This window comes from Zootoca vivipara, chromosome 11 (genome assembly GCF_963506605.1).
Source record: "Zootoca vivipara chromosome 11, rZooViv1.1, whole genome shotgun sequence".
Classification (NCBI taxonomy): domain Eukaryota; kingdom Metazoa; phylum Chordata; class Lepidosauria; order Squamata; family Lacertidae; genus Zootoca; species Zootoca vivipara.
The window spans coordinates 22,369,040-22,605,217 of NC_083286.1; the positions used below are offsets into that span (position 1 = coordinate 22,369,040).

The window sequence follows — 236,178 nt, forward strand, 5'->3', positions numbered from 1 at the left end:
AAATAAGCCATACCCCAAAAATAAGCCATAGTGATAGGCAGTTTAACCTTGTAGGTTAAACTGTACCATACTTAATAAAATAATAATAAGACATCCCCTGAAAATAAGCCACCGTGTTTGTTTTTTGAGGAAAAATAAATATAAGACGGTGTCTTGTTTTTGGAGAAACACGGTATACAGAAGAATGCCTCTTTATGAGAGTATTCAAACAGGAGGTTAATTTTCTGCCTAGGATTGATGCACTTATCACCTGCCCATCCCACTGTCTGAAGATTAGAAAGGAGTAAAAGAGTGTGAAAGTATTTGCTAGCAGGGAAATGTCAAAAGGGGAACACACACACACACACACACACACACACACACACACACACACACGATATATATCTCCCATCATATAAGCGACAATACAATTTCTTCCTGATCTGAGGCAATTTGGGAGCACTTGTATGCCATTTTAGAAAAGATGATTGGATACGACTACATCCCACTCATTCTCACACTGTGTGAGAGAGAGATATAGGCATAAATAATGTACCCATCCTTCTCAAAGTATGAAATCTAATTGTCTCTCTCTCACCAAGCACACACTTCCACTTTTATTTTCATTATCTCTTATAATGAGTATCACATCACCTGCCTATACCCAGAATGTTACATTTATCCTGGTAAGGTTTTTGTATCGTATGTCATAAAACTAAATAACATTGCCAAAAGAACTTGTTCAGGTGTTTTTTTTTTTAAGAAATAGATAAATACAAAAAAACAAACATTGCTTTTCACTGCTTGAGTGCACTGTAATTCCTGTTGGGTGTCTGATGTTTTTTTCCACTGCTTATTATTAAACATGCAGTCAGACTAATACATTGCTTTTACATTTTTAATAAGCATTCATATGGGCTGTTGGATTAAATTCACCAAGTTGAAACAGTGATTATTCAAACCTGCAAAGAGAGGAGCATATGGCATACCCTCCTGGGACTCAGCCACTTCAGGCTGCAGGTAGGGCACACGGTGCTCAGAGGTACTTCTTCTCTATTTTCGAACCAGCTTTCCAATTTAGGAGATTGTCACACTGGAAGAGCTTGGCTTCTGGCCTAATTTTGCCCTGCATTTGGACTTACACGGCAGATTTGTCAAGAGAGAGAGAGAGAGAGAGAGAGAGAGAGAGAGAGAGAGAGAGAGAGAGAGAGAGAGAGAATGCACACTGTCCTTATCTCTACACATTTGGCAGACAACTCCATCAGCAAAGGAGGCAAACCGTTAAGGTGAATCTTGTTAAACATTATGGCTAGAAATGATTGGGAGGGGGGACAAAACCCACTAGTATTTTGCTGGGGTTTTCCAGACATACTGTTGTGTTAAGGTGGATGAGCTTCCAGATTTCCACTGAGTGACATTTGTGATTTTTGGATATGGAAGGACAGAGCAACAAGCAAGTATGTGTCCAGCAAACACAGGTGTCTTGCTTTTAGGAGAGGAGAATTATAAGCATTGTAAAATGAAGCTGGAAAGTACGAATGAAAGGGTTTGGGTAATGTATAAATGATGGCAGTGGTATTTTGCTTTCTGCTTCCTCTCACTTCGAAACTGAACAACAAAAGCAGCAGCAGTTAATACAGGTCTATTTGGATCTAATGCATGAGCCTGGGCATAGATTGGCAGGACCAGAAACTCTTTAAATGCACACACAGTTCTAGCACCAGGTATCAGGTGAGCTATACTGAAAACAACAGAAAAAGGACGTTTTTAAGAAACCAGATTAATTCATAGCTGCCAAGTAATCCCTTTTTTAAAGGGATTTTCCCTCATGCTGAATAGGCTTCCTCGCGAGAAAAGGGAAAACTTGGCAGCTATGGATTAATTTGGGTTGCACTGTTTATCTCGAGGGCTGGGGAAGCTGTGGCCTACCAGATGTTTCTAGAATATAACTACCATCAACCATAACCACTAGCCGTGCTGTCTGCGGGGGGCTCATGAGACATAGTTTTTTATTGTTTTTCCAAACCCTGTTCTAACCAAACAGCACATTTGAATAACTTGATGCCTTTCTTCTGTGGAGCATGGAATGCATTCCTCCTGTTGGAAGCAATGACTGAAACCTACAATCTCATCCCATGTATGTGGATGAGCAGATTTTTCAACTTTGTGTAGAAGTCAACAGAGCAAGCCAAACTCCAGCTAGCCCAGTGGTGGGCCCAGAACCACCAACACATCTGGAGCCCAATGCTTACACCAGCCCTGGTGGAAAGAGGGGCAGGCAGAAGTCTGTTCTGGATATGACAACCAGCAGCTGGTATATTGATCAATCCCAAATCAGGCTTCTGTCAAGAGTGGGGCTGGCTTGGGTTCCAGGAGATTCTGGGCCAGCTCAGACCCACCCCCAGAACATCCCAACCGAGACGTTTTGGGTGGAGACAGATCTCTGTCCCATCCAGCCCATTCCTCCACTGCAGGATAGGCAGCTGGGGGTTGGGACTGTGCCACTCATTGCAAGACCTCTCCCCCACCAGTCCACTCCAGACACATAATCACACAATTATTTCAAACACAACAAATCTGTCAACCAGAAGAACGTGCGTAGTAAGTCGTGTATATCGTGATCCGTTTTGGTTTGGATGTGTCAGGGGGACTCCCTACAGGGACCCTCCCCCAGTCATCCTGACCAGCACTTTGCCCAGTGACAGCGCAAGCAGCGGGTCAGGAGGAGGGAATGAGGAATGGAGAGGAATGGAGAGGGGGCTCCAAGACGCATCAGAGCCCCTGCACCAATGCAGCTGGCCAGAGGAGGAAGGACAACGCAGCAAGGTGTCGGAGCCTCTGCAACGCTCCAGCCAAAGGACGGGAGAAGGAACGCAGCCCCTTCCGGCGCCCACGTTGGGTCATGCACCCAGACGCAGGGCAAGGGGGCGGCGTTTTGGGGTCCCCAGACTATTATGCTGGTGCAAAAAACAGACAAGCGCCATTGCCGGGTTCTGAATCAGACTAGGCAGTCATGTTTTCTGATGCCTCTGCGCTGTAAATAGTATGCACAATAAAGCTCTTAAAGACAGAGCAGACTGGAGCGTCTTTACTCGAGAGTAGCCGCAACAATCCCCTGACAGGATGTTTTTCTTCTTAACATTGTGCAATTATTCCAAGCACAGGCAAGTTATTTGCTTGTTATTTGCAGCTGAAGTTGTTCTCTCCCCCAGCCCCCAGCCCAGTTCTCTGAATAAAAGTGGCAACAGCTACTCTCGAGAGCAATCCGATTAAATGTTCACTTAATGTAGTTGGTTCTTGGTAAATCACCTCTTGGGAAACAGTCTGCATTTTGTGCTGTAGGACAATGTACATCGTTTAGACAGTTTGCCACTCGGTGTGTACAATACAGACATGTGCCTTGCTGAGTTCTGAAAGATTAAGGTTAGCAACTGCAGGGAAATAGCTTCGCAGGGCAGGAGCAATTTGATACTGAACGCTAGCACAGAAGGATGGCTATAGTGGAAGAATGCATGGAGTTTGGCAATTTATTGGCGAGAGATATGACCTGGGTTTTAAAGGCAACGGTGATAGCATAACTGCCAACATCCTCACCCTAAAACCTCTGGTAAAACATTACAAGAGTTGGCCAGCATCGGGATGGAACAGCAGATGAGACCTCAGTCTCTTATTTACATTCCCCCCCCTTCGGTTTTCGCAACTTAGAATCATAGAATCAAAAGGGACCCCCAAGGGTCATCTAGTCCAATTTCTTGCAATGCAGGAATCTTAGCTAAAGCATCCATGACAGATGGTTATCCAATCTCTCCTTAGAAACCTCCCATGAAGCAGAACCCGCAAACCTCCTGAGGGAATATGTTTCACTGTCGAACTGCTCTTACTTGGAAATCCCACATAGGCCTGATAGTTTTGCATTCTTATCAGAGCCGCATCGCAAACTTTTTTGTTTGTCTTAAAAGACACCCTCAGTTTCACCAAAGCAGTTTGCCAGAGGGGGGAAACAAGGCTGCTGGAGAATTATGCACCTCAAATTCCTTGGGCAAAAATAAATTGAAGGTGTATCCACAACAGACTTATCACCTCACTGCTGCCCATAGTACTGTTGATATAACAACAGCCAGGACTGTATACAACACCACTGTCTTCATACAGTTGTATTGGTGATATGTGTTCATGTATCTCAGAACTTTTATTTATAGGTCTGGCTTAGCCGTCGCTGAATACCCTTGAGCAAGGCACTATCAGCAAAAAATTGAATCAACAAGAGACACCTCAAAGAGTTGATGTGAGGTTGAATGAGGGAAAGAGAATTAACTCAGGCTGCAGAAATTTGAAATAACAACAATCCTACCTTTTTATGGGCATTTCCCCGTCACTGCTGATAACGCAGTATTTTGCATTTGTCATTTCACTTGCCAAGGAAGAAGATTACAGAAATGAAATGTGCCCCCCCCAATTGATTATGGGTTCAGGCGATGGCATTGCTAAGTAATTAGCGGACCCAAGCCATGGGCCCACGATACAAATTTGCATAACATTTCCATATGCAAATATAGATTTATAGATACAAATTTAGGCTTCTGAACAAATGGTGGGTGGCTCCATGCCCAGCAGCTTGGCAGAGGCAGTAAGCAAAGTTTGCCTTTTTAAAGAAAAAAAGGGGGGGAGCAAGTGATTTAGGTACTAGACTCAGGGGTGTAACATTGAAGGCTGGTCTATTAGGACAAATTGTCCACTGCCCCACTAACCTCAGTCTGTCTTCCAACTTACAAACAGTCCAGGGGGTGGCACTGCCTGTCGCCTTCCTCCTCTATAAACAGGGAGGAGGATGGGGACACAGCTAGGATTATTTGGCTCTGCCTGTCAGTGGCTCTGGCTTCACCCCCTACTGGACCCCTGTCTCCTGCCCTCCCAGTCCCAATGGGTACCTTTCACGTAGGTCAGACCCCCTGGGCCACTCCTTAACAACTAACTTTAGTAGTTCAGGTTCAAAGCGATCTTTTATCCTCTTTTTCTAAAAACCTCTAAAAACCATCTATCCTTCCTTCCTCATCTTTCTGTTCATTTTACTAACAGCTTGCATGAAGTATGGAATATTTGCAGCTTTGGTTCCTCATAAATGAAGTATTACCATTTCCCCCCCTTCCAACCAAAGGCTAAATTCTCTTTAACCTCACTGTGCCATTTCATGTTATTTTCACAAGAACTGAAGAAGGCAAAACTGATTCCAACGTTCCATTCAGTTGTCAGATCTTACATTCTAAGGCTATATTTCACTTTATGCAGGAGGAGGGGGATGGTTACAAAAAAAAAGAAGGGTTATAATGAACATTGATACATTTTGTGTTTCATCTATAAATCACTTTCCTGTCCTCTTTAACCTGCCTTGCTCTTCTCAGTTTCTCTTAGCCTGAAATTGGCTTCCGATTCTAAATATATGCAATACTGGCAGAGGTTTAAGCAAATTATTTTCGGTATCACCATGTATTTCTGAACCAATGTGACTTAAAAAAAAATGTTTGCAGCTCCTCTATGACTTCTCAGACCCAACAAACTTTGCAATCTGTATTCAACTCCACAGTGACACATCTTGCTACAATTTGTTCCTATAGGCACCTAGGAGGAAACAATAAAACTACCTCTGGCAAGCCATTTTGATCAAGTGCAGTGAAATATGATCTAAAGCAATTGTAGGCTTTAAAAAACAACATTGCAGTTGATGCAGAATTTGATCAAAGATATGCGTCAACACATTGCAAAGGGACCAAGCTTGTGATTAAAGGGTAGCTAATTGGAGCCATATTTGTTAAAGATAGCAAGCCAACCACTGATTGACTTGACAAAAACAGGGAGTCAATGCTTTGATTAGCCAATATTCTAATTGCCGCTTTCAAATACTAATTTTCACCTTGGGTGTTTTTATAAGGTTTCACATCATGCTTTAGAAAATGATAGGAGGAGGAAATCAATGGATAGCAACTCCCCCCCTTTGTCAGTGAAATTGAAGAGGTGGGGCTTTTTCCTGACAGAGGTCTTGTGTGTCACATAAGGATTCCGAGTAACAAAAATATTTGGAACATGTTTTAAATGCCAACCTGCAACAGTGACGAAAGATGTAGGCTGGTATTTAGCTTGAGGGGAGAAATAACTTTTTTCAGCAAAGGATATGTGAAAAATCAGTAAAAACTGGGGGAGGGGGGAGAGTTGTTGTTTTGATTTATAGGACCCAGCATTTTAAGCGTCATTAAGAAGTATTTCACTTGCACATTCCAATATGGGCAAAAACCTGTTTGTCTGGATGCTAGTTGGCCAAATCCTGAATTGTAAGCAGCTTGATTCTGGAATGTGGAGGGTGGCAAAGACATTGAGGGAACTAAAGTTCAAGCACTATAAGGAAAGGTTGAAGAAGTCAGGTATTTGGTCTGAAATTAGAACAGTTCAGGTATCTTTAGCCTGGGGTTATAGGATCACCCTCTTCACCTATGTGAAGGGCTGTCACATAGATGATGGGCCATCAGCAGTTCTGGAGTGGAAGTTCCAAAAATCTCTCATGTCCACTTAAATGTCCCTATGAACCTGGAGAGGTAGAACCAATTGCCCTTTTTATCATGATAGACATAAGATTTTCACTGAATGCTTTCTATGGAAATTCCGAGGTTGAACAAATTTGTTTGATGATTAATCCGTTTTCGTATTTTATCTTTTGTATGTTTAAAGGTAGGGTTGTGATTTTTTTCTTGATTTTACTATTTTATCTTTTGTAAATTGCTTTGAGGTTTTTTTAATAAAAAAAATAGCCAAGCAGTGTATAAATTTTATGAAAATAAATGCATAAATAAATGCATCTAATGCTTTTTATTTTTTTTTTTTACTTTTTTCAGATCAGAACATATTAGTCTCTTCCAGGGTGGCTAAATATTGTGCTGCTGCATGTAAAACTCACCAGGAATTAACTTTAGCAAACTTATTATTTTATGTTCTATGTCTTGCATTTTAGAGTATGGTAAAGTTCTAAGTATTTCTGTTATTGTTTTCTGTTGTTTTGCAATTATGTTATATATATTTGTTCCACATTTTTTTCTGAATATTGGCCATTGGCCATAATAAAGAGATAGATAGATTATAGATGATGGAGCAAATTAGCTTTTGGTTGCTCCAGAGAGCAGGACCCGAACCTATGGATCCAAATGAAATACAAATAATTTAGAGCAAATGCTAGAGCAAATGCTAACAAGCTGTTTCACAGTGGAACAGAGGTGGACTCTCCTTTGTTTGACATTTTAAGCAGAGGCTGAACCTATCAGGAATGCTGTAATAATTGGTTTCCTGCATCAGTGGTAGATGACCTTCGATGGTCTTTCCAACTCTGTGATTTGATAGCATCTTTTTTCTGTGAGAAGACATACCTGGGATGATGAAACTGGTGCCAAGTAAAAGCTTGATTACTACTTGGTGATTCCAAGCAGACTGGGACCGCTCTGCATTTTATCACCTTTTCCAAAAGCGAATGTGAGAGATCCCAGTGCTGGGCGCTGTCCAGCTGTTCCTGAAATCTAACTTAGCATAACTCTCAAGCGGGAGGCTATTTGCTTCTCCAGTGTCCCAATCAGAATCACATCTGCGATCAGTTCATTGATTGAAGATAAACTGCACCAGAAACCGAGATGCTGTTAGTCATTTCAGATTGCCTTAGGATGATTGAGGGCGTCTTTGCTGCTGAATATCTCCTGTTTTGCAGGCCAGCAGAATGATTCTTCATTTCAGCAGATCATTGGTTCTGATTAATGGAAAAATTGTCCACATTCTTAGGGTAAAGCTGACAAAGGCAATTTGGAAAGAGCAGCAAGGAAACAAGCAATTGAGCCATTTGATGCGGCAAGTTCCCGAACTGCCGTCACAAAGCAGCTGGGCTAAAAGAAGGAGCCCAAGTTCAATTTAACATTTGAGACATATGTCAGCGTGTGTGATGTAAATGCAGGAAGGAAGGCTCTTTTACCATTCTGCAACAGTCAAGGATCAATGTCAAACAGGAGCTGAGAACATTCATCACGAGTCCAAGAAACCAGCAGCTCTTCATTAGGAAGAACAGAGTACAGCAGTAACTCCTATAAATGGTTGCAACTGTAACACTTGCTAATGGGAAGCTGAGAAAAGGGGGAACACTGAATGCAACCATGTCCCATTGTGAAAAACACAGAGCACAGAAACACAGTTAGAGGGGGCCCACTGGCCATTTACAGCACTGCATGCAAGATTTCAAGTTTCTTGAGGATTCCATGGAAAGAAAGAGGAAATTAAAATAGGTTTTATTAAACCTAGACTGGTGGTGGCCTGGCTGAATCTCAGGCAGACTCAGAGGACAAACAAGCTTTGCTCAGGCTCAGCTGCTTTACACAACAAGAAACTGAACAGATACTGGGGGCCATAGCTGCCAAGTCTCCTGTTTTTCATGGGAAACCCCTGTATTTTAAACCGTTTCCCGCTGGCAGCCCGGATTGGGAAAAATCCCATAAATCCCCTGGATTTCCTAACTGCCAGGGAGGCTCCATTTTTGGTCTGGGCACCACCCGATTTCCGGTGCCCATACATGGGTAGCACAGCACCGGAAGTCGCTTCTACGCATGTCCATTAAAAGGGTTCCAGGTTCAATTTGTGGCATTTCTAGGTTAAAGGATGAGATATCGGGTGATGGGAAAGAACCACAGCTAAGAGTTTCAGTCCAACATCTGGATGCCATCCCATTAGCCACTCTTGATTTAGCGTATGAATAGATGTGTCACCTGTGAGACTGAGACAGACAGACAGACAGACAGACAGACAGACAGACAGACAGACACACACACACACACACACACACACACACACGAGATAAACATAGCACAAGGATAGCTAGCAGTAAAAGTGAGAGGTTTGAGTACAATAATTCAGAAAAAAGCATGATACTGTTAGTGATCAGAACTGATGAAATAGAAAGATTGAAAATGACTGATTAAAAAATGAATAGAAATTTCCAGCACAACTCATTTTGCAGTTTAAGCAACATATGCAAATTTTAATGCCTGAAGCAATTAATTATTTAAAAAAACAGCCAGACAATTGAATCTGACTTGCTTCTTCATTAAGATTTGAAAAGATGTGAAAGATGGACAGGAATTTTTTAATTTCTTGATGAGTTAAGCTCTTACAGGAATTTACACAGAAAAAAATTAAAACTTACTGTCAGTTTCTTCCCCATTTCCTAATCGGTCCACTCAAAATATCTCTAGAGGTGTCTATCAGGTCAGTGTGAAGTCTGGCTTGAAAAGGCATGGTTTGCTCTCTAGCAAACTGAACTGTACTTGTAATCCTTACCAAGATTGATTACAAGTTAATTTGTCATTTTTGTGCATGTTCAGTATCAATAAACATAAATGTTGCTGCCGTCTCTGTGCCTGCTCAGATGCTGATTGTTATAACCCTTCACTCCTTAAAGGAACTGTGAAGAACTAGCATTTGTTTTGAATTGTTTTGAATGTCCTATCTCATATTGCTGTTACCTGCCCTGAGATTTTCTGGTGAAGGTTGGGTGATAAATATAATGGGTGGTATTCAACAAACAATGTTGGTGATAATGTGCTTCACTTTTTGTATGGAATTTCTTCTAACATACACATTTATGCAATGCAATGTCCCCAAATATAATGCATTTTGTATGCTATTTTTAGGAATATATGTATTTTCTGGCACACTTTACCTGAGCATATGCATTACCTTAGCATATGCATATGCATTTTTGTGAATGTAACTTGAGTGGAAAACTGCACTGTAAAATGGGAGAAGTGCAGATTTCAAAAAGTGACTACAGTGGAACCTCGGTTTACGCCTACCTCCGTTTACAAATGCCGCAGACCCGAAAGTGTTTACATCCGGGTTCCGCGGCGTCGGATGCGCAGACGTGATTTGCGCAGCTCACGCTTGCGCAGAAGCACTCTATCGGCGCTTCGTGAACGCGCAGAAGCGTGCCTTTGGCGAACGAATGCCTCGGCGAGCGAATGCCTCTGCAGAACGGATTGCGTTCACAAACCGAGGTACCACTGTATGTCTTCAGTCCCATCTTGTTTCAGAAAGTGTGAATTAAGTAAATTTACCTGTAAATGTGAACTGAATATAATCCCCCACATCCCTACCTTTGGAAGCCTATTTTGCAAACCTCCACACTCAGTATGTGGATGTTGAGAGTAGGCCAAGGAAGCTGTGTGGCATCAGGGGTGAATCTGCTGGTACAGCGACTCCCAATTCATTGTGAGTGCAAGGGGACCTTGTACTTTATACGGCAGGTACATGTAATGGGTAGTTGTTTGTGTAGAAGCAATTCCAGCACTACCTTTGCTTCCAAACTACTGCTGAGGATTTCTCACCCCAACTTTCAGGGTTTCTGTTGGTCCTTTCCATCCCTTTACTTCCTTAGTCAACAGGTCACACAGCAAGGTCTGTAGGGAAATGTAGTTTACACACTCTTCAGTCTTATTACAACTGTCAAAACATAAATTTTTAGAGAGAGCAGAAATAATAAAAGATGAGTGATGAAAGCCTAAAGAAACAACGGTAGCATCCTTCAGCATTCACAGTACGGAGGTGTCTGTTGGTCACTTACTATCTGGATGAAAATGGACACCAACTGTTTGAAAACACGCTTCAACTCTCCAACCCCTAAAAACACCCCTGGCACATACAATTTGTCAATGATCTCTCTCTTAATTATAGCCCTACGAAAGTCTGGGCTGGCTTATTAATAAGAAAAATTACATTACCTTACTCTTGCCCTTTGACTGAAGACTGAGTTGCAAGGATTGTGTGGCATTGTGAAATAATCTTCACTAATGCATAATTAACACACAATGATTTAATTTGACAGCTTTGACTCCACTCCCTCTCTACCGATGAGCCAAAATTTACATTTTTATTAGAAAAGCACGGATTCCATTCTGGGAAAAGGCAGTTGGAAATTATCCATTGATATTTGTTTGCTTGTTTGAGAGCCCATTCCACAAGAAAGGCTAGCTTCCAATTCTTTCTGAAAGGAAGAGGGATTGATTGTCTGGAGGGTGAGAATGTGAAGGACTTTTGCAGTCTTTCAGAACTTTTCTGATTCATGAGGGTATACATGAAGAAAGGGAATCAGGAGCACAGTTGACAAATACCCTCCATAGCTTTCTACAAGCAACCAAGATTACTTGTGAAAGTCAAAGGAGCAACAAGTCCGGGATTTCCTGCATGTGTCCCCCCCCCAAAAAAAATAGTGTAGAACACCCTTTTTCACAAAGGAAGATAACCCCATGACACAGAAAAAGTGATGGCTTTCATTGCATTATACATAACAGTATGACTGACAAGCAGAAATTACGGTCATATTTGCAGAATCGAAAGAATTCCAACATTTATTTTAAGAAAACTCAGGTGTCTGAACCTCATTGTTATAGTATAAACACAGGGCAGTCTCGAGCAGGTCGGGCGCCCTGGCGCTGAGGGGCAGAGATCGCTCCGGCGCCCCCACCTTCGCAGGGCGCAGCATGACTTCCGCGCGGCCTTGCTGCGCAGCGCCCCGCCTACTGGCCCTGCGCCACCAGGACTCTACCTAGAGCCGGCCCTGTATAAATACTAAGTTTAATGAAAGCTTAGATATTGGATGAAGAGTTTACAGAGGTCAGGGAAGAAAGACTCTTCATTCCACTTGCTCCAATTTTTTTCTCTCTCTATTCCTTTCAGTCAACAATATCACCCTAATAATAATTCCAAAGCTCATATTTTACAAATTAAAACATTGGTTTTAATTTTATTTGAAACAGTGTGTTCTGAAGCTTTCAATGCAGACACAGTGTCCAGATTCACACGGAACACTAACCCAAAACATGACTTGGTGCACTCATGCAAGCACCTAAGTGGGTTCCCAGACCAAAGATTGCAGTCACTGCATGCCTCCTCTAGGTTCTACTGCTGCCATGCTACCTGGGGCTAACGCATAAATCTTTGTTTGGGGAACCTGCACACATGCTCCTTTGCACTTTCCCCCTGGCGGGCCCAGGATCACTCAGAGAGCTTTAGACACTGATGCAGCTCCATATAAAACATCTAAACTTGAGACGGGACTCCATTTGCTATGATATGCTTCCGTACTGGTGTTTTACTGGTTTTAGGTTACAACAACAAACAACAACAACAGCAGCAGTTTTTTTATTATTCATACCCCGCCCATCTGACTGGGTTTCCCCAGCCACTCTGGGCAGCTCCTAACAGAATATTAAAGCACAATAAAACATCAAATATTGAAAGCTTCCCTAAACCGGGCTGCCTTCAGATGTCTTCTAAAAGTCAGATACAGTAGTTGTTTATTTCCTTGACATCTGATGGGAGGGCATTCCATAGGGCAGGGTGCCACTACCGAGAAGGTCCTCTGCCTGGTTCCCTGTAACCTCACTTCTCGCAGGGAGGGAACCGACAGAAGGCCCTCAGAGCTGGACCTCAGTGTCCGGGCTGAACGATGGGGGTGGAGACGCTCCTTCAGGTATACTGGGCCGAGGCCGTTCAGGGCTTTAAAGGTCAGCACCAACACTTTGATTTGTGTTGCATTTTTTTGTTTTAATTCTACTGTTTTCTATATTGTAGACTCCTTAGTGGCTTTTAAAAATATTAAGCAGTTTGTAAAGGCTTTAAAAGAAATAAACTGGTTTGCCAAAAGAAATAAACTGGTTTGCCAAAGAATTAATGAGGAGCGTTGATCGGCTTCATCAGGACAAGGGGATAAGAACCACTGCTTCACAAGCATTCCTCTTCTCCACTCTGAAAAGCAGCCATTGTCCCTGAATTAAGCTAAAATGGGGCTGGCTTCTACTTCTAGCAGAGTTTAGTCTGTGGAATAATCCACATCCTTTCTACAAATAATTTAGCTTTCCCCAAGGAAAGCCTGATAGTTTCTGATCCCTCTCCCCCATAGCAATGCTTCACACCCACACAGACAACAAATTTATACCCACAACAAAACCATTGCTTCTCGATTTAATTTTAAGAGCAGGTCACAGCAACTCCTGGTTATTTTTCTATTTCCCCTTTTTGCAGTGCATCATCAGTTCTCAAGCACAGCAAAGGAATACGACTTGCAAATGTGCTACTATAAAACACAAATTGGCCTCCCCTGGAAAATAATCTCACAGCCATAAAGGAAAGCTACAATAATTGTCTGATCACCGCGTACCGAATGTCACAGCTATATAAACAACATGATGCTCTTTTCAAACCTAGATTATGTAGCATTCCTTCAGAGGAAAACATGGCAAGATCTGTCTTGTGGCCAGTGAGACTGCAATCACACATCTTGGGCGGCAGCGGGGAGGGGAGATATTAGGGGGCTTAAATGGGGGGGGAAGGTGTACAGAATCCTGGCAAAACAAGAAAGCTGTTGCAATGGAGCCAATGTAATCTATTTCAAGAACAAACCCTCCCTGTCTAAATCAAACTTGTCTGGGAAAATCCAAAGGCACCTTGGGGTTTTCCGATACATTCTAATGAGAAAGCTAGGTGGTAATCAATTGTTAAGTACCGGTATTTACAAAACAGAATACAACAGCTGACCGGGGCTGATGAGAATTGTAGTCTAAGGAGGGCACCAGGTTGGCAAAGGCTGGTGGTCAAGCAAATGAAAGTCCAGTCAGACCAGACTGTACCTTTCTTCTTCAAATACTTTCCCCCAAAAGATAAAACTTTCCCACAAAAAGCTTGGGCTTAAAACTTCCCTCATTGCCTACTGAAACTAGAGCTGCACCAACCAGTTGCCTCTTCACTTCTGAGGTAAAATGCTGTACTTTGGGGGAACAGAAATGTGTCCCTTAAACCCCTCTGTTGTATGAATACCTACTTGTTAACATTCCTGCCCACTGCCACGATTTCAGTATTTATTTCAGCAAACTGCAGTATTCCCGCTGCATGTGTCTCTTACCTGAGTCTTCTGCTGAGAGGGTCGGTGGCAGGGGGAACTGAAGTGAGCGTCAAAGACAGAAATCCCTTCCTTAGCTTGGTCTTACTTAATGCACTGAATTTATTTATCTATTCGGTTTCATTTTTAAAGGTATTTAAAGTGCAGCCTTGGGCTTCTCCAAGCAGCTGGGCGCTTGCTTTGGCCTCACAGGAGGCCCGAGAGAGCAATTTAAGGAGCCACACCTGTGGCCTGTAATACTAATGACCTGGTAGGGCTGCTACAAGCTTCTTTCTCTCAGCACAGCCTTGGTACCTACAATAAAACTACACAGCTGGGTAACGTTATATATCTCTGAGCCCCACCAACATGTGGGGGGGGGCAGTGGATAACAACAAAGGGGGTGTTTCAAACTGATTCATCATCGTTGATGTCTTTTATTAATTTATGAGCAGAGGGCGATGTTTATGTTGCAAATTTATTGTATTGTATGTTGTTGGTCTTTTGTTTTTTGTTTTGTTTTTTTTTGTAAGTTTTTGGCTGTTTTAAATTTGGAGCAAAAAAAAATTACTTCAGTAGCACCTTAAAGACCAACTAAGTTTTTATTTTGGTATGAGCTTTCGTGTGCATGCACACTTCGTCAGATACACTGAAACAGAATCCACCAAACCCTTATGTATATTCAGACGGTGGGGGTGATGGGAATGGGTGATGGGCTGATGGGAGTGGTAAACCTGTAGATGGCTGTTAAAGACTGCTGATGACTGCAATTGGTCCTGGGGAAATTTTTTTGGAGGTTTAAGTACATGTATGTTGATATGGGAATTGTTGTGTGATGGGCCAATGGCCGTAATAAATATCAATCAAAAACTACTGATTCCAACCCCTAACCTTCAACAGAGACCTGATACCTCCAGACAACACTGGGTTGTTGTTGTTGTTGTTGTTGTTGTTGTTGTTGTTGTTGTTGTTGTTGTTGTAAATTACTCAGATGGTGACCTGCAGTTCAGGTCAGCACTTCCATGAGCTAAACCAAGATGGCAGCTCTGAGACTGCCATATTTTGGTTGACTGTGATGCGCGAACTAGACCAGTTGCTGGGTTGTGTCGTGTGTGACAAGGCCAAGCAGCGATCTCCCACGTAGGAGCCAACTCTTAGAGGCTGAGGGGTCTTTGCCTCCCCTAAAATATTTGAGGGGGCTGCACCGCCCCCAGTCAATAGGCATTACCATTCAAATGGTGTGCATGCGCAGCATCATGTGATCGATTAGGTGGGGTGGGATTTACCTGTGTCCCCACCCCCTCAATATTTTATTAAAGTTGGCACCCCTGATCTCCCAGGTCCTATTCTGACCCTCTTAACTGCTTCCCCACTCTGGTTCCAGGCAGGGCCAATTCTCTTGTTAGGTCTCGAGACACAGAGACTATAGTGTTTTAGCCGATGTGAAAAATATTTTTTGAAGGTAAATGTTGGTTTTGTTAATTGGCCAAGGACATCTTCCTGCAGGAGTCAAACAATATTGGATGATGGTAATTAACACTCTCGATTTCATCCAATTACCACTGACACTTCCTCTGTTATTAGGCTTGTTAGAGACATTGAAAAGCACAGTCAACCTGCAAGACTTCACACACAGATGCTCTTTTGCCATTTCCAGGGCCGCTGTTTTTTGCTGAAAAGAGTGCCTAAGGTTAATAAAAATTAATGCCTAAATAAGATATGGATTCTTATATAGTGCCTAAGTAAGATATGGAATTAATTACATTAATTACTTATCAGTGTACCACTAAGCCATCTGCAACATATGGATGCCGCTTATTTGCCATACGATACACTATCCTTATGCTCCAATAAACGCTCCTGCTGACCATTTACATAAATTCCTATTTTGATATCATATGGCTGCTAGTTTGATGACTACAGTGGGTCAGTGAGCCTGGCTGTTAACCAGAAGGTTGGTGGTTCAAGTCCACCCAGGGATGGCTGTGGGTAGGATTCCTGCATTGCAGAGGGTTGGACTAGATAACCCTTAGTCACCCTTCCAACTCTGCAATTCTAACAATGTTCAAATGACTTCTATGGAATTGTGCAACTGTCTGGAATTCTCCATTTTTGCAAACATTTTTCTCTCTGACAGAATGCATTTTGTATGTTATTTCCATATATATATGTGTGTGTGTGTGTGCACGCACACACACACACAGATTTGGAGAAGTGTGAATTTTGAAGGATGGCTGTATTGTTTTGGAAAGTGCAGATTGGGCAATTGTTATGTACTGAGCTTGGATCTTAGAACAATAGGCAGGTAGGATCCTAGAAGGCAGCAACCTCAATCAGGCTCCAGGAGGGGAGTTGAATCAGCCAATCATGGGGGATCCATTGTATAAATAATGTATATATAGCCAGAGGTTTTGGGGGGGAAAGAAGAAGAGGAGGAGGAGGAGGAGGAGGAGGAGGAGGAGGAGGAGGAGTAGTAGGAGTAGGAGTAGTTTGGATTTGATATCCCACTTTATCACTAGCCTAAGGAGTCTCAAAGCGGCTAACATTCTCCTTTCCCTTCCTCCCCCTCAACAAACACTCTGTGAGGTGAGTGAGGCTGAGAGACTTCAAAGAAGTGTGACTAGCCCAAGGTCACCCAGCAGGTGCATGTGGAGGAGCGGAGACGCGAACCCAGTTCACCAGATTACGAGTCCACTGCTCTTAACCACTACACCACACTGGTTCTCTCACTGTTTAAAGCACTCACTCACTGTTTACCATGGGCTGAAATAAAGAGCATGAAATCAACACTCAACTCCGAGTATATTTCAGTAATAATAATAATAATAATTAATAATGATGATAATAAATAACAATAATAATATTTGTATCCCGCCTATCTGATTAGGTTGTCCCAGCCACTCTGGGGTGGAAAAGGGGTTTACACATGCAAATAAATTAAGTGCCAATAATGAGCCCAGGACACACTCTCCCCTGCAAAAACAAACAAAAAGCCCACTTGGTACTGCTAAAACCACTAAATAGCTTTTTTTTTTGTTGGGGGGGGGGACGGACATGTGAAATGGACCAGCAGCTGAACTAGCTTCAAAAGACAAGGCAGCCTGGTACAGTGGTGCCTCGCTTAACAAACGCCCCGTAAGACAAAATTTTCGCTTAAAGAAAGGATTTTTCTAGCGGAGGTTGCCTCGCTAGACAAATTCGTTTTACGAAAAATTCGTCTAGTGAATCGCGGTTTCCCATAGGAATGCATTGAAATTCAATTAATGCGTTCCTATGGGCAATTTTTAAAAAAAAAAAAAATATTCAATGCATTCCTATGGGATTCGCTAGACAAATTTTCCGTTATAAGAATAGACCCGTGGAACGAATTAAATTCGTCTAGTGAGGCACCACTGTATTTGTTTCTCTCAATGCCAGCATCACCTACCTCTCCAGGCAGGGTGTCAAAAAATGCAAAAGCTCTGGATTCTTGCAGCCCATCTTTGGCTCAGTAGCTTAAGGAAGAGACATCAGGGCGCTGCACCTGGAGCCCTAGTATGCTCCTCAGCCTGCAAGACCAACAACTGCCTTTATTTGCCTGAAGACACCAGAGCAGTTTCCGCATGCTGCTTGGAAACACAAATACCGTCTGCTGTTGAGGAGCTATATATGGGGAGGCCTATGCTAATGTCAGTCCCTTGGCCACAGGAATTCTATTGTGAAGCCATTATATTTTGTGCTGCAACACTGCAAGAGTGTTGAATTGCTGCTGTCAGCCCTGTGGCTTGCAAGGATCTGTTGCCTCGAAGCAACTGCTGTCAACTGTGCACCCCAGCCCTCCTGACAGGCACATGCCTACTCATCCACTCGCTCCTGCAACTTCCCGCTGGGGAGCGCGGCCCTTTCAGAAGCAGCTCTGCTGTTATTGTTACGACTCTCATGTGCAAGGCAGCCACACAGAGATGCCTTTGGTTGTCTCTGTCATTTTAAGAGATGCGGCTGATTTCCTGCACAGCTTTAAACCGCTCGTGTCTTGCTCCTGTTACCTTCTTGGGGTATGCAAGGCACAAGAGGTTCCAGAGAAGCAAGCAGCTGATATTCAAATACCTGGAGTGGGCAACAGGAGGTTGATGCTGCTGTACCAGGAATCTGAATGCATAGTTAACCCCAACCTGTTCTGTTTTTGTTTTTAAAGCCTTACATTAATAGTTTTGCGGGACTCCCCCCTCCCCCCCTCCACTGCTGGCTAAAGTTCACAGAGCAATAAAATGCCAAGGGTGTGGAATCCAATGAAGACTGCTTTGTCCCACCATTTTTTTGGGGGGGGGGGAATACCACAGGACACTGGTATTTAACTGGTAGGTTAGGACCCCTGGTGGGTCAGGGCGTGATCCAAGGTGGGTCACAACAGAAGCACTAAACACCATGCAAATAAATGGCAAAAGATTAGGAAATGTGTCTCCAAATGCATGTTTGGGTTAAAAGTGGGTCCTGAGTCCGAAAAGGTTGAAGTCTACTGCGACAGGACATGTGTTATCCCAATCTGTTAACACTTGGATGGTCAAAAAGCACCCCAATGGCAGAAATCAATAGATTTCTTAGGATATACCCCCACCCCGGCCCTTTTTGATTTTGGGCACTTAAATATGTACTGCTGGATAAGTGCAGGCAGATAGGGATCCAATTTTACCATTTAAACACTCAGATATATGAAGAACAAATACGTTGACAGAGTCCAAATTTTACCAGCCCTTACAGTGTGTTGAGTCCCACTGCCTGGAAGTTAACTCCCCCAGGAGAATGCTGAGTGTCGCAGGCTTAGCAAAGAAACAGAAGCTGGATCTACACTGACCTGTTACACATTATTAGATGTATCATTCTAAAATGTCACAGGGCATACTGGTGAATTAAAAGCGTTTCATACCTTGTTTTCTTTGTTAAAATGCTGTTTCCTTACTGTGAGGGACAGGGGATATCGCGAAGTCCCTCCCCTCCTGAGTTCAAGCCCATCCCCGAGCACAGGGGAAAGCAGAGAGAGTTCCGATTCCAATGGGGAAGCAGGAAGTCGTGTCCGAGGCTCAGGCAAGGTAGAGGAGCCAGGGTCCCAGGTGGGACAGGAAGGGGCGAATAAGGGGGGGAGACCCATCCCCCCAACTCCGGAATTACGCAGAAAGAGGAGGGGAAAGAGGATGGGTCTGCCAAAGCTTTTGTGTTGGAGAAAGACGCGCCAAAAGCCATTCGGAGGTTCTGAAACCGACTGACCACATCACTCCGTGTAAATAGCAATGACTTCAGCACTGTAAATACGCAGCACCAATAAAAGAATAAAATGCAGAGCTGCGTAGCGTCGTTACTCTGAAGTAGCCCACTCCGGCCACTGTGACACTTACTACCGGTTCCTGGTTGCTCTGCAGCTCCCTCTGCTATCACATATTAATAATGCAAGGTTAATGCTAAAAGCAGAACATAATGTGTCCATCTACAATCCTTAACCCTTCCTTAACGTTATAAACCATGAGTGTAGATCCGCCCAGAGACAAGACTAAAACATTTGTATTACTTATTCGCTGGATACCTAGTAGGCATTACCCTGCAATGCATGTAGAGTTAGGAGGAGCTAGACTGTACACTGGACCTAAGATCAGCGTGTTATGGGGATGCTATTGTGTTCTGCCTCTTGAAGAGATGACACATCACACTTTGTTTAGCTTCACCATTTGCCTAATGGCTTGTGGCTACTAGGAGGGGAAAACACATTCTGTTTGGGTGTGGGCGGAAGAACACAGATTGGCAGTTTGAATGTAGCCAGTAGTATAGAAAAGACTGGTGCCTGTGGACTGTTGTTGTTTCAGGCTAATTGGTAACAACAACAACAACAACAACAACAACAACAACAACAACAATACTGTAATGGTAAATCATGTATTATTTGTACCTCGCCCATCTGACTAGGTTGCTCCAGCCACTCTGGGCAGCTTCCAACGTATACAAAACATAATAACATTACACATTAAAAGGCTTTCCTATATAGGCCTTCCTTCATATGTCTTCAAAAGGTTATATAGTTACTAATCTCCTTGACATCTGATAGGAGGGCGTTCCACAGGGCAGGTGCCACAACTGAGAAGGCCCTGTGTCTGGTTCTCTGTAACTTTGCTTCTCGCAGTCAGAGAACCACCAGAAGGCCCTCGGAGCTGGATCTCAGTGTTCAGGCTGAACGATGGGAGTGGAAACGCTCCTTCAGGTATACTGGGCCGAGGCCATTCAGAGCTTTAAAGGTCAGTGCCTGCCAACACTTTGAACAGGGAGTCAATGTAGGTCTTTCAGGACCAGTGTTAAATGGTACCGTCGGCCACTCCCAAGAAACAACAAAGTTCAGCTTTCAAAGGGATGCCCTAGCTCTGAAATGGGGAACCTCAGACCTGAGAGTTGGATGTGGGTCTCCAGGCCTCCCTTGGGAGTCTGCCCAGGCTTAGCTGTAGCTCCTCTCCTGAAGCCACACCTCTCACCGCCCCTGCTTTGGGTCCTCCTTAAGTGTTTAGGTCTGGCTGGAACATGTCCTTGAACTTGGATAATGTCTCTTGCTTGCTTGGATGGATAGAGGACGGAGAGGGTTGCCTTAGTCTATGCACAAAGTAGCCTATGGCACAACAACAGAACCCATTGTTGTTGCTTCTTCTTAGTTCAGCCTGTTACTGGGATGTCCGACTCCTCTCGGGCTGAAATGCCCCCCCCCCAATCTAAGCTGTAGCTTTGGGAGAACATCTGCTATCCTTAACACTAGCAGTTGTCCAGAACATTTTTCACATCCTCTTTGCTCAGCTTGCATCCAGATATCACAATTGCCCTGTAAGTTTCCAGCACATTCCTTTTATGTGAAAAGCAGCCCTGTTGTTGGGGTTGGGTGGGGAAGGGAGAGAAGGATGCTCTGGAACTTCCTACTGCTCAAGAAGCGGGGGAGTGTGAAACGCTGTCAAAAAAGAGAATAAAATTGGTTGGTCTTGGCAACCCATAGCAGACGAACCGAGCCGTTTTGCTCGTCTGGAGCTCTGTGCCTTGCATTCATTTGGAAGCTAAACAAAATTCGGCTGTGCTAGACAAGGCATGCCTTGGTTGTGTCACTGAGCCTCAGCTTTGGTTGGCTCTGTTAATGCAAAGACATTGCTTTTAATACAGGGAATGCTGTAGATTTCCCCCTTACAGGCTTCATACAAGCAGTGGGGTGCGAGGATTAACTGATCTCACAATTAGAGCAGCACCAACGGCAGCCCTTGTAATCTCCGCTTGACTGAATGTCACACGTAAATAATGTATGCGCATTTCCCTGCTCTTGTGTCATTTGCAGCCCGAGAGTAAGGCATTCAGGACATTGCTTTCAACGGTTTTCTTTTTTATCCTTTCAATCAGGACGACGCAGCAGCATTCCAGCAGGCTTAACAATAACCAGGGGCATCTATATTTGGACCTTTGGCTTAATTCAGGCAGGGAGCGAGAGGGTGAGAACAAATTAGCACTTCAGAGTCTCTGCCAGCTTGGGTTTTATGAGATCGACTTACCTTCAGGGATTTCACGTAATATCCTTATGACTGTCGGAATAATAAGCTGACGGACGTGGTTGACTTCTCTGTATCATTCTGCACAGCGATGCCAGTTCAGGAGACCCAATAATTGGCTCCCTTCTTATATGGGACGCTTGTCAGAATGCATTTGTTGTTCCGGGAATCTAATCTAAATAGCTTTATGAAGAGTGAATCCGCCTGGATCCGAGGGACAGGAGCACAGGCACAAGTTCAATGCAACTTATTTTCTCTCTTGGAAAGGCTGCCAAATCTATTTCTTTTAAACCAAAAGTGGAAATGAAACACCTTGACTAGTACAAATTACAATTCAAACTGATTGTTCAAGACTATCAAAAGGAATCTTCTATCTCGAATTCCAGCTTTTGCAGCCCCATGAGAAAATGAAACTATGAGTGACAGCCACTTTAGAGAGGGCCAAGTACTTCTAATGGCATTACTTTCCCATAGAATTGTATGTTCTCAGGCATGATCACTGATAAAAAAACAACCAACCCAACTTCCAGGAACTGTGTACAAAGACTTGCCTTAAGCAGAATAAAGGCAGTATAACTATTCTGCCCCCCCCCCTTTAAAGCAGAAAGGCATCATACGTGATCCTAAAAATGTAAGAAGAGCCCCTCTGGATCAGACCAAAGGCCAATATCCTGTTCCCCACGGTGGCCTATCAGACAGCATAGGAAGTCCATAAGCAGGACATGAAGGCAACAGCCCTCTCCTGTTCATGACCCCCAGAGCTGATATTTGCATGCATCCTCTCTTGGATCCACAGCCAACATCACACTTCAGATCTCAGACAAAATTACCTGCCCTAAATAGAGGTTGCTTGGGAACTTCCTAATATTGATGCTGCCTTCTGCCTTCTAGTTAATAAACTGGCTGTATAAGGTAAGCATTTTTTTACTTGAGAGCAAAGTTGGTTGCTCATCACTTGAGCAATTCTATCATGAAAACTTAAAGATCAGAACTCACAACAGACAAGAGTGCTGGATATCCTTTTCAAATACACCCTGAAACATTTATTTCCCTTGGAAGGTATGTGATGGCTTTGCTTAAGCTTGCAATTATTTGAAATATGAATTAATCATGGGCATATCTTATTAACCTCAGTTAACACCAGCTTCTCCATCAACCTACGCTTGCTCAGGTGGCCTTTATTTAAAAACCAGTTTATTATTCCAGAACTCTCTCATTCCTAGAACATGATGGGCATGCCTTCCTATCAACATTACCATATTGGTGAATCTTTTCCTTGTTGATATTTTGATCTGGCACATCTGATCGAGGCTGGCAAAGTTATATCCAAAATGGAATAGACTTGGCACATATGATGGAATTAGACTAGCTGACAAGAAACCTACAAAATACTTAAGTGGAGAAAAACCCTTTGTCGGAAGCCCAGTGAGATGGATAACCCATTCCTCCAACATCTTGAAAAGGGTGTGCTTAGAGCAGTGAAGGATAATAAATCTAGGGGTGTCTAATTTCTCTGAAGGGGTGGTCTTAATTTACTTACCTGGCTGCAAGTCAGAAGTCTTTCTTTACTGTGTAGAAGTAAGTTTGTGGGGGGTAGGCAAACTATGCAGACAAGACCAGATCAGAGTATATCCATGGCTTAATGCAGTGGGCAAGGCTTCTTAAGTCCTTACAATATTAAAGCAAAAAGCCTGCACAACACATGTCCCATCTTTCTAGCCCTGTAACGTCTCACAACTTTTCTTGCTTTTGCTATGTCCTTTGGTGACCAAGTTGTGCCACACTAGGAAGCATTAAGTGAGCTCTTCCAAAGCCCCGTTTGCTTGAGGTTATCTCTTGGAGAGAGATTATGGACCCTGCTGATTCTATATGGGATCCTTTCCACAATCTTGGCAGAAATACCATTTTCCTAACTTGACTTTCTAAAGAGCTGTGCCCTAAAGGTAATAAGACAGAACATCTTGTTATGCTCTTTCACTTTAATACACTGCAAGGGAAACATAATTTCAGTTCTGTGGTGCCTGTCATATTTCTGTAGATTTAGTAAATGGTGTTGCTTTGATAACTCTACACTCAAGAATATAAACTATACATCTGGTAACCTGTAAAGTCAAGGTTTCTGATTACTTTTTCCTTGTCAGTTTATCACAAGGATAGGGGAGGTTGTTTAATTTTTTAAGCTTTCTTGAGCTGATGTAGTAATTTGTCACAGACGAAGTGTCGTGATTAACATCAAGGTGACAGACCATTTATTTTAAATACTCTTTGAACCCCAAATTCAATAGAAGGAAAAACAACACTGTTTTTCTCTTCAAAACACAACAAGCCTGACCTTTACTGTGTTTTGACATGCACTTTAATTCCTGACAGTTAAATTTAAGGACAAGGAAACTACTGCTTTCACACAGTGACTGATCAGTAATTCATAACATTTCACAAAGGAAGCACACAAAAGGGTTAAATAGCTGTGTTGATTTCCCCCCATCCTTGTAAACACCAAGAATGGTGCAAGTTTGAAGATGAAAAGGTCACTTTTGTCATTTTAACCCGCCCCCCTCTCTCTGTGTGTGAAGGGAAATAAGGTTTTGCTTTCATGTGACTCAGAGAAACAGCTCAAATTGTGTTGCAAATGAACACCCAACATAAGCCCCATCCTAAGACGACAAGGTTGGCCAAACATCTCCTATGGCCTAAACTTGCTGTTAAAAAAGAGAAGTCTTTGTGTGTTTGTTTGAAATGCAAATAGAAGCTTCTGGGGTATTTGAGAGATCTTGGCCACATCATAACTTTAAAAGGACATGGCTCCCTCTGAATAATCCTGGGACCTGCAGTTTACTCCTCACAGAGCTACAATTGCCAGCACCATTAACAAACAGATTCCCAGGATTTATTGGGGAGACTTGGGTGCTTTAAATACTTGGATTACAGGAGGTGGGAAGGGGCATTTCCTCTCTTGTTGCTGTCTGGAGAGTCTTCCCTATACTTGTGTTAGTTACATCTGGTATGGTCCTTTCCCCTGGTGGAAGACTGCAAAGCTGGGCTTCCATGGTATTTCAAAGGTGACACCAATTTACTGCTAGCTACCGTAGTCCAAGTTAGGGACCCAGGTGGCACAGTGGGTTAAACCACAGAGTCTAGGGCTTGCTGATCAGAAGGTTGGCGGTTCGAATCCCTGCAACGAGGTGAGCTCCCATTGCTCGGTCCCAGCTCTTGCCCACCTAGCAGTTCGAAAGCACATCAAAGTGCAAGTAGATAAATAGGGACCGCTCCGGCGGGAAGGTAAACGGCGTTTCCGTGCGCTGCTCTGGTTTGCCAGAAGCAGCTTTGTCATGCTGGCCACATGACCTGGAAGCTGTCTGCGGACAAACGCCGGCTCCCTCGGCCTATAGAGCGAGATGAGCGCCGCAACCCCAGAGTCGGACACGACTGGACCTGATGGTCAGGGGCCCCTTTACCTTAGTCCAGGTTAACTGGCCTGGAAGGGTGAACTGCTACAATGCCAATATGATTTCTTACAGAGAGCATGTTTTGCTTATTTTTTTTTTTTTTAGATTTAACTTCTTAATAATAAGTGCAGGCACAATTTACTCATTTCTCCTGCACCACCTTACTCCATTTTATAGGGAAATCCCAGTAAACTTTAAAGGTTAATAACTCATTCAGATTCTGGAAGTGGGGACAGGAAGTGTATGACCATAATTACAGTATAGGATCTATAGAAACAGCTTGCCTACAATGATACAGATTGAGGGGGTTTAAAACACCCCATACCAATTACTTACCCAACCTGGCTTTAATAATGGATTTCTTCAAATAACTCCTAAGCTTTGCACAGATTGCTTTTCTAACCAAGGGTCTTTGCAATGACCGGGTTCATAGATAACGTTTTCAGTTAATTAGTCAGAAGACACAAGGCTGCTTCCTATTGGGGTAATTTATCACTATCACTCGACATTTCCTAGGAGGCCAATTCACAAACACTGATGTAGTCCTCTTGGCTTAATAGGACGACCTTACAACAGGGTAGGTGATTTATAACTGGTCTTCCTTGGCTCTTTAAACAGAGCCTGTGGGTGAAATATAAATGCAGGGGCTTCCTCTCCAATTTCTGATTTTGTTGCTAGCTGCATGGAAGCTCCACTTTGGCTGCATCATGGATGCCTCTTCCGATTGCTTCTTGTCCATGAAGACTGGTATGGAAGGGTGAGCAGCAGATGTGTCCATCAAGCATGCAGGCTGCAAAGGGCAGGAAGTACCGGTAACTCTTCAATTAAATGCTTTCGGGTGTGCTTTATGAGTTGATCCAACTGAAGTATCCCTGTACTTGCCTTTCTTTTCTTGTTCTTACCCCCCGGAGGACCAATAGGCTTCTTTGAAGAGAACAGGTGCCCAACTCCCACATTCTCCATACCAGCATTGTTTTTACAGGGCTTATGAACGGCATGCGTAGATAACATGATCTGGAATCTAATTGGTTGCAACAGGGTGTCAGTGATGACACAAGCTAAATCTGTATAGCATTCTCCCACTAGCAGGTCACTGCCCTCATCAACGTTTCCCTTTGATAAATCTTCAGCATGGAATGCCACCTCTACGACTCTCCAAATTTCTGTGTTATCTGAACCGCACTTCTGATTCAGTCTACGTGTCGGACACAGTGTTTGTTACAAACACTCCGTATCTTCAAGGTTTTGGTGTCTGCTTAGGACACCAGAGAGAAGTTTTAAAATGCAGCCGCTGCACCAAACCATCATAACACATTCTGCATGGAGATTTTAAATTTCCCCAAGTTATGAACTACTGTCATTTCCACTATTTCCATCTTTTTTTTCCTTCTGCTGCCTCCACAGCTAATTACCAGGGACTTCTTGGCAGGTTCTACTTCTCCTGACCTTTAGAGGTTGCAGGGTTTGAAAGAGAGAAGTTGCCCCCAGTTTTGCACAACTTTGCCCATTATTATCAAACAGCAGCATCAAAACAGTCTGCTTAACAGCTTTGCTTAAAAAAAAATTCTTCGTATTAAGAGATTTTCTAAGCTGGATGAACTACTAGTCTTGCACTAGCTCCAACTTAACATCCATTCAAGACTTAACTCCATCAACATAAGGGTCAGGGAAGTGGCCCAGGAAAGGACAAGGGTGGCCCAGGGCCTGGGTTGGCTCATAGGCAGCACTTTGGAGAGAGCCAGCAACTATGAATGAAGGGCATCTAGGAGATAAGGTCAGAAGTGAAAGGGTCAGCAATGCAAGACAGACTGGAGCTCAGATAAACCTTAGACACTGAAGCTTCATTAAAACACTATTAAAAACAGTGTAAAACGACATACAATTTCAAAAATAAGGTGGGGCTCAAAAATATACATCTCAAGTGTGAAAAGCCTGGGTGAAGAGCTGCACCTTCAGCATTTTTTGAAAGATGTATAATGAAGGTGCCAGATCTAATTCTATAGGAAGGGAATCCCACAACTTAGGGGCTACCACAGATAACATCCCTCTCCTGGGCCGTTACAAGTTTCTGAGGGTGGAAGAACAACCAAGAGGGATCCTTCTGCCGATCTCAGCACCCGAGAGGCTCTAAAAGGAAGAAGGCAGTCTGTCAGGTGTTTGGTGTTGGGGTATGTGCAGTGGTGCTCATTTCTCACTTCATTTGAGATCCTCATTTAAATTAAGCAAAAGGAATTCACAGCACTTTCCTCATTTTATGAGCTTCCCATATTCAGTATGAAATAAAAGAATAGCATTTAGATTGAACTTCAGAGTGCCCAGAGTGCTTTACACCTTTACACCAACCTTGGCAACCAAGTAAATTACTTTAAATGAAACAGAGGGATGAAGCTAAGAGATAAAAAGTTGGCCACACCTTAGGGGGTTCATTGCTGAGATTAAAATCTGAATTGGAGCAGTCCTTGAAGTCTTTTTCATCTTTAATATAGGGAAAGTCCTTTATTCATCTTTTCTGATCTCAGCCATATTTGAAAAGCAGCAAAAATCCATTAACCCCCCCCCAAGGCATAGCCTCTTACTAAGAATTTCCTTTCCATCTTCCAACCAAAACTTCAAGGCTTACACCTCAAACTCTTTAGCCATTTCACTCCACCAACACCATGCAACCAAGTTATTAAGGTTTTATTTACACAATGTAAGGGCCGATCAGCAAGCAGCAGGCAAGGGAAGCAAAACAAAACATGCAGGGGTTAAAAGCTCCAGTCCCCAGCTCGAAAATTTCACGTCTACCACTAGCCTAGACACATAATAAAATTCACCTTTATTTTTGCTTCAAACACCTAAGTTGGATTAAGATCAAAGGCTTTAAAAAGCCTCATTAGCCTAATAGAAACATTATGTACTTCATGTTTCAGAGATTGTGATGTGCAACCAAGTACCTGGGAACCAAAAAAGGGATTTCCACCCACCATCCATCACCCACGGAAGAAGCTGGAGTTGAAAAGTTGTCTCCTAATATTGTTCTTCATTGTTTCATCTATCTATAGCATTTATATATATATGTATTTAAAATCAACAAACTTCCAGCCTTGAAAATCCCTTGGGATTTTATATAATTGGCTAAACTGACAGCAAGCATTAGAGTCAGAATAAGACTTCAAGCAGAAAGAAAGCAATGTGGGCTAAGACAGTCTCAAATATTTAAAAGACGCTGGGGAGCTATGGAATGTCGAATTTCGGAGACCTCTGTCACAAGAAAACAAAAACTCTTCTTCTGAGCGGGGCTTTTAACCAGGATTCAAGTTTACAAAACAAGAGCTGAGCCAAACCTGAGACCTTATAGAATATATAAAACATTTCCCAGTGTTGAATAAGTAAATATTTTTCATGGGTTATATTTTAGCATAGAAAACGCAAGACTGACCTTCCTTCATGGATAAATATTTGCAAAGGTAGTGCAACATAGTGTCCCCAACCTGTTTTTGATTCAACCCCTTGGAAACACTTTTTACAATAAAAAGATAAGAGTTTTCTCCTTAATGCTGCTTCTTTTTAAACTCCTTACAACAGCATGTTATAACTCAAGTCAGTGTGTGGTTTAAAAATGAAGAGATGAACTGTCACTGGATACGATGATATTGTTGTGGCTGGAATTTAATCCAGACTGGCACAGCACCTACCTGCTATGTTGCTATACAGGTCAGTGTGCTGAGGTTCTGCCTGACTCCTGCCCTGACCCTTTTGCCACTGAGATTCCAGAAAGGAGTGACTATATGGTACTGACCTGTAAGAAAACCCTATAGTCTCTCAGGTGAGCCCAATAATTTTAGGGGGAAAGAACAAGGTCTGCAATCTGCTGGCTACTCATCCCCAGGTTTATTGTACTGGAGGTTTCAAATTTGGTCACACAATAGATTTATAAAAGCAATATAATACCATTCATTTTATTCTCAGCCTCTTTCCTAATACAGTCGTACCTTGTGTGGTGTAGTGGTTAAGAGCGGTAGACTCGTAATCTGGGGAATTGGGTTCGCGTCTCCGCTCCTCCACCTGCAGCTGCTGGGTGACCTTGGGCTAGTCACACTTCTTTGAAGTCTCTCAGCCTCACTCACCTCACAGAGTGTTTGTTGTGGGAGAGGAAGGGAAAGGAGAATGTTAGCCGCTTTGAGACTCCTTAGGCTAGTGATAAAGCGGGATATCAAATCCAAACTCCTCCTCCTCCTCCTCCTCCTCCTCCTCCTCTTCTTCTTCTTCTTCTTTGAACAGAATCCGTTCTGGAAGTCCATTCGACTTCCAAAACATTTGGAAACCCAAGGCTGCAACCAAGGCTTCCAATTGGCTGCAACCCGCTGAACCCACGTCAGATGTTCAGGCTCCAAAAGAACGTTTGCAAACTGGAACACTTGGTTTGGGAGCCAAAACGTTCGACTCGCAAGGCGTTCAACTTCCGAGGTAAGACTGTACTCTCCAACCTAAGATTTCCTCCCCCCTCCCCAACAGCAAATTCTGAGAACTGGGCGACTAGCATTTATTAGGGTTTGTCTGTATAATATACAATTTATCTAAATGAGAAAGAAAAAGAGTAAAATTAACCCCTGAGCATCAAACAAAATTTGAGACACATCCAATACAAATATTGTACATTTATTGAAAGAATACAGTAAAAAAAAGGTCTTGCTGACCTGTTAGTGGTAATTGGTCCAAAGAGAAAGAGGCCATTCAAAACTATTTGCAGATTTTCTAAGAACACAGAAGATCCCTTTTTTATATAAACAAAACAAAACAGGCTAGGAAAGCGAAATAAGGTTAACTTCAGTTCAAATAGGAATATAAAAAGGCAAATAAATAAAAGATAAAATGTAGATCTGTTAAAATTATAAAGAACAGGTAACTAATAAGTATAAGCTATCATTTTGACTCTTGTTAAAAGCCAGGAAAGCTTCCCTTTCCTCCTTTTTTTTTTTAAAGCACCTGTACTTTTTGGGAAGATGCAACCCTTTCCAGTGTTATGTATTATCAATGTGTTCACAAATATATTATTTTTAGACAACAAAAGAGCATAAAAGGTGCTTTACCTGATATTAAACTTGCTGGTGCATATATTGGCACTAACTAAAAAAAAATTTAAAAAGGAGAGAAAAAGACTCAAAGCCACACCAAAATACATATATGTAAAAAGCTGTAAACAATTGCAGCGTCTACTCAATATATCTAAAATTCTTCTACTCTGGTTTGACAATGAGCCCCTATGACCTTACTCAACTTCATGGGAACAGCTAAAAAATTAGTAAACCTAGGTCTGTGGCTGTCAAATCAACTATTGGGGGGGGGGAATCCTCCTTGCCTGGTCATGTGATCTTGCAATTGCTTTAGCATCAAAGAGAAAAAGGACTCCGTTCTAATAAGCACAGGCATGAGATACCAATCTTTGTGAAAGAAAGTTATGGTGAAATAAGTTCTGCTGCAGATGGCACAGACTTAAACCAGTAAAATGTTGCTGGTATTCCCCTAAGATCAGTCATGGGATAATATACAGGCAGGATTTGACTGTACATAAAAATCTTGTCTATACAGCTAGAAGCCTATTTCTTCTTTTCTGCCTTGTACTTATGAATACTCCCCTCCCCCCAAAAAGAATAATTTCCTGTGCTATTCCTTGATACATTTGAGATCACTTACTCTGATATGTTTCTTCTGGCTCTTACATTTCTCACTTTGAAGATGTACCTTCCTTCTGTAAACTAATAACAGCATTGGCCTCCTTTTCTTGCCTTAGAAAGTTGTTTTTCTTACACACTTCTCCCCTTGGTTTGGATTGTTAATGGCATTGCTAGAGGGCTTCTCTGTCTTCCCTTGATGTACTTGGTGCCCTATTTCTGCAGAACGAGGAAGTCTGTATTTTGTAATCAGAGCTAAAATAACACCCAAAGATACAAACCTGCCAGTAATTACAGGAGTCCGGCTGGTCCCCACTTCCTAGTGATAAACTTATCACATGGTTTAGCTGCCTTGCACATTTTATCCACCCTTTTGTCAAATTGTACTTTATGCAGGTTCTACAGAACATACATACAGTGGTGCCTCGCTTAACGAATGTCCTGCTTAACGAAATTTCTGCTTAACGAAAGGATTTTTCGAGTGGAGGTTGCCTTGCTAGACGAATTCGTTTTATGAAAAAATCGTCTAGCAAATCGCGGTTTCCCATAGGAATGCATTGAAATTCAATTAATGTGTTCCTATGGGCAAAAAAATAAAAATAAAAATAAAAAATTCAATGCATTCCTATGGGATTCGCTAGACGAATTTTTCGTTATAAGAAAAGACCCGTGGAATGAATTAAATTCGTCTAGCGAGGCACCACTGTAGTTGATTGTATGACGCAAGGCCCCAAAGTTCTATTTAAAGAAACAGTTACCTTAGTTGGACAATTCCTGTGCATAAGGGCTTCTTTTGTAAACCCAAGATTAACTGTTGAGGGCATAGAAGGGTAGCTGCACATCATATTTTCATCAAGTTATGCAGTTTTCTTCCAATATTATTCCAGTATTATTTTGCATGCAGATTCTATATTTATTTATGCATTTCCCATCAGCAATCCATGATATTTAGGTTAAGGGTCTTTAATATATGTATCCAGATTATGTATTTGGAAATAGAGGCCAGGATTAAAAAAAAAACACAAAAAACCCCTACAAGACCAGTTCCATTCGCTTAATGGATCTTGTGCTTATCAAACTGCAGCTTCCCCTGCTAAACAAACAAACTACTTGTCAAAATGAAAATTTTGACAGCAAATTGCAATACAATCTGGGTGTCTAACTGAACAACAAAGTAGCCTGACTCAGTGTCCACAAGCCCCATGGGCTGTGCCTCCAAGCAGATCTTCAAATCTCAAGATTTAGGGAGCTAGTGTCAAACCAAAACATTATATTTCCTAGAGACCATATATAAAAGGCTTTAAAAAAAACTTTGCTGACTCCTTTGACGTAATCTTTTCTACTTTCACAACATATTGCCTGACCTACCTCAAGTGACTATCTGCAGAAATAAATCCCAAAATTCCTACAGGAATAAGCTATATTTTGAATGAAGATGCAAGGGGTGATGGGAGAGGATTCCATTAGCATTCTGGACCCTGCAGCAAGGTTAATGGTTTGGAGTTAATAACAATCGATCCCTATTGAAGAATGTTTCACACATAAGATTTTAATGAAAAAGTATAGGGCCTCTTTACACATTTTGGAATGGGTGGCATCCAAAGGTTCCCTTCCTTCCATTGAAAGAAGGGAAACTTTGGATGCAATCCAGTGTGTGTATGACGACAGTAGGCCTACAAACCCATGAAAGCAAAAGCTGGGACTGGCTGCATCTTTCTTCCAAGCACACATACGCAACATATCAAGCAGGCCTGTTATTGTCACAAAAAATGGGGGAAGAAGGAATGGCTCACTGAAGCAAGTACATTTTGCATGCCAGCAAGACCGAAGTTTTCTGCATATAATGCAGCAAATACTTTTGATACAAGATGAACATTTTGGAACAAGTACCCTAAAAAGTAAACATGATGTTCATTCTTATCTTATCGTATCAATTGTTGCATGATGAGTTTTTAAAATGTAAGGTCATTTAAAGCCAACCAGATCTTCTTTACTTTTGCTTTCTTTCTTGTTGATAACTTTCTTCTGAACACAAGGAAAGTTCTTTTGCTTACAAATGCTGCCTAACATGTTGCCGGCTGTAAAGGGAAGGAGGGATGTAACTTTTAGCTATATACACTCTGACCTTCTGCACATTTTTCAGTGTTTCAAGATCTAACGTTTTAAACATCTGAGGAAAGAGCCATGTCTGGGCAAGAGTTCAACCAGTTTCTGCCTTAGGTTTCAAGACGTGAATGCAGATAGCTGAGCTCAGAAGAAAAGTAACACAAGGCCACAAAGAAAATCCCAAACTTATCAGAACAAATGTTTTCTAAAAACTAAGAAGTGGCAAACTTTAAAAGTACGGTCTTGTGCTTCAGGATTTATTGGCCTTGCACTCAAAAAGGATCTCTTATTATCCAGAGTGAAGTTGGATTTAGGTATCTCTCTTTGTTCATTAGACTGTCAAAAGGAATAGAATTATTGTGGTTAGTAGAGAATCTGGTTTTGTTATTCAATGGCCAGATTGCTGTATGATAAAACCCCGAAGTTCTGTTTTCTCATTCAAGTTAAGAAAGCAATCTAGTAAGAACAAAAGCTGTATGATACATTAATAGTATGCTTAGAATAGGGTGTTTAGGGACTGGCCATGGTTCTCTAAAATAATATTTTTTTTAAAAAAACCTGCCTCGATTTGGATCAGGACCACGGCACAGGGGAAAGGAAGAGTTAATCCTGCTTTTGCTCACCCTGTTTTCCTGTTGAAACCACACCCTACCCCACTCAGGTTCTGTAGGGGTGAGAGAAAAATTAACTTCTCTCCCAGAGTCCTAATCCAGATCAGGGTCCCCCAATAAGTGCTTTTTGTTAAGAAAGAGGCATGGGAAGTCAAAACACCTTACATTCCACCTATTCAGATGATTAAAAAAACACATACTGGCCATGAGAAAGAGCCATTACAAGCGATAGGAAAGAAAGCTGTGTCTCTAATGAAAGCCCTTGCATACCTCCATGTTTTCATCCTGCTAAAAGGGGTGGGGTTAAAAGTTCTTCTTGGTAATTTTTTGAAAGCAAAATGAACTACAAAAAATGTTAGCCAGCAGCTTAAATATATAAAAAACAGCAATGATAACAGTCTGTGCTTTTTTATTACTTTCTTTCTGTAACTTACTGCCAACATAATGCCAACCGAGGTCACCAGCCAATATGGTCAGTTGGTAACCCAGAAGATAAAAACAGAAACACAATAAAACAAGTGTTTCTTCTTCTTCCTTACAGCTGTTTTCTAACCAAACAAGCCAGTGGCTTATTGCATAAACATTGCTGTTTGGCAACATTGTTCTAGTATCTGCTTCAATATTTATAAAAGCAAAGGGTTGGCATTTGCTGCATCTATAAATAACTCCATACATCAAATGAAAGACTTCAAATATTTGGGGACTATGGTACATTGGAAAATTACTGTAAGAGTGAGGACAGTTAAAGGTTCCCTCACACTGTGTTTCTGAATAGAGATCTTTGTAATATTGCACATTTCAGTAAATGTAAGAAGGCTTTGATTCTCCTAATAGCAATTTATTTCTTTGTTCAAGATTCTAGTTCCATTCAGAATTTGCACTATAAACTCCTTTTTAAAAATCATATTTATTGAAAATGAAAAGTGACTGTGGCAAAGAGGCTCAAATTACCAAGTTCCAAATTGCACTTTGTGCTGTATCTTTTAAAAGGTTTTTACGCTTATTTGTGAAATGCTAACGTGGAAGCAAACTTGCTTCCTAGATAAACACAATTACAGCACTTACAAAGGCCATTGATGTACACTGCTACAGAATGATATAAATGACAATATCTATTTCATATTGCATATTCCCAAGAAAGAGGGTTGTGTTGAGTTGTGTGTGTGTGTGTGTGATTGTAATCTTCTTGTTCTAAGAGACTAATTATATAAATCCTGTAACAAATAACTATTTTATAATAATGCAAAGTTTTTACTTCATTAAGAAAGCAGCTTGGAATGCAGTTTCCCCAGCTTTAATAAACTTCACTGAGCAGGGCTGCATTAGACAGCCTCATTCTTTTGACCAAATCCTTGCAAATAATAGTTTATGTCTACATCCATCTGGAATGAATTTAACTTCCTAACATACATAATTCCAACAGGCATTGGCAGGTGTCTTTTTCTAAGAGAGTGATTCACAAGATGGTGTGAAGAAAACTGCCAATACACTAGACTTACTTTTTTTAAAAAATCAGTCAACCAACAAGATCCCAGAAGTTAGTGATCTTCAGTTGACCCCTGATTTTAGGACAGCCGGAACAAATTTTAAATGCTACTGGTATCCCATGTTTGGAAAATGATTTTCAATTTGAGTAGCAGTCTGACATGAATTGCAAATCTGCTTACATCAATGAAATATAAATAGTGTTTATCCTTTACATCTGTACAAGAACAGGACAGAAAGTCCTGCTAATTGAATTAAGACAAAGAGCTGTCCTTTTCATTGTTGAAAGACAAGAGTACATTCAGAAGACTTTAAAGAAATGGTATAGTCTCTCGTATATAAAAATATTAACACTTAAGACAAAAATTAAGAACACAGTGGATAAAAGAAGGTACATTCTTGCCCTTATGTGAATGCATAGATGAAGACCTAAAGCTAGGCGACTGGTGGTTCCCCCCCCCTGTGGTGATAGCATTCAGACCTTGTGCATTTTAGATAACAATGCCAATGAATTAAGGCACACTGTTGTGGATCCCTTTAGGGTCACCGTATTTAACTAATATTTCCTATTTGTGTTGAACAAAGATAAGCGCATGCCCACTGCTAAATAAACTGCTATGCTATGCAATGCTATATTTTCTTCCCACCCCCTTTCCTTCTCCATTAGATTCTGAACTCATTGACCTGTCCTGGTGTAGTAAGGTGTAATAAGGCAAGAATCACCTGGAAATCCCTGTGCTAGACTGCTAACAAGTCCATCTACAATGGACTCCACTGTTTAATCCAACAATAAAAGTTATCACCGTGCTAATGACATCAACTTTTCTAGACTACAGGTATACTTTACCTTGCTCAACATCACCACTCTGTACTATCACAAAAACACACACACAAAAGAGCAAATGTGTTCTGGCCAGCAGGATCAGCCAAACAGGTAACATGTAAAGCAGTCAAAGACTTCACCTACATCTTGGTCCTACTGTACAAAAGAATGCCGTTTTGAGGCTCAAAACGCTTTTTTATTTCCTCATCTCCATTCCCCTGGGCCAGAAACGATCAATGTGCCGACACACTGCGGCCATCATTTTGCTCCCTCTTCAGCACAAGCTGAAACTCCTGCAACAAGACTCATCAACTGGAGACCCAAAAGGTCAGGATCATACCATCAACTTATACAATAGCCCGGAAAGGGTCTAATTGTAGGAGACCTTGGAAATAATATGTTGATGCTCACTTGTCATTTTGGAGTTTGAAGTTTGGCAACTGAATAAACCCAGCAGAATGTGAGCATAATTAGGGAAATGCAGTTCCACAACTTAATGTTTCGACTTTGTAGTTTGTTCTGTGTGCCAGATACTATATACAGAAGATAACATTTCCTTGTTAGTTTCCCCGCCATTAGGATTCCCCACCCCCGCCTCCCGCTACTGAAAAATGCATCCCCCCTTTGGGAAGTATACATGAAATACATTTCTTCCTTTTTCCTTTGCTTCAGCTGAATATTGAACAGGAACATCAATTCACAAATCTTCCAAAGATCAATTGAGTAAGTCACTTTCTCTTCCCCATCCAAATTCAGTGTTACTGGTTACCTTCATTATATGCTACTCTCCTTCTCTTGCAGACAGCACTTCTGAATGCACACCTTCAAGAACAACTATGCAATGCTGCAGCTCATCCCTCTGAAAAAGAGATCATCTACAGTGTTTTCCTGATAGATGCATCATACATAAGGCTCACATCTGGATTTATTCTGCGCTCGCCCCCCCTAACAGCCAGACCATATAGATTTGCGCTTTGTGAATTGTGCCTACTTTTTCTTGGTTTAAAAAAATTAGAGGGGTATAGGGAATATTTACTGTCATGAAATATCTGCTAGAAATATCTGCATGCAGTTCCATTCTGTACTCAAACTGTTCAATTAAGATCTTTTAGAGTAAAAATACACATAAATCCAAGGCTGTGTTAGCTGGTGTTTTTGTTTGTTTTCAGAGCATTATATTGTATATTCTTTTAAATGGAGGTAACAAAAATGTGCCTGCCTTCGTGCATAAACCACCTGGCATGCACTGTGTGGACTTGGAATCAAAGCAGAGGTAAAGCCCAGAAAAAAAGATTAGGGAGTTATCTCGCTAACAGAAAGCAGCCAGAGTTCTTTTTAAAAAACACAAAACCTATACACATACTATATGTTGTCTATTTACATATAACCTAAATGACAGCATCACTGTGATCAGATATAAAGCATTTGGCAGAGCGCTCTCTCTCTCTTTAACATAGATATCTTTGACATTTTCAGCCTGGCACACTTGAATACAAACCGTTTTTTTGTTTTTAAAAAAGAATTCTAGAAGAATATTGAAGGAAATGTATAAAAGTGTAGTGTTCATGACATAAAATATTACTTTTCTGGGAAAAGAGAAAAGAGTCCTCTAGTTTTGAGTCCTGTTAACTTCTCATGAGCCCACTTTCTTTTTCAATGCAGAGAGCTCTTTGTGAATTTCGCTGAACTTCGGTCTCATTTCAGGATTGTAATCCCAACACCGTTGCATTATTTTATAGATTTCCTCCGGGCACTTCTGAGGTGCTGACATTCGATAGCCTACCATATTAAGAAAGAAATGGAAAGAAGATGACTATTGAGAAGCAAAATGGGAAAAAACCACAATTAAAAATTCAGTGACCCACCAAACTTTCTCAGAGTTGATTCACGAAGAATATTTGGGTGCTGGATTTGAATACATTTAAAGACTTTTCACACCACGCCAGTCTGCAAGACTGGAATATGAATGGCACAAAAACCTGATTGAGAAAAATGTTCCATTGTCTGGGCATGTAGATCATTTTGTTGCACCAAATATTGGCTCCATGTTCTTAAATTCATCTGGCAAGACCCACAAAATGGAGGATTAATAAAATCAATAGATGGCTTTGTGGCACCTTAAAGACTAAGGGTTGTATTTAATGTAGTGGTTAGTAGTGCTTTGTGCAAGCAAAGTGACTTTCACTTCTGCAGCAGGATTCCCCCTGCCCCCAAAAGTCATCCCTCAATCTGTTGCAGGGGTCAGCAAACTTTTTCAGCAGGGGGCCGGTCCACTGTCCCTCAGACCTTGTGGGGGGGCCAGACTATATTTTGAAAAAACATATGAACAAATTCCTATGCCCCACAAATAAGGCAGAGATGCATTTTAAATAAAAGGACACATTCTACTCATGTAAAAACACGCTGATTCCCGGACCGTACACGGGCCGGATTTAGACGGTGATTGGGCCTTAATTTGGGGACCCTGTGTTTGAGCTTTCTCTCCAACCTTCCTAAGCAGATTTGGAGATTGTGAAAGTCCTGTTTTGCGAGCGGAAGTCATTCTTTTCACACATTTATTTAGTTGAATACTGCCCTAACGGCATGCACTGTCATTTCTGAAAACTAGCTCATAAAATACATAGTGCCAGGGGTTATGTGGACCCCTCCGACTTTGCTTCTGCTTGGGGGGCAGTTTGCAATTTACATAACCAAACAATCTTATGGTTGACACATTCCCATTAAATATGAGTTTATTTGGCAACGTTCATGATTATTTGATATGTTTGGTATAAATATGAACCTTGCATTCCACTATGAAATATATTTTATGCCATTCATTCTTTTTTAAGCTTTCTATTACAGTGGTACCTTGGTTTTCAAACTTAACCCGTTCCGGAAGTCTGTTCCAAAACCAAAGCATTCCAAAACCAAGGCACGCTTTCCCATAGAAAGTAATGCAAAATGGATTTATCTATATCAGACTTTTAAAAACAACCCCTAAAACATCAATTTAGCATGACTTTTACTATCTAACGCAACCATTGATCCATAAAATGAAAGCAATGAACAATGTACTGTAGCCACACAATCAATCTATCAATCAATCAATCAGTAGTTTAACTGGGTTCCACACAGTCACAAAAACAAAACAAAAAGACCCGCAAAAACAGAAACACAAAATAAATAGCAAAAACAGACAGACCTCTACGCAACACTCAAAATGGAAATGTGGCACTCAAAATGGAAGTGTGGCACTCAAATCGAAAGTGGGACACTCAAAACAGAGCATTTTCAGCTTCCCAAAAAAGTTCAAAACACCTAACTTCCGGGTTTGCAGTGTTTGGGTTCCAAGTTGTTTGAGTACCAAGGCATTTGCGAACCAAGGTATCACTGTATTAATATGATTATTATTTTATTATCTTGTAAGTTTATTCTCCCTTCTCTCATGGCTATCATTATTATTAGCTTGATGTCTTGTTTGTTTTTGTTTACTGTAAAATAAGTTTTCTATAGAAATTCCACCCTAACAAATTTATTATGGCATAAGCGTTTGTGGACTACAGTACACTTCATAGGTGGTATGAAATATTATCCTCACTTACAGGTATGCATACACAAGACTTTTTTTGGCGGGAAGGTGGTTAGTGTTAGGCTGTGAATAGTGGGGGTAGACAATTAACAAATATAGTGTGATAAAAATCATTTGTCTTGGTTCAGTCCACAAGTGATAGCACTGAATCTCTTGATAACCAACTTTTAATTTAGTGGTTTCATGTTACAATCTCCCTTTGAAGTTCCCTTTTATAGCCACTTTAAGGTCACTTACAGAGTGTTCTGGGAGGCTAGAATGTTAACAACCCCCCCCCCCCCGGCGGTTGTTGTGTTTTAATATTGCCATTTCTGATGTCCATTTCATCTTTTGTGTATTGACTGCTCTGCTTATTAGTCTTTAAGGTGCCACAAAAATGTTTTCTGCTTTTCCTGTAACAGACTAACCTGGCTACCCCTCTGGATTAAAATTAATGTTTACTTTAGCATTAATTGCAATTTTGGGTCCTTTCGCTGCTTCTTGATACAGGTTTTAGCTTCTGATATCATTATCTTTACATTGTGACTGCCTGCCTTTCCTTTGGGGATTTATTCTGAAGTTTTACTGATTTCATCTGAACAACTTCCAGGAAAGTATGCGTAAGACTGCAGCCTTAATCATACCTTCACCTTTCCTGATGTTTCCTTACACTTCCTGTTCTTTCTTTCTTTTAGCTTCAACCATTTCTAATCAGGTTTCTCTCTCCTACCCAATCTCATTCTGAAGTTGACTCTTCTTGCACACAGCAAATTGTCTTCTTTCCTCAATCAGCTTACAGCACCTTTCTCCTGCTGCTCAAACATGAAAAATCTTCCTAGGAGGCAGAGTCACTGGTCACTCTAAACTACTGTAACTATGACTGGCAAGCCTGGAAGGAACAGGCTGCATGTTCTATTATCTCAAAGATAGGAAATTGCTTCAAAAATCTATGGGCATATTGTTGATTTTTGCAATGTGGATCTTAAGGAAAGGATTAGTAATGTGTTGGTAAGTTCCACCACAAAAGGACAGTTCTCATGCTGGTAAGTGTCCCTCTGCCAAACTAACCATTTATCCCTTTCATATCAGGTCATATAGACCTTTAATGAAGAAAATGCTAGAGGAGATTTAAATCAGTTATAACTAACTTTATTACACAGATCATTCTGTTCAGGTAGTCTGTGTGCCTTGGGCCAAATTCATACATGCTATTACCATCATGGAAACCACTTCTATCATGATGTGGTCACAGGAGAATGCAACTGAATTCTGGACCCAAATGAACAGAGCCAAGGACTTCCGGTCTGCCGCGCTGGAATGGAGGCGCAGAAACCTCGCGCTGCGAGGTTTCTGGCATCGCGGAGGGGGGGGGGAAATCCGCGGGGGCACGCGGATCCCCGTAAATACCCCTGGTTGAGCGTCCAGGGGGCAAATTTTGCCTGGCAGAGCTCCAGAAGCGACTCCTCAGCTGCCCAGGAAGCCCGCAAGAGCTCCTGAGAGCCAGCCGAGTGGCAGTCGCGGGAGCCATTTTAGGCATACCATCGTTACCTCCAAGAAGCGAAGCTCCGAGCCTCCAACCTGCAGGCGGTGGATTCTTCCTGAAAAAGTTACGATCTGGACGAAGTAAGTTGAAATCAATCAATTTGGAACAAGAATTTGGCAGTGGGAGGCGGAGATTAAAAAGGGAAGTCATCTCCCCCCGATTGAGTAACTAAAGATCGCAGCAAGCTAGAAAACCCAGAAATGCTGTAAAAAGAACTTTTTCCTGAGGCAGAGTAAAGGGAAAAGTAAGTGGTGTATTTATCTCTGCAAAAGACTGAGATCTAGTATGAGAAAAGCCCCCTGCGAGCCTGGAGTCGGGTCAAAGGAAAGATCAGCCAGTCTGCTGAATGACGTCACAATACAAAGGAATGTGTCTGGCTGAATGTGAGAGACTGAGAGCTGTAAACAGTGAAAGAGGACTTGTTTTGCCTTGAGGCTGCTCAGTATTGACTCTGAGGAAAAGAAGGAGTAAAGAGAGAGATTTTGACCAAGTGGACTAGATTCCCGGCTTTTTGCTTGTTTGTTCACTTTTCATTTATATTGGACCAAAACATCAACTCCACTGCCTGTCTGCACAAAGATGGAGGAGGTTTTAGACAAAGGACTAGGAGAGAAGGTTCCAGAGAGTGGACAGGAAGTCACACAGTGGGACTTAATATTGGCAACAATTTTGGATCTTACTAAGCAAGTGAGTATCTCCAAGCTTGATGTAAATTTCCTGAGAGAAGAGACTGTCGAGACATTTGTTTCTGACTTTAAAACACAGGAACCAACAGAAATAGAAGATCAGGAGAAGGGAGAAGAAAAAAGATTGGAAGACCAGGACCGTGCTGGAGTGACGCATGTAAAAAACCTAGAAGAGGAGAAAGATAATATTGAAGGACAATATGATGAACCAATGGACTTATTTCCTGAAAAGAGCACTGTTCTACTGGTGGGAGGGGTGGAACAGGGAGGAAAAGTAGGAGAAAACACTGTTTCACTGGTGAGAGAAGTGAAACAGGAGAGGGTAAAAGCAAAAAAGCACCCCAAAAAAGAGGCTGGGAAAATCAGCGCCCCGGTGAGAGAGGGGAGGATGCAAACAGTTGGGGGGCAGAAAGATGATGAAAAGGTGCAAAGATATAAAGTGATGGGATTACAGAAGAGGGGGGCAAGAGTTCGGCAAAAGTTGGTATGGGACAGACTAGGGGTGGGTTGAGGGGTTCTGGATTATCTGGTATTGTCTGAAATAATATGGTCTGATCTCGGAATGTATTAAGGATTGTATGAAGAACCTGGCTGATACATCTGGAGACTTCGATTTCAGGGAAGGGGGGGCGGGAATTTTGTTGTGTGGGTGGAAGTAAATGGGTAATAAATTTGGATGCGAATCTTATATATTTTTGGGTAAGGGAAAGAGATTAGGGATTAGATAATAATAATTTTGGAGAGAGGATGTTAAGAGAAAAGAGGTCAAAGTATAAGGAGAATGGATAATAGCAATGAAAAAGTTGAAATTTAGAAAAAAGAATGTGAAGTTAGAATGGGAAAATGCGAGAACTATTTTTAACAATAAGAACTCAAGAAGGGGAAATGAGGAAGCCTGAATCTGTTTTTGTTTTTGTTTTTTGTTTCTGTCTTTTTTCTTTTTTTTTTTGATTGTTGTATTTTTCTTTTCTGTGCCTTTTTCTTTTTTCCTGTATTTCTTGTTAAAATCTAATAAAAATTATATTAAAAAAAAACCAAATGAACAGAGCCAACTAAATGCATCCTTCCCACCCTTTCAGGTGAACAATTCGCATTCAGCTAAATGTATGTGTGAATAAGATGTTAAGCCACATATCATCCTAAGCTATTCCCACTTTGTATTTTAATTACTTTCTCTTCATTTTTCTGACCTGACCTACACAATATTTGAATGCCATTGGCCCAGTTGGAGGCTGCACTTGATCAACATGAGTACGGGTCCTTTGCCTTCGATTTTATTTAAAGGTATTAAGGAAAAGGACCACAGTCTTGTGGCAACTGAAAATACAATAAATGTATTGCAACATGGCTTTCTATACGTTTCCCATATTGAAACCAGCTCCTGAATAGTTCTCATGGCATAAAGTATTTAATTATCAGACTTTTAATTATTAGTCACTGACCACCCATTTCTACAAAACAGAAATCAAAGACCAAAATAATCAGCTAACACAAAACCTTCTGTAACGTTTCAATAATGTTATTTCTCATGATGATCTATCCCTATTTGGAAACTTCGTAGTTAGATTGGAATTTCTTCACATCAGAGACCTTTGCCCTGAGTCTGATACATCCAAGGCGCACAAAGCATTAGAAAGAATTCTTAGTCTTCAACGGAATTAATCATAAATAGTGTGACATGCAGCAATTACCTTTCTCCACTTGTTCCCGTGCTTGCTGATTAGTCATTCCTGGGTATGGACAGACACCTAAACTGAAGGTCTCCCAGAGGAAAATTCCATAACTCCACACATCACTTTCAGAAGAGTATCGCCCTACCAGAAAAATAAAAATAGAGAGGATAGGCAATAAAAGGATGGTACAGTAATTCTGCCAATACAGGAAATGCTTACATTTGAAGCTGTGGTAAGTTTACAGTGTTTCACAGTTGTGCCAAAATAAAAGACAAAGAAATAGATGACACTATGGAGGCCTGGTCAGTTCCTTTGCATTTATTTTGCAATCTCATGACTGGACAGATCCTTGCAAATTATGCTATTTGTATGTGTGTTCTCTACTTGGGGAATCAGATCCTAAATACAAGACATTAAAGCACACCTTTGTTGCCAGGCATAGGCAAACTCCAGAGGTTTTGGGACTACAACTCCCATGATCCCTAGCCAACAGGACCAGTTGTCAGGGATGATGGGAGTTGTAGTCCCAAAAAAATCTGGAGGGCCAAGTTTGCCTATGCTTGCTTTGTTGCTTTTCGTTGATGTGTACAATTTTTTTTACAAAAACCTCTCCTGAAACCAGCGATTCTTTTTTTCCCCCAAAGTAGGGATGGAATGCTGCCCTGCGACATTCTCATGATGAATGATCTAATACTTGGATAGTCTTATTTAGATTTTCCTTTCAGAGTAAGTGTATTGCTGTATCTGGGACATGGTCTTTCCTTGAAAGTCAGGCACCCCAGTTTCAGAAATACCACGAAAGCTAGCAGGTGCACATGGCCCTGGCATGTTCCTTTCATGGAGGAAAAAGCCTTGGGCTTGCCCACCCCTTACACAGAATATTTAGCGTGACACAAGTTCTCAGTGTACAACTGTGAATGCACAGAACCTACTTGTGACAGTAGGTACCCAGTGCTGCTATCAAGGACCTTTTCTGGGGTCAGTTTCACCTCATGCAATAAGTTGATAAGCACAAGGTGCTGCCAGAAATGCATTTGACCATGTGCCCCCTTGACCCCTGTCCCTCTTGGCTTATCAAATCTAGCAAAAAGGGAGGAAGGGTCACTGTTTGGTTAACACTTTACTGCAGGAGGGGATGGGTGGTCCCTGCTGCATTGAAAGAGGCAGTGGTACAACTGCTCCTAAAGAAACTGGCTCGGGACCCACCTGGATTGCAAAAGCTATCAGTCAGTCACCAATACCCACTTTGGGAAAGGTGGTGTCCACAAAATTTAGAAGCCAGAGGACTTAATGTATTGCCATTAATAGCAACTGATCGTGCATACACAAGACTATGAAGCACAGCATTTTTCTCTCTCTTATTCCATTTTTTTTTTTAAAAAAAGAGTTCTGTGAAATATATTTCCAGAACTGGTTTTGTTGGCATTTTGAATAATCTCCGGAGAGGTATATATCCTCAGCAAAGCAGAGCAAAGCAGCCTATGTGGTACACACCAGAAATTAATTAATTAATCAATCAATTAATTAATTAATATACTCCTTAATGCCAAAATAGGCTTCCAAGTAATTTACAAGTTTTAAAAACTAATTACACAGGCATTAAAATATAAGCATCCATAATTAAAACACACAGTTAAAGTACACACTAAAACAATCCCATTAAAACATTAAAGTTTAAACCGTAAGTAAAATATGCAGCAAAATGATTCCATTAAAACAACACGATAATTAAGAAGGGGGATCTAGGTTCAGAGATCAGTGGACTGCCAGTTTAAACAGATGTATCGTCAAAAGCCAGCACAATGTCAATAATGACAGGTCTTCTCGTACTTCAGCAAGGGGTACGTTGTGTAGTGAAAAGGCAAACATCATTCCTCAAGCTTTTAATTATTAGGCTACGCTAAGACCAACCAGGTTTCATTTGTTGAGCTTGATGCCCTTACTCCAAGCACCCCTGATCATTGACTGTGTTGACTGGGGCTTATGGAAAGTTGTAGTCTACAATGTCTGCTACCCCTGCACCAGAGAATCAGCACTTTGACGTCATGTATTATTATTTTTTACATTTCTATGCCGCCCTTCACCCGAACATCATGGGGTAGTTTACAATATGAAAACACAGAAATACATACCACAGTGACAAACAAAAACAACGTCCCCCTCCCCCGGCAGTTTAATTGCTTAATTAGCCATAGGCTTGGGAGAAGAGGAATATTTTTGCCTAGCTCCTAAAGATATGTAACAAAGGTACCAGAGAACCTTTCTGGGGAGAGCCATCACAAAAAAGGACCATTTTTGTGTTGCCGCTGTCTCATGGAGGAGGCACATGAAGAAGGGCCTCCAATGGAAAGGGAGGTTATTGGTTTGGCTTGTTCTTGTTTTTGTTATGTATTTTGTGTTTTTATGCTGAGAACTGCCCTGACATATTCAGATGAAGGGAGGTATAAAAATTTAACAAATAAAAAAAGACAAAAAGATGATTGCAGGTCCAGGTAAGCTTATGTGGGAAGAGGCGGTCCTCGAGGTACTGCAGTCCTGAGTGGTTTAAGGCATCAGAGCCTCTTGTGACTCAAGTGTGAAGATTCTCCCCTAAGGCAATGACAAGTGAAGGGATGTGCTCCACATTGAAATCAGCTGATTGATTGAAATCAATCAATTTGCACATCACTACATCAAAATCAAATCAGATACAAGGTGCTACCCACAGTTGTCCCCATAAATCCTGTACTGTGGTTCAATGATACACAGAGAGGACAGAACCCTGAGGCACCCCACAAGTGAGAGCCCAGGGGTCTGAACACTCATCCCCCACCACCACTTTCTGAACACAGCCCAGGAGGAAGGAGCAGAATATATATAGCATATAATCAACACAGAAAAGTGACAATTTGTTGTTGACAAAGGACAGCTGGACATATAAAGGGCCCCATTACCTTCAGTAGCTTTGGGCCTCATCAAACCTAAATCCGGCCCTGTATGTAACAAGAGTAGTAGATGCAAGATTTTTCCACCAGGAGCACTTCAATCTCACCCATGGCTGCTCCAAGGGTAATGCACTTGTGCTGTTCATGGAACCAACTACATACACCTGGTTGTGTGATGTTTTGTTTGGCCTTTGGGGGGGGGGATTGGAAAAAGCAAGTTCACATGCCCTTGAAGATTCTTGATGCTGGGAACCTCATCTTCTCTTTCATAAATTGCAGGTACCTCACAGGTTGACGTATGATCACAACTAGGAATGGTCATCAGGTTTTGCACTCTTTCCAAATGAGGAGGGGGAATGGTTTTTCAGAATTTACAAGGCATAACTGGACCTGATTTTCTGCCAAAAAATGTTGGAGGGTATGCAATCTTTTCTGCTTTAGAGTTTTAAAATCTCCCTCGTCACCCCTGCCTCTATGTACTGAAGTTTTTTTTCCAGTGGCACACTATTTCCAGCTGCTAAATATTCAATATTTTAAAGATGAGGTATGTTGCTCATTACCAGCCTAAATGAAATACATATAAATGTTACTGACAGCTGGGGTTATGCTAACTGTTCTCACCTCAGAAAGTTCTGTTTGCATTTAAAACTAAATATCATTTCATGCTGTTTTAAATTAGGCTACCAGGTTGATAAAGAGCAATTATGGACATCCACTGTGCTGCTGGTAGTGTGATTATTCTTGTAAGTCTGCATATATTCTCCTTTTAGAGCTTGGCATCTAGTAATTTAACACCTTCTATTAAAAACATTTGGGGACACTAGTTATAAGTAATACATTTCTTAGGTAAGTATTAGTTATCTGGACTCAATTACCTTACTCAGCAAGGCCCCGAAAGCATGGCAATAATATACTCGTGTGATATGCATTAGTGACATAGAAAATTGAAAAAGCTATGCTAGAACCATGAGAATATAATGAACAAAGGTAGTTACACAATTGTTCTTGAGAAAACTAAGAATCACAAAGCTCTGTAGTTTGGACCAGGGATATAATATTGTTTAGAACATCTCAAAAATAACTCTCTGCGAGTATTTGGATCCATGCTATGAAATCCCTCAAAATGCAACAAGGTTTACATTGAGTACGGCTGCCAGCAAGTTCCTAAAGCAACCATCATCCCTCCCCTTTTCCTTTACCCCAAGGGCCCAATTCACTACCTTGGGGCAAGAGAAGGAGACAAGCAGGAGCACTGGGTACTCTGAAAGTGATGATGAGTGCTTCAGGTGCAGAGTCCCAGAAGGGGCAGAGACTACAACTCCCAGCATTCCAAGAGGATAGATGACTATTTGTTCAATTGTCACTGGGGAATAACTGTAGGATGATTAGAGGACTGCCTTCCCTGTGAAAATGGCTAATTATATTTTCCTGCTTGCGGGGGTGGGGGGTGGAATTTAAAATCCCAGTCCCATTCTTAGCAGGAATGTATGCCCTATTGGGGACCTGGAGCACTTGCTGTTGCTGAAGCTTATTTTGCCTGTGAGGTTGGTGGTGCTGGTGCCTTTGTGCACGATTAAACTACACACTTCCAAAGCACAATCTATTTCAGGTCGAAGTAAGGGACGTGCGTGTATCCCTAGATATAACTCAATACCATGGTTAACATTGAAATGCAAACAACTGTCTGACAGGTTCAAAGGGCACAGTTTTCTCAGAGAGAGACCAACATTTAACTTTGTTGTTTCTTAAAATCCAAACTCTTTCTCTCCAAAAAGAAATTTGAGTACTACAAGTTTAATGGAGAGCAACTAAATGGTACAAACTTGTTCCTATGCAGAGGAACACCCTAAAATAAACCATTATTTGGTAACTATTAATCAGTTCTTTATTACCCCATTCACAATAATAAAACACACATGCTGTTTCTTCTTTTCCTACTTATTAGAGTGCCCTATTCTTCCATTCTTACTTAGAGCACTTTGGCTTATTCCATTTTTGTGACCAACTGATCTCGTTATAGGCAATTTTCCTCTTTATAAATAGTGACTTTATTTATTTTGAAAAAACAACAACAGCAGGAAGGTCCATAAGAGTGCTGGGTAAATAACTCTAAAAGGGTTTTTTTTTGGGGGGGGGGGAATATTGGCTGCTTTCTTCTCCTATGACAATTCATGAGCTGCTAACACAAGTAGTAGGTTCCAGAATAAAAGTCTGAAAAATCCATTGCCAATTTTCTACGCATTTCTATTTACTTTTATTCTACATATGTTCTCATTTAGTTAAAGTTTATCTAATCAGGATAAATTACAAGGAAATCTATTAAAAACTCTAGCCACAAAGCCCAAGTGTAATGGCTATAAAGGTAAAGGGACCCCTGACCATTAGGTCCAGTCGCAGACGACTCTGGGGTTGTGGCGCTCATCTTGCTTTACTGGCCGAGGGAGCTGGCGTTTGTCCACAGACAGCTTCCGGGTCATGTGGCCAGCATGACTAAGCCGCTTCTGGCAAACCAGAGCAGTGCAAAGAAACGCTGTTTACCTTCCTGCTGGAGTGGTACCTATTTATCTGCTTGCACTTGATGTGCTTTCGGAATGCTAGGTTGGCAGTCGCGGGGATTCGAACTGCCGACCTTCTGATCGGCAAGCCCTAGGCTCTGTGGATTATACCACAGCGCCTTGCATTTAATCAGTTTATTTAAAGCATAAATATACCCTATTTTTCAGGTTATAATCTTCTAGAGCTGCTAATGTAAAAATGTTGATTTTTAAAAATGCAATATTATCACATAAAAACAGAACAGGAGCAGCAAAGATAAAAACTATACATGGTATCTACATCAAAGATTTGGACACACCCACCAAACATCTAGGGTCCAAACAAATATAAAGTACATCAGAGTCAGTGTCTGCTGAGACAGCCTGGGGATAGCATTATATAGTCAGGGAATAACAACTGAAAAGGCCCTATTGTGTTCCTAAACTGCCTCGCCTCCAAAGATAAACTACAGAAGGCCCTCGGAGGCAGATTATTGTAACCAAGGAGGCTTGTGTGGAAGCAGCTCGTATGGAAGTTTAAAATATGGTAATTATTAGAGATGTTTAATTATTTTGATAAACCATTCCCTTAAGGGAAAGAGGTGATATCTAAGTGCAGTGGAGTAGCGGTGTGTGCGTGTGTGTGTGTGCGCGCTAGGGGGCATAGCCCGGGGGCATTTTTTTGAGGGGGCACAACCAGGCAACCTCACGACAGGCTCCCTCATCGAGGGAAGCTGTTCCCAGGCCCAGCCTTTGGGAATGGGGTAGCAGCAGCTCCTTCTCCTTAGGGCTGCCCCTGGGTTGGCTGAGAGGGAGGGGAGGGTACAGGCACCAGTTGGCTGCAGCTCCACTCGTAAACCAAGTCTGACCTGGATGCTTCACCGCCCCTCTCCTCTGCTGGGCTCTGGTGCGTGACTGTACCCCCAGGTGTGCTCTGCCCCCCAGTGTGGTCCCCGCCCTGGGCAGCGACAGGAGACATGGTTGCTCAGCAGACATCTGCTGATGGCAAATGGGAGTTGCCTTTCCTCTCCTCTGCCAGGCCCCCAAAATCTGTTCTGGCAAGTTAGAGCACATTGGGGATGGATGTGGGGGGATGCAGGGAAGAGGACAGGAAAGGGAAGCCCTGTTGCATCTTCTAGTGTGATGCTGGATCTCAACCACAGTATATCTTTTTGAGAGAAAGGGAAATCTTAAAATATCTTCTTGCAAATATTTGTACATCTCATTTATATTTTCAGACATCACACAGCATATTTTGGACCAAAACTGTTAGCAACAGTATTCCCTTACCATAGTTTAAAGCCTCTGGAGCAGTCCATTTGATGGGAATCTGTTTTAATCCTGAAGATGAATATACTCCATCATCTTCTTGACGAGACATTCCAAAGTCGCTAATTTTCAGGACACTGTTTTCACCTACAAGGCAGTTCCTTGCAGCAAGGTCCCTGTGTGGAAAAAGATGCAGCCTTTATAAATACAATACAAAATGATAACATACTTTTATATTCAAAACCTAAATCTGCTTGAGCAAGAATGTTTCCTCCCATACATTCTGTTCTGGGGGAAACTTCATCCACCACAGGGAATGTAAGATTACAAAGCATAATGGCTCCTGGAAAATAAAATATTTTTACTGAAATAGTAAAATAAGTGCATGCAAGGCAACAGAGTACTGTGATCATGCTGCCCTTGAGGGTTATTATTTCCAGTAGACTGCAGGCCAGTAAATGAGATTTGATATCGGGAGATAGCATAGCTTGAAGTCAAAGTCTTGTTCTCGGAACTGCCAAGGGTAGAGAAGAGGCACGGGAATCATATATGATTTAGGCTCATACATGCTCCCCATGATACCAACTGATTGACAATGAGAAACAAACTCCAAAGCCCAACACATTCCCCCCTGCAATAGTCCTGATGTAGCTTCTGATTGAAAGATTGTGTCCTTAGGCTCTCCTTAAGACTTTACGGGTTTTGGTAAAGTTTATGGTAGCCTTAACCCCCCCCCCCAAAAAAAAGGCTAGAGCCATGGAAAGAACAAAAATTAACCATTTATCAGCAAATAGCTCACAAAGTATTTTAAATTTGTTTCAACAAATAATACTTGTCAGTTCAAGACCATTCAAAAATATACCAAGTTGAGTCTATATAAATTGATGGATTTCCTTCTCAGTCGTTTTACCCTCACAACAATTCTTAGGCTGAGAGATAGTGACTGGGTTAAAGGTAATCCAATGAGCTTCACAGCTACATGGAGAATTGAACTCAGACCTGCTGGTTTAACAGTAGGATGGAAACACAGGAAGAACACAACCCATATCTCCAAGTGAAACAAACAAACAAGAAAAGTCGCCTTGGCTCAATTCAATGGGCTCGCCTACTTGCAAGAGCAGGAAATCAATGGTTTCAATAACAATCACAATACTGATACCAAACTCAAGGTTACAATCCTGCACCTTGCTATTCACACATGAATTGCATTTCACCTTTTCCAGGAGCTCAAAGGACTTGTTTCTTCTTCCACTATAATAACAACCAGTGCTATTTTTCAAGAAAAGGAGGTGCTGGAACTCACCATGAATGCCTCTCTTGTTCTCTTATAATGGTAATGGCATCTACCTGAGAGGTGCCAGAACTGAGTTCCAGTGAGTTCCAGCTGAAAAAAGCCCTGATCACAACCCTGCTCTTTAGTGATAGAACATTGCACAAGGTTACCCAGCGAACTTCATGGCTGACTAGGGGTATAAAATTATTATTTTTTACTTTGATGTCTGTTTTCCTAGCTTATAAGATCTCTTTATGAATCAATTAGAGTGACAGATAAGAGGAAACTCTACACTCTGATGTATCTTATAGATGTACCGTAATTTTAGTGGCAGCATATAATATATACGTGTGTGAAATTTCTCTGTAAATTAATTACTATAATCTGCCATAAGTCTTAGGTCATCTCTATAAGCAGCATAGACATTTACCAAGGTCTGTTTTATTTTAGTTTTTCCTTGTGTGAGCACCCCTAGCCCCATGCCATACTTAACACTTCACATGTTCATGCAAATGACTGATAGCTGAATGTGTGACAGAGAAGAGAGAGAAAACAAACAGAACCTTGTGGCACTTAAAAAGGTAAAGGTAAAGGTACCCCTGACCGTTAGGTCCAGTCGTAGATGACTATGGGGTTGCGCGCTCATCTCGCTCTATAGGCCGAGGGAGCTGGCGTTTGTCCGCAGACAGCTTCCGGGTCATGTGGCCAGCATGACTAAGCTGCTTTTGGCGAACCAGAAACGCTGTTTACCTTCCCGCCGGAGCGGTATCTATTTATCTACTTGCACTTGATGTGCTTTTGAACTGCTTGGTGGGCAGGAGCTGGGACCGAAGAACAGGAGCTCACCAAGTCATGGGGATTCAAACCGCTGACCTTCGGCAAGGCCTAGGCTCAGTGATTTAGACCACAGCACCACCCGTGTCCCTTTGTGGCACTTAGCAGCACCATTATTTATTTAGTTAATTATTTCTAAAACGTGTATTCTGTCTTTCGGTGGCCAATTGGCATTCCCAGGGAGCCTTACAAAAGAGTAAGGAGAAACATACTGCAAAATAAATAAAACCTCACAAGATAAAAATCCAATCTAGTGAAAACTCACAACAGCTTAAAAGAATTAAAAACTTGTTCCTTGGATTTGTGGCCAGGTCTGCAGGAGAAGTATTTTTACACCAGAGCCTCACAAGCTCAAATCCTTTATCATTTCAAAGCTGCTCTCACAGTCTCAAATGCCTTTTGAGTACTGTGCTAGTGAAAAGTGAACTAAAATTTAAAAATGAAGGCAAAAAGGCTCAGTATAAAGCCATCCTGCAATAGCGAGTCTCTTTTCGGCCCACTCTTAAAGGTATTATAAAAGAGCTTATATTTCCATTTGTTTATGAGCACAGCTGTCCAGAGAAAAAATAATATTAAACTATTTTGAACACAGGCATTTAATGTAGAGAATTACAGTTATAGCATTAGTAGTCATTCCTGAGAAAAGGATTTATGAAGAGTTTGTCGTTTGCTTTTAGCACAGACAGATAATTTGCTAGCAGGCAGGTTGCTATGCATAAGTAATGAATTGTGTCTTTGAGGATTATTAAGATTTCTTTAAGGATTATTAAGATAATAAATTATACAGGCTTTTAAATGGAATGTTATTTATATGCAAGCTGGGTACAAGCCACAGACCTATTTCTGTTGTGCTTTCTTGGGTGTAAAACTGATGTTGTTCTACTGAAAGGCAATAAGAGTCATATTGGCACAAAATTACCATCACGGCAACAGATATGCACATTTTGAATAAATGAATTATTGAACATTAGAATGCAATACCGTGGTTACTATGGATTTGCAAATCACTCACTCAAAGGAAGACTTCTTGACAAACCCAACTAGAAAAAGCAGTCACAAGAATATGAAAATTGCAGTCTCTGTGCAAAGTCACCATGCATGCATGAGAATATCCATACTGAGTGGCTGCCCCTGACTGTATAACGTCATACAAGGGAGGATGGGCAGTAGAGAAGCTATACCATCCAAGGCAAGATCTCAAGCCCTGTCAGTGGCATTAACCTATTCGGGCAAAAGTAGGACATGCCAGGCAGTAATAGTAACTGGGCTGTGCATCTGCATGGATGTTCACGTTGCCTAGACTGGGACATATTGAGGCAGGAAGTATGTTTTTCCACGGTCTATTTCCACAGTTCCCAGGAAAGAGGGATTGGTTGAAACAACAACAACAACAACACTCTGAGAACTGTAGCTCTGTGAAGGGGATAGGGCTCTCTCAACAGCTCTCAGCACCTTTAACAAGCTACAGTTCCCAGAATTTCTGGGGAGATGCATAAGAGGGCTTTAAATGTCTGGTGTGGATGTGGCCCCAGTGTGGTGTGGTGTGGTGGTTAGAGTGCTGGACTAAGACTGGGGAGACATAGGTTCAAATCCCTGCTCAGCTATGCAGCTCTCTCACTCAGCTAACCTCACAGGGTTGTTGTGAGGTTAAAATCATAGAATTGTAGAGTTGAAAGAGTCCTGTTGGGTCATCCAGTCCAACCCCCTGCAACGTAGGAATCTTTCTGCCCAATGCGGGACTCGAACCCACGACCCTGAGATCAAGAGTCTCATGCTCTATGGACTGAGCTATGGGCGGGGGGGGGGGGGAACTGTGAATGTCACTTTGAGCTCCTTGGAGAAGACAGACTAAAAATGGAGCCAAATAAATCAAATGTTTTTTTAATGACCAATAGATAATGCAGTTAGACTAATAATGTCAGTAAAGTATTCAAAAATATATTCTTATACATTGGCAGATCTGTTAAGAATGAGGCAGTCGCTTGGGAGAATATATCCTAGCAGTTATTTTCAAGTTGTTTTGATGGATTTTTTATCACTCCCATTTCAATCTATAATGTGATTTTCTTTGTTTTTACACACAAACACACATGGTGTGATATCGCTGCTGACTTTACAATAAATTTATTCTGCCCTTATGATTGTTTCAATGTGCTGGATCGAAACATGAGACTATGTTATGAATAAAGACCTTTTTCCTATAATTCATTTATGTCTCAAAACAAAGGTCTGCAATTCAATTTCTTTTCTGTCTCAACGTATTTCTTTTCTGCAGTTTAAAAAACATGCCTTAGCTTTGTCCAATTTCAATAATTCAGCACTGTGTTTGATAAGATTTTATTTTTAGCTGTATTATATGAAGATCCAATCTCAGATATGGCATATTTCCTTCCCTGTGGTGATGCGAGCTGAGGACTTTGTTTACCTGGCAAGTTCATAACCAAACAGTCCTTGATTCTAAAGTCTTGAATACTCATTAGCACTTACTTCATGTTTAGGTTCATGATCCATGTCTGCTATTCATGAAATGTTGCTTCATATGCCAAACCGCTGATGATGCATACTGATCTGAGAAGACCACTTGATGAAGTACTCTTAGCAATAAGTTCATTATATAACTTTCTATGTGCAAAATAGGGTGGGTTTTTTTTTTAACACCCTTTTTGCGAAAGTCTCCAAACGATATTCAATCTGAGCAATCTTTTCTCTGTACAGCATTTCTGGTCAAACCAAGGGGAGCGATTAGAGGGGGTAACAGATGCAGGCTTCGCTATTGCACCACAGAAGTCTATTACTTGAGAGTAAGCTGTTATTACTACCTTAATAGAATGTGAGTTAGTAGGGGTTGCTCTCAAATGCAACATTTTGTCAGAGTCCAGGAATTTGGCAATCAGCCCTTCAAATTGCAGGGACCATCTAATCCAGGGGTAGGCAACCTAAGGCCCGGGGGCCCAATTGCCTTCTAAATCCGGCCCATGGATGGTCCGGGAATCAGCGTGTTTTTACATGAGTAGAATGTGTGCTATTATTTAAAATGCATCTCTAGGTTATTTGTGGGGCATAGGAATTTGTTCAAAACCCCCCCCCCAATATAGTCCGGTCCACCACATGGTCTGAGGGACGTTGGATCGGCCCACGGCTGAAAAAGGTTGCTGACCCCTGATCTAATCCTTTTTAGAATACTATGAGAAGCCTGATCTGAGTTACCAGGCTTCAAGGTCTTTTTTGCTGGGTCGCATTGTATAGTCAGAAGTAAGGGGGAGTGGTCACTTTCTGTACAGAGTCCAATAGAAAAGAAGTTAACATCAAAGTGTAGATTTAGAGAAAAGGATACAATAATCAACCACACTATGACCCCTTGACGAGATAAAAGTGACCTTATCGTCACCAGGAAAGTTATTCAGTCCGTTTATGGGCGATACAAAATTCCTAAATTTTAACCCTGCTCTGTTAGTTGATCTAGCCTTAGAGGAGCAGGGAACAGACAGTGGGGGTAGGTATTATATCTATTCCTTCAAAGCCCAATTGGGATACAGTATTTTGGTTGTTGGCCCCAATTCATGCATTTAAATCACCCCAAATAATAAATTGGGCACGTGGAATTTTTTTGGATACAGTGAACATAACATCTGACAACACGTCCCAATTAGCAGTTAGAATTTCATGGATTAAGTACTCTACTGCTAGAAGCTCCATACGATAAGAAATGAGATATTGAAATCATTACCACTTTTTTGATAGGCAAAAGTGGTGCCAGTTGGTGATATTCAATTATAATCTATTATACAACCCACTTTGTGGTTGTTCCTGTCCTACTTGGATAGACATTTTCAGAGGATGATGCTTGGGGGATATTCTTCAGCTCCTTGGAGTTCTTCAATGTTCTATATTGCCCCCTATGCTGTTTAAACATCTATTCTATATGAAACCACTGAGTGGGGTTATCCAGAGGTTTGGAGTACGTTGTCAGCAATATGCTGACGACACACAGCTCTGCTTGTCCTTTACATCTGCAGGTGTGGCAGTGGATATGGTGGACCATTGTCTTGCCTCGGTAATGGACTGGATGAGAGCCAACAAACTGAAACTTAATCCAGATAAAACTGAGGCACTGTTAGTGGGTGGTTTCCTAGACTGGATGGCTGGGAGGTTGTCTGCTCTTGATGGGGTTACACTTCATCTGAAGGATCAGGTGCACAGCTCAGGGATACTTCTGGATCCTTTGCAAAGACAGCAGTAGTTAGGCTATCCCTGTTCTGATAGGGGTGGAAGGCAGTCTGCACCACTCAGGTCACCTGAGCCTCAAGCGAAAGCAAAGCATTAGGCAAGATGGTTTGAGTTTATTATGCAGATTCTGGCCTGACTACATTGGCTGCCAATTAGTTTCCAGGTCCAATTCAAAATGCTGGAACAGCTTAGGACTGTAATGCCTCAGTGATCATCCTCTGAGGCCCCTCTTTGTGTGCCTCTTCCCTGAGAGGTCCAGGAGGGTGGCAACACAAAAATGGACCTGTTCTGCAGTGGCTCCCCACTTGTAGAATGCTCTCCCCAGGGAGCCTCGTCTAGCATCTTCCTTACATAACTATAGGCACCAGGCAAAAACATTCCTCTGCTCCAAAGCCTTTGGCTAATTAAGAAAGTTATGGACTTTTAAACTGTGTGGGAGGTTATTGTTTTTGCTTGTTGTTATGGTATGGGTTTTGTTTTGTTATTTAAAAAAATTGTAAATTGCCCTGTGATCTTCAGGTGAAGGGCAGCATAGAAATGTAATAAATCATCATCGTCATCATCTGGAGGGCACTACATCGTGTAAAGAGAGAGTAAAAACTCACCCTAAAATGCTTCTGTTGTCCCTATTCCTATGTACAAGACAGCCCTTTACATATTTTACTTATAGAATGTGACTATGCCAAGGTTCAAAATTTTGTGCTCAGTCTTTTGTTTTGTTCCCAAGTACACTGAAAAATCACTGGCATCTGTATAGAAAATCCAAACATTAGGTTAACACTGCTCACTGTTTTGATAAAAACTGAAAGGACAGTCTGTTCCAGGGACAAAACAAACAATCGTTTTGCCAATATAATCCCTTTGTTAGAGAAGGTCAGATATTCAGTTTAATATCAAGAGGCAAAAATGGCTACCAGCACTCACATTCTCAAAAAGTGAGAACAATGTGTTTTCATTCAAAGGTGATTTCCACCTAAGGTGAAGCATTTTTAGAGTCCCACTCTGAGTCTACTATACTGTGATAACACGGAAGTTTTAACATCTGCCAGAATGCAATTTGGAAAAGTATGAAGGTCAAATGAGTTTGATGAAAGCACCTATAAAGAGCTCACAGACTCAAAACAATCCTAACGGTAAGTTGGTCATTGTATCCTTTTTCCATCTCAACGATGTGTGATGACAGGGATAAAATAGCAAAGTTAGCTGTAATAGTTGGCTTGCTGCAGTTACAAAAGATTACTGCACATTGGGAGGCATCAGTAATCAGAGTAAGAGAAACCCTAACGAAAAAGGCCCTAAATTGCAAGAGTTTCAAATGTCCTCATGATTTTTTACCACAATGTTGGCAAAAAAATTATCTTTGAACACTTTTATTGCATCCTGATTAGGCTTGAGTTGGAGTGATGAGAATTTTCTTTTAAAAGGCTACTACAGATTTTAAAGAACAAATTCTACACCCAAGAGCGATAAAGTATTGTGCAGATGGTGGAAAAGTTAATGGATGCATTATAAAAATTAATCAATACCATGAAAGACTAAGTTCCAAATCACAATCAAAGTCCAGCCTCAGTTCAGAACATGAAAAGATAGGGATCAGGGTTACGCATGGATAGGTTAATCAAATAGATGCAGTATTGACAACTTAGGTAAAACATCTTACAGTATTTCACAGAAACAAATATTATAGCTGGGGTGGTTCTCTACCAAAACAAAACCAAAACCAAAAACCCTTGCAAATGCTTTGTAGGTAATGGTAATGGTACTACCTTATTCACAGTATAGACTGATATATCATTTTACCACTTAAACAGCTGCTTGAAGATGTTCCACATAAACCATTCCTCTTCTAAGAAGTTCAGAGCAGAGGAGATGCAAAGGTAAGCCATTCTGTGTACCTTAGGTTCAGCAGTGAAACTCCAGAATGCTCTTTGAGACCATTTTCCAGGCCAGCCTTCACCACCCCAGTGCTTTATAGCTGTTTTGGACTACAACTCCCAGCAGTATGGGGCTGTTAGAAGCTGTAGTTGAAAACATTGAAGCATGATTAAGGCTGTTCTAGGCTGTACAAATGAAGGGAAAACTCAAGGAAGGAAGAACAAACTATAGGAAATTCTGCATTAATGAAACTATTTGAATGTATAGCTTTGCTAAGATTAACCATACATGGAAAACATCTCTGGGTAGGAAAATTATGGAGTGAAAGGGAACTATATTATATAAGAGTCATAGAATTGTATAAGTTGGAAGAGGCTCCAAGGGTCATCACTGCAATGTAATCTCAGCTAAAGCACCCCTGGCAGATGGCCATATCCAACCTTTGCTTAAAAACCTCCCCATCTCCTTTGCCTCTCCCTCCCTCCGTCCCTCCCTCCCGCTTCCGATTCCTTCCCTTGATACCCTTGCTGTTTTCATGAGATGTGGGATACCTCCATCTTGCTGGCCCTGGAAGCAGTCCTCTCCTTCCCTGTTGGCTGTCCCTGGGCAGTCAGAGCAAGAGGCTGCCTGGGCTTGGCCCATCTCCTTCCCTGCTTGCTGGGGCCAGAATTCTGGAGCCCCCTCAGTGAGGCTATGCAGACTCCAAAGGAGGTGAGAGGGGGAGCCAGAAAGGAGCCCATCCTGGGAAAATGGCTCCTTGAGGAGATGGTGTGTAGAGGACACTAAATTCTTTCCTTCCTGGGAATGCCATGCACACCCCTCCAATGTTAGGCAATGGCCAGCAGCTTCCTCGGCAGGCACCCTGCCTTGCTTTGCCAGTGAGGGACGGTACTGGTATCCATACCCCCAGTCAGGTGTGTCCTCTCCCAGCTCCATCATAGCCAGGGTCCAAAACATTTGCATCCCTGACCCTCATCCCAATGTTAGTATCTTCCCCATATGCCCTCTACTTGTGGTGCCCAGGGTCCTGGGCTCTGATCCTGCCCCATGGTGGGTGGTGACCTGGCCTTTGGAGTGGACCCTAGGGTAGACCTCAGCACTGGAAATGTGAGATGCACTGGAAAAGATGTTGATTTATAGTGTCGCAAATGGGGAGACTATGTACAATACAATTTCAATTAGGGTATGCTGTACTGCAGCAAAGAAGAACAAAGGAAAATGTATTTTCTTAGAGCGTGCTATTTCTAAGTATGTATACTCATCACACTGCTAACAAACATTATTCCCATTTCATTTCCATTTTTCAGTTAGGGCAAAACATGCCTAATGTGCCATAGAACTTTGAAACATTAATTCCTTTGGTGTCCTGTTGACCCATTTTTTAAAAATGTTAGCTTATTAGGAACATTTGTCTGGAAGAGTCATAGTTATGCCAACATTTTGGCCAGAATTCTGAGTATGCTTTATATAGACTAAAACAGCCTTTGTTCTTTGAACGCAGAAAACACTGTTCAAGTCAATACGTTTGGGTAAGAACTCTTCACCCAGTCTGCAGCTCTATGCAAAGCATTCTTTCAATAGCTTGTCTTGATGTACTAATATAAATTAGTTAACTTTGATATTTATACACAAATGTGTTGGTTGCTGTTTTATAAAATATATCAAAGCAACCAGCTACTTGTAATTAATTCTTGTAGGTTAGGCTTAACTTGCCAATATACCGGTATATCCTACAACAAGATCTAAATGTGGCCTTCCACATCTGAACCCACAGATTCTTTTGCATATCAAAAATTACATTGGTCTCCTTAAGACAGAAGTGGTGGGATCCAGGCACTCGGGGGGGGGGGGTTGACTGGGTGGGTAGAAGACACATTTTCCTGATACCTCCTTCTCCTTGTACTCCACCAGCTGCTCCCAGAAAGCTAGAGGACCGTCCAGGGCAATAAAGCAACTATTCATGATAAGTTACCCCAAGGCCAGGGTAAAAAACAAATTACCATGGATATAAATTAAAATTTAAGAAAACTAAGAAAACATATGCAACACTGTTCATCAATTGGTCAATCTTCTTAGAAATGTAGCTTAATCTTCTTCATGGGAGACTGGCCCACTTCTGATCTCTTTCCATCGAAGTATAAACCTGCAAGGGAAATATGATCCCTAGCCTCACATACTTTCTAACCAGTGCAATTCCCTGAACAGCAACTGTAAATATTTGGGAATGAGTATGTTACTCTAGAGCAAACAAAATAACCATAGTCTAGACTTCATATCCAATATTTGCTATCCCACAACTTGGCTTACAGGACAAAGATTACAACATTCTTTTCACATCTTTCAACCACATTTCCTTGTTATTTTTTCCCCTCTAGCAAGACAGGCTGCTTTATTTCTCTCTTGATAAGTTCATTCTAAAACCATCAGCTTCTTTGAGGTCAATAATAAATGTTCTCATCCTAGGAGACTAATTGTTCAACAGGGTGAAATGCACATTTTATATAGCCAATCAATGTTATACCTTTTAACATAAGCATTTCTTTCTAATTCCCAATTTGTTCTCTTTTTGTAGATTATTTCTTCATCAGCACCACATCATGCTGTGTGACATAAGCACAGTGCAAGCTCTCATTCAAACAAAGGAATCTGGGCTAGAGTGTGTAACACACAAGCACACCCCTCTATTCTAAATAAATGTTTTGCATAAGTGTTAATCTGTTTATGCAAAGAGTATGCACAAGGAAAAGCACGGCTCCACATGCAGGTGCTTATCTTTGGATCCCAGCCATGGTGTCAGGCTGAGAAGCACTCGGCATGTAATTTGAAAGCCAGGTAATGCAATGAAACTGAACAGACACCTGCAGGAGCAGACAGGGTGGGAAGACATACGGGCAAAGTAGATACAGTACAAGGTAAGGGAGGGAGGCAGGATCCGCACAGAGAAGTGCAGCCATAACAATAGAGTTGAGAATTGCTCAGACCAAAGAGTCAGATGAAGATTCTGGGGATTTATTGGCTAAGCTCAAACCACATTGGCCAATTACATCACCAGGAAAACTGCTGAGTCAGCCTGGGCACGTAAAATAAAAGGCTGCAATATTCCATTTGATCGCACCTCAAAGCAACAAACAGCCGTTACAGGTATAGAAACTCCCTCACCTGATAAACTGCCACAGTAGTGTTAGGAAGGAGTCAGAATATTGCTGCAAGGATTTTGGGCTCCAAATCCCAAAGTTAATAGTAGATAAAGATAATATTTTCTTTCAAAGAAATTATTAACTAATACAACATCTCATTGCCACTATGGAATTGAGGCACCTGTAACCTTTTGGACAAACAACAACAACAAAAACCTCCAAAGCTAATATTTTGATGTCCTCATTTCCTTCAAGCAGGTTAGACAGAAATTCTAGTACAGAATAGTTTTCTGTGCAGAAAACTAAGCCACAGGAGGTCGCACCAAAGAGGAAAAGCTGGCAATGTCTTCATCCCAGTTGTAACAAAAAGAACATAAAGTATAAAAATGCAGAAAATAATCAATTCTCCAAAATGGCTAAATGCCAAACAGAGAAATGTAAAGGTTAATTTTCCTAAGGAAATACACTGGCAGATAACACAAACCTTTTCGGGTTCTAACACATTATCTTATGAGTGCACAACCAAGAGGAAACAAAACCCACAAATTAATTTAATTGATTGAAATTATCAGATACAAGCCTTTCCCAAGCTTAGTTAACGTATATTCACCCTGTTTTTAGACAATGAAAAATAAAGGAGGAACACAGGAAAGATTTGTTAAAGAGTAGCATTACAGGGATAGGACCATTCATAAACCACTATCAAAGTCTGGGGTCAATAAAGTATTCAATAAGATTTACTTCAATTGCATTTAGCAGATTAGCGAGCTAACACAGAAGTATTCTCAGACAGACCCTCTTGGAAGCTTTTTGAAAGAAGATTATTGAGTGAGGTATGAAAGACTGTCATCACAAGTGGTATACACAACCAAAATATCAATTCAGGAATTACCTTTGCTGGACTGAATGGCATCAAAATGTCTTTGATTAGAGAGGATGGAATGTGAAGAACTGAACATGAACTACATCCCCTTCATTTATTAACTAACTAATTCAATAAAATGCTCTTTTTATCAATTTGTCTTTTGGGGTAGAAGAAACAAATTGAATTCCTGCTCATTGTTTAAGATAGACTATGATTATTTTATAAAACAGGAAATGTTCAGTTAGTTTGGTTGGTTTCCCAAAATCTACAATTATATATTCAGTAGAAACTTCAATTATTAACTAACTAACTAACTAACTAACTAACTAACTAACTAACTAACTAACTAACCTAACTATATATACCATCTGAAGATCACAGGACAGTTGACAGTATAAAAACACAAAAGATGCAACGTAACAACAACAAATACTCCTGACATATTTAAAACACCATAGACTGTTTAATTAGGCAAGAGGAATGTTTTCACCTGGCACCTAGACATACGCAATGACAGTGCCAATGAACCTCACTGGGGAAAGCATTTCACAAATGGGAAGCCACCACAGAGAAGGCCCGTTCTCATGTTGCCACCCTCCACATCTCTTGCAGACAGGACACACAAAGAAGTTTTCAGATGAATTCAGGGTCTGGGTTGGTCCATATGGGGAGAGGTGGTCCTTGAGGTACTGCGGTCCTGAGTTGTTTAAGACTTTACAGGTCAAACCAGCACTTTGGACTGGGGCCAGAAACTAATTGGCAGGCAGTGCAGTAGGGCCAGGATAAGCATTATATGCTCAAACCATCTTGCCCCGATGAACAACCTGACCGCTGAATTCTGCACCAGCTGAAGTTTCCAAACCATCTTTAGAGGCAGCCCCACTGCCTTAAAGTGTGCAAGAGTAACAGCTGTGTTGAAATACCTGAAAAGCCAGATTCCCTTCTGAAATAGTTTAAGAAGATACTGCTAAGGTATGCCAGGATAAAGCGAGTAAGCAACCCTTGGGGTAATGGGACCACAACTAAAAGGTGGCATCAGTGTGGGAGAAAGTGATGCAGCAAAAACAGAAATATACCACTTTGTCACAAATCCCTTGATGGGGACGGGGGAGAATGCCTCAACATTATGGTTGGAATGAGGTTTTTTAAAATAAGAACTTACAGTGCTAAGTCAGGCTATTAAAAAAATCAAATAACAGCTTTATGAAATCGAAGAGTCTAGACAAAATGTCTCATAATAGATTCTCTTCCATGAGCCGCGACATTTATAATAATGCAAAGGAAGTAAATCTTCTTTCACACACCTAGAGACTCTATCCATCTCTTGTTCTCTGACCTTTAAAATGTGATTATATATAGAAATATATCTCATTATTCAGACCCACTTTAGTCATTCTGATAAACATTTTGAACAGGAGTGAAAGGAAATAATACGCATAGGCAAGCATTCACCTTTACTTGAACTGTGTGCTTGTCTTTAGTCTAAGAAACTATCATCCCTAAGGCAAAATGCAGTGTAATTATTTTGTATATAAGTAATCATCCCGCATCAGTAACAATTATCTTGAAATATGGTGTCAACCTGCCATCGAGACCCCTGCCATGAATACAAACCACACACCAAGTCCATTATTTCTATAAGATACAAATATCAATCTTTTAAAACAAGCTAGTGTGAAAGGAATGTTTATGTCTAATCAATTCCATGTTTGCCCTTATTGCTGGCAGTTTGATCCAATGGATCTGCTTAAGCTGCCACAACTTAAAAACTGTGGTTTGTGCAATATTAGAAGGGCGGGGGGTTCCTCCCCTCCCCTCCCCCAATGCAGATTAACTGGTGCTCAAGAAATGACTGCAAGCCCCATGCAATATGTACTTCACGGTGAAAATCAAGTGGTAAAAGGTGGCTGCATTGCAGATTTTATGCCTTAAGTGGGTGGAGTTGAGAGGAGAATGATTGCAGCTGCAAAGAACTATTGAAAAATTTATTCCATGAATCTTGCCTAACCTGGAGACGAGTAGCTAATAAAACAAACAAAAAGATTTCTACATTGGGAAGAAGATCCACGAGATCTCATATTGTATGTGGTCAAGCAGACCTGGGGACCTTATTGCTCTCCCAAAATACCATGGGAAGAGCATGAGGATCTAAAGCCGTGGTTCCCAATGTGGGGCACATACCCTGCGTTCTTATCCTGAAAGTACGCAACCTGCAGCGTACTTAACCCGAGGTATGACTGTAATAAGAATTATATGTTGGGGGGGGGCATCAGGGTTTTAGATATGCTTAGGTGGGTTGTGAACCATTGGTCTAAAGTATTGTGGGCTCTCACAAGAAGGCCCTGTAGGCAAAGTTGATAAGACTCCAAAAGAACTGAATGATATATGCAGTTTAATGTATTACAGTATAGGTAACCATGTGTTCCCTGGTATAGACATTTTTACTGGGAGGTTGATGCAGAGGGGATTCTAGGGACGGAGACCATAAGCACCCTGTATCATCATTAAAGGTAAAGGTAAAGAACCCCTGACAATTAAGTCCAGTCGCAAACGACTCTAGGGTTGGGGCGCTCATCTCGCTTTACTGGTCGAGGGAGCCGGCGTTTGTCCGCAGACAGTTTTTCTGTGTCATGTGGTCAGCATGACTAAGCTGCTACTGGTGAAACCAGAGCAGCGCACAGAAATGCTGTTTACCTTCCCACCAGAGGGGTACCTATTTATCTACCGTACTTGCACTTTGACGTGCTTTCAAACTGCTAGGTTGGCAGGAGCTGGGACCAAATAACAGGAGCTCACCCCGGCGCAGGGATTCGAACCACCAACTTTTCGATCGGCAAGCCGAAGGCTCAGTGGTTTACACCACTGCGCCACTATGCCTATTGTCCATATGCTCATAGCTGTGCCATGACTTAAGAGCAGGTCACAGTGGACCAACTAAATCAGGCCTGATCCCTGCAGTACCAGTAGTGTTGGGATTGGGTCCAAGAGCAACCACAAGTTCACTTCCTATTAACTGAACTTTCTCTGAATTCAGTTTAATAAATTTGAGTTTGACAATACGGGAATAGTTAATAAAAGAAACACATTTCATTTTTAAAAAATATTACTGCACTTAGTCTGAAAAATAAAAATATGATTTAACAATGCACATTGTTACATAATGCACGATGGCATGTAATTTTTTTTTTAAAAAAGATATATTTATGTACCCAACATGTTTTCATTCAGCCATGGATCTACATTATGGCTCTTCTGCAGCCAAAGGGGTTTTTAATTACTCAAATTGCAAATATGATAATAGCAAATCGGCCTGTTCATGCAATTTATGTACGAAATGTTTCCCTATATTCAAGGGAGAAGGAAGGGGAGGGGAGGGGAAATATCATTCTAGAGAATTAAAATTGCTCATTAATGATCAGATGTTATTCTGCTACCTCAGTGTCTTAAATGGTGGGGAACTAAGCACTACTGGAACTGTATTAACAGAAAAACTCCATCACATAAAATTTACATAAATAAAGGGGGGGAGAGACAGTTGAGGTAAAAGGGAAGGAGAACAAGAAATTAAGTGGTATGTTTAGCTTATTGAGAGGCAAAACAAATGCTTGTCTTCAAAGTTATGTTAAACTGCATGTAAAAATGAATCTGCCCTGGCAACTTATTATAACACAGCTCTTTCTCCAAGACATAAAAAAGCCACAATATTGCAATGTCAATGTGATGAATAACTATGGATCCATAACAAATGAAATGAAACAGGATAATGTTCACCTGTCTGTGACCCTTGGTGGATAACACTGCTGTCAAAATAACACTCTATGTAATGTGCTTCAAAGCACAAGAGACAGCTTGAAAACCAATAACTCAAATAAAAAATGCCCAAGAGCACCGTCGAATCTTCCACATACTCTGGTTCAACTCCAGTTTATGCCTTGAAGGCCTGTCTGTAGTTTTGAAGGTACATTTAGATGAAACTGTGTGAGTGAGACCCCAGAAGCCTTTGGGGAAATACACGCAATCTAGACATGATCTCCTTTGCTACGTCTGTACTGGGTAAATGTGAATAGAGAATCCAGGTAATCTGCAGTCTGTAAAGATCAAGGATATATATTTTATATTTCACTCTTTAGCTACACTAAGATACTCAGAATCATCAATGAACTGGTAACTGTACTAAAAAGCTGAAATCATTTTCAAAACCTGAGAGCTAAATTGTGCAAATGTGCACTAGGAAGTGACTCTAGAGGAGCTATCCATTGTACTAAAACAACCAGCAACATTATCTGAACCCTTTCTAACTTGGAAGACATTCTTCTTGCACTGTGCGCTCAAAAACAGAACACATAGTCCTTCAAATGAAACTGACGTATACTGCATCAACTACCCATTCTAGGTACGCATAGATTGCATGTATGTAAATACAGTGGAACCTCGAGTTGCAGATGTAATCCATCCCGGAGGCACGCCCGCAACTCAAAGCGTTCGCATCCAGAAGCGCGGTGTCTGCACATGCATGTGCCGCAATTTAACGCTTCTGCGCATGCGGTGAAACCCAGAAGTAACCATTCCGGTACTTCTAGGTTGCCGCGGGATGCAACTTGAAAACACGTAACCTGAAGCAGATGCAACATGAGGTACGACTGTAAAGACTGGGAGCATCTTCACAAATGAGGACAGTTACCTTGCTTATCAGTTATATTAGCAATTTCCCATTAATTTTATTAATTACATTTGGGATTAACTGAAGATATGAGCTCCTCAGATCATTTTCTAAAATATTATTTGCACTCTGTCTTGATGACTGTACAAAAATGCTCCAACTTGCCCAGAAATCATGATTTCAGCCTAGTAGCCTTTCTCTCCATTTCGATATACAGTCATACCTCGGTTTGCGACTGCAATCCGTTCCGCGGAGCCGGTCACTCCCTGATGCATGCTTCTGCGCGTGCGCGAAACACCGATAGAGCGCTTCTGCGCATCTGAGCGCCGCAGAACCCGGATGTAAACACTTCCGGGTCCGCGGTGGTCGGAAAACTGAGGTTTGACTGTATAGAAATAAGACACTTTGTATAAAGAGGGCATCCTTGAAGTGATTGCTTTGGTCTGCTGCAACAAAAACAAATGTGGGGGGGGGAGAGATCTTTTGGCACCTTCAGACTAGAAGGTGATATTTGGCATCACCATTTGGTATCCTGCCCCCAAATACTACCCCACCAACATATCAAGAGTTCTGCAGTTAGTATGAAACAAAGCCCATCTCCCTCTCCCTCCACTCCCCACTCCTTGCCCTCAAACTCCACCCCACATCTCTATTCCAAACCCACCCACTATCCTCCAACTATCTCCTGTTCATAAAAGACCTCAAGTCTCTGTAAAAAAAGGGTGTTGTGCACAACATAGCAGGTGGTGAAACGCTCACCAGTCCATGCAGAGAAGTGGATGGCAAGTGCTGTTAGCTAATGTTGCTGCTCCTCTTCTACATGGTCATGGGTGCACAAGCATGGTGTTGCCTGCATGGCATGACTGGGCATGTGCAGCCAATTTCCTGTGTACACCTGTCAGGCTCTCAGCTCCACATCCCTATGCTGCACACTGTGAGGAAATGCATGGCAGCTGACAGGCAACACTGCACTTGACCCAGGTGACTCTCTTTAGTGGACCAACTCAGAGACAGGAAGTGGGCATGGGCTAACCAGGCAGCAGAAGTGGCAAGCACCAGGGGGAAAGTACACCCACCCACCCACCTTCTGAGGCTGATGCCAGGGTCCAAACCTGCACCACAAGATCTGTGGCTAGAGGTACTACTGCCATCAATTGAAGCACCAACTATTTTAAATGTGGTTTTTGTGGATGACAGCTACCTACTTCATTTGACTAGCGTTTTCACATACACAAAAAGGGACCAACGTCCTGAACAACAGAACAAGAACAAATCTTCTATTCATTTGAATCTATGGTTGTGGCAGTGTAAGAACTCAATTAGGGTACTAATATGAATCTGAAAACTATCATGAATACCTATTATTTGGGGGGGACTAATTTTTATAAACAGTTCAAGAATATTTTGTGGAAGGGCTGTTTATTGTTCATCATAGTCAGAAGATCAGTAGCTCACAGCATAGAGCACACGCTTTTCATACAAAAGGTCCCACTTTTGATCTTTGTCATCCATCTCTAGAGACAGCCGGGAAAGACTTCTATCAGAATCTGTGGAGAGCCACTCCAGTTTATACGGAGGGGCAATACCGAGCTACAAAGACTACAGTAATGGTCTGATTTTGCATAATACATGTAAATATGTGGTGAGACAGCAGCTGCTGCTCATGACCATGGAAATGGCTGCTGATCTCAGAGTACAGTCCAACTCATACTAACCTCTCTCCACAATGCTGCATATACCATCTCTTTCATGTACAAAAGCAACATGAAAACAGTCCTCCTTAATATTCTGCAATACTGATCTTTAGAGTGCAGACAGGTGCCAATAAAAGCTGCAAGAGTAACAAATGCAGACCTGGGCACCTGATGCAAGGTTTCAGGCAAACAGGTGGGGAACCTAATAAACTGAAGAGAAGTTTCAAATATGGCTGCTTTTGTTAACAAAACAAAAAGGATATTTGTTTCTCAGTCTCATGATTCTTATCTGAATGAAGCTGGCTGAGTCTTAGACATGCACTACCCCCTTTCTTGTTCAGAGGTGATAAGTAGCTTGCATTTCAGTTTCTAACTCATTGTTATTTAGCATTCCGTCAAACTTTGGACAAACTCTGTTGAGTCCTAACCATGGTTTACTGAATCAAGCCAACTTCAAATTGTTATGTGGTTAAGGTTAGCCACAATGGGGAGAGGAGGGAATGAGTGCTCTGGCTTATTCAAATCAAATCAAACCATAGTTTCATGCAGGGATAGGGAACTTGTAGTCTTCCAAATGTTACTGAACTCTGATTCCCAGTAGCTCCACTGAGCCTTGCCAATGGTCAGGGATTATGAGAGTTGTAGCCTAAAACAATCGGAGGGCCACAAGTTCCTCATCTCTTGTTTAATGTTACGTCCCACTCTAACCTCTTGAATTCATATCTTCGAATTCCATAACAAACATCAAATGAGAAATTTATGAAGAAAACAAACTTTTCCAGCTGAAATTTCACAAATTACAGAAGTCTTTGTAGGGAGGGACAATTATGAACAAAACAACAGTACAGTGGTGCCTCGCTAGACGAATTTAATTCGTTCCACGGGTCTTTTCTTATAACGAAAAATTTGTCTAGCGAATCCCATAGGAATGCATTGATTTTTTTTTATTATTTTTGCCCATAGGAACGCATTAATTGAATTTCAATGCATTCCTATGGGAAACCGCGATTCGCTAGACAAATTTTTCGTAAAACGAATTCGTCTAGCGAGGCAACCTCCACTAGAAAAAACCTTTCATTAAGCGGAAATTTCGTTAAGCAGGGCATTTGTTAAGCGAGGCACCACTGTAACCTTCTAGGATGAAGGAAATTGTATAGGATTCTCTTTTTAGGAAAGAAGGTTTAAGTTGTCCTAGGAACTGCAGAACTGAAGGGAGGCACATTCTGCAATATACTTCCCAGAAAAAAAATTCATGGAAAGGGTAAGTTGAGACTGACCCCAACTATAGGCTATAAAAGACACAGTTTTTGGTTGTTGTTTTTTTGTGTGTGTGTGCTTTCTCCCTCTTTACCAGAAAAAGCCACCTCCAACAGTGGTACCAAACAGAAGCACACTTTGGCCCCATTCACTGGCCAGAGGATTGCTGTGCTGTAGGTTTTGTTGTTGTTTTGCAGTCTTGAAGATCAATCATTTAAAAGGGAGGCTACAAATAAATAAAATCCAACTGTCTACCATATTCAGGTCTGAGCACTGGTGTTTCTCAAGAGAAACAATGAACAACTTTACTTAAGGCAGGGTTTTAATTTATTAAGTCAATGACCCACAGTCTATTACCATACGTTAAACTATGTTCTTAAGATAGCATTTCACGTGAAGCACAGCTTGTCCTCACTGACAATGAAATATGCAAATTATACATTCAATTCAGATGCCACACCAAACTAAATTTATGAGCCTGAGTTCTGAAGGATGCATAATAAAAGCAGATAATCAACAATAATAAACAATGGGTTGCTTGATGTATGTGCCTAATGTTTATGTTCTAAACTATGGTCAGCACAAAGTATGATTTGGTGTGCTGTCACAATTGTGCTATACATATTTATTATTCCACAACTGAACCCAGTCATCCATTTATGTTACTATTTAAATATTCACACACTTGTTTAGATATTCGACTGATCAAATTGTAAGGCAGAACATCTGAATTGATCTTACCTGTGTATACAGTTTTTGGATTCGAGATACGCCATCCCAGCAGCAACATCTAATGAAAATTTCACTAGCTGCTTGGTTTTTAGCTCATCCTTCTTCTTTCTTAAAAAGGAGAGGAAATCACCTCCTAGAGAAAGAGACAGATGGACAATGAGACATGACAGGGATGATATTCCCATTTATCTCTCATTAGCAATGCCTGGCTGAACAGAAGGTATTACACTTCAGCTGTGTTTTTCAACCAATTTGTCTGAGGCTAGGGTAAAAAACAACCTGAAAATGCAAAGAGCACATTATTGCAGATATACAGCTTCCTTAATTTCCCCTAAATATTACTCTTCCAGAAGGCTAAAATGGCACATTGTACAGCAACACTTAAGCAGCAGTATATATGGGTAGAATGCTTGATCTCACTTCTCCTGTACATAAATGCAATGTGTAACTTGAAAAGAAGAGTGCTATTTGCTGGGGATGATGAAAAAGAGGTGCAGTCAACACCTGGTCACTTAAAAAAAATATGGCAGGTGGGTGGGAAAGGTTGGATCCAGAGTTGCATTTAGTAAGAGTTCTACTGGTGCTGGGGAAATGGGATGGAAGATTATTTTCGCCAGTTCTTCCTCCACTATAGCCTCCCACAATCTTCTCCAGAGAGTTGGGGACAGGGTGCTCTTGAACAGCATGAGAGCTGGAGCTGGGAGGTTGCAGGAGGAAGGGAACATTGGCAAAATATTATCTCTTTCCTTCCTCCAAATTGGAGCCTCTACTGGATCCGTGATTCCAAAAAGCTCAACAACTTTGGTCAACCCAATGGGTAGAACACTTCCAGTTTTTTTTATATCAGTCTCTTGGAAGTTGGACATCCCTGATCTAGCTCATGGCTGGCAGCAGAATTCCAAGGTTTCAAGCAGGAGTCTTTCCTAGCAATGCTTGGAGATGGCAGAGATTGCGCCTAGGACCTTTTGCGTGCAGACTGTGTGCAGTGTGACATGCACTGGCCCTTTACAGGAAAACAACAACAACAAAAAAACCAAATCCCCATACAACTACCTTTGTTTCCTTAAGTGGTCTTTGTTTCTTAAATAGCAGCCTGCCAGGGCTCTTGGCAAACACGTCTGGATATAGGAGGGATTCTCAAAAGCTGTTTGTGATAGGGTATTGAGGCTGTTCAAAGAAAAATGTGAAAAATCCCACTGGGTGTGCTCAAACCCTACAGGGTCTCTAAAGTAGTTCTTTGGATCCTAGCCAGGGTATCCACTTGCATTTTTATACTGCTCCACCCCAAAGGCTCACTTAGAACTGAGCAAGCAAAGCACAGACAAGGATAACCCCAAAAGACTGAATGAACATTATCTTGAAGAACCAAGTTCACAATGTAACTCATAACTTAACAGGCAGTCGTAAAAATAACGGCACAGACTTTCACATCTTAAAGCACACAGGCTGTTGTTTGTGATACCAGCCCAGCCGTTACTCTGTTCGAAGCTCGATTAATTTCAGTGAATCCTCTGTCGGGTGAGTTTCGTAGTTTTACACAGAAGCATTCCAATTCCAGATCAGATTTTGGGTGTACTTACATTACAAGAAATAAAGTATGAGATTATTAAGAGATGGGTTTATTAACAGCAGACTCAATCTTCTAATTCTATAGCCCTCAGATAAGCTGCCATATTTATGAGAGGGATTAGCATCTTAATTGACAATTTCTGGGTTTTTTTTTCTTTTTACCATGTCTTCCAAGGTTCTGGGCTTCTTTAGATAGGAGGACTCAAGAGGTGATGGCTTAATTGCATGTTCTTTAATTAAAGGTTTATAGAAAAACAAGCCAGCCTGCTTAACCCTCTGATTGTTTGCTCACCTATATTGTCTTCTGACAGCAGCACGTTATCTATTTTTTCCCTCTGGTAATAGTGTTTTCACAATTCTGAATCATATTTTACTCAAATCTTAACACATTCTGGCATTTCATAAGAGCCTGAGAGTAGGTGAATAAAATTCAAATTGTCGTGGCATGAGTCAAACCTATCTCCCCCCCCCCACAAAAAGACTTATACAGAACCTTCAGTGCATAATTATGATGCACTAAAACAGATATGAATGTAATTGTTTTATAGCTACAAGGCTATATCTACATGAAACATTACATGCTTCAGCAGCTGTAAACATTGTGAGAGGCAACCCCCCTAAAAATGGGGCATTTGTGGGCTCATAAGATTGTAAGACAGCTGACAGCCAAATGACACTACCCACAAGTTTCCCCACCTAGTGATAATGTGGCACAGTACTATGTAAATAGTTTCTGCTAATAAATACAGTTACCACATCTCACTTTTGTGCTGTAAGATGTTCAAGGAAGACCTTTACTAGCTTTAGCTTCTGCTGAATGGGCAAGCACAGCAGGGTTAACGCTGCCAGCCTTCACATTTGCAAACATCTGTGTAATGCAGAGTGGGTCTGCCAACAGGCCTAGTGCCTGAAGCCAGCTACCCGTAGGGCACATCCTTCAGGATCCTGCCATCTTCCATTCTGTGGACATGACCAAGCCAATGTAGACATCATTGAGACAGAAACATGAATATGCTAGGGATGTGGGCTTGGAAGAGCACATCTTTGTTTAAGACTCTGTCCTGCCATGTGATGGCCAAAAAAATCTTCCTGATGCAGCACATTGAAGTGTCGCTACTGGTGGGTGTAAGTTGCCCACAACTCACTTCCATAAAGCAATGGGCTGAAAATGCAAGCCTGGTAGACCTTCAGTTTGATATTGGTTGTTAGCATCACATTCTCCCATTCTCTCTTTGTTTTTTAGGATTTTTAGTATTCAGGATACAGTGGAGATATAGAATTTAACTAAAACCATGCAAGGAAAAATATTCTGCATGAAAATTGATTTCTTATCAATAGATGGTTTTAATTTGGGGAACATGTAAGACAATAGTCATTACTTTCTTAGCTTCAGCAATTAATGTACATATAATTGTACCTCCCCGCTTTTCACATTATTCTATGATGCACAGTTAAAAAAAATAGCATTACTTTTTTCTTTTTTTAATGCACATACTGGAAACAAAAAAGAAATGATCAAGAGTGAAGTATAGGAAATATAGTGTCTAGCTATAATTGCTAAAGTAAACAGAAATCAACCCCTTTCAGATACTATATTACTGAAGTAAAATTCAGTAAGGTAAGTATGAGAAATATTTGTGGGTTTTTTTAAAAAATATACTAACCATTTCAGGGTTTTATTTTGAAATAGTTGTCACTTGCCAGGTAGCTGAGACACCCATATCCCCGATAAGCTCTTAGAGTCAGGTCTGTGAAGTTTTAACAGGGCAGGGGATGTGAGGAGGTCTGTTTGTCACAAGTTGCTACTTACCTGCTTGGTGGGACAAAGCTTTCCAGAACCTACTCTGCTTTCTCCAGTGGGAGAAGATGAGAGTACCTCCTTAAAGGACATACAATGATGCTTGGCACACTGTTTTCTAAGGGAACACAGAAGCTCTGGGAGCTTCTGAAAAGCTCAATGATATAATATTTGCCCCACAAAATAAATCTTCTATAGCTTTGCCAGGTCAGGATCATCCCTGACCCTGAGACCTAGGTGCAGCACCAGGCATGCATCACACACACACACACACACACACACTCACTCATAACACCTTTTTCCTCTTGAGTCCAGCCCAGTTCTTTTGCTTCCTCTATGCTCCTTCCAACAACTCAGCCCTTGAGACAGAACTGTGACCGGGAGAGGGAACGGAGGGCAGAGAGTATATGCAAGAATATGCAGCCAGCTCCTGCCTGGCTGAAGCTTGCAAGCTGCACACATAATCTTCTTAATGAAAACATTTTTTAAAAGATGTTCTTGCCCACCTGGAGATTCAAGCCCTCCCGCTGTCACCTACTGTAGGCAGGCAAACCTGCCTAGCAGTCTGGCAACCCTAATCAACAACTTTTCAAAAACAAAGAGTTCTATGGTACCTTAAAGACCTACAAGTTTAATACTATATAAGATTTGATGCATGCATTTGATGAAGCAGACTCTGATCTGCAATGTGTTCGGCTGTAACAAATTGCTTTGTCTCTTTTTCTTGCAACAGACTAGTATGGCTACCACCCTGTAAATCTATTTTTTTTAGTAACTTCACTAAATCAGGAATGTACACAAGACATGGTTATGAGTAGGGTTTCAGTACTTACAATTATAACAGTGATAATTAATAAGGAGGTAACAGACAAAGTCAGATCCTTAGCCTATTAAAAATCACTATTATAATAAGGGAGAGAAGCAGACAATGCTAGATCCATAGCCATTAAAACCAACCATGCTTCCTCTCTCTTCCCATTTATTTTGAAAGGTATCTGTATTCAGTTGTTTATTTCATTTCAAAACACTTTTCAGCAGAGACTACAATTTATTTGTTCAATACAACAGCCAGAATATTTGAGGTAACAAAAATGAAAGAATAAAATGCAAATCTTGTTATGTTCAACTTTTCCACAATCCCTTTAGGAAACCATAGGTTAAGATTAGTTTCCAACGAACTATGACTTATCAAGAGAGATGTTTTCCCCAAAACACATAGCTTGCTTTAAAACAAGTGTCTTGTTTAAAAAAACACACCAGACATTAAAAATAAAATGAGCTGAAAAGTAGAAACACAGAGCCAAATCCCCAGAACAGACAACCGTAGAAAATTACATTTCGAGGGAAAAGTGGGCAAAGCACTAGAGGGGCTGAATATTATGGTTTAAAGTGGAGTCAAGTGTTTTAATTAAAACTGAACACTATTCCTGCAAACAGTGTCAAGCTAAAAGAGGATAAATTTCAACGAAGTGTGAACACAAGTCAGGGACGAGAAGTCTTGTTATGAAACCTCCTAAGTCATCAGGGATCTCAAAACAACTGGTATGTTCTTACTTTAAAAGAGACGAAAAGAGATTTTACTTTAATGGTAAGGAAGCAAGGCATTTCATTTATTTAAAACATTTATATTCTACTTCCTTACCAATTAAATAAGTTAAAACCAAAATCTAGCTAAAATACTTCTGTTTGAAAAATGTACATATACTGTAACAAACAGGCAGACCCCCCTCCTCCTGAACTCCTTATTTCCGTCTGAAAAGCCTTCTCAGCCATAATCTCCTAAGCAAGATGACATGTCACCACTGCGTTGTATTTTCTCTTCTGAGTAGAGAAAGTGATGTCTCTTTCCATCCAGCAGAGAATCAAGAGAAGGGTGATGTGATTCATACTTTTTCTCCCATCTTAATAGGCCAACAGTTCCCCTGTGTAAGTCTCTCAGATGTCCAGGAGTGTGGGCTGGGAAGCAATCTCGCCTGATTGGCTGGTTCCAACTCCTCTCCCCTTCATACCCTCTTGCTGGCACCCAACAGAGATATATCAATATTTTGGTAATACCTTGTCTCTGGCTTGATAGCCCAGAGTAATTCTGTCTTCTACTAACTGAACACAGGCTTAGCCTGAAAAGGATGTTCCTATTTGTGCTGACGTGGCTACTTTAGGATTTCTGTTTAGTAAGTGCTATAGTCAGTCATTTCATTTTATGGCCCCATATTCAATCCCTAAGAACTTAGGGATGGACTGGGAATGTCATGAATGAATTAAACCCCGGAGAAGCACTGTTGGCTAGTGAGAGACAACTTTGAGCTAGATGGACCAATTGCCTGACTCAGTATGGCAGCTTCCTATGTTGCTGCTGTTATATATTTATTTATACTTCACCTGTTTCCCTGATGGGACTCAAGGCAGATTACATATAAAATTGAGAACCACCAAAAGCATAGGAAAAAAGGAGAAAAAAGATGGCTGCCCCATCCATCTCTCTCTATGTGCTTAGTTGACCCTTTAATAAATAAGGAACTGCTTGAGATTTCTAAACAATTCCCAGAAGACAGGGAAACACAAGCACTTCTGAGCATACACCAATTGGGTTTTGCTAAGTGTGGCACGGTGCCTTAAAGATGAGTGATCAATAAGTAAGTTGTGCCCCTCTTTAGAATATTGAGGACAATGTTGATTGCTGTGCATCTCTCATAGATTTCTGTTGCCTGAAAAGACTGCAGCAGGAATGGAAAGCCTAACAAAAATTGCTCCCCATGGTTGCAACTTGTCCCAGGGGTCACTTGCTCTGTACAATTTCTGCATCCTCAGCCTAGGAAAATCATGCATGTGGCCAGCTAAACTATCTGCATAGGTAAAGGTAAAGGATGCAGGTGGCACTGTGGTCTAAACCACTGAGCCTCTTAGGCTTGCTGATCAGAAGGTCGGTGGTCCGAATCCCCGCAACGGGGTGAGCTCCTGTTGCTCTGTCCCAGCTCCTGCCAACCTAGCAGTTCAAAAGCACGACAGTGCAAGTAAATAGGTATCGCTGCGGCAGGAAGGTAAATGGTGTTTCCGTGTGCACTTGTCACGGTCCTCTGTGCACCAGTAGCGGTTTAGTCATGCTAGCCACATGACCCGGAAAACTGTCTGTGAACAAACGCTGGCTCCCTCGGCCTGAAAGTGAGATGAGCGCCGCAGCCCCATAGTCACCTTTGACTGGACTTAACCGTCCAAGGGTCATTTACCTTTACCTGCATAGTCTTCTTTTAAGTTACACTCAAAACAATATAATTTAACTGAAAAGGGGAGTGGGGAGAAGAGCCACTGTAACATTAACTGAGAATCCTCTTTTTAAACTATTTCACAGGAACACAGGGTTCAACAAGCACATAAAAATCAAGCACATAAAAATCAAGCTGAACACAGCTGAAGACACTGATTTGCACCAAAACAGCACAGCAAACTGTTTACACACATTTGCCTCTCTTTTTTTGCCTACGCTGTCAACATTGCAAACTCTGCTGCTTATATGGAAAGCACTATCAGCTGGAGACTTCTTAAAAAATGCCAACGTAATGGGGAAATTCTTAATGTGTGAACTTTATAATAGCTAATAAAGAATTCAGCATTACTAAAAATATTTTGTCAGTAATTCATAATAAATAAACCACATTTCTGCCACATTTTCTGATGCAGGAGGGAAGGAAATACCTCTCTTAATGCAGAGTTAACTGCTCCTAGGAACGTACTGATACCAGACTAGGAGGAAATCCACATGTACAGATGGCCAACACCAGCTCTCCATGTCAATGTGCTGTAAGATCAACTTACTGTTGTTGTTAGAGAGATAGTGATCTGTGTGTGATATCAAAAGTAGGGGGTCCATGGCTTGGCTTTAGAAAAACAGAGAGTCTGCAGTACTCAGCTAATTGGGAACCCCTGGCCTAAAGGAACAGTGCAAAGAATCAGTTACTATGGTCATTTTATTTGCAAGTGAAAGAACAGATCCAAAACTTGCCTGAGCTCCTGGATTCAGGCATGGTAGTAGCAGCAAAAAAGCAGCCATCATATGTATTCTTATTGTGGCAGGAACAGCAGCTTCCTGACCAATTGCAGCTGTTTCTGGGTCCAGGTGAAGCAATAGTGGAGAATCACCGATGAGAAAGACTGTAAAGAAATCTACCACGGTAACATAGTTACCCAGCCTAATAATGCTCTTTGTCTGGCTTTATAACCAAAAGGCAGAGGACCTGTATCAGAAAGAGGAGCATGGAGGTACTGGTGGGGCAGAGAAATCAGGAAAGCAGACAAAATAATTTTCGAGGTTGAATTTATTAAATTAATGGAGCAGAATTTTCTCTCTATCATATGTAGCCTTATTGCACCACATTGTAGATGCTTCACTATTTCATTTCAGGCCATCCTTCACTTTGCAGCATAAATGCCTCAAGAAAATACTGTTTTATAGGATGCACAAAAAATGTTTTATTCTTAAGAGTTGATATAGGGGGCAATCTAAAAAAGTAAAGAAATAGTTTATCAGGGTTCCTTCTATAATGTTTACTTTATTACCTTAAAACATGATTTCATTTACCGTATATTAGGATATGCAAAATGTTATTTGTTCTGTTCAATCATGATGTGGAATTATTTATGGATGTAAACAGGTAATTTACATGACTAAAATGCCAAGCATAAGACATGGTGCCAGTTCCTTTTAGACCCTTATAATGTTCATGTCTAGGATATGAATTAACACTTAATTGCCAACCCTTTAACAAACAAGGGATTATTCCACTGGTAAATTCACACATTTATAGCATTTGTAGAAAAATCCCAGTAATTCATCTTCATAAGGCACAGACCACATAAATACTTCAAAGCTATGCTAAGAGGATTTCACTCCAGCTCTTTCAGCTCATATCTCTAGCTGTGCAAATTTCTTTACCTCCTTTTGAAAAACAAGCCTTCATATTGCCATCATGTTACATTTATTTGGAATACATGTTGTGAAGATACCATTTACAATATAACAGCAAGCAGTAAGGATTTGAAATAGCCCATTTATACAGAATAACAATCTATATTGTTTCTGAAATATGGCTAAGTAACTTGATAACAAGAAACTAATAACATCTATTGCAAACTGAATTCAATGGCGTGCATCCTATCTCCCATGCATTCATGGAAGGGCTTGTGTTGCCTCCTCCTTCCCACAGCAGGCCTCTGAAAAATCTGTTTCCAATGCTTGGAAGTCTGTTGGCAACACAATGTTTTTGCATGAGGAGGAATGCAGAAGGAAAGGGATTCAACAAAAAGAAAAGGGGGGCACCCCTGCATGAGAGGTTTATTTATGTTTGCACGGGGGATCTCTGGATGCAAGGCAAGTATTCTAGATCTCACTTGCTCCATGGAATCTCACTTGATTTTCAGGCAGGGTCTCACTCAAAATCAGCGTGATCTTACCCAAAATCAGCTCTGCCGCTGGCGATGCTTCTCCTCCACTGGCAGAGGTGAAATGGAAGAGGAGAACCATCAGGGAGGGGGGCTCACCCTGACCTTAACTGTCACGAATGGGACCTACAGTAATGATACGGTGCCTGGGTGCCTTGTCACAAATCTAAAGCTAGTCCCAAATGGGTGGAGCCTTAGAGGTAGACCAATAGCAGTAGCTTAAACAGGTTCATTCCTCTTCTCAACCTTTGTTGGAGCAAATTGCTCACTTGGAGCTATCTATGGTCCTACAACTTCTAACCAGCTTTGCCTATTTCTTTGTGGGATCTGGCATTGGATTGGAATATGACAGTAGATTATATGTGCAAAAGAGTCAAAGGAATTAACCCTGACACTACAAAAACCTTTAATTAGAACTGAGAGTATGCATATCACATGAACTATGCCTACTGGCACTTCAAGGGATATGCCTGATTCTCTTTAAAGAAGTGAATAAACATGCTTCATCACTCAAGCAGCAACCTAAAAAATAGTGTGTTAAAACTTCTCATTTTAAAAACTAATTCTGGCCTTTAAGGTCTGCTAACGAATACAAATGCTATCATTTATCAAAACTCAACATTTACTGAAGGTATCAGTTAAACTAAAGAAAACAGACAGGCTATCGTTTGCATCCAATGTAAGTGTTGAGTAGCCTTTACCAAGTGAGAACTCCTAAGTAGAGCAAGATTAAACTGTATTGTTAAGCTGTGCCTAATGAATTTATCGATTACAGTGAATACTGCTTTTTCAGCACTATTGAAATGACTAAGAATTCTCTTACTTTATGAGCAGAACCTTCTATTAAGGAGTTTCACTCATTCAAAGTGTTTCTAGTTTTCTGAAGGGAAAGAGCCTACAAAGCAATTTAGAATGCCCTCCATGTTGATAATCATTTCTGCATTTACCTTCAACAAAGGGGGGTAGAAATCAATTTTTAAAGTTACATAACACTGAAAAGCATGTTGTATTGCATTGTTATTTAAGTATAATTTCCCAGGTAATTATAAAAATCTATGCCACCTCATACCCAAAACAATCAAGTTTAGACGTGATGAAAAAATTGCTTTCCTCCAAATGGCATGTTTTATTCCTCTAGCATTGATCGAATGTCTGCTCCAAAGTTAGCCTTAATATAAATTTGCCATTTGGCAAAATTCTGTTTGCACAAACATAAGGGAATGCAAAACAAAAGGTCTTCAAAACTCACAAAATCACTGTTAAAGAACACACACACACACACACTAGAGCATTTTGAAGTTTACAGATTTTTAGGGAACACAGCTGTCTGTCCAGAGGAAGAAAAGCATAAAGTAATTTAAGGCAATGTTAAGTACGGTAGAAAATATGAAGGAAATCTGTTTAACGATTTTGCAAAAGAAAACGGCTCAAAAAAGTAGGATAATCTCCATATGCCAGTACTTTGAATGCAATTTGGAGTTTAAAATAAATAAATAACTGGCTTGGTCAAACACGTCGAGTTGCAGGGGGGAAATGACTGGAAATTAGGTTTAAAACTGTTAAGTATGTGTTGTTGTTTGTTCAGTGGACTAATGGTGTTGTCTTGCTGAAAGTCACAAGCATAAGAAAAGCCCTGCTGGATCAGGCCAAAGGCCCATCTAGTCCAGTAATCTGTTCTCACAGTGACCATACAGAAGCCTAGCTGTGCACTAACTGCTAATATTACCTTGTTTTGGAATTTACTGTATGTTGTTTTGGTCATATAGTCTATATGCTAAAACAAACATACCAAACTTCCCTGTTTGTGTGCAAAATTTTTAACTTGTACTGAAAAATGTCAGCTAGCTCCAGTTTAACCCCAAGGTGCAGGCTAATTAAAACTGAAGGTCCCACAGTATGGAGGTTGACTCTAGGAAAGATGACACATTTTTTAATTGGGGAAAAAGGATGTTCTAAGACGCAATCTCAGTAAAGGTGTGAAAGCTCACGACCAAATCTCAGGTGTGGGGAGAACATGACGAAAACAATGATTACTTCCAACTCCATGTATTGTCACTTATCATTGTGATTCTTGTACTGCAACGTATACAAATAACAAAATCAGCATTTTCAAATCATTTTTCTAAGGCTCCTTGGAAGCTTTTCAAGGGTCTCTCAATGAAAATATCACTAATGGCAGATGAGTTTTCTTTAAAAGACAGGATGACCACTACTACTCATCTTCCAATTCAAGGGGGAATGTTGGATGTGTTCTTAGCAATGTTCTGGGTTGGTGTGGGTCAATGGAAGACCCAAAAGACCTGGTGTGCATCCTGCATGAAGTGGGTGTGCACAAGACCCAGAAAGTGCATGACATTCAGAGGCTTCTTCAGCAGACAAGTCAATGGAGAAAGTGATTTCAAAAAGCACAGAATTTGAAATGCACAAAGTTATGGAGGTAAAACATAGTTGCCTAAAAATCTGAATATCTATAACACAAAATTGTGTGCAGCCTTTGGAGCCTAATCTTAATAAAAACAGTCCCTATTTTGCAATGTAAACTATGATATAGCAGCACAATAGAGCAGCAAGTAGAGCAGCAAGTAGAGGCACATCTCATTTTATGCAGTTATCACACACAGTAACATTGCATTGACCTATCCAAGAGTCAGGTGTGCTGTATTCCCATTCTTTTGAAATCCCAGGTACAAGGGAAGCCCACAGTAAGGGACATTAAGGAATAAATCAGATATCGTATCATGAGAAATACAAGATCTAAGGAGCCCATGAGGCAAAGCTACCATCCATAAGATTATAACTGCCTGCCCTTAAAGACAGGATTGCTTCTGAATAAAACTGTAGAAAATCAAAAGAACCTTATTGTTCTAAAAAGCTATATCCCATAGATTGGAACAAGCCAGGTTTCTATAAAACATGTGATAGCTACTCCTAAGTATTCCATAATCAACACTTTCTGAACAGAATAACATCTTAATATTGTTCCAGCTAAGCTTTCCATTTTCCTGAGAACACTTCCCACGTTTCATTCTGCTTGATGGGTTAAGTGTGTCTTTTCAACATTCTGACAAATGGTACAATGATTCATGGAATTTTACTCTGCCTAGCTAGAACAGATAACCGTGTATTTGAAACAAATAATGTGCTAAAAATGCTCCAGAGTCCTCTTCTCATGTACTGCCTGACCAGTAGTTTTCTTTGACAAAGCACAAAGAAAATCTCTCTCAGCAGGATCATACATTTCTTTCCAGACAGGAATATGAAATTCTACTGCTCTCTAGTCTCCAAGTGCTGAAATTGTGACTCGGATACCTGAGGGGGTGGGGAGATTATTTGTGTTGCCATTTGTGTCTTTTGTCTTTGTGTGAGGGTATTTTTGTTCTTCACGTAATAAGTATTGCTTAGTTAGCTAAAGCAGGCCTGAGAAATGTGGCATTTTAGTGCCTTATTATTGCAGAGCTACAGAACATTGCAAAAACATTTTCAAATGATATTTTCAGTGCCAACTCATACGGCAACCTCCTTTCTAAGAAAAACGAGTGAGTCGATGCATGCAACAGCCAGTACCATTTGTCTGTCAGAACAATAACATCTATATTTTAGTGCCCCTGTAAAGTATATCAGATATTCCCTTAATAGGCTTGTAGGCTCTGGCATCACTTGCAGGGAAATGACACCCAATGGAACATCTCTCTCCATTTTGCTCTGTGAACTATGACTCAAGACAGAAATAGGGAATTGAATCAGCCCCTGGATTACTGTATTTACTCTTAATGAATTATTTTATTTAAAAAACAACAACTCTGAGATCTTTCTCTTGGGAGAAAGTCATTTTAAACTCTAAATCTCTGTCAGCAACTCCACTTAGCTGCAATATTAACTTAGCTCATGAGGACAACAGTCCAGCAGTTAGCCTGTGATACCCAAGGTATTTGGTTTTGTTTTGTTTTGTTATTTTTGCACCTCGGAACTGAAATGGTAAACAAAGTTATCCTCTTATTGCTTCACAGAAGAGAGCCTGAATTCAGTGTGCATGTGTGTGAGACAGAGAAATATTAGACCATTAGCTTCAATATCTAGAGGGCCGGATAGGCACTAATCAATTTCCACCACAGGTAGCAGAGCAAGAATGCACAGAGAATAAAGGCTGCTGGGGAATTTTCTCTCTCCACACCAAATACTTAATACTCCCTGCTGCTTCTTTCCTCACTTGTCCAAAATATAAAGAAGGCCACTAACATGGAATCCAACAGCAGTGTTACAGAAATCTGGTAAAGCAGTAACTTCTCCTCCTCCCATCATTTGTGTATTGAAAACCTCAAAGCCATTGCTATTAACATAATGACATTTTCCAAAGCAGCTGGGTCTGGCGGCAATCTGCTGCAGACAGAAGGAGGGAATGATAGGAGAAAAGGCAGTATCCAAGTTCAACAGTATCATGAGCCTGAAGAGGTTCAAAAATGACTCGAGTAGCTCTAAGCAACCCAAGTGTAGTTTGTCTACACAAGGGCATATTTTAACTAATGTGTCTGGATTTTGAGAAGACTGCAGGTACAGACTCTAGCTAAGGCTGCTGAAGCAAGTAATTTGCAATGTTTACATGAACCCAAAAAGGGGAAGCGGGGTCTTATCACTATATTCCCTTTAACTTTCATGCACCTAAAGAAGTACAACTGCACAAAGGGCAGTCTTACTTGATGAAAACATTGTCCCTATTGCTAAGTGCTATCACTACCAGGAGTCAAATAGCAACACTGTTGGAAAGCTGAGTCGCCCAATACTCTGAGAATATAGTTTATTTAACCAGCTGCATTCTCCAATTAACTATATCTGGGCTCTGCTCACAGCAAAAACTGAGCTCCAGAGTTAACGTGGGGGTGGGAGAGACTGTCTGTGACACTTGGTATTTAGTGCCAATTTGGGGACTAAGCTGAAAGCTGAAGAGATCCTTGCCTCTTTTACCAGTCACTCTCCATTCCCTTCACATAAATGAATTGGTTATCTAGAAAAATTAAACAGGAAGGAACTGAAGAAACATTAAGAGACTTTTCATCCATCACATTCAGCTGACACTGTTACTAGTATCCATCTGCCTCAAGAGACAATGGAGTGAGTCTCTGGGGGTGAAGTCAACTTGCTGTGTTATCAGCACTGAAGTAACCTCACCATGGTGCAAGCCTGGGCATTGTGTATGAAGGTCCTGGGCTGCCCAGACAACAAGATCCCACTCTCGGCCTCACTGATGTGGTCCAAAGGAAAGCAGACTGCAGGAGTGGCTGGAAGGAGATGTACAATGCACCATCCAACCATATTACGAACTCCACTCTGGATTTTTGTAGGATTTACTTCCTCCTGAATATATCCCACAAGGCAGCAGAGGTTTAAGATCAGAGTTTTCCTTCTCTGTAATGGGCTAGGAGAAGAGTGCCTTGGTCAGACCAAACCTGGAGTACTGTGTCCAGTTCTGGGTGCCACAATTTAAGACGGATATTGACAAGATGGAATGTGTGCAGAGGGTGCCCAAGATGATCAAGGACATGGAAACCAAGCCTTATGAGCGGTGGTTGAGGGAGTTGGGTATGCTTAACCTGGACTAATATGCAAAGAATAGTGTACCTGGGTTGGCCCAATACTGGCACCACCAAGATAGGTAGCAATCTCATCACTGAATTGGTGATGCTGATCTATTTCTAATGACAGAGAGAGAGTTTCCCATCTGTTTATCTCTGGAAATATTTTACATAAAACCCACAGTTAGAATGCACTCCAGCAGAAACTGTCACTGACCCCTCAATGACTGAAGGCACAAAACAATTGCAATCCTCTCTTCTGCAGGATTGCTTGGAAGCCACCTTGTTATGGGTGTTATGTAACACTATGCACTTTTTAGGCATAATTGAACAATTCTGTATACCCATTTCATACCACATTAAAGCACATTATCAGCTCTGGATTAGAACACTTGGCTTCCACATCGCTTGCAAGCTCAAAGTTCATAGGGATCTGGCCAAAATCTAGCACCTATGCCCAATAATACTCCCCCCCCAAAAAACCTATTTCAGCTCAGTTCAACTACCGAGGCTCCAAAAAGTGTGGAATATATGAGCACAGATATGAGCACACATAAGCTGAAAAGCTTTAGTTTAAGGCACTTGCCTGTGAGTCTACAAGTTTCCTTCCAGAGGTTGGCTAAACTGCAGTGATGACACGGAAGATCTGAGGAGGTATGAGGAAGCACAGAGATGTGGAAGTGAACTGGGAGAAAAAGACTGGAGTGAGGGTCCAATGTCATTGATATGAGGACATAAATGAGAGAGGTGTGAGAAGCAGGAAGGGGCTAGAAAACAAGTAATGGAAGTATGAGGCAGCAGCAACGGTGATGGAGAACACGGTACTGAGACAAATAGGGACCTCGGCATGTGTATGTGAAAAGGGGAAGATTCCCCAACCACTGTTTCAACTGCTATGATGTCAAAATGTTCTAGGGCTTGTAGCAACTCTTGGCATGATAGTGGCTACCATCATTAGGTGACAAACTGGAAGAGGGGCTCAGCAAACACAGAAAAGCTGCCTTATAGCGCCCATTAGTCCATGTAGCTCAGTATTGTCTACACCAGGCATCCCCAAACTTCGGCCCTCTAGATGTTTTGGAATACAATTCCCATCTTCCCTGACCACTTGTCCTGTTAGCTAGGGATCATGGGAGTTGTAGGCCAAAACATCTGGAGGGTCGCAGTTTGGGGATGCCTGGTCTACACTGATCAACAGAGGCTCTCCAGGGATTTAGACCGGGGGCATTCCTAGACCTACCTGGGAGCATTCACCTCTTCCTAAACCTGTGGCATGGGTGCCAAGACAGAATTACATTTGGAATAAAGTTTTCTTTCCCTTGTTTGCTGCAGAAACTGTTAGTACTATGATTCCATTAGTTCTGGCTTTGTGTATTTTTAAAAAGAAAAAGAAACAAGAAACAGTTCTCAAATTGGAGAAGGTATTTTTTTTCGTTCAGCCTTTTTTACTGTATAGCCTTACACGGAAAATAAGTAGTGGTGTAATATACAATAGCCTAGCCAGAGGAGAATGATAAAAATGTCAACACCGTTTCTTATGGAGTATGCTAACAGGCTTTGAACTTATGCAATGTGCAAATTGAAATATCTGGCTCCTATTTCAAACAATTAATGATTATTCACCATGATAATAAGTGGTCAGCTTATGCTCTCCCATCCTCATTTGTTTTGGAATATTAGGCACCAAATGAAACATTAGAGCAACCAAACAAAGCATTATGGAATACTATTTTAAAGTATCCAGAAATGGCTAATGCTGTATCAGCAATATTTTGATGGATGAAATCAAAAGGAATAAGCTTTGAAATATTAAAGCCATAAAAAGCACACTGGCGTGAATTTTGCAGTTATATGCTGACACTAAAAAACAAACCAGTGATTCAGTAGGGACTGCATCTATATTAAACCATATGAAAACCATACACATTTAAAAGCTACAAATTAAAAACAGTATTATGTGATTGGTTCCCAGCTAAAGGGCACAGAAGGCAGAAAAATGGTTTCAAAATACATACCCTAAAATATTTTCCTTAAGGAGATCCCCACTTCTTCATCCTTTCAAGAATACTTTTTTTCTGCCCAGTCCACCTTAAATTTAGTACTTCTTTGAGCACATTATAATAAAGAAAAAACATTGAAATTGTGTCACGAGTCCCCCAGCTCAGATGGATACCTCAGCTGCATTTATGACCTTATAGGACTACTCTGCTTGTGGCAGTTCCATGCCACTGCAACTCTGACAGATCATCTGAATCACTCACCATGAGTAGAACTTTGCCTGGCATCATTCAAACCACATTTATGATTGCTGCCGTAGGCAAAATGGCAGCTTCTACTTACAGAAAAAAAGGCTGAGAATATCTATTTGCCACCAATAAAAGAAGGGAGTGGGCAAGGAGAAGCATGTGCCACAAACAAAGCAGCCATGTGCTTATGATCCTTAACAGAGTTGAGGGCAGAAACAATTGAAGTCACACTGGCTGAGAAGTGACGTGTTTAGAGAAACATGGCTGCTGAGATCATTTCAGCTATATAGGACTGAAACCTGAGCAATTGCTTCCTGCCCCTCATCCCTCGCCTTGCTCGTGTCCTTTGTATGTGGAAGCAATTACAGTCCTGGGAGTCGCTGCTTTCTGGTTAACTTTTCTAGTCATGCCTTGTTCAACTCTTACTCTAGTTCCAGGTTTCTATCTGATTTCCTGGGTGCAAGTGGATGTTTTCTTTCTGTGCCCTGTTGTCACCTTGATTCCTGAGAATCTTCCTCAGGCCTTCTTGCTCCCAACCTCAGCTTGTTCTACTTTAACTCTGATCCTGCTGCCTGCCTCTTGGTTTTAACCCTTTTTACCAGTCTCCATCCCACCCTTTTGCAACCTTTTATTTTGCCCTTCAGATATTTTGGACTACAACTCCCATCACCCCAATGATTGCCAAAGCCAGCTGGAAATCTTCGGGATTGCAGTACAAAACATCTTAAGGGTACTAGGTTGGGGAATGTTGGGTTTCAATACGTGAAATCCAACCCTGCCTCCCGCTTTTTGGCTCCAACTGTTGCACCCTTAAGAAATAATAATAATAATAATAATAATAATAATAATAATAATAATAATAATAATAATAATAATTTATTATTTATACCCCGCCCATCTGGCTGGGTTTCCCCAGCCACTCTGGGCGGCTTACAACAGAAAAATGAGATAAAATAATCTATTAAAAATTAAAAGCCTCCCTAAACAGGGCTGCCTTCAGATGTCTTCTAAAAATCTGGTAGCTGTTTTTCTCTTTGACATCTGATGGGAGGGCGTTCCACAGGGCAGGCGCCACCACCGAGAAGGCCCTCTGCCTGGTTCCCTGCAACTTGGCTTCTTGCAATGAGGGAACCGTCAGAAGGCCCTCGGTACTGGACCTCAGTGTCCGGGCAGAACGATGGGGGTGGAGACACTCCTTCAGGTATACTGGACCGAGGCCATTTAGGGCTTTAAAGGTCAGCACCAACACTTTGAACTGTGCTGGGAAACGTACTCATTTCAACTTCCCTGCTGATGACCTCACTCAGTAGTTTCATTTTCAAAATTATGGAGGACAAAAATGCCAGGAAGTCAAGCAGTGGTTTCCCCTGCACCACCTTCTGAAATTGGCTGCCCAAGTAGGTGTGCACACTTTACTGTGCAAAAGACCCCCCCCCTTTTTTTGCTTTCCCTATTTCAAGCCTTGCTCTGTCCCCTCTTCTATCATATCTCCATAGCACAGATGGGGGTACCTGCCTATATCACACAACTGAGTCATATTATCAAGTCCTCAGCTACTGGTCAGTTGGTTTGGACTCCTCATTGTGTTTTCATACCAGTCTGATAAAACCCAGTGTTGTGGGAAGAGAACAGTAAGTAGGCAAATCACTCCTTTGAATGAAGTAGCATTGATTAACACCCCCCTCCCCCAGTTAATATTTCTGTTCTTCCTTCTGCATCTTCCTCAAATAGCAGTGCCAGACCAATATCTCAAGACTAATAGACAAATATTGATTGGCTGCTATTGTGAAATAGGGCACACCCCATTATTTAATTGGTCCAAATGTCTTGTGGCATGACATGCTTCCTAAGGAAGCATAAGTAGACCACTTGTTGAGCACATCTGTCCCCTCACAGCACACACTTTGTGGTAACGTGGCTGCTCAGTTTGATATTAAGGAGGCAAGGTGCAAGCCTTTATTGTGTCAGTACTGGCTTCTTCACTTGAGAGACTGTAAAGCATGTAACAAATCCTTTTGACTTTCCCCTGTTATTTCTGCCAATTGGATCAGGCAGTATTCCTCCTTACGTTCATTGGGCCTACATTTTTTTGAGCTAGAGAAGTGGAAGTTTCAGCATACAAACCCAAGAGTTGTGCAGCTGAATAAACCCAGTACTGTAGTCAGTATTCTGTATTCAAATACCCTCCTTTGTCTGTAGCATGTGCCACAAGCAGAGGAAGATTAATCAAGGCACAGCTTGTCCTAAGTATTCCTATTCTGAAAGAGGGATATGTTTTCAAATAAAGCTGGTCTTCCAGATAGGAAAAGAACCACCACAATGCTGTGTGCACAATTCCCAACTAAAGACAGTGTATCCAGGTAAACACAATTGTGATATCGACTACTAGGAGGTCCAGCAGAATCAACAAGGTGCTGCTCCTTCTGTTTTCTGGTGTAGACCATCTATCAGGATGGCTAATACAGTTTCTATGTCAAATGTAGGCCTAAAGTCAAGTCACAATGCTGCAGTGACAGCAGAAGCCATGCCTGGCACAATTCCCTTCTCAAGGCTCTAGACCAAGCAACCACTTCCCTTGCCCTCCATGTTTCTTAAGCAAATTACCTAGCACTCACTCTCACATCATTCAGTTCCTCTACACCATGCGGCCCAAAGAGGGTTCCTTTTTCCTAGTCTCATTACTGTAGCTCCTTTTTGCCTCAGTTGCTTTCTTCCTCTGTCCTTCCCCTTCCCCTTCTAAGCCCAAATCCAAGTATGCATCCTTCCTCTAGTCTCCTTTCCTCGGAGCTTCTCCTTGGCTTCTCTGCATACTGGGACGTTTTCCATTCCACAACTTGCCCCTGCCGAAGCATTTAATCCAGCCTAACTGAAAACATTTTTTACACAGGAGCTGGACTGCAAGATGAACATTCCATGTCACCATACCACCTTAGCCAATCAAAGGCAGATGCTTCATTGCCATAGGAATAATATCATATCAATTGGAAGTGACAAGGTGGCTAGCTCTCATGCTGCCCTCCAGGCTTCTGTGAGTTCTTTTTACCAGACTATTTACACTAGTGAGATGAGATAAAAATACAAATAGTTGTCATTAAGCTCTAACATCTTGCTGCTCTTGGTGGAGGGCAGCCTTTTCCCCCTTTAATGCTGCATTTTTAGAGGAGAAATGAAGGAGCCAGCTGCAAACCATGTAGCCTGGTGAGAAGCCTTGCCCCCAGACATGCCAGACTGTTATATAAACTGGGCTACTGAGGCAAGACTTGCAACTAGTAGCAAACACTGGGTTAACTTTTTTTCTTTATTCACAAACCATTCATTCTTATTGTGCCTTTGTATTTAAAAATATCATTCATTATAGTACTAAATCTCATTACTTTACTTTGTCCTATTTGAATTTGCTTGATATGTTTTGTTATGAACTCTTTGTTTATGATGCTGTATTTTGGTACTGATCATGAGCTGCGTTGGCCATGGTACATCATGGAGAACAAAACATAAAAAACTAGATTTACCCTTTTAAAAAGTCAACTCAAGATTGATACATACAAATTGTAGGGACCCAAACCAGGAACCCAGGGCCTCTGGATGATGTTGGTCAAAATTTCCCATCATCCCTGACCATTGGCCATGCTGGCTGAGGCTGATAGGAGTTGGGAGTCCAGCAACATCTGAAGGCCCATAGGTTCCTCACCCTTGATATAAACACTTACCCTGTGTTATAATTCCACCCTGGTTTTGCACTCAAGAACCATATGGAATATTAATCTTGTGAGTGATATGGCAACAGCATATTCTCCACAATTCTCTCTCCAGAAATATATTTTTGTTACGGTAGCATAAGAGGCATGAGGTTCAGCAAAGATTATGAGACAGAAAGCAACTGACCTTGCTTCCAGTGACAACACCTCCTCACCTGTAACAATATTCATGCACCAAAAGCATTGAAAATACATGTAAGCCCAGGGATAGGGATGTAGCTCAGGTGCTGCTCGACCAGAACTCCCAATACCCTTGACCATTAACCTTCTTGCTTGACTCATGGGAGCTGGAATCCAGGAACACCTCAGGGAACACAGGTTCAGTATGTAGCCTAACCCTAATTGAGAACTTCCCTGTTCCCTTTAAGTGAAAGTAATGTACTGAATTACTGATTAATTTAATATTATAAAATAAGACTTTGACTTTCTGCTCTTCACATAGATATTCAGTATGTGGAATGAACATGGAATAGCAGATTGCACATATTCCCATGATTCATACTGATTTACAATGGGATGTGCCTATGAGCTATGACTTTGATACTGTCTCCACCTACTGGCAAAAACAAAATAACTCTTTGATTCTGAGTAAAATAAAAAAATTCCTTCAGTAGCACCTTAAAGACCAACTAAGTTTTTATTTTGGTATGAGCTTTCGTGTGCATGCACACTTCTTCAGATACACACAGAGACCCTTCTGTCTCTAAAGAGCAGATTATTTAAACTGAGAAGATGCAGAGGAAGGACAATGAGTATATCCAAACAAATGGGGTACTACATTTGAATGCTATGAGAATAAACCTGGGTAGTACAAGAATGCTATAAGAATAAATGAACACATTACCTGGAACAAGCTCCATAACGATATATATAGGTTGCCTTTGAGTGCAAACTCCTATAAGCTTTACCACATTCGGATGGTCATACTGTTTGAGTATTCTGAAAAAGGGGTACAAAGGTTTTATCATGTCATTGTATCAACTTGATTTCAGCTATGTAGGAAAAAAGTTACTGAGCACCTACATGATTCAAATAAACTCAGTTGAGTTTCAGTAAACATGAAAAAAAAACACATTCTACAACTGAAACCACATCTCACTAAGAAAGATGATAAAACTAAACCTCTTCTCAGTGACAACACACATGAAAGGGCATCAGGAGCAAATATTCATTTACTTTATCCCATACGTTTCACGGAAATACCGGTAATCATAGGGTAACTTTCAAAAGAAATTAAACACAACAATAGCACAATTTAAGCAAACAGGAAGATACACATAATAAATACTTATACAGGTTCGCTCATATCATCTAGAACCAACACAACCAGATTTCTAGAATGTGCAGGGAGTCTACTTGAGTGCAAAACGCTCTCCATTGTACACACCTGCCCTGAACATATAGGAAGCTGTAAGGGGCAGTGTGACAAAGGGGTGGGGCTAAAGTTGAGACTCTTTAGCAGATGTTGGCAACCTTATCCGAGGATGGGCCGGTCGACACTCCGTCTGCCGGAGGATAGGTTGGAGCGTGTGTGCACGTGCGCTCTTCCAGGTCGGAGGGGCACCCGTGCGCATGCGCACACGCTATTTCCGGTGCTCCTCTGACCCGGAAGTGCACCGGAAATAGCGTGTGCGCATGCACACGGGCGCTTCTCCGTTCTGCACGCGTGCACACATGCTATTTCCAGTGGACATCCGGGTTGGAGGAGTGCCTGTGCGCATGCACAATCAACCTGGAAGTCTGCCCCCGCGCTGTGCCACACCAGTAAGAGCGGGTGGCGGCAGGGGTCACCATGGGCTGGTTAGACAAGCCTTGTGGGCCACTACTGGCCCATGGGCCTTAGGTTGCCGACCCCTGCTCTATAGTCCCCTTTGGACTTAAGTTACCCCACCATGCAAGTGATAGGGTTAGAGTGCCATTTATTTTGATCAACATCTACCAGACGTAAGTACGTACAAGTAAAAATAGATAGAAAGCAAATATTCACTACTTTAGAATAAGCAGAAAATCCTGGAACAGATTTGAACATTTCCATGAGTTCAAATGGCATGTGATCACTCTCCAGTTGCAATCAACACCTGTGCCTTCTACCATCTTAATCATTTTAAAGATGTGAACAGAGAAGTTACACTGATTCATTTTCAACTTAAGCTCCAAAGAGATGTTCTCATTAACAAATTAACAAGCCATGGCATGATCTAGCTCTTCATATAGTTCTGGAAAGCCCAGGTGTACAGTTATGCCTCCCCCCACCCCCAATGCTAGGAGAGCTCATGATTACAAGACCCAGGAGAACAGGGCTTCAAGCTGGTATTAGAAAGCAGCAATTTACTACCTGAAACTTGCTCGAAACCTTTTGAGTCAATCATCATCAGGATATAGCACGACAGTTTGTACAAGTTACTAAATGGCTACTTTTCTTTGCACTACCTTAATGCTTGCCTTCTCCTTTGCTCTTTGAAGTTCTGGTATTGTTCCTCTGCCTCTTCTGTAAGACCCAAGGCTACACACACTACCCAAGCAACTCTTGATCCTTCCCATACCTCATGGCATGGACAAGTAAATCCACTAGTAGTACAGAGGTATATATCCCAATCCACCCCACCCCTCCTCTGCTTGGGAGTGCTGCCACTAGCATAGCACATCTACATACGGTAGCAACTCTACAATTCTATGATTCTGTCGTCTACAGGGCTCTCCACCACCCCCCCACAGACCCCCCACCCAGTCACACACTTGTTCTTACCATGAAGTCTAAGCACATGCAATCTACACAGAAAGACCTGGGCTGTTGGATTCCTGGGTGGAGGGCAAAGGACTTTTGCCTTGCCAAGGAACAAAAACATTGGGGCTCTATGCATACAGAGAGGCCAAGAGCGGCACTGAGTTAGATGTCCATGGCTGCTCCTCTTTGACTCCCAATGTACTTGAGTGCACATGGAACCTTTATACCAGGGTTGGGGAACCTGTGGCTCTCCAAGCATTGTCGAATTCTCATCCTCCCTACTGATGTGCTGGGTGAAGCTGATGAGAGCTGTAGTCCAACAACATCTGGAGGGCTGCAGGTTCACCATCCTATCCTTTATGCGATGCCTTCCACATTTGATTAGGTGGGGTGGGGAGGGAATGTAACTGAAATCACTAAAGATCTGATTAAGACTGTGAGGAATAGGCAGACCTCGACCAACTGCTTCTCCCACAGGCAAGGCTCAGCTCAAATTCACATTTTATCCTGTCAGTAGCCCTGGGAGATTCGTTCTGCACAACTGTGCAAGGATATGAAACCCAAGTCTCACAAATAGCTACCTAACTAGTATACTGCACAAAGCCACACTTGGGACACTGTGGCTGAGTTTAAACCAGGCATCCCCAAACTGCGGCCCTCCAGATGTTTTGGCCTACAACTCCCATGATCCCTAGCTAACAGGACCAGTGGTCAGGGATGGTGGGAATTGTAGTCAAAACATCTGGAGGGCCGAAGTTTGGGGATGCCTGGTTTAAACCTAGAGAAACATTAAAGGTTGTATAATATTTCAGCCAAGTACCGTTTTGAGATAGTTTTCTAGGTGGTTTATCCTTAAAGAAGAAGAAAACCACAAACCACAAAAACTGTAAGATGTCAATTGAGCCTCAGTAAATAATTCATAATGAAATTACTATAGTTCCAGGTTTCTTAGCAAAAGAAAGAAAGAAAGAAAGAAAGAAAGAAAGAAAGAAAGAAAGAAAGAAAGAAAGAAAGAAAGAAATTGAAAAAACCTATTCCATGTAGTCCAAGTTGTTTGAAAGGGTAAAAGAGTTTCTTGATGTCACTTACTACAATATTGCTCCAATAAGATAATCTAACTTGGAATGTTTTCCATTGTATGCATATTACACAATATGGAATTTCTGTCAACAGTTGATGATTATTTTCACCTTTGATATTATATCAGATTGCATATGACATTTTACTTCTTTCAGGGAAAATTAATTCAGGGAGGGCCTCCACCACCACTAATTTGAAATACATTTGGAAGTGGAAAGTATTGATTACTCTCAGACAATCTAGGAACTGTTCCCTGTTGTAGAACTGCATTAAATTTAGGTATGTAATGGATCCCAAGTGCACATTTATTCACATTTACACCACTCACCTGGCCTCTGATAAAAACTTTATTTTCAGCTCCTGGGGAAGGTCTTCTTTACATGTCTTTACAGCAACTGGAGTTTTATCTTTCAATATTCCCTTATATACTTCTCCAAAATTACCCTGAAATTGCAGATATTACAAATTGTCAGTAAACAAACTTAATGGCATTCCTCAGCAAAATAAAGTTCTACTGTGCAGAAAATATCACAGCTGTGTCAGTTAACAATATGCTTATATAAGCTCACACATGGGTTAAGGAAATAGATACTTCCCTTTTTAACTTATGGGAAGAATTTAAAAAGCCGATGAAATCAAGCTCAAGGCTTTAGTCAAACACTGCCTTTATATAATGAATGTTTAATGCCTTATAGACTGAACACCCCATTAATTTTATACTTCGCTCCATCCAGTCATCTACCACGGAAAAAGCAACTTAGCAATGTTTCACAAAAGATTTTGACACAAGAGTGGGAGAAGCACACTTCATTAAGGCAGTCTCTTCCCCCACTGCACCTGTTTATCTGCCTTGCAATGTCCTCTCTTCCCTTCCTGTCATCACTTTTCCTTCTCTGTAGGCAGCTAAGCATAGCGGCCAACCCAAACTCCTTTTCATGACTTCAGAGGAGGAAGTATATGACTAGTCCCAGACATTTAGCTTCTGTTTATTGGAAGAAGAAAAAACATTTTCTCCTAATGGTGGGAGAAAAGAGAGGAACCCAGCCTCAGTTAGGTGATCCTAGTGCTCTTCTATGCTCTCCCTCTTCCCATCAGGGTCTCCTCTGTTTAGACTTCAGCTGCTTTCAGATCATCAGTTTTGTAGGTGGGATTCAAGCACATACAGTCATACCTCAGTTTAAGTACGCCTCGGTTTGAGTACTTTCAGTTTAAGTACTCCGCGGACCTGTCTGGAACAGATTAATCCACTTTCCATTACTTTCAATGGGAAAGTTCGCTTCAGGTTAAGTACACTTCAGGTTAAGTATGGAGTTCCAGAACCAATTACACTCATACTTCAGGTTAAGTACACTTCAGGCTGAGTACTCCGCAGATCCATCTGGAACAGATTAATCCACTTTCCATTACTTTCAATGGGAAAGTTCGCTTCAGGTTAAGTACACTTCAGGTTAAGTATGGAGTTCCAGAACCAATTACACTCATACTTCAGGTTAAGTACACTTCAGGTTGAGTACTCCGCAGATCCATCTGGAACAGATTAATCCACTTTCCATTACTTTCAATGGGAAAGTTCGCTTCAGGTTAAGTACACTTCAGGTTAAGTATGGAGTTCCAGAACCAATTACACTCATACTTCAGGTTAAGTACACTTCAGGTTGAGTACTCCGCAGATCCATCTGGAACAGATTAATCCACTTTCCATTACTTTCAATGGGAAAGTTCGCTTCAGGTTAAGTACAGACTTCCGGAACCAATTGTGTACTTAAACCGAGGTACCACTGTCCTCAGGGCCGTTCTAAGCAGGTCGGGCGCCCTAGTGCCGTGGTGCGCAGATCGCTCCGGCGCCCCCGCCCCACCCCGTTTCTTCCCGCGGCTGGTGGGCGGGCGCAGCACACAGCGTGGTTTCCGCATGGCTTCGCTGCACGGCGCCCTGCGTCACCCAGCCTACCCCTAGAGCCGGCCCTGACTGTACTGGCATGTTCATGTTACACACTTGTGCAACAAACCCACTTCCATCTACCCCCGCTCCAAACCCACTCAGAATTTCTCCTAAACATAATGAGAAAAGGCAATGTAATGTGTGAATGATTGCTTGATGCAACATCAAATAACCTCCCTACAAACTTGCTGCAAAGAGTTCAAGATGAACTCTCAATAAATAGGATGCCTAGAAGGAGGTTTTGCGCAAGGGTTGTGATTTACTAGGACAGAGTATGTTTGGAGCCATCAGGGGTGAGCTTTCCCATCTGCTGTTGTGTATAAACCCTCATAAGGCCCTGCTGCTTAGAAGGTGGCTGCCTAAGGAGTCGGGGGCCCCTCAAGGAAAGTTACTTTACTTTCTTTGGCATTTTGGGGAAACTCCATTTTGCTTTTAGGCAGAGGAAAGGATGTGTTTGGATTAGGGGGGGCGGAATGTAAATATGCCACTAAGATACTGTCTTAAACTTTTGTAAATTGTGTTTTATTGTGTACATTTTGCATTTGCTTTTCTTTGAGAGTCTCCTTGGGGGTCTTTTTCACTGAAAAGTGCCAGAGAGAATCAAAACATAACACATAAAGGGTTGTAAGTGGCAATACAGCTACCACTAAAATGAATGGCAAGGCAGGGGCTGAGAATTCTAAAATGCCTCTCTCTTTGTTGGCAGCAACTGGGCGACGGGGGGGAGGGGAAATCTGCTACCAAGTAAAAATTAAGGCAGAAGGTGTGCCCTGATTTCTTATAATTTAGCAAAATGCTGAAATTAAGACTACTTAATAGTTTGTACCAAATGGGACAGAATTATTGTCCATCTGTCATTTCCCTTGGCTGATGCTTCTTGGACAATTATAACTTTTTGCAGAATAGCCAGGGGGTGGAGGAGATGATATCTTAAGAGGTATCAGCTTAGCTGTCAATTGCTCTTCATTCAATGCCTACACATTTCACTTTATACTTGGGTGTAGCTGATGGTCCGACAGGAAGGAAGGAATAGGACTTACAAAAATAACTGGATTTCTAAGTTGTTCAGGAAGTTTGGTAGACCTACTACTATTGACATTTGCCACAGGATATGGAATAATTAGGTAGAAGAGCTGAAATAACACAACTTGAAGTAATTTAATCACACCGTGAAATCACTTTAATCTAAGCCATTCTAGCCTTGAGGTACATGATCCAGTTTTGTCCAAGACTGAGGAGGCGGTATTTTGAGCTACAGAAATGCCTCTCCTTCCAGCATTGCGAGAATGTAAGAAGCCCTGGATCCCAGCAGGAGCTTACAGGTCAGGTCCTGCTATGGTGGCCATGTGCCTACTTCATACAGGACAATAATTGATTTGAATGGATGTCAGGGGACAGTCCTCTGTTTGGGAAGGAGGACATTTTTCTGCCTCCCCACTTCCAGCTACTCTCTGAAGACGGAGAAGAGACCCTCTTGAATATTAAGGGGTGGGGGTGGGGAGGGGAATGTCTAGACCATGTGAAAAATGAACATAATATTTTAGCTGCAGTTCATTCATTTTCAACTTTGTATTCTTGTTATTAAAGAAGCGCATCTATACATTCCGTTGTTGTGCCCATAACCTAGGTTTAAGGTACCATTTAGCTCCTAGCTTTTATATCTCTGTTTCTAATACTGTTCACAAGCAAGTGGGGGGAAATGCCTATCTCAGCTGGCATTTCTGGCAGGCCGATATAATATGAGGTTGTTTCCTGTTTTCTATATTGTGGTGTTTTATTTTAGGGTTGTTGTTTTTTTTAAAAAAGTTTTCATTCTATTTTAGCTATGGCATTTGGGTGTTCCTTGTAACAGAGATGCTCAAGTATAAAAATGAAAAAAATTAAGTCATCCCTTAACTCAGATGAAATAAACTTCCTAAGGCCACATCCAGAGAGGTATCATGAGCTGGTCTTGGGCTCACATCACAAACCAAGAGATCCCATATTTATGCAACTGTGGGATCACACAATTTAGTTTCCCCTGCATTATGGGAAGGCTGGCCCTACCATGCAGTAAGGCAAAGTGATTTCAGGTGACACTGTGCCAAGGTTGTGGTGGTGGGAACCAGATGAAAGCTGAAAATAGAATCTAACAAGGTTGGTGGTGGATTGGAGGGAAACACCATTTGGCCTCTACCTTCAATCCACAAAAGTGTTAGGTTGGCACTGATTGGGAGCAAAGGGAGATGTGCAGAAGAGGAGGCATACTCCCACTATTTCTCCAAATACAATCCATGGGCATAAATGAGAGGATCCTTACTTTACCGTCCAGGGGTCCTTTACCTTACTTTACCTTACCTAGTCAACACAGACATTAATAACTTGGATGAGTAAGTAGAAATTATGCTCAAGAGATCTCCATATGATGTCCAAACAAACCTGAAAACATCCTATACATGCAGAAGCCTCCCATTGTCTTGTGTGAGAGAAAAGTACAATGGGAAACTGCTGTGCATGCAGAGTGTGCTCCCAGCATTTAGCTCACACACAAAAGAGCGCAGGGAGTTCATAGGCAAGGCTCTGTGTTGCATCTGTACAGCACAACCCAAAGAAAATTAGGCATCTATAATAACCATTCACATTCATGGGATATAAGCTTACAGTTATGCACTTAAGTCCCATTTATTTTAATAGGATTTATGTGCATCTAACGTCCTCTGAATTTCACCCACAATGTTTACAGTGTGTTTCAAAACTGAAGGGAAAGGAACAGGGCTGTCTCAAACGTGTCGCGCGCCCTGGCGCCGTGGTGCCGAGATCGCTCCAGCGCCCCCCCCCGCTCCACCCTGTTTCTTGGCGCGGCTGGCGGGCCGGCGCCCTGGCATCCCTCGCCACCCAGCCTACACCTAGAGCCGGCCCTGGAAAGGAATGAGCTGGCTCATTTCATTACCCGCAGTGCTCAATATGGAGGTTCCATATTCCCCTAATCACACACCTGGGTTGAATGCACATGCAAAGCCTACTCTGTATATGCAATATGCATTGTCCAAACACTTGTAGCTTACACTAATACAGAGTATACAAGAGATTCTGACAGCTACTGCCCAGCATCCAAACACCACTCTGTGACTGGGGGCTGGAGAGACACATCCTGCTAGGACCATGTCACACAAACTGGCAACTGCAAGAAGGGTTGCAGCTGCTTCCCTTACTTAGAGAAGTCTGCGGGTAATTGAGCAAAGCTAGGTTGGCAAATCTATACAGCAGCAAAAAATATTTTTAGTAATGTTTTCTTTTGAATTTTGTTTTTTTTAAAAAAAAATGCGCATGTATAAGACGAGGGCTAATTTTAAAGCTAATTTTTTAAATTAAAAACCCTCGTCTTATAGACAGAAAAATGTGGTAATATTTGCATTACAAAAATAGCTTTCTATTTTAAAATTATTGATAACTTAGGACATATTTTTTTACTCAAGTTAAGCACTTTTCTATCCTGTTCATGCTTAAACTTCTCTCACTGAAGTAGGTCTTAAAATCTGCTTAACTTTGGCTGGGTCTGTTATATGCCATTTTTTTTAAAAAAAATTACAATTATTCTACAAAGCAATGTTACTATATATTGGGTGGTGGAAGAAGCCCACCATCCTTAATACCAAAAGTATACTTCAAACTCCAAGGCTAAGGTGTTCTTTTCCTCATTAAGAACAGGTGTTTACTTACTTTGCCCAGTAATTCTCCCAGTGTGACATCTTCATGATTGAGAATCCATTTTTTATCCTGCAGCAAGAAATACACACCAGTGTTTAGTCTACAAAATACTGCATTCCTATAAAACCTATGTGAGGTAGCAGGAATAGACCTAAAGGGATGATTCAGTAAGACTATTCAATCAGCAACATGCTAAGAACATAATCTCAAGAGTAAACTGCTACTACACAATAGGGTGTTAAAAGCATGCTACAGCAAATTTCTATCCAAAAATTAAGGCTTAGGTGTGATATCATAACATACAAAATTGCATGCTCTCCTTTATTAAATTCAGGGTAACTCTACCACTGTTATTTTAAGAAAGCTTTAAAAAATATGTAAAGGAACTTTATGGCAAAGAATATATTTTTAAAATCAAATGCTGGTCAACCTAAAAACGAACTTTCTCTGGCACATTCAGAAAACTGGTTCTTTCTTCTACAGATGAAAAAACTGAATGTTTGCATCTGCTAAACAAACATGAAGCAAGCTCCAGTAATATCCATTAAAAATATCAATGGCAAGAGTTTACACTAATGATCACTGATGCAAACATTCTATTATGGAATATGCTTTACATGACAGTAGTGGCTGTTAGCCATTCAAGCACATATATTTCATCTGAAACAAATCACTACTTCCAACATTTTCCTATTGGTCATTATTACCTTTCCATGTAAATATCTATTTAACAGCTGGACATACATGAACAAAAATTCAATATATAGTATGACACACTGAAACACATTTTGGAAGCATCTCTTCACTAGGCTCATAGGTGGAAATGAGGTTTGGAGAGGGAGGGAGGGAGAGAAACCTGAAGAACACTGAATGAGTTTTGCTGGTTATCTTTGAAACCTCATTTGTAAAACTGATATCAATTAACAAGCAATTCTCTATTAAACAGGATACAGTAGTATTTATTTTGGCAAATATAATTTCAGATATATATTGTTGAGACAGATATTTGCTATTAATAAATGATATTTGTATTTTGAATCACTAAGCATCTTTTGACAAGTTTGCTTACTCCTTATGAAATTATTCGTTTCTCATTTATTTGAACCTAACAGTTTCATTTCCAAAATGGCTCATTCTTCTGATACCTAGAAGCGGATGTCAGAAGCCAAAGACCTTTATACAATCAAATTAAGTTGGGAAATGCAATTCATACTGATTCACAATTTGCTGTTGATAGTCAATAGAAGAAATGGGGGGCATTACAGTGTTAATTCTGCTGTCTCACTGAGCCTAAGGCTTGCCGATCAGAAGGTCAGCGGTTCGAATTTCTGCGACGGGGTGAGCTCCCGTTGTTTGGTCCCAGCTCCTGCCCACCTAGCAGTTTGAAAGCACCTCAAAGTGCAAGTAGATAAATAGGTACCGCTCTGGCGGGAAGGTAAATGGCGTTTCCGTGCGCTGCTCTGGTTCGCCAGAAGCGGCTTAGTCATGCTGGCCACATGACCCGGAAGCTGTCTGCGGACAAACGCTGGCTCCCTTGGCCTATAGAGTGAGATGAGCGCCGCAACCCCAGAGTTGTCTGCGACTGGACCTAATGATCAGGAGTACCTTTACCTTTACCCCTTGGCCATAAGTTCCTGATTAGGAGCACTACTTAAAGTTGTTCCAAGCCTATTTAGCAGAAAGGTTTCACAAGGTGGTGCTAGGAGACCATCTAGCCTCGTGGGAATTATTCCAGGATGTTACAGGATTGTGTCTTGTGGTGTTTAGCATGTACATGAACCTGGCGGGTGAGACTGTGTGGGGAATTTGAGGTGCAATCAGTGATCACCAAGAATGTGAACAAAGTACCCGTAAGTCAAGCTGAAAAATGAAATTCATGGACTCTTAAAAGTCCTGCTCAAGCAGAAGGTGAGCGTTTAAAGCCCTGAAGACCTTTGGAAGCTGTAAGTGATTCAAAATGTAATTGTAACAGCCCAAATTCTGGTTAAGCCCAGCTCCTGGGTCACATTACTCCTGCTTCAAAATAAGTTCACTGGTTTCCAGTTTGCTTTCAGGCTCAATTCATAAGAAGGCCCCTTTCATTTAAAGCCTCAGATATAAACTTGAACAAAAAGTGTTAGAATGAAATTTAGATGCAATCCCAACTTATCCCATTCAACCTTCAGAAGCATGTCAGTAGACAACTTTCCCCAAGGGAATGATTCTTAAAGAGCTGCCATTCTGCATCAAGTGTCTCAACAGAAATGTTACACAAAGGAGAGGGTAACTGCTTTTAATTAAATACTTCAGAGAGAATGAGTTTCCATAAGAATTAGAGCATTCACCCTCCCTACATAGCAATTTTGTTTCAAAGTCACTCAGAACCAGGAAGGAAGAGAAATAAGACAGTTAGCATTGAGCAGGACAGAAAAGCTAAGAGAGTTGAGAACTAGTAAGTAGAAAGACTGCTGTTGACTTTGGTCAAACTGATTCTGCAGGTTTAAGTAGTATTTCAAGCAGTACCTGCAAAAAAGTAGGAACTAATTTCCAAGAGCATGACCAGCCCTGGTGCAATAGATACGTGCATAGCTGTGGTTGGCATCAACTAATATTAATATTGTTGAGAACTAAATTTCCTGACTCCACAAGTTCACAAGATTTTTTTAAAAAAATTAAGAAATGAATTCTGGGCTTCTTCTTTTTTGCATTATTATAATGCAGCCCCTCCTAAGTCAAGGGTAAAAAGCCTCTCTCTCACACACAGCAGTGTTAAATGGTACTTTTGTATTAATTGCTATGTAGCATTTTCAAAAGTGGCGCATGGGAGGGCCCCCCGAAATGAATAGCACCTATTTCTGTTGTAATGTACTCCTATTTCAAGGACACCAATGGTAGAGCATCTTCAATGTCCCATGTTCAATCCCTGGTGTGTCTCCCGGTAGAGACAGGAGAAAGACTCCTTTCTGAGCTAGATGGATCAACAGTCTGACTCAGAATAAGGCAGCTTCCTCTGGGTGCGGTAATGAGGCAAGACCCCATCACGTATAGATTCCCTTACAGCAGTCACTCTGTATTCTTTTTTTGCTCCATCAAACTGACTAGAACTCTATAAAGTCAAGAAAGAATCAAAGTAACTTCCTTGAAAAAGCAACAGGAACATTTTCTTTGAAGTATTAACCTGATGATCTCTTAGATTGGCAATAAAAATTGCAAAGGAGGAAGGATGTACTGAAATGAAAATAAATGGATTTTCATATATTTCCATGTTTTAAGCCGCTGGTGAATGACTTTTTAAAAAATACTGACAACATGGCATTTCAAAGACTTGTTTATGAAGAATGTATCTGATATATAATCCTTCAGAGGAATAATTAAACAAAATGGCACTATAAACTGCAATCAAATCAGCTGTCAGAAAGTGTTACCACTATTTATATTAGCACATTAATCATTACCTGTGTTTTTCTTCCCTTTTGTAAGCCTTTCAGTCAAGACTGCTTTATTATACAAGCTTTGCACATTTGTTTCAGTCAAAATTTTCAACCCCAGCAAATATCTCCATGCTAAAGGATTATTCAGAATTTCATCTGCTTCCACAGTAATGTTCTCATGTGTGCTTAAAAAACTCACTCTATTGACTTGTATATGCAAATTTTGCTGCCTTGTTAAAGTCGGTTTCACAAGTCCTCAGTAACTGAATGCTACGGTATTTAAATGGTATATAAATTAATTCCATTATCCATGAGTTGTCTTGAATAGGAAGCCCATGTAGGCATTCTATTTTATATGCATGGATTGATTTTAGGCCCACAAAATTACAGTGTAGACTTGCTTTTTTTCTTTAAAAGTATGTCTGCTTTTCTAAGACCGCATAATAATATCCCTTCTTTCATTATAACTACTAGAAATTAATCAGAATAACTACAAAGTCTAAATATAAGGCTCTTCTTTCAGTCCGTCTCTTCACTTTGATCCCATAAACCAACTTGTCAAAGTTTGTATTAAAATGTTTAGTGCGGCCACAAGGCATTATTTAAATCCCAGAACTGAGTACAAGCTTGAGCATGTATTGATGTCATTGCTCTAATTCAGCAGCTTCAAGCTGACAGAGAAGCACAAATAATTGTCCATCATTAGTCAGACAACCTCTATTTGGTTGGTGACAACTTCTTATTGTGGGGAAATATACAGGCAATTATTAGAAAGTGGTCATTAGGAGGCCAAAAGGAGAATAGGAAAGGGACAAGGTGGGCTGGGTTGACAAATAAAAAAAGTGAGTGATGGGTCAGAATTATGCCACTGGAGAATTAAACAAAAGAGGGAAAGGTGAGGGTGGCAAGGTGAGAATGAAATGCTGGAAACAGATATGGGCTTTGAAATGGGCAATTCATCAATTTTTCATTATAGGAGGCACACAGACTATCTTTCCCAGCTGTCTCCACCTGCTCCCTGGCTTTGGGAATATGGGCACTGCCCTTTTTAATATTCCCCTGCTGATTTATCTGGCAGAACTCCTCCGCACCAACTTTCAGCATAAAGAAAGAGGAGAAGGGCTGGCATAGGTGTTGCCCGAAAGTGCTTCAGGAAATAAAATTCTGACCAAAGTTGGAGGAGAGAGGACTGAAGTACAGGAAGTAAAAATGAAAGGCAGAAGGGGTGGGACAGCTGTAACAGTCAAGACAGGAAGTGACAAGGAGTATTAGTTAAGGTGGTAAGAGAGAAATGGGTGGGCTTCTGCAACACTTTAAGGGAAAGGCAACATGAACTAGCAACAGATTTCCAATCCTTTGCTTCCAATATTTAAAGCCAAAGATAGGTTTGTGTGCTTAGTCAATTGTTTATCTGGTCAAGAAGGTGGATATGGAGAGTAATCAAGAATGAGGTAGCTTACATTCAATGATGAAAATTTCAACTGTGGACATTTAGAATTGGCAATGCTGAAATAGGCATCAGACAAGCAGGACAACACACACCAGACAATTGGGTCAAAAGGTTCGGGAAGGGATCAATAACCTACAGCTCTGCCCTACTCTGGAAGATTCTCCCTCCCCATAGTGGTCCCTGCCAAGCCACAGAGTTTGGGAAGATTCTCTGATGCTCACAGGAGAAGCTTCTCTGGGGTGCAGAGTGCAGCAATGGAGGGGAAGGGGTGGGGAAGTCTCCTTCTGCAAGCTTTCTTCCACTGCTTTTAAGATCGTGTATTGACATAATTAGCTAAGAATCCCTCTCCCCAACCCTGGCTAGTGACTCTCAATAGGAGTAATACCTGTGCTCACAACTAGCAGAGATCAAACCTCAAAATACAGCTTGTTATTCTCAGTCATTCTCTCAGCTCTCCCTACAATTTGCCGCTGTTCCTCCCCAGATCAGTCACCAACTTCCTATATTTCTCTAAATATAAGGACTCTAATCAATAAAGAACATTCAGTCTCATTCATTGAAACCTACAGCGGGAATGTCAACATCAGTACTGTGATCCAATAAGTTGCTAATGGGTCAACTTGACTTTCTGATCTTCAGTTTTGAGATTCTGCTTTAACAGAGTATTGTGCTTTTTAAAAAATGTTAATTAACTATGGTTTCAAAAGCTGACAGGTTTGTTTGTTTGTTTACAGCCCAACCAAATTGTGAGGGGAGGGGGAAGAGACCACAGAAGCCTTTCTTCCAATAAATGAATATTTTCTTCTAAAGAATGACTTCATACTGCATTACAGAATCTGCACAACTGAAAAGAAAGGGGAAAGAATAAGGATATAAGAAGAGCACTAGTATGTTATCTCTTCCCCTTCACAAAGGTAATTTTAAAAAGGCTGCAGAGAAATATATTGAAAATAGGTTTTTGCTTCCACCTTCCACTGAAAATAATTTACTGTAAGGCCAGCAAAAAAAAAAATCACATAATGAAAGAAAAAAGAAAAGTCAATCTTCCATTTTCAATATTGGAAACAATTACACCTAATGCTTTTTTATGGACATCAAAACCATCACAGCACATCATTATTCATCGAAAGTAGGTATTCAAATATCATTTGTCAAAAGTTGCTGAAGCAGAGGAAGAAATGAAGGTAAATAACAGATGCGTACCTGTTGATACAATCTGTGACGATGGAAATGAGAAATGATCTTGTTAGGAAAACTATATTTGATGCCACCTACAGTAGTATCTCTAAGAGGGCACATGAATTTCATGAATCAAGAACACAATGTCTGAGGTTTCTCTGATAAAGTGCAAAAATAAAGGTAGATAGCAGGAAATGTATTTCATAAAAATGTACCGGTATGTGTAATGAAGAGAGATTGAGAAAAGAAAATCTTTCAAGGACTCTCAGTAATTCATGGCACTGAAAAAAACTGCTTCAGGGACAGCTCTGCTGCATCATCATCATTATCATCATTAAGCATCTACTGCCATTATCTTTGTCTATTGCAGAAAGAATATGAAAATTAAGCTGCAAGCAATACCTTTACAGTGGCATGCATTAATTATTTCCACCTAAACATTATTTTGTAAAGAGCATTGTGAACCCCAACTTCTAATAGATCAAAGTACAATGCCCCAACTATACGAGCAACTATTCTGCCCACAATGCCCCAACTGGCACCAAAATATGGAGTCTAGGGTGCTTGGCATTGTTGCATCCTCATTTCAGTTGCTGAGGCTGGTGCACAGGTATAGATAGATCTGTCCTAGTGCAGGGGTAGCCAGCTCCAGAGACACTGCAATCTACTTTCAAATTTAAAATTTGAAAGTGATCTACCCCCGTTTGGGGGGGGGGTTCAGCTCAAAGTTGTTGAGCTTTTTTTACGGAGGGGAAAACCACACTATTGGGGGAAGGAACAGAGGCAGACACTAAACTTCTGATCGCTGAAGTTTCAAAACTCAGCCTTCCCCTCGGGCTTCTCTTCTGCAACAGAGGCCAGCGCAGGGAGAGTGGGCGGGGCCGGAAGGGGACTGGTGATTGACCGTGATCTACCAAAGACTCACAAGGATCGATCGACCAGTAGATTGCAATCAACGTGTTGGACATCCCTGTCCTAGTGGTTTTTATGGTGCGATGATATCTTGGCCACATTGTGCCATGTCCAAGTTCAGGTATCAAGTAGTTTTTAATCAGCTATAGCATGAAACTGCCCCCCTGTCAGCAATCAGGACCCACTAGTTCCCAAGGTCTGAGGAAGAAGACAGGGAGCCTGTTGTCTCCATTGAGCAACGTAAGAGCATGCCAGTTTTAATGTTTTCTCCCAGCAAAGAAGAACAGCTGGCTAGGTGTGCAGAAAAGAGTTTGTCAAAGAAAAGAGTTTGATAAATAATTGCTTAGCAAATGCAACATTAAGGTCTCCCACTTTACTTGTTACCTTCTACCAACTGTGAGGGACTACAAGTACCTGGTGCCCAACTGCCAAGTTCACTAAGGGTAGAATCCCAAGACCAAAATAGCACCCAAACAAACCCTTTCCTTTTGTTTCCTTCCTAATAACACATATACAGTTTTGAAGCGGGACAGATGAACACAATGCTTTCTATTTCATAGGAAAGACATTTCATTTGATTCCTTTCTCAGAACCTGGAAACTCCTCTTGAAACAAACGTAAGTAATCATTTATTTCACTATATTTCATTTTAAGTTTCCAAGTAAAAGTGCCCAACTGTTTGGCTCTATTGTATAATCAATGGGAACATAGCAGCAGGCTAATAACAAAGGCTATTGCAGAACAGTATCTTTGACAGGTTATAAAGAAGGCAGTTTTAAGTGAAAAGTTCAAAAGCAAACACTTCACCTTCCTGGCTCCATTGTTTCCATTACATTATGCTACATTCTATATTGAAACGGCATAGGATAAAACACAGTCAAGTTCCTTTTTTAAAAAGCACACTTGCCAAGCTATTGTCAAGGCTGTATTAGGGGGCTCAAGGCACTGAAGCTGGTTCCTGAAGCAGAACTACGAATATCAAACATTCCACATTGAACTAGGTAGGCCTACAAATATTTCATAAGCTCTCTTATTCTTTTTGTTGCATTTGTATGTAAAAATAAAAGAGCATCCCCCCTCTCTCTATCCCCTATCTCCAATCACCACAATTCATAACCAAAATAATTTCTTACCTATCACTACAGTTCTCTATCTTCTGCACAGACAGACATTTGGGTGTGTGCAGCACAGACCAGAAAGTGGAACAATTCTGGAGAAATGCAGACACTATATACTTGCCCTCTTGGCTGGCAAGCTTTCTATAAGCGCCGGATAGAAAGCATTCTCCCACAAGGAGAGTTTTCTAGTCTATATGTTCACAATATCTTTCTGTGAATGAGGCATGTCCCCTCTTACTACTGGCTAGGTTTTTTTTGGGGGGGGGCGGTTCTAAGAAAACTCTGGCACTTGGAAGATTTAGGGAAGAGAACAGGGAAAAAATATTTTACAACAAAATTGGCAAAACAATTGGTGTTAGAATTCTTTCAAGAAACAGTTAACTATATATATGTTGAAATCGGTGGATGCCACAGGCTTCTAAACAAGATGGCAAATGTACAGCTTATATTTACTTTGGTTCCTTAAACTAATTGCAGAGATGTTACAGCTTAGGTCTTAATACTTGGGTTCTGAAACAAGTTGGTACTTTCTGTCAATTTCCTAACCTCCTATAAATCTCACTTCTGTACTGTAAACAAGATATTCCACAGACATTTTGATGTCATCAACGGATTTCAAAATAAAAATGTTGGTACTGCCACCAAAAATAATGTGTATGTGAATCTAATTGAAAAAGTATTCCATGAATCTGATTTCTTTTCCTAGGTCTTAGTTTTGTGAACATTAAAGATGAAGATATCTAAATTCATTTTGAAATGTATAAAGGTACATTGATATTAACTTTAAAGAAGTATCCAGGGTAATTTAATATTTAATATCACCAGCACGTTAAGGTCAAATAAGAAAGCCCAAACACCAGTTGTTGTTGAAACATACTTTTTGTTATTTAAAACTATTAGCATATACTCTGGGGTTAAACGGTTGCACCAGTAACAAATTAAGCAAGTAATGTTGCCTCTGAAGACTACAAATAAAAAATGCTTGTGCATTTTCTTAAATGTCCTTGTCCCTGCAGATTTGGAGTAGGCAGAGCATATTGTAAGACAGTTATTTTGGGCATAATTATAAAGGTTAGCTGCAAGGGTAAAAGGTAAGAGAAGGTCAAACTAATTAAGTGATAGGTTTTTGGTTTGCTTGTTAAATAGCATTATTTCTGATGCTCCTGTTTGACTTTCACTTACCAAATGGTTTATTATATGCATAAAAAGAAGAATCATGTTGTTTAGTCGTTTAGTCGTGTCCGACTCTTCGTGACCCCATGGACCATAGCACGCCAGGCACTCCTGTCTTGCACTGCCTCCCGCAGTTTGGTCAAACTCATGTTCGTAGCTTCGAGAACACTGTCCAACCATCTTGTCCTCTGTCGTCCCCTTCTCCTAGTGCCCTCAATCTTTCCCAACATCAGGGTCTTTTCCAAGGATTCTTCTCTTCTCATGAGGTGGGAAGAGAAGAATCCTTGGAAAAGATCCTTGGAAGAATCATAGAACTGTAGAATTGTAATGTACCCAAGGGTCATCTAGTCCAACCCCACTGCAATGCAGAAATCGCAAGTAAAGAATTACTGACATATGGTAATCCATCCTCTGTTTAAAAACCTCCACTGAGATTTAAAATGCCAGTTACTTCTTACAGCTCTATAGATAAAAACGAAGAAGGTCGCTGGCAAATTCACATGAATTTCAAACAGTATGTTAACACAGAAATAATCTCCTCTGTTCTATATGTCATATGCAGCAACCTTCTCCCCAAAGCAAATAAAAGCTAGGAGCTAAATGGCACGTAAAATGGTTATGGGTGCAACAACAACAAAATGTCTAGGCGCGCTTTCTCATAACAAGAATACAAAGCTGAAAATGAATGAACTGCAACTAAAATATTATGTTCATTTTTCACATGGTCTAGTCAATCTCCTCTGCACCCCTGTTAATATTCTTAAGAGGGTCTCTCCTCTTAAATCCAATGTGATTTTATTCAGATGAACACAAGTTTTAAGATACTGCAGTATTACAGAAAGTAATGAATTAGATATCTATTAAACGAATTACGTAGGAGTGAAATTCACCTACCATAAAACACTGAGATGTCATATTGAGAATTGCAGGAAACATGGGAGGAAAGTGCAAAAAACCCATACAAAATTCAATCATATTATTTATTAATAAAATAATTTTATACACATACCTTAATAACAGGATTCAGCAGAACGACACCTGATTTCTTCGTAATCACCTGTTTTGTTGTGTAATGATGTTCTATAAGCTGAGGAATAGTTGGAAACCCCGTCCCTTCAAATCGATACTGATTCTATAACAAAAAGAAATGGAGAGGAAATACAAAATTTTAACAGAACTAACTTTTACAAGGGATAAGGAAATGTCTGCCTTTTTCCATTGTTGTTCGGTGAATGGTATTTCAAGGTGCTCTGAAACAGAGCAAAGGGTTCAGACCCATGAAGTTGAACATGTGTAATTTCTGAATTACAAAAGCACAGTGTAACAGGGGTTAAACTAAATTTCAGTTCTACTGGTGTCAAAATAAGAATATGAATAAAGAAGAGTTATTTTCACTAAATAAACTTAGTTATATTTACATACTTCTGCTCTATTTTAAGACGAATACCTACAGAACTGAAAGTGGCTGATACAGTAATTGAGGCCACATTGGAAATCAATTACAGTTTAAAAGATAAGCCAATATTTACATTTGCCCAGTTTGAATAGCCATAGTTTAGCAGCTGAGAGTGAGCATCAAGACAATATACTTCTCTGCTCATTCCTTCCCTGTACATTCTCCAAAACAAGGAACTATGGTTTAATGTCAATTTACTAAGCAGGATCTTAAAGCGCCATACAGTGGAACCTCGGTTTACGAACACCTCGGTTTACGAACTTTCGGTTTACGAACGACTGTAACCCGGAAGTAAGTAAACCGAGGTGTCCAAGGCCTACGGAGGCCTCCGCGAAGGCCTGAAGACTGGGCCGCAGCTGCGGAGGCACTCTTATGGCTCCGCGAAGGCCCGGAGCCTTCCGCAGCTTCGGAAGCACTCCCAAGGCCTCTCCCTCCCCCCCCCACTCACACGTTTCTGGGCCTTTCCTGGCCCTGGGGCTTCGGGCAGCCAAGCGTCCTTGGCGCGAGGATGTGCCTCGCAAGGTCCCTCTCCCCTCAGTTCTTCTTGTTTGGAGTGGGGATGGCGGCATTCTCGGCGGGTTCCAGGCTCCCCTCGCCCTCTCCTCCGGTGCACCGGAGTTCCACTGAGCATGTTGCCCTAGGCCACGGGGCTCTGGGGCTCCTCCCGGCCAATGGCCGGGTGCCGATGGTCGGGCGCTCTGGCTCCGATCCCGGGCTTGTGCATTCGCCGGGGGGGTGTGACGACCCCTCAACTGAGCCACTGGGCTCCCCAAGCTCCCCCACTTCTCGTGGGATGGCGGCGGCGGACTCCGCGGCTCGGGGCCGCTTGGAGGGCGCGGACATGCCGGCTGCTTTGCTGGATGTCGGGAGCGCTTCCCCCGAGCGGCCTCGAGCCGCGGAGTTCGCCGCCGCCATCCCACGAGAAGTGGGGGAGCTTGGGGAGCCCAGTGGCTCAGTTGAGGGGTCGTCACATCCAGCAATCCACCTCTCGTGGGGCGGCGGCGAACTCCGCGGATCGAGGCCGCTGGGGGGAAGCGCTCCCGACATCCAGCAAAGCAGCCGGCGTGTCCGCGCCCCCGAGTCGCGGAGTCCGCCACTGCTCGTGCGGTCGCCGGGGCTGCTCGGGGGCGTGGACACGCCGGCTTCTTTGCTGGATGTCGGGAGCGCTTCCCCCGAGCAGCCCTGAGTTGCGGAGTCCGCCACCGCTCGTGCGGTCGCCGGGGGAGGGGTGGCGACCCCTCAACTGAGCTCTGGGTTCCCTGAGCTCCCGCACCTCTCGTGGGGCGGCGGCGGTGAACTCCGCGGCTCGAGGCCGCTGGGGGGAAGTGCTCCCAACATCCAGCAAAGCAGCCGGCGTGTCCGCGCCCCCCGAACAGCCCCGGCGACCGCACGAGCGGTGGCGGACTCCGCGACTCGGGGCCCCTCGGGGGGCGCGGACACGCCGGCTGCTTTGCTGGATGTTGGGAGCGCTTCCCCCCAGCGGCCTCGAGCCGCAGAGTTTGCCGCCGCCGCCCCACGAGAGGTGGATTGCTGGATGTCGGGAGCACTTTCCCCGAGTGGCCTCGAGCCGCGGAGTCCGCCGCCGCCATCCCACGAGAGGTAGGGGAGCTTGGGGAGCCCAGTGGCTCAGTTCAGGGGTCATCACACATCCCCGGCGAACGCACAAGCCCGGGATCGGAGCCAGAGCGCCCGACCATCGGCACCCGGCCGTTGGCCGGGAGCAGCCCCAGAGCCCCGTGGCCTAGGGCAATGTGCTCAGTGGAACTCCGGTGCAGCGGAGGAGAGGGCGAGGGGAGCCCGGAACCCACCGAGAAGGCCGCCACCGCCACTCCAAACAAGGAGAACTGAGGGGAGAGGGACCTTGCGAGGCGAAGAGCCTCAGCCTTATCGCCCTGCTGCTGCATTGTCGCGCCAAAGACGCTTGGCTGCCCGAAGCCCCAGGGCCAGGAAAGGCCGAGAAACGTGTGAGGGGGGGGATTAAATTGCTGTTTTAGGGGGTGTTTTTCATCTTCTGGAACGGATTAATCCACTTTCCATTACTTTCAATGGGAAAGTTTGCTTCGGTTTATGAACACTTCGGTTTATGAACAGACTTCCGGAACCAATTGTGTTCATAAACCGAGGTACCACTGTATTTATATCAGAAAGCTGATTTCCAACTTACTAAACTATGGTTCAGCAAACCAGGAAATGTTTAAAACTGGGCCAATGTAAAAATATTTTCTGTAACAAAGATTAGTAGAAACTATATAACTTTTTTAGACCTTTGTATTTGAATAACTTGAAATATAATCCCTTATGAATGGAAAGCAACATCATTGTTAAATGATGCCCAATAGTCAAAAGCTACCAAATGGAGCAAGAAATAAAGGTCCCAAATTATTAGTTCTTTAAAACCAACTTTATCGTTTCCAAATAAACTGGAATACATCTCTTCTAGGATTGTACTATCCAACAGGATGTCAATGGATAATGTCTACATGTGGAGTTTAGTGAACTGGGTATATAATCAAAGAGGACATCTTTTGCTTTAATCTTTTTCATCAACCCGAGCAGCTAGGTAAAAGGACTAGCAAGATATTTAATAGTTTGCTATCCCTGGAAACACACTGGCGATTTCACAGGGAACTAGAAGATCAAAACACATAGGAAGGCTTCTCTTGCCACCAAAAATGAAAACCAAAATTTGGAGGATGTCTCTCACAGTTGTTTTCAGAAGTCTCTGCATACAATATAAATTATGAAAGAAAACTGTATAAAAGGCCTCAAACACAGAAAGTACATCATTATACATAATATGCTTTCAGTAGTGTTTCCCACCAAGAAGTGTTGCTTTTAACTGTTTTTGAAACAGTATGGTCTACTAACATTTTTGAACTGGCTCAGCCAAATTCTTTCATTAATGCAAGTCTTTGAGACTAATGCTGAACACTGGTAAAAGCAGCTTCCCTCCTTTGCTCTGCACACAGACATCCCTAATACAAACTGATCACAAAAAACCATCACGGTGACACACTCTACTATCACAGTACTTTCCAGGAGTTTTTCAAGGCACAGGAAGATGAAAATTAGCCATTTCTGTTAGTGATATATTAACACTTTCTTTTAGTGACATATCCCTAGAACTACACAGTTATAATCCTACTCTGGCAAAGACCAAATTCTTGAGATATCAGAATAATATTCCCCCTGGTTGTGCTGCAGCCCGTGGAAATGTGGAAGTCTATCTACCAAAAACTGGAGAGGGCATTTTCTGTTGAGGCATCATCTCGCCGCTAGAAATAAGGAAGGGACCAATTCTGCTGACTTTCCAGCTCCAGAATTGTTCACCCAAGCTGGTTATTGATACCAATGGGCGGGGTATAAATAATAAATTATTATTATTATTATTATTATTATTATTATAGAATATTGTGTGGCTACTATGGATGTTGCTATTTCTACTGTTTTTATTGGGTTTTAATGGGCTGCTTTTTAATGTATTGATAATGTATGTGTTGTAATCCCCCTGGGATTTTAATGAAGAGCTGTATCAAAATGTTTTAAATAAATAAATAGAATACTCCATACCATTTTTCAACCATTCATTCAAACAGGGACAGGTTTTGCATATTGCTTTACACAAAAGGTACCATGAGTAGCGACAGCAAGAGACTTGTGATGTGGTCTTCCACAACTTTTATGAAAGTTAAATAGCATTTGAATCAGATTGGGACTGCAGTGCTGCAGGAGGGAAAGGTTTAATCCAGCTTTCTCCTAGCATGGATAATAGTCAGGGTGATGGGCGTTAGTCTAAATCATCTGGAGGGCACCAGGTTGCACAAAATTAGTTGGGCCCTTCCCCTACTCCATTTGCCCCAATGAAAATTGTGCTCTGAATGGGGCTAAGCACCCACACAGCATTTCCACGTCCCTTCCCTCAAAAGCAAACAAGAACCTGAGGAAGTGATTTTTAACAGGAAAGCAGCACAGGGGGGTGGGAGTGGTTTAATCCCTCCCACCCATGCAAGAACCACATGCTGCTCTGAAAAACCTATTTAACTTTTTCTTAAATAGTGAGATATCCAGTCATAGACCTTCCACCATCTTTGGCTTGACCCCCCTTTTTATATAAAATACCATCCCATGGTTCTGTGCTCACAATTAATGGTGGCGATTAAAATTCCAACTCTGCCCATAACCCAGCATGATAATAGCAGAAGGTTGCATCCTTTCATTTTCCATCTTCCGAGGGGAGCATACTATGTGATTTTGAGTGTCTGTCCTTAGACTACGGAGAACAGTTGCCATACCCCACACCGATATTCTCAAAATGAAATTATACTTAGCCCCCTCATGCTTTTTAATATGATATAGATTTTCAAGCCGTTATCAGTTCCTTCAGTTTGACTTGATCAGTTTTAAAATGCATACTGGGCCAAATAAAAAATAAAAAAATTGCACGCAACACTTCTGAAGCCTAACTATGAACCCTTAGAACTGCACTATTCATTTCTGCATCGCGCAGAAAAAGGTTTTGTTCTGTTGTTAATACAACCCAAAAGGGCATTTGCAAATCTTTCTCCAACTCTAACACACCTGTTTACAATTACAGCCCACGTTAGCTCTAAAAATAATTCCTGTAATCAGCACGACAGTATGCAGCACAGTTATCTGCAGCAACTTAACACACTCTCTTGGCTTCTAGCAGCTCCCGAGGAGTTGAGTCATATAATTACTTTATAGGGCTGGAAACATTTCAGCAATACTTTAAGGAAGTGTGATAAAAATATGGGTCCACGTGAGGGCAACTATGATCTTTATCTGAAGTTGTGTGAGCCTACACATAAATGGAAAAGGGGCGAGTTAAAGGATATGGAATAATCACTGCAATACTCATATTCTAACGGCAGCCAAACCATGGCTCACCCTTGCCTTTAAAAATACTTGGATCACCTGTTTGATAACGTGGCATGTGCAGAAAACAGTGCATCAATCCTCGGTGTTCTCTTGTTTTCCTCAAGACAAGAAAACAAACTTAATTATATCATTTCCCCTTCCTTTAAGGAGGAGTGGGAATGAAAGAGAACATGTATAATATATCATTGTCACAAAGATGGAGCAAAATTGTTTTCTATTGCTCCAGAGGGCAGGAACTAAACCACAAAAGGACTTTGGGCTAAACATTAGAAAGAGTGTTAACTATTCAATGGAAGAACAAAGGTGGATTCTCCTTCATGGACATCCTGTAATAGTGAGCCAGCAGAAAGTTTCACTAAATGACATACAGTATGAGGATTCCCTTAGCTCTATGAGATAGTTCTGAACTTCTTTCGGTGCTTCCCTAAAAGTGACAATAATGTGCAAATTGCAGCAAACCATGCCCATGCCCCTTCATAGACTCAAGTTCCCTCTTATGTGAATGAGGATTGTCAGATCTGGTAATTACCCACTTATTTTGTTTAGAGACAGTGTACTTCCGAATGTAAGATGCTAGGGGGGTGGGGACCAAGAACACAAGGATGTTATGCGGTCACAAGGTTTCAGAAAGGCTGACTACAGTTGGAAACTGTACTAGACAGAGGTCTTGGGTTGGACTAGACAGAGGTCTTGGGTCTGATCCAACAAGGCAGCTCTAATGGTTTGGGTGGTGGTGTTTTTAAGAGGCAGATTTCAGCCGACACTGCTTTCTTATCCTCAAGGGGCACCAAATAAATATCTCTCCGGGAGACTTGAAAATAATTGTGCTCTATAAAGGACTTTTTAGAAAATCTACTGTAAAACAAAATGGGGGCTTCATTGCACTGATTTTGATACCTACAAAAAACTTAAACTTCTTTTGCTTAGAAAGGTCTACTCAGAGACATAATTTTATCACATACAATTGTTTTTAAACAGTCCCCTCCCTATATTTTATTTTTTATTATGTCTGTTTGTTTTTAAAGCCTGTTGATTTTATTGAAATTTTTGGATGAATATTTTATGTTATTAAGAAGCATTATCAATCTTCTAAAATATAAATAAATAAATTCCACAACATACAACTATTAAAAAAACACAGGCTGTGCCACTGAAAAGGGGAAAAAATCACCACAAACCTACATCAGCATATTGTATGATGAAGTGTCTCCGTTGCGCATCTGAAAACACAGAAAGGACGTATTCACCAGGCTTGCCATGACTCTCTCGCACCAAGAAGTCTCCTTGTTGCTTTAATAACTCTTGAGCTTCTATTCTTGGGATTGCACCATGATACCAATCTTGGTCTGCCAGAGGTTTCTCGCTGGTTGATATTACATCAAAGAACTTGTGGGAAAATATGAAAAAAGAATGAAGGTTAGTAAAGATAGGATGCGTACATTACGCTTTCATTTAAATTGCAGTAGATAATAAATAATTCATAACTGCTCTGAAAACTGTATATTTATTAGTGAGTGAACTAAAGTGGGCATAGCTAACCAGCTATAGAACTGAGCAAGTTTTTTTGTTTTTTTGTTGTTTTCAAGTACTTACTTTCAACGTAACAAGCAGAGCCATGCATCAGAGAAAAGTTGAGAAAAAGAAATGAAAGAAACATCAAGTGGTGCAAATCATATAAATGCTATTTTTAAAAAAAACAACAACAGTGTTTTACTGAAGGCTATTGAAATGTTCTTACAGGGAAATATTTCCTCCCTTTCTGATGCATTTTATTTATTTATTTATTTCAGGATAGGGTCAATTGTCTAATGATTTGTGCTTCCTGTTTCCTAGCCACAGCAAAACACTTAGCTCTCCACATCCAAAAACTCCAAGCAAATAAGCTCATGTCATTGACATTCTAAAAAAATTCAAACGCAATTACCACAAACCCATCATATTTCCTAATGCCTTAAACAGGTTATCCATCTATTCCTATACAAACTCACCCAGTTATTAAAATCTTAAGACATCATCTCTGAGAGACTATCTGAGGGTAAGGACTTTTTGTTGATGGCACCTCATCAGCAGAAATTCTTCCCTATATCCATTTAGCTGGTATCTGCCTTAATGGTTTTAGGTAACAAATGAAAGCATTTCCATTTACCCAGACATTGGCAGCTTCAAATTTTAATTGTGCTTCTTTGTGTGTGTTTCCCCCCCCCCCCAAGTTTGCTCATATGTATTGTTACTATTCTGTTCTATCCTGCTGGCTTCATTTATAAGATTCTTTTAATTACATTGCAAATCATCCTGAGAATCATTTTGAAAAGAATCAATCACAGCATAAACACATAGCTACCCCTCTGATAATTTTTAAGTCTGTTTAAACAAAAACAACGAAGAGTCTTTTGGCACTCTAACTATCAACATATTTATTATTACATATGCCTTCATGGACTGGACTATAGACCACTTCATCAAATGAAAGAAGCATTAGCCAGTGTCTTTGTGTCAAGCCACTAAGATGAGTCTTACTCTTCAAGGCAAGGCAAACATTTAACACTGTCACCATGTGAGAAGCCGATTCTTATTTGATTAGATCAAACAAAATCTTTACGGCTATGACAGTCATTATTGAGACTGGCTATTGAGACATTATTCCCTCCTTGCAATTAAGACTACATGGAAAGTGTTGGGGCATATTTGTTGGTCATGCTCTGGCTGTTGTACATGCTACTCGTCCCACTTCCATGCTGTCCATGTGTTGAGGGCTCATCTGTAAAGAGGAAGCCTCCTGGCCACATGTAGGCTTCCCCTGTGGTTAGGTACCCTTTTGAGCAGTATCCCTTATTGGGACCCTCCTCTAATGCATGGGCAAGAGGGGTGGAGACAGCAGGGAACAGGTCTAAAGGTGCAGGGGTAGCTCATGCAGCCCTGTTCTTACTCAATGGTATCTAACTTGCATGGGGAACAATGCCCAAATAGGGCTTGAATCTTAGAAGGAAACTAATCCCTAAAACCCAACGTATTTTGAATCATTTCCCCTGAGGTTTAAGTAGGATGCATCTGATTCAGATTACTGAACAGGAAGTACCAAGATCACTAAAAACAGCATCTCTGATGTGAATTGTATGAATGCTTCAGGTTACTTATTCTCCCTTTCCAAGCTCTACGTGTAAACAGGGACTAAACCTGGGCCCATTTGAGAGCAAAAGCTCTACCACTCAGCTACGGTCTTTTTCCCTAAAAGGAGTACAAAACTTTGGCACGGAAATTTCCTTGTATCAGGTGAGACCATTTGTCCATCTGGCTCAGTACTGTCTGGCAGTACCTTTGCATGGTCCTAGCTGGAAACCTTTCTGATTACAGGTAGCTACTACTTAAGGCTCTTAGCTGGAGATGTCAGAGACTGGTGCCAAGCATGCACTCTATCAATGAGCTATGGTTCCTCCTATTAGAAATGTCACAACTGAACATGAAAAATGCTGAGCAGTTTCATAGTGAGATATATAGCCTGTCTATGAGGGCTAAAACATATTAAGAAAGAGAGAAAAGTATTAAGATGCTTCTTTCCCTCTTCATATAAAATGAGGGGCAAGAATACAAGATTAAGTTTTCTTGAAGGAATTAGCACCTTGTATCCTTGTAACCAGTTGATAAAACAAACTGAAATGCAGTGAATTGGCTTCCTCCTGCTGCTGATTACTCAGTTGTCTTAGCCTATCTGGCTTGCTCATATCCAAAAGCAGTTTTGTTTTGAATCACTTTTGGGTGTGTGTGTGTGTGTGTGTGTGTGTGTGTGTGTGTGTCTTTTTTCAGATTAGCCATTCTAACACAAAACACTTTTCCATGAAAGGAAAGCCCTGCTCTCCATTGTCCATTTTTGTACAAAGATATTCAAATGCTTCCTTAGATATCTCAAATGACTTAAATCCAGGAATAAAATTATGTCGTTTGGTTAGCAAACTACAGAAACCGCAGCATAAAATAACTTGTCTTTTCAGTAATTGGACTGAGCAAGAGGGATCAGCCAGGTAAATTCTGTTGTTATCAGTTATGCATATTCAAGTAGGTGAGTTCTCACTGTTTTGCAAGATGCATATTTTTAAAAGCTCCATCCCAACAGGGATTTTGCCCTATTGCATCAGAAGCTTTCTTCTTATTCCACCTTGGCTTTTTGTTGTACTCCAAACCATATTCCTCTCTCCCAATAAACACAAATAAACCTCTGCCTGAGCAACGGGCCACATTTAATGCTTCCTGTACTTTCAAATGTTTGATCCAAATATCAAGGATAAGAGCAGCAAGGAGTACCAACTCAGCGGCGAAATTCCCCATGAAGGTTATTCCAGTACAGTACAGAAGTGCTCAACAAATGCTCTACCCACATCGCTGCATGACAGGCTCTCTGCTGAATAGCCGCCGCCACATAAATGTTCTACCTGCCATACCTAATAGCAGAACTGACAGGTGGCGGCAACCTGTATCTGTAGACTAAGTTCCTCAACAGGAAGCTGCAATAAAGTGACATATCTAATTAATTAGGAGCTGCCAAAGAACTCAAAACAGGAAGATTGCAAATAACTTACTTTTAAAATCCAACAACTTTAAAACGCTTCCACGTTTCTAGAATAGTACATGACAGCCAGTGCGGTGTGCTGGAGTATCAGTCTAAGACCAGGAAGCCCAAGTACAAATCATCTCTTTACCTACTTTTTCGACGACCTTGGGCAAGTCACTAACTCTCTTTTAGTCTAACCTGCCTCACAGATTCATTGAGAGGATAAATGGGATGGAGAAACATGAATACTATTTCTGAGGAAGAATGATGACCACAATAAACCAGAAAATGCTTTGACTACTTCACCATGCTAACTGTCTCATGTTAGGACAGGGATGGGGAACTTGTGGTCCTCCAAATATTGCAGGACTCCAGTTCCCATCATTCCTGACAATTCGCCACGCTGGCTGGGGCTGGTGGGAGCTGCAGCCCAACAATATCTAGAAGGCCACAAGTTTGCAGCTGGTGCGTTACGGAATGGCAAGGCCTTTTGCTAGAGTTGCTGGAATGGACATTGCTTTGGCTTATACAGCTGTACCTTTTTCTTCAATGCTACCACCAGCTAAACCACCAACCACTTTACATGTTAATATTCTTGCAGCAACTACCAGAATGCTATGCACATAGTGTAAAGACGTTATTTTCCTAAGGAAAAAGAATGTGAGAATACAGTACCTGTGGACTTACCGATGAAGACCCCAACATAGACTTTGGAGATCTTATCATTCCGGCAATGGAGTGACGAATGGTATCAAACCGGGAAACTTTATCTTTCTTATCCTAAAAAACAAGGAGGAGAAAAGCAGACCATTAGAAATTATCCTTTGTAGATTAAGTACGGTACTCAGTGCTAGGTGGGGTTCCTGCTTTATCAACAGCATTGGGTAAAATAAATTATGAAACTTTGGCAACTTAAAACTCCCTGCATGTTTAAGCCACAAACTTTAATACTTTTTCATATTTTAAAAAGCAGCATGAATACTCAGCAAGTCTAAAATCTAACACAATTAAATTGTGTTCCCCCTATTTTTACTAAGAGTCACAAGATGTACTCAATCCCTTGAGTGTATGGCATTGGATGGAACAGCAAAGAATTTACTGTCATTCCCATAGGAATGTCTGCACCCCATTAAATTTTCACAGGTGGTTTTGCTTTCTTCTTGTCCACCATAAATAGATTAAGAGCAAGGTATCTTCTGTGCCAGAATCACATTTGTGGAACTTCCTCAGAGCAGAAGGGGCTATAATTTCGTGAGCTTGTAGAGCAGTGTGAATCTGGAATTGTTAAATGATGTGCTGTTTTACCATAACTTTACTGTCCTTATTGGCTTTGTGCAGAAGTGTATAACTATGCACCTTGGGCCCTTAATTTGGACAAAGGCAGGTTCTACAGTCCTCTGTTTAAACAGCCACTAACATCGGTAGACTTTAAAAGGAGATCAGACACATTCATGGAGGGAAAAAAGGGTTACTGAAGACAACTAGTCTTGAGAGCTGGGTACTATCTCCAGTAACAGGGAGCACTGTTGTGCTTATTCTGCATTATGGCCTTGCAAGGGCATCTGGCTGGTTACTGTGAGAACATAATGCTGGACTGGATAAATCTGATACAGCAGGGTTTTCTTATGCAATTATCATATTTGTCATCCTGTATTAAGGGCTACAATTCATCTTGCTTGTTTTCCCACACTCTGTGCATTGGTTTAGAGGCAACTGAAACCATGAGTATTCCCTCCAGCTGCTCCCTTCATGTAGTCTCCAGCCCTTTAGCAGGTTCCTGGAACACCACCTCACTTTCCTATGCATCAATGAAGCTACGGTATTATTCCCCAGCACAAGGTGTTCCTCTGTCATCTGTAATATTGTCTCTTTACCCCACAGCATTTAATTTAAAGCTCTCCTGATCAAGTTCATGAGACTCTTAGCAAACACATTCTTGCTAACTGTTGTGAGGTGCAGCCCATCTCTTGCCCGAAGGCCTTCCTCAAGGAAGCAGAGACGGTATTTGAAAAGCCAAACCCTTTCTTTCTCTTCCTGGGCTCTGACCTTCAACAGGAAGGAGTGATGAAAAAACCACCTGTACCCCGAGGCCTGTCAGCTTCCTGCCCAGTGTTTCATAGTCCCTAGTGATGTTAAATTCTTGAGAATTATCTTTTGAATAATATTTTCGATTAATGAGAATATTAGAGAATTTTCATTTAAAATAGGAGAATATTAATTTTAATGCATTGAAAATGATATAATTAGTTAAAATACATGTTTATTCATGGGTAAATTTGTTCAGATGGCAACCAAAAACAGTACAGAAAACTCTTTCCTATTCGTCAGCAGGTCAGCACTGTTGACATATAGGGAAATTTGTAGTTTAGTAAAGGAACCACAGTGAAAATATGTCACAAGCCTACTTGTCACTTGCAAGTATCAAATTAAAAAGTTAAACATGTTTTATAGTTTCAAGTTAAACCATTCTAAGGTGATGGCACCAGTAATTGTCATGTTAAGGTTTGGTATAAGGAAACTCAGTAGTTAAATCATATTTTATTCTTCCATTGGAACATGTACATGTTATACGACAAGTAAAAAAAATACAATTGGCATCTTAAGGTTTGATACAAGTAAATTCAGTAATATGCTATCTTGTGCTTCTAATAGCTCTAACACTTAATAATTGTTTTGGTGACTAAAGCACAGCTTCATAAACAAAACTATATGCATACGTATAAAAAAGAAGCCACTAACATGAAATATATATCATTATATGATAATATATTTCAGGATGTCAGTCTCTGGTAAATGGCACCTTGTACCATTGAATGGCACTGCAAAAACTAGTTACTGGCACTAAATAAAAATATAGAAACATCAACTGTTTAAATCATGGCCACCTCACATGCTGTTACACATAATTGTATAGGCCTAGGTACTTTAAGTGTATAAAGCACTAAAGCTACTTTCGGGGGGGGGGAATCACACTGTATGGCCAAGTGTATAGAACGGCTAAGAATAAGGACACACCAAAATAGAAAAAAGGCTATATTACATATAGTTGAAATACATATGTGTGAGGGATAAGAGGTACCGGCAGCCCCCTCCCATCCTGAATACCAGCTACTGCATGGATTACCTTTTAGGGTTATTTCGGACCGTGGCCGCCAATTTGTTTCCAGGTTCTGGCGGCGGCTCATGAACCTCCTGCAGGTGGAGGTCAGCTTGTCGACGGCCAGGCACCCGCAGACCAATGGACAGGCGGAAAGGGTCAACGCTATTCTGCAGCAGTACCTGAGATGCTACGTCAGCCAGAGGCAAACGGACTGGGTGGATCGCCTGCCACTGGCAGAGTTTGCCTACAACAATGCAGTGCACGTCTCCACAGGGGTGTTGCCCTTTAAGGCCAGCTACGGGCGGGACCTCCGATCGTTCCCACAGAGGGAGTGGGAGGAGGAGGAGGAGGGCCCCGCGGCATAAGATTGGGCAGAGGAACTGGAGACAGTGCACCAGCAGCTCAGAGAGCACTTGGAGAGGGCCAAGGAAGCGTACAAGAAGGGGGCAGATCGCCACAGGCGACCGGGGGAGGTCATCAGGGTGGGAGACAAGGTTTGGCTGTCTTCGGAGGGCCTTCCAACCAGGGGGCGGTGCAAGAAGTTGGTGCCTAGGAGGTTGGGACCCTTCACGGTCACGCAACAGGTTAACCCGGTAGCCTTCAGGCTGGAACTGCCGGAAGACATGAGGGTGCACCCAGTATTTCATAGATCGCTGCTGTCGCCGTACAAGGAAAGCAGCAGGTTCAGAGGCAGCGAACAGCCCCCCGAGGTATGGAGCAACTCAATGAAGCCACGGCTATTCTTGATTCCCGAAGAGGGGTGGGGGGCCTGGAGTACCTCATGGCGTGGGAGGATGCCCCACCGTCCCAGAATGAATGGGTGCCAGCGAGGGAGGTACAGTAGGCATTCCTGGTGGAGGAGTTTCATGCCCTTTCCCCCCATAAGCCAAAGCCTTGGCACATGGAGAGGGAGGAGGGATCCACTTCGCAGGAAGAAGAAGGCGGATCTTACGCAGGGGAAGACACGAGCAGTTCACCCTGGTCTTGGGAAGCGAGGTTTGAGGAGGAGGAGGAAGGGGACTGGGTCTATAGGGTACCCAGGGGCCCAGAACCAGCAGAGGGCTGGGAACAGGTCTTCTCGCCCACGGACTCAGACGCCACGGAATTCTTGGGGTTCCCATCATCACAGGAAGCGGCGGCGTCTGAGCCTGACTGGGAACAGCTTTTCGCCCCCACCAGTTCGGATGCCACAGACTTAATAGGCTTTCCGTCGTCCCCTGAACTCTCGGAACCCTCGAAGGAGGGGGGAGGGGGGCCTGGGGGGTGGATGTGAGGGATAAGAGGTACCGGCAGCCCCCTCCCATCCTGAATACCAGCTCCTCCCCCAGTGGGGAGGGGGAGACTTCGAGTGGCGATTCAGGAAGTGGAAACAGGAGCTCGAGTACCTTAGCGGAGCACAGGCACCGCCGGGGAAAGGAACAGGGAAGCAGGGAGACGGTGGGAAGGAGGTCGATCCCAGCTACTCCGGAATTGCGTAAAAAGCGCAGGGGGCGGAGATTCAGTATGCCAAGATTACTTTGCTGGGGGGAAACGCGCGAATCGCCATTCGGAGGTACTGTGGAAGACTGACAACATGTACCACTATCTGTAAATAACACTGCTTTCAGCACTGTAAATACACAGCACCAATAAAAGGATAAAATGCAGAGCTGTGTGGAGTCGTTACTCTGAAGTAGCCCACCCAGGCCACTGTGACAATATGAATTCAAATGTTCATCAAATTAAATGAATAGCATTTTAAAAAACTGTTTTCTGTAGCACACTTTTCAGAACTGCCAATGATGAGTGACACATTACTTACACTGCAATATCACAGCTTGACTTATTACTAGATTTTTTAAATGTGGGTTGTAAAACTGGTTCTTACATTAGAATTTACAGTTTGTGGAGAATATTCTCCAGAGAATTTTCAAGCAGGGAATATTCTCCGGAGAATATTCTCACTTTACATCACTATATATGCCGAAGGCTGTGTCTGGCAGTATCATTTGTACCCACATAAATCAGAAGGAAGGGGTTGTGGTCAGTGAATCTTTGCACCTGGAAGACAGCACACTTCCTGGAACATCCTGTTTTGCCCACACACTGCTGCCATACACTATGCAGGGAGTCACCTACCACAACCACAAGTTTCTTCCTCCTCTGGGGAGAGGCAGAAATAATTCTGTACACTGTGCCTTGTACAGCCACTTTGGTGTGTTCTGAGGTCTGCAACTGCTTTACTTGCTCCTCTGGCCCAGAATCAGAAAATAGCTTCCAAGCAAGGTAGGCCTTTGGGACCTTTAATCTGGGCCTATTTCTTCCAATCCCTGCATTCAGGCCAATATAACGAATCTTCCCTTATTGTCTGTTGGAGCGTATGTGGATATTATTGGGATAAGTTGCAAAGATAGGAGTCTTACGGCTTGAGAACATCCTACTCTTTCCTCTCAAGTTGCTTCTTCCAGAATACAATTCCCTTTCCCTGAGATAATTTCCTTGGAAGGTAGCAAGTGGGTTATCAGCATATTCATCCACTATCAGTAGCCTTGGATCTGAAGGGGTTAGGTCAAGAATGAAAAATCCTGCTCCAAGTCCATTTCCTGAGCGTTCATACTGGTGTGAAAACAGGTATCTGAACTAAAGCACTAATCATGATAGATGTCATTTAACTGATTAGCCACTGAATCTGATAGGGACATAAGAGAGTTCAGACCTATCCCCATCTTTGCTGTACCTCAAAACCCATCACCAACTTGAGTTTTCTTGCTGGTAGGCTCCATCTGCAGGGCAACAGTTAGAATTCCTGTCTCCACTAACCCAACCAGTATACCAGTTATGGCATTAAAACCAGAAGCATCCTTTTACATTGCATTCATTCTGCTAAAGATTCCCTCTGATGTTTGTTTTGTCAAGCGACATTGGTTGCCTAAAAGTTCCCACAAAGAAGCACAGGATATTATCAGAGATGACAACAGCAGATGCAGAAATTAAATTCTGCATCAAAGTAATCTTGAGGCAGCATTATAAAACACTCCAATTCATACCTGTTCCTTCTGCAACCAAAATTCTCACAAAATAAAATGTCTTACTCCTTTTAAACAGTGTCATGTTTGCACAACATGTCATATCAATTTTAAATTACAATCTGTCCGATAATAAAAACAGGCTGCTCAGAGTCCACTGGTGGGTCAATTTTATATCAATGGATTAAATGGCTACTTTAAAAACCGCTCACTGCATTACCATGGATACGGTGCCTAATTTTGCCTCTAGGTCTGCCAGGACTTGGGATGATCAGCTCATTTCACGCACCTCAGGTAATGACAAGATAAAGGGTCTTCTTCAGATAAACGAGTCATGGGGATTAGCAGCAGCTAAATGACTGCTTCTCATATCACTGAGGGGGGAAAGGACAAAAAACGATGTGTGCATGCTGATGAGTTTTCCTACAAATTCATCCCAGTAATGCCTTAATTTTACATTCACTAACACCCCCCCCCCCCGGAAATGGGTATCTACAATGATGGTCCTAGCTCTTCTGTTTTGCCTGGAGTCATTAAACACATATATTTATTTCATTTACAGATATTAAATCCACTCACTTCATTATTTTCCACACATGGTAAGAAGAGAAGTTGCCAAGGGAATAAAATTCTACTAGATCTTTGTTTAATACAGGGAGGTCAGTAACAGCTGCTGCCAAGACAGATACAGAAACGGTAACTGCATGAAATAGATTGCATCATGTGCATCCAAGCTTATCAGCTGGGACAGGTATTCTAATGTGGCTATTTAGCAAATGGGACAAAAGAATGTTACTTTCATTGAGGGAGAGGATGCTAGCATTCTTATAGCATCATGTACTTCATGTACTTCACAGCCATTGAGAAGCCTGATATTTGAAAGTATGTGGCCAAATTTGTTGTTGTTTAGTCGTGTCCGACTCTTCGTGACCCCATGGACCATAGCACGCCAGGCACTCCTGTCTTGCACTGCCTCCCGCAGTTTGGTCAAACTCATGTTGGTAGCTTCGAGAACACTGTCCAACCATCTCGTCCTCTGTCGTCCCCTTCTCCTTGTGCCCTCAATCTTTCCCAACATCAGGGTCTTTTCCAGCGCCAAATTGTGGCCAAATGCCATGTGTTAATACAGATGCAAGTGAGTTAAGTGATTGGCCATCCCACAAAGTCAGTCCAGAAGGATGCCATGCTCAACAGTATAAAAGCCACTGAGAAATCAAGCGGAAGGAGCACGGTTGCACTCCCCCATCCTTCTATGTATAAAGACCATCCATCATGGTGACGATACTGATTTGGTCCAAACTCACATTGGCATGGATCCAAATCATCATCCAGGAATGCCTGCTGTTGTTCCAGCAACAACCCTCTTCAGCACCTTCCCCCAAAAGGAAGAATTTGAGACTGGAAAAATGCATTGGGTGCTTGGCTAGCTTTTTTCAGTAGTGGCCACACCACCACCTCCTTTAAAGCAGCAGGCATCACGCCCTTAACACAAATAAGTAGTCACCACTCCCTGGACCCAACCCCAATCACCAGCAGTAGTAGTAGCAGCAGCAGCAGCAATACAATACCTGTCTTTCACCATGTCCCTTGGTAACCACAAATTAAATCAAGGAAGAAAATCACAGAAGAAAACAAAAATATAGACATAAAACAGAGCAGCCTTCTATAACCTGCCAAGCTTCATTACGCCCTCAAGCTGTCATTTAAGTTTCTGCCAAGTCTCCCTAAATTCGACTCAGCTTCAGCAGTAACTGTCTAACTAGTTGCTTGAGAGATGCTGCCTTCAAGTTCTGATCCTGCAAAAATGACATGGTATGTCCAGGGGAAAACACAGTCTTAACACTTCCAAAGAGACTGCATGCCATCAGAAAAGTATACAGTACTCATGGAAAATGTAGCTGCAAAAGTCCTAACACAGCTTAAATTAATATCAACATTAAAATACAGCTAGGAACAAATTTTTCACAGGCTTTGAAGATTAAAATGAGTAATAACTAGTAAACTCCCCCTCCCCACATGTTGTTTAGAGTTGGCTTACTCTTTCCACTTCTTCCAAAAAGAAAAGAAAGAAAAAAGAACCTCAAGTGTTAGCTTGGGTGGAGATACTGAGATTTCTCTTCCAGCATGTAATGTTGGAACATTATGAGCCACAGGGATCTCTCCATCAGCCTTCCCCACCAGTCTTCCTGTTCCCTAAGACTTACAGTATCTTTGCCCCAAAAAAAGGAGGAGGAAGGGGGGTGGGAATCACTAACATGCTGGAGCAGAAGCGGAGGTTTCATCTTTGCAACACAGGGAAACCATTGTCACAGAGAAGAATGGGGAATGTATGTTCCCGTGCCTTCTGGATCAATTATGTGGAGTAGTGGAAACGTTTCCTTGCTCATTGGCAGTGACACACCATACAAGCATCCAGGTCTTAAGAGATGAGGCCTCCACCACCAGCCTTCCAAACTACACTACACTTGATCTTAGCCAAAAGGCCAAGAAGCGTTCTCTGCAACTCATCCCCCACCTTAGCAATAATAACTTTGGTAAGGGTAGACGAGAGGCAGGAGGATTGGCTGGCAATAGGGAGAACTGGCAATAAAACAACCCACAACAAACTGGAAGGAGAATTGGGCTTGGCTCACAGTGAGTTCAGAGTTTCACAGCTGCAGGAATTAATTTCCACCCCATCCCAAAGTCACACTACAATTAGGCATTGATTATGGTGCACCCATCCAATTAACACCGGCATAGTTTACACATTATGCTTCTGGTTGGCTACTTTCGGAATAGAGTTCTAGACCCTTGGTCCAATCCAGAAGAACTCTTCTTATGACTTCAATGGCATGTGGTCTAATTTATACCAATATTATGAAAAAGCTGGACAGCTTTTCAAGAAGCTTCCAGATGGCACTCATGCTAACATTCAAAAGGCTGAGTCACCAAACACATTTGGGATGCTGAGAAGACCGTGTTCCTGAAAGCCAACTGTTGGCTTTTTAAAAACAGCAGCTTCAAAATGAAAGAATATGCTTGCCAACGTATACAGCTTCTTTGACTAGAAAGAAATACTTGAGATGAAGCCACACCCAATCTGATGGTGCAGTACAATATCTATAAAATAAGCCTTGTAAAGGACTGGTTTCTAATATTTTTATCACCTTTTAACAACAACAACAACAACGAGTCTCAACGCACTAGTGGACCAAGGAAAGGAGAGTGACACACCTGGCACATTCCTTGGTATGATATCCGTAAAGAATGTACACAAGCTCATTACAGGCCAGAATACAACATCCATGGTCTCCCACATAAGACAGTGTGCACACATCAAATGGTATAATCTCCTACTCTTTTCTTCAAGCTAGAAATTATGTACCACAACAGCGACAACCAGGCCAGAGTAAGCTTGAATATGCAAAATCTGGTTAAAAGTACTGAACTCCAACAACACATGAAGTTAACTGGATGTAAACATGGCACTATCCCTCGGCTGAACTCCATTTACCAAGCAACGCAGTACGCAAATCCTATTTATAACACATATCTAAAATTGAAATGTCGATAAGCACTTCAAAGTGACACTAATATCATTTCAATTCATCCACCTAATGTACTTAAATGTTCTTTCCAGAGCAATTAGCAATTAGAGTTCCTTCTAATACTTTCTCAAGGTACGAACATACAATAGGCAGTGTGTTACAGCAAACAGTGTTGCATCTAGACTAGGGAGAGCCGAGTTTGCTGGTCAGCCATGAAACTCGCTTAGGTGACCTTGTCAAGTCAATGTCTCTCAGTCCAATTTAATTTACAATATTTTTAGGAGGAAAATATTGGTATAATCGCAGGTGTGCAATACTGAGGAAAAGGTAAACAAAATTAAAGGGCTGGAACAATTTCCTTATCAGGAAAGGGTTTAATGTTTAGAGCTTCATGGGGATTTTTTTTTTTTTGCACAGAGGCAAATAAGAAACCTGCTAAGAGGCATATAAAATTATGCAAGTGTGGGAAAAGGTATTTTCCCCTTCTCCTCTTATAATACTAGAACCCAGAGTCATCAAGTAAAAAACAACAACAGTGACAGATTTAGGACAGAGAGAAATAAGTCGAAAAATCCATGAGAACTGGTGGAAAGTATTGTTAAAGTAAAGAATTAGCACACATATAGGAAAAACAATCCTTTTGTGCCACTGTTGTCATGTCCTGAGCAAAGGAACAGTGGAACCGAAGTCTTAATATTCATAATAATGCAGAAAGAGCAACTAAAATGATCAAAAGGATGGAAAGGGTGCAACATTTGGTACTCTTCTGTTTACAGGGAACGTAGCGTGATAGATGCTAACAGAATTATGCATTACATGGACGAAGTGGATAACGGAAAAATTCTTCTTTCTTTCTCATAACCCTAGAACTATTGGACATCCAGAGAAGCTGAATATTGGAAGATTCAGGACAGACAAAAGAAAGTGCTTCTTCATGCAGCGCAGTTAAACTATGGAACTTGCTCCTGCAGGAGGCAGTGATAACCACCAACATGGATGACTTTAAAAGAGGATGAGACAAATTCATGGATTATAAAACCAATGAACGGCTACTATGGTAGCTGTGTTGGTCATGTTCTGCCTTCACAGTTGCTGAACACCAACTGCTGGGAATCACAAATGGGCAGCGTGCTGTTGTACTCAGGTGCTGTTTGCGGGATTCCCATAGGCATATGGTTTGTCACTGTGACAATAGACTGCCCAGACCAGATGGTGTGTTGGCCTGATCCAGCAGCTCATCTTACGATCTTAAACATAAGTTGGAGACCAATATCGCACTCCTGTCCAACTTGTCACAAGGACACCTGGGTTGGCCATTGTTAGAATAAAATGCTGAACTTTATAGGCCTCTGGTCTGATCTAGCAGGAAACTTACTTGCATTCTTATAACAATGTTATCTCCAAGTCAATTATACACAAATTATAAAATGCTAAAGTAATATGTAGGAAAACACATAGGATTTTAGATGCTAAACTTGCCCAGGGCAAGTAATTGTAAATATAGTTGTAGACAGATTAGATATTTGAATAATCACTCCAGAGTAGCCATTCATGTGTGTTCTTGCATCTTCCCAGTTGGAAAACTTCTCCAATATAATCAGAACAAAATAAATACACCTGATGTTATTTCAAGGATTATGATCTCTCCAACTTGGGGGATTGCTTTTTTGTATGTGTAATTCATGTGAAAGAGACTGAAATCAATTCCTCAGTTGTTTGTTTGTTTTCCAATTTATTTGGCTTTTATTTTTTTGTCCTCACAACCATTACCTCACCCACAATGAATTTAAATTGTATTACAGTATATTTCTTATACATTACTGCCTCTGGAAAAAAATATCCTACGTCGCACAAATGGGGGCAGCCTGTTCAGCTACTGAAGGAAATGAAGTTCCTCTACAATATCAGTTTTGCACAAGCATCATGGGAGAAACAGATAACCTAATGTTAAAAGAAGCCTATCCACTACAAAGGCAGTACCTCATTTCAATTCAGGACAAGCCATGTATTTTGCAGCATTTATTTGCACTAAATTCACATTTGGTACTAAATTCAGGTAACACAATATAGCTGTTAAAATACTAACAGTATTTATTACCAGTATGCTTCTTAGCCTGACGGCATATATTTTAGGTGAGATACAACAGTTTAAAAAGAATTGAATGGAGACACCAAAATAATTAAATCAAGAAAAGTGAACTGAACAAAGACATTGCTAAACCAAAAACTGTAGCTAATCAAAACTTGGAGGAACAGGTCAAATCCCAACTCCCATTAAAAAAACTCAGTTAAATGGTATCAGTATCAGAAGTTCATTTAAAAGAAATAAAATAGTGTTAAAAGCATTCAAAAATATTACAATGCTTGGGATTTTTTTTTTAATTGTCTTTGCCTGGCACTGAAAAGACATCAATGTTGATGGAGGTGAGCTTCTCTGGAGGGAACATTGCACAACTGAGGGACGGAGAGGATTCCAGTTTTGCACAGAGCTCACATAACACTACCATTTAATTCATATCTTTATATCTTGATGCATGATCAGTTTTTTCTATTGTATATTCTTTACATTTTTACATCTTACTATTTCTGTACCCCTCATTCTTTTAGCATATTACATCTGCTGACGGGGGGTGGGGGGAAGAGAAAGTGAGCTGTCTTGAGTCCAGGGGCTAGTAAATCTTCTATTTGAGAGGAGTGGTTCCAACCCCAGGTAAAGGTAAAGGGGCCCCTGACCATCAGGTCCAGTCGTGTCCGACTCTGGGGTTGCGGTGCTCATCTCGCTCTATAGGCCGAGGGAGCCAGCGTTTGTCCGCAGACAGCTTCCGGGTCATGTGGCCAGCATGACAAAGCTGCTTCTGGCAAACCAGAGCAGCGCACGGAAACGCCGTTTACCTTCCCACCAGAGCAGTCCCTATTTATCTACTTGCACTTTGATGTGCTTTCGAACTGCTAGGTGGGCAGGAGCTGGGACCAAGCAACGGAGCTCACCTCGTTGCAGGGATTCGAACCGCCGACCTTCTGATCAGCAAGCCCTAGACTCTGTGGTTTAACCCACAGCGCCACCTGGGTCCCTTCCCAGCCCTAGAAAGCCCAGTAAAACTTGGGACCTTGCTATAAAGAACCACCTATTTTCCATATGTACCCACCCATCTATGCTTTAAGACAGGCACCCCCAAACTTCGGCCCTCCAGATGTTTTGGACTACAATTTCCATCTTCCCCGACCACTGGTCCTTTTAGCTAGGGATCATGAGAGTTATAGGCCAAAACATCTGGAGGGCCGCAGTTTGGGGATGCCTGCTTTAAGATAATCTACAGCAGGGGTCCTCAAACTTTTTAAACAGGGGGTCGGCAGTTCACTGTCCCTCAGACACTGTTGGGGGCTGGACTATAGTTTGAAAAAAATATGAACGAATTCCTATGCACACTGCACACATTTTATTTGTAGTGCACGAAAAGATCCCTATCTGGAACTGCTGCCCGTCAGTGTAGGCAATACTGAGCGAGGTGGAACAACGGTTGGAAACTTGCTTAGGGCAAAAGCGTAGGAGGCTGAGGACATCTGGAGATTTTATGAAAGGTCCTTACAAAATAATGCAATTTAGTCCCATATGATTAAGCAATTATAAATAAATGAGTCCCCCCACCTTAGAATAATGCACTCAGATAAACTGACTTGTACAGATCTTTCTGGGTAAGATACTTTGATCATAATAACAGGCTACGTCCAACTAAATCCTACTTAGGGCAGATCCATTGAAATTAATGTTTGGATTTTTAATTCATTTCAGCGAGTCTACTCTGAGTAGAACTAGCATCCGAGGCAACCGTGTGTGTGAGAGGGGGGGGAGGGAGGGAGGGAGATGTAAATTTACATAGTAGGAGGAGGGCAAATGAGGGCTGAGAGCAAATGTAAAAAGGTCATCCTCAACAGGGTCCCTTCCAACTCTACAATACTGTACTATAATTCTAGGGCAGTGATCTACCCAGTTGGAAGCAATTGCCCAGAGTTGTTGAGCCTTTTGGGGGGAGGATTGGCCACAGTTTTTGAACTTTTTTAGGGTGGAGTGCCAACAGTTCTTGAGCTATTTATGGCAGGGATTAGCAAGAGTTGTTTGGGGGGGGAGGGGTTTGAATAAAAACGCTCAGGAACTTCACCAGAATGCTGGAGAGGCTGCACCTCAACAGACACATATTTCCACATGTGGTGGGAGTGTCCCAAAATCCAACTATTCTGGACAACAACCATACGAGAAATATGTAAACTAACCAAGCAAGTATTAGAAATCACCCCAGAATTGGCCTTGCTAAACATCTTCCAAGACAATAATGCCCACCTACAGCACAAAGAACTCATAACCGACTTACTCTCAGTAACCAGACACACCATAACCAGACACTGGAGAGACCTGTCAGGAGTAAGCATGGACCAATGGTACCAACTTGTATGGGAAACAGCCTTACTAGAGAAATTAACCAATAAGCTAAAACTGACATGGGGACAAATAGAAGAAGACGGCTTCACCCCGGTATAGCTCCCCTTTATCACATACACAACCCAACAAGACAACAACAAAAATCCACCAACAGCATACAAATCAATTTGGCTAACCTGATCCAAAACACCCACCCACCCCACTCACACACACATGAAACAAAGAACACCACAGCCAACCACAAATGAACTACCATATCCTAGGCCAACCCCAACATCTCTCACCACCAAAGGAACACAAGAGAATAGCAGAGAACCTACACAAGCGACCCTGACAAAAAAAACCCACATATACTAAGCAAAATAGAAACATCGCCACCCGAACCCACCCCCGCCTACCTTCCCCGCCTACCTCTTTCCCCCTTTTGTTTCCAATGTCTCGACAAATTAAACTGATTTGTAAAAACGTTACGAGAGACATTGCATATATTTTTGTAAACCAAGAAAATCTTTAATTAAAAAAAACCCGTTCACCCAACAGTACGCAGCACTCTCTCCTTCCCACAATCAGCCACAGAGGCAGGGAATAGAGGCCTGGGACAAAGCCCACAGGGGATCACTTTTTTTAACCCTGTGCATTCCAGGGTTTGGGTCCTGAGTCGAGGGAGCTTTTGCTTCTCTCCTTCCCTCCCCCCTCCGCTTGTTTGCTCGCCTGCCTCTTTCCCGTCCTCTCCCTGCCTGTGGGGCTTTCGGCACGGCGCCTCCTCTGAGGAGACCCACAAGTGGCCAAGGTAGGGGTGCTGCAACATGGCCGGATCAGATGAACGACCGCCTTGTTTGTTCATGAGCAAGCCCCTCGGAAATTACCTGGTTGCAAGCACATTTCAGAGCTTGTAATGGGGAAATGGGGCAGCAGTGATCCTGCACTTCCTTCCATCGGAAATAAGGTGGCAGCGCTGGCTCTGCCCAGGCAGGCTGTGTTCAGAACCCTGGCGGGCTGGATCTGGCCCACGGACCTTAGTTTGAGGACCCCTGATCTATAGGGTCCCTTCTTTAAGTGCCTTCTCAGTATGAAATACAGAGGGGAGAAGGTCTTTACAATTTAATAGAGATATGTAGATACAAATTAACAGATTGAAAAGGCTGGTAAAAGGAATTGGGTTCACAAGTGAAGCTGAAGCGATTTTATCTTGCAAATAGGAGTTTCAGTTGTGAAACGTATTGGCCACATTAAGGATTATATAGTCATGAAATGAAATAATTGGTTCATGATGGCGTTGACATCTATTGGAAATATAAACATGGCTGCTGAAGAATAAAGAACTGTTATGAAAACATTAAAACCAGTTGTTTCCTTGCAGGGCTAGCTCACTTCAAACAAAACTTAACACCAGCTTCACTTTTCAGTCCTTAACTAATGTAATGAGCTCATACCCTGATAAAATAATAATAATTATCAGACAATGTGATCTGTAATTAATTAGTTTACCTTTTTATTTAAACAGTACTGTTAATTTGCCACCCCCCCAAAAAAAGTGTTATACAGTTGACAATTTTTAAGTCTGTCACATGCAGAAGTGTCTAAACAAGCTTTAAAACTACAAAGTTGACTTAGTAAATCATATACACCAAGAGCAGAAAAGCATGTTGCATTTGCTAATAGGAGACCGTGTTGAAATGAGCTACCTATAAATAAAATCTCACATAGCACCAAGAGCTCCTAGAGAAAGAGAGGGTAATTAAAGAAGATTTGAACTGAATAAACATTGCATTGCCTGTGCACACCCTTATATCCTGTGGCACAATGGGTCAGTGTGCCTTGATGTTAAACAAAACATTGATGGTATGAGTCCACGCAGGGATGGCTGTGGAAAGATTCCTCCATTGCAAATGGTTGGATTAGATGACCCTTGGGGTCCCTTCCAACTCTACTATTCGATGATCCCTGGGTGTTCCTGCCTGGACTATCTTGACACTGCCTAACAGAGACACCCAGTCATTTCATCCAATAAATCCAATGTAACAATATGGTTCGCTGCTGTAGAAAGGGAGATAAGGCAGAAAGAAAAAGGAAGATGCAGAGGGAGTTAAGAATTTCACCCACATACACATTCATTTTCTTCCTAGTATGTACAGTCATACCTCTTGTTGCGTTTGCTTCACATTGCGGCTATTTGGGTTGCGAACGTGGCAAGCCCGGAAGTATATACTTCCAGGTTTTGTCACACACAGAAGCGTTCTGCACGCTTCGCATATACGCAGAAGAGCTCTATCGCGCTCCACGCTTGCACAGCAGCGCCGCTCTAGTTGCAGACTTTTGGGGGTATGAACGGCACCCCAGAACGGATCGTGTCCGCAACTAGAGGTACCACTTTATTTTCATTTATTCTCCATAGGGTATAGTATAGTCATTCACAATCTTGACTGTGATTCTCAATATCTACTCATTGGCCATAACCCAGAAAGCTATTTCAGCATACCTATGGGCTTTAGCCTGCCTCTTCCTAACTACTTATTTAAATACAAGATGGATCTCACATCAGGCTGCTTTTAAAATCCTGTCCCCACAAGTCTTCAAAAGAGGTTCGTAATGCAACGAAGAGTAATGAACACACAGACCTGATGCGACATTAAGCTTAGTTGCAGGATTCTCTGGGCTATGGCCATTTCGTTTCGTTTTCTCTGTCATCAGAGCATTGCCAAGCTTCAGCCAAAGACAAATTAACTACGTCTTGAACATGTTTTAAATCCAACAGAAACCAGAAATGCCTCAGTAATGTTTTAATGCTGGTGTCAATGAGCATTCACAACCTTCACATTACAGTATTACTTATGTATGGGTGTGGGTGGCTATATCATACATACACAGTAGTTAACACAAGGAAAGAGGCAACTGCCATAGCAATGGGAACATTTTCATTTACTGAAACATTCTCCTTAGCCCATAGAATAGCCTCCTTCTATAACATTTAAGAATTCATTTTTTTAAAAAACTCGCTGCATATAAGAAAAGGACTGAAAATAGTGTGGAAAGAAAACCCACTACCTGCTTTATTATAAAGGATAGTATTCAACATAGCGCTAATGTGAACATACCATCTGCGTAATAATTTCTCCTTGCACAATTGAACATTCTCCTCTCCCTGTGTCTCCCTAACCCTCCAGAGCAGATCTGAGGGTGGCAAAGGGAACACAAATTGTGGGGTGTGGGGAGATCCCATTGCACCAGTGCTAATTTTTGTGCTGGGTACCAAATATTTTGTTGACAACATAGGTGATACTCAACAAAATAGGTGATGAACATAACCCTTGACGTTCTTCACAAAACCGTTATCTTACAGTTTAAATATATGAATATTTAAGCAAGAGGAATAAAACCTAAAAAGATGCAGTCAGCTTCTTAGTACTACTGAAATATTTAATGAGTATCCAAAATACTTGGCAATTCAATGTACTGCAGAATATCAGTTACAGGCGCGGTGGCAGAGCTTTGTTCCATGAGCTCTTGAGTTCTAAAACTACATTTTCAATATGAAAAACCTACAGCCAATTAAGGTGCCTTTGCAAACATCATGCCTCCAAGCTACCTAAAATTACCACCTTCCCTGTGAATATCTCTGCACCTCGGTGTTCACAAGCAATAAGTTTATTAAAAATCTAGTTAGATACGACTATCTGGCAGGTCTACCCTCTGCTTAAGAAACTCACGTGGAGAGATACTGAAAATTCTTTATCTCAGTAAAACAGAAGCCTGACGGAATTAACCCTGATCAGCTTTTGGTGAGATAGGGAAGGAAATGCACTCTTAACCAGTCTAGCTTTTTACATTAACTGTATTAAAGGATAAATCTTACCCTTTCATATGCTGAAACAGAAAGAGATATGCAGACTGAACAGATTAAAAACCAAGGTGGCTGTTTCTGTCAGGCAGTTAGCTCAGCAAGACTATAAATACATACTTCATCAAGAGGTCTATTTGTAATAGCCAAGATGTACAATGCTTTGTTACACTCTGATTTCATATCACCTGTAACACGCAAGTCCCACACTGTGAGCCACACTGAAAAGGAAAAACCTGGGTGTGCAGCCTAAGGGAAGATTGGCAGTTCAAATCCCTGCGACGGGGTGAGCTCCCGCTGTTCGGTCCCTGCTCCTGCCCACCTAGCAGTTCGAAAGCACATCAAGTGCAAGTAGATAAATAGGTACCGCTTCGGCGGGAAAGTACTGCTCTTGTTCGCCAGAAGCGGCTTAGTCATGCTGACGACATGACCCGGAAGTGGTTTGCAGACAAACGCCAGCTCCCTCGGCCTATAGAGCGAGATGAGTGCCACAACCCCAGCATCGTCCACAACTGAACCTAATGGTTCACAACTTTACCTTTACCTGGGACCAAACCTTTAGGATGGCAAGCCCTTCTTTGTGAAATCATCCCTGCTGACTTTCAGGTGTCTCCTGAAAACTCTCTTATTCAAGCAGTCCTTTGGAACATGAATTTCTTTTCCCCAAACTAGTTATTTATTGATCCAATAGTAATTTTGCATGCTGTATAGCCCCTTGCTGTATTTTTATGAAAGTACAGTCTGTTGATGTTTGAATAAATACATAGTTTGTTGATTTAAGTACAGGAATTTTAAAAGTAACTTTTTTAAAAAAAGTGTTATTGTTATAATTTCATATCCTCATACAATCTGGTGTTTTGTCAGCCATGGACACCCTTGGATTTTCTGCTTCAACTCTACCTTGCCAGAACATAAAATGCCTTCATTCCTATAAATACCATTGATTTGGTTCTATGCAGCAGAAACCCATTCTATTCCCAGAAAAGCTATTGCTATAGGCATCAAGATCACCTACAATATTCACATAGAAGGTTATATGTATTCTGTGTGTTTGCATGTTTGTTGCTTATGCCCACATTCCCTTAGGGAGAAACAATGGTATTCACAATTTCACCATTATCACTCCAGAAAGAATAAATAAAAAGCTGAGATATGCTTATTTAAGGTTCCGGTTTCCGCCTGCAGGAATGGCTGACCTATTTTCCATCCCTCCGACCTTCATAAGGAATTTGGCGGTTGCTAGGGGAGTAAATGGCAACCCCCCTACCTCTCCGGGGGTTACGGAGAGGGGCCGCTGGCCCGCGATGCCCCCAAACCCACTCCGATTGTTTAAGGGGGGGGCTTGGGCTGAAGCACTTATGAGGAATGTCGGAACTCCCGGACGCTAACTTGCATGGTGGGGATTTCCATGATTAAAGAAGATAATTAGGCTTAAATCCATGGACATACTTCAGAAGGAGGGGCAGAAGCTCTGTTTACTGCCGAGGAATTTACGCTGCTGAGGGTGAGGAGTCAAAGGCTGTATTTTATCTGAAAGGAGGATTGATGGGGACGGAACGACAAGGGAAGTGAGTCTTTTTTTTATTTTTTGCATATGAGTTACTTCGTACCTTCCCAGACGTGATGTTCTGGCTTGTTTGGAACGAAAGAGAAATAAAAGGTATCTGTGTGAGTTGAACTTTATAAACTGTTGATACTGAGTATATTTTTTGAAGATGTGGAGTTGCTGACGAGAGAAGCCCCCCTCTAGCTGGAGGGAAGGAGTGCCTGGAAGGCGTTCGGAGGATTTATGAGATGTGACGCACTTTGAATTTGAACAGCGACCTGAAGCTAAGTTCAGCTATAGGGCAAGGAGAGCCACTAATTTATCAAGAGTCTATGCATAATGTGATGACTGGATCTTCTGCCTGGAAAAGCTGTAAATTTCATAAAGATCGTTAATCTACATAGTTATGAGAAGAAAATGAAACTGATTTGAGTTTTCTAAGATGGCGCTGCTTCGTGTTGAAAGACCGACGCAACAGGGACGCTCCAGACCAAGAAGATTTATGGGGAGGCTGGACTGATTAACTCACACAGGAGAAAGAACATATGTGAAATCTCGTTTGATATTTATCTCAGCAGCTGGGAAAAAATCGAATGAAAGAGGAAAACATCTATGTGACTGTAAGGGAAAGATCGGGACTATTATAGACTTTGAGTGATGATTTGGACTTTAGAAAAAAGACGGCAGTGGGCAGTTGCGAGGAATCCCCAATTTCTTGAAGCATGGGAACCCCGAAAATTTTAGATGATTTGGCATAACATTCGGTTTGATTGATATGTATTTGTATAATTTGAAATAATGGATGTGATATAAATGTTTTTAATTGGAAAATTAATAAAAATATATTATAAAAAAAGAGATATGCTTATTTAAACATATCTGTTGATGGGTTTTGGTGTGATCTTGCTACCTTAGGAACATGAGTTGCTCCCAGCAATCCAACTGTGCTATCATATGCTTACAGCAGAAGCTTACTGCCCTGCAAAAGTAAAAAAAAAAACTACTGTACACACACACAGAGAGCAGGGGGTGGGGGGAAGTAAATGAAACAAACCTACCAAAGTATATAAACCTCTTCAAAAATTCTGCATTACAGTGGTACCTCTACTTACGAATTTAATGCGTTCCAAACGCACATTTGTAAGTAGAAAAAAAATTGTAAGTCGAATCCCATAGGAATGCATTGGGAGAAAAAAATTCGTAAGTAGAAAAAATCCTATCTAAACCGCATCCAAGATGGCGGACGGAGCTCCATTCGTAAGTAGAAACATTCGTAAGTAGAGATATTCGTAAGTAGAGGTACCACTGTATCTCCATATTCTTTTCAACACAGTAACTTCTTTCCCTGCATCATTTGAACCAATCAGCTAATGGCCTGAAGCAAAATGGTCAACTGCCCTGGGATCCTTTTTGGGAGAAAGGGGAGGATTGAAAGTAATTTAAAAAAATATGGCCCAGAGCTCTGTCCATCTCTTTCCTTCAGCATTTAAGGCTGCAAGCCTAGGCACACGTACTTCAGAGTGAAATCCAATTAATTCAGAGGGTCTTACTTCTGAGTAAGCATGCCTAGGGTTGCCATGTATGTGAGCTATAGCTAGGGATGGGAGAGAAATTTTATTATGTTTGCATTTTAATGAGAAACTACTCAATATGCACCAATATGCAAAGTGAAAATCAGCCGCCCTTTGATATTCACACTTCTCCAAATTTTACAATGCAGAGGGGCTGTATTCAATGTTCTCTGCCCATCACCACAAGGGTTCTTGAGTGTATTTTAATATTGTGTAACAGAAGAATCCAAAACTATAGTTGCGCTAGAAGAAACTCACTATGCAGCTGATGGTGCACAAAGTTACTAGCAAACTGCTTATACATTCTCTTCAGCAACAACATTTCACTGGCACAAAGTATTTCAGTAGCAGAACAAATGTACTGTTATGTGGCTTTACCTTACCACTATATTGGGTACAATCAGTGACTACAAGAATGCATTATATGAGAAGTTGTGAATTAAAATGCAAGTACAGGTGTACCTCTGTTTATGTAACCCTCTGGTTACATAAACTTCAGGATGCACGCGCAAACCTGGAAGTATTTTACTGGTTTTAGCTGTGCGTGCTTGCGCAGAAGCAGTCTGGCATGCGCAGAAGCGGTTCTCAGGTTGCGGAAACCTCGGGATCCGACCGGACCTCCAGAACAGATCCCGTCCGCAACCGGAGGTACCACTGTATTGGTGAAAATAACAAAGATGTGTATTATGGGATTTTGTTTTCAGGTCTGTATATTAGACAAATTGCATACAAAAATGTGTTTATTAGGAGAAATCCACATTAAAATGTTCAAAAAAATTTTTTTAAGCAAATTGCTGCAGAAATGTGGAGAACTAAAGTTAAGATTGAAGAAAATGAGGGAACAAAGTCTATTGTCTCCATGTTTCTCACATGAGCTTATATCCTAGTTCAGAGAGCAAGCAGTTTTAGATTGAGCATTAAAATTATATACGAGTTTTCAGGAAACTATTTAACATGTACCAAACATGCTGTAACCAAGTTCAACACCTAAAAGGTTTAGCCTAATTCAAAATATTAATTCATTCATTTGTTTACCATTTCTCCACAAGATTATATTCTTACAGAAGGCTCTTTTTAATAGAGTTCAAGAAACAAGATAAACAAATCAAAATCATGTTCTTGAAATGAGTAACCTGAACAGCGTTTTATGAGTCTTTACATATTTTTTTCAAGTAAGTAAGTTGTGGAGAATCCTCAGCACTCACTGGCTTCTTTATAACAATGAATACTGCAAGAAGAGCGAGAATGATATCTCCTTATTAGTAAGTATCCTCAGCTGGGAAAATGGAACCCAAAGCTGAATACATGCCCCATGATCAGCAATGAACTAGAGCCATATCAGAAACTGTGTTGCTTACCACTTGCCTTTCACGCGCAAACACTTTCCCTTCATCTTTCAGGCCCAAATTCAGATGGGGAGGTTGAGATGCCTGGAATGAAAAAATATGTCCCATATTGTCCTGGTCCTTTACTGCTTTCATCAAGCACCTGAGGTTTATTATATGGCTGTAGGAATCTTCCTTCTAGGGACGTGGGTGGCGCTGTGGGTTAAACTACAGAGCCTAGGGCTTACCGATCAGGTCGGTGGTTCAAATCCCCGCGAGGGGTTGAGCTCCCGTTGCTCGGTCCTGCCCCTGCCAACTTAGCAGTTCAAAAGCACGTCAAAGTGCAAGTAGATAAATAGGTACCACTCCAGCGGGAAGGTAAACAGTGTTTCTGTGCACTGCTCTGGTTTGCCAGAAGCGGCTTAGGCATGCTGGCGACATGACCTGGAAGCTGTACTCCGGCTCTCTCGGCCAGTATAGCGAGATGAGCGCTGCAACCTCAGAGTCGTCCATGACTGGACCCTAACGGTCAGGGGTCCCTTAACCTTTACCTTTAGAAATCCTCCTATGAGTTAAGCCATGGGTAGGCAAACCCAGGGGCCAGATCCAGCCCAATCGCCTTCTCAATCCAGCCCGGGGACGGTCCGGGAATAAGCGTGTTTTTACATGAGTTGAATGTGTCCTTTTATTTAAAATGCATCTCTGGGTTATTTGTGGGGCCTGCCTGGTGTTTTTACATGAGTAGAATATGTGCTTTTATTTAAAATGCATCTCTGGGTTATTTGTGGGGCATGGGAATTTGTTCATTCTCCCCCCCCCCCCAAAAAAAATATAGTCCGGCTCCCTACAAGGTCTGAGGGACAGTGGACCGGCCCCCTGCTGAAAAGGTTTGCTGACCCCTGAGTTAAGCCGTGCCTAATGCCTATGTGTGTTTCACGGTTTGTTTCAGTGTGGTGCAGGGTTTCTGTCTGTCTGATGCAGCAGACATTGGGTTTGAGTGCTAGAAAGTGCTAGAAAGGGGTGTTAGTATGGAGCAAAGTGTGAGGGTTCATGTGTCTGTGTCCCAGTGTGAGGTGGTGTCCCTCACAACAGTTCCTCAGGTTTCCAAATGGGCCCGTGGGTCCAAAAATGTTGCCAAACCAACATCTAATAGGCATTGCACACAGCCTCCACTAGGTAGCTCCCTCTGCAAACACTGTAGTCCTGGCCAAAAGCTTGCTTTAAAAACTAATTTTGTGTATGGCCAGCCTTGCTTTGCTAAGAAAGTTTAACTTTTGAACCTTTGCTCATAACTTCACCAAACCAATGAGGAACTACTACCCCCCCCCAAAGCCTGGATAAAAGTACAGCAGTAGTTTCAAGGAAATTGGATATATGTGGTTGTTTTTTTAACTGTTTTTTACTCCAACAGGGTCAGTGTCAATTTCTAGCACTGTATCTGTGGCAAATTTTATTGGATCAGTTTGAGATTCAGCAAATTTGTACACCCCCATCAGGTCAATTATGCTTACCACATTTCAAGTTAATGGGTAGACAAGTGCTGTTTTTATAAATGTGAAACCTTTTTTTTCTTTTTCGCTACTTCTGTGATTCTACTGTCCTTAACTAATGGGGTACGCCTGTGCTGCTTTAACAAGTTACCCTAAGAATACACCTTCAATAAGAGAAGGTTGGATCCAGACATCAACTCATGGAACACTCACATGAATAAAATTAGCAAAAACAACAACAACCCCAACCTCTGCACTCAAGACAGCCAAGTCAGATCATAGCCATTGAAATTATAAATAATATGAGCACAAGGCAAACAAATACAAATCCAGAACAGCTTGACTCAGCACAAATGGGAGTGGGGAGCAAATTTCAACGCAGCACCATAAAATTATGGTACAAATCATTCTCTTGAGGTAAACACTTTTAGAATCTTACCGAAACTTTGGTGCTTCCTGTAGTTGTAGAAGGTGTGAGGGTCTTAGAAGGGACCGCAGGAACCAGAGCTTTAGAGGAAACTGGAGGAACCCCAGACTCAACCGTCTCATGTGCAGTATGGTGTTCATGGTCTGGTTTCTCCTCAAACCCCGGACATTTGCTGCGTTTCCGGTCCATAGTGGATTCTAGTATGCTAAATATGATTGGCCCCAAACAAAAACAAAAAATCTAGCTGTGTGTCAGCGATAAGGAATCTCAAATAATTCTCTTGCAATGGTGCTAATTCCTAAACTTCAGACATACAATCTTCAACTCAACTGTACCCAATTTCAAATCAAATCTCCAAATTTTAGCAAAATGATCAGTTTATATCTCACTCCATATGCTGCCAGACAAGATTATTCTTCACCCAATAACAAAAATGTTGCAAGCGATCAGTCATTTGCTCCGCTTTTTTATAGGCTCACCGCAATACAAGTCAACAGGTTTTTTTTAAACTCCATTCTGATTTATAAAGAAAGCACTTTCATAGTACTTAAGGCATTACTGAAATGCTTCCATTGGTGAGCAGGTGTTCCAGGCTATACTCTTGAGCTTCCAGTTACTGCGGTGATAGAATGCCCCAGAATCTGACAGAGTTCCTGTGTCACTTTAGATATGAAGATTCTACTCCTGGAAATGCTTAGAACACTTGCATGCATTTGGCTCTGCTGTGGCACACTGTACATCCTATATATAATGGAAATGTTTAAACAGCAGTCTCCAAGAGTGAGTGCATCTTAATTAAAAACAACAGCAGCAAACTAAAATATAGCATTGAAGCAAATGCATTGATTTTATTCAGAGATACCAAAAGAAAGCAAGCCATGGCAGAGCATGCGGATAACACAAAGCAGTACCAATTCCAGGATTTGATGAGCTTTTGGGCAAGTTGCTATCATTGCCCCCCTCTTGTTGCTGCCCATCCATTTGCCTCTTCCACCAGGTCCAACCCAAACCACCTCCCTGAGGGAGAGGACAAATCATGTAAAGGTTGGCTCCTTCTCCTCACCCATCCCAGTGGCAGCTCTCTTGGAAAGGACAGCTGAGAGCAAAAAACACCAAGGAAAAAAGAACAGCAGCAGCAGCAGGTTCTTAAAGCATTGACAGTAGGCTCTCTACTGGGATGTGGGCCTCACCATGTGGCTGACAATGCTAATCTTGTCACAAGGAATATTGAGCCTCAAAGAATTATCGACCAAAACTGAATCCACAACCTTGTGACCAGCTGATCTCTGGAGCAGAGTAGGTGGACTGGCTTAATTCAAGGTGATTTAAATCAACAAGGAAACTGGTTGCTTTAACAGCTAAAACATACTTGGCTGCCACTCTTATTTATTTAGTTATTCATTTTATTTATATCCCACATTTCTCCTAGTAAAGCACCAGAGGCAACATATATAACAACAGCAAGCAGATACAACTAAAACATACACAATAAATATAAATATCTAAAAATGCCCAAGTAAATAAGTAGCTCTAGTAAAAGCATCACTGAAAACACTTCAAACTATCTGAAAGCGCACACACACAAAAGCACAAGATGCACCTTTTAAAACCCTGCCCCAATAGCATTGGAACAAAAACGCATTTGCCTACCAGTCAAAAGAAAGCAGAGAAGGAGCCAGCCTAGCCAAGTTCCACAATCTGGGAGCATCCACTGAGAAGGCCCTCTTCTATGTCCTCAACAAACTATTTGCACAACCAAGCAGTGCAATCCAAAACTATGGACATAAATGCTTTGCTCATGCAGCCTATCTACTTCAGAATTTTATCTGCTTTGAGACAAGAGACAGATTTCACTCAATTGGAGGTTGAGGGTGTAATCCTGTATTTGGAAGAAGCTTCTACTGAACAAAGTGAGACGTGCTTCTGAATCAACATGCATAGTCGGTGGGGGGGCTGTGTTTTTCAGCATAGCAGAAAGTAGATGCCTGTGTTCTTTTTAAGAGTCAGAAATCTATCTTGAGGGCTTTTAAAAATACAAGTAGTATTGGGTGGTCAGGTGGGGGAGAATGTAATTAAATAACACATACAGTTAAAATGACCCTAAAAACCAAGCACCAACTCTAAAGATGCTGCCTGAGCTAAAAATGCTGCTTAAGCTATCCCCTAACACTGATGTGCTGTAGTCCAAAACATCTGGAAGGCACCAGGTTGGCAAAAGCTGCCTATCAACTACTGGTATCCATAAGGTAAGAGAACCATTTGATTTTTCAAAAAAGTTTATCTGTACTAAAGGAGACTGCCTTAAATCGCAAATGTATGTCCAAATTATAACAAGGCATACTTTTGCTTCACTTCAGTAGGGAGAATAGTCAGATAAGGTCAAGCTGGGAGAAAATCATGGACTCTACCTGTCAGGGGGTCTCTCTACAGAGAGCCCCCACAAATCATCCTCACTAGCTCCTCGCCCAGCATCAGCTCAAGCAGCGAGTCAGGAAAAAGCAATGAGGAAGTTAGCGGAGTGGAGAGAGGGCTATCTCATGTACCAGAGCCCCAGCACCGCTTGGAGAGAGGGATAGGGGAGGAGGAGCACGGAGGGCTTTCGGACACAGGGCAACCAGAAAGGCGGCCCTTCCCTCCGACGCCCGAATTGAGGCGCACCCACGCGTAGGGCCAGGGGACGGCTCTTTGGGGTGCCCAGGCTTTTATGCTGGGAGAAAACCCGCAGGAAGCCATTGTGGGGTTCTGACACGGACTGAGCAGTCATGTTTGCTGATGTTCTTGCACTGTAAATAATATGCACAATAAAACTCTGAAAGACAAGATGGTGTGGCGCGTCTTTACTCAAGAGTAGCTGCAACCATCTCTGACACTACCATTTACTTATTGTCACATCACCATCCTTTTCAGTTAATACAAGAGAACATACGGTAATTTTTTTTATTAAAAAAACAAACTTGTGAATTAAATCAAGGTTTTTCTTCAAAATCATACCTTTAAGCTGGCAGTGAGCTCCACCTACTGGCAAACTGACCCAGATATGATCGATTTTTATACCTAACATTCCATCTTTGACTGACTGAACTATTATTTTTTGTCAATGATATGAACAATTTGTGATGGACATTGACAGTGCTTTTTTTCCTGGGGGGACGCAGGGGTACGCATACCCCTAAACATTTTGTGAATCTAAGTTTGGCCTCATTGAGGGGCAGTATTTCAATATGAGTAGGAAAATGAGAGTCCCCCGAAACATTTTTTTTAAAGCACTGGACAGTGATACAGATTCACAGAGTCAGGTATCTTCATAGCAGAGTTTCTGATCCTGACTTACTCTGCTAAACCTGCTTTTCTCAAACTGGTATCCTCCACATGTTTTAGCTACAGCTCCCATCAGTCCCAGCCAGTATGCTATGTTGGAAATGATTGATAAGGGATGCAGCCATAAACATCTGGAAGGTACTAGGTTGGGGAAGCTTCCCTAAACCGCAGTTAAGACTTCTCACATAAGGAGCAGCAGCTGGTTGAACAAGGAAGTGAAATTTTCCAATTCCCTCCCCATCGCTATAGGAGTCAAAGGTTTGTACACGAAACATTAAATCATAGATTATTAGCACTACATTCAAACCTGGCCATTATATAATTAAAGCCACATCAAACTTTTATAATATACACTTCTCTTGCAAATCTTATAGAACGATGGATCAGAGTCTCTCTTCCACTATGAACAACTGACATTTAGCTCCTTTTGGAGCAGGTTTTCAGACCAGTTGCACAGGGGGCAAAGCAGGCTACAGAGAGAAGGCAGAATCTGCAATGGTTGCCAAATCTGGCCACCTGAGTCTGCTATTAGAGGTAGTGCCTCCCCACTTCATCACCAATTTTCAAGCCCTCTTTTCCCATTCTCCATCTGTGTTCTTAAGAATTGGGAAAGGAAGAGATCAGACACTGGATATAGCAGTTCTGGGACCCACTTTTGGCAGGCTTTTTACTTCATCATGTAGGAGACCTTTCGTGGTAAAAACACCAAAACAATTTAGTGCCTAGACCTCTTTGTCCTTGTTTCCTTCCCTGGTCATCTAGGAACAGCAGAGTTATCCTAACTTCCTCCAGAATGCTGTCATGAAGTAATGTTAACATTGTTTTCCTTCCATACATTTACATACCCTCATTTCAACAAAGAGTTCTAATGTTATTCTGCTATTATTCACTTTCTTGAAAACAGATAAAACATTTGATGTTCCCACAATGTATTTGCTGCAGTAATGAAATATAGCTTTCAAAAACAAGATGAATACTTTTATTAGACAGCCACTGATTTAATGCCAAGATGAATATTTCTAACTTCAGCTTCAATCACAACCATTCTTAAGATCTCACTTTGGAATTCTTCATATAAAAATGCTGACAAAAATGTTTTAAGCAACTTAGTTTCTTCTTTCTTTCCCCCCTATGTCCACAAATCACCAAACTTGATTTTATTTGCTTCAATGGACATGTAAAATCTCTATTAAGTACATAAGCTGAATACAACACACACAACCTCAAAATTACAGTTTTATGAATTAAGTTATTCCAAGGAAAAGCTACCAAATACAAATGAAGTTACTATCCCATTTTAAATCAGGATCAGGGGGATAGACAGGGAACTTGATCCCATTTCACAGGAGGAAACTGAAAGAGGAAACGAAGATTCTAACAAGAACCTTGAAATTTCACAATCACCATGCAATCATGAGTGAGCATGATAAAGTTATGTCACAATTTCTCTTCGCTGCAGAATCCTGCCCTTAAGGTTAATAAACACTAAAATGCTATGGATACCATATGAGAGAAAGCTGACAGAAACTACCCACAAGATCAAAATGTTGATATCAGCAGCATTTATTTTTATCACATTTATGCCCTACCCTCCTCTTAAGTATTCAGGGAGTTCAGGGATCCATGGAATTAATATATTTTATCTTCCCAATAGGCCTGTCAGGGTGGTCACCCATCAAGCTACAGGCTGAAGCAACAGGAGCTTAGCCTTGGTTTGCCCAAATTCAACACTACTACACCTGCAGTTCTCAACTTTCCACACCTAGGAAGCACCTTTCAATGCAAATACGCATTATGGGACCCACTTATTTATTTATTTTACCATATGCAGAAATAGTGTCACAGGGGCAGACCACTAAATGCCGAGCTATGACCAACTTGTGGGAACCAGCCTACCAGACGAAGGCCAGTGCTATCAGTGACATAAAGCAAGGTGACAGAGCTCTCTCAATTCCATAAGGGTAACCAGAAAGTGGAAGCATGGGAAACAAATTAATGTAACATACAGTCCAATTAACCCCCTAGAAAGGGATACGGTTGGGTTCTGAGCATTCTCTCTCTCTCTCTCTCTCACACACACACACACACACACACCCTTTCCTTCACAGTGAGGAGATGGAAATGAAATACAAGGAGATCCTGTGTTTATCTGAAAGAATGACTCACACTCTGATGAGGGGAGTGGTGAAGGGAGCAACACAAAACCAAGCTCTACCCCATTCACTCCTTAGCTTCCATGCCGTATTGGAGGGCAAGTAAAAACTGAGCAATGAACCCTCTCTAAAAACATTTACAATATTTAAATGAATGGCAAACTGAAACCCATGCGATCAGTAACACTCTAATTTAGAATAATGATCATTTAAAAAAAAATCTGATCAAGAATCTATTTTACAGATACTTTATACTCTAAACCTTATACTTCATCTGCATACAGAAGCTTTGCATAATTTACTTAAGGATAGTTGAGATAGCAAGGTTTTTTATGCTGCTGAATATATATTTTTGTGCTTGACAACACTGTAAATTTATAAAAGAATGATGCTGATCATAAACCAGAAATGCATAAGGCATTCATAGTTGTTTAAGTCAAGAAGAATTAAATAACAAAATTGAAAAGGTCAAAAGGATGACCTGCTTTGCAATGAAAACAACAATTTAACTTCTAATTAAATAAATAATGTTCATTCAGGAATGACTAAGAATCACAGCATGGTGAGATAAGAGAGAAGGTTACATATAATTCACCAACAAAATACTTTTGTTTTATCGAAGAAATTCTGATAAATGGATGATCAATCACAATCATTACAGAAAAGATGTGTTTAGCATTCTTCTTTGAATTAAGGGTAGGGGAACCCCATCTTACAAAGCAAAGATAGACAGCACTAATGTGGGAGGTAGTAGTCATTTGTACACAAGTATCATGGGGTAAGGGACCCAGGTGGCGCTGTGGTTAAACCACTGAGCCTAGGGCTTGCTGATCAGAAGGTCGGCGGTTCGAATCCCTGTGACGGGGTGAGCTCCCGTTGCTCAGTCCCAGCTCCTGCCAACCTAGCAGTTCGAAAGCACGTCAAAATGCAAGTAGATAATAGGAACCGCTACAGCGGGAAGGTAAACGGCGTTTCCATGTGCTGCTCAGGTTTGCCAGAAGCAGCTTTGTCATGCTGGCCACATGACCTGGAAGCTATACGCCGGCTCCCTCGGCCAATAATGTGAGATGAGCGCGCAACCCCAGAGTCGGTCACGACTGGACCTAATGGTCAGGGGTCCCTTTACCTTTATCATGGGGTAGGAATGGATCCTCCAGCGCCCTCCAGTCCCAACACTCCCTGCACCCTTTTCCCTCTGAAAGCTAGTCTCCAAGACTAGGGTGTAAAGTCCAGGAAATGGCTAGAGGTATGCGTGTGAAATGCCCCCACATCAAAACAGGCACATATTTGGCGAAGTGTGTTTCCATGAAGATCAAAAGGCTTTCATTTATCTTTCCTAGAAGGGAGGGAATATCACCCAGCTACTAAGCTGTCCCTTGTGTCGCCTTCAAAGGCCACACAGTGGTGCTCTCTGTTTACATAGGTGAGGTTAGCACTCCAGGCATTTTGGCACCCAAAGTAGTTGCAAGCTGCCTCTATGGTTAGTATGGCCAAGGCAATATTATCAGAAAGCTAATTTACTTTTTCTTAAGTACTGATAGAGCAACACTTTCTTCTTTTCTCAGTTAATTTTCTTTATACAGTGGTACCTTGGTTTACTAACTTAATCCATTCCGGAAGCCCATTCTTAAACCGAAACTGTTCTTAAACCGAGGCACACTTTCCCTTGAGGCCTCCCGCCGCTGGTGCCCTTCCACCGTTCGGATTCTGTTCTTAGACCGAGGTAAAGTTCTCATACCGGGACCCTATTTCCGGTTTTGCGGAGTTCGTAAACCAAATTGTTCTTAAACCAGACTGTTCTTAAACCGAGCTACCACTGTATATATATTTTTCCTGCTACGCTATACCTAATTTATATTGCAAACTTTCTAGCAGAGGCCCTTATCACATTAGTTTGTCCAGAGCAGCATGTACATCTCATGTTTTGCATACCAATAATAGTGATAGGGGAATGAATGCAACTTTGGCATTTGAAAAACAACTAGATGGGAAAAGAGAGGGAGGGGGAAACAATAGTCAGTATTGAGACAGTATATTTGGACATGTTTATGAGAAAACAAGCATGCCCTAATGGAGACAGAAATAAATTATATCAAATGCATATTTTCATATGCATGAGATATAGATGTCATGAAGTCCTCTCTCCTGCAAATCAAGATGTCATGTTGACGTGATGCAGACAAGCAGAACAAAAAAAAAATGACAGAAAATTTTCTTCACCAAACACAAGCTCCAAACCTCTGCATGTTGAGAAAAGCCACTCAGAAATTTCTAGTGAATCGTTCCCACGTATCGATGCATGCTTACCAACTATCATAAAATGAATTATCTTTTTGTTTTATCTGCCTGCCATGAAACAGAAGCAATGCCAAGCCACACAATTTCATAGATATTATGAATTAGAATTTGAGATCCAGAGTTTTATATCCTACTCCAAAAGGTAAGAACATAACTGAGTCCCCAAAATCTATAAAGTCCATTCTGCCAGGATAGTCAGAAACTAATAAACTGCCCTCTTCCAAAATAATTTCTTTTCCTGCCTCGTCTTCAGGGCAGAGCTACAGCTTCCAACCCAATGACCCTATGATGTCAGCAGGAAATCCAGGACCCATACCATGCAGAAATAATGCCTCCTCCACGCAGCAGCTGAAGGCATCTTATCCTTCAGGGTGCTGCTTTGCAAGTGACTTCTCTGTAGGGAAGCCACTTGCAAGGATCACCCCACGCCACACATGATCAATGCCTCTGCTCAACAGCTGTTATGCAGAGGTACTGATCAAGTGGGGTATCAGGCAGGAGGGAGAGTCACGGGGCATTAGGGTCCTACCTTCTCTCAAAATAGGCAGCTGTCAGTCACAAGGAACTCAATTCACACCGCTTCTTCCTGCCTGATGCCTTATCCTTGACAGCCCCAGATCCCTCTGGGTAATTCAACACAACCCACAGGGATCTGTGGCTATCTCAGCTTGACTTGTGCAAGGCCTGAATCCCTCCAAATAGGCACAACGTGGCTCAGGATTCAGGACTTAGTCAAATCTGGTGCACAGCCCTAGTAATTGAAATGTAATGTTCTGGACAAAGAGGATATAGAGATAGCTATCCTAGTCAATGAAGCCTTGAAGCTGCCCTTCTGCAATTAGAACCTGGGCAGTAGATTCACCAGACACACAGGTCTTTTGGCCCCAGACTTCCTCACTATGTTAATAAGTGCTGCCCTTTCATTTAAATTACAGCAATCGTTTCTGAATTTCAATCTATACATATCAATTCGCTTATGCAAGTTTTATACAAACCTGTTTTCTTTTTGGTCTTGATGCACTACTAGCCACCTTAATTTTAATCCAGCTTTAAAGCAATCTATCGAGTAAGATCTTCATTCTTGTGTTCTCTTTGTATTTACAGTTGCACCAAAATTCAATTTTAAAAAATTATTTAAAAAAAATAAGATCCTAATTCATCAAAGTATCATTAAAGTAACTCTAAAGTGAAACAGGATGCCTTGTAGTTGTGCTGTATCCTGCAGTTAACAGTCACTGCTTGTTGCAACCCCATACAAGTACACCATTCATGCCACTGTTATACCATAATAATCATAGGAATTACCATTGAAGAAACTGATCTGGCATCCTCCTCATAGTTTACAACAGGTGGCGGTTCTTTCCCATCATTTTCTTGCACTTTTTGTTCTAGAAGTTCCTTCTGGGCAGCAAACTTGACTTCAGTGCATCTCAACTGCTGAACTGTTTGCTTCAATTCTTCCAGTGTCTGTTTCTGGCTTAACAGAAGCACAACACTGAAAATGAAAGAGATAAAATTAATTTAGAGGGGGGGAAACCTGAAGTTAATTACTCCTCTCAAAAAACATGGATTTTTGGGTGGGGATGGTGACGGGTCCTTTGAGCTACACAGTCTCTTTTAATTTGTCTTAGTTTTAAAGTCAATTGGCTCAGCTGTTCATGTTAATTGCAACATGCAGGCAAGGAGCTTATTTTTTTTACTTTTACGAGGACTTAAAAGTCATATATGTTAATTATAGGAAAGGTGCTGAGAGGGCAACTTTTGATTTGGCTTTCAGCATTCTGCTGATAAGGAATTTTAAAGCTCATCTCGACTGAGGGATATTCTGCAGTTTTAATGGTTTTAATATGGTTACCACACGAGCACAGACCCACAGTGCTTCAAATAAATCATCTGGGACTCCATTGTCCAGAAATCCTGAACTGGAGCAGCTAGGGCAAGGGAGACGGAGGTAACTATAAAGCAATTGCAGCACGGTGTAATTTATTAGCCTTATATGGACAGCCCTGGTTCTTTACATGGCAAATGTGCAAGAAATGGGGCTGGGTATGCCTTATCCCAAGTTAAGAGGTTTTGCAATATATTCCTCTAATGAAAGCTTATCTAACTGGTCAATAGGTCCAGACTTGTTAGGAGCTAATACAATTAGGAACCTTGCTTTTAAACATCTACATTCCTCCTATTAATAGTCAGTCACTGACCACCAGGATATGGTGAGATTTAACTTTCTTACTGGAGCAGGTCAGTGATAAATTTCCCACAGCATTTATACATATTTGTGGGGATTTTAATGCCCAAATTGGAGCAATTGCGGAGGGTCTTCCGCTACCTTGGAATATATGATCTTAACAAGTTACAAACAAGTCATTTGCATACAGACAGGCTTGCTTAAGTATTTTCAGATATGAGATACAATCATGGCACACTAAAACTTCATTACTTTTTTTTACTACAGTGGTACCTCTAGTTAAGAACTTAATTCATTCTGGAGGTCCGTTCTTAAACTGAAACTGTTCTTAACCGGAAGCACCACTTTAGCTAATGGGGCCTCCTGCTGCCGCCGCGCCACCGGAGCATGATTTCTGTTCTCATCCTGAAACAAAGTTCTTAACCTGAGGTACTATTTCTGGGTTAGCGGAGTTTGTAACCTGAAGCATTTGTAACCTGAAGCGTTTGCAACCCGAAATACCATTGTACTCACTCAGATTTCCTCTCACAAATCTTAGAAGATTCTTCTATCTTTTTTTCTAATTCCAGTACTAGCTCTTCCTTGTTTAGAAGTGTCTGCTGGGTCTGAATCAGCTCTTCTACTACTGTTTTCAACCTATGGTTTCAATGGGGGAAAAATTATATATGCATCTCACAAATAGAAATTGCATACACTTAGCAACACCCTAGAGTTTTCATCAGAATACAGTTGAAAATGTACGAGATAGCAATATACACTTATATGAAGCCATTCTAGATTTTTCGTATCTATAGACACATATCCATCTATTGTTATTATTTGCTTACATTACATCAATTGAGGGGAAATACATTCTATAGCAACTATAGTCCTCCAGTTGTTTTGAACTGTAAATTCCACCATCCCTGTGCACTGGCCATGTTGGCTCAGGCTGGTGGGATACTTGCACGTTCAACAGCCCATTCATCAGCATCATCTGCACCTTGGTTTCCAAATGCATAAAGCCTTTACTGCAAAAGTAAATTGTTGCTTCTTTGCCTTAACAAAAGCAGGAGCCAAGCCACATTGATCTTATCACGAAGAAGAAACTTTGTTGGCTGATAGGAATTGATTTCAACAATCAAACAAAGTTTATTTTTCTGCCAATAAGATCCGCAGAATACAGACCTTGATATCATGCTTAGCCTGATATCGTGCTGGGTCTCTATTCTGCCTAGAGACTCTCCCTGCCTCGGCAGGGAAGCTTATTGTTATGCTGGGTCTGTCTCTAGCCAGAGGCATGGGGCTTCTGCCTTGTAGACTGTGCAGGAAGAAAGCAGCTTTTACTGCAAAGTAAAGCCCTTTACTCTGCAACACCAACTGAGAGGCAGCAGGGGCTTATGCTTTGAAGATCTGAAGGCAGAAAATGGCCATCTACTTTGCAGTAAAGGTTTGCTTTGCAGTAAAGTGCTGCTTCCTGCCTGCCGGGTCTGCAAGGCCAGCTGGGTAGTGCATTCTCGATATATTACAGGGTGGGGGGAAAAATGAAACCTTTATTGAGGCCTGGAGTTCATACCGGTAAGATTCAAAATATTGATATATCACTCACCCCCAGTAACAATTCCTCACTCTCCTAAGCTTCCTGGTCATTATACCACAATCACTTTGCTCATCACACCTCGTCAACAAATTTGTGGCCAAGAAAGAAAGACTCCAGTCATAGGAACATAGGAAGCTGTAATGCAGTGAAGCAAACTCTTGTCTATCTAGCTCAGTACTATCTACACTGACTGGCACAGCTCTCCAGCTTTCATGTAGGGGTCTACCTGGACATGCCAGTGACTGAACCATATAAGGCAAGATGAAAAAAATGAGAAAGGAGGCTAAGTTACTTACATTGTTTGCAAACTTTCAGCTGTTAAATTATTCCACATAATCTCATTGGCTTGAAGATTTTCATTTTCTTCCAATAAAGATGTATCAAACTCTATTTCTTGTTGCGCAACATCTGGTGTCCTTTACAGATGCAAGACAATTGATTGATTTGATAGAATACTCAAAGACACTTCACACACAAGTACAAGGTACTATTTGTAGTCCACAAAAATACAATTGTATTTAATTAAAGGAATCAGGATATTAATATATCACAGTTGTCCATAGGCGCTGTTGTGACTCTATATGAATACAGGTCCTACAAATGGGATTTCATTTGAGCTACTAGGACTACTTGTTCCAGGTACTGCCAAAGGTGGGACACAGACTAACACCAAGCATCTGAAGTGGGAATGACACTGCATTCTTCTTCCATACCAGGCTGGCCAGCTACAGACTGTTAGTTCTGACAATTATACTAAGATTTAGTGGAAGGACCATAGGAGACAATATATTTTATATTTAAAACAAGCGTAGAGAAAATAAGTACTTTTATGAACTATGCATCCATAGCTGACAATGACCTTTGCCAAAGTAGTCGTATGTGGATTTCCTTTGTCCATGCCCCATCCCACTAACCTCTTGGCTGAGGCATGGGTCTTATGTCCATAAGAATTTCTAGTTTGATCCTTGAAAGCTCCTTCTCTGCAGATGAAATGGCTGCAATCTACACCAATCACACGATCAAAGGAGGACCAGTTCATACAATTGACAGCTCACACAGGTGGCTCACATAGTTCTGGTGCAACTATTCACCTGTATGAAGCAGTCCCTCAAAAAGGTTGGGTGCTTTAAACCACACTGTCTAAGATGCTGCTGCACTAGGAGCATGCATGTGCAGTCACCACCTGTCAGAGGGCCTGGTATGGCTACTCTAGAGTAACGACTCCAGCATGGTCTTTTAAGGCTTTTATTAAGTGCTGACTATTTACAGTGTTCAGAGCAGTAAAAATGCATCCTTAAGGTGAGGTGTCAGAACTCCCGAATGGCGATTGGCGCGTTTTCTTCCAGCACCACAACTTTGGCAGACCCAACCTCTTCCCCCTACGTTTGCGTCGCAATTCGGGAGTTGGGGGGATTGGCCTCCCCCCCGTGCGTCCAACTTCCTGTCCCACCTGAGGCATGGGCTCCACAACCCTGCCTGAGCCTCGGACACCACTTCCTGACTCTCCGCTGGAGGCAGAGCTCTCCTTACTCTCTCCAGCGCTTGGTGATGGGCTGGAACTTAAGATGGGAGGGACTTCCCTGTATCCCTTGTCCCTCACATCCACCCCCCTCCCAGGCTCCTCTCTCCTCCTCCCCAGTGGCTCTCTGCTTGCTGGGGACGAGTGAAATCCCAAGAAGTCTGTGGCATCCGAGCCTGTGGGTGTGAAAATTTCCCCCCAATCCTGCGATCTCTCTCCTTCCCCCTGAGAAGACGGAAATCCCAAGAAGTCAGTGGCATCAGAGCTGGTGGGAGTAAAAATGTTCTGCCAGTCCTCTCCTGCCTCTGACGTCGTTGACCTCGGTGAAACCCACACCTCTTCTTCCGTGTCCTCAAATTCCGCTTCCCATCTCCATGGGGACCTGCTGCCTGCTATCCCTTCCTCCTGCTCCTCCCCCTCTCCCTCCCTTTCCATGTGCCAGGGCTTGGGCCTGTGGGGGAACAGGGCGTGGAATTCTTCCACTAAAAATTCCTCAGGTACTTCCGTGGCCGGTATCCACTCATTGTGGGATGGCGGAGTGTCCTCCCATGCTATCAGGTACTCCAGTCCTCTCACCCCTCTCCTTGAGTCTAAAATCTCAGTTGCCTCATTGAGCTGTCGGGCGTTTCCCGTCTCCCCCCCTCCCTCTGGAGGCTGATCGCTGTCCCTGAACCTGGTACTTTCCCTGTACGGCGACAGCAGTGATCTATGAAACACTGGGTGCACTCTCATGTCCTCCGGCAGTGCTAGCCTGAAGGCTACCGGGTTGACCTGTTGCGTGACCGTGAAGGGGCCCAGCCTCCTGTGTGCTAACTTTCTGCATCGCCCCCTGGTGGGAAGACCTTCCGAGGATAACCAAACCTTGTCCCCCACCCTTATGACCTCTCCCGGCCGCCTGTGGCGATCTGCCCCCTTCTTATACGCTTCCTTGGCCCTCTCCAAGTGTTCTCTGAGCTGTTGGTGCACCGTCTCCAGGTCCTCTGCCCACTCCTCGGCCTGTGGGCCCTCTTCCTCCTCCTCCCCCTCCCTCTCCGGGAAAGATCTGAGGTCGCGCCCATAGTTGGCCTTAAAGGGCGACACCCCTGTGGAGACGTGCACCGCATTGTTGTAGGCAAATTCTGCCAGTGGCAGGCGATCCACCCAGTCCGTTTGCCTCTGGCTGACGTAACATCTCAGGTACTGCTGCAGAATGGCGTTGACCCGCTCCGCCTGTCCATTGGTCTGCGGGTGCCGAGCCGTCGACAAGCTGACCTCCACCTGCAGGAGGTTCATGAGCCGTCGCCAGAACCTGGAAACAAATTGGCGGCCACGATCCGAAATAACTCTTAAAGGCAATCCATGCAGTCGGAATACGTGGTCCACAAACAGTTTGGCCGTCTCTTCTGCCGAGACCGCCCTGGCACACGGTATAAAGTGGCACATTTTGGACATGAGGTCCACCACCACCAACACTGCGGTCTTGCCCCTGGACGACGGCAGGTCTGTGATGAAGTCCATGGACACTACTTCCCACGGCCTGTGCGGTGTGGCTAATGGCTCCAGCAAACCTGCTGGTGGCGCTCTGACCACCTTTGCTCGCTGGCAGGTGTCACATCCCCTGACATAATCCCGAACATCCTCCCGCACCCCTGGCCACCAGAAGTGTCTCATGACTAGGTGAGTGGTTTTGTCCCTTCCGAAATGACCCGCCGTTGGGTTGTCGTGCATCTGCTTGAGAACCTTACCTCTCAGCTGTTTGGTCGGGAGGTACAGGGCTCCCCTGTAAAAAAGCAAACCCCTCTTCTCCTCAAAGTCTTTGGCCTGCTCCCTCCCCCCTCTCAGGTCTCTGAAGATGCGGGTGGCAAATTCATCCGCTGCCGTCAGTGCTGTGAGTTCTGCCTCGCTCACCACTGCTGCACCGCATGACCATGCAGATGGGGGGAAAACGTGCCTGGGTGCTGGTGGCAACTCCTCCTCCATGTACTCTGGCTTGCGGGAGAGGGCATCCGCCCTGACGTTCTGCTCCCCCGGGATGTAGTGGATGGAGAAGTTGAAGTTCGAGAAGAACTCTGCCCACCGTATCTGCCGCTGGTTGAGCACCCTGGCCGTTCTCCAGAACTCCAGGTTCTTGTGGTCTGTGCACACCTGGATGGGGTGCTTGGCGCCCACCAGGAAGTGTCGCCAGTGCTGGAACGCCGCGTGGATCGCGAGAAGTTCCCTATCAAACACTGTGTAGTTGCGTTCAGGCTGGGTCAGCTTCCTGGAGAAGAAGGCACAGGGTCTCCACTCTCTGTTGGCGTCCAGTTGCAACAGAATCGCTCCCACAGCTTTATCAGAAGCATCTGTCTCCAGGCGTAGGGGCGCATCCTGCACCACGTGGAACAGGTGCTGGTCTGACGCGAACACCCTCTTGAGGCTTTCGAACGCTGCTTGTGCCTCTGGTGTCCACCTGAACTTCTGCTTGCCTCTCAGGCAGTCGGTGATGGGAGCCGTGACCCGAGAGAAGTTCTGGATGAACTTCCTGTAGAAGTTAGCGAAGCCTAGTAGTCGTTGGGCATCTTTGCGCGTCCTGGGGCTGTGCCAGTCCAGGATGGTCTGCACCTTGTCCTTGTCCATTGCCAGTCCCTTGTCTGACAGCTTGTAGCCCAAGAAGTCCACCTCCTTGGTGTGAAACTTGCACTTCTCCAGCTTCACATACAGGTGGTTGTCCTTCAGGCGCTGCAACACCTCCCTGACATCCTTCACATGCTGCACTGGGTCATTGGAATAGATAAGGATGTCATCCAGAAAGACCAGGCAGTTCTTGAAGAGGAGGGACCCCAGGACGTGGTGCATGAAGGCCTGGAAGCAGGCTGAGCCCCCTTGCAACCCGAAGGGCATCACCAGATATTCAAAAGAGCCCAGAGGCGTGAACATCGTGGTCTTCCATTCATCGCCTTCCCGGATCCTGATCAAGTTGTACGCCCCCCTCAGGTCTAGCTTGGTGAAAATCTTGCCCCTGCGTGCCGCTGTCAGGAGATCATCCACTCTGGGCATGGGGAAAGCCACTGGCTCTGTCACCGAATTCAGCCGTCTAAAATCCACCACCAGGCGGCGCTGTTGCGTGTCTTTCTTGTCCACCCAGAAGACCGGGCTGCCCCCTGCTGCCTTGCTTTCTCTGATGAACCCCCGCTTGAGGTTCTTGTCGATGAAAGCGCGCAGATCCTCCAGTTCCTGGTCTGACATGGCGTACAGCTTGGCTGGGGGTATAGTTGCCCCCGGCACCAGGTTGATCTGGCAGTCAAAAGGCCTGTGTGGGGGTAGGTGGTCGGACTCCGCTTCGCTGAAGACCTCCTGCAGGTCCCAGTACGGCTTGGGTATCGCCTCACCCCCTTTGACGTGCATGGTGGCCACCGTGGCTATCGGAGGCCCCTCCCCTGGTTGGTGCTGCATGCAATGTTCCAGACAAAAGTCCGACCCAAACGTGATGCATCTCTGGTGCCAACTTATGGAAGGGTCGTGGCGCGCCAGCCAGCTCATTCCCAAAACGATGGGGGGGTCTGAGATGGTCGTGACGTTGAAAGCCAGTGTCTCTGAGTGCCTTCCCACCGTCATTCTCATGGGGGGGGGGTTTGATGAGTGATGGCCCCTCCCAGCAACTCTCTGCCATCAATGGTGGCCACATGCAGGGGAAAATCCAGCTGCAGAAGTTGGATTTGGTGCTCTTCTGCAAAGTTTCTCGAGAAGAAGTTGGCAGATGCCCCACTGTCAATTAAGGCGAGGACTGACAGGGGGTAGCCATTTGGGAGCGTCAGCGTGACTTCTAGAACCACTCCTGCTCTGGGAGGGGTGGGCTGGCTCTGCTCCTCTCTGTGCGGGTGGGCGGGCTGGGGCTGTTCACTGCTGACTGTGCCTGGCTGCTGCCCCTTGTCTCCTGCAGCCAGGCTGTCTCGTTTCCCTGCTGTGGTGCTACGTCAGTGGGGGAAGGTACAACCGTTCCCGCCTTTCCTTGCCACTCCCTGCGATGAGGGCAGTCTCTGACGCGATGCCGGGGGGAGTTGCAGAGAAAGCAATTCCCTCCTCTTCCCTCCTTGCGTTTTGGCGCCGCCGGGGTTTGAAAAGCCCGCGCGCGCGCTCCCCCGATCTCCATCGGTTCCGGCTCTGGGCTTGGTCTGGGCGGGTCTGGGGGCGGTCCCTGGGGTGGGTTTTGGTGGTGTGGTCTGTCCTGAGAGCGTGGGAACCAAGGTTTTGCTGCGCGCGTCGCTTGTTTGTCATACCATCTGGATTCCTGCCTCACCCCCACCGCTAGCGCCGCTTTGCTGAGCTGATCCATAGTCTGCGGTCTAGGACCTCTTGCCAGCTCATCCTTAACGTCTGCATGCAAACCTAGGTAGAAGGCTGATTTCACTGGCTCACTGTTCAGATCCCACCCCAGTTTGTGCACCAGCATGGTGAATTTCGCCCAGTAGTCTCTAACTGTCGATTTTCCTTGTGTTAGGTCATGAAGCTCCTGTTTAGTGGCCTCCATTTCACTGTCGCTAGCGTACATTAATTTTAAAGCTTCTAGAAATAAAGTTGCGTTCTTCATGCAAGGATTTTTTTGCGCGATGAGCGGTCTTACCCATTCCCGGGCGGCCCCCGTCAAATGCTCTATGATAAAGTAGACTCTGTGCGCGTCATCTGGGAATTCTGCTGCATGCAATTCCAGCGCATAATTTATCTCAGTCTCGAATCCGAGGTACTCCCTCGGGTCTCCGCTGAACTTGGTGACTAGGCTCTGTCCCCTTCTCACTTGGACTAGCTGCGGCTGGGGTGCCCCCCCACCTCTAGCGGCTTTCTCCTCTTCCAACTTTTTCTGCAGGTCTAATACCATCACCCTTAGCTGTTTCTCAGTCTCCTCTTTTGTCCTCACCTGGTCCACCAGCTTGTTCAGCTCCTCCTGCGCCCCTCGCGCTTCCTCCTGAGCGGCATGCAATTGCTGCTGTGCGTGCGCTGTGAGGGTCTGTAGCTCCTGCTTCGCTGCTTCAGCCTCCAGCCTCCAATGCTCAGCCTCTTGAGCGCTCATCGCTGCACTCCAAAGTAGCCAAAAAAGATTCGGGAGTTGCTGTCAGAGGGCCTGGTATGGCTACTCTAGAGTAACGACTCCAGCATGGTCTTTTAAGGCTTTTATTAAGTGCTGACTATTTACAGTGTTCAGAGCAGTAAAAATGCATCCTTAAGGTGAGGTGTCAGAACTCCCGAATGGCGATTGGCGCGTTTTCTTCCAGCACCACAACTTTGGCAGACCCAACCTCTTCCCCCTACGTTTGCGTCGCAATTCGGGAGTTGGGGGGATTGGCCTCCCCCCCGTGCGTCCAACTTCCTGTCCCACCTGAGGCATGGGCTCCACAACCCTGCCTGAGCCTCGGACACCACTTCCTGACTCTCCGCTGGAGGCAGAGCTCTCCTTACTCTCTCCAGCGCTTGGTGATGGGCTGGAACTTAAGATGGGAGGGACTTCCCTGTATCCCTTGTCCCTCACACCACCCAATTATCTGTTGTACCACAATGTTGAAGACAGTTTTCCCATTCCCAGCTCTAGGTTAGTAGGATGGGTTAATGGCTCTGCCCAAAGGCAGGCAGCAACCTTTTGGGAGGTGGGGTATCCATCCTGCAGTTCTGCTCCTGCTTTCGATCAAAGTGCAGCAAGCTCCCGCTGATTTCTCAGGTTCTTGCATTTTTATTCACTTTCTCTTGTCTTTCCAAATAGCTTACTGAATCCTTTTACTCAGTACTTCTCGGATTTAACTAAGTCTTCAGATTTAACTTTAGCTTCTTTGTGTCTTTAGTTTTCACAGAGCCCCCCCACCCCACCCCTACCCCAGAATACATGGAATTTAACAAAAGCTTCTATATACCCCCCCCCCAATACATTAAGCTAAGGGAGAAAAGGAAATCCTTTCCACTACAGCAACAGCCCTTTAATATGCAAGGGAAAGGGAAAGGGATCTGAGAAACCTAGAGAAAGTGCAAGCCCAGCTTGATTGCTTTTGGCAAGAAAGCCATTTTTCCTCTTCCACCAAGCAGGAAAAATCTCTTTATCGGGGATTCCGTTCCAAAAGAGTCTCAACTCATTTACAAAAAACTGAAAGGAGAAGGAAGCAGAACCACCCCTTTCATATAGTGATCAGCCAGCCATCCCTGCCAATTCACATCAATGGCTGAAACCTCTCCTGCAGCGCCCACCCCACTGGAGTTTCTCCTGTTCCAGGGAGGCTAGTGGGGTTAGATACTTGGGGAGGGGGAAAGCACCCCTCCCTCCTCTGAGGCAGATACCAATTGAGAAAAGGAAAAGATGCAAGCAAGGGCTTTAAAAACTGCTTCCTTGCAATGTTCTGCATCCCATTAGTCCTTCTCAATCATCAGATGAAGAGGAATTCATGGAGTTCCAACCCTCCTTTCCCCCAATACTACCATTGAACAGGGTTTTTCAGGGGTCCATTCCCCCCTCTCAGCCTGCTCCTGCTCATACCCTATAGCTGTCTGAGGACACGCTCAATCAAATCAACCAGGCTATCCTGCAACAACTCTCAGCTCTTGCGTGCTCTTCACCTGCTCAAGCTAGACCTGCTGGCAAGGAATTTATGAGCTCAAAGACAGTGCTCAAAAGGTTCTCTCTCAGCTCAAGGCAACCTAATGTACATTGAGCTTTTTTCTACCAGACCTCAGTCTCGCCATTCCTTTGGTCGGGGAGAGGATTAGAATCCAATGACTCCTTTTACTAACATGGATCAATATGAGGATGAGTGGAGTGACACTCCATACACAAACACCAACAATTCTCACATTGGCTATTCCAAGAATCTCATTACATTCCTTTATTATGCAAAACTCCAGCTATCTTGAAGTTTAACACACACACCCCAATCATCTCCTGCTTCCACCCAAACAGTGGCACTTACAAAAGGAACCACAGCCTCCTATGTCTGGAGTTCCGGTTTCAGCTCCCTTCTTGAAGGTTAAAAAGGCTGAATGGGATTCAACCCTCCAGCATCAGAAAGCGGTAGCACTCGCTAAAAAGCTTAATACTATTTAGATTCTGATTTCATGGACTCCCTAAAACTGCCCAGCATAGCTCTACCTATTTCCATTTCAGTTTCTAAAGCTCTGCTTCTGCAGGAAGGGGACTCTCAGCTGAAGAACGCCACCTAGACTGCGCCATCCACAGGGCACACAAGGTCTCTGCCTTAGCCAGAAAAGTGGCTTGCACAGCATTGGTGTTTGCACATGCATCCTTAATGTAGGTGGGTGATCTTCTAGACAACCCTGCTCAAGATACGAGTCGCACCCGCCAAAGTTTACTCAAGCTACACTGTCCAGCTGCATTCATAGCAGATGTTACAATGGATACTACAATATGCCTCTCATGTCCTTGTAGCTGATGTGGTGGCCAGATGCACTCTGTGGCAGCTACACACTGGGAGGCAGATAAGCTCTCCATCACCCGCTATGTGGGTGACAAACTTCTTGGAGAAGTAACCCTGAATGACTCTCTAGAAATTGAATCCAGAGACAACACAAGATGCTGCTCACTGCCAAGACAGACAAGAAAGCCAACAGGAGATATTCTCCATATTCCTACAACCAGTTCTTTTGGTACTTCAGGCAACCAAGTGGAGAAAGAGACACTATATTGTATGCTGCTGCATGAAGAGCATGCATTTGAAGCCATCACCATATTATCTGATGTTCTACAGTGTTGAGGATAAATTTATTTAGTCAGACACGACTAAACAACAACAAATAGTTTGCAATGGTGAAACAACAACAGCAGTTATAAATATGCATTTACCTGTGAGCCTCTATGAAACTACTGTACTCAGAACCAGGGTCTAACTGTTCAACAGATGTTTGGATCTCTTTATGAACATTCACTATTTCTTCTGTTACAAGACTGGTGATCTGACTGTATTCTTCAAGGATACCTTTTCTGGAGAAAAGAAAAATACCATGTAAGTATGTCTAGAAAACCTTTTAGTAATTTATAAACTAAAAACATGAAGATATGGATGAATTCTTGTTTTTTAACTCTTCAGTAACTCCTTGGATAATTAAGTCTTATTAAATATGACATAAGGGACGCGGGTGGCGCTGTGGGTTAAACCACTGAGCCTAGGGCTTGCCGATCAGAAGGTCAGCGGTTCGAATCCCCGCGATGGGGTGAGTTCCCATTGCTCAGTCCCAGCTCCTGCCAACCTAGCAGTTCAAAAGCCCGTCAAAGTGTAAGTAGATAAATAGGTACCGCTACAAGCGGGAAGATAAACAACGTTTCCGTGTGCTGCTCTGGTTTGCCAGAAGCGGCTTTGTCATGCTGGTCACGACCTGGAAGCTGTACGCCGGCTCCCTCGGCCAATAATGTGAGATGAGCACCACAACCCCGGAGTCAGTCACGCCTGGACCTAATGGTCAGGGGTCCCTTTACCTTTACCTTAAATGTGGCATATGCTGCTTCATAATATAATGTCTTGGTATTGCAACCTTCTCAAGGCCTCCAAATGCTTTTTATAAGTAGGCTGTGACGAGCAAAAGTTCTCTCTCTTAGGGTACAGACATATGAACAAGAGGTGGGGGGGAAGCTACAGCGTGCAATCTGCTTCCCCTAACCTTCTGTGAAGATCACTGTCTGTGGATCAGATTCCGACACTCTCTCCCTCCCTCAGTGCTTCAGATGGGCTGTCTGCTTCCTGGCATGCTCATCCTATCAAACACTTGTTCAGATCTTAAAATGTTTTATTTTTTACAGTGGTTTTTAAAAGTTTTAGAAACAGTTCTGAAAGGGGAGGAAGTTATTTTACAGTGGACACAACAGCCAGACAATTAGGGCTTTGCACAGTTTGCTTCTGAAAAGGGACAGGGGGAATTCCATAATTGACACAGGAGCCATCCAATCAGCAATGTGACAAATCCAGTTTCTGCCAGGAACCAGATGAACAAGTTCCCTCAGAGCCCAGTCAGGGAAGGACAATCATGTGTCTACACTGTGCAACAGTGATCATGCTTCAACCACACACTCATCATTCAAGATACTGTACGTACATTGGTATGCAGCCTATCCACACCTGCATGGTACTTCAAAAGCTGGAAAGGAAGGTGAGAGCAACCCTGAAGCATAAGCAATTTCCCTTCTGCTCCTCCCTTTCCTTCTTTAGAACCACATGGGGAACAAGCAGATTGCAAGAAACATGCCATAGCAGCTGCTCCATGTTCCTCTTCTCATTTTCAAACCACCAACGAAGGGAAAGAGAGAAGTGAAGGAAACCACTATACCACCCTTCTTATCTCTTCTCCTCTGCCTGCTATTTCTGTTGAACTGCAGAAGGAAATGAAGATCCCCTTGAACCACACATCCTGATGGTAGCCATTTTTCTAGCATAATCTACCCTGCTCAGCAGAATATGAGAAACTTGCCTTAGGTTCAGCTGAGCAGGATGACTTAATAAAAATAAACGCTGAATAACTGAATTGCACCCTGCATGGTACAATATATTCACCGCTGCATGAAGCTTTTTCAAAGGTTTTGTTTAGAGTGAGATCAATCAATCAAAACATAAAACCTTTCTCTACTGGGTTGTCAAATATTCAGTACCATACCCATAAAATTGAGCAGGCTAAGGACAGATCCCAATCAAGAGTGATCTGGAAGTCCCAGCAACTGCAAGGAGGTTTCTGAAGAACCAAATGAGTATCAGACTGATTTGAGGCTACAGAACTAAACTATAAGAAGGTTATGTCCTTTTAAATAGGCCCATCTGCACAAGTCAAATAAGCAAAGATTTGCATCAGTGGGTAAATCCCATAGTATACATTTACAAGTAGAATAGACTTCCTCTCACACAACAGGACTTTCCTTTCCTTTCTTCTCACCCAGCAGCCTCCCGTGCTCCCTGCAAACCTGTGCTGAAGAATCCCCAGAAGAGGAAGTCCTATTGTGAGAGAGGAAATGTAGTCTACCTGTGGGATGGACACCATTGGATTTAATCCACTGGTACAAATTGCTCCCCATGAAATCCTAAGCACTGAACAGGTAAGAGCACGAAGACACAATTTCTATGCTTAGAGAAACAATGCTACTCACTACTGCCAAAACAAGAAAAAGAGCAAAAGTCACAAAATAAAGAACAGGGTCAGTTGCTTTGGGAATGGCAAATACGGGCTCCAATTTAACAATTTACAGCAAATTTAAAAATGCAACCCAGTATGTCTCAAAAGGCCCATTAATATTTTAGCAACCGTTTGAAGAGGGAGTAACCTGGTTTTAGAATATCTACAGAAGCTGTTGAGCTAAAAGGGGGGAAGCTACCCATAACCAAAATGCAACTCCATTTACCTTAAGAGTCTTTTTGTAAGATTATGCTGTCAAAAAAGGAAGACCGAGAGCGATTATGGCTATCCAACCCAATTAATAAAAACTGAACCGCCAACAATGACATGGAATGGAAAATATTGTTTACACACTTTTATAACGCCACTTTTCAGATCAAGCTTCTAATGCAACACTGTTTAAAGTCCCAACAACCAGCTTTCAGCTTCCAGCTATTTTATTTCTGCCACTTCTTGCGGGCATTTGCTGATTTTACCTCATCAGCAATTCAGACAAGTTGTTGTTGTTGTTTAGTCGTTTAGTCGTGTCCGACTCTTCGTGACCCCATGGACCATAGCACGCCAGGCACTCCTGTCTTGCACTGCCTCCCGTAGTTTGGTCAAACTCATGTTCGTAGCTTCGAGAACACTGTCCAACCATCTTGTCCTCTGTCGTCCCCTTCTCCTAGTGCCCTCAATCTTTCCCAACATCAGGGTCTTTTCCAAGGATTCTTCTCTTCTCATGAGGTGGCCAAAGTATTGGAGCCTCAGCTTAACAATCTGTCCTTCCAGGGAGCACTCAGGGCTGATTTCCTTAAGAATGGAGAGGTTTGATCTTCTTGCAGTCCATGGGACTCTCAAGAGTCTCCTCCAGCACCATAATTCAAAAGCATCAATTCTTCGGCGATCAGCCTTCTTTATGGTCCAGCTCTCACTTCCATACATACCTGGAGAAGGAACTGGCAAGCCACTCCAGTATCCCTGCCAAGAAAACTCCATGGACAAAGACAACAGGCATATTCAGACAAGTACCAGCAGAAAATAGAATCATCCATTAAAAGCCCATGAGAATAAAATTATCTTCTTCACTTGATACACACACACACACACACACACACACACACACACACACACACACACACAGTTGGTGCTGACTACTGTCCCTGGAGAGAATGTTGCACAACGAGAACTTCACCATTAGAAAGGCCATTTCTGTGCTGACTATTCAACTCTGAGGGCCGTGACACCAAGTGCATGGTCTTTGATACAAGCCCAGGTTGGCAGAAAGTATTCCCTCGGATACTCCCAACCATACAACGCTTTATAAAACCAGCACCTTAAATTCATGTTTCTATCCTTAGCTGCCACTGTAGAATTTTGGGAGTAGCTAACAGCAATGGATGCTATTTCAGGCTACCACTACTTACAAATAACAATGCAATGTGCCCAGGCAGCTGAAGTATGCATGCTTTTACAGTAAAAGAAAATGTGTCTTACAGTGCTTTAACCATTTCTTCTTGCATCTTCTGCAAGGAGTCAAGGAACAGAGGAAGTGTAGCGTCATAATACTGGTGCTGGTGTAACTGTGCTCCTTTCAGCGCCAACACATACTGATTGTGCAACATGTGGAGTTTCATAGTAGCTTTATCGTAACGTTCTTTGGCTTTTTCAGTCTCCTTTCCTGAAGGAAGAGCAATGGGAAGGAAAATCCTTAATTATATAGAGTTGCAATAAAAAAAAACTTAAGCAAAAGCCAGAGTTAACCACTTTTAACTACCATTGATTTCAATGGTGCAGGTATGCATATGCCATAACCCAGTTGCACTGAATTCAACAGAGCTTTACCATGATTAATTGTGAAGGGCTGCACCCTAAACTTTGCTCATGATTTCATTTCTAGCTAAATACACACATGGGCAGGGATCCAAAGAGATACTCAAGTACACCCTAGGTCACCTCCCTTCAAAAGCAGTTTCCCATGCAACTCACGGTGCCTGCAACTGAGAATCACAAGCCTAGAGAGATAGTTGCTTGGGTTTTTTGGGATCCAAGCCACCACTTCTATTTTCATATCTGCAATCTAATGCAAGCTATTGACCTATTGAGACCCTTAAGTTCTTATGTCAATTTCTAAAGGCTTTAAATTCAATTTCTTTACTTCAGCTTTCTGCCTTACCAGGGTGCAATGAGTTCCAATTAGTGCTAGAAACAGATTCATATAACTGCCAGCCTTTCAATTTTCAAAATGAAAGCAGGCTTTTCCTCTTTGCCTCAGAATGCCAAAGTACGATATATAATCTGTTGAACTGGGCACAAGCTATCCCAATTAGAGCTCTCTGAATGACCATTTTTAAAAGTTTAATATATTGCAAAAAAAAAAAAGCTTAAACTATGCACTCTTTATCCTTCTTTTCTTCCCATTTTTAACACTGACTTTTTTCGGAACAACTGTATTGGATGTTATGTTCCTATTTTGATTTTTTCTCTCATACAGCAGCAAAGCTGCCTGCATATTTTGTTCTCAGCTCTATGGTTGACAATATGAATTATACATTCATGAAGGATAAGGTATTATTACATTTAGTTAGCATTGGGCTAGAAAATCTCATAATGCAGTTACCTGAACATTTATTCTCATAATATACATTCATATCTCAAAGAAAGTGCTTTTATTCTGAGACGTCATTCAATTAATTGTTTTTGTCAAAGTTAACCATGACATAAATCATGATTCTCTACCCTATACAAAATAGCAATAGCAAGTAGTAAAATAGTGCAACCCTTTACAGGTTTACTAATAGGTAATAAATGTTAGCGTACAAAGGATTGCAGCATAAACAATTGTAATTGATTTATACAATAATATATTCTAAATACTTCTTAACAATCTAAGTAAGTAAGTCGTTTTATTACAGTCAATGACTGGTATCAGGATAAAATCACCAATTACAAAGTTTAAAATCTCAGAACAAACTAAAATAAATAAAATTACAGCAATTAAAATGTGGCATATAATGACCAGCACTCAGGACAGATGACATATGGTCATCCCTAGATCAGAAGGGTTCCCTTCTGACGGATAAATGACCAACTAGAACTGCTTTTTTATGTATATTTCTTAAATATGGATATCGGGACACAGCAGGGATTCCCTATTATAGGATTTAATGTAGAGTCAAACTCTCCCATCAGAGAGCATACTTTCACAACAGGAATTCTACAGCCATGTTTCTCACACCCTTCACCATGTGATCCCAACAATCTGCCTGTTCAAAAAGGTGTTTCATGACCCGTTGTCAAAACGTATCCAGTGAGGAGACCAGATACATCTCAGAGGGGAGAGCATTCCACAATCTGCCACCATCACAACGGAAGTCTTCTTGTGCCCTGCTTCCCCATAAACCTCACACTGCACAAAACTGAGAGCAGGGCCTCCTCCCCTGTAGATCTTGGCACCAGGCAGGTCTATATGGAATGAATAGCTCCTTCAGAAGACCTTTGAACTCCAGACCCCTGTTCAAAATTAATGCACACCCCAAACTGCTGGCAGCCATATCTTGGGCAGGTGAGTGTGCAGAATCTGTGCGAAATCTCCACATACAGCTGCATTTACACAGCACGCTGTTTTGTGGTCAGGTCTCTGCGCACTGGGCTACTAATCTATTACTAGTGTTAAAAAAGAACAACAATAGGCATCTCGGAACACTTCCTAAAACCAGTGAACTGAAAAGGTGACAGGAGCCTAGAGAAGCTGCTGTGGTTAGAAGCTCCCATATGCTTCCTACTTCTGCAGCTTCTACAATTACCACAGCAATTTTGATATTGAAAAAAGTACATCTGAGTATAATGGTACATGATCCATTCCCTACTTGGATTTTGCAACCATGTACTGTACCCATAAGTATTGTCTTTTGTCCCGTCCCCGTCCCCCGTCCCCCCCCCCAAGCTTACCCTATAGTTTGAAAACCACAGCCTGGAATATATACCTTAACATTTGAACATGCCTTCTCACAATGCTCAGCATAACAGCAATAATATGGCTTCACTAACTGTTTTGTCATTTGTGAGGCAACTGTTATTACAACGTCGCAAACAATGTTATTTGTACAATCTCAGAAGTATTAAAAAAACCCAGAAAGGTTTACATCCGTCTCTATTTTGCCCTAGAAGTAGTTTTGCCTTCTGCTTTTTAAATGTTTTAAAAGGCATTTAAATGCCATATACAGTAAATGAGGATCCTCCTAAATGTATTTTCAGAATTGGATGTGCATAGAGACTATTATCAGCATTAACCCACATTTCTAGCATAGTTTATTTAATTGTGCTGCGAACAGGTTTTCAACCATACAAGATAATCAATCATTTGACCATATTGTTGAACCTGGAGAGATAACGTCTCATTTGTGGATGCAGGGAAAAGTCTAAACCTAATTATATACCCAAGTACACCTACACTACATAATTAGTCCTGGCTTTCCAAGAGTGTAGGGGTCAAGGAGCACTAGCTTCTACAAAGAATTACAGTAATTCGCTGGGTCCTACAGACAGAAGTAATTACTTAAGAACAAGTTAGAAACTGGTTTAGATTTGTAGCACAGATATGCTCAGGTGTAATCCAAACAGCTGGTACATTTTGAAAAGAGGCAATACCCCCACAAAAATCCAGGAGCAGTACTGAGAAAGTAAGGAAAGTGATGAGGGACAAATGCTACAAAATAAACCAAGATTGGCTACAAGGGCAACTAAGTATGAAGACTAGTCACAAGCAAAAGTGATTTTACAAAGGGGAGAGTTTTGTAAAGTTTAGAAGCAATGGACTAAATTCTGGCACTGCAACTAATTTCTGGGAACTGCTGATTTTTCCACTATGCAAACAGAAGCAGCCATGTCCATATAACTTGCAGCACTGGTATAAATCCTCCAACATAAAAGGAACAAGAACACGTGCACGCACGCACACACACACACACAAATTTATCTATGCAGCATAAATATTTATCTAAATTGGGCAAAAATATTTCCACTTCATAAAATAGAAAGGGGGGTAATCAGAGAAATATCAGAAGAAATACTTTTCTTCAAAGTACCCTCATTGAACTAAGCAATTTTATATGAATATCCTAGAAGATACTACTTAGTATTCCTTTGAATGTCTTCTACAGTTGCACTTCCAATGCCCACATTTATTTTTAAGTAACATTTCAACTGGATCAAAGAGAGGAACAAATTCTGCTTGCAAAATATTTTTGGTCAGCTTTCATATTAGTCTTGACTGTGCCATATTAAAAAGAATCTCATTAATTGGACATTAAAATTGATCTTTATCTTACATGAGAACATCTCTGTCACTTTTCTCAACACCTAAACTTCAACATTTTAAAAAATGCCTTGGCCTCAATTAAAACCAGGAAGGAAATAACTAAAATCTTCCTTAAGTCAATAAATTGGATTAAATTTCCAGTCTGTTACGGTTTAAGTTCAGACATATCCATTTTATATGCATATTGATAATTTAAAATTAAATCCAGCAGTTATTCTGCTCTCCTTCCTGCAGTTATTTCACTGATCTTCTTGAACTACCTTCCGAGTTCCAGATTGTGTATATACCATTTATATTACTGTTTTCCTGGATGAATGGTGAAAAGAGGACTAATGTAGGGTGGAGAGAAGGACACAAACCATATGAGGATTGGATCAAGCCCAAATAACTTAATCCCTTCCCTCCTTGTGCCACTCAGATCTCACTCTCACTCACTCTCACCCTCCAGAAGCTAATGTAAGCGAAACCAAACAATCTAGTGCTTAATGTCCCATCTAAATTTGGACAGGATATTAGCAGCACTGTAGGCAGGCCAAAAAAGAAATAGATAATGCTCAAGACTGAGTGTCAAATAGCCAGGCTGACATAAACCTCAAGAATCATAAAACAACCACATTTTGTGCAGGCGTATTAGCATAATCTATAACACCCTTCCTAGCTCCATATTAACCTGAGAAGCCTGGAAAAGGCTCAAGCCACACTCAATGCCGCTCATTCCATAAGAGCATCAGTGTGCTCTGCCTATACCATGCACTCTGTTTTCTTTTCCAAAATTCCATGCACTCTGCGCTGTGCCAGGTCCACATGGTGGCATGCAACAATATCACATATTGTGGACAAAACCTGGCAGAAGAACTAAGACCATTAATTGTCCAACCTGCTGCACTTTTTATTGGAAACCAGCTGAAGTGCCAAAATACGCAGGATATAAAATGTTTTAAAACAGGGGTGGCTTTATATTCCCTTTGTATGTCAGACTTAGAACTGGACTGCAGTACAATGAGTAAAGCAAAGAGCATGTTTATTGTCACCTTCAGTGTTCTAAGTGCTGTAGTTTTACTTTTTTAATTTATTTTTTGCAACAAAGCTAAAGACAGGTGCACACATGTTCTATTTGTCAATAAAAGATGAAGAAAGTAAGAGATTCCTCTTTTGCTGTAAAATGGTTTCAAAAAATGTTCCAATTATAACTATTGCCAATTATAACTATTGTTGCTAATGTTTAATATAGTACACGGTTGTGTGCAATATGTCAGGCCACAAAGACCATTATAGAATTCCATTACACAACTTCAATATGTACAAGAAAGAACACTTGCAAAACTGTTCTAGCTATCAAGCTTGTGAGCAACCACACAAAGAGTGTGCAATATAGCTGCAGAAATATCTGGAGATTATCTTTTTAGTTACTGCTTTGAGTTACTGAAAATATTTTCAATAGTACATAACGCTCTTAGTCAAGGCCTTTTGAATGAAATGTGCTGGGCTACCAATAAATATTTATCAAGTCTCTTTTTTGGCAGTTTGTTTGATGGATAATTTCTGGGTTTTGTTCTGATTTTGCCACCACTTGCCCATTAAAACACTAACCCATGTCTGCAAGTTGCAGATTCATACCACAGTAGTATGAGGGCAGGTTAATTTGAAGAAGCTTGCACATTAAACCAATACCAAGTAAAGCCTGTCATAGACAGAAAAATAGAAAGAACACGATGTTAAACTTTCCAAGTTACAGACACAATGGGTGTGTTCACAAGCCACAGTAAACCAGATGACTCTTGTTTTGCTCCTCCTCACTAGTAAACTGGAGCACTGGAGCAGCAAACCACAATCCTCAGCTTAGTGTTGCACCCAAACTAGATTATTGTGGTTCGTTTCACTCAAGCAAACTAGGAATGGTAAGCCAAGAACAAACTTTCTGATCATGCACCCATGGAGTAAAACAAACCACAATCCCGGTTCAGATGCAACTATAAGCCAAGGGTTGAGGTTTGGAGAGAAGTGGGAGCAATCTGCACATTCATGCTAAACCATTCATTGTGGCTTGCTGTGACATTAGAATGTAATCAGTGGAACTGCAAGTCTGGAGTACTGTTTATACTAGTTCCTCTTTCTGCCTCCCTAACAAGGGCAATCCTATACATGTCTACTCAGCAATACACCCTACTGAATTCAATGGGATTTGTTCCTGGATAAGTGGCTGTAGGGTTGCAGCTTAATTCTTCTAAATTTTGCACTTGTCCCAAAAAGATGTTAGGTTCTAATGGAAACCAGATACAGACAGAATCTATTTTTACTGTTGGTAAATGTTCAAATGCCATTTAGCTATCATTCAACATCCAAGCCTATTTATTAACAACTTGTATCCTGATTTTCTAGTTCAAAACTTGAACTCAAGGGGGCAACATTAAACTTGAAGTATTGTATACTAAAAGAACAAACACACAGACCCCTCACCCCTACACAAAAGGAAAGCAGCCTGCAAAATAAATCCATATCTATGCGGAAGGAAACATGTCAAAACAAACATATTTTCATGTAATGACAGAATGCCATCAGATAAGAACAAGGACCAAGAGGATTTCCCAAGGTAAAGAGCTCTATGATTCCTGCCGTCCACACCTAAGATGGGGACAGAACACAGAAGAGAGTACATATTTATTACAAAAACTATTTCTCTAATAACTAATAGCAGTTCATTCAACTTCTGGTTAAAGGGTTAATTCAGTTTGCTGCCCATTACAATAATCGAATCTGTTATATTTTGACCCCAACTTGTCACCCTGAAGATCCTGAAGACAGTTGGTCAAACATAAAAATTGATGGGGTCACAGGAGCTGAAGGTTCATGATGGCAACCCCCCAGGTGTGCACACACCTGCAGGACCACTGTCCCTGAGCAACTCCACCCTCACTGGCACCTCCTCACCTCATCCCTGTTGTGATAAGGATCCCAGGAGCGTGCCAATGCCAATGCCTCTGCCACCCCACCCCTCACAAACTACTACCATCACGGGGCAACTCTTGAAACTTGCTGTCAGATCATGTTAAACCACTCCTGCTGCCAGAGGTTGCTGCATCACATGAAATTAGAAAAGTCTGCTCCTAAAAGTGAGCAGAACAGCATATTAGCTTTGGTCCAATGCAGACAACAGACAACTACTAAAGAATGTGTGGACATATTTGGCAAAACAGGCTGCAACTTCAAAAATGTGTCCACAAAAATGTTACCTACAACTTAGTAGCTTTCTGTAACTCCTCTGAAGGAGTTTCTGAATTTTTGAATAATCAAGACATTTCCCTTTCAAAAATGTCCTGTTAGAAGTGATTGATCTACAGATGTTTAAAGTATTGCTGTCATAACTGCTACACATTATTCCAAACTAATCATTTAAATACTTCACTTGTTTGTACTTCTGAGGCATTTATTAAAAATGCCAGTTACAGCACCACACTGGGAAGTTAATACAATTACTTGAGACCATTACTTCAAAACCCCTTTTTCAAAGTCACTCCTTCAGTACAACATCCCTAGTAAGATCATCAAATTAGTTGGATATTAAAATGCACTGATTTGTGTCCTTATCAAGAGATTCAGATAACTCTGCAAAACACACTCATACTTGTGATTGTTTGTTGACATGCTGTATTTCTGATTTGGATAAAGTAGTACAGTAATGGGTAATTCCTAGGTGACCAATGTAACATTTGCCAGCTTCCTTTAATAATATTAGCTAAAACACAAAATATTATGTTTGTTACTTGGATGAGTGGATTCTCTAAAAGCATGAATTAAAAAAATCCATCTGAAGCAATACAGTGGGCCTTCTGGATACGAATTTAATTTGTTCCGGGGGTCTGTGCGCACTCCGAAAAATCCGTATCCAGAGACGCTGTTTCTGCGCATGCATGCAGCGTGATAAAGTGCTTCTGCGCATGTGCGAGTTTGCCGCTTTCGCAACCCGAAGCTTACATTACTCGAGAGTAATGTAACCCAAGGGTCTACTGTATACATAAAATATCATTAGCAAGTGTCAAACATGGTAATTTTTATTGAAAACTGTGGTAATGGTGTTTTCTGGCAAATGACCTGTGATCAATGTAGCATTTCATTGATAGGCACCCACAAATATATGACTCCAGAGTAAGACTTTCTGTGTTACTATGCATTCACAAGTTGGAGGTCAGCATCAAGTCAATGTGTGATGTTGAAATACCTACAGGATTTTTAATGTCTTCTTTTTTAAGATACTTATACAATAATAGTAAGGGCAATTCTACATTAAGCTAAACACATAATTTAGAAGGACCGTATTTCTTTTTTAGGTGCAGTTAAGGAGCTGTGCGGGTCACCATTTGAAATATAAGAGACTATAGAAAAAGCTGAAACAGTTGCAACGGACAAGAGAGGCTGTCTAGGATTGCCTGTGGGATGGGATACAGCTGTATTCCACGATGATTCCAACTATTCTAGCCAATTACTTAACCACTATTTTTTCCTGTTTCTATTAAGGTCATATTACACAGGTTGTTTCGAGTGTTTCATGAAAGGGTCACAGCAGATACAAACAGTGGTACTATTTATCATTAAGAACCTACCTTTAGACAAAGCTTCCTTATACTTCTCTTTTGCAGAATTTACTTCCTTAATTAATTGTCTATAAGTAGATTTTATTTTTTCCAATTCTGTTTTTGTAACCTAAGAATAAAAAACAAACAAACAGGAGATGAGTGAGGACACTCTTTGGAGAGAGAAAAGGTATTTCAGCCATGTGCTGAAAGGATGCACAGCCTGTCCTAAACAATCAGACACAGCAATTCACACTCAAACATTACTATTCCTTAAGTGGAGCGCTACCAAGCAGAAGTATTTGGGCAGCTTCAACATACTAGCATTTGAGCTGAACCTTGAATTATATTTTTGAGAGAATAAGGCACAGGGTTCAAATTATTATTCTATTCCAGTAAAAGTGCTCAATATAAGGTGACATTCTCTCAGAAATCCACCAATGCCTTTGATCACAAAGCAGTGATGGGTGATTTGGATTGCTAAATTTGTTCTACAAACTAAAAAAAATCAGAATAATGATTGAATGAGATACCTTGAACATCTCTGCCTCAATTTGCTGGTAAACACCTATGTAACTCTTCTTGATTTGCTGCTTATCTTTGATCATCATGGTCAGTCTATGTAATGGCCCAGCATTCAAGTCTTCTGCATGCGTTTTCATGATCTTGCTAAGCTGTTCTGTTTGCTGCACAATGAGCAGCCAGGACTTGAGAAAACAAGAGATGAGAGCTTATTTGTTATTGGCTTAAAAACAAAATTAATTGTCTGATATTAGATTTGTAGTAGTATGTAGTACTAGATACATAGCAATAAAAATCACTGTTCAGTAGGAATAAAAACATGTGACTACATTTGTGGATTCTACACGCAGAATGGTCACTTGACAATACACAAAATTGGTGTCATATTGCAAACACTTACCAGTTTCAGGAAATAAACACATTGAAAGGAAATCATTCTACTATTGAATTCCTGCAGACCATGGGGCCAGACACTGTCTCTTAGCCTAACCTACCTCACAGGGTTGTTGTGAGGATAAAATGGGGAGGATGTAAACCATATAAGCTATCTTGAGCTTCTTAGAGGACAAGAGGGCTAGAAATGTAGCAATAAATGAATAACTGAAAAGTTTGAAGTGCAAATTATTACAGTTTAGATTTAGAAGACGACAGCAGGCACAATAGGCTACATTCACAGCATAATTCTATTCATGTTTACTCAGATGTATATCCTACTGAGTCCAACAGGACTTACTCTAAGGTAAATGGGTATAGGAATGCAGCTTCAAACTACAGAATAAAATTATTATGAAATAGAATTTAGAGCCTGAATTTAAATTGGCCTGATACATGTTTTGAATAGAAAATAACAACTTTTTTCCTCCCAAGAATCTTTGGGTCCTAAAATGATTTATCTATTAATTTAATAAAACTGTAATTGAAGAACAGAGATTGCAACAGTGATAATAAATAAAATCTGCAGCAAGTGCAATTAATGTTCCAAATAGACCCCCAAAGGTAGCTGAACAGAAAAAGCGAAGGAGATATTATAATGAAACTATCATTCTTACAAGGGAAAGAAGCCACACTACTAATGCTCAACTTTGAATGTGACTAAAAGTGCTTCTATTTATCCACTAAACTGATTTATATTGCTAATAAACCCAACTAAAGCAACGTGCAGTTCTTATTCCAATGCATATTATTAACATGTTATTTCATTTTACGTTTTTGTGAGCTGCATTTCATTAATGCCTTGAGAAGATGAATCTGCATTAGAAAAAGACCACATGGTTCACAAGCTGATGTCAAGACAAACCAGCCTACTCTGTTAGTAGCTCAAGTACACAGGTATCAAAACCAACACAATTCAATCAATGCCACAATAGGTACAGCATACCTGCAAACTGTGTTATATCTACTGCTTTTAGAACATTTATCCTGTAACGTAAAAGGTAAAGGTAAATTTATCCTGTAAGTTGGGATGGGGGGGGGGTATTAATCTCCACTCTTGCAGAATGGTAAATGTAATACAGGATGGGGAAAGCTACAGGACACAGCAAATGGAAGAGACCAGAGAGGTCCAATTACGCCATAATAACATAAAGTAAGAACAGTCTGCTTTATCAGGCCAATGGCTATCCTATCTAATTCATCATCTTGTTCTCACAATGGCCAACTAGCTGGTGGTGGAAGTCCCATAAGCAGGACATGAATGCAACAACATACTGCCCACCTGTGATTTCTAGCAACTGATATTCAGAGATATACTGCCTCTGGCAGTGGAGGCAGAGCATAGCCCTTGTGGCTAGTAGTCACTGTAATGATTTTCCAAAGATATGGAAAGCAGAGACTGAGAGACAACTGACAGCAAGAGAATGCAAACCCATTGTTCTGGGCTACAGTGAGAATGTCTGCTAGGAAATATATGTATGTGTGTGTGTGTGTGTGTGCGACTTCAATTCAGAGATTGCCAACCTGATCAGTCTCACCACAAAAACGTCGTCCCCCCCCAAAAAAACCTTTAGTTTAACACCACCCAAACATACATTGAAATCCTAAGGATGGTTATACAAGTCCAGCCAGTCAATAGTACTTATCTCCAGATAAGTATGATTAGGACTGCAGCCTTAAACATTATTACACCTCTTGGTCATAAAATTTACTATTTGCAAATCAAATACATGAAAGTGTGACCAATTCAAATTCCACATTTTTCTTACCTTAGATACATTACTAACATAATCCAGTTGTGAAGTACTCTCTTTATCAACCTGATTGCAAAGATTCTGTAAAGTGGATGCATACTCCTTGTCACTTTTTATTCTCATGGCCATAAATTTCTTCACCGTTTCTAGTAGCCGTAATTCCCAATCTTGCAGTTTCACCAATGCTTCATGAGAATACTTCAGGTCACTTCCAAACCCCATCTTTTATAAGGCACTAGATTTTCAAGGGCCACTAAGTGAGAGATTCTTCTGGTCAACACATCTGCAGACAGAACAAGACTAATGAGAAAGATGTCAAAAGCAGAACCTATTAATGCTATATTTCCATGCCAATGATTCTGTGTCTCACTAAGACACTTAAAACAAGAAGTAAGCTCAACTACACTCTAGAAGAGAGGCAGTTTGTGACTTTGAAAGTGTTTAAATTATCAAATTAGGTCTTCTCCTGTCCACAACCATCACCCACCCCTGCCAGCTCCTTCTACAAACACACATGGACTGACTGGAAAATGCCACCAAATGCCCCAAAATTGCTTTGTGTAAGCCGCCTGTCATCAGGAATACATTCTGAGTCCAGCTGGCTTTGAGTGCAACAAAGGTACACTATTCCAGAGCCATTTAGAAGTCTTTGAGCTGTTAGAAAGCCAGAACCAATAATGTTATTAGACTACATACTTAAAAGTATGGACCATTCCCAAAGATCGGGGAAAGCAAACAGTTTGTAGCATTCAAAAATGCTAGCTGGTCAAGCTTTCTCACATCTTAGCGAAAATCAAATGTTGAAGGATGTTTCTTTAAAACATATCACAACAGACAACAAAATTATGCAACTTCTATTGCTGGAATAATTTCAATCTTAATGATAAACTACTTCTCAAATTAGAGTATTTAATAAATTAAAAAATTTCAGAATAATTTCATAGTTGCATAGTAATATATTCCTCACAATGTGCTATATTTAGGATTTGCATGCTGTTGTTTTTAAAACAACAAACTTGTGCACAATTATATCAGCCCCAATTTATTACATATAGTTTATAAGAAGTTTAAAGTTCACTGAAAGGAGGAAGCATACATTTAAAAGGAAGCACAAATATCTGTATCAGCAGCAGGAGTGAAAAAGCTGAAGTAAAATGAGACAGGAGGTCTAGTTAGGACATAACCTCAAAGCATTTGCTGGGAAATTCTAATTTTTAACCACTGCTGGTAAGTGCCCTAGATAGGACATACCAGAAAAGAATGAAAATGACACAGACAGAAAGAGAACAAAATTTAAGATACGTACCTTTAAAAAAAAATTCTTCCCACAAATTTATTTTACAACACTTGTGCCGTAGTCCTTCGTCCAGCACTTTCAATTCCCTGTTCCAGTTATCCCGTCTATTAAAAAAAAAAAAATACAGTACTGTATGATCTAGTTTGCCCACAACACTAAAGGAAACATCATGAATCCTGAAGTGGCAGCCTGTGCACCAGACACTGCACTATCAGGTCTTCATGTCAGCAGAAAGAAATAAAGTAGTTATGCCTGATCACTCACACCATCTCCAAAAAGGTTCTTTGCCGACTTTCCTCGGATTGGGAATCCTGTTGCTAAGGCCACCAAACCCTCCCTCTGTTCTACCAGACTTGCTGCTGCTCCCTGACATACCTCTGGCTCCTCCAGGGAGCCTTACTTTTTGCTCAACACACCTGCGTATTCTTTGGCCTGATCGCTTGCAGGGACCAAAACATAAAAGAGAAGCACTCACACCAACTTGCAAAACTTCATAATCACAAAGATCTGCACACTATTAACAAAGACCCATGAAATTCACTTGCTTCCATTTGTGTCAATATAACTATGTAAGTACATAAAAGCCACAGTTGCTCTGTCTCTCTGACCACAACAGTTCATATCCTTTACAACTGACTGTCAAATATTGAAGTCAATAGCATTGTGACAGAATTCTATAGTAGATAAAAACAGCAAACAATATAAATCCAAGATGTACATTCCTGAAAATTGCAGGAAAAAACCACCCACATTTCTCAGCAGACTCAGTGTTGACCAGGGATGAAACACAAACAGTATAAAGCAAATTCTTCGATGTTTGGAAGTGCCCCATCTGTATAACTCATGACAAAAGTACCTTTGCTAAAGACTCCTGCGTAAATTTAGCAGACATGGAGCAAGAGAAGAGGTCTTCTTATGAATCAGTAACTGGTTAAGAAACAGAAAGGAGAGAGTAGGAATAAATGACTGGTTCTTTCAATGCAGGGACATAGAAAGCGCAATCCTGCAAGGATCAGTATTGTGATCTGTGCCTTTTTTGCTTTTTCCCTGAATGATTTAAAGCAGGCATCCCCAGACGTCAGCCCTCCAGATGTTTTGGACTACAATCCCCATCTTCCCCAACCACTGGTCCTGTTAGCTAGGGATCATGGGAGTTGTAGGCCAAAACATCTGGAGGGCTGCAGTTTGGGGATGCCTGATTTAGAGCTTGGGTTGAGGAGTAAGATAGCCAGGTTTGCTAATGACGCCCAATTGTCCAATATGATTAAAACAAAAGTTGCAGTTGGCAAAGGGCACTTCTAGCCACTGAGACTACCTGAGCCTCTAGTGACAGAGCTGGATCACCCCATATATCTGTAGACAATAGAATTGCGTGTTTTAACATCTCATGATATTGCATTGTTTTTATAGTTAGCAGTATTTGAACTTCTTTGTGATCACCAGATTCCTCTTATGGTTAGAATACTTTGTATAACACAGTACTGTGATTATTAACCCAGAACAAATAAAATATTTCATTTTTCCTGGTGTCAACAAAGATGGATTTAGTTGCCACTTGCAATCTCACAACTGCACAAAACAGAAATGGGAGCATCAAATGAAAAGGTTTGCTTCAATAAATAATAAAACAAAATAGTGTCTGAACAATTAGACTTCAAGTATTACTGGAGAAATTAACCCCCTATTACATATGACCAAAACAATGAATTACTACAATTCTACAAAATTATGAACTAATTTTTTAAAAATATTATAGTGACAGATAAAGGCAAAGTCCCGTTTTCTGTCAATACTCAAGAACACACTCTTTTATTCTCAGTTTTATGCAACCTGGCTTCTAATAATTCATATTTGACTATGCATATAAACTGCCCTATATTTAAAGTTCTAACATAGGGTTTCTTGTCATAATCTCTTCTAGTCACTCATATTTTTCCTAGCTGAAGCGGCATGAATAAACTGCTAACTAATTAAAGCATCATCTTATATATTAAAAATGCTATAGGTGTAACTGTTCTCTTATTCACAATTTGGGTATAGCAGTCAGTCAACATAAGCACCCATAAATATACATAATGTACTCTAGAATACCGTTATTACAGCCTCAACTAAGTCAGAAGTTAGAAATGCCAAACTATGATAGTCTATAAAAAACTGCCTGCTATTGCTTTTATAGACCTTGGCATGGATCCAGACTTTGCTCCTTTCAGTAGGAGCATTCTGAGAAGAAGACCCCATTTCATTTCATTTCAATCCAGGCCTCTATGCTGCTGTTGTGGAGTCACTGTGCCTTTTATGATCCAAATGCATAATGGAGCACTATCCCAGCACTGTACAGATCAACAATGTACTGGATATATATGTTGTAAGGCTGTGTGATCAAATAGAAGTCCCGTTATCAGAGTTCTTTGAAAGTGTCAACAAGTATGTGGATAGGGATGGATACTTGAGACTTGCAAAAAGTTTTTTACAAAGTACCTCACTAGATTCCTGTCTAAACCTAAATCATGAAATGAGAGGCAAAGTGGAATATTACATTTGTTTAATTTATTCTCTTTTTATGGCATCAATTTAGCTGTTATTCCAAAGTGTTAATCTTTAATGCTATCTCTACTTTGGGGAGTGGGGTTGGGTAGGTAATGATGTTATCGTTTATTCAGTTCTGCTATATTTGAAAATCAATAAAATATGGTTTAAAATAGAGAAGAGGTCCTCTGTTGGTTAAGCAGCAGGAAACAGAACAGGAATAAATGGGCAGACATCCAAATGGAGGGATGTAGAATGTGGAGTCCCACAAGCATCAGTATTGGGACCTGTGTTTTTTAACTCGCTCATAAACAATCTAGAGTTAGGTGTTCTAGTTTGCTGATGATACTAAATTAATCAGCACCCTTAACAAACTGCAGTTCCCAGGAGTCTTTGGCAGACACCACGACTGTTTGAAATGGTATGATACTGCTTTAAATGTATAGTGCAGATGCAGCCTTAGCTTAGAAGCAGAGATCTGAAATAACCTTTTGTCTGTGCATGCAGTTCCTTTGCTCCTCACAAGCCACAATTAAACCAGGAAGTCTCTAATTAAACCAAAACTTCCCCATTTCATTCAAACCAGGAAACTATAGTTACCTGCTTCAGCAAAAGCTGGGAACATACACCAACTTCAAACCATGATGTGAGGAGCAAAGGGCACCTCAAAGTGTCCTAACAAGCTCATAGGCTTAACATTACATATTTTGTAGGAAATAATGTAGCTGGTGCCTGTTGTCTTTGTCCATGGAGTTTTCTTGGCAGGGATACTGGAGTGGCTTGCCAGTTCCTTCTCCAGGTGGATCACGTTTAGTCAAAACTCTCCACTATGACCTGTCCATCTTGGGTGGCCCTGCATGGCATAGCTCATAGCTTCTCTGAGTTATTCAAGCCCCTTCGCCACGACAAGGCATTGATCCATGAAGGGGATCAAGAAGACATCAAGAAGAGGTGGCAAGAATACACAGAGGAATTATACCAGAAAGATATGGAGGTCTCGTACACCTCAGGTAGTGTGGTTGCTGACCTTGAGCCAGACATCTTGGAGAGTGAAGTCAAATGGGCCTTAGAAAGCATTGCTAATAACAAGGCCAGTGGAAGTGATGATATTCCAGCTGAACTGTTTAAAATTTTAAAAGATGATGCTGTTAAGGTGCTACACCCAATATGCCAGCAAGTTTGGAAAACTCAGCAATGGCCAGAGGATTGGAGAAGATCAGTCTACATCCCAATTCCAAAGAAGGGCAGTGCCAAAGAATGCTCCAATTACCGCACAATTGCGCTCATTTCACACGCTAGCAAGGTTATGCTTAAAATTCTACAAGGCAGGCTTAGGCAGTATGTGGACCGAGAACTCCCAGAAGTGCAAGCTGGATTTCGAAAGGGCAGAGGAACCAGAGACCAAATAGCAAACATGCGCTGGATTATGGAGAAAGCTAGAGAGTTCCAGAAAAACGTCTACTTCTGCTTCATTGACTATGCAAAAGCCTTTGACTGTGTCGACCACAGCAAACTATGGCAAGTTCTTAAAGAAATGGGAGTGCCTGATCACCTCATCTGTCTCCTGAGAAATCTCTATGTGGGACAAGAAGCTACAGTTAGAACTGGATATGGAACAACTGATTGGTTCAAAATTGGGAAAGGAGTACGACAAGGTTGTATATTGTCTCCCTGCTTATTTAACTTATATGCAGAATTCATCATGCGAAAGGCTGGACTAGATGAATCCCAAGCCGGAATTAAGATTGCTGGAAGAAATATCAACAACCTCAGATATGCAGATGACACAACCTTGATGGCAGAAAGCGAGGAGGAATTAAAGAACCTTTTAATGAGGGTGAAAGAGGAGAGCGCAAAATATGGTCTGAAGCTCAACATCAAAAAAACCAAGATCATGGCCACTGGTCCCATCACCTCCTGGCAAATAGAAGGGGAAGAAATGGAGGCAGTGAGAGATTTTACTTTCTTGGGCTCCTTGATCACTGCAGATGGTGACAGCAGTCACGAAATTAAAAGACGCCTGCTTCTTGGGAGAAAAGCAATGACAAACCTAGACAGCATCTTAAAAAGCAGAGACATCACCTTGCCGACAAAGTCCGTATAGTTAAAGCTATGGTTTTCCCAGTAGTGATGTATGGAAGTGAGAGTTGGACCATAAAGAAGGCTGATCGCCGAAGAATTGATGCTTTTGAATTATGGTGCTGGAGGAGACTCTTGAGAGTTCCATGGACTGCAAGAAGATCAAACCTATCCATTCTTAAGGAAATCAGCCCTGAGTGCTCCCTGGAAGGACGGATCGTGAAGCTGAGGCTCCAATACTTTGGCCACCTCATGAGAAGAGAAGAATCCTTGGAAAAGACCCTGATGTTGGGAAAGATTGAGGGCACTAGGAGAAGGGGACGACAGAGGACAAGATGGTTGGACAGTGTTCTCGAAGCTACGAACATGAGTTTGACCACACTGCGGGAGGCAGTGCAAGACAGGAGTGCCTGGCGTGCTATGGTCCATGGGGTCACGAAGAGTCGGACACGACTAAACGACTAAACAACAACAATGTAGCTGGTGTTGAGGAATAGTGGATAAAGCAACCATGCATGGTATCTACACAAAGGTACAATAGAAATTTCACTCAGTAAGCCATCTTCCGATCTATCATGTGCCTGATATCTTTATAGACACAGAGACTAAAGATACATTAAACCAGGAGTGAAACTAGGCTTCATTTCACCTGGGTCAAAGACCCAGTTTGGTATCTCACATGCACATTTATGTACAAACAGACAGGCTGGGAGCCTTCACCCGGAGGCTTCACCCAGGGCAAAAAAAAACCCCAGCTAACTGAAGGCCCTCATTATTGCCATAGTTTGCAGGGTCAGTGCTCCCCACACAAGTAGAGATATGATATAAGCCACTGGTGAGCTAAAATGTGAAGGGCCTTGATCTACTGGAGACAGAGTGCCACTGCTTAATCCAGACAAAGGGAAGAGGAGTTGCAGACTGCAGTTTGCAACAATTTTAATATGAAATTACAATTCCTTTGGTTGTATAGTCAAACCTCAGTTCTCGAACGGCTGCATTTTCGAACGTTTTGACTCCTGAACACCAAAAACCCGGAAATGCTCCGGTTTTCGAATGTTTCTCAGAACCTGAACGTCCGACACGGCTTCTGCTTGAGTGCAAGAAGCTCTTGCAACCAATCGGAAGTCGCGCCTCAGTTGTCGAACGTTTCAGAAGTCGAACGGTCTTCCAGAATGGATTACCTTCGACGAACGAGGTTTAACTGTAACCAGTGATATTTTTCTAGAAAAAGAGGTGCCAGAACTCACCATGAACACCTCCCTTGTTCTCTTAAAATGGCAATGGTGTCCGCCTAATAAAGAATTACCTTGATAGTTTCCGCAATCCGTTCTATCACCTTTTTAAAAGAGATTGATACTTTTAGCAACCCTAAAGTCTGCTGAGATCGCCCCTCTCTCCCAGATTTTCCCCAATGAGTTTATGATGCTGTTGGTTAAGTTCAATTTCACCCACTTTGAAGACTTCGGCAGGTATCCCATCAGGTCTTTAGTTGTATAGTCAAACCTCAGTTCACGAACGGCTGCATTTTTGAACGTTTTGACTCCTGAACACCAAAAACCCGGAAATGCTCCGGTTTTCGAATGTTTCTCAGAACCTGAACATCCGACACGGCTTCTGCTTGAGTGCAAGAAGCTCTTGCAACCAATCGGAAGTCGCGCCTCAGTTGTCAAACGTTTCAGAAGTCGAACAGTCTTCCAGAATGGATTACCTTCGACGAACGAGGTTTAACTGTAACCAGTGATATTTTTCTAGAAAAAGAGGTGCCAGAACTCACCATGAACACCTCCCTTGTTCTCTTAAAATGGCAATGGTGTCCGCCTGAGAGGTGCCAGAACTCAGTTCCTGTGACTTTTGGCTGAAAAGAAGTCCTGGTTGTAACCTTATCAAAGGAGATACAAATAGAGTTGGGGCGATAACACAACCCTATTTAACACCTGGTTCAGCGATTGTTGCTGTCATATTACCATGGAGAAGCCAAAGGATGTTCACAAATTTATCTGGGCAGCCAATTTTCAGGAGGATAGTCCACGGGGCATTATGATTTACAGTGTCGGAGACCTTAGTCAGGTCAATTAATGCTATACAGTGGTGCCTCGCTAGACGAATTTAATTCGTTCCACTGGTCTTTTCTCATAACGAAAAATTCATCTAGTGAATCCCATAGGAATGCATTGAATTTTTTTGAATTTTTTTGTCCATAGGAACGCATTAATTGAATTTCAATGCATTCCTATGGGAAACCGCAATTCACTAGACGAATTTTTCGTAAAACGAATTCGTAGCGAGGCAACCTCCACTAGAAAAAACCTTTCGTTAAGCGGAAATTTTGTTAAGCAGTGCATTCGTTAAGCGGAAATTTCGTTAAGCAGGGCATTCGTTAAGCGAGGCACCACTTTATACAAGGGGTTGGTTTTGCTCTCTGCATTTTTCTTGAAGCTGTTCAGCAGTAAAAATCATGTCCACTGTCCCCCTAGAACGTCAAAAACCATTTTGGGATTCAGGAAGGGTAGCCTCAGATATTGTTAGGAGACAGTTTGCTAAGATCCTTTCAAGAATTTTGCCGGTCACAGCTAATAATTACCTTGATAGTTTCCGCAATCCGTTCTATCACCTTTTTAAAAGAGATTGATACTTTTAGCAACCCTAAAGTCTGCTGAGATCGCCCCTCTCTCCCAGATTTTCCCCAATGAGTTTATGATGCTGTTGGTTAAGTTCAATTTCACCCACTTTGAAGACTTCGGCAGGTATCCCATCAGGTCTGCTGGCTATGTTGTTTTTCATTTGATTAATAGCTGTACACAACTCTCCCAGATTTGGAGATACTGCAAGCTCATTTCGAATTTGTTTTTGCAGAATTTGTGAGGACCTCAACAGCTACGGGGGAGTTGCAGTTAAGGAAATGCTGGTAATGTTCTTTCCAGCGCAATGCAATAGCTTCTTTATCTTTTAGAAGTGTGGTACTGTCTGTTGAACGTGGGGGCGGGGGCATATGCCATGATTTATTGGCCCATAGATGATCTTTGTAGCTTTAAAGAAACTCTGTGCACACTGAGTGTCAGCTAAGTGCTGGATCTCTTGAGGGCTTTTTTTTATCCAGCAGGTGTTTTTTAGCTCTCTGGTTCTTCTTTAAACCTTACCTTTAGTGTTGGCATAGGGGTTTTTTTCTTAGTGGCACAGTTTCTATCTCTTTGCCAGATCTAAAAGGCCTTCCTTTTCTTGTCAATAATGTGTTGAATCTCACTGTCATTCTGATCAAACAAGTCCTGGTGTTTCTTGGTTTTGTATCCAATAGTGGCCCCATCCTGGGAATCAGTAGAATGAAACCTCATATCCTACATAACCCCACAACCTTGGAAAGAGCTGTGGCTGAAATGTACCTAAACTTACATCTAACACACCTCATGGCAAATGGGGACAGGAAATTATGTTAAGGACCAGGTTTAATGCTTTGGACTCAGTAATCAGAGACTCTGAGGTTTTTACCCTATCCTAACATTATCATTCTGGTTTTAAATTAATTATAAAGACTTTTGGAATAGACCAGGCATCCCCAAACTGCGGTCCTCTAGATGTTTTGGCCTACAACTCCCATGATCCCTAGCTAACAGGACCAATGGTCAGGGATGATGGGAATTGTAGTCCAAAACATCTGGAGGGCCGAAATTTGGGGATGCCTGGAATAGACTATGGTAGCAAATATATTACAGAATATTGACATCAACTGGTGATATTGGCTTCTGCATCTCAACACCATCTGTCAGGTTGATTTAGAGCAGGGGAAAGAACCTGTGGCCCTCCAGGTGATGTTGGATTCAAACTCCCATCAGGCCCTGCAAGCATGGCCAATGGTCAAGAAACGACAGCAGTGGTAGTTAAACATCTGAAAGACCATGAATTTTCCACCACTGTTTTAAAAGGTATTTTCACTTCAGTTTTCAAAGGCCCATGTTTGCGTTTCTAGGGAGTCACCCAAGTATTCAGAAATGACTACTTTGTTTTTTGGGTGGCTCCATTTCTTTTATAAACTGATAAGCAGTCAACCAACCGAAATTGCTGTTTCAAGCAATGACAGACCAACCCAAGTTTGTCAGCAGAAGCTAAGGTTTCTGTGGCATTTTCTTTTACGTATCCAGGTGCAGGGAGAATTGCATGTGTGGGGAGTATTGGTAACATAGGAAGCTTTCTGAGTCGGACCATAAGTCCCTATATGTTAGTTTTGTTTGACTGATAGCAGCTTTTAGGGGTTTCAGACAGCAGTGACCCCACATTGATTTTAACCCACTCTGCCAAAAAAAACACATTTAAAAAGTTGAAACATTTTATTGCTTTGACAGCAACATGTTCTTCACAGCAGTTAACCACTTGATATTTTAAGTAATGTATCACATTTGAATCATTTATGATTCCAATTGCTTCCATACAACACTCTGAAGAGAACAAGAGAAAGGCACTGAAGCACAAATCAAATTGCAACTAGATGAAAAACCTACTCTACCTGCTTAACTAGTTTTCTTTGTGCCACTAGTCTTCTGTGACACTACCAAAAAAAGAAAACTACAATTTAAACCAATAGATCCAACTGGTAAGTCCTACCAGAGATGGGTCCCATTGTTCCAAATTATAAAACTCAAGCACAAAACAAGGAACTGCTTCACCATTTTAGTCACCTGTGTCCTCATTCTTGGTGATTCAACAACAGAGATTGTGCACACGGCCTAGAGTAATGCTGGAAGACAACTGAGTAGGGACAGCAGCAGGTTCTGCTCACTCAGATGTCTCTCAGACAGGCTGAAAAATCCCTAGGGAAACAGCAGGTTGAAGCATGTAGCAGTTACTCCTCTCACATTTCTGTGCATTTCCTTCAGGTAGTGCAGAAAGGACTAAGCGCAGGGGAAGCACAGCAAGCAAGCAAAAGAAGGGAAGAATTTACTACCCCTGCCCGATTGCATCCATCCCCAACTAGTAGCACAGCAGGTAAGATGGATTGCTGCTTCAAATCACTCACTGGTTCTTACTGTTTGGGTGACAGGGCAGTGGCAAATGGGTACAGAAAGGGCTACCCAGAGTTAGTAAATGGAAATGACCCCCACCTCTACTCAGATGCCTACCAGCACTACCTTTAATGGGCCAAACACCACTCCCTTTCACATCTCCGCTTCCCTCTCTAAGGTCAGCTATTAGAGAAAGCAAGAGGGGAAACGAATCTTTCAGGCTTCCACATTACAGAGCATAAGCAAAATGAACAGAAGAAGAAGCTGCTCTTGCAAGGCCCAGCTCTACCTTCTTGCAATTCAAGTCCACCACTTCTTTCCACTATGCCTTCACTTGTTCACTCTGGCAAGAGAGAGAGAAAAGAGACCCACTCAAATGCCTAGCGGGCACTTCCCGGTGCTCTTTCTTGCAGCCACCGCAGGAGGAGAGGGAGATGCCCTATGCATGACCCACAGCAGAGAGCACTGGTCAGGCCCGGCGGGGAGCGCCTCCTCCACCCCGGCGTCGTCTGAGGTGCCAGTCTGCCCCACAGGGCTGCTGCCCCCCCCCTTGTCGCCGCCTCCGCCCCTCCTCCTGCACGCACGCCCCTGCGGCCGCTGACAGCCTGGAAACCCAACCCCGGAGCTTCATTGTTCCCGGCACTTCCTTCGCCCAGGGGTCAGGCGCCCCACGAGAAGGCGAGGCAAAGGAAGGGCAGACCCACCCGCGTCAGAACGCGGGGTGCCCAAGAGAAACCCGTCCCGCGCGCCCCGGAACTGTCTGCAGCTGCGCGGAGGTGGGCGATGCACCTACGCGGGACCCGCCCCCCCAACCTCCCAAAACAAACGAGCCCAAGGAAAGCAATGCCTCCCCGAGCAGCAGGAGGAGGATCAACCTCACCACGTCCTCCTTGCTTCCTCCCTCTCGCCCTTTATCCCCTGAAAGCGCCCCTCCACACCTCAGGCCTAGGCACCCCCTCACGACCCCAGCTCCAGTCCCCTCGCCTCAGGCCCCTTCCTCCACCCCACCCCACACACCCCGGCCGCAGCCAGAGCACCAGCCCCACCCGAAGAACAGGCGCCACCGGCCCCGCGCGCGGAGCCGCCGCCTCCACAGCTGCTATTCTTATTCTTTTATTCTTATTATTCTTCTCCTCCTCCTCCTCCTCCTCATCCCCATCATCTTCCACCTACCTGACAAGCGGAGCCCCTCCACCACAATACGCCCGTCGCCGGCCCCGCCTGGCTCACGTGACGACGCGCCCGGGCCAATCCCGCGCCCGCTTTGCCCACCCCGCAGGCAGCCAATCGGAGACCGGTGACCCCCCCCCCGCTACCGCCGGCAAGCCAACCCCGCCGCTCTCGCGCACGATCCGAAATAGGCCTAGAGCCGCGCCAGCCAATCGGCGAGAGAAGAGCTCCTGCTCCCCCCTCCCCCCCCCACGCCCTCGCGCTGTGACGGCTGAAGACGTGAGGCGACGGGGAGGGAAAAGCGCCGACTTCCTCTCAGGGAGGGAGCGGAGCGAGGACGCAGTCCCGGCCGGGAAGAGGCCGGCGGCGAGTGCGGGGATGCCCGTCGCTTTCCTGCGAGCGAGCGATACGCGCTGGCGGCAGCTGGGCCCGCCCTTAGTTTCGCTTGGGCGGCTGCGCTGCGTCGTATCACCGCGCTTGCCGGCTTGGGAAGAATCTCAGCTGGAGACTGATATTAATTATTATCATTATCATTATCATCATCATCATTACTACTACTATAACTACCATTATTATTATTATTACCCACTCTGGGCGGCTTCCAACATGTATAAAAACATGGTCACGCATAAAAAGCCTCCCTATACAGGACTGCCGAAGTGCAGAGTAAGCCCGCTCTGTTCACGTGCCCGCTCTGTTCACGTGCAGCCCATTCCGACGAGCGTGTTTGCGCTCAGTTCAGTGCGGGCACTCCCGGTTCTGCGCGCACAGGCTGGCCTGGGGTTGCCCCTGGGGAAGAGTTGTGCCACCTAACCGGTATCAATCAATCACTGGATTCTCTGTCTGTTGTTTGAACAGTGATCAGCAATTTTAAAAAAACAACGACACCTTTACGTTGTGGGTTGTGTTGTGTCGTGTCATAGGCGTTTTCTGTGGACTAGAAATCCTTGCGCTTCCTGCTTAAGGGTATACTTGATTCTGCATATGCATGCACATACAGGATTAAGCTCCATTGAACTTAATGGGACATTCTTCTGAACGGACATGCTAGAGGTTTCAAAGCTAGTGTTCAAGTTACAGATATGAGTGAACCAGCAAAGCTGGAACAACCAAATTGCTATTATACAACATCCCTGGAGCATTTTAGCATATCCTTCTGACTAAGGTAAAATGCTCCAATTATTAGCATAGAATAAAGTTTTTTGAAAGGGCTTAATTTAAAAAATAACTAGTAAGTACAGAGGGCCTTCTAAAGATGAGACTGTTAGATGATCTCTTGTTGCCAAGCGGCTAAGAGAAATGTGCCTGATCTTGGGAGAGAAGAAAAAACCACAGGAGACAGTGAGCTATTTTCACTCAAACTGGAATGGGTAGAACATGTCTCTTTTTTAAAAGGGCAGTTATATCACCTCCCACATTATACTTTCAAGCATTTTAATACAGTACACTGGTTACTGTAAATGTCCTTCCACTTGTGATCTGAATACAGTGGTACCTCTACTTACGAATAACTCTACTTACGAATGGAGCTCCGTCCGCCATCTTGGATGCGGTTTAGATAGGATTTTTTCTACTTACAAATTTTTAGATAGGGTTGCTTCAACTTACGAATTTTTTCTCCCAATGCATTCCTATGGGATTCGACTTACAAATGTTTTCGACTTATGAATATGCATTCGGAACGCATTAAATTCGTAAGTAGAGGTACCCCTGTATTGTTTATTTTACTTCCCTTCATACCTGGCAACATAAAATAGAATAAACTGAATAAGTTGAAATATGGTACACATGTAGCCTTAAGGCACACTTATTATCCATATCCCATGATGTGCCTAATGGTTTGTGCATAGCATAGGACTTGAGCCATAGCAGATGAATCAGTATGGGCAACCATATGGTTAAAGATGCCTCAACGCAGTTGAGGGAAACAAAGTTGACATTTAGATTGTACTGGCCAGCCATCAATGAGGCAGACTGAGACAGCTGCCTCAGGAAGCAGAAGCTTCTATAGCTTCTATATGAACGGCCCCCTACCCTTGTGCCACCAGAGAAGCAGGTGAAGGCAAGATCTTGTGAGAGCCCCGCAGAATGTCATAAAAGCCGCCACAGAGGAATCGGGTAGATTGGTTAAGAAAAAGTGTTGTGTATACATTGTGTATGCAATATAACACTGTGACACCAGATGGCGCTGTGGAGTCCTGCCCTTCCATACCGGATTTCCTTGTATGAGTTTACAAGGCGTTTAACTGAATCACTTCTTTGACATGTCTAGATCCAGCCAGGATCTCATAGGGCAACACCTTCCTGTTTCTCTCCAGGAGAAACAAAAGGAGATGGGCCACCCCCTGGATTTTACACCAGCGGAGTTGGGGTGTATAAATGATAACTTGTCCATATGGTGTTAGAGGGGTTGTGGACAAATTAGTACTGTACATTCTTTCCTATGTGGTGCTTTGTCCTGTAGTGCAAACTTTTTGGCTCAGGATTTTTCAGAAGATGACAAAAAATATTTATCAAAGTGCCAACCCAGATCTGGACTTCGCTTTCATTTGCCTCTTTCCTGAGTCCATGTGTAGACTCATAAAACAATTTCTTTCCTTGAAGCTGCAAGATTGGAGATAGCTCAACATTGGAAATATGTTGGCTTTCCATTTACAGAGCAAAGCTGGTGGATAATAATAGGGTGTATTGCCTTGGCTGAAAATCTAACTCAGCATCATGGTATCTTACGGGATAAAACTAAGTTAGATAAATTTGATATTGTACAGCAAACGTTTCTATGAAATCTTACTGGTCAAAAAAGTTTGTCCTCCAGATCCTTTCAAATCTTTCTGGCCAGACCTACCTAAGCATTTGTCTGTTCCTAGAATAGCAGTCAGGAGAAGTGAAAAGCCTTTACCAGAATCTGCATCTAATGCCCTTTGATTATATACGTAGTAGCTTGTCTTTTGTATACTGTAGTTGGGACAGTTTCATTATAGTTGGTTACATGTTGCTCTTATGCATGCAACTGCATAAGAAAATTTGTGAAATAAAGAGTAATTCTAAAAAATGAACTATTTTTACAGCTCATAACCAAGGGTCAGGCTAGGGCAGGCATTGTCGATTTAATCCAGCCCCCGCGGCAGTATATGTCTTGGGGTAAAATCCTTTAAAAAGCTCAGCAACTTCAATCCTAATAAAAGCTCAACAATTTTGGGGTAAAATTCAATTCTAATAAAAGCTCAACAACTTTGGGGTTAAATTTTAAATCCTAAAAAAAAGCTCAAAAACTTCAATCCTACAAAAAGCTCAACAACTTTGTTCGGCCCTCACGCATGTTCACTTCCTTAAATCTGGCCCTCTTTGGAAAAAGTTTGGGCACCCCTGGGCTAGGGCAACACTCTAGCAAAGAGCAAGCAAAATGATTTTATTACTACTACTACTTGCATTTATATAGTGCCTTTCTGCCAAGGCACTCAAAGCATATGCATGTTGGAAATACTGGGCTGTGGAAGTTCCCATTGTCTCTTTATATATATATTTTAAATTTCCAGTAGCAGGCCAGGATATTCATCTTGGTTCTATAAATTCTTAATACAGTTGTTATATAGTACTAAATCCCGTGGAGCTTGGCAATGGGTTTTAATAATGCTGCCAAAAATGGTTCACTGTGTAAAAACTGTGTTATGCAAGTTAAAATAACCGTACATGTCTTTACAGGACCAGCCTTATAATTGCTTTAGCTACCCTGCTTCAAGCTGTGAACATTTTATTAACACTAGCAGTTGGTGCTCCCCAAATCTTATCTACCCACTCAAAACCATTCTGTTGCTTCCATCCTGGTGTCTTTTAGTGATGCATTAATTTTTCATAATGTGTAGTTAAAACCGTGGTTCTAAGCAGCACATTATAATACTATACTGTATATTCTCTGACAGTGCTCATCCCCATGATAAAAATTATTCTGTAATGTTTACTGAAGACCTTTGTCTTCAGCAAAGGTCCCCAACAATTTTAATGAGAAGCTTCCTCCTTCTGATTTCTCCTCAATATGGCATTAGTGATAAAGCGCTCCTGATCACCATGGGAAGATTTAATTACTGCTCGTCGTCGTCTTCGTCCCGTCCCCCCCCCCCCCCGACATTTTATTTTATTTTTGTTTTATTGCAAAATAGTTAGTCTTGAAGAAAAACCCTGCATTTGGAACATAATGGTAGTCTACCATGTGCAGAACTACACCTCATCTCTCATAATGGCCAACAGTTATCTTAATAATGGCTTGGGGGGCATTTTCAGGATTAGGACCAAATGTGTGTGTAGAGAATGTGTGTGTAGAGAATGGTGTGTAGAGTTTTAGGTGAACTGCCACTGTCTTGCATACCTAGACCAGAGGATGTCATGGTTGTGGTGATTATATGACAATATTCCAGAGATTAGTAGCATACCCAAGGAATATCTTCCAAGATAACTAAACTGATCTGATGTCTCCAATCTTTTGTGTGTCACTTTCATAATAAGTATAAATGTTTCTAATATCCCTTGAGCTACTGCGAATAAATATATGTGACAATAGGAGCGTGGAAACCTGTCACAAATGAGAAATCATTATAATCAGGGGCCTCAGGCAGAGAGAAACATTACGTAGAAAGTTGTTGATTACACAAATTCACTGCATCTGTTATTGCTTTTGAAACTTGGGAAGTCTAGTGCTATATTCTGGGCTAGTGAAATGTGTTTAAAAATGAATGTTGCAGCACTGCCACTTGCATATAAGATTTTGATATCATCTAACGCGGAGCAGGCAAAAGGTAAAATTGAATTTTCCATAACAAGACGATTTGCAGTAAAAGATGATTTGCAGTAGAACTGCTAAATGTTTCACTAACAAAAACAAAAAGTGAGACTCACAAGTAAGCAAAAAAAAAAAAGTGTCAAGACTGACAATGTACTCATACATAGGCTGAATTAGGAATAGTTTACGGGCTCCAACTGGTTTGAGAAACAGTACATCAAACAGTTAATATCTTAGGCTGTACACACACTCTACCTTTAAAGCACATTTGAAGCACATTCTTTTCTCAAAGAATTCTGGGCACCCCTCACAGCGACATAATTCCCAGCAGCCCTTAACATAATACAGGGCCTATTGTTGTATATCACAAGTTTAATAAATGTGTTTTTCTTTATCGATGTTTGTAGCTTATTTTGCCATAAGGTTTCCATCGCAACACAAATATTTTGATTTCGTCTTCCTTCTTCCCACCGCCTTTTCTTTTGGAAACTTTTTTTACTTATCAACAATATTTCCCTCTTGTGACAAACAGTTTGCTCTCCTTTACTCCGAATAACAGTCAGCCATGATCCAGGGATGTTCATTTGTTCCCTTCCCACAATCAGCATCCGAGGCAGAAAGCTGCAAAGGCTTTTGTGGTGATCCACAAACCTGCAAATGCTGTTTATCCAGGTAGTAAAACACCGGCAATGAATGAGCACACTGTGGACAAAAATGGCGGTACTATTTCATCATCACCTCTTCATTTATTCATTAAAAGGGTTACAGCAGGCATGTCAAACCTGCGGCCCTCCAGATGTTTTGGCCTACAACTCCCATGATCCCTAGCTAGCAGGACCAGTGGTTGGGGAAGATGGGAATTGTAGTCCAAAACATCTGGAGGGCCGCAGGTTTGACATGCCTGGGTTACAGTATATACTGTTTTCCATATAATTATCAAGGTGATATCCAACTATAAATTCAACCATATAAACATTTACGTGTTTGACCAGGACTTGAAGCCATTGGTTAAATGTCTATCACTGAGGTGTCTTTTCATTAAGAACAGTCAACAACAACAACAACAGATTCTTTTGCACTCTGGAAGTGTCATCAACTACTCAAATTGTCCAAATAAAATCAGCAGTTTTTGAGATGGATGATATTGCAATCAGTCTTGAAGCATTACTTTGACATTTTAAGTTAGAATAATAGGTCTGCTGCACATGAATATAATATAAAATAATAATATTTATACAATATAAATATGCACTTTTCTGCTCAGTACAATCAATGAATCAAGGTTGGTTTTCTTTTTACTCATCTCCATATTACTTCAACATTGTTTTGTAATTGTGGGTCCTTTTTGCCCGTGACTACTTTTCTCTCGTCTCTCCCTCTTTCCACTTCATTGTCTTCAATCCCCAAACTCAAGTTGCCATAGCTGCTGGATGGAATTAATCCTTTTGCTAAGAAAACTTAAGTTCTAGTTGCCGGGGGGGGGGGAGGCAGTTTGCTTCTTTGCATTCCATTATTGGAAAGAGCAGCTTGCTATGGGAACAATATCAACTTTTGAAGAAAATTACATGCCTGGAAGGGGAGTATAAATGTAAGAGGCAGAGAGTACCTTATTATCACTCATCCAAGATGGTAAAAAGCAAACCTCAAGTCATTGCAGATCCCAGCATAAAATAATCTCTGGGATATACTAAAGAATGCTATTATACATGTGGCAGCAATGTGCAGAAGTTATTGGGAATCAGGGGAGCATTGCAGGCACAGATTCTTGTGAGAAGTAAAACAATACATTAAGACACACACACCCCAAATCCCAGAGTTTCAAGCAGAAATTACAATCATTGGAGTGTTCAGTCAAGGGATAGCAACTTCTCCCTGCCACCTCCCTCATCATCGCAGTGCTTTTGCTAATCCATGTATGAAAATGTTCATTTCTGATGTGATATATCACAGACATTAGCAATTGGCAGTTCTGGTTCAAATCCACTGGCAGCAAGCCACATGAAATGCATTCAGCCATGATAAATAGCAGGCTGCAAATGGGTGAGCAGTAAGTACCTGATAGACCTAGTGTCAAACAAATCGTTTGTGGTCGATCCTCCAGACAGATGCCAACAGAATGGGATGAGAGCTCCTTCTTTCAGGGAAGGTGTGTGCAAGACTGTGTGTGTTTGAATGTGGTAGGCAGGAAAGAAAGGCTACCAGGCTGTGAAAAATGCTACCAGCTGTGGAGAAGGGGGGGGGGATGATCAATTTTCTGTCACATCCAAGGGCACTTCCAGGTTGCCGCTGTTTCAAACTGAAATTTGATCACATATCAGCAAACTGAGGTTGTACAATTACAGTTGATTGAGATAGTTACAGGTAGGTAGCCGTGTTGGTCTGACGCAGTCAAAACAAAATAAAAAAATCCTTCCAGTAGCACCTTAGAGACCAACTAAGTTTGTCATAGGTATGAGCTTTCGTGTGCATGCATGCACACGAAAGCTCATAACTATGACAAACTTAGTTGGTCTCTAAGGTGCTACTGGAAGGATTTTTTTTTATTTTGAGTTGATTGAGAGTTTCCCTGAGAGATCAGACTTTGAAATAAGGAAAAGGACAGAAAAGTGCACCGGAAAGCATGGTTAATGCTTGCTTGATGCAATGTCATGTAACAGCCCCACAAATAAATTGGGACGAATGCTCACTAAATAGCCAACATCACCTAGCCTTCCAGCAAACAGGTGATGATGGATGTTCAATGAACAGGTGTGTCTGGAGGTGCCCCAAGTCTAAAACATTTCAGTTCCACTGTTTGCCCTACATGCAGCAAGGACGTCAGAGATAGTATATATGCATCAACACTAAAACACAGGCAGTTCATTTTTAAAAATGCACCAAGCATCCCTCCCACCCCGCCCCATAACAGTATCAGAAAGTTTTGGCTGCATGCTAACAGCAAATCAGTACCATCACAGGCTATCAAGAGCCTGGGGGGAAAGGTAAGATTGTCACTTTTAGTTGGTGCCAAAAAGATGTCAGCGATTTATTATGTTTTAATGCATTGTACTATTTATTTTATTCAATGTCTTCACTGTTTTTAATGAATATTTATAGTTTTTTGCCATTTGCTAAATTGACTCTTTTTCAATGAGATTTTGGCTCTTTAGCCATGTGCTCCCTAAAGTATACTAATACAGAGGTAATAAAGAACTCACTGTTCATGTTGCATGCCCAACACCTGGCAGACCACAATCATGCTAACATGGCAAAATGTTAATTGCTTATAGCCATAGACCAGGAATGGGGGACCTGTGACCTTCTTACGAGGTGAGGCTGCAACATTTCCAGGAGGAGCTTCAAAGAAATTTATGGAAACATCCATAATTTCCTCTTAAACATAGAGGTTTGTAGCTCTGCCCCAAGCATCTGCATAATTCAGCACCTGTGACTCAGTAGTGTCATAGTAAATGCATAAGTTGAATTAAATTAGTTTTTTTTAAAAAAGTTGATAAACTTTTTCACTTCTACACTGGCTATTGGATAGAAGAGGTGACATCCCAGAAGGTGACACAGGACACCACTGAGTGGTGCCAAATTTATGATGTTTATTATTGCCATCTCTGTGGCATTGTCTTTTCTTATGCAACAGGGTGTACGGAACATTTTTCTTCCACATTCATTTTGAATTTCTTATGCATCTAGTTTATTACCCAGCCTCATACTTGCACAGAGCCAGCTGTCTGAAAATGGCACTACAGGGAATCCAACATAATTTTGGTGGAGGCTGCAAAGTCACATTCATCTACAAATTCACTTGATGGCTTATGAGGGAAATAGGCATCGCCAAATGCAGAAATAAAGCCTTCATTTCTTTCATCTTGAAACTTGTCGGGGGGCTTGGTTCTTCATTTAGATTATTGGTGTTGGGCCTTAGAGTGGGCAAATGGCAAAGTACTGTCAATGGGCACAAACTAGCTCTCTATAATTCCTACCAGACAACTTAGATTTTATGACATTTCTTTGAGAGTAGTATTTTTAATTACTTTGAAGCTGCTGAAAGACACTTGTGGCCATAGAGAGCTCCAAATGAAATCTTGCATTGAGAAGAAAATAGCACAACAGATGCATTGTAGAACTGTAGCCTCAGAAATACTACAGGTTTCATTGGCAGTGAGTCTGTAAAAAGTTTACAGTGCTCAGCAGTCCGCATTACTGAAAAATTGAAATAATCACCTCTTGAGCGTTTCCTCTTTTGCTTTAGTAGGTAATAATTGCTTTATTTTTAAACATATATAGTGTACATAATAGGATCTTGCTGGGGTGAAAAAGGTAGAAGATAAAACGTAATTAAATCTGTCCTTTATGCTTGTAGAATGAATATACTATATCCCTGTTTGGCATTAAATCTTTACTTATCTTCATACTCATAGCAAATAAAGGAATTGCTGACAAATCAGAGTTAGGCAGCACTAGTTATGTATTCTACATTGTTTTTAATTACAGAGAAGTTCATAATATTTTTAATTTTGTCCAAAAGGTTTAGAAGTACATTGTAAAAGGCAAATTTGCTCTTTTAGTCTAAACTGCAGGAGTACCTAAATTAAGAGCGTGTATTAGACTAAAGTTGTCTTAGCAATGATGACTTAACAACAACAACAACAACAACAACAACAACAACAACAACAACAACAGGTCAATGCAATCCTATGGATGATTACTCAGGGGGAAAAGACCTACTGTATATGATGGGCTTACCCCCTGGAAAGGCTGCAATCCTATGCACACACACTTCCCATTGAATAAAAAAAATTCCTTCAGTAGCACCTTAAAGACCAACTAAGTTTTTATTTTGGTATGAGCTTTCGTGTGCATGCACACTTCTTCTATCTGAAGAAGTGTGCATGCACACGAAAGCTCATACCAAAATAAAAACTTAGTTGGTCTTTAAGGTGCTACTGAAGGAATTTTTTTTATTTTACTTCGATCCAGACCAACACGGCTACCTACCTGTAACTTCCCATTGAACATAGTGAAATTTACTTCTGAGTAAATATGCCTAGAACGCTGCATGGGGGAAGGAAAGGAAAGGAACGTTCCGGTGCATGGGCAGAAGTCTGTTCCATTTGTACAAGGAGTCACAACTAGGGAAGCCAGAAGCACATATAAGCAGCAGCAGAAACCTCCAGTGGCTCACCAAACAAAGCAGGAGATTGGGAAGCAGGAGGAGATATAAGTTGGGAAATATACAATGGGAAAACCAGCCTCACTCAACTTTTGCATGGCTGTCAAAAAATAACGGTGGCAGAGGGAAAAGAGAGGGGAATCCCAGAACTGAGAGCCATACAACAACAACAACAACAACAACAACAACAACAACAACAACAACAACAACAACAACAACAACAACATAATAATAATAATTTATTCATACCCCGCCCATCTGGCTGGGTTTGCGCAGCCACTCTGGGTGGTTCCCAACATAATATTAAAAACACGATAAAATGTCAAACATTCTGTCAAACTTCTCTAAACAGGACTGCCTTCAGGTGTCTTCTAAAAGTGAGACAGTTGTTTATTTCCTTGACATCTGATGGGAAGGCATTCCACAGGGTGGGGGCCACTACCGAGAAGGCCCTCTGCCTGGTTCCCTGTAACCTCACTTCTCGCAGTGAGGGAACCGCCAGAAGGCCCTCGGCGCTGGGCCTCAGTGTCTGGGCTGAACAATGCGGGTGGAGATGCTCCTTGAGGTATACTGGGCCGAGGCCGTTGAAGGCTTTGCGTAACAAGGCCCCAATAAATCCCAATAACTCACAACGGACACAATAATTATGGTTTGGTTTTTGGCATTAATTTTGGCCACAACTTTATTTAAAATACAAATTAAATTCGAGTGTTGGCTTAGGCTTTGGTTAATCCTTCTGTCCACCCTAAGGGACAGGACCATTTCCATCTGACCACTGGGTCAGGACCATACCATCTGCTCAGTTGAGCAGGACCAATTCCATCTGACCATTGGGGTCAGGACCAACTCCGACTTACCTCGCGGTTGGTAAGTCAAGTAAACACCCCAAGGGATTGGAGGTACGGTTTCCCAGTACTCTCCTTCCCCCAAGGAGTGTTCCCCGAGGCTCGGCTCTGTAATGGACACACCATCCTTGCTTAAGGCCGGATGATGGACTAGAGTCCCTGAGCCCCAGGATTCCTTTAACGGAATACTTCTATAAGGAGCAAATAATTGGGGGATAGGCCTATAGGCCATGCCCCTCCAAAACCATTTAACCAAAGCCTAACGGCCAACCTAACAAGTTGTGACATATTGCTCGTCAGTAGGCGAAAACCACGTGGCAACAGCCAATCAGCCAAGTGGAAAAATTCCTACTGAACTCCTGAATACAGCGAGCCCCGCTAATCGGGCAAGCAGTGTCGGCTAAAGCCTAAAATCAGTGGCGGGAGGGTGGGGTTCGAAGCTCCTCAAAAGGACTGATCAGAAACGAAAGTGAGCGGTCATTAAGTTAGAAGTGCCTGTCAATCAAACTCAAGGCACGCCCCGAAACTCAGCTAACATTTTAACCCACCCCCTCCCAGATTTCTCTCAGGCCTGTCCGCAAATGCCACTACACTTTATTGAGTGTAATGGTCCTTAAAGGTCAGCACCAACACTTTGAATTGTACTAGGAAACGTACTGGGAGCCAATGTAGGTCTTTCAGGACCAGTGTTATATGGTCTCGGTGGCCATACTCCAAACACCAAACAGTATGCCCACTTGGGCACAGCAACAGAAAACAGTTAGGTCGGAATTGTGGGTCAGGTGTTTTCTTCTGGCCTCCAACCACAACTCAGAACCTGGGGTCCTCATCCTGTTGGACTGACCTAACAAGACATCAAAACATCCAAGTCAACTAGGTACTCGCCCATCTTGGTTATGGTGTTATCCTGTGGGCAGAGGTGAGGGCCCCAACATCTCCAGATGCAGGTGGGTGAGATCCCTGTCAGAAACACTGGAGAGCCACTGGCAGCCAGTGTTACCTTTCCACAAGGGCCAACATTGATGCCGAAATCCAGCATCACCTGAGCTCTGCAAGTGCGGCTTTCTCCCGATTGAAGTGCAGAGTGTTTGAGGACCGGGACATTAGCAGGGAAACCGAAGTGCTTGTTTACAAAGCTATTGTACTACCAACTTTACTATATGCTTGTGAAACTTGGACCACTTATAAACGCCATCTCCAACTCCTCGAAAGATTCCATCAATGGTGTCTCCGAAAAATTTTACACATAACTTGGGAAGACAGGCGAACTAAAATCAGTGTACTGGAAGAAGCAAAGATCACCAGTGTTGAAGCAATGATTCTTCAACATCAACTTCGTTGGACTGGTCATGTTGTGCGGCTGCCTGATGGCCGTCTTCCAAAGCAACTACTCTATTCCCAACTTAAAAATTGAAAGCGTAATGCTGGTGGTCAACAAAAGAGGTTTAAAGACTGTCTCAAGGCAAATCTAAAAAAATGTAGTATAAACACTGACAACTGGGAAACACTGGCCTGCGAGCGCTCCAGTTGGAGAACAGCCTTTACCAAAGGTGTCATGGGCTTTGAAGACACTTGATCTCAGGACGCAAGGGAGAAACGTGCTAAGAGGAAGGCGCGGTTGGCAAATCCACACCGTGATCAACTCCCGCCCGGAAACCAATGTCCCCACTGTGGAAGGACGTGTGGATCCAGAATTGGTCTCCACAGTCACTTACGGACCCATTGTTAAAACTGTGTTTATGGAGGACAATCTTATTCAGATACAAGTGATCACAGAAGAAGAAGAAGAAGAAGAAGAAGAAGAAGAAGAAGAAGAAGAAGAAGAAGAAGAAGAAGAAGAAGAAGAAGAAGAAGAAGAAGAAGAAGAAGAAGATATGTGTCAATGGTCTGACTAATTACATGGCAACTTCCTCTTTTCCTATGTGTTTCTCTCATATTTCTTTCTCATACCTCTGCTGCCTTAGTCCACTAGATCCTTCAAAAAAGATAGTCAAGTTTATCTCATCTTTGTTTACTGTGACTGGGGGAACGGGATATTGTTCTGTACAGTTCTACATTTTCCTGTGCAATTCCTTTCAGAGTTCTGTGCAGTTGCACAATTCTCCATGGTTTTTTTTTTTTTTTTAGTTTTAAGTAATAACATGCAAAACGACAACTCTCAAGAGTGTCAAAACTGCTGCCACAGAATGGGATTTAAAAACATTAGCAAAGGCTGCTGGGAGGCTTGCTTGCTTGAAATAATCTACTTCTGGGTAAATACAGGTTTTGCTTACATTTTCGCAGTTGTTTTAAAATCACTTATACTGTATATAAAAGCAATTGAAGCCCTGTGAACTGCCACAGTGATTTGCAGAAAACACTTCCAGGTGAGTCCAGATTCTCTCTTCTCCCCACCTGCACAGGCGTTCTTTCTCCTAACTTCTCTGATTGCTTTTTCTTTTTCTTCTCATATTTTATTTTGCAATGGTTGTGCTTTACGAAAAGCAAAATTCTGACCTGCTGCTGTATAAGCTGCATGTTAAAGCAGACATTTAAAAGATGATATTGCAGCTGAAATGCGGGAACAATTGAAATGGGGTAGGGAGAGGTGGGAAGCCTTGATGAGACTCCTCATCAGACCATTATCATTTATTTCCTCACCTCCCAAACCCCTCGTTCACACACTTTGTTTGGCATTGGCTTTTGTGTGCTTTTGACAGGAGGGAAGCTGCTGATTACACCATCCCACCCAGCGTGAGAGAACTAGACAGGAGTCCCAAAAGGGTTTGTAGATGCTAGGCAGCCAGGAGTCATGTGACTGGGTCATCTTTGGCTGTGTGGGTCTGGCTCAGCTCCCTCCCAAAGCCATTAAACTCAACAAGCCCATTACAGCCAAACAGCGAGGCGTGAAGATGACCCCGAGCTAAAGTTAAGGGACTGCCAAGGTGATATTAACATAATCATGATCATAATTATTAAAATGGGTACTGTTCTTCCTTATAAATTTCAACAACAGCATCCTTTTCAGAATAAGGAACCAGCCCACATATTTGTTTGGGTTGCTGCTCCTACTGAAACACTGATTGGGTTTGCTTATTTTATCCCATCTTTTCCTCCGAGGGGCTCAGAGAAGCAAACGTGTTTCTTCCTATTGTAATGACTCACACTTGTGTGCATGAGAGGTTGACCTGAGCTCAAGTTACTACTACAGTGGTACTTCGGTTTTCGAACGTCTTGGAAGTCGAACGTTTTGGTTTTCGAACACTTTTCGAAGCAGGAAGTAACTGCTTCGGTTTTTAAACTTTTTTTCAGAAGTCGAACGGCTTCTGTATTGAGTTTTCCATAAGTAAATGCTTCCGTATTGCAGCTTCCGTAATGGGTTTCCCATAAGTAAATGCTTCCAGAAGTAAATGCTTTGGTTTTCGAATGTTACGGAAGTCGAATGGTCTTCTGGAACGGATTACGTTCGAAAACCAAGGTACCACTGTACTTGGAGGAAATCTGTTGGACAGCTGCTCAAGGACGCATCAGAAGTTCATCACTTTCGCCACCACACAGGAGACCCAATCATGCGCCCATGAAAGTACATCTTTGATTACCTGCACAGTGAACCTTACACCATTTGCTTTCTCCAGACATGTTTCACTGTTCAGAGCTCTCCAGGAAACTAGTAGGCTGCTTCCAAGGTGGGACAAGGCCTCAGTAGAATGTCCAGTACTGACTAATGGGGAAAAAATCCCCCCTCCCTGGATTCAGGAATCCATTGGCTTTTGTAAGCCTCTGGGGGTGAGCCATCTTAAGAAGTCCTGCACCTTTGCAATCCCCACATGGCCTGACCTGCACCTCCATAAAATAGCTTGCTGCCCTCAGGTGTGGTGCAGGATGCCATCCTGTGACCAGTGTTGAAATGTGATTCCACTGCCCGTCTGGTTGGCTTTTGTGCATGGAAATGGGACGAGACACCATATTGTGCTTCGCCTCAGGCAACAAAATGTCATAGCTTAGCCCTGGCCCCTAGAACTAATGCAAGTTCAGGTTGAAGGTGACACCGCATGTAAAGGTACCTTTGCGATAAAAAAAGTCACTTGAGGCTGTTTTGTCTTCTAGAGCCCTCACTTTTTCTTTACAACAAGGAGGGAATTGTTTACTTCATTACATAGTCTTAACAGAGATGGACATTTGCTATTTTGTGAATTAAAGGAATGCTAATTAAATCGATCTTCCTGCCATGCTGTTCTTTGACCATCTGGTCAGCCCTCCACTCTTTTGTGTTGCGTGTGAGAGAGGTAAAAATAAGGAACTTGAATATTGGGAATAAAACATTCCCAGAAAACCAGCATTCTCATACTAAGTCATTGGTTATTATTATTATTTAAACAAAGGTTTAGCTGACACACCAGCCTGGCTTGCAAGTACTAGAGATTCAGAGAGGGATGAAACTTATGGCCTTCCAGATATTGGTGTACTCCAGTTCCCATCCTCCCCAGCCAGGGAAGATGGGACTTGGAGTTCAACAACATATGGAGGGCCACAGAATCCCCAACACTGTTCTAGGTGCAGGAGGCCCTGGAGCAAGCCGTGAGCTTGCGATAATCCACACCCTCGGGTCACACACATTGTCCACACCGAAAAACAGGTGGCATGCGTTCTATGCTCTTGTCACATGCAGAACTGAACTTCTCTCCCCTCTGCATGCTTTTTTGGCAATTGTTGAATAATAGGATCGTGTGAGACAGAGCACACTAACAACACTAATGTGAAAATGGTTGTTGTTTAGCCAACCAGGCGTAACACACACACACCTTAAATATATGCTTAGTGACACACAGATAGATCACGAAATGTACCCCAGATGTACTTTTGATACAGTTTCATTTCATTCATTCCATAGTAAGGAGGTTTCAAACCACACATTGCATAATCACCTTTGCCAATTAATTACTTAAAATGTCAACTAAAGATCAAGGCATTAAAGTGCATCTAGCACAGGTTTTGTAGTGTGATTAGTGAGTATAACTCTTCTCGACACTTTTTTTCTGGTGTACGCAGTTCTGGTGGAAACTCCCCCCCCCCCCCCAAGTTAGGCACTTACTATAACAACTTCATGGTGAATATCAGCACCCTTTTCCCCCTTAAAAAACAAAAAAGCACTGACTCTTCTGGAAATAACCAATGGAGGATTATGTTTCATGTATCAGAGGAGGTTTTAGGGCAGCGCAACTGGTTCGGCCACACTGGGTGCTGTACTGCAGAGTGCGAAAGGCTGGGGGAACCACCAAATTTTAGTGTCACACAGGACGCCACTGAAATTTGAGAGCCCAAAGTCTGCCACTGTGTGCATCATGTACAGATTTCCCACCAATTTCAGAAGTTTGGTCCTTTGGTTACAATATAGACCTCTTTGCTATATCGCCACAGTACGATGCTGTTCAGCCTTCAATGAATGAGGCATACGGACATAGACAAATAGAAGATTTGTAAACATTGTGTTCCGTTAAGTTTCTGTGTTTCACAACTTCTCCATCCTGTGAGTTTCCCTGCTGATTTGTGAGGACATTTAACTTATAAATGAACTATAATCCTATGTCACCTGGGAATACGCCCCACTGAACTCAATGAGACTCGCTTCTGAGCTGTGACATATAGGATTGTACTGTTAGAAACACACACACACACACACACACACACACACACACACACACACACATTTCCCAGAAATAATGACCTCAGGGTCAGCTATTTCCTGGCAGATATTGACCATCTGAAATGGCTGCATTTGTCTTGGATGTTGATCCCAGTTTTAGCTGCCAGGAAATTCTTTTCCAATTGGTCATTACGTCTTAGTAAACTAGAAAACAGTACGAAGAAATGAGGCTCAATCTGGAACTACTAAACTATCATGTATTTCTGCTGCAAAGTTGTTCTGTTTATACACTCCTGGGAAAGGATTCTCTTGTACACTAATGCGAGCACTTGGGCAGCCAGCCTGTTATAAACACCAGATCCATTAGCTGTTTTTTGGTCACATCATTAGGATTGGCACAAGTTCGGAGTTTAACTTACACCAGCTGGCCTGACTGTGGTCTCTAAGGAACCATATGCCAGCTGAGAATTAGTGGAGCAAGGCTAGCATATCAGCTACAGTAGGAAAGTATAAATAATGGCAGGTCATTTGAATGACAGTATTCTAGATTCATATACGCCTTCTCATATATCCTACGTATACAAAGCCATTAACCAAAGTGGCCATCCTCTTTCAAATTTGTTAAATGATCAAAACACATGCATGAATCATTTCAGGCATTCTGCAGTCACCTGGCCAAACAAAGACAAAGTGATCTTCACCTGTGTGCAGAATCTTCTCAACGACAAATTTACTTTTCTTGTAGAGTGTGAATGTGTCTGGTCATTGCTGATAAAATCATTACCATCCTCATTATACCCGCCTCAGCAGTTTCAGTCTTGTATCAATCACTTGCTATGTTAGTGTTTTTAATGTTTGTCATTTTATTATGTTTTTATATGTGCTGGAAGCCACCCAGAGTGGCTGGGGAAACCCCGCTAGATGGCTATAAATAATAAAATTGTTGTTGTTGTTGTTGTTGTTGTTGTTGTTGAAATAGAAGTCAATAGAACAAGGGAGGGATAGAAGTTGCAGCATTGTAGCAGAAAAATAACAATTCCTACTCTTTCAGGAGGAGTGAGACTTTCGACATCATGAAAAAGAAAGTCTCCAAAATTAAGATGGCCTAGGCCCTAGGGTATTTGCAAGCTGTTGACTGATTTCAAGGGCAATCCTATGTATGTCTACTCAAAACCAAGTCCTACTAGGTTCAATGGGGTTTACTCTCAGGTATGTATCTGACTGATAACATGCTAATGTTGGTCTTCTTGCTTCTCAATATGCTGCTCTTTGGAACCAATGGGACGTAAGCTCCTTCAAATCTCTTTAAAATCAATGAGACTTCCTAGATCATGACAATTTTTCCCCACTGATCTAACTGTAATTGTCATGCAACCCATTATATCCAACCCCTAAAACTGCAAGAGAGTCCCCCTGGCCAGCTAGACTAGAGTTGGGCTGTGAATCCTTGCCTGCCTCAGCCTCCTAGAGTGTCCCTCCTCCTGCTTCCTACACTTCAGAGCCCACCATGTTCATGGAGACAGGGACCCCTCTGGCTCTGGTGATGGGTCCGGCTGCTCTTGGTCCTGTGCATTAATCCCCACCCCCTCAACACCCCCTGTGAATACTTCCTTCCCTATCCCTTGCTGGCCCCGGTGTGTCCCAGCCCCAGCCCTCCTCCCCCTCATCCTGTCAGTTCGTGACAGCAAAGTTCCTTTTGATCTGTTATATCTTCTCCTCATTCCCTCCCCAGCTCTCTCTCTCTCTCTCTGCTCTGCAGAAGGCAGAAATCGACATTTTGCACTGGAAATAAATAGTACAGAGATAATCAAGATGGTAATATTAGCATAAATCTGCTTCATTTTGAATTTCCCTGGGTCTGCTCATTAACGAGCTGGTGTGTTTGGGGTGCCTCTGTATGAACATGCAAGCAGGCAATGCGTACTGTGAATGTAGCATGTCACACTGTCTAGAACACCTTCATTTGGGGCTTCACCAATGGCACTGGATGTAGAGGCATAGAATATCTGAAACTAGAGTATCCTACATCCCAGGCTAGGGTGTCCAGTTCCTTGAATGGCTTTATATATGTGTCAGTGCCACCTTGTGGCCAATGGTAACATCACTTCTTAAAAATCAGTGTTCAAAAAGGCTTCAGGGTTCAATAGCTTTTTTTGCTTTTTGCTTTCCCTGTTGTTGCTGGCTTCTGTCCGTCTCAGGAAACAATGTTATGCCCCTCCTATTTGGATGCATAGAGTCTTCTGCATGCACCAGTGTACCCGTGGGGACTCTTTGAGATGCTATAGTGAATGCATGATCGGGCACAAGTGAAGCCATTTGCCCTCTCCATGTGTTCTTATAACATTGAAACTGGGCTTCTCTCTACGGACAAAAGGGCAACAGACAAACAAACACACCAGTTCCACCCAGGCTGCACATTTTATTTACAAGCCAACAACAAAATAAGTCAGTTGTTGCCTTTCTCCTTACCCTTCTCCTTTTTTGTAGGGTCAAACATCATAGGAAGAATGTGAAATGCTGCCTAGATGTCTCCATGCATACAATTTGACAGGGGGGGGGGTCCCTCTTTTGGACCTGATAAATGTTTGTGGAGGTTTGGCATCTGCAAGCCAGCTACCCCCTCTCCAGATGTTCATATCATATCCAAACAGAGCTATGATCCCTATAGATTTAGTTCAGCCAACTGTCATCCTGATTCCATCAAGGCAGAGCTAAAAATAAACATCATCGGTTGTCTTTGGTTTTTTGTGTGTGTGCGTGTGTTGTTGTTTTTTAAAAAAACACCCCTTTCTGGGAAATGGCTTGACATGGCTGAGGCACGCACAGAAATAAAATGAAGCATTTCAACACATTAGGAGCACATAGTCTATATTCCACAATATGGTACTCTGCTTATGTGACTCATTGCTCCCCCACACCTCTCTTGATGCATGCACATATAGCAATGCTCCTGACTCTAGCAGAAAAGTTCAAGGAAAAAATGGCTGCAACTAGCCCTTTTTTGAATCCCCCACCCCCTCTGCCACCAACATGTTCAGACCACCTTATCTCAGCATAGTAAGCTGAAATGTATGTTGGCTCTTTGTCCGTGGGACAGTTCCATCTCTCCTCCTTTTGCATCTTAATCAAATGTGAAAGCAAGTCATAGTTTCCCATTCTGTCTAAACCAGGAAACTATGGGCGGAATTAAATGTTGCATTCTTTTTATCGTTTTTGTCAATGCAAGTATTTTCTCTTGCTGGACAGAATGACCCCGCTTCTCCTTCCTCACACACCATTCTGGATGTTCTGCCATCCCCCCTCAACCAATTTCATGCGGAGGAGAGCAGAGAAGCCCCGTTGTGCAAGCAAAGGTCCTTGCATGGGCTTCCACTAGCAGTTCTTGTTAGCTGAATCCCACCCTATAATTACCAGCATCAGAAGAAACCAGAGTCTTAAGCCAACTTAAAACCATGATTTAAGATCCTGGTTTGTTCTGAATCTGGTAACTGTAGGTACCCGGTTCAGATGACATGGGGAACTATGGCTAATTCTGGGTTTACTTACAGAGTGCCCTGAAAGGAGGAGAGAAACAGCTGCATGCACTGTTAAAAGGCCTGTGCATATCTCAGCTCATTGGACCAATACTGCATATAACCATCTGAACAGGGTCACAAATTTTGTTAGAGAAGGCTAGTAGTCATTCTGGCAGCAGAAGACAATTCTGGCTACAGCACTTGAGCTTCTATTTCTCTTTAAGAATACGATTAAGAAGTTACTTGCGATAAACAGAGAGTGCCTAATTAATGTCTCTGCAATGAACCTCCCTCCCATGATTCAGCTCCATGAACAGTCCCCTTAACTGAGTGAACCAAAAGGCAGCATTGCTCATCCAGAGAGAACATCTTCCAACAGTTTTGGAGTAAAGACAGCACACACACACACACCTGCTTTTGGAATCAACTTGAAGTTACATAATCATACCCTGTAATTCGGTTGCATTTAGATGCTTCATGTTTGATTTTTTTGTGGTTTTAATTTATATTATTTATGTACTCATGTGTGTTGTTTTTATATATTTATTGTTGCTTCATTATGCTACTGAAAATGGGGAATTATTACTATCACCAGCAGCCATGCTCATTTTGTCTAGTGTTGAATGTGGAATTTGTACTGCACTTTAGAAATATATGTAAGAGAGAGGGCTTGCAGAGAGCAGCCCACTCTGCTTACTTCCATCAGATGGGAGAGCAGCAGAAAGTCTGGGAGTTTAAATCAGGAACAGGAAGGGTTAAGACGGGTCCAGGGCTCTGCAGAGTCCTGGTGGCTCAGCTCCAGGCTGGTAGCAGGGAAGCAGGGGAGGAGCTAGCTTCAGCAGGGGCTGGAAAGGAGGGAAGAGGTAGAACTGGTTTGGGACCACGGAGGACCCATAGAGCAAGGAGGAGGGGCGTTTGGATGCCCAGTCTTAAAAGGGGGGTCAGAGCCCACGAGACGCCATTGTGGGCTTCTGCCCCATGCAGAGCAGACATGATTTGAGACATCTCACCACTGTATATAGCATGCACAATGAAACTCTGAAAAATCCAGAGGATGTGTGGAGTGCTTACTCGGGAGTAGCGAACACCCATCTGTGACAATATACATTCATTTTTGTTGGCATATGTAAACTGCATAGAGATTTCTGTTGAAATATAGGCTGTTATACAAGGGAAAGGAAGGAAGGAAGGAAGGAAGGAAGGAAGGAAGGAAGGAAGGAAGGAAGGAAGGAAGGCCTGGAAATGGTAATCTAACAATCCTATACATACTTCATTGGACTGGGCATGTTGTGCGGATGCCTGATGATCGTTTTCCAAAGCAACTACTCTATTCCGAACTTAAAAATGGAAAGCGTAATGCTGGTGGTCAACAAAAGAGGTTTAAAGACTGTCTCAAGGCAAATCTTTAAAAATGTAGTATAAACACTGACAACTGGGAAACACTGGCCTGTGAGCACTCCAGTTGGAGAACAGCCTTTACCAAAGGTGTCATGGGCTTTGAAGAAACTCGATCTCAGGATGCAAGGGAGAAACGTGCTAAGAGGAAGGCACGCTTGGCAAATCCACACCGTGATCAACTCCTGCCCGGAAACCAATGTCCCCACTATGGAAGGACGTGTGGATCCAGAATTGGCCTCCACAGTCACTTATGGACCCATTGTTAAAACCGTGTTTATGGAAGACAATCTTACTCAGCTACGAGTGATCGCCAAAGAAGAAGAAGAAACATATGTACCTAGAAGCAAATCCCATTGAATTTAGTAGGACTTGCTTCTGAGAAGACATGCCTAGGATTGTGCTGCCTGATACGTTACAAAAACTACCATATCTCATACACTAATATAAGAGGAGTGTGCAGGAGGAAATTTAAGGAGGAGCCACAAATTTCAACAGATATCCAGGAATCATTTTCTAAATTAAATATCTTAATGGGCTGCCATTGGAACAGATCCCCTTCTTCCTGCCCAGTAAGTGTAGATCACTCTGTCAAACACAGATATGGAAATAAACAGCAGCTTCCTAATCTTTGGCCCTGATAGTGAAGTTCACACTCATTCTCAAGGGCACAAAAATCATATTGTACAGAAAAAAAAATTTTTTTTAAGCCCACATAGAGATTAGCAAACAACGTAGCTTTGGCAGACAGAAAATTCGTAAGAATCAAGTGAGCTTTCATTTTCTATTATTCCTCAGCAGCTGAAGACTGATGGATGAAAAATACCCTCGGGAAGAATATTTCAGTCGTCTGATGTTGAATTAATTTATGGATTCTGATATACAAAAATCTTCTAGATACTTAGGACATGACCCAGCTATTTAGCATATGAATTTAGCTTTGGAGGAACCTTGTGGAAATCAGTTTTAGAAGACATTAACAGATCATTTTTTAAATATATATATACATTTTCCTTGTGGAGTGCATGAGATCTTGTGCGAGACTGGTACCACTTTTCCAGAGGTGATAGTGCTGATGGGGTGCCCATGGCTGTTCCACTTCATGGGCTTCTGCCTTTTGAGGCAGCCATGTCAGTTGCCTCATGCGTGGTCCCTGAGTTCTACAATATACTTTGGGGTGCAAAAAGCAGAACTCCCTCTCCCAATTAAGCTTAACACGCAAGTTGCCTTTTTTCACAGCATCCTCGTGTTGGAACAAGGCTGTTTTCCTTGAGTTAATTTATCACATCCCCCCAAATCTCTTTCCTGGTCAGGCACTGCTAGCTCAGACCCCTTTTGCCTTTAATGGCCCACCATTCCCTGCTTTTGTTTCCACACACAGAAATACACCTGCCGAGCATTTGTCTTAGACCTCCCCCACCCCCAATCCTTCCAGGTGAATCACCATTCAGGGAACCACCCACAGTCATAAAGAAATATTTAACTTTCTTTTGCCAAGTCCCCAAGCACCCATACCCAGTGACTGAGCCAGCCACACTCTCAGCAATATTTACATGATGAGTTTTCGTCATATTAGCCAATTCTTACGTCGACTCTTAAAATTACCAACATGCGTAAGTAATGCTGCTATTCGTTTAGAAATGAAGATCCCTTCAGTTGAGTTAGTCTTATGGAGGCGAGTTTTGATTTACTGGATATCCCTATGGCATAAACTCCCGAACCACTATCTTATTCAATGCATGTGGCGGGATGACTTCACAAATTTGTGGACCGGAAAAATCCATGCCAAATTGTTGTCCTATGAGATCTCTCCCTCTGAATTGCCCAAACTGGATTTAAATGCAGCAAAAAGGTGTATAAACCAAAGGTTGGATGATGCGGAGCTATACCAAAATTGTCTAGCTGGCGGGGGAGTCTGCTCACCGTTAAATATCGGCATAACCCCTATTTACCATACTCCATCCTACTTAACAACGCTTATGGCCGCGTCTCATCGATATGCCTTCCTTAAAGCTAGGTTCAATGTTTTTCCAACTAACGTGCTGAGACATAGATTTACTAAGGGCCAAGTCTCTTCAATGTGTGCTTGCGAAATGAAATCAACTGAATCTTTACACCATGTTATGTTTATCTGCCCTATGTACAGTTTGGCTCGTGCTAGTATATTAAACTCCATAATCCAGCCTATGGCTGACAATCCAGTTGACCTTCAGCTAGCCTGGGTTCTTCAAGATGTGGACCCTTATATCACTCTACAGGTTGCTAAATTCCTAACAGCCGTCCTCTCGTACAAGAGACGGAATGGAATGTTAGCTGATTATTGATAGTTATAAGAATTTTTTTTTAATGACATCAGATATTGATTTTAGTTAGGCGCCTAAATTTTTAATCTTAATCTTAAACCTTCAAGATATGTTTTTTGAATTGTTAATATTTGTCCTTGTGAGCTGTGAATTGTGTTATATTATCTGTGGTTTGTACGAGTCTGCGGTTTTTATTTGATTTGTTTTGTTGTGTTGTGTTTTATGATGGGCATACAGCCGAATAAACATATTTGCATTTCGTCATATCAAGCAGAAGATCTTGAACGTTGCTTCTCTGCCTGACCTCTGGTTACCTGGGAGCTCTGCAGAGGCTGCTTTGAAACCGCTAATGTTTGCAGGGTTGTGTGTATGTAGATAGAACTATGAGAGAAACATTTGTTCCAGTTTCTGGGCGACTCTACACAGCTGGTTGTAGGAGCCCAAGAAAAATCCAGTGTGTCTTAACTCTGTGTTTATTCCACACACACACCCCTCTGCTTTGCAGCTAACAATGCAACATTCACAACTCAGCCATTCAAAACTGGCTTATTTCTCCATCAGTTTTCCGTCATAATAATACTTTAAAGGTGGTGAACCTGAATTAAGTGATACTTGGTGCTGAGTAGAATTTAAGGTCATTGCCATTTGCAGTTGGACTGAATACAGGTGACAGACACCAGAACTCAAAAGTTGCCCGCTCTCACTGGTAACTGCACAGATTTGAACATTATATAGAATACTTTTGTCTCATCTTATTTAAAGATATATTTTCCCCAGGAAAAGTAACGGCCATGTGCAGTCACTCCTCACTTCTTATATATGATTTTTACCTTGCAAATTCAAAAAAATAAAAAAAATAAAAATTCCTTCCAGTAGCACCTTAGAGACCAACTAAATTTGTCATAGGTATGAGCTTTGGTGTGCATGCACACTTCTTCAGATACACTGAAACAGAAGTCACCAGACCCTTATGTATAGTCAGAGGGTGGGGAGGGGTATTACTCAGAAGGGTGGTGGGAATGGGTGATTGGCTGATAGGAGTGGTAAACCTGTTGACGACTGTTAACGACTGCAATTGGTCTTGCAGGAAAAAGCAAGGGGTGAGATGGCTAAAGAAAGCTTTATCATGTATAATGAGATAAGAATCCAATGTCCTTACTCAGACCAGGTCTCTCCATGGTTTTAAGCTTGGTAATGAGTTGCAATTCAGCAACTTCTCTTTCCAGTCTGTTTCTGAAAATTTTCTGCAATAAGACAACTACTTTGAGATCTTGTATAGAATGTCCTGGGAGATTGAACATTCTATACAGGACATTCTATACAAGATCTCAAAGTAGCTGTCTTATTACAGCTTCCTTTGATTCCCACTTCAGCCGTCGAGTGAGGTCGATTTGTCCCCCCCACCTTGTTCCCAGTCTAGATCTTTATTCCCTCCTTGTTTCTGATGCAGAGCTTCGCTCAGCCCTTCTTCCCTGGCAGGGGGTGGGGCAGAGGCAGCACCATTTTGTGGTTTGCCTCAGGTCCCAAAATATCTTAGGCTGGCCCTGGGAGTATCTCCCGAAAACTTAAATATTTGCGAAGATTCATGCATAAAGCTTTTGAGACCTTTCTTCACGAGCTGCTCCACCACCTTTGCCCCAAAATGTCTGCATGCAGAGAATGTCCTCAATACCCACTTCAAGGGAGAGCATTCTGCTGTTGCTAGTATGCGACAAAAATATCCTGGGAAAATGATTTTATTTTAAACAAACATGTTGTTAATTATTTAGTTTCTGGCTTCATTTATTATTTAAAAACTAGCATAACGCTGAGAGGCATTATTGTTGCGACAAGCTGAGATCCCTCTGTAAAAATATGTCAGTGGTTTTTTTCCTAAGTATCTATACTTCAAGATACACCTTTTACACAGCCCCTCGCAATGAGTAACACCTCACGTTTTTGGTATATAATCAACTCCTAAAATGAATGCTTCTTTGAAGTTTGATCTGTGCGAGGTTTTCAGAACACTAGAAATTCATTCTTCCTAGGAGCTTACATTGCAATCCTAACCATGTTTTCTCAGAAGGAAGTCTGACTGAATTCAGTGGGGCTTATTACAAGATAAATGGGGTTTCGACTACAGTCTTGGGCTGGCATGTATTTAGGCTATGCAACCCTGAATAGGGAGGTTTTAAATGTTCGATGTCTTACTGTGTTTTAATTTACTGGAACTCACCTTGGCTGGGGTAACCCAGTCAGATGAGCGGCACAAGTGGTGTTGTGTAGTTAGATTACTGCAATGTGTTAAATGTAAGGCTGCCTCTGAAGACAGTTCGGAAACTTCAGCTAGTGCAGAATTCAGCGGCCAGGTTGCTCACTGGAGCAAGACGGTTTGAGCATGTTACACTGGTCCTGGTCCCACTGAGCTGGCTACCAATTAGTTTCTGGGCCCAATTCAAAGTGCTGGTTTTGACCTATAAAGCCTTAAACGGCTCAGGACCGCCATACCTCAAGGACTGTCTCTTTCCATAGAAGCCCACCTGGACCCCGATATCATCTTCTGAGGCCCTCCTTCATATGCCCCCTCCTCGAGAGGTTTGGAGGGTGGCAACACGAAAATGGGCCTTCTCTGCAGTGGCTCCCTGTCTGTAGAATGCTCTCCCTAGGGAAATTCACCTGGCGCCTTCATTATACACCTTTCGGCACCAGGCAAAAATGTTCCTTTTTAACCAGGCCTTTGGTTGATTTGATGGACATCCTATGCCCTTTTAAAATGTGGTTCTTTTTTTGGGGGGGTGTTATTGGGTTGTTGTTTTTATTTTGATTATATATATTGTGGTTTTATATTTTGATTTTGTTCTGTGAGCCACCCTGAGACCTCCGGGTATAGGGCGGTATATAAATTCGACAATAAAATAATAATAGTGTTATTGTCTGTCCTTACAACAAATTTATGAGGTAAATGAGGGTGAGACAGTGAGTAGTAGCTTAAAGTCACCGAGTAAGCTTCGTAGCTGAGTGGGGATTTGAACCCAAATCCCTTGGGTCCTAGTCCAACACCTAAGTACAATATGAAACTGGCCCTTAGTATCTTTCAGTATAATCCTATGTATGTCTACTTGGTACTAAGCACCAATGAATTCTATGTGCCTTAATTCCAGCAGCAGTGGTGAGGAAATTGGCCCTACAGATATTGTTGGCCTACAGATCCAATCGTCCCTAACCATTGGTCCTGCTGGCCGAGACTGGTAGGAGCTGAAGTCCAACACTATCCTGAGGGCCACAGCCCCCCCCCACCTCTATTGTACAGGACGGGGTCTTAGAAACATTCCAGCCACTCTATGAAGGGACTGAATGAGAAATTGATGTTTAAGTTGTTTTTGGATTCCTGTCCTCTTCTGAAGAGTCACATTCCCCACTTAGTAATCAAATGAGGCTTCTGTTCATTTGAATGCTAGCATGCAACCAGCCTTATTCAGCCAAGGTCAGTTATAAATCAAATGGATGTCATTTCACAAACCAGCCCAAAACAACTGTACTCCATTATCTAAATGGGAAGCAGAGTTGTTAATGGGTGTCTGAGGGCTAAAATCAATTTAGCTTACAGGCACTCAGCTGTTAGAACAGTTGTGAACATGTCAGAATCTTAATAAACAATGATTAGTATTAATATTATACAAGTTTTGAAATGGAGCAAGGGTATTGAGTTTCCTCACTCCAATGGCTGAATTAGAGGTGCTTCCCGCCTCAAAGTCCCATCACAGAAATCACAATTGCATCGTGGAAGGTCTGTTCATTGTTTTTATGGCAGAAGAGCCACAAAAGGGAGAGTTTGACATGTGTCCACATGCAAACAATATAGGTTCCTGCCAGTCCAATGGTTCATCACAGGAGCAATGGACAGATGGACAATCCAGTGTGTTTGTCTAATAACTGTGTTCCTCTCTGCCTCAAAGGAAATACCGTGAACGCTTAACTTCAGGGAAGACATATGGATAGTTGGTGGAAATTTTAGTGACAATCTGCCTTTTCTGCCCCCATCCCTTAAAATAGCAGACACCGCACCAGCTTTCCCCAATCTGGTGCCCTCCAGATGTTGTTGGATTACAACTCTCAGCATCCCTTGTAAATTTGCTGCTCTTATCAGTAACCCAGCCTTTATTTTTGTAATTGTTTCTAGCTAACTTTGCAATAATGACATTTTCCCTTTGCGTACTGCTTGGAGGGTTTTCTTTTTCTTAAACAATCGAAGAGTATATACATTTCAAGACATAAATAACATAAATGCTGTAGCCTGCCCTCCTATGATGAAAGGTGAGTTTTAAATATGCCTAATAAATAAAACAAACTGGAAAGGGGCCTCACAGCTGCCCCTGCACAAGCCCTTGTCTCCTTGAGAAACCACAAGGTGAATTCAGCTGAATGTTCATATACATTCTACACACTAGGGGCACCAACTGCAGGGAGGGTCTCCATGTTCTCAGCTTGCAGACTGGGCCGGTGGTATGCATGATGTCAGGTACTGTGACCAGTGGCACAGCCCCTCTCCCCATTTAGCTACAACATATCTTATTCATGTGGATTATATGTGGAAACAGCTACAACTTACCTCCAAACCGGACCTGGAAAGCCCATTCATACTGTAGTTGGCTATGCTCTCTAGAGTCAATGGGAAATGTAGTTCAGCAACATCTGGAGGGCCAAAGGTTCCCCACACCTAGTTTGCACAAAAACATTTGGAACTGCGTGAATCAGGTGTTTTCTACAAACGACCTCCTAACTTCCCAGGGTCTACCTGCTGACCTGTCAAGGCTCCATCAGACTCCACCTCTTAAGACACCAGGTTCTGCCTCTTGGCTTATCATCTCTCAAATGAAACCTGCTACACCCTTTGCTGAATGGTTTGACAATATTGGTAAACTAGGAGGGCCCCCACTGTTGAGAGGCACCAACACCAGTCCTTTGCATACTAAAATGTTGATAGCATGCCTTGATTTTAGACATAAATATAGAGCCTACAGCTATGGTGCATTATTTATTAGCCACTGCAGATGATATGGGCCTTGCAATTTTCTCTCTCTCCTGGTTTTATGTGTGTTACTTCGCTGCATCATTTGAAAGGATATGCAATTTAAATATACATGAAATAACAGCAGTTTCATAGCAGTCTTTTCATTTAAAGTTAACTTTGAATTTGTCAGCCTTCAGCTGTTCTTTTGCAGAGAAATCAGAACGGTGCTTTCTGCTCTGAAGTTGCCTCGGTCTGTATGCTTACCTTTTTACAGATGTGTGGAGCACATTATCTTGAATTAGTTCTGCGGCTCCCATTTCTTATAAAGAATAATCAACAGCTATTATATCCCAACAGGGGTCTCCTGTCTGTGAGGCTTGCGAATTAGGTAGGTGTTTTATCTGAAAATTCTACTAATGCTATTTATCACTGACTTGCTTGGCAACGATGTTTTCAGATTCAGTTCACAGAACTATATATTTCAAGTGTCATGGAGATCTATCAGTATTCAAATATTCTGAACCGAATATAAATTAACCAAGCTATTTGATTTGGTACCAGCGTGAGAAACCCCAGTAATCAATCAGCAAAGATATTAGACAAATTCTCAGCATCAGAGGGAAATGTACACATAATGAAAGTAGGGCTCATTTATGAGGATTGTGTAATACCTCCAGAACCAGAGGCAACATACTTCTGTATACGAGTTCTGGTGGAACTAAAGTGGGAGATTTGTCCGATTTGTTGGCTTCCCATAAGGCAGGGGTTGGAAACAAGTGGCCTCCAAATGCTGTAGAACTCCAACTCCTATCAGTTCCAGACAGCATGGTTAATCCTGGCTCATAGTAACAGGACAGTTTAATCCTGAAACTACATTTCCCGTGTTGGGACCTGTGACACTGACCCTGGAAAAGCACACCGACCTTCCTTAGAAAGGAGAGAGGCCAAAAAAGAAAGACAGAGGAAGGCACACTGGGACCAGGTGTCGGCAAGCCAGTGAAACAGCAGTAGGGACTTTGAGAGCTCACACAGAAGATGACTTGTACAGACTTCACCACAAATGAGGGTCCATGGGGCACAAGAGATTCCCGGGAGTAGTAGATTAATACATCAGTCAGATAGTTTCAGACTGGAGCTTCAGGACCTTGGACAGTTCCAAGTAGAACACTTGTTTCAAGGATGTTGGGGGACCAGGAATCAGACTCCAATTCAGGTGATGAAGCAGAGGGTTTTGAAACAGAAGGGGAAGGGCATTCATGGCACACCCCGGAGTGTTGCTCCTGCAGGACCGCTGTGGCCATGGTCAGAGAATGTGGCTCTGTCAAAAGACTCAGTGAAGATCCAGTGCAGACAGAGACTCCTCAGCTCTGTTGCAGCAAGAGACTAATTGAAAGGGCTGGTCCATGTAAGTAAAACAGCATCTTTCAGTATGGGCAGAGCTCACAATTAGGAGGCAGCTGTGCCACAGCTATATAGGGCTGAGGCTCCGTTTGTTCTCTGCTGAAGCAGCACAAGAGATTTGTGGTTGAAGAGCACAGCCTGAGCCACTGCATTCAGCTGGAACCCCCCTGCATCCAGCCTTGTTTCAGTCTGCTGGTACCCAGCTTCAACCTTACCCTGTATCCCACGACTTTTGCCTTGCCTGAGCACAGAGCACAACAAAATCAAATGTGGACCAAGCACTCCATGTCCTGGCCCTTGCTACTCAACCAAGATCTTCAACTCATTTCTGCTTCTGCCCAAATCCTTAATGTTTAAGTCAGTATGATATGCACACAAGGTTTTAAAGGGAAAGCAGATGAACTGCACATGGCTAAGCATAAGCAAAGATGTTGATGCAACAAGCAACACCCCCCTCTTCCTTTTGAAGAGTGGGGCAGGCACAGCGCTTAGCACAGCAAGTCCTAGGAATGGGCAAGCAAACAGGTATTTCTGTGGGTGGGATCTGAGCAGTTTACGCCTGCACTGGCATCTCTGTGACCCAGGAGACAGAGAGGCAGTCAGTGCTGGCTTGGCATCTGGGTTGTCAGCGAGACTCTCACCTGAGGGGCAAGACTAACTGACAGGGAGAGGCACTGAAGGCGAGACAGTTGCTGGAGGTGCTGAGCCAAGGGTGTCCAGTAACACAAGGGTTAATGCCCAATTCTGCAAAAGCCCACTTCATATGATTCTTTGTCTCTATAGAGGGAGAAGAACCATGCAAACCAGGTCTGCATGGATCATGCTTGATTTATTTTCATGGGGCAGGCAAGCTTACTCCTCCACCTCCATACGAGAACTAGCAAATGTGTGGCAGTTATTCAAGGCACAAGTACACTGTCATTTTGCATCCTAGCACCCTAGTTCAAATATCTTAATTTGATTTACTTTCTAGCTATGGTAGGTTGTTATTGATTCACCATTTCACAGGCACTACACCTATAAATATGGAATCAGTTCAGCAATATCTTCAATACTGTCTCCCGTCTGCAAGAGAAAAGAGTAGTACTCTTTAGCAGTAGATATGGTTGTTATTCCAATCACAAGATAGTGGTTTGATTTATGATCTTTCTGCCTTTGAGGTAAAATACTAAGAAACATTCATGCGATAACCAGAAATTAGCATGTCAAAGTAACACTACTCTTTGATCTTTACTCGGTATTTTTTAAGTGACCAAATGTAAGCATGCAAACTAAGTTGTAAGAACCAGGATGGCCAACATTCTGTATTCAGCATGAAAATCTTTGATCCCTGTTGGATATGAACATCTGGATATTAACATTTGCATGGTGCCTGAAAGCTATAACATTAAAAAGAAAGCCACACTTACAAAGTCAGATATTTCATTATGCCCTTCAGGAGCACATCATTAACACAACTTTGTCCAATTAGAGTTTATACTTGGGAACTAAATTCTATTCTACTCAATATATTTGTGCAGAAGAAGCTGTAGTTTCAATGTGCTACAGGTTTCGTGCTGGTATCTCCTGGGGTTTCTAAAATACTGACATTTAAAAACTGGTCTGTTGTGCTGTGCCCTAAAGCATCTCAGTAGTGCTGAAACTGAGTCTAATTAACCTCCTGCTAAACCTAAAATGTCAGGAAGGAATACCACCAAACCCAAATGGTTGTGGGGGAAATACATTAGACATGGGTGGAATTAGTTATTCTAGATTGTCGGCCAATTATCATGAAAGCTAACACAATCATAGAAAGTTTACTCATTAAAATTCCCCCCTTTTTTTTTAAAGGTCCAGATATCACCAGGTATGAATTATACCTTATCATAATACCATAATGCAACATGTTTTACATCAAAGGGAAGTCTCACTGAGTTTCACAGGATTTTCACCCAGGTAAATATGCATTGTATTGCAGTCCAGATTAATTTGTAAGCATTCTCATGCCTAGGGGGACTTTCATCACTTCCCAAAAGTGTTTACATGGTAACTTAGTTCCTGTAATTATGACAAGCGGGTTTAACAAGTCTGGTTTCACTTGTCTCAGACCACTTACTCTGGAGTATTCATACTGACCTCCAACGCACTAGGGCAAAGAAATCATGTGTCCAGTTAGGTGCAACCTGCTGATGATCTAGCACATGACCAACACACAAACCTGAAAATTGTTATTTAATTATTGGTAGTGCTCAAATTTGTGCTGTTGCAACAAGAGATTTCATTAAAGCTTGTCATACTACAAATGATCTCTTTGTAAACATGAGACTTTATTATAATCTTTAAATAGCTGCAGCTTAGGATCTCAGATAAATAATTAACAGTGGGCACAAACCAACCAGCTAAAGGCTGTAGATAATGGGGCAGATTTAAACATCCACATAACTTTCATTAAAATCAACGAGGTGCCTAACATTGTCTAAATTGTATCTATCATTCTTGCTGTCGAGCATCTGTGAAATAGAAGGAAGGCAGTGGGTCCTACATCCTAGCCAATGACTGGTTTACATGGCCTTTTGATCTGTTCCAACTTGAAAACTTTAGTGAATTTTAACTTAGAACTGAAATATTGCATTCTGCAGCAGGAAATTGGCATTGAGGTTTACTTAGAATGGATGCAGTCCTTAAAACCATTCTACTTCCTCTGCATTTTTCTTGTCATGTATTTCTGTTTTCTCCTTCATCCAAGAGATATAGCCCATACGCGGAAGCTCCTATTCTGCCTGCTGCTCTGAGGCTGGTTCTCTTCACTCTGTGATATTTGTGGTGCACTCTGATGATATTGAAGGTTGAGGGTTCACAGGATTCTTTACCTTGAGTCAGTTCCAACCTCGGCGCTTCAAAACCAATTCTCAACTTTGTCAAGGTGTTAACTTCTGAGATTTGACCTACCATTTGGAAATGGCTATTTTAAGAAAGCTAACCCACCATTTTGGGATGCGGGTGGCGCTGTGGTCCAAACTACTGAGCCTCTTGGGCTTGCCGATCAGAAGGTCGGCGGTTCGAATCCCTGTGACTGGGTGAGCTCTCATTACTCGGTCTCAGCTCCTGCCAACCTAGTAGTTCAAAAGCATGCCAAAAATGCAAGTAGATAAATAGGTACCGCTCTGGCGGGAAGGTAAACGGCATTTCCGTGCGCTGCTCTGGTGTTGGTGTTCCATTGTGCCAGAAGCGGCTTAGTCATGATGGCCACATGACCCGGAAAAACTGTCTGTGGACAAACGCCGGCTCCCTTGGCCAGTAAAGCGAGATGAGCGCCGCAACCCCAGAGTTGTCTGTGACTGGACTTAACTGTCAGGGGTCCTTTACCTTTACCTTTTTAACCCACCATTTGGAGACTGCTGAAGACTTGCCTGTGATTCATGAAAGCCTTGGAGACAGGACACCAGATTGTTAGCAACGGATGTCAGATAGTGCATCAGAAGCAGCTAGATTTATTTTTCTTATGAGATGTTGCTTGGCAAGTCAACAAGTAAGCACAATAGCAAGAAATAATGTGTGGGTGCCCTTTGCAAAAGGTTTGAGAACCATGGCCAGTGGCCACAATGCAAGATAGAGGCGCACCCACTAAAAGTAATGTGAAGTCCTGGATATTGATTACATTATAAATTGTTGCTGGACAACTTCACAGAGATACAACAAAGGAGTTTAAAAGGATGCCAGGTTTTGCTGCACCTAGTGCACACGTTAAGGTAACGGCCATCCAAATTTTAGGTGTTAAAAGGTGGATTGAAATACCGTCGGCTAGCCTCACAGCCCTTGTGTTAACAAGGAACAAACCATTCTTACATCATACTTAGACAGAGGACGAGATGGTTGGACAGTGTTCTCGAAGCTACCAACATGAGTCTGACCAAACTGCGGGAGGCAGTGTGTCACGGTCCAGTCGGCGGGCGTCAGGACCAGAGGCAAGATGGTGGTGAAGCAGGGTCGAAGGCAGAGGCGAAGGTCCACGGGGCATGAAGCAAGGTGAAGGCAAAGCGAGGGTCCAGGAACAAGAAGCAAGGCGAAGGTCCACGGGGCAAGAGCAAGGCGAAGGATCCAGGAACAAGAAGCAAGGCGAAGGTCCACGGGGCAGGAGCAAGGCGAAGGCGAAGCAATGGTCCAAGGAGCAAGGAGCAAGGCGAAGGATCCAGGAACAAGAAGCAAGGCAAAGGTCCACGAGGCAGGAGCAAGGCGAAGGCGAGGCAGGGGTCCAAGAAGCACGGCAGCAACAAGGCAAGGGTCCAAGGAACAGGAGGCCAGATGCAACCAGGCAGGGATAGCGTTGCTGTGGCAAAGAGCTGAAGGGAAATGCTGGGCTTTTATCCCTCCCAGCTCCTGCCACCAGGTGCAGTGAGATCTCAAGTGGCCTCACCTGGGTGATTACTCCTTGCCTCTCCAGCACAAGCTGAGGACTTCACCTGTGTGGCCACGCCTTGCTTCCCCAGCACAAGGTGAGGCATGCCCCAGTCCTGCAAAGCACTACAGGCCCCAGAGCCTGACTCCTGCCCATACTCCTGACACAGTGGAAGACAGGATTGCCTGGCGTGCTCTGGTCCATGAGGTCACGAAGAGTTGGACACGACTAGATGACTAAACAACAACAACAACAACAACAAGCACTACCTAACAATATTGCGTAACTTAATCCCCCCATAGTATCGAAGAGGAATTGGATTTTGTGTGGTTCAAATAGAATGTCCTGAACCCTTGGCCTACCTGTCAGCAAGCCAGTATGTCAAGTCCAAAGCTGGGGGTCAAGACACACTGGCAAAGGCCAAAGTCCAGGAAATGCAGTCTAGGGTTGTGATGGATCCCCCACCTCACTGCTTTAACCTCAGAGGCTCTCCCTGTGCTTCTCCACAAACAGGGAAAAAAAAAAACCTCCTGAGTCCAAATAGGACTTGTCTCCAGAGTGCCTCAGGCTCTGCGTTCGAAACCTATGGCCACCAGTGGGGTCTCCCTCCCTGGGATCCCTACTGCTACAGTGTGCCTCTCCCTTAGGCAACTATGTGGCTCCTTCGGCTTCACTAACCAGCCCTTTGTATGACAGGAGAAACAGCAAACAGTTTCCTCTTCCCCAGGAAAGCTTTGTTCTCCCCTCTTTGTCACACCTCTGAAGGTACTGAGACACTGCCGAGTCAGTGAACGTTCAAGCACAATTAAGTTTATTATTTAACTTATAAACATGAGTTTCTTTGGTTCTTAAAAGCACCTATCTTCTTTTTATTTAACACAGTTTTCTTCATACAGCTCCTGCATCCCTCTTTAACACTCTACTCTCTACCAACTCTCTAACTCCCAACTGCCTAACCACCTCTCCCTCGCTCCCACAACCCTCTCCCCGAATTAACTGCCTCCCATTCCTTTTAAACTCCTGGCAGTCCCGCCCCTCAGGAATGGAATGCGTCATTTATCCAGGAGGTTGGGGTTTAACTCTCTGCACCCTGGAGTTCTTTTGCCCACCAGGCCAATCCGTCACATTTTCTCCCCTCCCCCGAAAACCCTTGCGCAGGCATACTCAAAAATACCAGAGTAATGCCGAAGAATGGGAGATAGAGTCGGGAATTCCCTGGCTTACCTTCCCCCCAGGTGCGCTGTTTACACAACCCTGTGTTGCAACTCTCAATTCCCCTGCTAAACTTATACCTATAGCTGCAGTTAACCTAGACTTCAGATATACACACTTACATATGCACTATACACTTTAACATTTCAAAAGAAATAGAATGCATTTTCCCAATAATACCCACCTATGTACATATACAGCAAGGTTAAACCTTTCCTTCTATTAAAATTTGGGGTATTTCCTAAAAACTATACAATAAACATTTTCTACATTCAAGCAACCTTTAAATACATTGCTGTCTTTAAAAAGATCATGTTATCACCGTCCACAAAAGTACAGTAGATCCTCCCCAAACGATGAAGGCACTTGTTCTCAGCAATTCTTCTTGCGACACCTAATAAATAAAAAGAAACCCTCCTCCCACCAGTCAATGATGACTTTAGAAGGAATAAGTCTCGATAAGTGGTGCATAAGATTGTCCTTAGCTGCTTTAGTCAGTGGGACTCCTGACGTCTCTGCATTGGAAGAAAACTGTTGCCTTTAACACGCCCTTTTTCCTCCTCCTGCCGCATCGCTTTTCCTTCTTTGCGCTGCACTGGCCATGCGTTGAGCAGATCTTCTGCCTCGCACTGACGACTCTGCAGACAGTTTCAGATGGTACTGGAGCATGCCTCTCAGTGCAATAGTCCGGCGCAAGCAAATCTCAAGCCGCTTTCGCTTTCGAGCAATCATTTTCCTGTGGGCCTCGCGCTGTTTCCGACTCCTCGCTGGAACATACTCAGCCTCAGCAGGATCACCAGATGACGAATGAGGAGCATGTTTGCATATTCGAGCTGCTCCTTTGCCACACGCGGGATTCCCGTTCATAATCAGGCTTACAACCCCTGATGTCGAACATGGCTGTGTCCTGTGCTCTCTGCTTACAGCTTGCCTCTTAGTCTCTGGCACATAGCGAAGCAGCTCCAGCATGCTAGATATAATCACTGGATGTGCCATGCTCTCTTCCTCCTTCCATTCAGGCAGAAACAGTTGTAAAAGTGCACTGGTTTGCTGCCCATCAACCAGCTCAGAAGGGCTGTATTTGCCTTCCCGACTAATCAAGTCGGAACTTAACACAAATGGTTGGCAACGCTCTTCCACACAGTACTGTTGGTGGTAAGGGTAAGGTGTTACAGACGAGGCTGCTGTTCCCTCCTTTTTACCAAGCTCCTCGGCTTGCAGAGAGTTATTTGCAGTCTCTAAACAGCTAACTCCGCCAAGTGGCAACACCTCCTTCATACCCAAGTCGGCTATGAGCTCCTTAGGTAAGCTCTGTCTTGTTAAATCACTTCCATGGACTTTTAACACAGTCTTATTTATGTTTTCTCTCAAAGGAATCTCCTCTGGTAATCCTAGGGCTCTGTCCGCGAGGTCTAAAATAAAACTGTTCTCCCTTTTAGAACCTCTGGTGTCTTTGTTTATAGCAGTCCAGTAAATTTGGTTTTGGACTATCTCCTTTTGGCTTATTTCAAAATGCGCTGTTGTGGGGGCATCCTGTGCCAATTGCGGCTCTTGCAGACTGATCTTCTTTGGCATCACCGATTGCTCTTTGCTTTCCCACCCAGCTGCAGTTTTGCCTCTCTCAGATTTACTAATTAATGGTTCCTCCTTTATACAAGAAACCCTGGGCTTTTCTACTGACACCACTGTGCTGTACTGCCCTTTAGCTTCTCCACACAATCCCTTTAGAGTTTCATCCTCCCTCTGTTCTGCTAGGAACTGGGCCCTGTTGGCAGTTATGGTGGTTACAACTGACATTCTCCCCAACATTCCATTCCCCTCAGGATCGGCTTGGGCCTCTTCTACTGCAGTTAATGGATTCCCTTTTGCTTCGGTTTGGGCTCTAGTGACAACTTGAACCTTAAATTCAGGCCTGGCTACGTCATTGCCTATAAGAATTGGTGTATCGATGTTATCCCAGACGCCCACTTTCCACTTTCTCCTCACGCCATTATAAACAATATCCACTTCTGCTACCGGAACCTCGAACTCAGGACCCCATATTCCCTTCAGACTAAAAGTTTGGTCTTTAAGGTACTGATCCTGTGTCACACAGTGTGATCTAACCAGACTCACTTCTGCACCTGTGTCACGTAAACCCAAATATTCTTGATTATTTAAAATCACTGGCTCCATAAAGTCTTTATTAATCCCCTGATCAGCTCTCCAGACCTGCCTTATGTTAGCCACAGTCTCTGAGGCACTGACAGTTGATTCGGGGTTACTTTCCTGAGGTGATTTTTTTCCCTCAGCTTGGGTTAGCAACTTTACTGACTTGGTAGCCGTGTTGGCATTTTGTTTTTTTGCTAATTGCGGGCATCTTGATCTTATGTGACCTTCTAATCCACAAAAATAGCAAGATATTTTTCTGACTACTGGAGTGTCTGCTTTGTCAGGAGCCCTGTCTGCTTTCTCCCCTTTTTCATAAGGCTTCATCTGCCTGCTCTTTGGCCACTGCCTTGGAATCAGCATTTCAGGACAATCTCCTTCAATCTCATCTAATATTAAAGCCATTTTGGCCACATCCATCAGCCTTTTGTCTTTAATAAACCAGCGTAGATTCATAGGGACGTGTTTATAAAACTGTTCCACACAAATTAGCTGTTTTAATTCTTGGAAGCTTGTCACCCCGCTCCCCTGAATCCACCTGTCCAGCAAACGATCTAGCTTGCTTGCCAGCTGAGAAAATGTCTCTTTGGGACCTCTTTTTAGTTCTCTAAAGGCTTTTCGGCTTTGGTCAGCAGTTAGCCCACAGCGTACTCTCACCCGCTGCTTAAATATCTCATAACTGGATAGTTCAGTATCCCTTAAGTCTGAGTATATTTCACTCAAGATGCCACATATTTGAGGCCTCAGATACATCATCCAGTCCGCCTCAGCTATTTTTAATTCCTGACAAATGCGTTCGAAACTGAATAGAAAGCTTTCGGCATCATCCCCATTTACATATTTTGGGAATCTCTTGAGGTTTGCTGAGGTAACCTCCACATTTCCTCTATTTGGAGATACCTCTCCTCTCAATTGAATCTCTTCCAAACGCATTCTCCCCAGCTGCATCTCCTTTTCTGCTTGCAATCTCTCCTGCTCCAATTGTGTTTTTAATTTCTCAGACTGCATTCTCTCCTCAGCCGCTATCTTTTCCCTCTCAGCTTCAATTCTAGACATCTCAATTCTCAATCTCATAAGCTCTAATTCAGAATTTGGGCTCCCCTCAGCCCCTTCTGTCCTCTCATCCCCTTTAGCCTCTCTTGCTTTTCTTAAATGTGCCATTTTCCTTCTCTGGAAAATATCGTTTTAAAACTCCCACAAACTTCAACTATGGTTGTGGATTCAGATCACGACGCTGCCACCAAAAATGTGATGGATCCCCCACCTCACTGCTTTAACCTCAGAGGCTCTCCCTGTGCTTCTCCACAAACAGGGAAAAAAAAAAACCTCCAGAGTCCAAATAGGACTTGTCTCCAGAGTACCTCAGGCTCTGCGTTCGAAACCTATGGCCACCAGTGGGGTCTCCCTCCCTGGGATCCCTACTGCTACAGTGTGCCTCTCCCTTAGGCAACTATGTGGCTCCTTCGGCTTCACTAACCAGCCCTTTGTATGACAGGAGAAACAGCAAACAGTTTCCTCTTCCCCAGGAAAGCTTTGTTCTCCCCTCTTTGTCACACCTCTGAAGGTACTGAGACACTGCCGAGTCAGTGAACGTTCAAGCACAATTAAGTTTATTATTTAACTTATAAACATGAGTTTCTTTGGTTCTTAAAAGCACCTATCTTCTTTTTATTTAACACAGTTTTCTTCATACAGCTCCTGCATCCCTCTTTAACACTCTACTCTCTACCAACTCTCTAACTCCCAACTGCCCAACCACCTCTCCCTCGCTCCCACAACCCTCTCCCCGAATTAACTGCCTCCCATTCCTTTTAAACTCCTGGCAGTCCCGCCCCTCAGGAATGGAATGCGTCATTTATCCAGGAGGTTGGGGTTTAACTCTCTGCACCCTGGAGTTCTTTTGCCCACCAGGCCAATCCGTCACAAGGGTCAATACAAGTAGCAAAGTCTGAAGTCGAGCAGTCAGAAGAACACAGTCCAGAGTAAAGACCCCAAGCACAGTCCTGTGGAGATCCAAGAGCATCCAAGCCGAGGTCTATCAACATGGTCAGTTGAGCAGACAAAGCACCTCTGCTCTGCTTCCCTTTGGTACTTTATCAAACACCTGGGCTTGATGAAGCATGTGACCCTCACCTGTTTGGAGTCTACTCAGGCTGAGGAATCATATCCCTCTTCTTAGAGCTAGCAAGTCCCACCTGGCCAGCTAGGGAGCTGGGCTGTTGGCCCTTGCCTGCCTCAGCCTCCTGGAGCGCCTCTCCTGCTGCCCCCTATGCCTCAGAGCCTACCATGTTCATGAAGAAAGCGGCCCCTGTGACTCCAGTTCCTACGCATTGACCTCTATCCCCTTGCCATTCTCCATCACTCTGTGAATACTTCCTTCTCCACCCCCTGCTTGCCCTGGTGTGTCCCAGTCTTGGCTACACCCCTCGCCAGGATCCTCTTCAGAGAGTCAGTGTGGTGTAGTGGTTAAGAGCGGTAGACTCGTAATCTGGGGAACCGGGTTCGCATCTCCGCTCCTCCACATGCAGCTGCTGGGTGAACTTGGGCTAGTCACACTTTTCTGAAGTCTCTCGGCCCCACCCACCTCACAGGGTGTCTGTTGTGGGGGAGGAGGGGAAAGGAGATTGTTAGCCACTTTGAGACTCCTTCAGGTAGTGATAAAGTGGGATATCAAATCCAAACTCCTCCACCCCTCCTCCTCCTCCTCCTCCTCCTCCTCCTTCCTCTTCCTCTTCCTCCTCTCCGTCATCCGTTCATGACATAGGAGTGCATATACAGGAAAACTCTGGAAAAGGAATCAAGGTCAAGATGCATGAAACTTATGGCCAAATTGGCCATGATGTGGGTAATCCAAGAATAGGGCAAAAATTGTGGAGGCTCTCTTAAGTTGATGTTTGCTTTATGGGCTAAAATATATAGGTACCCATATATAGGTAGGATATATCTAAGTCATACTCAGAGTAGCCCTGTGGACGTCAATGAACTTAAGGGACTTGAGTGCATGCATTTCTGATGGTTTACTCTGCGTGTGACTAGCACTGAATAGCACCCTATATGGTTTCCCCAGTGGGACAATTTCAGGGTGAATTGTAAACGGAAGAACAGTAAAAGCAAAAGGGTTCTTAAAAAATCCTTCCCTTAGGGCAGGTGTCCCCAAACTGCGGCCCTCCAGATGTTTTGGCCTACAACTCCCATGATCCCTAGCTAACAGGACCAGTGGTTGGGGAAGATGGGAATTGTAGTCGAAAACATCTGGAGGGCTGAAGTTTGGGGATGCCTGCCTTAGGGTCATGGCCCTAATTCATGCTGACTTCTCCCGTATCTTCCCAGAAGCTGAAATAAACACATTTTTTAAAAACCCAGCCAGGTATCCTGGTTTGGTCTCTCTAAAACTGTAGCCCTGTGCATTTTTTAATCAGGGAGTAAGCCCCATTGAGCACAGAGGGGCAGATTTTCAAGTAAACGTGCATAGTGTTGGGTTGTAATGTACACTTGCTGGGGACTAAACCTCAGTGAATTCATATGGAATGACTTCTAGTAATCATGAATTGCACTGCACACAACAAAGCTGAGTCGGGTTAAACTGAGTAGGAGGAACTGGTTCAATATCGCCCTGTTAGTTCCTTGGCTGAGTCAAAACTTGAACCCAGAACTCCTCAATCTAGGCCTCTTAATGCCCCATCTCCCTTCTCACACTGGATTTCCAGTTGGGTGCCTCTAATCACAATGTGATGGTGGTGCATATCAATTTCAATATTATGCAGCCAGCTCTATTTTTGTTTTTCAGTAGCTATAAAAAAAGAATAAATATAATAAAATCAACACTGACTGTATTCTGTGCATCATACAGTTTTTAGTATCCTACTTGTTTATTTAAGTGACAGGAGCAGGCAGTTTCTGTCTGCTGCATTAATATTTTATGTGTGCGCAAAGGCTTCATCCACAGGGATTCCCCCCCCCCAATAAATAAATAAATAAATAAATAAATAAGCTGTTGTGGGGATCATTTCCACAAACAACTCTCTGATTTAACATGGAGGAGTCATTAACTTGTGATATGCAGCCTGTCGTCATCAGGGAATTTAATTCGTTTTTCGCTAGCCTTCTCAAGTCTCGGGAACAGACTGGAAATGGTTTGAGAAGAAAAAGAGAGGGCATTACTGCTGGGCCCTTTTCACTCTGTCACCGGAGTCACAAGAAAAAAACAGGTTCTTGTTTTCCAGACTGAATTCACCCGCAGCCTGCGCCATCAAGATGAAATGCAAGGCAAGGAATCATAAAAGTTTACTAATGTCATATTTCTCACAGAATTTCCCTTCAGCAAATCTCTGACGGAGCTTGATTCATCCTTCTTGGGACTGAAGGCACTCCAGGGTGTGTAATTATTCACTATAGCTTACTTTGATTGAATAAATTAGAAGCTACCCCAACAGTTCCAGAATGATATATGGCAATAACTTTTTTTTTAATGTTAAAAAACAACAAATGGTTGAGTGAAACATCCTTTAGAGTATATTCATGCCAAACCTAAGAATTGCCTTTATCTTTTCCCAACTGCCACCTTATAACTTTCCATTAGTGGTGCAACAATCTGGAAACATGGGTGGCAAGCAACTTAAAATGCAGTTCCTAAACTATCCTGTGCCCATGTCGAGACGCATTACAGCTGTATGTATGAGTGCCACAGGCTGCCAGATTTAATTCACGTGTTGGTGATTCACTTCAAAGCCCTTTGCAGCCTGGGCCCTGGATACTTGGCCAGAGAACCTTCTCCCATACCTGCTTCCTTATGTGTGATGAGTCAAGCAAAGAGACAGGAGAGACTCGGAGCCAGAGGACAAAGCCAGAACTAAAAGGCAAATCAGGAGGCGGGACAGGATGTGTAAGACTTTGTTTTTCTGCAAAGGCCTAGTTAGAAGAGGAAGCTACTGTATCTTATACTCTTTCCTTTCCAGGAGGAGACAATGGTTAGCCTGGGTGGGCAGAATCAATTCAGGACCTGATGCTACTTCACTGTTGCAACCTGTAATTTGGTGGTTTGCAACATGGGGCAGCCACCCCTGATCTAAACCAGGGGTAGTCAACCTATTTATACCTACCACCCACTTAATGCATCTTTCTTGATGGTAAAATTTCCTTACCGCCCACCAGTGTTCAATGGAAGGATTCAGCTTCTGTCGTAGAACCCCCTACCACCCACCTAGAATCCTGAAATGCCCACTAGTGGGCGGTAGGGACCAGGTTGACAACCCCTGATCTAAACACTATCAGGGCTTCATGGATAAACAGGCTGAGCTTTACTTGCGCATTCATCCAGCACCATCTTGCCAACCTTCTCCCATCTGGGTGAGCCCATTGGCAGGGCGGCAGCTATTGGGAATTCCCTGCCCCAGCATATTCATCTAGTCCTTTCTTCATTTGGGGGGGTAGGGGAGTCACCTGTTGGAAGTCTCCCCCAAACAGCTGTCACTTGGCCTGTCTTCTGTTTGATTTGGCTGTTCTCCCTCTGGAACGTTTCTGGGACTTCATTTGTCATTTGATTTTTAATGTGCTTTGAATGGGTTGCTGCATTTACTTAGTTTCTCAGTGTTATGTGCATTGAACATACAATTCTGAAGTGGAAAGGCAGCATAGAAATTATGTAATAAATAAAACAAAATGTAAGAGCTCAAATTGACTAAGTACAGTGGTACCTCGACTTACGAATGACTCGACAACCGAATTGTTCAACTTACGAATGGGGGTAATGGCCGCACGCTTACGAATGTCTCGACATCTGAAAAAAACCTGCGGCGGTTTTAGATGGGGATTTTTCGACTTACGAATTTTTAGATAGGGTTGCTTCAACTGATGAATTTTTCCATTTTCCATGTATTCCTATGGGAAATCACATTTCCAATGGCATTTTTCGACTTGTGAATTTTTCGACTTACGAAGGTGCCTTCGGAACGGATTAAATTCGTAAGTCGAGGCACCACTGTACCTTATCGGAGCAAGTGGTCTGATCTCTTGGAGCTGTCCCGGGTACTGCAGGGTCTTTCTCTGACTGCTCTGAATTTCTGGTCTATGGGCCTTCTTTGGCTCCTGAGTGAAGGCCAAACAACACATTACATTAAATA

General features: G+C 42.2%; 1 protein-coding gene across 4 annotated transcripts; it reads right to left on the minus strand.

The window, feature by feature from the left end:
- Nucleotides 1-29,527: 29,527 nt before the first annotated feature.
- Nucleotides 29,528-192,366, minus strand: FER (FER tyrosine kinase). Of its 4 annotated transcripts, XM_060280166.1 has the most exons (22): nucleotides 192,318-192,366; nucleotides 182,405-182,475; nucleotides 181,558-181,652; nucleotides 180,267-180,534; nucleotides 178,077-178,250; nucleotides 177,574-177,673; nucleotides 169,153-169,336; nucleotides 165,368-165,505; nucleotides 156,356-156,475; nucleotides 154,994-155,116; nucleotides 153,598-153,787; nucleotides 142,640-142,711; nucleotides 120,944-121,036; nucleotides 116,896-117,099; nucleotides 110,368-110,490; nucleotides 100,129-100,185; nucleotides 94,819-94,934; nucleotides 91,530-91,624; nucleotides 70,324-70,447; nucleotides 49,782-49,936; nucleotides 43,052-43,174; nucleotides 29,528-37,360 (listed from the first exon to the last, which is right to left on the minus strand). In XM_060280166.1, exons 4-22 carry the CDS (start codon nucleotides 180,471-180,473, stop codon nucleotides 37,215-37,217), a joined length of 2,544 nt encoding a protein of 847 aa, XP_060136149.1. In that variant the 5' UTR covers nucleotides 180,474-180,534; nucleotides 181,558-181,652; nucleotides 182,405-182,475; nucleotides 192,318-192,366; the 3' UTR covers nucleotides 29,528-37,214. The 4 variants fall into 4 exon arrangements, with proteins under 4 accessions (XP_060136149.1, XP_034956030.2, XP_034956029.2 ...); XM_035100139.2 differs by lacking the exon at nucleotides 142,640-142,711; XM_035100138.2 differs by lacking the exon at nucleotides 142,640-142,711 and having other exon boundaries at nucleotides 120,932-121,036.
- Between the last annotated feature and the right edge of the window lie 43,812 nt (nucleotides 192,367-236,178).

Excerpts from the sequence above, each read along its gene's own strand:
- FER (XM_060280166.1), bottom strand. The coding sequence starts at position 180,473 with ATGGGGTTTGGAAGTGACCTGAAGTATTCTCATGAAGCATTGGTGAAA. Across the intron at positions 100,186-110,367 it reads TGCTGAATCCTGTTATTAAG|GATAAAAAATGGATTCTCAA; the intron begins GTATGTGTATAA and ends TTCTTGCTGCAG. Across the intron at positions 49,937-70,323 it reads TCCAAAAACTGTATACACAG|GGACCTTGCTGCAAGGAACT; the intron begins GTAAGATCAATT and ends TTTTCCACACAG.